The 288,358-nt window shown below is 39.1% G+C and overlaps 4 protein-coding genes across 9 annotated transcripts; 1 reads left to right on the forward strand and 3 right to left on the reverse strand.

Annotated features, from left to right (window-relative positions):
- Window positions 1-4,102: 4,102 nt before the first annotated feature.
- ARHGAP10 (Rho GTPase activating protein 10) lies at window positions 4,103-141,970 on the reverse strand. The gene is made up of 23 exons (XM_054632836.2): window positions 141,623-141,970; window positions 100,826-100,921; window positions 100,675-100,736; window positions 88,511-88,582; window positions 85,181-85,282; window positions 82,126-82,236; window positions 80,027-80,131; window positions 76,279-76,408; window positions 74,874-74,980; window positions 73,125-73,219; window positions 70,326-70,407; window positions 69,224-69,266; window positions 67,848-67,913; window positions 61,497-61,571; window positions 56,497-56,584; window positions 55,248-55,306; window positions 52,642-52,747; window positions 51,856-52,015; window positions 38,096-38,246; window positions 23,164-23,326; window positions 12,923-13,054; window positions 11,914-12,005; window positions 4,103-4,374 (listed from the first exon to the last, which is right to left on the reverse strand). Exons 1-23 carry the CDS (start codon window positions 141,774-141,776, stop codon window positions 4,286-4,288), a joined length of 2,340 nt encoding a protein of 779 aa, XP_054488811.1. The 5' UTR covers window positions 141,777-141,970; the 3' UTR covers window positions 4,103-4,285.
- Window positions 141,971-147,478: 5,508 nt separating this feature from the next.
- PRMT9 (protein arginine methyltransferase 9) lies at window positions 147,479-164,317 on the forward strand. 4 transcript variants are annotated; one of them, XM_054632574.2, is made up of 14 exons: window positions 147,479-147,595; window positions 147,804-147,907; window positions 148,467-148,679; window positions 149,088-149,236; window positions 150,111-150,347; window positions 152,164-152,331; window positions 153,409-153,511; window positions 154,551-154,657; window positions 156,589-156,781; window positions 160,453-160,636; window positions 161,773-162,484; window positions 163,141-163,294; window positions 163,703-163,825; window positions 164,008-164,317. In XM_054632574.2, exons 3-14 carry the CDS (start codon window positions 148,494-148,496, stop codon window positions 164,221-164,223), a joined length of 2,532 nt encoding a protein of 843 aa, XP_054488549.2. In that variant the 5' UTR covers window positions 147,479-147,595; window positions 147,804-147,907; window positions 148,467-148,493; the 3' UTR covers window positions 164,224-164,317. The 4 variants fall into 4 exon arrangements, with proteins under 4 accessions (XP_054488549.2, XP_054488550.2, XP_054488547.2 ...); XM_054632572.2 differs by having other exon boundaries at window positions 147,576-147,714; XM_054632575.2 differs by lacking the exon at window positions 147,804-147,907 and having other exon boundaries at window positions 147,517-147,595.
- A 2,302-nt stretch (window positions 164,318-166,619) lies between these two features.
- On the reverse strand, window positions 166,620-176,335 carry TMEM184C (transmembrane protein 184C). The gene is made up of 10 exons (XM_054632577.2): window positions 176,049-176,335; window positions 174,176-174,306; window positions 174,042-174,078; window positions 173,110-173,315; window positions 172,135-172,209; window positions 171,272-171,365; window positions 170,207-170,319; window positions 169,437-169,536; window positions 168,821-168,992; window positions 166,620-168,416 (listed from the first exon to the last, which is right to left on the reverse strand). The coding sequence occupies exons 1-10, from the start codon at window positions 176,163-176,165 to the stop codon at window positions 168,124-168,126; spliced, it is 1,338 nt and encodes a 445-aa protein (XP_054488552.1). The 5' UTR covers window positions 176,166-176,335; the 3' UTR covers window positions 166,620-168,123.
- A 16,184-nt stretch (window positions 176,336-192,519) lies between these two features.
- EDNRA (endothelin receptor type A) lies at window positions 192,520-225,757 on the reverse strand. Of its 3 annotated transcripts, none has more exons than XM_054633003.2 (8): window positions 225,571-225,757; window positions 222,250-222,738; window positions 207,927-208,054; window positions 202,279-202,477; window positions 198,329-198,481; window positions 196,379-196,512; window positions 195,892-196,000; window positions 192,520-194,555 (listed from the first exon to the last, which is right to left on the reverse strand). In XM_054633003.2, the coding sequence occupies exons 2-8, from the start codon at window positions 222,649-222,651 to the stop codon at window positions 194,415-194,417; spliced, it is 1,266 nt and encodes a 421-aa protein (XP_054488978.1). In that variant the 5' UTR covers window positions 222,652-222,738; window positions 225,571-225,757; the 3' UTR covers window positions 192,520-194,414. The 3 variants fall into 3 exon arrangements, with proteins under 3 accessions (XP_054488978.1, XP_077033079.1, XP_077033081.1); XM_077176964.1 differs by having other exon boundaries at window positions 222,250-222,751; XM_077176966.1 differs by having other exon boundaries at window positions 225,641-225,754.
- Between the last annotated feature and the right edge of the window lie 62,601 nt (window positions 225,758-288,358).

The following is a 288,358-nucleotide window of genomic DNA, read 5'->3' on the forward strand; positions in this document are numbered from 1 at the left end:
TTTTGTTCTGGACACTCTTTCAGCAATTCACCACCAAGTTCTGCACAAAGCCTGGTCTGTGGTGTAAAACCACCATTTAATTGCATTTTGGTCTTTTAATAACAAAGTTGCATGAACTTTTTTATTGCCAAAAAATCCCTGCACCTGCTTTCTCTTTGCTGAATTGTTCAGAAGGAAAGAATAGTAGGGGATCAGCAGTGTTAAGAAAAATTTCCCATATGTTTACAAGCAGATGCATCTGTCATTTGCTGTTCTAGAAATAAGATGATGCTATCACTACTTAAAACCATAATAAAACTTGCAACCTGACCTCAAGCTGGGGCACTGAGGTATCTGCAGAGACTGGGAGTTCATGAGGAGTACAATATTACTAAGAAAGGAGTGGAAAAAATGCTCTTTCCTGTCACAGATTTTGATTGGTAAACCATGCCCTGCCATAAGGTTTTTGAGGTGTTCTTACTTTAATTGTAGATGTTGACAGGGTGAAGTTTATTTGGCACTTACCTGTGGCTACTGCAAGGACAGATGAGGGCAGATTGTTGGACTCTGATGCAGAAAACAATGTCCAAGGCACATTCAGCTGAAGAGGTGAAACTCCAGTGAAGACTTTCAGTGAAACCCAGTTTAGCACTGGTGCATTTACAGCCTACACAGGCCCTCTGTCAGCAACTTTTCTCCTTAAACTGCAAACCAGGTAAGAATTGTGAAATGGGTTAAGAGAACAAGGAACAGCATTAAGGAAGGCAAGTTTCTGCCCAAGTCTCTTCTGTGACACAATTACAGTGCCTCAGGTAGCAAAAGCTGCAAGCAGCGTGGCACTTGTATTTTCATTACAGGACAGATAAATCATTACAGGACAGCTAAGGAGATTTTTCTTTCACTCATAAAAGATGGCATCAGAAGGAAACCTGCCATGAAGATCAGCTGGGACAACACTTAACCCTCAGCAGTTTGAAAACCCCAGGGTTTTTCACCCAGCAGAGTGGAAGTGCTGCTGGCCAAGGCACAGCACTGCACCCTGGCCAGTGACTTACAGGCTATAAATTTCTGCTGAGCCCAGCTAGGCAGGAGTCTCAGCTTGACCATTAATTATTCAGCAAACACATCCAACCTTAATCCCCAGGCCATGGGATTCAATCTCTGGCCCCACAGTGATGGCAAGGCCAAAGCTATTTTGCATAAAAAGCTTTTTTTGGTTTTTTTTTCTTAATTCACATTCTGATTTTAAGCCCACATCATGCATTCACTATCAGCAGCCTCAGCTTTTGAAAACTGACAAGGCTGTGGCCCTGCCCACAGTAACCAGCACAGAGCAAGGGAAGGGAACCCAACCCAAGGATTAACTCCTCTGTGCCCCCAGCTGTGATAGGAAAGCAGTTCCATGAAAGAGGACAGAGGCCACACCCAAGGAGTATGACCATCCTGCTGCCAGGCCCAGAGAAGGATCCTGCTACCAGCTTTCTCCATAATGTCCTCCTTCCTGTCACAACAGCACATTACCGCACTCCTCCAAAATCTACCAAGCCCTGGTACATGGCTACCAGACAAGAGGCATGCCCTAAAGGCCACCTTCAGGAAAACAAGCAATCTCAAAAGCCTGACTTCCTTTATATTTTTTTTTTTTTTTTTTTTAATTTTAGTATCTTTTAATCTCCATTTCCAAGCAGTCAGTACCGAGGGCATCGTTCACAGCTCTGCTCAGCAGCGAGGATGAAGAACGAGCTGGGCCGTGGCTACTGGGCTGTGCAAGTCTGGACTTGGCACTGGTGTAACTGGGCTGATGTGGAAACCCATCTGGTGGGTAGCAGTTCCCACAAGTGAATTCCTCAGAGGCAGTGTGGTTAGCCTGGAAGCCAGATCTGATCTGGCTCAGCTCACACCACTGCCTTCAGACAACGGCTGGGACGTGAGAAAGTCTGGATTAGTGTTACCTCTGTTCAGTGTATCACTTCTCAGTAGAAAAGTTTTCTTCTTGTTTGGGTTCTGCATAGCTCCAGGAGTAACAGGAGTTTCAAACATCTCACCTAAAGGTAAAACAGGCTCACAGGACTGGATGGAAGAGACACTAAGACTATTATTCTTTCTCTTTATACCTGCCTTTTTGAACAACCTCAGTTATAGGGAAAAAAAGCCCCACCACACAGAGCTAGAGCTGAGCAGCACATTGAGAATTTTGGAGGACAGCAACCAGAACAAGATCAAACATGCACTGCAGGTTTAAAACAACAACAAAACAAATGGAAGCAACTTCCAAAGCTTGAAAGCTCCAAGTTATCAGAGCTTCACCATCTGACAAGCCAGCATACCTAGCTGCCACACCTGCAAGGCTAACAGCAAAGATTTATATTCTCCCTCTCCTTTCAACATTTTCTACCAAGTGGTAGCCATGAAAACTGAGTTTGGCACACAAACACCATCCTGCCTCCAGAATGAATCTTTAAGGCCACAGATGAGTTGATAGAGCTGTGGGCCCAGGCAACAGGAGACCCAGCCAGAAGGGAGCTTTGCCACGTGAATGAATGTGAGCACAGAAACCTGCAGGCTGTTGCTGCAAGTACTGGTGCAGCTATTTCCTTAGCACTGCATCAAGGAGCCAATCAGTCAGAAGTCATTTTCAGTGCTTGGGTCACTTAGCCAAGACAAGAACTGCCTAAAAGCTTTGGAGCAGGGAGTCACTGCTCCAATACCAGGAGAATTCTCCAAATGAAACTCCTCCAAGCAATGAGGGTCAGTGCTGGAGAGCTGTACTGGCTTGGCCCACCATTGCTCCATCTGGAAGTGATTTGTGCATACTCCAGTGGTCTGTGCAGTCCAGGCAAAGGAACAAATTCATGGCATGGAGTTAAATCCTCGGGGGAAGAAGCCATCCCAACCCCAAGGCAGCATTAACCATTAACTGGTTTACTAATCTCATTTGTTAGGAAAACTTGCAAGCTAAGTAGAGCTGCAGTAAATGACTCGAAATCCACTGAGTCCAGTTTAACAAATAAGTGAGCCTGTATTAGCATGCCATCCTGTCACACTTTCCTGCATCCTCTCTATTGTCTTTCTTGAAGGAGCGAAAAATAGAAAAATTAGTGATAAACTGCATGTAACTTTTTTAAGTTCTACAAATTTTGAGGCATCAATAAGACCTTGCAGTTGACAATCAGAGGGAAGGAAGACAGGCAAGGTGAACAAGCAGCTAAAACAGACAACAGATAAAATGCTGGAATTCTCCAGTATGCAAAAGCATCATAGCCAGAGATTCTCTTTTCCCTTTGGCTTGAACTTCCAGAATTGCCTATTTTGCGTGAGGAAAGCTCCCCATCCCTTTTGGAGCCTGCTTGAGGCTGACTGCACAGAGCTGCCAATAGTTATTTCATGCCACAACTTCCAGAACCAGAGCAAAGTACTCTGCAACATAGGAATGACAAGTCAAATAACAAATAACATTTTATTTCATTTACAGTGATATTTTTGAGTGGCAAAGGAACCATGACATATAGGAGCCTGTAATAAAAGTTCATGTGTCTTATCTTTATAAAATAAATGAAATCATACACGCAACATAAACGAATGTGCTCTTTGAAGACATTTGAAAAATGTCATGTCTTGATAACTATTATTTTTACTTACTGATGTCTGTTCTGCACTGGCTATTCCACTCTGAAATATAATTTAATTGTCAACATGATAGCTTTTTTTATCCATCAGTATTTTCCAAACCTAAAATGATCATAGAATCATAGAATGGATTGGGTAGGGAGGGACCTTAAAGACCATTTTGGTTTCAATCTCCTGCCATGGGCAGGGACACCTTCCACTAGACCAGGTTGCTCAGAGCCCCATCCAACCTGGCTTTGAACAGTTCCAGGGACGAAGCAGCCACAGCTTCTCTGGGCAACTTGTGCCTCACATTCTGTTAAAAATGGTGGCTATCAAAGCATGATCTCCAGGACACTAAGCTGAGTCACAGATCAACCAAGTACTTGACTTCAAAAGCTATTTATCTTGCAAACAAACATACTACTACTGCTCTTTACAACTGAAAAAACAAGCCCCCTATTAAAAAATTAACCTATCCCTCCATCCCTATTCCCCCCCACCCACCCATTCCAACCCTCAAAGAATCATTTTTTTCTAATTCATATTTGGCAACACTTAATGTCTTTATACAGATTAGGATCTTCAGTCCATAGTCCAGCTCTTCACTGATTAAAAGCAGTCACAAAAGTAGAGACAAGTGACTAGAACAAAAATCCATGGATACCATGTACACCTTCTTGGCGTTCAATGCACAAAGCTATAAAAACTGAACATAATTTTGTGGAATAAGTCCTCTCTTGCCATCTAACGTGCCTTCTAGCCATCCTGGCTCTCTGGAAAATTGCACTGCAAAAGAAAAGGAGAGAAAATTACTGCATCTTTTTATGTTTGAATTAGTACTTTTCAGCTTTAGCTCCATGACACCAGGCAAAGCATCCATAAAAACTTCCCTTCATCTGCAATCACCAGTTTAAGAATCTGGCTAGGAAAGATAAAGAGGATTATTAACTTGACTTAAATTCTTTATAATATACTTCTGCAAAGCCTACATGGTGAAATAGCTTTTAGGTGCAGGAGACTTCATTAAGGAAATGGTTAATGGAGCTTAGGACAGATTATAAAATAGAAAAATTTGTGCCTTAGGGAAAAAGTCTGAATTCATATCAAACAGTGGAAAACACTTTCAGTAGTTGGGGCAAAACAAGAGCAAAAACCTGTCTTGAGGAGAAGTGATGAATCTGGAAGCTCAGAACCACAGAAGCACAGCATAGGACCTTACTTGGCATGAAAAGTAAGCATGGAAGGGATTGTAGGGGAAATAGAAATGATCCAGATGTCACTCCAAGTATCATCTCTTCAGAATAGAGCTGCTATTAGAAGTGACCAGTGGACAAAATCTGAATCATTCTTCTGATTAAATCCTCTCTCTGAAATTCAAATACATAGTGCAAATCACAAAACACAAAGCAAAGGCTTGCAAGCTCCTTGTGCCATCCTAAGTGTTTACCACTGCGAATCCCAAAGTTCATGCAAGAGTATCCATTAATATAAAATAAGAAATATTTCAGCTTGGACTCTCAATGCCCCAGAAGTTACTCTGTGAGCAAGAGAACTAATGAAATCTGACTTCCTGAATATATGTATGTTGACCACATTTGACAGGAAGTTAAGAAAGAAGCATAAGCCTCCTTTCTTTGGAAAACAGACTAAAAAGGCCTCAAATTCCCCTCTGAGGTGTCTTTTAAGGATACAATACAGATACCTATTTACCTATGTAACTGTAAAATCCCACACTTTTTAGCAACCTACGGCACTCTCTCCCATCCTAATTTATCCTCACAGTGCTTCTGAGACAGACAGTATTTAGGGAAGACATCAGACAAATGCTGAAACGTGCTGCCAGCCATGTCAGTGCTTTATTTAAAACACATTAACACATGGGGAAATGTGATATTTGTAGCCTTCCACATATCAGGGAAATAACAGTTGAGAGAGAGCAACATGTTAAGTCTCACTTCCAAAAGCATTGTAAGGCTCTTAATTTGAGGACTTAAAAACATGGTTTTTTCCTTGTGTCCTATTATTGTTAGACAGCTGTGCTCAGAAATCACACTTGAAACAACAGCTGTAACTCCAAAGAACCCAGAAAACGAAACTGCTTTCAAATGATACTGATAGTTTAGATTCAGCACGAAATGCTGGGCTTATCTTTGTAATAAATGTGTTCAGCAAAAAGATTCCAAAGGAAAAACATGCATAGACAATTACCTTTTAGGATCTGTGCTCACACAGTAACTTACATTACTATTAGTAATTAGCAGGCCCTCCTCTCCCTTTGTCCTTTCTGTTCCACAATTACAGAGTACACAGGCATTTGAAACTGCATGGCTGACACCACCACAAACCTCCCTCCAGAAGCTGTAATTCTGCATTTCCAGCAAATGCACCAGCAGCCAAATCCCTCCTTGAGGTCTCCCATACCTATGGAGCACATCTGTATTACAGGAAACAAACTCCCCATAAAATGAGAGATTAGGAAGAAAAGCAACTAGAAAACCTAGAAGTAGGAAATTTCTACCTGTCCTCTGGTACTTAACCTTAATTTCCATTAGAAAGAGGGTAGGTACCACTGGCATGTGAGAGTCTATAAATCCAAGGCCTGTTCAAGCTGAGGGGAGCCCTCATCTGAGGGGATCACACTGAAATTATAATTTACCTAAAATTTACACAGAGGAGGAAATGCTCAAGCTAAGCTGAATCACATCACTCAACACAAGAGCAAACTTCCAAAGAAATATTTTCCAAGCAAGTTTGATAAGATGATGGTGAACTCTGCTCATTACAGCACCTTCATGGCCCAGCAGCTGGGTTTGAGTGGCAAACACCATTTTCACCCCAGCAGATGAGACCTAGCTGGAACAACTGAGCTCTGGGCTTAGGAAATGAAATATTGCCCATGTACATTACACAGCTCAGGGCCTCACTTGTTGGCAGACAGTTCTTTTAGACTCTAGGAAGACTGAAGAAGGAATTATCACTCAATTACACCTAAGGCCACCATTTCTAGAGATCTTTGCTTTAAAAAAAAAAAAAAGTAATAAAAACTAATAAAAAAAAGTAACACAGCAAAAAGTAATTCTTAATGTTCAGCAGCTGCGGTGGCTGTCACAGCAGGGAAGGTTTCTGCCCCCACTCCAATCACCTTGTGCCAGAAGGGGTAAGATAGTTGTGTACATCACTGACTGCTTCTGTAGGCAAAAGATATTAATGAAGGTGCCATCCAAAAGTAAAGCTGCTTTAAGCTCCAGTGATCCTATTTACTTTGCTAATCCATTTCTGAAGTACAGTGTACAACAGCATGCATACCTTTAAAATCAAAACCACTTAACCACATAAACTCCATTCCTCTCTCATGCACAGCTCTTCTTAAACCCAGGACACAGCCTATTCCTGAAAAAATACCCCGCTCAACAGAAGACATCTGTAGTGGCCCCTTTCTGTCATTTCTTCTCAGTCAACAACAATTACAGTTCTTAGCACTTTCTCAGGCCTGCCTCATTTAAAAATACCTTAATGCAGAAACTACACACTTGGCCTTAAAACTCATTACTAGAGCAATCATCCCACAGGACTAAGGCTCATGCTGGCACAGGACAGAAGGGGAAAACACTCATAGTATAAAGGATACAGAGCAGAGAACTAAACAGTAAATATTTTCAGCAAGGTGTAAGGAGTGTATAGCAAGGCTGCGCAACAAGATCAAGCACAGAACCACCACTAAAAGCCCTTGCCTCTTAGGACAGTGCAAATAGCAGCCAAGTTGAGAGCTCAGAGGGGCACAGTGACCCCCTCAGTACCTGCTGCAAGGCCTTTTCAGCAGTCTCACTCATGCAGGCAAGGTGCAGGGAAGGAAGATGTCTGAGCATCAGTACGACAGCAAGGGCTATGGAACAATCACCCCAGCTCAAATGGGCCAGCAAAATCTACAGACTTGGAACTTGCAGTGAGATCTGATTTCTTCTAAACAAGAAACACCCTTAGGTCAACTTGGCATTTGCAGCATTGCCTCTTACTTTTCTATATTCTTCAGAGGAAATAGCTTTGATATTGCCAATGTTATTATTTATTAGCAAATACATAAAATTCACAGGCAGCTCTTCCCAGAGACCCAATGCCATAAGCAGACTTTGCTTTGCTCTGGCAGCTCAAATGTTTCACAAGTCTCAACCACAATGAGAGCAGGACTTACTTCCTCAGCAGTATTAGTTCATTGGCTGGGTGCCACTAACTTCAGCAAGACTGAATCAGCCACTGATTCACACTGATTTCCATGTCTTTGTGGAAACTGGCTGTTTTGGGAGCAAATCTAACCTGCATGGTGTCTGGCAGAAGAGGGCCTCCCTTCCTCATGGACTGTCAGAGTAAAAACCTCAAAAAGCAACATAAATGAGGATTACTGAGAGGAACAGAAATCTCACTGCTAAAACCACTACAGCACTAGAACTCATTTCCATAGAACTCAATGATGCTGGCCAATTTTTCATCAGGAAATTCAATTTAAGCAACCAAATGTTCTTGCAAGCCCTCTGTGTTTAGAAAACCCTTTGGGTTTTTGAAACAATCCCTGTGGGTTGAGTTGATAGCAGAAATGCAGAAATATTTATCATGCTTAGGGTTAGCCTGGAATTTGAAATTTCAAAACTTGCTGTTTCCCTTAATTATGCTGTGAGAAGCAGAATTATCTTGAGGACAGAACACAGGACTAGGAGTCAGGGGTCTTCTCCCCATGAATGTTTCCAAGTGCTCTGAACTACACAGATGAAAGGTGCACCAAGAAGTAGCTCTATCTCCATTTTTACCCCAACAAAAGAACCATTTGCACATACAGTGCAATGCATTATTTTGGGAGCATTTAGGGACTTCTCTTTGATGCAAATCCTGGATTGGTCAGGACCATGAAGACAGTCCACAAGCCACAGCATGAATGAGAGGGCAGAGAGTGCCTTGGAGTCAAAACCAGGAACATTAACTAAGGCTGGCACTTTGTTACAGTGGGAGAGAGAGATGGGGATGACAAGGCCTGTGTGAATGTGGCTTTTTGTGCTCCTTTTATACTTGGTGGGGATGATGGGTGCCCCACTTTTCCTTAGGAAAAAAAAAACCACACTCTCAGTTTTCCTCATGTTTTCTCTCCCCTAAAATCGGATTTTAAAAATTGTAAAAAGCCTTGATAAGAGCTATCTTGACAAGTTTTCAGGAAGCCTTCCTGCTAGCAGTTCTGCCAAGGAATTTTTATTGTGTAAACACCATTTAACCTATCTGAAACACTTCTCCAGAGTGAAATTCCCATTTACTGACTTTAAAGCAGTCTCTTTCAAGAACAAGAAATTTAATAACACTTGGCTCCAAGACTGGCAAAATTCCAGTGCCAGGCAGTCTGATTATTCTTCCCCTGATTATTGGGAATATCTGCCTCAACAACAACAGACATGCACAGCCAGCATATGTCTCTCAATCTCAGATTCTGCTCTGCTCCTTCCCTTATGTGCCCTTATCCAGCTGCAAACTCTCCAAGCTTTGCTTCCAACCACTTGAATTATATTGTTATGTGCTGTCAATAATATAGCCTGTAACAACTGGGAAATAAAAATATTGGCACAGCCTAAGGCAAATTGAATAGAAGATTTTAAAAAAAATCTAGTGGATATTGTTCAGATTACGTTATTCATTTTCCTACACAATTCCATTAAATAGAAAACTTTGCCTTTTCTTTTTAACTTACCAGATGGTGCCTTAGCATTTATATTCGATGGCACTTTAATGGAAAGACTGTGGGATTTGGGGAAGCACAATGTACATGCAGTACTGAAAACACCTGAATGTGAAAATGCTAAGGTTCTATACAGATTCCTATCAGGTGATGCAAAGCTTAACTTAGAATATTAGCAAATCTAACCTTGGCAGACTGAGACAGATTTTTTTTTCCCCTGTTTAGAAACGGGAAATGGAGATGGGAGCAAAGGTTAAACTCACCTTCTTGCACCAATATTACATTTAGTAGCTATGACAGGTGCAAGACTGCTTCCCTAAATGCCATTATCCTGTCTGAGGCTGGAGCAGCCAGAAAGATTCATCCAGTGTAATGACAGGTGGGAGAGAACCTCTGCAATCAACATCTATGGACCAAGAGAGACAAACCAAGAACGGGGAAGAAAACAGGAAAAAGAAAACAAAGCAGAAAAGAGAGGAAAGAAAAAGGAAGAAAAAAAAAAAGAGGATTAGAAAGTGAGAGAGGCCGGGTGGAGAAAGGAGAGACTGATAAAACCTTCACTAATGGAAGCAGCACTTTTTAGTAGACATTAATTTAACAGTTACTTTAATGGTTGATACTAGCTGTATGTCAACTTGATTGATGCTTTGTCACTTTGATAGTTAAGGTTATTGGTAGAGCTGCAGAATTGATGTATTATTACTTTAATTCTTCATTTGGGGGCTTTATTAGGGCATATGGGAATTTAAATTGAGTAACTAAAGAACCTGAATTGATTCACTGCAATCTGATTTCAGCACAGACACAGGGGTGCCTGATACAGAAAGAAAAGGCCCATGTCGAGGCATTTCAGAGGTTTCAAATGTGGAGACAGGTCTGCACTTGGCAGGAAAGAGCCATCCATGACATAACATACTGGGAAAAGTTATGAAATTACCATTACATACAGTTACTGCCTTATTACTTGCATGCTCTCCCCATTTTTTCTGCCAATCCACAGCCTACCTGAGGGTGAGAGCCCTGCAGGGCAAGGACAACACCTGTGAAATAACCAGGATACAGCAGAACAAATTGAAACTAATGTGTTGAAGGAAATGTGAGCTTTGCCATCAGAAATCTGCAATTGGGTTTTCCAAATGCAATCCATGCAACCTTTTTTCCCAGTCTTTGGACCTTATTTGTCTGATGACATGGAAAAAGTCACAGTTGAAACATTTCTCCACAGATGCCAGAGTCAAATTCCATACTTGTTTTGGGACAATCCAACTCTCCAGTTGAAAAACTCAACCAAGGCTGCAATGCACCAAATCATGGGGGCTTTGTCACCACTTCCTGAGTTCTCATAGCAGGAGAGAATCTTAACATTGCTCTCACACAAAAACATGACACACAAGGAACTACTTCTTGGAAGACTTCCTTACCCCAAGCTAACACAACCCTTGCTGTTCTGCAGCAGAAATGCCTCTCCCAGACATCAAATCTTTTCCACCGTGCACTAGATTTTCTTTCCTGTACACAGTTTGATGTCTGCTGAAGAGCCCTATCAGTCATGTTTTAAAAAACTTAAATTAAAATAAGTGGTGTTAAGGACTTTAAAAAGAGCAATCACTCAGCTAATTCATCTTTAAAAGGTTTCCCACCTAACTTGATTCAGACATGATTTGCCTGCAAGGCAGCTCTAATAGGAAACATCAAAAATGATTTTGTAAAGTGGGTGCTGGTAGGGAAGAACCTAGTGGGGACCCCAGACCACTTTATGTTGAAAAAAAAAAAAAAACCCAGAACTGAAGACTGGACCAGGCCTGCTGTTTACTTGTTTGGGGGGAGACAGAGGACAGGAATATCCTATTTTACATACCATTAAAAAAAAAAAAAAAAATCCTGAGCTTCCCATTCTCCATTTTCAGAATTTGTATTACAGTAGTCACTAGCATAAGGTTTAAAAACTAAAACCTTTCCTATCAGTTTGAAGTTCCTTTGCATTTGCTGAAGGGTAGATCCATGGAAGCTCACTGAGAACAGGAATCACCTTCTGGATGCTCACATGTAATGCTATATTTGGATCCATAGAAATCATTAAACACAGGCCTTCATTCCACACCTCAGTGAATATTCCATTTTCTACCAGTACATGCACACGCTAATGCAGACCTTGATCTAAATCAGTAAAAACTCTCTTTTTTCCTTCATTGTTCACCTGATTTACCTGGCACTCTGCTTCAAAATCCTGAAACAGATTTTTTTTTTCTTTAAAGGAAAACCCCTGTGTTATTTTACAACAAGAGTTCACATTTTAAAAAATTCAGTTTCACAGACCAAGGTGTTCTCTTCTATTACTGAATAACCTTTTTTTTGGTACTACAACACATCTAAATGATGCTGGAAAATTATACCAGCTGGAAGAGTCTATTCACCCAAAAATCAAAAGCATTGCCTCACAGTGCTAAGGATATGTTAAGTAGCTTCTTCATACCAGAAAATATCTCCATCACCAACTGTGTGCCATCAGCAATGTTGGCAGAATAGCAGTCAGGCTTGTATTTTTATCCAAAGCCATTTTAGCAGTTTTGTCAATTTGTTTTTCATTGCTTTATATTTACTCAAGCAGTACTTACCATCTTCAAATATTGCTCCTATCTGAAATGACAATTCAGAGCTGTGTTCTGCTTCACATGGATAAACTGCTCTTGCTTTTCGGTGGGCAACACTGAAAAATGAAATGATGAATTATAGCAACTTTTTACTATTATGAAGACACTGTCTCAACCATTCTCTCTCCATTCACATTTGGAGATGACTAAAACTTTAAACACAATCTCACATGCATCATTACAGGGTTATAATTCATACACACAGCCAAAGCTGAAGCTTCACAGCTTACTGTTGGCATTTCTGAATACCATACTCCCAACTTTCTGCACACTATTTTTATGACAAACTCGACTTTCAACTACAGTTAAATTTTTTTCATGTGCTAGTCAGCAATGAACTCAATAGCAGGCAAAGTATAATATACTTAAAAAATTCCAGCAGAAGTAAGAAATAGGATTTTTTTTATCAAGGGTTGGGAAGAATTTGTGAATATACCTACTACTTGAACGACTTAATTAGAAAGACATATATTACTAAATTTGAAGGGAAAAGCTAAGATGGTGAAGACCTTCAAAGAAAAAACTCAAAATACTTCAAAACATGGAAAACAACATGGAAAGAAGCAGAAACAGGATGGAAGGAAAGCTGGACAAAAGAGTGAAAGAAAAGAATGAAACCAAAGAGAAAGGAAGAAAGTCTAGGATGAGAATCTTAAATCTGGCAAAGGTGGAAGAATCTGCATTTTAAAAGACTCTAAGAGAAACACTGCAGGAGAGAGACACTATGAATTACCCACCCATTGTTAATAAAGCCTTCCTGACCACTGGCTCAGGGGACTGTGTGGTACACCAAGGTAGGTGTTCAAAGGAAAAGTAAGATGAAGTAGACAGGTATTTCATTCTGTTAAAATTGCTGCCAGGTTGCATTTCCTGGTTTGAGATAATCATTCACATGCCACGGGAGACTGTTTTTTAAGGATACTGAAAAAGGAGGCAAATAAAGAGCCAGCAAAAGTTGAAGTGCCCACCATACCTTTCCACTGCTCTGTCAGTGCCAGTGGCAGGGCTGGGGAAGATGAAATTGGGTAGTGCAGCATCTGTGGCAGCCGGGGTAGCAGATGGAATGTTCATCCATGAGACCATCGACGGGCGGCTTTGAGCAGGACTAAGAGGAAATACATTCAAGGCAGAATTAACAGCATGAATAAAGTTTCTTATCCCACCAAAATATTTGAATCTTTATAACTGGACAACCTGTGAGATTTTCAAATTCAAACCAAATCATATTGTCAATCTGATTTTGCAGAAACGGCCACCATATGATTCTGCACTCCTCCTTGGAATTCTTTTCCTACATGCCCTACATCCTAAGCTAAGGAGAATTACCTGAGATGCATGACATAAGCAATAAAAGGGCAAAATTCCCCATTCCTTATCTAATAAAGACAGACAAAGTGAAATTGCATCGAGCAGGCTATTATTTGAGCTGCCACTCTGCCTTTACAAGTTTTGATGAATCTATTTAAAAATCTCCTCAGTACTGTACAACTGAGAAGATTTCTAAAGAGGCTGCAGCTATTCCAGCACTGGGATCACGATGCTGGCTCTGGATTGAGATCTTCATGGAGCTGTGCAAACACTGTCTCAGTGGCTGCCCCCACCAATGTTATCAAGTTAATGGCTGAACACAAAGATGCCACAAGAGGAGAAGAAATAGCAGGCAAAATTTAAAAGTTGCATTAGTAAACACACAAAGTTGCCCCCAACATAAAGAACATTTCTAATTTTACGCCTTAAAAGAACTGAAGTGTTCCAGCACTGGAAGGCTTTCCTTCATTGCATGGACAAAACAACAAATAGTCCAAAACCAGGCTGTCAGCATGTCTTTGGAACACAGAGCTGGACTCCAAGCAGTTTCAAAGCAGAAACAGTATTAAAATCATTTGCACACAGCAATTGTTCCCTCAGAAGCAGAGACTTCCCAATACAGCATTTATGACTTTGTCTTACTCCAAGATTAATCTCTTAGACAGCATTGATATGAAAAGCACCATCAAAATCTAAGAACTCAGTCAAGAAGGTTTTAGTGGGAGTCTAGATGCACACTGATCAAAATGGAGTGAACACAAGCAAAAAGAGGAATCAAGAATCAGCCCTGTTATAATTGTAGATTAATAGAAGAAAGCAGGAAATCTAACTTAGATAGCTAATTTTTATCTTATTGTACACTGGGATATTTAATTTCTAGAAGAAATTATCATTATTTGTTGGTTTGCATAGCATGATTTACAATCAAATTCAACTTTTACAAACTCATATACTCACATAGAGTGACTCATAGTCACTCTAGCAGTTACATAGTTAAGCAGGCATTTATTTTGAATATATTTTTTTTTAATTTAGTACATTATAATGTGAATTTCATATTCCTTATTACAAGACAATGGCTTTTTCTTTGGAAATGTATCAGATGGCATGTGAATAAAAACTGGAATTCACAGTTTATAAAACAGCATTCTATAGTTAATTCCACTAGTAAAAATGAAACTTAAATATGTTGGAATCATAACCAGAAGGGTTTATCAAAACATGCTCTGCTTTTAAAAATTATCACATTTACCAAATAAGGAAAGGAATCATGTGGATTAAACTGAATGATGAGCAGGATCATGGTGTCTAGAAACATACTTTATGCTTAACTTTGGGATGAGACTATCCAGTCATCTTTTCTGCCTAGGAATCTTCCACGGCACCATTTTTTACATCTTCCAACAATTACATACATTTAGGAGCAGCACCTATAGAATTTTAGGGTTTTCTTTTGCTTCAACTTGTCTCCTTCCTCCCATTTTTACCTAATAATTGAAAAAATTTCCTCAAATAAAAGAAAAACCTTCAGCTAAAAGTGACTTCATTCATACAAACCAAAAAAATGAACACCAGCATTTGGATCATTTTCTCTAAATACTGAGAATAAAGCAATTCTCAGTGGTACTGTAAAGTTTAGAAAGTTTGCCAGAAAGTAAATAATTTCTTCATCATTCCTCACTCACAATGTCTACATGCAGAATTAATTTTAACTCAGCAGGTGAACACAACAACAACATTTTTCAAAAATGAATTTAAAAGAAGTATCCTACTTGCACAGACTAAACTCTTCTACTTAAAACAGTCCTGAGACTTAGAGAAAAAATATTTTCCTTGCTATTTATTCAATTCAAATCAATCTCTTGGCAGGGGGGTTGGAAGGATATGATCTTTAAGGTCCCTTCCAACCTAAGCCATTCCCCGATTCTGTGATAAGGATTGGTGTTAGGCTCATTTCTGAAACCTGCAAAACTACTGAAAACAGAAAAATAACACTCCAAGTATATTGCCAAAGGAGTATTAAAATGCCTCTAATGCAAAGTATTCATAATTCAAGAATATTCTACCAAGTGGCCTTTTGTAGTGCAACCTCAGATGTGTGGTTTGATTTTCAACAAATGAATATTAAAACTTGCATTTATTAAATATTTCATTGATGGATGCATCATGTTAATCTCTGCAATTTACTCAATCAGCTCTAGAACAACACACACCACCTGCACCTCACACAGAATTAATGACTTCAAAGCAATGCTCAGAACAGAGAGAGCACAAAAGGAATCCTCTGACCTAGGGAAGCATTGGTCATTCATAAGAATACTTGGAATAAACACCAGATGGTTTCTTGCTGAGACTTGGAGAGGAAAGAAAGAGGGAGGGAAAAAAAAAAAAAGAAAGAGGTGTGCACATAAAGGAACAGAAGATGAAATGAAATGTTCAGCTCCATGCTATGGCATGTTAATTTCTCAAGTTACAGAGACTCAACAAGAATTGCAATCTATCACCAAGTGAGACTACACTGTCCTTTACCAGACAGGATTATATAGAAGCATGTTAAAATTGGCAGGTTTTCTACAAATTCTGAGCCACTCCAACACTTGTAGTGGAAAAACACTCCAGAAGTACAGGTATGTGGAGTGCTGGGCTGCTCCCTCCCCCACTTTTTTGATGAATTCCCTTAATACTTTAGAGCTGTAGGGAAAACACTGCAGCAGAATTTGCCTGTCACTTCAGGCTCCTGGTTACCCAGCAAGAGATCATACTCTACCATCCAGCAGGAGACAAAAAACCCAACACATTTTTCAATAGCAATAGCTTCACCACAGTAAGAAGAATGAAAGAAAGAAAAAAGAGAGTTGATAGCTTTAACTATGAAGCACGTCCTAGAATTTACGGATTTGGTTGTGAGGTTGTTTGTTTTTTTTTTATTTATTGTACTTGGTTACCTCAGGAACCACTTAATTCTTGTTACTGAAACAGAAGGTTTTACTCAATGAGAAAAATAATTTCCAATGTTGCGGTGTGTAAGCAACAAAAGGTTAGATTTTATTGTTTTTTCCTTGAAAAGGCTCTTGTCACAGCAAGGCTGCCTTGCTATAAAGATTTGCATACCTTGTTTATCAAGATGATGCTACATTAGAAAGTATTGCATGTGTTATCACACAGCATCTCAACTTTAAGAAGGTATGTTGAAGAAATCCTAAGGCTAAAATGAAGGCAATGCATTTTCTGTGGGTAGGAAAAAAACTCAAAAAGGCTGACATAACCATCTCTCTTTGAGGAAAAAATGCTATTGTCTAGCATAGTGAACGATGGGAAAAGGGAGGAGGGGGGAATGGCTTTACTGAAAATAAGCTAGAGATTTTGTACTGATATTCAGCAAGAAATTTCTGAAAACAAGATTTTATTGGATGTTTATCTGGCTGGTTCCTAAGGTAACACAGCTAAAGAGCAGCCTCTTATCTTGAGAGCAAGGAAGAGAGTCTGTGAAAAGAATCTACACTGCAACTCCTGAGAAAAAAAAGGGTTGTTTCAGACAAGTTTGGCAGCGCCACGGCTGTCGTATCACAGTGTCTGGCTGACAAACTCAATGAAAGCTTTCTGAAAGGTTTCATTACAAGATGACAGTGTGTATCAAAGGCTGTTGGCTATTGCTGATTCTTTATGCAATCCAGTAGTGACCACCACCACGTCTTCCTGCATCTTAAAATCCCCTGTGCCCTGGGGAGTGGGGAGCAGAAAAATATCTGGCCAAAATTCTAGAAATTGTCATAGCTGCAGCAAAGCTGGAGACAAACAGAAGGCCAGAATTTCCCCATCTGTGTTCCCCCTGGAAAGAAACTGCATCCTCAAAATTTCAAGTATGTGACATGCACGCAGCTTTCCTGAACCCTCATTTATACAGAGCACATCAGTCAGCACTGAAATAGAGGGGTTTTTAACTTGGATTGTGAAGTCTCAGTGAGGCAGCTAACACATTAGTGAAATGATCTTTCACACCAGTCTGGTAAATCCAAAGCTAATGTCTACAGCAGCTGTCCCAAGTAAAAGCATTTTTAAATGATAATTCAGACAAAGCAAAAGTGAAATATGTACATCTATAGGCTTATAGCTCACCACTGCTCCTTTCAGGGAAAAAAACAATGAGGGGGCTGTGTTACCCTGGAGGAATGCAAAGAAAAGAAAATAATAAATTTTAAAAATTTAAAAAGGAAACTTTAGCTCATCTCAGTGATTGCATCCACACCCCTCCCTGCCCTGAGCACACACACCATTTACCCTGTGCTCACACAGCAGTGCTGCTGTCAAGCTCCCTGGCAGCCAAGGAGATGGCAAGGTCTGTTTTGTACGAGCCACATGACTAAGTTATATTATGCCTGTCTCAAAGAAGCTGCAAAATGAGGGCTCTTGCTCTGCTTGCATAACGAAAGGGTACAAAAAGAAGTGCCTGCTCCGCTAAACCCGCTCTCAAAGTGCTGAATCACTGAAGAGGTGGCAGCTGAAACAAAAACAAACTGCAGAATAAGCACAATGACCCAACAGCAGCTAGAGCACCTTCTTTCAGTAAAACAGGATGGTGACATTAGATATTATAAAAAGTTTTCACGACAGTGAAACCGAAGTCACTCATCATTTATGTAAAACTGCAAATTCACAGCACTGCCAGAAAGTACCAAAAAGAAAGTATTGCCATTTTAAGGGGACCAGACATGCCGTCTACTGATGTAGATATAACAAGGCTGATGGGAATTCACGCAGCAGTCAAACAAAATTAATAACTATCTCCAAGGCTTCTGTTATGTGCAGAACATCACTATCTCTGCCTGCCCTTGCCATCTGATGGCTCTTTTAACATCAGGTTGCTCACCAGCAATTTGAACAGCTTGAGATTTCACGAAGAATGAGTAACATCTTCCCAGCATGGTCAAAAAGACCCTGGATGCTGCACAGCACAGATCTTGTCACCATTTTGCATATTAAAACCCCCAAAACTAGATCCACAGTGTAGCACTTACATACCATTGAACTGGGTAACAGAATATTTTACTGTTGGGAGAACTGATTAAGAAAAATTCATAAGAAATGAGAAAAAAAAGGCCTTAATTATTTCATCTTCCATTAGTCCCTTGCACGTTCCTGAAAATCCATTTATATCGGTGCTTCCATTTCTCCTCTGGGCCTTGAACACTTTGGTATTTGGACTGTCAGGACTGTACCTTGCATGCTCCTACAGAAGCATCCAAGGTGAGATTCAGTTTGGAAACTATGAATCTTAGCATTCTTAGCCCAGAAATGTAATTGCTTTAACAAGCTCTGCACCCACCTACACTTCTGAAAATGTTTGAGGGACAGGAATGCTTTCCATCCCCTTGAACTGCAAAATCCCAAAGGCTTAGAGAGGGAAAGAAGAACAAGCAAGGTAAACAGATGCTCAGTATCATCTTGAGGAAGGTTATTCCATATCCTGCATCATAACTCCATCCAGAACAACCATCAAAAGTCACCATGTTCCAGCCCTCTGGGAAACCCAGACACCCTGCAGTCTCAGATCCCAAGAATACACTCTCCAGCTGAGAAACAAGGCATAAGTTTTCATGATTTGAATGAAGAAGTGATCATGCAGTAAGTGTAGGATACTTCCAACAAAAAAAGGAAGACTGACCCAATTCTGAAAACCCAGCTCTGTGAGGGGTAAGTCTGTAAGGTCTGTAGATAAGCCCTGGCACAGGGCTTTGTACTGTAAGCACAAAGAAATCTTGTGACAACAAGGGGCCAGTTACAGCAACAAATCTTTCCTTATCAGAAAAAGGTCCTCAGAAAGATTAATTACAACACCTAGCAAGTCCAGAGAATACCAAGTGTTCAGCTTTTTTGGTCCATTCTGAGGTCAAGTGAAAAAAGACATAAGGCAGTCCACGGTATTTTAGGACATGACTTGTAATCCACCTTTTGACAAATCAGTCATTGCAATGAGGGAAACCTGTACTAATCCATCAGAGGTGAGCTGCCATTACAGCCAGAGCTCTGTAAAGGCTGAACAGGACAGGATCATCAATAAATGATTCTGTAAGTAAATTCTATAATCAAGCCACGGCAGCTGCAAAAAAAAAGTTTCCCTCGCCCTGTTTTAATTTAATTACACCACTCCACATCTGATACTGAAACTTTGGCAATACCACCTCCTTCCCTATTAAGAGGACTTTAAATTTTTGGACTTTGTCTTTACTTGCTTATATATATTTATTAGACACTGAAGTGTATACCCAGTTTAGCTATCACTGTTATCTTCTGCATGCGCAAAGCCATAGTGCAATAGGGTGAAATTCAAATTTTGTATCACTAACTTTCAACTGCAGGTAAAAGGGAGGATTGACTACAGCTTCACATTTCAAATGCAGTTTAACAGCTACCCCTAACTACTTCTAATCCATATCTCCAAGCTCAAGACCATCACTACCATCAAAACAGTCTGGGGACTAGCTGAGAAAGGCTATCCAGCCCTTTAGTAGCTGAAATCCTGAACTCCTCTTAAGAAACTACATGTGTTGAACTATTAAAAAATTCACCACAGGAATAAAAATCTGAGTGATTAGGGTGCACTATTTTTCAGTGCCAATTAGGAAGGGTCACATCCTCCAGCAAGCCTCTTGAAGAAAAGATGTGGCAGATTTACTTACTTTTTGGGCAAATGCAATAGAAAAATCAGAAACTGTGTAGGAGAGTCTGTATGGACAGTTAGAGAGGAAAAAAGGAAGAATGCAAATGCTGTTAATTAAACTGAGATTGCTGTTGCTGCTCTACCTTGAAGGGAAAAAATGTCCATACTAGTGGAGAGCAATCCTTTACTCAGCTCACAACTATAATTATGAATTTATTATGTTTGAAATCACCATGTGCAAAGCATCCTTGGATAGAAGGTATTTTCAAACAGTACATGTTTATGACACAGTGCTCCATCAAGTAGAAGTGGTAATTCACCCATCCTAACTATCTGGAGTTTGAATCTTGTATCTACAAAAACTACTGTGCAACTTGGTGATTGACAGGGAAAAAGAAACTCCTATGTTCTACCATAGAGTGTATATAAAAATAAAACGTATTTATTTTTAGTATTTGGCTCTAGATGGAAGTGTGAAGTTAAAAATAACTTCAGGAAAAAGGTTAAAGAAAGTTTAGGGTGCATGATAGTCTTAAAGCAGCAAACTCAGGTCTCCACTGAGAACCACCCCTGCCAAGCATCACCCAAGTCTCTACTCACCCCTGCAGCAGCACGTGACAACACAGGACATATGTCTGATCCACACAGAGCTTTCAGAGAAAATCTAGCATCAGGCAGACACACACACTTACAGACATGAAAACCAACAGCTTAACGGGGATTCAGAATGGCACATATGTGAAACATCACCTTCAAGTTACACCGTATGCACAGCACATCTCTAAATACTGACGTGACAATTGAGCAGTCGGGGCTTTGTGAGATATTTCACATTGGTGGCAAAGCCCTTGCTCTCTCAGCTTCTTTCACCACTCTGGACACAGAGCCCCTCCTAGAGCCCATCAGGAGGTGAGGGTGCATTTGCTTCCATTTGGTGCTCACCTCACCATGCTGGAAGCTGTTGCTCTTGCTTTGTTAGGTGGGACAAGGAAAGGGCATGCATCACAAAAATCTCTGCCCAGAAACATCATGGTGACAACAGCTATCATTCTGGAAAAAAACAAGCTTCTTCTTTGTTGAAAACAAATACCACAAAAAGTATTCTCGCTACCCATCACGTACTCTTGCTTAAAGCAAGCTACTGGCGTAAACCAGCTCTTGAAATATCTGACACATCTTGACCCACAATGCAACATGCCTCCCCTGGGAAAAGCTGCAAGCAACTCTTCTGCCACAAAGAAGTCACCATCACCTTGTTGACTGCATAACTCCGGAGTGATCGATCTCTGACACGGAACACCCATGTGTTACAAACATCAGCAGGAACCCGAGGAACTGGATCCTCTGGTATAATTCCATCTCCCCTAGACTCACTAGGGCATGTGCTGCAGCTCAGTGAACACCTGCAATACCATTTGAGAAATGATACTGTGGATTTAAGTAAGGGTTGATTTTGTCCCAGTTTGGCTCAAAATACAAAACATTTTGAAATCCTGCACAAACAGAAAGGTTTGCTCTTCACCTAACTCTAAGGGTTGGTCCATCTTATGAGAATAATCTACAGCCAACAGCCAGTGCTACATTTCCTGGAGCTGTGAGAGCTACCAGAGCTACATATGTTTTGGTTTGGGTTTTATTTATTAAGGCAGGGCCCTCTGAGTCATGTGAACTAGAAGGGGAAGAGAAGCCAATTTGAGGTGAGAAAGCAGAGGAAAGAAAGAATGTAACGTTCACAGACTATTCTGTCACTGTCCAGGCTTGTTACAGAGGTAGCTCTTAAGCAGACTTCACAGACAGGCGAGTGGAAGAAAGAAACTACTTTTGACAAATTATCTAAATGCACATACCATGCACCTTTATTTTTTTCCTTCCAAAGAGAACTCTAAGTACTGTTTCCAACTGAGAAGAAAACCTCAAGCCATCAAGTCAGGTTTCCAAAACACCAGTGCAATATAATTTTTGATGAAAATTAACAAACAAAAAAAAATTGCTTTTTTTTTTTGTTAATTTTCATCAAAAATTAACAAACACCTGAAGTTCCCAAATTCTCTGGATAAAACCAACACTCCCCCTTTTATTCTCTGAAGTGACATTATCAGTGTCCTGCTAAACCTGTGTTCCTTAATTAGCTTTCACTGACAGTCCACTTTTATACCAACTACAGCATCTTTTCCACACATGCACCTCTCTTTGGTAAGTACAATTTGTTGCTAACTCTACTCACTTCTAGAGGATAGTACAAGATTAAACCTCTACTGAAGAAACAATATTTATGGAAAATACCTATAAATCTGGAATTCTTTCAATACAGATGAGAGAAAAAAATTGTTCCAGTTAATAAACACTCAAGTCAGCAGTTTATAATTAATAATTACTCTATGACTATCTATATATTCTCATGTGTTATGTACATCTACACATACATTTTACTCTTGTTTCATCATCAGAGCTGGCTACTCAGAATGCCATTATGGAAAATATTTGTAAAAGATCTTTTCTCCAGACCTGCTCCTTCCACTGTTCTTGGCACTAAAGGCTGGAAAAGTTTGTCTTGATAGTGGTTAAAGTCTGAATGAATAACAAACCAGAGAATTCAATTCAAGTTCAACTCTGATTTAAAAACAAGTTATGGTCAGCTTTTTGTGTATCAAACCTGAACACGTATTAGAGAGTCAGAACTTACATTTCGACGTCAATTTTTGCTAAATTTAAGTCATGCTCAAAAACAGAACACTTACAGCATCCACTGACGTGACACACTGCACTTCCATTGGAAACCAGGCACTTAATTTGGTAAGAAGAGATTAAAAATAATAATGTTCTTAGACAATAGCATCTGAGCACACACTCATTGCAGTGTGTTTATCCAAACCCAAAGCTGGGCCCAAAATCTTAGCAGTATGGCATCTAAATGTATCTTAATATGTTCTTGAAATAAAACTAGGGTAAATATCATATAGAGGAATAAATTATATATTCACTGCTTAATTAAAAAAAATTAAAACCATTTAAAATGTTATAACAGGTAACAGGAAAATGAAGTAGATTTCAATAGAACATTTTTTCCTACAAGCATTCAAGTAGGCTCTAAGCTCCACCACAACACATAAACACATATTTTTGTAGCAGAAGAAAACAAACACAATTATATGCAATTTCTAAAAATCACTCCTCACCAAACTGCAAAGGAAAATGTGTTTCACAATCATACCAGTGGAAACATCCTTAACTAATATTCAGTTACTTACAGATTTGTTGTCCAGCCTGCAAGATCTCCACTGTCCATGATAAGGTGATTTTCATCCAAGAGCCCAAGGGGGCTGCTGGAGAATGCAGGTGTTGGAGACTGGGAAGAAAGAGAATCCATGCTCCCAGTTGGGGTGTCTTCTCTGGGAGAGCTGTGACTGTCAGCTAGGAAAGAGAGAACAAGTCAGGACAGTCAAAGAATTATCTCATAAAGCCAAATAGTCTGCCTTGGAGATAATGTCCTGAAATATGTAAGAGAAGAAACTTCTGTTCCATCTCCACTGGGTGTTTTGGAGGACAAGAAATCTCCCTGTATTTCCCCAAAAGGTATCATTGCACAATTTCCCCCACTATTCTCACCAGGCTTTCTTCACATACAACGTATTCCCAGTCCCTTTTCAGTTGTGTTTTATGTGAATGAAATGCTAAATTTTGGGGAGGTGTTTTTAGACAAAGGCAACACTTCTGATAAGAAAACAGTTTAGGCTATGTGCATTTGTCTCCCTAAAAACACAGTCTCTAAAGATAATTTAACACACATTTGAGGAAATGAGTGCTCTCAAATACAATAAGCACAGTCTTCTCAAACATGAAACAATGACATTTAGAAAGGTCAGAATAAGCAAGAGATCTCTAACAAACACCCAATACCCAAAAATGTTACTTTTATTACTCCTTTCTAATGGTGTTACTTTTAAGAGAGTTCACTGTATTCTGATCTATTTGTTTTCTTAGGCTACTCTTAGGATATCACTTGAGAGGCAACATATTCAAATATGATTGATTAGGAAAACATTAAAGGAATAGCATTCCTATCCCAAGGACCATGAGGTTAAGTTACTCATGTGTCACAGCGGTCACTGCAAACCATGCTGACACATCATGCCAAACAGCACATTCTTCACTGACAAACTAACCTTCACCCACATAGCCTTTTCCTTTCATTCTTTATTTTTTAAACATCAGCGGGACATTTCAGAAATTCTAAAAGAGGTGCATGAAATGAGGATGTTTGCAAGCATTAAAGTATTCAGCACAGCTAAGCCAGCAGTCTCAAATGGGGCCTGTAGCTGTTTTCAATATATTAATATTTAACAGTAATAAGGATCAATTCCAGCCACTCTTTACAAGGCTCCCTGCATCCCTTCCTCCATCCATCCTACTCCCAGTAGCACTCATGAACACAACCCACAAGCCTGCCAAATAACACCAGCAGAAATGTCTAGAGTGGATTAGATACCATTGTCTTCACCATCTTTGTAAAAGAGTTCTGCTCTTTTGGGCCCAAAAGATTTTGGGGAAAAAAAATGAACAACTATGTCCTAACCCAGCATCAAAACAATACAATCAAAAGCTGTTCAAATATTGTGCTGTCTTGACAAGTTATATCTCCCATAAATAGTAATATACAAGATGAAGTCCTGTACAACATTACTTTCTATTTCTAAATTAACTAGCATCTGCTCAGGGAACAACTGAGCTTAACTCTATTTCATCAAGCTAAGCACTACTCTTGCAATGATTTCATTTATGATTTTTTTCTTAATTAATGAAAAGTGCAACATCACAACAAAACAAATGTGGACAATGAAAAGCCACCCTTGATGGAAAAAAAAATCCTTCTCCTAACTCTATCACAGCCTCAAATTTCTTCTGCTACAATAGCTCAGAGTTAGCAAAGCCCTCAGCTGCTTCCCCAGCCATCTCATCCTCACCCCCTCCCAGCAGCTCTGAGAGAACAACTTCCCTAGAGAGTAAAATGACATACAACTGAAAACAGTGAAATGATAAAAGTGATCATCTGGAAATTTCTCCCCAAGTAGCTGCTAATTTAAGGATCTAAATTAGCCCGTAGCACCAAAGTGTGATATGCTCTGAGGAGGAGAACATTACCTGGGAAAATGAGTCACTTGCACTGTGGCAATCCTGCTCACCTGGCACCTCCCCACTGCACCAAGGCCATGGTGCTGCTGCTTCACATTTACATAACATGAGAATCACAGGAGTGTCAGGTAAAATCGAATTAATTACATCTCATTTGCAGATGTATGTGTCACAGTGATAAACATCTGCGAGATCAGACATTACTGATCAGACATTGCAACCTTACTTCATGAATTCCTTAGAACTAGAGTTAAACCCTTTTAATCCATCCCAATTTCCTTTCAAAGCAGTAGTAGTAGCACAGTCTAGATTATCAAACCACATATACCTTATTAGAAGGTCACATTCACCTCAACCATTCACTCAGCATTACTAAAACACATTTGAAAGGAATATTAATCTGGTTCTTAATATTACAAATATGACCAGCTCACAGCACCTCCCTATAGAAAGCAGAGGATATCTGTTGAATTGTTTCCCAGAACACAAAGAAGTTAAACCCCAAAACACTGAACACTTGAGTCACGCACAACAGAGTCAACACTGGAGACTGTAGTATACAGGCAATTATGTTTGACATTATCTTAAATTAAACTATGTGTTAAATCTTTCCTCAAATTTTACTTCTTCCTTCCTGAGCCAGTATTTTCTCACAGTCTGTACTGCACTGAACTCCCAAAACTAAGACTGGGTTTTGCACAGTAAAAACAAATCAGGTATTTAAACAGGAAAACGCCTGCAAAATTCTATGGGATTAAGTAAAAACCCTCTAAAAACATGTTCAAAGACACTTTACATTTCTGATGTCTTCAGTTATCTCCTTTTGTAAAGTAAAGCAATATTTTTATTCAGGAAGAGGCAATTCTGTATAACGGCAAATACAGATGACTAATGACCATCTAGCACATTTTCATGATTAAAAACAATATATGCTCCAAACCTAAATCCTCAGAATATAGGGTCATTGCTATGATTGCAACAGCACAAAGACCTCACCCTGTATTGTCAGTGCCAGAAGTTCTGCTAACTTCAGAAATTATAGTACCTCCTGTGCATGGCAGAGGTAACAGAACTGTGCCTCATTATCTCTTCATTCAGCTTAATAACCTGCTTTTGATTAATGCCCATCTCACATTGGGGTCAAACTACATCTTCCAAATAGTCATTGTCCGAAAACATCAGCAGATGATAAAGGGAATGAAGAATCAATGTTACTAATTAACAGACTTGCCAATCAATGCATGCACCTTCACTTTGTTAGGCTTTATTTTCAGGCATGACAATAATAAGCACTACTAATTATTATATTACCTCTCATATCAGGTTTCTGTGCTGTGTATTTCAATGATCTCCTTTTTAAGTTTTACACCAAATCTCTTACTGGGAGGGATTTTGCAGCTCTGCAACCACGTACCTGTTTTATAAAGCTGTTACAATTTCCCAGCAATCTCTCTGAAGAGGCTACATCAGATGTGATTCTATGGGGTTTTGCTGTGGTTCCATCAGAATGACATTAAGCATTAATTCCACTGCTTACCCCTACTCATCAGTCCCATTTGTACATCCAGGGCTGGCACTTGTTTTAGCCATTAATGTAAATTAATAATAGGATGAGTTGATTAGCCTCTGTGACCAACAGACTTAGCAGAGTCATTGTTTCTAAGGATGTGCTCCCTTCTGTAATTCTGGGCTACATTTTCCCTCTAAAATCTGTACATTTGTTTCTCAATACAACCGCACTTATTTTGTTTGAATGGGTGCAGCTTAGCACACAACCACAACTCCTACTGCCTGTCATTATTTGCAATTCTCCTAACTTTGTCCCATGTGCAAATATATTGTCAAATATTTGTATTTACCTCTCTAAATACTGCTACATCAACAGCATTCCTCCAGTTGCTTCAAACATCTTCAGCAAGCTACAAGATGTTTTAAAAATTAACATTGCCAAGCTACAGAACCCCATGATCAGAGACCTTTTTTCAGACAACTTAGGTGACTTTGCATTATTCAAAATATTCACCTAGCAACAGACCTACCTGTGAACATCTCTGCTTGATTACACATTGATTATCATAACGAAGTTCTTCTTGACACTTCTTCAGAACTTGTAACATACATGGACTTCTAGCTATTTCCCCTTTTTCCACCCCCCTGCCCTTTTCCTGCAGTTTGTTTTGTAGAACCAGTAAAGACCCTAAGCTGCTGGAGATGTGTCTTTTAAGTTTTGACGTGTTTTGTTTCTTTAAGTGCGTGTTAAGGACATTGCTGGAACTGAATCAGCTTCATGGGTTTCCTTTTACCTCAGAAGTCAGGGGCTCCTAATGTTGATAGTCCAGTATTTTTTACTATTTCTCTCCTCTCACTCCTCTTTACCTCCAGCATTGTTCTCCAGTGAGCAGCATTGTCAGGTCTCCCACTCCTATGAAAAAGCTGACTGCCACATTGGACTGACAGGTCCTTTCAAAGAGGAGCTCCAGAAACTTCCTACTCTTCTTTCCAACCACCTGAATTCTAATAAGCTCTTACCTTCTAAAACATGCAAGATGTGACTGCCTTTAAAGCTCATTTATATTATTCTTTGAGCATACAGTCTGGTGTTCTTGGTGCCTTCACCTTCTCCTTCTAAAAATGTCAATCCCCCTCCTTTTTCTCTCATATTACACTCATTTTTGGGTGCCAAAGAGAGCCTGAACAGATGAAGGACATGAGGCTTCTCAGTACAAAAGCAGTAAGTCTGTATGACATCTCACAAATTTCTGTCAACATTCCAGCCATCAACTCTTCACCTTCCCTTCGTCATATTTGTGGGAAGGCTCTGAGTGCCTTCAGCTTGGCCATTTTTCTAGAGCTGCCATCAAGCTGCTTCTACAATTCATGTCCCCATCCTACACAAATAGGTGTAAGATCCAATTTTACTATCAAGAGAGTTAAAACTTGTTTCACATTCTCATCACCTTTTGCATACTATTTAAATTTTTTGACTGCCTGGATCCTTTTAAACTGTCATGTAAATGAATTTCTTGTTTCACTGATCTAATCACAACACTCATCCAAGCCTTTGAGCTTTCACTGTGCCTCTGCAACAGACACCCTCTGCTCTGCCTTTATGGCTGTTCATGGTTCAGACCAGCTCCATCCAGAAAATAATAAATATCTTAGGCTGATCCTAAAAATTTACTGGTGTGTCTAGCTGCTACTACTAATCCTTCAGTTTCTAACCCAAATATCCTTCCTCCTTCCCCCCTTCCCTGCCTCATGTCACCCTTTCTCATAATCACAGATACCCCCAAAGTACCAGCACAGACTAACACCTACCTCATATCCAGCAAATACATAAAACCCTCAATTCCTTCTGCTTTTTATCTGAAGGAGCCTCAGATAGTAAAAGCTCTCAGACCCTCCTTACCAGAGATCTGAACTAAGCTTCTACCTAACTGAGCATGACATGTCTCCCCACTGCCTTTTTTTCTCCTTTTTCCATCTGGCTAGTCTAAGAATATTTTTTGTTGGCATCCAAAGTTGAAAAAAAAGCCCCGAAATACTTTGGCAGTGTCAATAATCAGATCCTTACTTTACTCTGAGAATTCTAAATAAGAAAAAAGCATTTGTATTAAGGACCATGAAAAGCAGAGTTAACACTATCAGTTACTTGCTTAAGAGACAGTTTGCTTCCAACTTCAGCTTAAGTAAACTGATGAATTACATGTTTTAATGTTAAAAGCAAGACTAATCTTTAATGCCAACAGTACAACCAATGTCTACAGTTTAAGGGTAACCAGAGAATGAATACAGTTTATGAAAGAGAATTTTTCTGGAGTAAATGAGGAATATGCAACTGTTTCTATTGAGATACACAGAATACACCAAAGAGCACTGTCATATATGTTTTAAGTGGTCATTGCACGGATAGATCATGGTAAAATAAGAGGATAAAATCTACCTCAACTTTGACACAAACAGAGTCATAGACAAGGGATGATGGGGACAATTACTGAGGAGATTGTTAAATTACTGAGGAGATAGGTTAAAGATGAGGGAAAATCCCTGTTTCCACCTTCAAGTCTGCCATTTTCTGCATCAGGAGGTGGGGAAGCAGCAGCTGCACTGCTGTGCAGCCACCCGTCCCCCCCATCAGCACCACAGCTGCATCCCGCTCTGAGACAGCAAACATTCCTTCCCCATAAATAGCTCATGTCCCACAATAATCCAGAAGTTCAACCAAGTAGAAAGTAGCTTTGCTCTTACACTAATTTATGGGTATGTACTATAGTTTCATTTTAATAGGAATCTCAGATCGGGGACAGAAAAAAAATATTGGTACCATAAATATCCTTGATCAAGTAAGTACTTAATTCCAGGTGTTAGATCTTCAGCATCTACAGAAAACAGACACAAAAAGCATAACCAAAGTTTCTTCACACAGTTAATAAATCTTTAAATGATCCCATGAAATGATGTACCAACTAGTCTGGAAAGGATTCAGCCATTCCTGGAAAGCTAGAAGTAAGTCCATTGGAGAAAGTTTTCTGTGATAGTTATCAGAGGAATCTGCAGCCAAGAAGAGCCTTTTCTAGATTCAGGGCTGCCCCCTTTATTCACTGTTTACTGTACTGCTCATCCTGTAGTAAATCAAACCAAACACCAGGGGAACTCAGATATTCTTCTACTTCTTCAAACTTTAAAAAAGTTTTCAGAATTAATGAAGCCAAGTCATCTGTTTCTCAGTAAATTAAGAAGCTGTGTACTTTCATTTGTCATGCCACTAAAACTGGTCAATTGTTTAGTACCTCCAGACCACAGAATCTGCTTTTTCAAACAAGCAGTTTCCAAATTAAGGTGAAAGCGTGATTGCAAACTAATAGTGACCTACAATTTGGTTAAAAAAGTAACCATAGTGAATGCTAAAACTAAACAAGAGAATTATTTCAGCGCTCCTGAATAATGGCTATTTTGGAGGTCAGATTCCTGTAAAAACTCAGAAAAATAGATTTGTACTACCACATTCCATTATCCAAAAGTACCCATTAATAACCCCAGAGTGCAGCAAACCCTATACAATGCAGCCCTGCCCTGGTATGCAGTTAGTTCTTACGTAAATTCAGACATCAGAGACTCATCCAGCCTCAAGCCAGCAGAGCAAATGGACAGCAGACAACCCACATTCCCATCAGTTTAATGCTGTCACACAGAGCACATGCAGCAAGAATCAGATCCCTGCTCCAGCTACTCTTTTTCTCTCAGACAAAATAATTAACACAATTATTTGAACTGACTACAGTTTTTCCTAGATAAAGACCAACTTCGATATATTTTTCAAATGTGTGCATGTAGTAGCATGCATATATTAGGCACAAAGTAGCTTTCCTACAGCAAGGTTGTTTTCCCCAACTCCATAATGGTTCAGATACATCAGGGAAAAGGAGGAAGCTGTGCTAGACAGAATTTGCCTCAAGACTGGATGATGCAACTCAAGAATTGCAGCCAAAAGGGCCACAAGGTGTTTGAGTTGGGGTTAGGAAAGGGAAAGAAATGTGCTCATCTGCAAGTTAATTAGAGGCAAGTGGAGTTTGGGGACCATCATCCTGTCCTGGCCTCCTCCTTTTTGATTTTTTTGTCCATTTTCAAAATGCAAAGTTCAATTTTTAACAAGCATCTTTCTAGAGAGACACTTAACCGGTATCATTAAACAATTAACCTGTAAAAATTTAGCAATTATTTTAATGAATAACCCCCTTACTGCAGGCCATCTTTCAAAATCAGAAGAAATACTGCTTGGATTATTTTACCTCAATAAAATCCAAAAGACACATAGCCTTTCACTGAGCAAGCTAAAATTAAAATGGGTAAAGAATCCCCATTCATTCCTCAAGCTGTGGAAAAACAGTTCAAGACAGTCACAGATACAATGTTGGGATGTTAATTAATTCACATAATTAAATTTTGAAACAACAGAAATCAGATACAAGCCTGCAGAGGGGTTCCTCTTTTGATTTGTGCACACCACGATAACAAGAGCAGTATCTAAACTCAACAATTACTCATTTTTACCAGAGCTGGCTTGGCAGGAAACCACACATGATCTCCAGCCTTACCAGTCTGGCCAGATGCCAACCAATTTCATGGCTGAGGAATGCAACGATGAACTGAAGCTACTTCCCAAAAATCCTGACAAATAGTAAGATAAACAGACTATCCCACTTCTTCCATAGCTTTTTTGGTAGCACTGAGTTTGGGTTTCCACCAGTCCAGGCAACATTTACCTATGGTGCAGGTCTGTACTGAAACATACAAAGGAACAGCTCTAGTTTAATCCATGAGAATGAGAACTGTGAAAAACCAGAGCAGCTCAAGAAGGAGTACAATCACCAGGCCAAAAAGTTCCCTAAGTCAGACACACTTCTTAAATACCATCAAAAACTCCAAGTCCATGAAAATATTACTCCATTTCCTTTTCTGTTTGGCACCAAGAAGCTGGAAGATGTGTCTGTAAGGGTGCTTCCACCCCCAAAAGGTAAGGTGTTCAAAAGCTCTTTCCCTGAGCTGTCAAACAGGGATAACATCATGCTGTTGTCTCCTTTTCTCTTGCTATTAAGCTTGCTTCACATGCAGTCACTTCCTATGACTTCTTAAAACAAGTTTCTCACCAATAATTCCACAACCTGGCCAATGACAAGGACTAACTCCTACCACATTGTGTCTCTCACAAGAAAGCCGTCACTGTGCTGCTGACACTTGGCTGTGCCTCCTTCCTCATCTCCTTTTGCCATAAGAGTGACTTCAGTAGAGGAATGGATCAAGCAGGATACCTATGGCTTGTTAAAAAAACTAGAGAAAACAAGATAAGCAGCCCTTAGGGGAAGTTTTGTCAGTTGTTTCAATTGAACATCCAGGTGACAGGTTTGTTGATCTCCCCTAAGAACACCTTCAATCTCCCTGTTGGTTCAGCAAAACAGCTGGGAAGGAAAGAAGTGACAGCAATGTAATTCACCTTGCACTAAGTGCAACTTTCAAAAGAAGAAAACAGAAAATTAGAGAGAAAAAGAAGAGCAAATAGGACAAAAACTTCCAGAAGCTAACAGGCAAACAAGAAGACATTTTTTTCTGACTGAATCAAAAACACTGATAGAGTGGGAGCAAAACAAGAAGAGGAATATTTTCTAACTTGCATATCAGCCCTATAAAAAGTTCACCAGCTCTCCCCTGCAAGATCTCTGCTATTCTTGTCACCAGTGAAGAGAAGCAAGAGCACATGAGGAAACCCCTAATTCAGTGCAATGCATGTTCTCATCCATGGGAAGGTGACTGAAGAGCTGAAGTCTTTGTTCTACTTACACTCTTGTGTGCTGGGTGAAAGAATTTACTTTTACCAATAGATGTTGGCCAGGGCACAGCTGGCATGTAGTAAAGATATGTCAGTGACTTCCATGCCCAGGATTAATGGCTTTTAGCATGCCAAATTAGCCTTCTTACAGCATTATCTGCCCCTGTGTGTCTGTGTGCAGAAGGTAGAGAATTAAAGAGATGAAGGATTATTACAGGAGGTCAGAGATTTTTAATAATGTCTGGCCTCAAGGAAAGACTGACCCATTCTGCTGAACTCTCCCTGTTCCTTCTTTCAATTCAGATTGCAGTTTTAAGTCTATTCAAGTTCCCTTTCCCTGCCCCCTGAGTCCTGTTCTATGCATGTGTGTGAACACGTGGATGTGTTTACTTTGAACATTTCTACAGCCTCTAGATTTCATACACTGAAAACAGACAAGCACTGGCAATGAAACTAAGGCAATTCTCACACCAACCATGAAGATCTGATACACCTCATTCAACGAGATGAAAAAGTTAGGAGATGTTTACTACATCATGACACAAATTTGATTTTTGCTAGCAGCACAGCAAGTAGACTGCAGCAAAAAGATTACTTGAAGGGATAAAATGGCCAGATAATGTATACTGTGCATGCAAAGTATGGACCGAAATTATTCTGTATCTCTTACAAACAAGAAAAAAAGAAAAAAAGACCTTCTATGGACCCAAAGCTCTCCAAGCAGAAGTCAACTCTCTGATAGGAAAGTAGGACCCACAATTACAAGAAAAAGGAAAAGCTTTACCTTCACTGGCAGTAGCTCAAAAAGACTTTTAAGTTTGTATAGCACACATCCTACTTGGAGCCATCAGGTGGGAAAAGCTGTGATGAATCACATAGAATTGCAGGAGCTACTCTTGCAGCAAGATGAAATACAAACTGTCAGAAATTCCACATGGCAAACAGCAGTCATCCTGATCTTCCCCTCATGACTAACATTGGTGCATTTATTTTGTGACAGCATAGCTGTGTTCTGCTCAGCTGTTAACAATAGCTTTGTAAGCAAGTGTTGCAGGGCCTTATGGCTTTTTGATATGCCTATGTAGCTGCTTTTCTTTCCATTTCCCCTACTATGTGCCAGGTTACAGAAACACTTCCAAGCAGCAAATTCAGAAATAGAAAGAGTTCAAGGCCAGGTTTCACACCTGCAACCTTGTAGTTCTGGGCTGTTTCAGCCCTGAAGACCAGTCTCATTGTGAAGTCCAAGGCTTCCTCTAACATACAGGTTTTCTGTTCAGTAATTCCAAATAAAGTTTATGATTTTTTACTTGTGTTTGGGATGGTGGGGGGGGGGGGGGGGGGAAGTGTAGGGAGAGGGAATATTGCTATGTAGCCATTACACGTATCACATTTTATTCTGATAAAGTAATTTAATTGAATGACACAGTAATTCATGGAAATTAATTTATCACCCAAATTAAGACACTGTCTCACTCCAATCCCCAAAAAAAAGTCAAGACCAGCAACTTCTATTCAACACTAACATACCATTCATAACTGTGTCCTGAAATACTTCAAAGGGCAATATAAGTTAGCAAAAAGTTTTGAAGGGTTAAGTAGCAGTTCTAATTTCTATTTCTTTTCAAATTCTGCAGAAGTATCTGTTTTCTAAATCACTATAAATATAGTATTTAATTTACAGCAGCAGCAGGCTATCAAAAACACCCCATATGATTCCAGAGCGGGGGGATAGGACACAAATGCCCTAAAAAAAGAACAGTGCAGCCTACCTTTGACACTAATGTGCTGTGTCCATGTATGTGCCAAGGAGAAATTTTGGCACCTAGAGAGTATTCAAAGAGAATAAGGCACCAGCAGCCCTGTGGTTTAAGATGTATATTCAGATTCGTTTAGAAGAGAAGTTGTTCTGTCGTTGGACAAAGTGCCACGCATGACCCATTTCTTGACTCCAGGTGTGACTTATGCAACTTGTGCTGATTCTCTGCTCATCCTGGATGGACTGCATTACACAGCCTACTTAAACAGGACTTTTCTTCCCATATTGCTCTAACAGCCCTGCAAAAATTGTTTAATAATCTCTAAGTCTCTGGCACTGAAAAAAACAAGAAAAAGAATGCAACAAACAAGAGAAATCCCAAACCTGTTGCATTTGCTACAAGACAAGAAAGGTACATTAAAATTTAAATAAAATTGTAAGGGAACTAAATTTTAAATCTGCATTGCCCTCTAGGAGAAATGTAAACAGCAATCTCCTCTGATATATGCTGACTGCCCAAATGGAAAATAAAGACCCCATGACATGTTTAGAACAGGATAAACAACTTCCAGATCTAGCTAAGAGTCTTTCTCTGTCTGCATAGAGAGACAGAGGCAATGAAAAGTCATTTATACATAGCTGAGACTGTAAGTCACAGGAGTTTCTGCACTGCTATTCACTATAAAGTTTATTCAGATAGTGAGGGGGAAAGAAGAAAGCAACTTCCATAGATTAAAAAAACCAAACCCCAACAAAATAAAAAAAAAAAATTAAAAAGCCATTAAAAACCCAAAACCAAACCAAACCAAACAAACCAAAACCAAAACCAACCCACCACCAAAAAACAAATCCCAAATCTTCATTTAGAAGGCTAAAAAACTCGGGAAATGGTCTTAATGTAAATCTCAGACAAATCTGCATTTTGCTGAAACAAGAACTTTGGGTCTGGGCCACATATGAAAGTAGCTCAGAGTTCCCCATTAGGTCAAGTTCTACTTAAGAAAAGAAACTAGGATGTCAAAAAACTTCAGAGTGAAAATTTAGTACATGGCTTACCACAGAGCAAAGAAGAAAGAAGTTGAAAGAAAAACAGACAGCATCATCTGTGATTCAAGTTGATCTTTCAGGAAACAAAGATCCTCATGGTAGTAAATATAATCCTTGAATTGTTTGCAAATGGGTTTAATCATCTAATTGCCATGTACAAGGAAGGAAAATCTATGCACTATCAGAATTCAGTACAGCTAATTACCAGAAGGCAAAATAAAGATTTTTATCAAACGGAGCGTGTGTTCTTCAGCTATTATATCTATCAATATTTATATATCTTACAGCCCTTTCTGGGTGGTTGCTGCATACATTTTCTGTGCAGTCAAGAAGCTTCTCGACTGCAAACGTGCTTTTAAAAAGAAACCTGGCCCGAACCCTGCATTTCCAATTCAAGCAGTGGATTCTGAAGCCTGTTAACTCCCTGGAGCAGCTGATAGCTAAAGACTTGTTTCCGCTTTTCTAACAATTTCCTGGTTTGCATAACAATCCTAAAAGAAACACACTCAAGAAGTTTTCCAGCACAGAGAGATTTTGTCTCCGACATAGCTCTAGTTTCAAGGCATAGAGAATATTTATATACAATTACCATAACTTTAGAGATATATTTGTCTACAAATATATTTACATATAAATATGTATCAGCTGCTTGTTTAAAACAAGATTATGATAATTTTGCCATATCCAGGAAATACAAAACACTGGCTTGTGCCTGGTGCTTAACTCATGCCATTGTGAATAAGGGGGGGCGGGGGGGAGGGAAGGGGTTTAATGTTTAATTTCCTGTTAAAAACACACACAGGATAAAATCTTCCAAAGAGCAGTTATAAAACATGCATTTGTTAGCCAAGAAACTAGGTAAATATGGAATGAAGCCCAGGATCACTTCTATTTCTTCACCCCCTCTCCAAAGAAGAAAGCAACCGAAGGCCACAGAGTGTGTTTGCAGGCACTGAGCTCTACTCAGGACTAGATAATTCATGAGCCTGGCTGATCCACAGAGCCTGCAGCCACTGGGGCAGTGGCTCAGAGTGTGCACAGCTGGGCTCCAGGCACTGCAGCACTGCATGTGCATGGCACACGTGCCCAAGAGCCATTGTCCCAACTACATTGTCCTGACACAGCGGGCTGGCTGAACAAGGAAAAGAGCCATTAGCATGTGACCAGCAGCTACCAACAGCCTGAGCATCCTGCTGCCTTTGGTAGTGGCTTTACAGACCACAGAGGGTATTTTTTCAGCAGTTACAAGGGGAAATATTATTGCCAGATGCCACTGAAATTTCACCTGCAGCAGTTCAGCCCTCACTATGGTTTTAATATGTACCATGATGTATTAGGCTATTCTGCAGTTCACAGCCCACTACAACTCCCAGACAAGCACTGAGGTTCTGCATGAAATATAACTATTACAGCCTTTAACAATCCCAGCTCTTTGCCAAGATGCCCAAATTAGACAAGAATATGGACTGCATTTTGGCAAAATAGAATCTTTATAACAGTTTTCAACAGTAACACTGCATTTTTGCCTCTCAGAATAAAAACAACCCACCAAGTGCTTTTTGTCTGCAGTGTTTGGGTCAAAGTCAACTCCTCGGTGTGCACCTTGCTCCATGGAGTTTGAGAAGCTGTGGTACTTCTTGGGTCCTGCTAGGATTCACATTCAAAATAAGATGTGAGCAGCTCTGTGAGTGGCTTCAGTTTACCTTTGTTTTTCAGATAAGGATAAATTTATTATTCCAGATGCATCTCAAGTGTTTTCTTAGCTTTTGGGAGCATATTATTCAAATTAACACATCTTAAGCTTTTTAAGCAGATATCCCTAAATATCTTCTAGTCAAGGCATTTAGTTTCACATTTGATGCGAGAAGAGACAGACACAGATTTTGTATCTCTCTGGTGAATCAAATCTGATGGCAGGAATGCTGAATTTCTTGCTGACTCTTTGCAAAACTGGCTTTGAAACTATAAACAGTCCTGAGTTTATTTCTAAAAGTTGCACTTAACAGCTGTCATAAGTATTTGTCTTATCTTATGAAACCAACCACTGTTAAATACTAATTTAGTGACAGTTCACCAGTGAATCTCTTACTACTGCATGATTCCAAAACCTTCCTGTTTATTTTCACTTGTTGTAACTGGACTTTGTGCCCTGATCCCAGGGCTCTTCATGTGAAAAGACAATTGGCAAAAAACATTAGGAGAGAGAAAAGGAGTAGGGTGGAGGAACACTGTAACACAAAATGAGCCCTGACTTGCCTCCTCAGTACTGTACATACCCCCAAGCAATGAAATTTCAGGAAAATGATTTTGGTTCTGGCCAACAGTCAGAATACATAAGATGTTATTATACACCCTTTGCCTCACTGTATGTTGCTACTGCAGACTCCACACAAAAGGAAGACTTTTTTTTTTTTTCCATTGCTTTTTAGTGGTAAGGCAAGTTGACAAGTATTTACTGCTAGTTACAGAAAGGTATTAAAGATTCAAGTGAAGTAGTGGTATTCTCCAGTGCAGTGATGACCTGAGCCTTTAATCCAGATGAATTTAACTGTAAAGTGCATTAGCTCTTCTCATAAAAGATTTGCTTTAATTTTAGTTCTCTCTCCATTTATCTTATGGCTGTGTAATCTTCAGTAGAGGTCAAAGAGATTTCCCCAAAGAAACAGGAGCTGCTTCTTTTTTAGAGGAGAAAAGCATATTTAAGACAGTCCGTCCTACTTTTAACCAGAAGTCACAGGACAGTACTCCCTGCTGTCCTCTCTCTGTAGCTCTCCTTGCTGCTTTGCATGTTCCAAAGCAATTAAAGCAGCGTGCATGTGCATCCACACATGTATACAAATGAAACATGAAATGAAAACACCTCCTGGAGATAGGATACACAGCCCATCTGATGCAAGGACTGAAATTATTACTAACATCTTACCATCATCCAACTCCAGGCAGAGATTGTAAACAGCCAGAGGCCTCTTAATACGCTGTCCTTGTCTTCTTGACTGCCTTGGTGGGGCATTTGGAGGAGATACTGACATAGAGATTGGCTCAGGGAAAGAAGCATCAGGCAGGGTTTTGAAAATCTGCAATCAAGAACACAAAGGGTGTTAATTATTTATCATGACGAGCAACCTGTGCAATGCAACTGTAAACCATTATCAAACAACATTTGTTTTGGATTTCATTCAAAGCAGACAGGAGCCAAAAAATCCATTCCTTCAAGTTTGGGAGTATGCCGTGGGTTTTTAATGAGTGCTTTAAAAATAAATAAATAAATAAATAGATAAATAGAATATGGAAATAACCAATAGCACTGTCTACCCATTAACCAAGCTGCCAATCAGTTAGTTCAAACACAAAATATTTGCAGCCACACTTACCAGCTAGGATGGAGGGGAAGGAGAAAATGAAAGATACTAACTTAGGAACCAGTAACCAAAATGCTTTATAGCTTTAGCTAGAACCTGTAATTTTTCCAGAATACGATTTTAATTTTCAAAGCTTGTGATATCATTATATCAGCCATTTTAATTAAAGAAACACCGCACTCTTGAAGAAAGCAAGGGGAAAATTTTGTGGGCAGGGGTTTTTAATGAGAAATACCATAGTAACAAACCACGTGAGAATTTATTCTGTTAACTATTACATATTGAGACAATTTTATATTAAATACTGACATTCACAAAGATGCATATAAAAAGGACTGCATTTGCTGTCATCCTTTTATCTTTTGAGTCACGACCATCAGCATATCCCCACTCCACAGAAAACACCACATCATTTCTCTCTGAATTAACTAACAACATAGATTCACTGTACCTGATAGCACTTCAACTGTCACACAAAGGGGACAGTCCAACAGTGCTGATTTACTACTAGAAATTATCACTGTGCTGGCATGCAATTTGCCAGCAGCCTTCTACAAGTGATCATGGCATGAACAAATTGGCTTCATATGTATTTTAGCAAAGACAAAGCAGCAGATAAACACAAACAGGAACTGTGTAAGAAAACTCCTGTGTTTGTACAGTACACCTCACAGCAATGCAACACAGTGATATAACAAGATGTAATGAAACAGTGTATGATGTTCCTGTGCTCTGCAACTTTATAATATTTACTACAAGGACAAGTGGCAGAGGACAGCTGTAATCAATATTTCAGGGGAAGCTTTTTATAAAGTAGAAATTCATGCAGAAACTATAAAGGGACAACACAGATAACACATTTCTGGATAATAACAGCATATGTCAGGTTCAGGATGACACTAAAAGTCAGACAGGTGAGAAATAATGCCATAAGCATCCTGTAGTAAGGCACTCAAAACACCATGTTAAAAGTACTAAAGACCCTAAATGCCATCATATCCTGGCCTGCTAACCCTGAATATTAATGTGTGGGAAGAAGATGACCGAAGATCCCAGGTATGCATTGACTTACAGACATGTAATCATCACTTTTGTACTGGCAGGTAAAAGACTGTGCTGGTACAAAATAATCAAGAAAGGACACATTCCATGAAAATAGTGAAGAAATTATCATATTCCCAAAAGTGGGCAGCAGTGCATGTATGGTGTGCACAGAAAACCTTCAGTGGAAACATTACCTTCCTTTCCAGTAAGTGAATGTTGCCATGGGGGAGGTAAAACTGCTCTAATTTGAAGTTCCCCATCCCAGTATAAGGAAAACTGTCTCCCCCTCCTTCACATGCCTACGAACAAGGGACTACGAGAGAGCGCCAAAACAGCACCTCTCTAAAAACAAAATGTTTACAAAGAAGAGAGGAAGCTGTCCAACCTGGTTCTCCCCAGTACAGACACAGCAGCACTCTTAGGCAGTGACAAAGCTCTAGTTGTGCTCAGAGTTCTAAAGCCATTTTTTAAAACATGATGCAATATATAATAGTGAAATCTGATGTGCACCTCCATGGCACTTGGCTAACAGTACCACACTGCCCCCTTATGTGTAAATACAGGGCTAGATTGAGCAGGTTTAGGGATAAATATTTGCTTCTGAAAAATTCAAAGGTACCAAAACTTGAAATGCCATCTTTTCCATGGACTAAGCATTGCATTTGGGCTCCCTGGCAAACAACTCTCTGCCAAGAGGTTTCAGCATGTTGTTTGCTATGCCACATTCCACAGCTGTGTTTATTTCTACAGCCGTATCCACGGATCTCTGCTGAAATTAGTGATGGTGAGAAGAACAAGTATTTCCCAGGAGTACTTCATAAGAGATGAACTTTCTCGTATGCTTCTAGGTGGCTTGCACTGGTGGCAGTGAATTTCTTCCTTGGTTTTTACTTGTCTCTCACAAATATTGTAATATACTCTTTTAAAACTATTATCATGAGAAATTAGGAGTCACAAAGGCAAAAGACAAAAAGACTTTTTGCTCTTTAAAGCAGCTCATAGTTGTGTTCATCCCTACTTTGGTCTCTTTAGGTCTTTTTATTAGGAAAACAAAATCCAGCCCAGCCCTAACTAGACATTTTTCAGCAGCAGCAATCTCTTTCTGTTGCAGGCCAAAGCCTCAGCTCATACTACAGTTTTGCAAAGGAGAGCATCTGAAAAGCAAGCAGAACATCAACCTCTGCTTTCAGAAGTGCACATACAGCATTCAGCTATCTTTCTTGCTTTATTTTCACTTAGATAGACAAGTGTCCTTCATCCTGGCTTGGACATTTGTCTGCTGCACTGACAGAAGCACTGCTAGGTCTGCCTGAGAATGAGGGGATGGAGAGCTGCTTTATTTAAGCTGTGGGGAGAAAAGTTGGTTTTGGTTTTATTCAAATTTGCTTCTAATCTTATTACCTATTTAAACATCACTGAAGATAAATGTTTCATGACTAATAAAAGATGCCAGCTCTGAGTGACCTGTTGTCAGACGCCCAATGCATGCACACAGAGGACTGAATTCAACATCACACATACACACACACAGTATGATGACCTGAAATGGCCCCAGCAGTGCTGTGTGCTGGCTGACTTGCACAAAGCAAGTCCTGGGACCACAGGTGAGCAAGTTTAGGAGTACTGTCCTGCACTACAAGCAGCTGCTATCAGATGCATGGCAAGGCAATCTGATATACAGTTGGAGGGAAACTCTCCCAAGGAAGAACAGATTGGAATTTGCTATTTAAGAGATTATTGTTTTGCTGCTCAAAAAACCACACCCCCGGAAGGTCAGATCTACCACTATCACTCATCTGGACTGCAGAAGTCACCACAGCTTAGACTAATTCCTGTAATAAAGACAAGAGTGAGGTGTGCTCATTACATTACATCATTCTAGAAGAGATAAAAATATACTAAGCCAACCTCAAAGTTTAAAGACTTCACAGTCACGTCCAGTGTTAACACAGTTTTTGACACTGTGGTCAAACTGCATGAGATTTATAGACTGTCAGTTCTCTACAATTTAGTTCTCAAAAGCACTGGCATCCTGCTATTGACCTACCTGGGAGTAAACGCTGAAGCTAAATGTAACAATTTACACTTGGGAGAAGACTAATATACGTAGCACTCAAAATTTTAATCCAGCAACAAATCCCTCTGTTAGCCAGTCCCAGTTAGCCCACTGTTGTAAATGCTTCTTTAGGTCTGATCTTATATGAAAGCAAAATTTCAAAGTGCACAACGAATGAACCAGAGGATGAATCTCCGAACCTGCAGCGTAAAAGTTACAACAAAAAAGATGAAACTCTGGTGGATCAATTTAAAACTCTGGTAAGTCTGACCTATTTCTCTCTCTATGTAGGAGTATAAAATGGATGCTTTACAAGCCTAAACAAACCACAAACCATCTTGGGCATACAGCACTAATAACAGCTCTGTCTAGAGCAGTGAGCCCAAGATCATCCCTACATAGAACCATTCCAATTCCTAAATCTGTGTCCCACAGTGTCTATGGCAGCATTTCTTCAGAGTAATGAGCCAAATTCAACATATTATCATACTGTATTCTACCAGCAGATCCACATGGCAGCAGCCCAAGCAATTTTGCCAGATTCCCCTTAATCTGCAACAACAGTGTTGGACTCTAGACCCTGAGCTCTTACGAGAGCTGATTTTAGATACTGAAAAAACCCACAACTTGGGAGGATTTACCTTGGCTTATTCCACAAGTTTATGACTAGATGTATAGCTGTACATGGAAATGTAGATTAGATTCTGCTGCTACAAGAGAATACTGATCTGTTCGTTCTGGTCTCAAGCAGAACTAATTAATGAATTTCAGTATGTTTGCCAGGAATTACTTGAGGAAAAGACCCAGACATCAGGTCATCTCTGTCTGCTTTGTTTCACTGGGGTAATTAAAATTTCCTCTAAAAATCAGTGGGAAGCAAACAGCAAGGACAGAGCGGGGTGAAAAAGAGCGGAGAAAAAACTAGAGGCTTAGTAATAGAATTAATGAAGATAAACTTATAAGAAATCAGTGAGATTTCTTATAAGAAAGCAGTCCCATGGTTTTGTTTCAAGAAAAAAACCCTATCAGTCTCATAACACCAAGCACCCAGAACATGCATCTATATCCTTTGAATACACAAAGACAAACCAGAGCATCAGAAGTCACTGTGTAATACAAAGGAAGCTGGAACATTCAAGGTTATTCCAAATTCTTTGGAATTCCACTAGTGGGATAGGCTTCACTACTACATTCATATGTTGTGGAGAAGAGTATTTCTCATGACAAGAATAACATTTGCTTCTATTTGGGCAATTTCCCTATGATACCAATTTGATTTGCCATTGTTAAATAAAAGATACAAACACAGACACTTCCACTAATGTTCATTGAATAATATAAAACATTATCTAGCTATGGCACATGTACTGCTCTCCCCTTACACATTTTATCCCTATGGTACTCCTTGCATTTCCATGACAACTGGCTATCATATATGCTGATCAAAGAATATTAGCAGTTAATATAATATACATTAATAATATACATTAGCAGTTAATGGGATAGTGCAAGAGGAGCTTATCACCATGGTCTTTCCTTGACTTAGCTTCTTTTCAATGTAAGGAAAGCCCAATTCAGGTTAAACCCAGCAATCTGCACAAAACCAAAAATCATATAAATATATTACAGACAAAAACACTAAAAAAATGGCAACTGTCTTTGTGGTTCACAGTGTGCTCTTACTCAGATTAATTTTCAACATTTTTTTCCTCTTAGGATAATGAAGAGAGTGGTCATACCCTGCTTTTGGCCATTTTCTGAAACCAAAGCAATGATGTCTTTTATGTCAAATTACAATTTTACTGTAGATATAAGCATTTCAGAAATTGCAAGGTGAAAATAAGCATCCTAAAACAATCCTACAATAGTTCAGCCACTAATTATAACCACTAATTGCACACTAATTGTTATCCATTTTTTAACAGTAAAAACCACATTCAATAAAATGAAAAGTTCTAGGGTTTTTATTCCCTATTTGAAGGGATTACAGAAGCTAATTGGAGTTATTAAAAGTTTAATCATAATAGAAGTTACAAAATATCAACTTCTAGAGTGCTAGGACAACAGTTTTATTTCAAAACTGATTTCTGTACCAATTCTATCAATTTGATAAAACTTCCAGAGTACTGAAATCTTTTTAAAAAATATCCTTTGTTATTGTAGTTTCTTACTGGTTCATGTTTTTACTTTACTATGGACGATGTTAGATCAACATGTTACATTCCTGGTTTTAGTGAAAATATTTATTTCTTTTTCTTGTTCACAAACACAATTCAATAAATAAAAACTACATGCACTAGGAATTCTTGACATAGAAACAGAATATGTGTTCAGGGTGCAAAATGTCATTAAAGTTGATTACTTCTAAAATTCACATTCAATATTTTTTAAATGTTTACAAAATTCTCCAAGAAAAATTATCAGCAGCTTCACAGAATTCTTAAATAAGTTAGCTCCCAGATGTTACCATCATGTCCACTCCAATACAAGTGTGCCTGCCTCAAAATAGCTATCCTGTCTTTTGCACTTCAACACTTACATACTGTGAAGTATGATTTGCTGTGCACTGCTTTCTGTGAGATTGCAGAAGATGCAGGTTTTCTGAGGCTTTGGATTTGGAGGCTTGAACGCCACTACAAACCACAAAATACATTTATATATTATTCACAGCCATTATATTGGGAGGTGGGGGGGTAGAATCAGATCCAGAGCTGACAACTACCTGTGGCTCAGTCTCTAGAGGGCCACCAACAGAGACCATCAATAATGCCCTTGATGCTGCCTGGCACACACTGTTGAATTGCAGTGCAACAGTGGATGCAGCCTGGAAAGTAACCAGGTGTAAGTCAAAACAAGAAACAGGAATCATCCTTGGCTGTGAGCCAAACCACAAAGCTCTCTAAATAAATAAATTAAAATTGAATCCATCCAAGGCAAGCCTTTTCTTCATTGCAAAGATATCATTTGCTGAGCCCATCTGCCTGGCAGCTGGGCCACCCCTAACTAAATGAAACATTGCTTATAGGGATTTGTGGACACTCTGAACCTCAATCTCCTTCTGACTGGAGTACCTGCTATCTCCTCTTCTTATACAAAACCAACTACAGATCTGGACAATCTGCAGACTACAAGAGTGACAAAAGAACCTAGGGAAGTTTCAGACGGATTTGATGTATCAGTAGACTCTAACAGTCACTCATCTGCTGTGATTCCCTTGAACTGTGTAGTTCAAGTTTTGGGATGTAAGGAAGAACCCAAAAGGCCTGCAAACACAACATTACAGTCTAGAGGACAGCTGCAAAGGAAGGGGAAAAAAAAAAAAAGAAAACCATACCAAGGTTAAGAATGCACGTCCTTTGATGGCTGGCGAATTCTGAGTTTGTTGAGTCAGCCTTTCTAAAAGTAGCACTCCTGATACAAAGACTGCAGCTCCACTGTATCACATCACACTCCACCTTTAACAATTCATGAGAAGAATGCTCCTGATGCAGCCCATTCACTGCTATCAACCACTCCATTTCAGCCATCGAGGGAAATGAGAGAGTTAACCACATACCAGGTTGGGAATACCTCCACTGCACCAGCAGGAACAGCAGGTTCACCTTCTCTTCTGTGCTCACCCTACTCTAACTCACACCAAGGAGAGTATTCTAAAAAGGTTAGATTTCCCTGTTATACATAATAGCTATGTGAATCTTGTTTAGATACAGGAACTACTTAAAATAGCAGAGAAATGCCTTAAAATTAAAAGATTGAATAGACAGTCTAATTACCTTGATTCCTAAAACATTAAAACATTACACACTTCTCAAAGGAAAATAATGCAGAAGGAGAATGTTCACATGTATTTTCTTTTACAAAGAGTGTGAGAAGTCCTAAGAAGATGAAAGATGGCACTTGGAAACCTAAGTCAAGACCCAGCAAAAACAACAACTATGGCCAAACACAGCACAGGTATCTCCTCTTCATTTGTAATAAATATATATATGTAAAAACATATATATACATGTGCATATACAAACAAAACCATCATATCTATATATACATATCTATTTTACTGCAGATTTTATGAACAGATAATTGAGTATAAAAACCCACATTTTACCCCCTACCACACTGTCACCAAGCAAATCATCAGAATGAAATGACAAGAACTTCAAGACTATTGCAAATGACATGGTTCCAACTGCAGCCAACCTTGCAGCCTCACCAGCATTTTCTTTTTCACAGATATCCTTGCTGCCATTACAAGGATTTTTACCATCATTGCTTTTTCAAGTTTTTTTTTTCTCATTGTTTTTGTTAAAATACATTTTTTACCTTGCATTATGACTATAGGCTCTTTGGAGATAAAGAACGTGCTGTTCTATTGTATGTCCAAATGAAATATTGATGCTTTATTAGTGCAAGAAGCATGCACTTGAAAATATTGGAAATAAAAGTATTATCAGCTGACTGCCATGTACTTTCAATACAAAAATGTTTAATGGTTTGAAATACACTAATCCTTCTGGTAAGGCAAAAGCTTACTAGAATTCCAAAGAGTACCTGCAAAACATATTATGTCACACAGTTTCTGCATAAGAATTTACTTTTTAAACTTTTCAGAAGCACAACAACCTTTCCCCTCTTCATGTCCCTTGCAATATTTTACAGAATATTTTCTTTTACTAACAAGATTTTATTTAAGAACATCCATTTTGGCAGTCTCCATAAGGACTTCTCCCTTGCTGCCTCCTCCATACATGCAAGTACAACACCCTGACCATCAAGACTGAAGTAAATATTAGTCACTTGAATTCCACTCCTTCATCATCCTGTCTCTTTACTTACTTAGGAACATTGCTTGTGGGCAGCACAAGATGGCCTCTCTATCACTTTGAAATTTTGTATGAAGTAGAGGGACATTCCCCCAAATTAACTGTAAATAAGGTAGGCAAAACAAGAAGTCAGAAATCTATATACTATTTCTATGTGCCATGTATTTGTAGTACAGCATTTCAGCAGGTCTCTTTGACCGCTGAGATCATGACTTTTGTTTTTATTTTCTTTATTAATATAATATGATTTCTCACAGTGCATGTTTTGTTTCTTTTGGACCAGTCTAGCAGCATACCAATCCAGGTATTGATCCAGACTGCCTCTAATATCATCAATTGCAGTCACAAACGTGAGTAGAGATTTGCTATTCAGTCTTCTTACTATGCATAGACCACATTTAGAAAACTGGAGTCTTTTAAACAACAACAACAAAAATATTTGCAGTCCATTAACCACCACACGTATGTGTCTTACATGGAAGGGCTTTATGCTATCTACAGGGCAGAGGAAGGATTTAAAGAGTTTGCTCACACTACAGTGGAACAAAAGAGCTGCTCTGATTCCTACTAGAACTTCTTTGTTGCGTCTGTTGCCCTTTCTGCTTGAGACTCAGCCAATGATTAAGGCATGCAATTAAAATTAAGTTCACTAACAGTTTCAATGACACTTCTGATTAGTTACATGCTTCAAGTTCAGCATGTGCTGAATACCCTCCTGAATACCCTCACATGTTTTTACCACAAACTCTGTGCTAATGGAGATATTTTAATGTCATTTTTCCCCCCTCCAAGTCCAACGTTTGTTGACTTGAGAAACATTCAGCTTGTGGAGGTTTCAAATTGCTGCTCCACAGCGAACCACTATAATTGCACTGCATTGCTTCTTGGTCCTCCTTTGCAGCCAAAGGCAAAGCAACAGGAAAGCTGAAACAAACCTTCTTCAGTAACTCTCATGTGTCCCTTCAAAAGATCTGCTCTGTTCCAAAAAACAGTCTTAAGTTTATCTGGTGGCGTGGCATTCCACCCTGAAGCATTTACCTGCAACAGAGCTGCTGGATTGCCAAGGGGAGACTGTGCTGCTTCATGCTCTAAAACAAACTGACTTCACCGCTTCCATTCCTTCTGTCTCACGAATATTGCATGCATTATGCACTGTAATATGTTTTAAGACAAGATTTTTCAAGGATTACTACATGAAGTTGATGTTGGCTTAAGAGCTCAGCAGTATTAAATTCTTCTCTTCCTTTTCTAGTTTAAAAAAGAAATCATGAAAGTGCCCAAAGTATGAAAAAAAAAAAGCATTTCATTTAAAAAATTCCCCTTAAAACTAATTTCAACATATCAAAGCTAAGCCAAAGACATTTTGTCTAAAATATGTAAAATCTTTCCCCTTTATAGAAAGATTGATAGAGAAAAGGTATCTGCCCTATATTTAGGAAATACTGAGCTTTTCAGCTTGAGTGTCTTTGAGATAATTGTGCCCATAGGTTGTTTGGATTTGAGAAAAAGGTATCTTTTACATAAGCCTATTCCTTTTCCTCAGATTCTGGTCTTCCAGTCTCCAGAAGGAGCTTCTAGGTCTAGCCCCTCGCTTTTTTTCCTTCTAATTTTCTTTCGCCGTAATCTTAATCTTCTTTCTGTTTTTATAATCTTGCTATTTGTACTCACTATTCTTTCCTCCCCCATATGCTGGTTTAAATATTCCAGTCCCACTGAGATTTTTATTCCAACCTCCTCCCTCATCTTCTTTCATTTCTTAGACTTTTTTTTATCCTGGTGCCTTTTTTGTCCTTAAAATAATATTCAGGGAATTGAGAAACCAAAATGGTTCACATTACCACTGAGGCATCTCTAAATGGCAAATAAACAAGCCCTTTGAATAGTGACATTCACTCCAATAGCATACACTATAAACTCTACAACAAACAGCAAGATAAATGTGTGCATGCTCTTCATGCTGCCGTGGCATGGACCAACCTTCTTCCTCACCACAAGAAAGAGAAACAACCAGAAGAACTAAAATGTCCAAAATTTCCAATCTGTTAAGCCCATGGGAAGAAAAACTAATTGAAACCCTAGAAACTCATTTGGAGGAGGCAAAGAGAAATCAAAACCATTTTTGGGGGCCAAGTTGACTAAGACTTTTCATTAGAAGATTACCTAAAGGCCAAGATTGCTCCAGGCACTGTACAAGCACAGCTGCAGTCAGCTCCTGAGCTTGTTACCTCAAAGCAAAACAAACATAATGATGGGACACAAATATGAATTCCTTGATGCTTCTTTAGTGAAGGGGAAAATACAGGACACAAAATCTGGCTGTCCTTCCCCTATAGCCATAGGACAGAAGCAAAGCAAGACATTTTATGGGTCTAATTATCCTCTGGATTGTCCTTGCTTCCACAGCAGGTGGTTCTGACAGTCCTGAGTAAAATATCTCAGCTTGGGTCTAATTTTTGTCTTTTTCTTACAAAGCAGAGATCTGCTTGTGTAGCTCACCTTCTAAGTGGGCACTGTGAAATACTCTGCCTGACAGAGACCCGCCTAGAACTGACAAAAGCTAAACAGTTCCCTCCCTGGTGCTCTTCTATCCCTTCCTACTCTTAATCATTGTGCAATTTAATGCCATTTAAGCAACACATCAGGCTGAATGGTCTAGCTTCAGTGTTCCAATCTCAGCATTTTGCAAAACATCCCCTCCTCAACACACTGTAACTGGTTCACAGACATGAATTGGATGTACATATGCAGCCTGTAAACAAGGGGGAAGTGGCACTGACTGGTTTCTAGCCAGGAGGATGCACATACCGACAAAGCTTAACAACAAAAAAGCAAAAAAACCCAAGCAAACAAACAAAACAAAACAAAAAAAACCACCCAAAAAAACCCCACCAAAAAAAAAAAATTAAAAAAATCCAAAAATAAACAACAAAACCAGCTTATACTCTTATCTTAGGGTAAGTCATTGTGTTCAGGTTTCCACACATTCATTGCACAGAAATTCTCTAATTAGAACAAAAAGTGATGATACTGGAATGACTGCACCAGGATTTCAAAGCCAGTAACCCAATTATGTCTCCTAAAAATGAACAGTGGTCCTCGTTCAATAAAGCTATCCACAAAACACATAATGGGAATTGATGGAATTTAAAAATCCTAACCACTTTTTACCGTTCTGCCTACCAGGTTTCCACATTTATATCAGAAATGCTGATGGCTCCTGCTTCTACAGTTGGAAAGTTTGTTGGTCATTTCCTTGGCTACAGGGGAAAAGAAATGCCTCTCTGCAGAGTACCAGAGCTGGAAATTACATGTGCACCGAGTGTGAAGGGTCAGTGCACCTCCATCTTGACTCCATCACTCTCCTACAATTCCAAACTTTGCTCCTGTCAGCAGAAGCTGCTAAAAGTTAGCTGAGTCGGAGTAGTGGCTGAACAAAATATTAAAATATTTTAACCCACAGCCAGTGACATTTCCTAGGACTTCACCTGGGCTATAAATAAAAATATTTAATGCAAGACTCTCAGAAAGTCTGAAATGCATAGAAATTTAAAATAACAACATAAAATGAACATTAGACTGGCAATGACCTTGCTTGCCTTTAAAAGTAGGTCCTTGGTCTGCCTTAAACGAAGAAATGTCACTTGTAAAATCAGCGTACTCAGTTTGACTATAAAATTTTTGTAATGCCTCAACACACCTCTCCATTGCCTTTGTTATAAACACACAGAGGTCACACTTGGGGCTGCTTTCCATTTTGGAAGCAGGTCTAGAATGGGAGAGGTTGCTGCAGGCAGACCACTGATGACAAGTTCACTGTTAGAATTGGCAGTGAAATGACAGAAATCCCTTAAAAAAATTATACCCTTCTAGTTCTAAAGAAGGCATAAAACCAAGAAATTATGGAAAATGATGCAGTATTATACTGATGTACTTTCCATTCCTCACTTCTCCACATTTTCAGAGGAGCAAGAAAGGCCACTAATGTTTCAAAAGTAAAACTAGTGTCCAGTTTTAAGAGACATGTGACTGAGCTGGCATAAGAATAGGATGGTGTTAATCTGTGGCGATTTGAATAAACACAACTCAACCTCCACATGTTATTAAAACATCCTGGCTCTGCTTGCTCTCTCTCAACTTCCTTTAATTTGTGTGGTCACCTCAATAGCATTAAAATCATGAGCTCAACTGCAAGGTTTACTTTCATTTCTAAGATCCAAAATTAATACCATGGCTTACAGCTCTTGGAATATTTATTGCTTAGAACTTGAGCCACATGTGCAGCCCAGTTTTTTCCAACAGAACAATGCCATATCTGCTCAGTGTGCGTGTGAGGACAGCATTACACTCCTAAGTCAACTAAGCCAACAAAAGCCACCATGTGGACACAGCTATGCCAACAGCAGCTTTGCCCAGCCTGTATCAATCAGGGAGGGAGCATAATTACATTGTCAGAAAAGCCTGAAACATATATTATTTAGAGTAGATAACACTTGACTTAAAGAGCCAATTTCAACACCGTTAACCTTTAAAGGAAATAACAATTTCAGTGCTCCGAGTGCTTAAGAAAGGAGAGAGGAAGAAGCACATCTTGGGATTTTTCCAAAGCACTTTTGTTTTTTTTGACAGTAAGAATTAGGGAGATGCTGTCCATCTCTCAGTACAAAGTACCTTAAACATCCAGTTAGAGAAGTCAACCTAGACACAAGGGACTCCCAAAAGAGTACACAAATAAGGAGACAAGTGAATTACTTTCTTACTATTTTTATTTTTAATTTCAGATCCCAGATTACATGAAGTGATGTCCTGGAGAGTACCTTGTACACGTGAGGCACTCTAGTAACTGGCAACTTTAGTAACAGCAGCAACAACAATTTCTATTTTCAGTACTACCTCAAATACAAAGGCTTAAAATAACACACATTCAGCTGAAAACAAAGGAAGTGTTAATACCTGGCTCTCTCGTGCTTTTTACATAAAATTTAGAGTACAGTAGTGTCTTCTTTTTTATTTTGAGGTAAAATGGAAACATAAAACACTGAACTCAGACCCTGGTCAAAGTACTTGATGGAAGAGCCAGAAACTGAACCCAGGCTCTTTTCTCATTTTGCATCACTTTTGCTCAGAAAAAAAGCAAATGCAAAAATCCCAATGCAAATCTATTGGTGTACTATGCACACAGAAGCACTACCACTGCCACGAAATATGCATTCTGAAATGTCAGTTCAGCTACGAACAGGAATGATTATCAAGGATAAATAACCAAAAGCGTACTGTGGATAGAGAATATTCTTTAGAAGTAAATTCTATTCGCTTAATGGCATGCCTAATTGCATGCTTAACCCCATTAAGGCTAGCAGATTGTTTCAGACAATGCCCAGAAATATGAAAACATAGCAAAACTTACCTTCTCGTGATTTTCTATCAGGATTTCAACGACAATATTCTGAAACTTCAGGTCCATGATGGCTGCTACAGTTTCTTCCTGTGGCCTCATTAAGGTTGGTCCAAATACTACCCCTAGGTTTGCCACAGTCATTAGATTCTTCTTGGCATGCTTTGAAACACTTTTTGAAAAGAATTGAAGGAAAAAACAGGAAATGGGTTATGAAAAATTTCCATTACTGCTGGAAATGGCAGTCTACGAATGAAAACACTGCATTTCCTTAATCTATGTTTTAGAAGTTTGTTTTGTGCAAAGTTTCTTCAAATAAAGTCTTACTAAATTCTGGAAAACTGAAAAGCCCTTCTTCCAGTGGCAACTTAAAAACAAAACCAGTCTCTTACTGAACTTAAATATATAAAATGCGCTTAGCCTTGGACCAGGGCAAGTGTGAAACCAACTTAAATTTGCTAACAGATCTCCACTATTCCCTCTGCCAGAATTTGCGAAAAGAAAGTATAATGTTCCCTTTCTCACTTCAATCAAACCCTCAGCTGCTGGCAGGACTGCTAAAGTAAATACTTCTATGGCTTCATTAACGGCTTAGATTTCTGCCTTTCCCGCCAAAATATGCACAGCGTGAGTCAAATGTCTTGTCTGCTTTTGCACGTTTGGTTCTTGGGGCTGAGGATGACAGCATCAAAATGGGCTTTAGCTCCAGCCACACTTCACTAAAGCCCTTTGTAGTCAAAGAATAGTAAAGACAAGAATTCTGACAAGGTAGGTAGGAAAGCAGGTCATAGCACTCACTTTGCTAAATGTTTCACCAGAATTTCCAGCATCTCTTTGTTCTTTTCTGGGAGCTTGTGGACCAAGAAGTGAACAGCATTGACTCGAGATTCCGGACTCCCACTTTCTATGGGATACAGAAATAAATATCTCAAAAAAAATTAAAATAAAATAAGATCCACAGCAACATAAACCTTCTCCCACCCCTGCATGGAAACATACTGCACACACTTCACTTCACCACTTATGTATCTCCAAACATAGCAACACTGAACATATGTGCTTGTTTTCACAAGTAATATTGTTCTAGAATTATCATCTTATTTACTTATTTTGAGAACTTGTCTTTCAATCCACCTGCAAAAGGATGCCTTTGTTCATCTATTTTTAAAGTCTGACAGATGCAGTTATTGTTTTGCTGCATTGGACCCATGTGCTTAGAAATACACTGCAAGGTGAGCAGCAATGTAACTGGGTGCCACAGAGAGGAACAGTGGAAGGTACTGCCTTCCACTTTAGCATCATTAACTGATTGTCCTCATGATTAGAATTCAGTTTTGTTTGTACTGTGCACCTAATGATATTGCATTTAGGCTACCTTGCACTGGAAACTGCAAGCAGATCCAAATGCTTAGAAAACCTAATGACCTCTGAAGACACAGAAGAATAAACATGCAAAAGAAACTACAGAGAATACTATGACAAAGGTTCTGAATAACAATGGCATCTCTAGTACAGTACAGAAATACAGATAAGCAAAGAGCTTTTATTTTTGTCTGTTGCGTGTCAAATCGAATAATTTTGGCCTCTACAGGTTTCATTGTACACAGATGAAAACAAGAACCTGTAAAAGATGAAAATAAACCATCTTCCTACTTCAAGTTGCATTAAATCACAAAATTACATCTCTGTAGTCATTATAATGAGAGGAATGGAAGCATTTCTATTGCCTATAATAATACTTACTAGAAAGTGCAGGATGAGAAAAATTTAGACATTCTGAATGCAAGAAATTTTGACATGAGGACCACTGATCAGGTCCCATTTTTCTCTAAGGCAACTGTGATTGCTAAGTGTATTTTCCATAAAATACCACCATTTCTTCAGATTCATCCATGCATATTGCTTCAGATTTTAGGGCTGTATTTCATTCTTTTGCAGTGAATACGCCTGCACAGATTGCAAGAAAAAAGGCTACCAAAAAGCAATATCTTTAATTTCTAGTGAGCTACTCAAAATTCTCATGGAAAAATTAGGTCTTCTTTAAAGTGAGACTATTTTGTGTATATGTGAGATCACAAATTCTAATTAAAGAATGTCTAAACAATTTAATTACAAGATACAGTCAAAGCTCATACAACTTCAATCTATACTGATATGCATAAAGAGAACAGAATTGAAGGAAAACCTTTTAATTTTGGCTCCTCCTGCAATAGTTTCAGGGAAAAGGACACTCCATGCTATTTCCAGTGTTGGTTTTTTTATAGCCAACATAGGAAACAACACTGACTACCTATTTTTGAGCATACTGTAACTCAGATCTGCAATGTTGACCGAATTTCCCTCCCCAGAACCAACTCCTTTACTAAGCTGTTTACTACTTATGAACACTGTACTGTCTCAAACATGTAACTTAAACTGAATTCCTTTACTGAAGGAGACTATAATATAAAGAAAAATAAAGTGAGGAAACTTCTGGCAAAACTTCAGAAGGAGAGAAATTATTTTAACACTTTCCAATACAAACGTGAAGACTCACCACATAGGTAAGGATGTCAACTTTTGTTTAAGCACGTGCCTGCTAGCATGTGCTTTGGCAATGAATTTCCTGAGCTAATTCTCATTTTGAATTAAGGACCAGAAGAAAACACATTCTGCAGTGCTGGAAAGTCATTATAGCAATCTGAAGATGATAAAGCAATTGTCTCAAAGTTTATTTTAATTTTGCTTTCCACAGTTTGCCAGACGTGCTACAGGCTGGAAAGAAAATCAGCTAAATATCTGTGTGATACTTTGCCAAAAATTTTCTTACACAGTTTCCCTCTATCCTCTTCCAAAAAAATTCCGTGTACACTAGATACCATACAACTGAGCTACAAATGCTGTTGTGTCTTCTCCAAGTCTGTATTTGAACTGCCACAGTGTAATCTGGCCCGCTCTTTCCTTTCTTCTAATACATGAGGAACATTCAAGCCAGCCTACACACAGAGCTAGCAAGGCACTGAAAACAAGGGTCAGGCAGCTGTGCTTTAAGGACTCCAATGAGCTCAAATGACTGTATTTTCTTTTGCTAAGCTTCATACTCTTTATAAATGGAAGGCAAAAAAAATCACAGATTAAGTAGATGCTTATCATTATGCAATTAAGATAATAAGAATAAATGTTTACACTGGCTATCCAAAAGTTTTTCCATAAAAGTAAAAGCTGTGCTAGGCAGTCATATTATATGTGACACACACTGGAACTAAATACTGATTAAAACATATTCTTAAATCATTTATTATTTCCTGTTCCTGTATTTTTACTAGGATGAAGCATTTTTCTGGAATTGCATTTGCAGAGTGCTCCTGAGGTCACAACAGCACAACAACAAAAGATTTCTATTTGAACTACAGTCATGTATTTACTGGCAGGAACGATGAATTCTCCATGCAACTCGTATGTCATCAGTGGCTCTGGAAGGCTTCTGCAAAACAAGGATGATATAATAAATTTAACTGTATTTTCTTCCAGCTGCATTTACTCTAATCAGGAAGCCTTTTTAACACTCAGTAGCATAATCCTCCTACTGGAAGCAACCATTGTTACAAAGGCCCTTGAATTCAGTGATTTCTAGAACAAAAGGAAAACTCGGTATTATAAGGAAAATAAGACTAAATGCATCCATTCACCTTCCATGAGCTGAAGTGATGCCTCTATCATAGGATACCTTTCCAGTTTCAAAACAAGATTGTGCACAAATACTGTGCAATTCATTCCTTATTAGCACTTTTCAAATGCTAAGAATGACAAGTCAGTGGCTTACTGGAAAGACACTCATGTCCTAACAACAAGCACCACCACTAGAGTTAAAACCATTTATTATATTGACTTTACTGATGCTCATGAAATATTGCATATCTGAGTAAACATTCAGATGGAAAATACTGTAGAGGAGAAATAATTTATTGTGTACACTTTGGGGTTTTTTTTAATACTTTTCTATACTATGTAAGAGTTTTATCCTTAAGATACTTCTGCAGCACTCATAGATAGTGGTTGTAATAAAATTTTATTTAATAAAAATAGCAGATTAAAAGTACAGTGTGTTACACTGGAGATGCACAAAAGTGTGACATTTTATGTTCTTAGGCAATTTAGTAAAATAGCTTTATTAGTAATTGGCAAAGCCATTTGAATAGCAAACATATTTTAAATTCTTATTTAAAAATTTTGACACTCAAAATATTATTACTATTGCACACAGAACATCAGAGCAAGGGTCAGAAGGAAAAGAGGGAAATATTAAAAATTTTACAGCCTTCTCCCTTTTCAATCCACACAAACACAAAAAGGAAACAAATTTTAACAAACTTAGCCAACTTTCAGTAACGATTCTCAGCAAGTTTAGTAACACTTCAGGTTTCTGAACCATCAGTGAAATGCTTCTGTGTCTAACACCAAGTGTTTGGGGGCTAGTCTCATATGAACATGAGTATTAGTGCTGATGAAGCATTTGGCTTCCCCCAAAACAAATAACAAATATGGTATTTGTACAAAATGAGCTCCTATTCCAAAGCATAGCAAAATTAACTAGTGCAGCTTAACATACTGCATAGGAGAACTAAAATAAGAACTTATAGTCTAAAAAACCAAATAAACAAGAGACAGCCTTACCGCAGATACTGCTTCATAGCACTAGTAATTGTCTTCACTTCCCAATCTACGGAGTTTTCCAGGTCAACTTCATTGCAGGTTTTACAATCTAGAAAATAACCAGAAAGAGAAAAGGGACATGAAAAAAAGGAATTCTAAATCAGTATGAGTTACATGAACAGCAACACATTGACTTTCAACACTATGTGTTTGCTCACACGAGCATAGAAGCAACGTCCTTTTTATTAATATTCAGTGATATGAAGACGACCAAATATCCAAATCTGTTTATAAATTCCATTTTCATATTTCGTTTTTTAAACTATTTACTGATTTTTTTTCTTTAATGAAGGATTAAAAACCACCCTCATGTAAAAAGATCTCTATAGCAATTGAAATTTTCACACCTCTAATTAAACAGAGAGATGTTCACAAACACAGAAAGATGTACAAAAACAGTTTAGGGAAAAAATAAGAAGAATTTCTCTTTTACTCTCTTTCTTTCTTATTTAAAGTGATAGTTTTTTTCCATAGTTTTTTTGTAAACTGTTGATGAGAACAGTTAAAGTGCAGCATGACCCTCGGCACTGTGCGAGAACATTTAAGAGGTGCTTCCAAAGTAGGAAAAGGAGTCTTTGCTGAATGTTTGCCTTACTTGATCCGTTTTAGCCACTGGACAAGAAATACTTGTTTGTTTGACCATTTGTCAGGACCACAGAGCTCCCACCTTCTCCTAGGTTAGTTGGGAGAGCCTTGGAACAAGACAGATCAAACCAAAAGGTTTGTCTGACTGACCCATCAGGTTGAAGACTTTTTGACAGATTGAAAACAACACAGCACACTGAAACTTTCTACAATCAAAAAAACTCCTTTTGGCCTCAAAACAGGAAGCCATAGCTAGCTGACACAAGAAGAGAGCACATGTATATGGCCAGCCTAGCCCTGTGTGTTTGCTGGCTTTCCTGTGATTATTTACTGCTACATGTTTCCCTCAGTCACTGCAGTGGCTGATGCAGATTATGTGTGGACCTGTTCATACAATTCAGAACTCATTTGTTACTTGGCTTGTCAGACAAATGACAGACACATTTAAAAAATCAAATTAGGATCCCTGATTAAAGGTGCAGTCCTTTTACTGGGACTAAATAATTTTGTTCTAAAAGCTGTGCCAAGCAATTATTTCTGTAACTGAATATTCTCCCTCATTATATCAATTATTTAAATCTCATTTTAAAATACAGGTCAGATAACATTTTCTAGCAAACTGTTACTAGCCAACCACCACCCAAAATACTCAGGATTGTCTCAAATATAAGGTTCTTTTTTTTTTTTCATTTTACTATGCTAGCTGTTTCCATGTTCAAATCCTCTTTTTCAAGAAGAAAATGTGTCTCCTGAATTAATTAAATAAAAAACTGCCATCACATCAGAAGCTACAAAATCTATGGGGGTTTTGTTACTAAATCACTATGCAATATCCAGTTTTTAAATAGCTGCTTCATAATCATCAACCTCCTTTACATTCAAAGTATGCACTCTGTTCATTGAAATTTGTTGATGAATTTTGGGAGGAAAACAATGGGCGTCTGAATTCCAAAGCAAGCCTCTTAAAATAAAAAATAGAAAGTATTGTTGAAACATTTCATTATCTCTTGGAGAGAAAAAAAAAAAAAAAAAAAAGAAACAGCCCTGCTACAAACCCCTGGTTTGATAGTAGAAGCCATTAAGATTTAAAGACATTTTCTTCATTTTTGGTTTGGCATTTGCTTTACATTGCTCTGTGCCCTTCTACCCAATAGATTTTGCTATTCCTGCTCCATTCTCCCCCTCTACTTCAAACATCCCTTTTCAGTAAGAACTGGAACTTCAACCAGATTTTAAGAAATTATTAGTCTAGCTTTTTTCATGCTACTTGTTCATGTAACAGCCACGGTGCACTCAAGGGCAACTTTATGCTTGTAAAACTAACTGTGCATGTTTAAGGAACAGCTTTTGACAAATCAGCTCTAAATTTTATGCAAATCTTTCTGACAATAAGGGAGCCAGAGCTTATAAAAACTGTCCAGTTCACTAAGTTGTTCAGGAGGAGACTCTCTCTGCTTTCATATGCAATATGCCCACTGTAGTGCATGTATACTGTCATCTACTGTACAGAAATTAACAGGGAATTCCATGCCATTGTTTTGAAACCTGCTAGTCCTGGGAAGGCAGAAGTACCCAAAAGCTTCTTGCTACATGTAATATCTGGTATTTTTCACACCAGACAGCATCAGAAATCAAACCTGAACTCATCAGCAGAAACTGCAACTGCTCAGCAGTCCCCTCCCACAGGCAATGGTCCATGTGAAAGCTGATCCATGCAGTGGCTTGTACAAAATCTATGGAACAGCGTGTAGGGAATGAGGCACCTCAGATCTATAATGCTGATCATCGATGAAACAGGAACTGGGCCCTGATGCACTTCCAGAGCTGAGACTCCTGACAACTCACACTGCAGTGCTTGGAACACATTTCCAGAATATTGGAAGTTCTAGCTTTCTGTTTACAGTGAGGTATTTGGTTAATTTAACATTTTCCCTTAAAAGGTAGAAAAGTGCTTTCCTCACCAGATGCCTCCCTTTAAATTTAAACAAGATCATTGCTGCAAAATAGCACAGTACCAGTTACAGGTATCTTCATGGACTAAGTTAATTGTAATTTTTTATTTTCTAAATAGAATTATGTATTTGATTGCTAAGCCTTATTTTGCAGAGACTTAGCTCCACTAGATTTTTGCATTACAGCTGAAAATCTGTGCATTCATAGTACTAGAAAAGCCTACGTTGGTCTTCTCATACTCTTTTAACTCTCAGTCTACTTTCCAAAAATCTACAGAAAATAATATGAAAAAGAGACAAAACTACAAAAAAAAAAAAAAATACATCCCTGGCTACCATTTGGAAGACTTTTTTCACACAAGGCCTTTCCAACTGTGAACTTCATGGTCAGTGATAGGTAGCTTAAAATACTTTGAAATCTTATCAAACATTTTAAAATACAGAAAGTTAATATGAGTTTTTTATGATTCTGAAAAATCTTTCATATAAAAGGGTATCTAAGAGTATGTCCAGAGACAAAGGATTAAAGATTAATCAGTCATTTTAAATTCTCTGTACCACTGTATATCAAAAAGGAACCCTCTTTGTTCTCCTCTGAGCACAGATAGATAAAGAGCAGAGATAGAATCACTTTCAACAAATCATCAGAAAAGAGCACCTGCTTGCACCCTAACTTTTTCCTGTTCAGTATTTTGCCTCATCTTGATACCACTGTATTCTTCCTTTGTCAAATAAATATATGAAACTTGGGAATGACAAAAAATGTTCCTGATTTTAAAAAGTAACTAAAAGCAGATGCTGGAATCCCCAGTAAACTCTTCCAGCTGCTACTGAGCCACTGGCAACCTGAGTCTATTTAATTTGGATACCAATAATGGCAGCAAGGAAAATCTGCCTGCCAGACCTGCACGCCCAAGCTAAGCCAGCAAGAACAAAACTGAAAAGCATCTTGTGATATCAAACACATTAAATTAAGGCTCTCTGAGTGACAGCACGTCATTCTTCCCATGGTCAATGGCTAAAGATGGCTATTGCTTACTGAGGCTAACTCCAACACAGATAAACAACTATGAAAATCTGTTATAGATCAGTCATTTTTATTAATCCCAGTTTGTATTTCCAAAAAGAGACTTTTTTCTGTAATACTTTAAAGGTTTACTAATGGAGTACTTCAGGGTGCTGTTAATATTGATTAAAGTAAGACATCATAAATTAATATTTAGCAAGGTCATTATGACAGATTGATATGACATGCAGGTCCTCAAGTCTCAAGATGCCTTATCATTTTTGAGGAGACAGGCTGTTTGAAAAAATAAAGGAAGGAAAAGAAAAGTCTTACAGGTGGCACTGAACTGACAGCAGCATATAATATAAAAGCGCTTTGTCATTCACATAATGTCTGGGGTAATGAAATGAATTCACTTTCTGGCTTCCTTCAGTTTGCAGTGCCAAAGAACACTGTGTTATCAGCACAGATGGAGCATGCATGGTTCTGGAGAAAAGCCTGGTGCAAACTGCAAACAAGCTTCTTTGCATACCAATGAATCCCTGAGAATCAGACCTTTGCTGTCAAGTGACAGGTTTGGAAGCTCTATAAAAATGAACTAATCCCAGTGGTCTTGTCTGACTGCATGTACTGTCAGTGCTCAGGACAAGAAATGGGGGAACATGGCACATTTTGCAGTCATGGCTACTACTTTGGTGAGAGATGAGGGACTTCATCCAGGCGCCAATATTTCTCTCTTTTTCCCTCCCCCAGGGACAGCAGAGTGGCAAGAGAACTCCAGTCACTGGAATTAAAGATGCATCAAAATTTCCAGAAAGAAAAGGGAGAAAAAATTTTCTGCAAATTATTTTAGCTAACTGGGTATAAAAGAGCCTAAGATGTTTAAGTTTACAAAACCAAATCCTTTCTCCATCTGTCTCCTGCCCCAACACACAGTTATTATTAATACATATATCATATCCCTCCTCCTAAACCAAACAGCTCTTTAACAGTAGGCTGAAACTAACTGTCTTATTTTGCACAGTGATTAATTACAGATACATGGGTGTGTACACTGGTACGTTCCAGACATGGGAGAAGGAAGGTGGAAACTTCAAACAATGAAGCAACCAGCTTCAAACATCCCTGACTTTGGTATTTTGAATTTTTTGATCAGATCCTTCAACTTAGGCTGCTTTAATCCCACTTCCATCAACCTTGCACAAAGCACAATCTTTTCTCCTCATGTCTCATAGCAGTTCTTAATTTAGTCATACCAACTAGTCCAGGTCTTTCTAAAGTAGGGAAATTTACAATGACGTGATGATTATTTGCATGGACTAGAGCAAACTACTGTAAGGTGCTTTAAAAACTAAATATTGACAGTAAAACAACATGAAATAAAATATTGAAAAAATATTTGTAAAATAGAGCCATACCCATCAACAAACTCAGAAGTCTCTGGACCTTTGAACTCACCCCCACAACTCTGTACAATCCTTGGTCATTTATACCTATTATGTAAAAAAAAAAAAAAAAAAAAAAAAATCATGAGATTAACCACAGTCAAATTTAGCATTAAAATTTTTGCCCCAGGCAAGAAATGATCTTCAAAGACAGAGAGACTACATAGTATTAACAGTTCCAAGAACAACATTGTAAATGAAGAATCCTTTTGTTACTCTGTTTTTAAGGTAACTTCATGTTATATTTCGATAAAGATTTCATGTACCTCAATTCTACTTCTGAAACTGAGAGGAGAAGCAAACAGGGACAAAGCTTTACTTGGAAATAAATAAATAAATAAACCACTGACTAATTTCAAATCTTTTCAATTGCATTTTGGGTACATCAACAGCCACATTGTAATAATGTAGGAACTGAACAAACAAATGCTAAATTAAGATTTCTTCAATAACTTTAACATTTCTTTCCCCCCCGCCAGTATGTGGTGATTTAAACATGAAGAAAAACCTAAGCCTATTCCCAGTCCTCAAAATCAGCACTTTTTCAAGTTTATAAATGCTTTCCATTTAAGATACAAGGCCTCATTCCAACCCACTGTGGTCCAAATAGGAGTTACATCCAGAAGCACCACCAAAAGCTACTGAAGAGTTTTTCTTGGGATGAATAGAGGAGCCATAACCAACACAGTATTTTCAGTCCCCTACTCCCATTCTATATGGACACTGGACCACTTTCCTGGCATTCCTCTGTGCCCTTCCATCATCTCACATACATTCACTTCTCTACCCCTTTTCTTCCCCTGCTTTTGCTTTCCATTACATTAGCCAGTTTTATCCCCAGGGAAGTAAAATTGTGAATATAAATTGAAAAAAAAATGGGAGGGAGAGAAGGGGCAGGGAAGAAAAAGGGAAAAATAAGGTAGTCCATGTCTTCTGCATTGTTTCAGAGCCTAGACAGTGGGAGGTAAAATACTTCAGTACACAGATGTTTGAGAGGCCTCATAATAAGCAGCCATCTACAAACACAATCTACCTTCATAATCACATTGGCCTGGAAGAGTAGAAATGCCACAAAATAGCTGTGTTTCTACTCCAAGGAAATCTTTTCAAATAACAGATTATGTGGTATTCTTATTCAAAATATGCTTCAACAAAGGAAGAATTGTGGAGAATTCCCAGCTTCAATACCAAGCTGTTCCAACAGAGAGAAGGAAAATTAAAACCAGTCATATGAGAAAAAGTTTCTTCCCAAATAAATATTAGATGAAGTATGTAAAAATCATTAGCCTTTTAATGAATTACTGTCAGACAGAGCCATAATACACAGCAATAATTCTCAATATGGTAGAGAGAACTTGGCATTTTCTACCTCCTCCTCCTCCTGCCCAGCCTTGCTGCATCTTTTCTCTCTTCTCTGACGCCTTCCTCTTCCTCACACAGTCTGCAGCCTCCTTGGCCATCCCAGATTCCTGAGCCTGCTGAACTCCTCCCTGCCAGCACTGCTCCTTCCCCTGTCCCAGGGCTGCAGCTGCTCCTTCCCTTGCTTGCTCCACCTGGGTAAAACTGGCCCTTTTCCCTCCCCAGGATGCAGGCACTGCTGGAATGGTGCTGAGCCTTAAGCTAGATGCCAGGTTCAGAGCTGGCTCAAATTAACAGAATAAGCCAGATCTCCTTTATTTTATCTGTGCTCATCCAAACACTCAGGAGTATACTTGCAGTTCCACTGTGCACAAGAGAATGACCTAAATAAAACCAAAAGAGCTATAGGGCCACAACACTGTTTTTCTCAAAATAGGAAGTTATCAACCCAACCAAGTTTTCCAATGATCCCTAGAACAAGTATGATATGCTATGCACCACTTGAAGACACTAAAAAAAAATCTCAACAATACAGTCCTTGATACACTCCAAACAAGAATGCACTACAAATCTGTCCTGAAAGCAGCAAATAGTTTTGCTTCCAACTTCTCAGAGGTGTCCAGGAAAATTCTGGTACCAAACTAACACCAAGCTTTGCCAAAATGCATCACACTTTTTTTATATGTCTTCTACTACTTTCAGTACCACAGAACAAGCCTTCTGCATCATACGCAAGATAAAAAAAGCTGAAGAAATACTATCACACTGAGCTTTTGCTTATCTCAGAAGTTGATTTGTGATTTCCTGTGGTTCTGACATTAAAACTGGGGGGAACCAACTGTGCTGACCCTAAACATACCTTTACAGGCTTCAATATAATCCAGGTCAAACCACAAAACCTATTCCTCAGTATTAAAACAGACATGATAATGCAGAAGTCTCTGGAAAATGGCAGTATTGAAACTATGACAATCCTCCAGCAATAATCATGAGTCTATGATAGAGATTATCAGATAATTGATCGGTTTCAAATTCATCAACCTGAAAAAAGCATAGCTAATTGCTAGCAGACATCAAGGAGTGCAAAGAGGCATTAATATTTCAACATAGTTTGAGATGATACCTTTAACCATACTTTCAAATGATGTTTTATTTAAAATATACAAACCTGGTTTGAAACAGTCCTAGTTCTGATTTAATCTGCACATTTCAGATCTTCAGCACATCCAACACTGATAATGCTTGGCATTTACAGAACACAATTGACAGGATGACTCACTGCAAGGAACAGCTCCCCACTGCCTGAAAAGCTGAAAGGTTCAGACGCTGTGTCTGCCGGCTCAACCACTATTGGCAGCCTGGAACGGTAGAGCCCCGCAGCACAACTTCCTTCATATTTACATTATCTCAAGATGTTTGGCTGCCTGATACAGAATTTGGCACAGGGACACAGCTTGTGAGGCATGCTTAGAAATATAAGGTATTGAAAGCAAGATAGTAATTTATCCTATTGTAAGCAAGGTACGGTGTAGGAAAGTTTATTTTGTGACTGGCATTGTACATGAGGCTGACACAGACTCGCAATATAGCTGCAAATAATAATTTTTATACCAAAATCCATGGCACAGAAACAGCCATACAAGTGACACTCTAAATTCAAGGTAATGACAGAGGGTTTTATGTCACTTGCAAAGGTTTTCTACTCCCTCTTCACCATGTACTTTCTGCCTGAGGAGCAGCCAGCCTGGTCATGCAGCTCAATGCTGCCATCTCTCTCTGCAGCTCAGATTGGCAGCTCCACCAGTACTAAGCTCAAGACAAATACTGCTCTGGCAAACTTTACCCATCACATCCCCTCAGAAGGTACAACCAGCTACTCGCACACAAAAACATGCACAGAATCTTTACTAGTGGAGCACGCAGCTCTTTGATGTTTCAATAAACACCTAGCCCATTCTATCACTCTCAGTAGAGAATAATAAATGAAATACTCCAAAGAGAATCCCAAAATGCTCTCTCCAAGACAAAACACAGAGGCACATCCAACCAGCACGGTGCTCAGTATGTGAGAGATGGGATGCATATCCTGTTGCCTCAGCATGTCCTACCAGTGAAGCATAGCCAATCACTTGTAAGGCAATGCTGAATCAGAAGCTCACATGCATTTTAACCAAGACACTGATTTTTGTGCTTCTATTCATTCAGAGCAAATAATTCCCTTCTTGGCTTTATAAAAGGGAACATAACTGAGAAAAAAAAATGATCCAGCCATTGACAAGTTTATGTTCAATATCTCCGTTATGCTCTTCTCTCTCTGAATACCAGACTACTTCTGCTGTGACATGACAAGACTATTCTCAGTTTCCACCCACACTAGACTGTCCTCTCTTCCCACCCACGCCAACCTCACACCCATTATGATTAAAAGAGATAAAAACATGGCACACAAGCACAGTCTCTGAAGAAGCATCTGTCCTGTTTTCTCCTGCTGAATATAACTTGCTTTTGATGTGTTATCATTAAAGTAAAATAACCAAGTAAAAATGGTTTTCAAGGAAAAGTACAGGTAGAAAATTCTGCCACTTGGAAGACGGATTTTCTTCATCATACAACTATTTGTCCAAACTCTTTTGAGACAAACAACTGAATGGTCTCCTGGCCCTCCATTTGTTTAGCTCAGCAGACATCAGCAGAAGGTCCTTTAGAGGTTTTTTTGTTTTGTTTTGGAGTTGTTTACTTGTTTTGTTTTTTAAATGCAGTTGATGTTAAGTTCAGAATCAGCAAACAGATAATCATCAACGACTGCTTAAAATGTAATGGAAAAATCAAGTGGATTGAAACCAAACTAAGTGGATTGTTGAGTTCCTGGGAGGTAGCATCTCCCCTAAATATATCAGTGGAACCCCAAGACGAGAAATATTAATTGAAAACTGATTTATTTTCTTTCTTGAGTACTCTCTGAAACAAAATTAATAGACCCAAGTCTTTTTCATTGGTAGTAACTACCACAAAGCAGTGTACTGACTGCACATCTTAGAGAGGCTGTGTACATAGGACAGGAAAGGTGCAAAGTCTGCATAGACTTGGGGAACTTTACTTCTTCCCCAAGTATGTTTCAGGGCAGACCCCACTATGGGGAGAAATGCTGCTACCCCATGAAAGCTCATAATTTCTCTTGAACAAGCGAGTCACACAAATACTTTGCACCTTCTTACAAGGTGCATAAATCAAGGCATAAAGGACAGAGTGAACTTAAACCTCCATTCAGTTTAACCTATCCACCCACAGCCCTGAGGGGAAAAAAAAAAGGCAACAAAAACCATTTTTCCAAATAGTCATTTCATGAAGAAAGTGTTCGCATCTTTTCCACAGTTGTGTTCTTGTTTCACTTTTCTTGTAGGGTATCAAAAAAAGAAAAAAATAATCAGTCCACAACTTAAAGAAAACTATTTGAACACAGTTAGAAATAATAAATCAAAATATAGAAATATAGTATACTCCACACTGTTTATAGTAAGGAGAATTCATGAGGTATTGTAAGGTAGCCTCTAACTGTACTACAGGCCAAAACTAGTCTTTCATTACATGAGCACATGCCACCCTTCTTATTAAATCTGCTTCATTTACTGTAAAGAGAAGATCCAGACTATATTGAGACAGGGTTTTGCAGTGAAGACAACTTATCTGTAGGATGCCAGCTTTATCTGCAGTGTTTCCCAGCTCAAATATTCAGATTGGAAATGCCAGTAACTGAAATTTAAAAGTGATGAGACAGGCAAACTTATCTGAAAAAATATTCAGAAGAACAGAATGAACAAATATAACACCAGATAGAATATGGCCTAATCTGGAATAACATCTTTAATGCATCAGACAGGACTGATACAAAAAGGTCTAAGAGAAAAAGGACTTCAGATACCTCTTGCTGTTTAAATGCAAAACTTTAAGTATCACAAAGGCTGCTTATGTTCCTAACAATATTGTATAGTAAGTCTATGCATGGAAGACACTGTTTTTCAGTAAGATGCTGCACTGACAGCAAGCATGAACCTGCTCTTCTGTTCATTTTATTTAAGCTGGACTGTGATACGCAGAAAAAATGTAAGTATTTTGCCCTGTGCAATGTCAGACCTCCAGAAAAAAAGATCTAGTTTGCGAAAAATTCTAAATGTCTCCTTTGGGAGTAGGAGGGAAAGTCGACAATTTAAGAGAAACCCAAAATCCACATAGAAATTACAACATCTCTTTTAACAAACTGAGAAATATACTGTAACCTCACCTACTTTCAGGCCTTCACCTGTTTTCTTAAAAAAATACAACCAAACAAGCTGTTTCTCCACACCATGCCATGTACAACGCAGTGAGCCTCAGAGTGGCTGGTCAACATACACTTCAGCAGAGCATCTCCAAAATCAATCCCAAATACCTCTTGAATACTGTCTGCACACTGACCTCTCCTCCATCTCCAATTCTGGAAGTACAACAATGAGTATATGCAACAATAAATCCTGACAGCATCTTTGTCCCTGGGGTGAAACTAACTCCATGAAAAGTACGTCAACACTTTTTGTTAATCACCTGCCTGCTCAGCTCCTCTTCTTCTGCCCTAAGAGACTGAACAGAAATGAAACACTGAAATAAATTACTCTGTTTGAACAGCAAAGCAAAGGTGCAGGCAACGCCTACAAAACACAACAGGTTTCTCTTAGGTTTTGTGCACAAAAACTGGCTCCCTTTGTCAAGAGAGGTGCCATTCCCCACTTGTGAGCACTTCTGGCAAACACATTTCTTGAAAGAAAGCCATGCATAAGGGACAGACTGGACAGACTCCTGTCTTGGTCAGTGTAATCAGTGAAATGTCTTCCATGGTAAAGTCTTTTCCAGAGATCTACAGGAGACTTTGCCACCTTCTTCAGCAGACCAGCTGCTTCACCCTCTTCACAAACAGGTTGGGCTGATCATTACCTCGTGTTTCAACAGCACTGATGCACTTTTTGATGATGGTGAACCCTATCTTATCCAACTGTGCACCTACAAAAAAAAATAAAAAGAGTTGAACAGTTTAAAAGCACCATTACAATTATGTCTTTCACTGAAAATAAGGCTGGACTTAATCATAAAGCTTGTACTTCTGAGGCAAAACTATAAATATTCTGAAACTGGAAGAATACATCACTTTTTATAGAGAAATGCTGCTTTTCTCCTTCACGAGCCTGCCTAGCTGAAGGAAAAGCTTGTTCTGGTGATAGTGGCTTCAGTGAATCTGTTCACAGCAGCATCCTTTGAAGAATGGGATCTCTGATTAGTTACACATGTTGGCAGATGCAAGATGGAATTTAACAGTACTTACTGCAACATCGACAACATCTGAGAGAGTTCACCAAATGGGACAAGGAAGTACTTATGATGAAAAAACATAATTATCAACAGCAGGGCTTTTACTGAGTCCTACCCTCAGCCAAAGAAATTCCCACACTAAAGATACAGGACACATGTATATCATTTCACAGCAGTTAATGATCTGACTACATGAAAGCAGATGCATGAACAGGACAACAGCTGAGCTCCAGCATTCCTTTGTTGTTCCTATCTTACTCTTTTTCTTCACATCAAAACTTCATTTAAAAGCTTATGTTGCAAAGCTGCCCTTCCCCCAAACATCTGGCCTTCTTGCTCCTGGGGACCTGGTCTTGTACCATGAAAAGACAAATCCGAGAAAAACTTTCTATTAGTAACACCAGCATCCAGCTTGAATCAGCGATTTCAGGTTTTTAAAAAAGAAAGCATAAATTGCCTCATAATCAAAGAAGGATACCTGTTTTCACTCTTACACTTCACCAACATAAGAAAGCTCATGTTGTGTAAAGAGAGCCATCTCTTCTACTTCCAGATTTTAGTTTATATTTTAAATGCACAAATTCAGCTTTTTTGCTGATCTTGATCTTCAGCTGCAATTGCTTTTAAAACCATACCTTCACATTCTAACAGAAATGTACACACAATCTGGATTAAGAAATTGTGATGCATTTACATACAAATTCACACTTGAATCAATTTCAGGCATGAAGTAAACTGGCAAAAACAATCAAAAGACTGCTTCTCCAGCTTATGTCCAGTCCTATAAAATATGTACTGAGTTAGTATGAAAATCCATTAATTATAAAATTAATTAATTACTTGTAATTACAAAAATTACAAGTAATATTCAAACCTCAAGATTTAAAAGCAAAATAATTAAGGGGAAAAAAAGTTGCAGAGGGGAAAAAAAACCAAATTACCTTTGTCTTTCTCAATTTTAAAATATTAACAAAATCAGCCTTAATGCTAATTCAAATACTTACTTCCCTCTTGTTTTGCATTCGCTTTATTCAAGTTGATGAGAAGCTAACACAAAAAGAGTAAAAAGGACAAATTATTTTAAAGACTTTCATGAAACCAGAAAAAGAAGATACACTCACTCTTAATGCTCAGTAGGCACAAATACAGGTGATTACAGCCAGAGCATAGCCCCACCAGCAGCTCCAACAGCAGGACCAGAGGCCTGTGCCCCCCAGAACAGATACAGCCACTGAACTGGCTGTAGCCAGTTAACAGGGATTTATGTGCTCCATGTTCCTATGTTTGTCTGCAGGTTAAATTACCGCAGTTTCAAGGTCATTTAAATTATTAAGAATGTGATGATTCCTGGGACTTATGTTCCAGTTTGGGTTTCCCAGAAGTTTTCAACTTACTGGGGAGTCCAGCTCAGCCAACCTGTCATGGTAATAAACACCTCTGCAAATGAAACCAGATCAGTGTAACAATGAGGTCAATCAAACAACTACTGGGGCAGACACGTGACTGTGTCTTTGTCTAGAAAACCCCATCATTCCTGGCCCACAAGACCAATACATTTATCATTGTAAGAATAAATAGTGTGTTTCAATTCAACATTTCAAACCTGTTTCCTGATTAGAGGCAGAAATTAAGCAAATTCATGTACAACCTCAGTTCCATTAATAAGAACTTTTTGATCTGATTTTAAATAATAAAATAATAACACCATAAATAATAACATAATAAAATAATAATAAAATAGTAACTCACTCATGCAAGTTTTGCCACTGGAATGCAGCATGTCAGCATAAGACTAAGTGAACATGCTTATACTAGACATTTTCTACAACACCAACATTATCATTGGCATGGGAAACCATTTATAAAAATTGATGCTGTCATTACAATGAAAAATTCTCATATCAGCATTAGCAGTTATCTACACTGAGCTTTACCAAGTTACTCATCTCTCCTGAGTTTTATTTCACTTTTATCCTTTATTCATTGAATCTATCATTTTGCAAACTACATAATGCCAGTTTATTAAAGTATAAATGGGATCAGAAAGCAGAGGGTGAGAGAATTCCCCACTACACTATAAAAGAATATTTTTAAAATTATGCTTACAGCTTCTTTTCCATCCAAGGCTTCCATCCACAGCCTCCTGTCTTCCTCAGAAAATGCCTGCATGGTGACAGGAACTCCAGGCCTGCAAATGTACCAACAACATAAGGTAACTGCATTCATCAACAAGTAAAAAATGCTTCTCAAATTCTATTTCCAACTACAAGCAAAAGCCCATTGTCCTAAAAGTCAGGGCTCATTTTCTTTTGCTTAATAACTGAACACCACTGATCTTGAAAATAAAAGATATAGAAGTGATACATGCAGTAAGAAATAGGGAAAACAGGAGGAAAAAGGAAAATTAATGTAAGGCAAACTATTTGAAATAGCTCATTGTTGATCACCTGCTGATTCCTACACTTGCTGGAGTTACTGAATTTTGTGAATTGTAAATAAACTTGGACTTGCACTGTTGTTAGATGAAAAATGGGATTTGTTAACTCAATATATAATCATCTTTAAAGCAGCAACAATGATCATAGTTTGCAACCATTCAGTTCTTTTCACTAAATTACAGTTGTCAAGGTATCAGAGGATCAACCTAGAAGCAATACATCAAACTCAATATGTGCTGCATGAAATATCATTTATATGTCTTCAAAATAAAGTCAAAGGAAACAAAAGCTTCTCTCATTGTCCTGTATTGGAAAAAAATTAAATCTAGGTAGTATTTCAGAAGGATAATGCTCTTTATCAATAAAGTAACTTTTTCCTATCCTAGAAGACCTCTGCTCTTTCCTTAAGATTTAAATTTCCCTACACTTGCTTCAAGTCAACATGATGGAGTACTAGAAACAGAAAAAAGTATCACTTCCCAGAGATTTAACCAGAATCTTAGCACCCTGAGAGCCATAAATATCAGAATTTAAAGAAAACACGGCCATCTCAGCATTCCTGTTGAAAGAAAAATGTGTAAATTTTAGCTAGCTCAAAATTATTTTAGCTAGCTCAAAGTTATGCTTAAGTCACACACAAGATTGAATGTTTGCTACTTAAAAGTCTTCCCTAAAATTTTACGACCTTGCCTCCTCTCAAAGCATAGTACTGGAGAAAATCCCATGCCCAGCTGTCAATCCCTGTGCTATTTTTTAACTTGGACAAGCTGAGGGATAAGTGTGCCCTGAACTGATACCAAGGAAACAAGCTAATGGCCTGCAGCACAGAACCAATCTCCATGGGAACATCTCAGCACTACACACATATATTATTAAAAGAAAAATGTCTGATATCAAGGTCACAGCAGATCAAATTGTGTCTATTATATCAAGAGAGAAAGAGGAACTAGATTTTTTCCCCCTTTTACCAGAGAAGAGAATGAAAAAGTGGTTTGCAGGATCAAGGAAACCCAGCTCTCCATCCACCTCTGTATAAACTCCAGATACCCCACTGAGCAGATGACACACAGAGGCGGACAGACTGACATTTCTCACGCTACTTTTCAGCAGTTTTATCAGACTCAGTTTGAAATCTGTTATCCCTACTGACCAATCAATACACTGACCCAAGAGGAGCTGATGCCTGGAGTGCAAATCTTTATTTCATTTCATACTGTTGGGACACAGCGTTAGAATAGCTAAACCACATCCTCCTCAACTCAAAATGCAAGTTCAAACCATGCTGTAGAGTGACAAAAAACATCAATTGAGCTGTAAAAGAGCATCTTTGCATCTGCCATGTGGGCTAGAAGGTTTCTGATGCAGTGGGAGTTTCACATCCCTTTACCCATTGCTTGTTGTAGGAATGAACATACCTCTGGCCAGTCTGACTGGTCACACAACCTCAGCACAGATGCTGATTAGAGTTTGAGCACATGATCACAAACATATCTGCAGACCATGAGCCATCACAGGACAGGGGGGCCTGAGAGCATTGACCCTGCTGCTTTTGAAGTGAAAAACACTAAGAATCTGATGCAAAAAAAAAAACCCAAAAGCCAATAAAACTTGAAGACCTACTATATAATAAGTTAGCATGTAGTTAATTTGTGTAAAAAAGGAGCAAACATATAGATTAAAATCAGCTTAGAGGGGGTGGATGCAAAAACTCAGCAGCAATTCACTAATTTTTATCTAACATTTAATTCCAGATACAATCCATTTCTGCACCAAAAGAATGTAGCATTACCCCGGCCTAATTTATTTGGAATACCTTATGAAGCTGGATACCCTCACCTTCATAAATGAAGGAAGACTAGAACACTGTTGAAAGACAATGTTTATCAAATTTTGAGGTCCTTTAGAGAAAAAGATTAGCAAGTCTTTTCTTTAGAAATAGAGCAACAAGTGATGCTTCAAAAAGACAGTGGCAACAACGTTCAAGATGCAGTGGATGATTATACCGGGCACAAGAAGCCTCAAAATCCAAATACCCTTATTTCAATCTGAAAATGCTGCATATCTCCTCAGTAGCCCATCATTTTGGAACACAGGAGTGACAATGTGGTCATGACTACGTAAATTATTACTGCAATCAGTCTTTCACCATAGCTGTATGTACTTCAATTTAAGCCATGTTTCTTCACTATGATAGCTCTTAACAGTGCCTCTTAACTCTGTCTGTGCTTTTCTTTAATGTGAGCTCAGGCAATGTCTACATTTCAGTTCAGTTCCTCTCTGCTTTTGCTACACACAGGTGAGGTAAAACCCAGTGAGCCATGGCAGTGCTTGCCTGCTCCTCAAGTGACCATTCCCATTGGATCTCTGACTGAGGATTGAAGAAATCAGAAGAAAAGACAACAGTAATTTTGCAGTAGTTTTAATTATACCTGAAAAGAGTTCTTCCTAGGGTGCTTCACAAGCTTACCTGTCTGAAGCTTCTAAGTCAAAACAGAATCGCCTGTCTATTGTATCTGCATTTCTTTTGGTACAATATGTAAGGACAAAGAGTTCTGCATCACCCTGTGAAAAGAAAGTTTTTATAAGCTTGACCCAGTTCTTCTAAGTTTTATAAGCTCCAGCAAGCCAGCTGTACAAGGCAAGTAAGGTAAATTCATATTGAATGGCAAAAGCTGTACTGAAAACTGACACTTGCAAAAGAATCCGCCCATGTTTGCAGTTCACTTTTCTACACAATAACATAAATTCTATGGTCATTTCTGGGACATAAATCTAAAAATATTGAGTCCATTTCAGCTGGTACTTTACAGAATGACTCAACACCACAGTAAGTTAAACTAACAAAAATATTTTGCACTGGTTACAATATAAACACTCAAAGAGACTTCTCCCATTTTATGTCAGCCACAGTGATTTCTATAGTAAAGGCTACACCAAAGAGAACAAAGGAAGTGTTCTTTACTGTCTGTAACATGTCTTACAGAACCAACTCTCTTTCTTCTAAACCAACACCAGGATCTTATTCTAACCAGGAATCACAAACTCATCTGTGAATGCTGCCTGAGTTGTACCAGATTAAATCAGGATTAACTGCACATTTTAATTATTTCTTGTCTTATTCGGCATCTCCAGACATAGAAGGCTGTCACTGAAGGAGTAACTGCAGGAATTTCCAAGTAGGAGGTCTTTTAATACAGCAGAAATGGCTTCACAGGTGTTTTAGAATGCTGAATGCTCAGCCACATATACTATATACTCTACTAACTAAAATGGCTTATTACAACTAGAGCAAATTAAGATAAAAAATTCAGAGATGTACTGAAGTGATTAAGGAAATCAAATACTACTAATTTTCAGTACATCAGGTTTTCCAAAGCTTTTGAAAGATTCTTCCAAATTCAATATATTCGTAAATACACAGAGTCCTCAAAATTATGTAAGTCATCTCCCCTCTGCTGAAACTAATAGGATATAATAACTTGATAAAATTCCAACAACATGATCTCCTAACCAAATCTGAAGACAGGGCAGGGTGCTGCATTTACAGGCATATTGACTCAAGCCTCAGTTTCCAGATTCAGATATCCTTTTTCTTTGCAACAAAATGCATTTTTTCCCATCAATATAGGGATACAATATAAAATTGTATCCCTACAAATACATTCATTTAATGTGTCATCTTTAAAGGTAATCAATTCTCAACTATTTCATTTAAACATAAACAAAGTCTTGGGTCTTGAATATTTCAGATGCTTTTAAAGATAGCTGAAATTACATTCAGTTATCAGTGCAAACTATATTCCTATCCACTTTTCTAGTTCCACTTCTAGCATTTAAATCTCCAAAGAAAACTCTGAATCATTTAATAAAGAAATTTCAAGGTCTGTTATATTTTCCTGATTTATATTTTAGAAAGTTAAAGACCTCATAAACAAGATTCTAAATGGTGAAACATTGCATGTTATCTGTGCCAGGTCCTCTGCTCTCCTGAAAGGATGCAACTGCAAAGTCTGGAGAATTCTTATCTATTAATAACTTAATAGAAAGTTAATGTCCTTTGGGTTAATGTCCTTTAATGGCAAACTGAATTGCGTAAGGAAAGATGAGAAAAGGGGTGAGGTGGTAGAGGGGGAAAGTACTTGACAAATCTTATCTGACACATTCTCTGATCTTAATACAGGACAAGTGTAAGAGTAGAATACATAAATATACATACAACTTTGCCTCCTGATCTGTGTTCAAATGGGATCATGGAAAACTTCTTTGTCTCTTTCCTGTACATGCAATAGTGCTTCACCCAACTGGAACCAAAGGGAGCAGGCCCTACATAACACAAAAGCAATAAATAGTATGTACTTTTTCCAGTTTTTGCATTCTCCTCTCCTGCTTTCTAAAATGATACTTAAGAGTCCTAGTTAATTCCTAATAATGCAGTATTTAAAGCAAAGGTACAAATTAAGAATATTATACAACATCATACTAATGTTAACCACTGCTTATATTCTAAAACACAATCCATGTTGTACTTCACCCTTATGCTTAATGACAAATGGAAAGAATTATTAATGTATCTTTCTCTCTCTGTTACAGACAAAATAATTTTTCCCTATAAAGTAAATACCCCCTTGAGACTTTATTTAGAAGAACACAGAAAGCTAGGTTTATACTTGGTAATTTGGTTTATACTTGGTAATCTGAATAACCACAGATTACCACACCTCTGTTACAAGTTCTAAACAATCTCATGATTAAGGTCTGATCACACCAGAAGTCTCTCCTATTAATCAGTGCATACCCTAGACAGAAGACACTCCCTTTAGAGCCCAGCTTACTGCAAAGAGTATTGCTGAGATTTGCACCATAATGCCAAGTGTTCAAACTTGGATTCTGACCCTTTCTATCTCTGCACTTCTATTACTTAGCTTTTCCTAAAAAACAGGTCTGCAAATGAATCTTTTCACTCTATAAGGGCAAACATCTCAAAAACATTATTTATGCAAAATGTTTTAAAATAAATAATAAATTACAATAAATTGTCATTCCTTGAGCAACAAGAGCTCTGCATCTTGTTTGGCTTTTTTACTAGTGTGAGAAAGATTTATAATTGTTTGAAGTGTTGACAGGATATGATTTATGCAACATGCACCTTCACAGCAAGAATTTTAACACCAGCTACCTAACATATAGTCTGCTTTATTTGACCCTATCATCACAATTAGGTAATGAAAGTGTATCAATGAATCAAGGAAATGACACTCAATTTCATCATATTCAACAAGCCAAATTTTCAGAGGCTAACTTGACAACTCATCTTGCTGGCTGAGAACAAATGTTTGACAGTTCTAGAGGGGGTCATCAGTAAGGGATTAAAAATAAGATCAAATCCATTCTTTTGTCAAACAAAACTTCCCTGAATTCAGTGACTTTTACTAAAACCTGTCACATTCTCAGCTCAATATTCTTTTTATGAGCCAGAGTAACAATGCTGTTAAAAACTTTGAAAATATACTTAGATGACTCTTTAATCAACAGTAAATTCTTTGGATCATCGTGTTACCTGTAGAGACAAGACTTGCCCATATGCCCAATATGTGCACTGTGGAATACAAAATCCACCTTACTTTTTTCCTGGACATAGAGGTAGCCTTCCATCGTGAAGTGATTTGCTCTTTTATGTTCCTGAGGATTTCTTCTGATCTTGTTCATGAGCTCCTCTACCTCTGACCTTGTTCCTTCAAAACGATTTCGTGTCTAAAACGAGACAGCAAAAACTCTTTGGTAAGGAGAGTGGAAGAACGACTTTTCCTGGCTGATAGGAGTCATGTACTGGGTTTGCACAGCAAGGCTACAGAGAGGGCTTCTGTGAGAAGGTGATAGAAGCTTCCTCCCTGTCCCAGGGAGCCAGTGCCAGACAGCTCCAAGACAGAGCAGCCATTGGCCAAGGCTGAGCCCATCAGTGACCATGGTAGAGCCTCTGGGATAATGTATTTAAGAGGGAAGAACCACACAATGCCAAATGCAGCCAGGGAATGGAGTGAGAGTATGTGAGAGGAACTCTCACATACTCTCACTCTGTCAGCTCTGCAGACCCCAAGGTCAGTGCAGAAGGAGGGGCAGGAGATACTCCAGGTGCCAGAGCTGAGATTCCCTTTAAGTGCCCGTGGACATTGGATAAGTCCATAGAGGACTGTCTCAAGTGGGAGAGACCCCATGCTGGAGCAGGGGAAGAGTGTCAGGAGTCTTCCCCCTGAGGTGGAAGTAGCAGTAGAGGCATCGTGTGCTGAACTGACCATAATCCTCATTCTCCTGCACCACTGAGGGAGAAGGGAGGGCTGATACAAAGGTGTGTTTAAGATTTGGGTTTTCCTACTCCAACGTGGTAATGAATTAAACTGAATTCTCCCAGTCAAGTCTGTTTTGCCTCTAACTGGTCTGCAGTTGGTTTCCCTGTCCTGTTCTTGATCCACAAACTCTCCAGCTAATGAGGGCAGTGAAAGAGCAGGTTTAGAGAGGGCAGAGATAGAGCAGCAGGCCTCTGGCATCCAGCCAGGGCCAACCCACCACAAATAACTGCAAAAAGAGACAATGATACAGGCCATTTTAGGACATTTAGTCTTAAAGCATAATTCCCATATATGTGTTCACTCTCCAAGTTTTCTGATATTCTTCAAAAGTGAGGTTTAGATATCAGCTGCTGTGACTGTGGAAAACACACTAAGACTGACAGAGTAGGTTTTGAAACAATGCACTGACCTGTTCAGAGAGAAGTGAAATACTGAGTGCAAAATGAATTTGAATATTGAAATTTCCTTAGAAAAATATCACTACATATATTGGCTTAATTTGTGAGACTCCTACTTGTTGTCAGGAAGTAGAGGATTTTCTGTGGTAATTGAGGAAAAACTGTCAGGAAGATCATCAACAGTATATACAGACTGAGACTATATATGTGCCAAATGTTTGGACCACACATAAGCAGAAGCATGCAAAAACAACCTAAAAAAACTTGAAAGTCCAGTTGATTATTATTCCTGAATATTCCTGAATTATTCCAAAGTCTGCAAGCAGCAGGAAGAGAAATATTTATCAGAATATTAGCAAAAACAATCAGAAAGTAACCATGCCACCCACAAATTATATGACAGGACTACACGAAACAACAGAGTAGCTCACAATCTGACACAGGAAACTCTTTGGTTTGGTCTGAAAAACACTGGTAATTGGTAAATGAGCAAATAAAACAACAACAATCATGGTAATAAGTGGTTTTCTCTACATATGCATCTGTCCAAGCTGAAAACACTGAAAAACACTTTAAAATCCAAGCTGGTACACATGTTTTGAGGAAAGCACATAGTTCCAGATGCATGCTTATGCCTTTTTGCTTTCTGAAAGCATCTTTATTTTTCTGAAAATTCGGCCTCATCTGTTTTATCTTTTCCCCAGGACAAGCATACAAGATAGCACAACTTTTGGAAGAACCAGCTTTCTAGAGCTTGGACTACAAGGCTGGGGTCAGTCTTTTACTTTCTTTCATTTGAGGGGAGGAGATGGGCAGTGAGAGGAAGGCAGGGTTTGTGGTAGGGTGGGGAGAGGAAATTCAAAGGATAATTCTCACATTAAAGACAACCTGAATAAAAGGAAAGGCAACTACTACAGCTATACTGGCAACTCTTTAATCACTTCCATATCCAGCTAGGCTGTCTGTACTGGGTCTTGTACCCTTCAATTTCTAACCCATCAATCCAGTGTTCTGCCAGCAGCTCAGCTGTACCACAGACCCCAGTTCTTTTTTCCTTTGGGGTGTCTTGCTGGTCTTCAGCACAGAGGAGAACATGTCATCACCTTTTCAAATGCTTCCTTCTGTTCTCCTTTTACCTTGGATAGTTGTTGAGCCTTGTTCTGCCTTCTCTCTACAGCCTCTGTCTGTCCATAAAACTTGAGCTGCAAAGCCCAAGCTCTTCAGAATCTGGTGGGGCACAGTGTGCTGCCATTCAGTCAATTGAAAATGCAGCTGCTGAGATTAGCTTACTTTATTACTGCTCATCACTTCTTCAGATCACTCCACTGGCTCTTTTCCATCTGCATTCTGAAACCCAGCTCTTCAAAACTGTACCAGAGTTTCCCTCTCATGTTTCAGCTGGCATCAGTTCCCCTCTAAGCTGCTCCTCACTCTGTCAAGCACACAGAAGAAGCAAGTCTGGCCTGACATTTTCCCCACAAGCATTGACTTCTGCTACAAAAGTCTGCTTACAAAGTTACCACTAACCAGTTCTCTTTCTCAAACCAACAACAGCTCAAAAGGAAACTTGAAACTTGAACATACAGGAAGAAAATGAAAGGAATGGTATGGACACTGGACACGTGAATCATGTCACTATGCATTACAACATCTGTAATCCTCCCTTCCACCTCGCTGCTAGTTAAGCCATTTCTAAAAACAGACTGTCCTCTCCAAGAAGTAGTTTCTGTGTCTTAATTCCAGGTGCCCTCAGAGGTCAACAAAACAAATGCACCACCAGGAACTGATTGTTTGCAGTAAGGTGTGTGGTGTGCTTCCTACCAAGAGGCCTCTAGCACACCCAAGTTCCTCTGAGCAAGATTTATTCTTCATAAATCTCAAGGAAGCAAACAGACCATCTGACTAGTAACTTTCAGTCCCACTGCTCCAGCCTTCACCTTGTTTCCTGCTCTCCCAGTCCAGATCACACTGGGAGATTTGGGATGAGGGCACACTAAACTAGTGGTGGCCCCATTTGCCTGTCCTTGAAGGAACAGATCATTTTGTCAAATAGGCAATGGGTGCCAACACAAGTCTCCTTACACAGTTCTGCACCCCAAACCAACAGGGATGTTCTTGTTTGAAAGGGCTGCTGCAAGACAAACTCCACACTGCTGTGACCAGCTGGTTTTCTTCCCTTTTCTTAGTTATGGGTAATGTAACCCTACAGGGAAATGACTCTCAGGCATGACCACCACATACTCAATTTCAAAGCACACCCAAAACACTGAAAAGTTAATCTTTCATTACCCATACTCTCAATCATCCAGTGTTTTATGCATTTTTAACAGACTTCATTCATTTTAAGTAATCTTTGCATACTTTCTGTCTCCAAAAAAAAGTAAAAAAGGAGTGGAGGCCTTTTACTTCATGCTTGTTTTTTACAGTATTATTAGAAATTACAAAGGACTCACTAGAATTAGTGATGATTTGTTCAGTGATGTGGTCGGTTATCCAGGAGATGGCACTATATCCCCAAAAATTAACAGGCAATGCACTCACATGGAACTCTAAGGGTTGGCAATACAGAACTGCACATGCAGCAACTTCACCAAGTGATTTTACTCACAAAAGTAGACTCAACTTACATTTTGTATATTCATCTGCAAGGCCGTTTTGTAATGGCTGAAGTCTTTAGCAAGTTCATATCCCTGGTGATAGAAAGTGAACAAACCCTGAAAAAATGATAGCATCTGAAATAGAAAAAAAAAAAGACTCGTTAGAACAAAAAACTCCATTTTCTTCAATACAATTGCTGCACATAGGCTTTTTTGAAGGACAAATTACAAAATTATTATTTTAAAATAAATTTCCACTAATGCCTATACATTATGATTATCTATGTATACAGACATTTTGGATGGTCCTGTCTTTGGAATTTCACAACTGATCTCTACTTTCCATTTGACCATAGGAAATGTATATCCCATGTTCCCAAACTTTCCTATGTAACTTTTTCCTCCAACTGCTCTGATACCAATGATGTCTGGAACACATATTTGTGCACAAGGAGGTAATGAGCATTCTGTCCTTTCGTCACCATTTCCCTGGTCATTGCTCTCTCTGCTCACGACCACTTGGAGATGACTGTCACATCAGTCATCTGCTTTGCTGCAAGAAGGAAGCTTTGCCCATTGCTGCTTTTTGTGCACAGATCTGACCTTCTGTCGGAGCCAGCAAGTGACCCATTTAGCATATGCTGACTTTAGTATTTCAATTTAAAACAGCAAACAAGTTGTACTACACTGGAAGCAGCATGAAGTGTAGTCCTGTCTAACTCTCCTGTTTAGTCCAGGTTGTTGGAATAAAGCAAGTGAGACATTAAAGAACAACTCTCCAAATAGAGCAAGCCAAAGAATGTATTTAATAAAAGTCTAAAGTCATATAGCAAATAAAGTATTTTCAACAAATGAAAAAAAAAATGCATAAATTTTAAGTATTAAGGGAAAAGGAAGTGAGAATTTGGTACAAAACTTTCTAGTGTAGTGTAAACTTCAATTAAAAATTAGGCAACATAAAGTATAGCCGCATCCAGAAGGAGCTTTCAGAAATGAGAAAGGGACACATTGCAAGAACATAATTTGAAGATTCATTTTTCTAGTCTGGCTCTGAGGAAACTTCAAACAGTCTGAAACACAATAACCAAATTTCGGGTTAGAAATATATTTTTTAAAAAAAGAAAAAGCCAACATATCTACACCAGAAAAACGCCACACAACCTCTATTTTCACATCCTTTTGCCTTTCAATGCTAATATAATTGCAGCAATTTATTCCCCCTTAAGTATTTTAGCATTTTTTTTCATACAGGAATGATCTCTATTAGAATAGACAGTTCTTAATAACTGCATAATGACCAGCTATTTTGATTACGGTCATTTGAAATTTTTCTTTCATTATTACATTAAAGCAATTGTATCAGAATAAAAGGACAAACTTGGCCCAAAAGCACAGACTTCAGAGCATGAGAGAATGGAAGTTGCTTCTACAATCCATCCTCCATTTATTCTCAGTTTATTACACTTACTGTTCTCTTGTTGTTTGATAAATTTGTATTTAAAATACCAAGCTACTGTACATTTCAGAAAACTTTTATAAGTTCTTCTCATAGATTTAAGAAAGTCTCATCAGTGCATGCAGCATTTCTACCAAAATTAAATTAAACTCCTTGATTTCTGCATAGATTCAACTGCAAGTGAAATTAAACATATCAGGCTACCCAGGAATGGGCAGCACCCTCCTAATTGATTTATATCTGCAATTCTTTACTAGCAGGACTCTGAGCCCAATCTTCATAACTAAAATTAGATTCCTTGCATTAGTCAGCAATAACATTTCATTGATAGAAAACTGAAGGCAAGAATCTTGACACCATCATCTTCTTGACTCCTCTATTCTATCTCACAATGTGAATTGAGGTTTTTAGAGTACCACAAAAGGTTTCACACATTTTCTGAAAATCAACATCAGTGGGGCCAAATCAGTTCTTATTACTGAGGTAAGATTTGACATGCCTGGTTAAATTTATCTGCACTAGGAATCTGTACAGATGTAACAAGTTAGTTCAAATTCTGTTAAGTCACTCAATTGGTTGTGTTTTCCAGAAAGCAAAGCTTGGCTTTTGCCCAAATGCATTCTTTCTCCATCCCCTATGAAAGGAAGAGTAGGTTGAATTCCCTGATACTCACAGGCTCCACACACTCAAATTTCTTCCGCTCCTGGATCTCCTGCAGCTTGCACACATACTCAAGGGACAGCTCATAGAAGTGTTTTCTGTTCTGCTCCACTTGGTTATCTGCCTGCACACAGAGCACACCTCATGAAGTTTCACAGACACTGTGCAGACAGCTTCAGGATAACACACACAAAGAAGTGGCAAGCAGATAATTTTTACCATATTTGAGGGATTTGTTACAACATAGATCATTCATTGACTTTTAAACAGCAGCAGCAATTCCCTTTCAGTAGGTAACATATGTTGCTTTGAATCATGAGGCTAGACTTTTTAGAAAAATTCCAGCAACACCTCTTTAAGCTTCTTTTCTAGGGAATCCAACTTTTAACAGCATTGCAAAGGTACCTGTCCAAACAGAGAGTGGGAGCTAAGAGCATCATCCATTGGAAAAGGGGGAAATCATCTCTCCAATCAAATTAAGGAAGAAAATGTTATTTTTGAAAACTACAGTGCTGGTGCGGTAAATTTTACCCTATAACCCAAATAACTGCTGTTAAATATCCAGAATGCTGCTGTACCCATCCCACATCTGTGTTCACTCTCACTGGCAAGAAATGCAATAGAAAAAAAGTTCACTTATTGGTACAACACTCCACAAGTTTCCCCAGAGCATCCAGTGTCTAAAAATGCAGCCTTTCTACCTGCAGCTGATATTTAGCACAGCTTTGCAGAAATGCCAACACCATATTGATGCTGAATAGCTACATTTCAGCTAACATCCATCTGCATATAAATATTTCACTTTCTAGCATCTACCTATTTTTTTATGAAGTGCTTATTTAAGGTACATATAAGAGTCATTCAAATTAATCTTCAAATTTAGTAATAGAAACTGTTATTTTAATAACATTAAAGGAAAGGTAACTCTAAGTAACTAACACTTAGTCTTTGCCCACAAAGATAATACAAAATGCATCTACAGTGAATTACCAAAGGAAGTGGAAAAAGGGTTAGGTGAAAGGACAAGACTTACTATCAGACTCTCTCTTAAATACTGGGACTACATCCTTCAGGCAGAACAGTGACTGCTGTGCTTTAAGAGGATAAACCAAATTAGCTTTAAGACAGTTTTGCCTTAAGACGTGCTTGGCTTTACTGCTCTGTGCTGGAGAACTCTCAGCAGTTAAAGGGGCATAACCACAAATGCCATTAAATAAATTAAGCCCTGATAAGTATTTCAGTAAGCAAATGTTTCAACAAGCCATGCCATTTTGATGCATCCCATAAACTGTGGAATTGTTTGAGTTGTCTGCCTACAAACACAGGACTTGTTTGAGTTGTCAGCTAAGCTTCTAATTATATACACATGAAGGGTACCACAACACCCTAGAAAGAGACTCTGAAGTGGATCTTTGAGGACATCTGGCCCACCACAGAGTCCAGAATACTTTATCACACCTCTCAGTTTTTTGAGGCATGAGCCTCCCCATGCACCCAGCAAGCTGCATTGTAGTTTGTGTACTGCTGAAGGAAGACAGAAGTGAGAAACACACCGTGCCTCAGTAAAATTACAGGAATATCCCAGAACCAGGAGAATTAAAAATTGTGTTTCTGTTAAGACACACTCCACAACATGGCACTTTTTTCATCAAATTTTTGTCAAATTTATCCCTGCACTATTTACTCCAGTCAGGAACTGACACAACTAAACATGGATAAAACTAAATTATATACATTATAATGCAACTATATATACCTGTTCTCTAAGTTTGTGCAAGAAATTGGTTCTGATCTCCTCTGACAACATGCCCCAAGGGCCTTTTTTCTTATACAGTTGTACTCCAAAATTAAACACATAAATGTGAGAGCCTGATTGAAGAATTTCAGAATTTTTGCTCATGAAACTTTGAAGGACATTTAAAACAAATCTATTTGCTCATTCTAGATTTTACACATGCTCTAAAGCTTCAGGCTATATTTGAGACAGCTTCAAAATGCCTCTTAGAGTCATTATGTATTTTTCCATTGAAGTTAGGTCTCATTTCAGATTTGATATCAAGAACCCATATTTCATCAAGCGATCATAATCAGCCCTTTATCATTTTGTCTGCGTCAAGTTGTTTGGCAGCTGATCAATTTGACAAAAGTACAGGTCCTGACACATGAGCCATGCCCAATAACTTCACTGGGACAGCTCAACTCCCCAAAAGACATTTCTTTACACATTTGAGGGTCTATGTTGCAAGTGCAGCATGGTGAAGTGACATCTTAGTGAAACTCAAGAGTAGAGAAATTCCAGGGTAAATTTGCCAGTAATAGTAACCATTTTTATGAAAAATGGCATAGAATGTTTGGGGTGGGGTAGAGGGCAGGGACAGGAGTTACCTCTGAGGAAAACATTAAGGTTTTTTATAGTCTAAGCATTAATAATTCTGACATAATTACATTTATCTGGGAAAAAAAGTCCTTTTGGCTACAGCAAGTCTCTACAAGATTTCCCAGCAGTCTTCTCACATACTATTTGCCATTGCTCCAGAAATAAAAACTATTACAAATAAGTTGATGATGATAATAAACCCAGAGGGAACCAGAAGGAATGCCAGGCAAAACAAATCTATCAAATTGTCAACAAATTTTTTATAGCACTACTCAAAAAAACCCCAAAACAAATCTTCAAAATGAGAGAAAAAGCAAAGGCACAAACCCACTTTATTTGGGAATAAAAGTCTTGCTGTCCTCTGCTGTAAGTGCTAGCACAGGACATTCAGTCAATACTCATAATGCAATGCAAATTACATGAATGGTAAAGCCTTGTAAGAAATTCAGTGTTTTTCACAGTATGTTTGCACTTCCCTCTTCCCCAATTATATATGAAAAATGACATGAGACTCAGTGCTTCATACACACAAAACCCTTGATTCAGAAAATGGTGGAGGTACTAAGTTCAGCAAATATTGGTTTTCTCACCAACCTTTCCAGATGAGAAAATTGGTTTGTTTTACCACTGAGAATGCTGTTTCTGCATTCCAAAGCCTTTGGCCTGCATTAAAAAAGAGAGGCAACAATACCTCTTGTAATTGTAGCTCTTTCTTCTTAGCTGATAAATTCAAATGTTTTTCTAACAAACTGTAGTTCTTCTCTGTCTCTTTATCAAACTTCTTCTTTTCCTCCTAGATACAGAAACAAAGTAGCAACCATGTCAATACAGAAGTGTACTATTTTTCTTCTTTTAAAATTCTAGTTCATCAGGAACAAAGAGAAAAAAATCATAGCTCCAGAAAGCAGAGAAAAATATGCTTCATCTCATTTTAAGAATTAATTCAAAGGCTAACTTGAAATGAAATCCCATTGCATCATTATGGTGTAGCTTATCACGCAGATGCTTACATCTTCTAAGTCAAAAAAGAAAAAAATCTGGCCTCTTCTTGATTTATTGCATTTTTCATTACTTTCAGGCATCATCCACACCACCTTGTTTTTGAATAAAAGGCATTACATGGAAATATCAGTTTCACTGAAAAAATAACTTTTTAAAATTGACAAGGGAGAAGTTCCAACAGCTCGAAACCCAAAGGAAATACACCTCTATATTCCATAGGATTTCTTCATTTTAATGCTATACAACAACCCCAGTGCTGAATTCCTATTTCTACCAGAGTTTTATTGTGCCCATGACAAAAACTCAAGAAAAAATATCCATAAAACTTAATATCATAGTATGAAAAGAAAAACTCTCACTGACATGTAGGAATATCATTTGAACAATGCAAAACCGTTTCTCTGACCACCAAAAACAATGTATTAGAAGAAGGACAGTCATTACTTTTTTTAGGAAATCTAAGTTTCTGAATCTAATTTAGTAGAAGATATTGAAAAGCAAATTGATTCCTCAGTTCCACTGTATTAAGGCAAAAATCAGTATTCATGAATTCAACCAACCAGTTTTGAAGCTATTTTTAGCATATCTAATTGCAGTTGAAAATAACCTCAAATAAATAAAATCAAGTATTTAATTACATATTCAAGAACTGGCAGATTTAATAATCAGAAATATACTAGTTCAATTAAAATATTTTTCCTCATCCATAGATTTGAAATCACATTTAAATGTATTCTAACCAAACCCCTGGTTAAATTCTACAGACATAATTGCTCTTTTTTTTTCCTCTTAACCTTTCATTTTGAACACTACTATATGTACTGTATTAGAAGAGACACACATCTTTGCTCTCTGAACCATTCGATTCTGAAAATGGCATTACGTTAAAGAGGCTGTTTAGGATTGCTTCTCAGCAAGGACTTCTACCAGAATTTTTTTCCCCCACTCTGACAGTCAAAATTTCCTTTAAAAATGAGTCCTAAAAAACATTTGTTATCAACTGAGAAACATGAACATATGCATATAGTATCAGGGTGATTAGAGATAACATATTAGCAACATGGGTAATTATGACCAAAGTGCAGGGAAATAGGTGAATCTTTGTGTTTATATTAGTAAAATTTCCATTGATGTGGTGGACATTTGAGTGCTCCAAAAAAAAAAAAAAATAGAATTCTCTTAACTTCTTAACAGGCAAAGTCAGAAACTTTACATACATAGCTTGGGATTAGTGCAGCAACACTTTTCAATAAGGGGTAATTCAATAATTGTCTCAGCTTCCAGTTCTATGAAGCTAAACTTTCCTCCCCTTCCTTCTTTTAAGCTTAACTCAGACCATTTCATCAGCAAAGGGATATAAGATGCAGAAAAAATCTGAGGCAGCAAATTCAACTTTTATTTTGTAATGGTAGAGAATAAATCTTTCCTGAAGCAAATACTACACAATGTTGCAGATAGATTTCATCACTAGATGCCATAGGCTGGTTTTCAGAGCTAAGCAGAGTTATATTTCCAATGTCAGTGTTTAGATTATATTGAATAAATATTCAGTTAAAAATATTCCAAGAGCTAAATATTTTTAGAGGGTTTTTATTTAGACATTATATAGTTATGTAAGACTTCTATTTAAAGGTTTAAATGCCCTTTTTGACAAAATTCTGTAAAAAAAACTTTAGATCAGAAATAAAAGCTACAGCTTCACAGAAATAGTATGCAGGGACACAAGGAAAGAAACATCCATCCAAAAAAAAATGGGAGATGTAGGCTTTGTGAACATAGTTTGTGTTAGAAGCATCGGGAAGAGAATTCTAACTAGGAAATGAGTGAAGATATGAGATAACTCAAAGCATTAGGAGTTCTCACCCCAAAATCAGCAATATTTTTTAACAACAAAAATACTGCTGAAATAATGCATTCATTGCACAGCTGCTTCTATGACAATCAGTTACATTCAGAACAAATTCTCTCTTTCCTTGGAAGACTGGCTATATTACAGACCAAGTTTTTATTGTGCATTGGTTGGGTCACCTAATATACTTCTCTCAAGTCCATAAAATTGCACAAAGCTCATTGTACCATTGAGCTGAAAGGATTTATGTTCAACAGAGCATTTTCAGTTCATGAACACTGAAATCATATGCAGACATGTTAATCATGCCTGCCAAAGTCGAAACGCATAATGCTCTCATAAGTGAAACATTGTCTTATCATCACTAAATATCACTGGTGATGAAGACATGAAATTGTAAAATAACCCATATGAAGGTATTTTGAAAATGTATTGAGTTTTACAACAGTAAATTTTAATAAAATGCTAGTTTCTTTCTTTTCTACTTTTTTTAATAAACACTTAAATTTCTCTTCCTTCTGCAAGGAAGGCAGACAGACACAAATTTGTCCTTGTTACTTTTATCCAAATCTAGTCTGTACTTAATACATAAATTTCACTTAGCTTTTTAAAAAAATATTCACAACTTAATGACAATCTTCAAAAAAATTACCAAATGCTTTTATCAAAAATACTTTCTATGAGATCTTGCCCTCAGCCTCTTCATCCCTATTATTCCCATGCATACAGAGCCAGTGAGTTATTTATTCAAAATAAAAAAATAAATAAAGGCAGTTCTCCCTTGCAGGTGGCAAAAACGTAGTTAAAAGCATATGGATGAGTGAGCTCCTTTAGGTAGTTAATATTTTTCAGCCCTTGATTGTGCAACTGCAGGCAAATACAAAGTAGAACAGGGTTACCCATTAGAAAGGGGGGGCAAGCTGTTAGCAGAATTCTTCCTATTCCAGACAGAGGAGGTAAGGGTGGTGGAGAGAAGGAAGGGAGAGGACACATTATTCTCTTTTTGACACATTCCATTTGTTTCTGAAGCAAGTTCTCAAAGTAGAAACAAAAAAAGTGTGAACACAGGAAGCATAAACAATAATATGTTTCTGCCAATTACATGTCATTATTAAAATGCAATCCAAGTAGAGAAACAAAACAAACTTATAAAGGAAAAGAGAGACAAACCTTTACAGCTCCTAGCTGCTCTTTCCTAAATCTTTCCAAAGGTTTGATCAGAGTTTCAGTAACACTGATTGCCTAAAGAAAACAAAGCATGAGTTAGGTTTCTGTAGCCAGATTGATGAGTCATGTCAGCATCCACAATAAAATGTAAAAAGCAAGGAAGCTCTGGGGTAAAATAATAGAAGCATGCAAGTTAGAACTTCTAACTCAAAAAAAAAAAAAAAAATCACATCAGAGTTCATTCAAGCTTACAAAATTTCTTAATTCAATCAACTATCAGAAAAATTAAATTAAAACAAATGCAAAAATTTCAGAAATTTCCAGGTTGCACCCAAAATTGCAACTGCTTCATTTGTGGCACTCTTGCAGATCAGGTTGAAGGCCTCAATGACTGAACACCAGGATGACACAGAGGACAAATGAGCTTCATTAGGGGGATGCAAAGATTTCTGCCACAAGAAGCACTACAGACAACTGTGTAATAGACCAGTGAGTAGCAAACAATAATCTTTTAAGACAGTTAAAGCCACTAGGCATTCATATAAATCTCCAAATATTAACACACTTAAGTACATTAATAAGACCTTAAGCTAAATTATAAAATCAAAGAGGTGCAAAGTCAATAAAGAAGAGGTTGAGATGACTGGGAGAGCATCCACCTGTGCACGTATGATAAAAAGTCTCATGGTCATTGCAAAAAGAAAAAAAGGAGGACACAATATTCCATCATAAGACAGAAAACTTATTAAATAGCTTATTAAATCTAAAACTTATTAAATGTAGCTTATTAAATCTGCACAGCTACTAATTCACATGAAATTTCCCTGAAGATAGAGCAGGGCTCCATTTGGTGCAAACAAGACTTCTAATTTTAAAAATATTTGAAATTTCAGGAAAGGCTGGATCTTCTTGAACACGGCAGCAGCATGGAAAAGATGGCAAGAGTATTGCAGGTGAAGGAGAGTGGGGGGAGCAGACCTTTTGGTCTGTCCTAAGGCAGATCCACAGAATAAATCATGCCCAGCACTGGGCTTAGCACAGCCACTGGTCTGGGAGGCCAAGAGTTCAGGCAGAGCTCCCTGGAATCCCCCTAACATACAACAGAAACCTTTCTCTCTCTTTCCTCCCCTTTTCCCTCCCTTTATAGTGAAAATCTTCAGATAAAACATCACAGGCTTAAACCAGCCTCCTGGAACACTTCTGAAAATTCTTATCATAAAACACACACGGGATGTACCCGAGACCTGGCACAACACAAATCTGAGCTGCTCCCACCCATCCCCGCAGCCATGAGGGATTACTGTGGGAGTCATCCTGCCAATCCACTGTAACCACAGCAACCCACATTTCTGCAGGGCCAGCACAGCACACCAACCTGCAGCTAACTGGAAACCCAAAGGGCTGGCAAGTCTGGGCCAAACTGGGTGCTGCACAGTCATCCACATACCAGCTACATCCTAACTTCAGAGCACGTTTTCTCAGCACAAACCTTCCCTCTGCATCCAGTTCGTGACTTTGCCAAAAACATCTTAAAGCACCCTTCAGTGCACCCTTGGGAGGAAGAACTCTCAAGTCAGAGTGGTGAGCCTGGAAACCTCACAATCAGTCCTTCTATAGTGGAAAACTTCAAATTGTTCTCTGTTCTAACAAAGTGAAGGAGAAAACTCAGAGAGGATGGCACAAGCTTCCACAAGGTAGAGCACCACACTTACTGGAATCTTTTCAAAACATTTAAAGGTAACAACTGAGAACTCACATGGTTAGAGGGTTAAAAATAATTAACAAATGACAAGTTGCTTATTAGTTTTTTGAACATTTACACAAAAAAGCGTAAGGTTAACACGCATTGAATGTATGCTGAACACAAAGTCCAAATCAAAGAAAACCATAGCACCTTGATGTAACAAATGAAAAAATACCAAAAAAAGGAAATTATATGCATAAAAGGCTGTGCTTCATAAAACAGCAGGGCTGTAAATCACTTGTCCTGCTACTCCTATGCAGTATTAACCATGGGAACCACTACAGGAATTTGTTTGAAGCAGAAAATAATCTTTAAATCAAAATGGGATGTTCTCCTCCGCGACTGCCAAGAAGCAGATTCCACTGCTGCCAGAGGGATGATATGCCAGTAATTCTTTCATTAAAAGAAAAACAAGCTTCCCCTCCTTCCAAAAAAGACATTTCTCATTTTGCACAACTTAAACTTTTGTTAACAGATGTATCCCCAGGTGCCTGCCATGAAGGTACTTTTGATTTGTCACCCTCTTTGCTTTCTGTGCCTGGGTTAAATAACAGAACTCTTGATTACTTCTGGGTGGAGTGAGGTTTTGCAGAGCTTTGGTCATTCTCACAGAGCTTCATACCAGGCCATATATAAGAATGCAAGATGGTAAATTCAACAGTGAATTACAGAGATGTTCTTCTGACTGACCAAGCTCATAATTAAAATACCTCCAATACAAGATTAAATAGAGACTCATTCCTGCTGTTTTCCAGTACGCAGAATCCAGTGCTTGTCATGAAAAATTACAAAAAGATGTATTATTATTTATAGAAAAAAAATTATTTACACTGCTATTCATTCTTAGCTTATTTATATCTCGGAAACTTAAAATTACTCTTTTTTTTAAAACTGTAGATAACAAATTAGCATATAAGCAAAGGATTACCTAAATATATTTGTAATTATCACTTGTACTTGTCTTCAGAACTAGAATCATGCTAAAATGGAAAATTTCCAGCAAAAGTTAAACTAGGCATTTAAGTTGATTAATATGAAACTAGATGTTCCTTCCTTTTTCAACTTCTGTCTTGACTCTTACATTCATTTTCATCCCTCTTCTTCTCTAATCCTGACAGATTATGACAGAAATGTACTATTTGAAATGACATTTTAAAATCCCTTTTTTTACATCTCTCATCTATCCAAACCTCCATGAAACAAATATATATTCAATTATATCTGGCAGGCAAACTGTGGCACGCAAGTCCTAAGTGAACCAATCTAACAAGGTCATGTCTCAGGTAACAGAATTTTAACCAGTCTTGTGAATGTCAGACTCTCAGGAATGCCCAGAAATGTTTAACCCAACGTGCGCACGTGTCCCGGGCAGACAGCCCCAGACTGCTCACACTTGTCCTGCTCTGCTTACAGCACCTACAGAAAGGTCAAAGAATTAACTGAACTTGAACATAAACCTGGCAACAGCAGCAATAAAGTCATCAGAGCCATCACCACCTCAGAAGATCGCTCTATCCAACATTTCCCACATCCTGAAGCGTGCTGTCAGCTTTGTGTGTATCTATTTCAGATGCCTTTACAGAACTCCATTTGCTCAGCAGAGAAATTGTACAGATCCTAGATTATAGGGCCCCAACCTCTCTTTCCAACTGCAGCCCTCAAAGGTACAGGCTAAATCCATTAGCAAGCTCATTCACAGCTGCTGGATACTTCCTCAGTCAGGTCAGCAGGACCCAACAGGTCACTGAGCAGCCAGTGGCACTCCACAAGATCACTCCATTTAGACTGTCGCTTCTTCCCTTCCCAGAAAAGGCGGGAGTAGAGGTGTTTAAGGACAAATTCCTTCCACCAACACCTCCTCCTGTGCACTGTTATCTGACAGAGAAGATCAGGCACCAGCATTCAATGCTCCTCTTGCTTTCTCCTGCAGTAGGCAGGAGCAGGTTTTCTAAGTTCCCACTCCCTTTCCAGGCACAACCAGGCTTATACTGCAGAGGAGGAAAGCTGCTTGCATGACCTGTGAAGGAGTAGCAACCCACAAGAGCTCTCCTCAAAGTTCAGTGGCTAAAAAGGTTAAACCAACCTAAGTTAATCAAAGTTTGTTATTAGACAAATGCAGCACTGGCCTCCCAGCCTTCATCCTAAAAACATTCTTAGAGCTCAGCCTTTACTGGAAGCACTGGAAATTGCACACTGCTCATCAACAACTCTAGTGGTGAGGTAAATACATATCCTGACTCTGCTCCAGTCTGAATTGACACATTCTTCCATAAAACAAAACAGGTTTACTGAGAAAGAAGAAAAATTAAGCCATAAACAAACACCTTCCTGCAGACTGTACTGCAACATAGGAGTGCTGAGTTCCCAATTCCATCTCAGGAACTGGAATGCAGATTGGATGCCTTGCATAAAGGAGGGGTTTTATTTTCTGAGCATACCAACTCGACAGATTTATTTGTAGTCAGGAGCAGGATTGTTGGGTGTCCCTCAACAAAGCTATGAGGGAGGCCAACGTGTCAGTAAGGCAAAGCCCATGAAACTGAGCAAGTGTCAATGAAACCAGATCTGGGAAGGAAGCTTTGCCTTAGTGAGTGCAACAGAGAAGGCAGAAAGGAAGACATACCTAGCAGTGACTGAATAACAAAATAGTTGACAGTGCTGCTAGATAAAGAAGTTCACTTTCCAATAAAGATATTTACCACTACAGCTCCTCTTCTACTTACAGAGGATACAGTTGCGTTTTCCCTAAGAAAATGCACAATTCAGCCTAATAAAAAAAAAAAAAAGCCAATTCTGATACCTCCAATGTTGGAAGAGAGAGAAATAGAAAGATTATTATCTTCCCCAAAAAGCTTTCCTACTTCATATAGTGATTTGCTACTGAAATTTCTCAAAGCATTAAGTCATATGTCTGAAATCCTGTACAATTAAAATTTGCAGATACAATTCCACTACTGAAAACATTAGATGTTATTTGCAAAGTCTGAACCTCTATTCTTTCTTTTCCCATAAGAATATGATTTGCTCTTACACATGCCCCCAGATAGCTGCACAGCCAACCCCCCTGCCAGCCCTACAGACAGAGGTGTCTCTCTATAACCACACCTCAGCACTGGTTTTGCATTTATCTGGAGCACTGATGACTGCAGACAGTGCAAACCACCCCCAAGGCTCATTATTTTGTTTTCAAATCAAGTTTTCTTCTAATAAACGTCTGGATTTTCTCCCTGCTCTAGAGCTCTCCCTGTAGCTTTACAATCTTAGATACTGAAAGGGCGTCAGGCACACATTGAGAATACAGACATAGGAGTTGTTTGGTTTTTAGAAGGCTCGCAGTACATAGACTAAAGGATTTTTAAGCAGGTCTCACAGCACATTAATACTTGTGTGTCTTTGCATGTGTGCAGAGGCTATAAAAAAGTGGATTCATTTGCTGTGGAGGAAACCATCTGGTAACAAGAGAGCCAGGGGGACCAGTGACACACCTCACCTAGAGACAACATATTTTGTTGAAGCACCAGGAGGCATCTGTAACAAAACACATCACCTCCCTCTTAGGTGTTCCAGAGAAATACTCTCAGGGTTTGGCAGGAAGACAAGAAGTTTCTCAAACTGTTCCAAGGGGAATTTCCTAGACCATTGAGCCACTGCCTGACAAGCCTCAATACAGGCAGAATCCTGTGCTCTGCACTTCCTAATTCCTTCACAAGCAGCAGCCTTGCCTTACAGGAAATGCAACTGCTGGACTCATGAGTTCACCCTTCAACAGAAAAGTTGTTTCCTGTTCATCTCCTGGAAGTTCATGACTCACCTTAAGGACAGACAGCTAAAAGGGCCTCCTATGATCCATCTGCTATGCTGTGCCCTACTCTGAAATGCTGCCCTCATTGATTCCCTTGTCATGAAACTGCTGGCCTCTAAAATCAGATAGGTATCATAAGGAAACAATACATAATTTCCTTTTTTAAAAAAAAAGATAATTAAATAGACAGTGGGTATTAGTAAAGATTATTTACTGAAAGCTATTTAATAGTCCTGTCTTCTGAGTAAGTTTATTCTTAGCAATACATTCCACTGTAAAGCCATACAAAGCCATAATCATAACAAACAAGAAAACAAAATAACGAGAAACAGACTTTCACACACTGCAACAAATCAGCTTTCCCCATTTGCAGTGAAGGAAAGCTGGGGATAACTCCTCTAAGAAAGACCTCACCTTAGCAAACGGCAACACACCAGAACATGGTCTGGTTTCAATACCATAGACCTTGTATGTCCTGACCAAGGAAAAAGGCTGCTCAGAAAAGAAAAATGCATAATTCCCAGTTTCTTGATGCATGGCAAAGCTCATCACTGAGCAAAAAGATGCCTCTGAAAGTCAAGGAATCCAGCAGCAAACAACGGCATCACTATTCAGTCAAGAATGAATTGCTCAATTATCAGCGCTTTCCTCCAGAAGAAACAGTGCTGTTATTAACAACCAGCAAAATCCAAACTGGTGACAGCTTTACAATGCAAATTCCAAACATTTCCCAATGATGAACTAACAGAATGAAAATTCTCTAGTGAATGATGTTGATGCATGTGAGACCACAGAGTTATCTGGAAGAGGAAGCCAGTGGTAACAGGACTTGTCAGCTGTGTTCACTCAGAGGTGGGAGGAACACACCCAGATCTGGTTTTGAACTTTTTTTCTATTGTACAGGCAAGTCATCTTTGGTTTATAGACTGATGTGGGCAACTTCATATGTAACCCACAAAACTATTTCAGAAGACTGTAAATGACATTCAAAACCCAACAAATAAATGAAACATTCAATGTCAATAGCCACCAAATCAGAGTAAGATGTGGCTGAAATACTCATAGTTGTACCTTCGTGTTCCATATTTTGATAATTACAGGATTGTCATCTGGTCTCATGCCCAGCAGAGGAAAAGGGGGAGGCTGGGCAATGAGATATGGCAGCAGTTTTTTTGCTTGTTTCTAAAACTGGAAAATGTTCTATTAAATTAGAAAAATTGCACAGAAAAGACTGTAGATGCTGCAATTAAGGTACTCAAATGCTGTTCCTGAGACATGCTGTGCCTCTCTATCTGCATCTGAAATATTCAATGTACTGTTGGCAGCCTAATTTTTCAGAAGTGGTCAACAATTATGTCCTTTCCATTGTCTTGGCAGACATATTTAGCAGTTTGCACTGTCAGCAAACTTAAAAGCATCTGAACATATGGAGCACTACATAATGCCTTGAACTCCTGTTGAACAGATCTTGAATGCATCACACATCTAAGACTACTGGGTACTCTTTTACTCCAGATCAGTGAGTCAACTGATTGCTCCTTCACACAGATTTCTTCAGATTACTGTCAAGAGAGATTAAGATTTACAAACCCCTAAATACCACACGAAGAGTGCCAAAGAAAAGATTAGAAAAATTAATACCACCATCTTCACAGCAGAGTCAGCTGCTGAATGGGATCCAGATACAAAAGTCACTAGACAAAAGGTAACAGAGTTAGCTATGCAGGAACACTGTGTGTTAAGTGAGCACTTCACCTGTGAAATAAATACTCATGCACTTCCATATCTTATCACAAGAGGTAGTTTAAGTAAGAATAAATAAGTAAATGTACATACGTGTACAGATTATTTAAAGTATATCTTTAAACTTTTGAGTGTACACCTTTGAATGCTAACAACATCTTTTAATTTGTGAAAGCACTGAGAAACTGAGAAGCCCTCTCTCCTCCTTTTTTTTTTTTTAAGAAGTAATAAAAGAAAGACTAAAAGAGTGACTTCACGGGGATATTTCTTTAAAAATCCATAGAGAAACCATTTCTTGTGCTCCCGATATATACCAGGGAATAACTCTGCTTTTCAGAGATGTTAATCTGGATTTGATTCTGCCAACTGGCAAAACTGACAAAGAACGCAAAAGAATTTTTTCAGAGGCCAAAATTGCAAAGATACCCATGGCAAAAGAACAAGCCCTTTTTTTTGCTAAAAAAAAAAAAAAAAAAAGGAGGAAAAAGACTTTAAAATATAGCTGCATAGTACCTTTCCTCTTAGGACATCTGAAGGGATAGAAGTGTGTGAAAAATGGAGCAGGAAACAGAAGAGAATGTATCAAAGTAAAACAGCTTGCTTATATTGCCTTGGGAAATCACAGGGAATATAAGGTGAATATAATTGTATCAGAAATCCTATACAAAGAGAAATGTAATGGAGTGAAAAGAAAATAGACAAGTTTGTAGGGGAAAAATTAGAAAGAAGGTAAAAAAAATTTTATTTGGCAACAGCAAAAAAAAAACTCTAAGGAAAAGAGGTTCTTCCTATGTTTCTGAAAAGAGAGAGGAAGGGAGCTATAAAACCATTATTGAACTGAAATGAGTGTCAAATCAATGATGGTGTACAAGACAACAGATTTTAATTATCTCCAGAAAGGAAAAAACCCTCAGTTAAATTATATCTATCTAACAAAGGGGGGAAAACAGGTCTTAAGGGGAGAAAGCACTCCTTAAGAGCCATTAGATGTATTCCTACATCACACAACAGAAGTATTAACTGCATTCAAGTCAGAAGGGGCTTTGCTTCAGAATAGTTTAGGAAATCAGCAAAGCAAACTAAAGGGAGAGGCAAGCAAGGTCCCAGAGGATGGTAGAAGAGCAAATATAGCAGCAACTTAAAAGCAAGAAGAGGAGAAGAAAGCAGTAATTCTAACATAAAAGACAGAAGGTCTAAACACAGTGTAATTAAATTGAACAAGGAAAAATACAGATGTAAAAGACCACTTAGAAAGGGTAACCATAAAAATACTGCCATGAAGGAAAAGTGATCAGTTTTATTCCATGACTACGGCAGAAAAATTTTTAAAAATTTCCCAGCTTAACTTGTAGTAAAGGAGACTCAGTGTGAACATGAGGTGAAAGAAATGAAGACTAAATAGCAGAATAAAGAGAAATCCATGTTCCTGGAACTTTTTTAAGAACAGGTTAGACCAGCTCTTGACAAGAATCACGTGAACTCCAGAAGCAGATAAACTCCAAGGAGGACAGAGGAACTCCAAGGAGGGAAAGCACTCAAAGCCAGCACACCAAGGTGACCACAGCAGGAGTGCCAAGCACTGCCAAGATAACTGAGGGAACAATACAAGAGCTATCACATTTGGTTATGACTTAGCAAGACTGGAACCAACAGGGAAAACTAATTAGGGGCAAGCTGGTTGTTTAGGAGTAGCCTGGAATGGAGAAAGGGAGGTGTGAAGGAAAGGACCAAGAGCCACAGGCTAACCAGGTAACGCTTCTCTGCTCACCACCACAGCTCAAATGGGGGCAGACAGTGAAACCTGCTGTTCTCAGTCCCTCACAAGAATCAAAGCTCCCTTCTGCTGCCAGGAAAAGTGGGGCTGGGAGGGAGGGTTTGGTGCTCTCCCTGGCAACCAGGGGAACAGCTGGGTACTGAGACAGAGCATCTGAGCATCACCATGCTGGGCCTCGCTCATCCCACCTTTTCCTACCACCTTGCCAAGTTCCCTGTCATCCCTGAACTCCCACAGCACTTCTGCAGTGCCAAAGGAGCAGAATCTAAGTCCTACAACTCCATTCATCCTCAACATCTAAAAATAATTTCCAGAATATTCTCAGGGACAGTGATCCATTTCTGCCCTGGGGAGTTTCACCAAGCTACAGTGCTACGGAAAGATGTAATTTGGTTTTTTATTGACCACTCTGTAATAATTTCAGTGAAATGTTTGAATTGTTGCCAACTTCTCTTTTCATATGCAACTAAATCCTTTGACACCTGGGATATAATTTCAGCAACCTTTGAAGGAGATGGGAGAAATGGTAAAACCATGAAGTGAAAGATTCCATCTGAATGAAATTATATCCACCAAATAAATATGCACCAGATAAATTTACCTTTCTGGTCAACATTCATTGTAAACACTGACAGCAAGTTTTATGGACTCTGGATTCACTACAATGTCAGAAAACCATGAGAAGAGGAGATGATGAGCATTTACTTTGAGTCTAGAATGTATTTTAAGTGCAGATTTGTTTCATTTACAAAGCAGTTCTGAAAAAAATAACCCTTCTCTCAAGTATCTAAAAAACCAAAATGCACAGCTGTGTCTGAAATGCCTTTTGTCCTGTAATTATTCATTGATTTCTTTAATATAACTTTATGGGCCTGAAATTTGCCTATCTATTCAACTATGCAATGCCACTGAAGACAGCAGTCCAAAATCCTCTGGTCATCTTCAAAATAGTAAGGGGGGGAAATACTCAAAATAGTAAGGGGGGAAATACTCAACTCTTAACAAAGACTGAGTGCTTTTGAAAAAAAATGCTGCTATATATTTTGCATCTTAATGGAAAGTCTTTGGAACCCTGACCTCATTGCAAACATCTGTGAATGCAACATGTCCTAATATTCTCCATGGGAGTATCTCTAGAGCTCATGCCACTGTTAAAACATCCACTGAGAAGTCAAAAAAAAAAAAATAGCCGGAGGAGCAGATGCTGGAAATTATCTTTTCCAGTCACCATACAATCATTTTCTTAGAGACTTACAGCCATTGTTACATAAGCTCACTCCAGAAATGATACATAACATTTGCTAGACTACAGATGAAATAAAAAGGTCACACATCTGGTAACTCAGAGAATATATTCTGTTTCCATTTGGTAATAAATATTTTCCCCATTACAATTTATACTCCCTGTTTTTCATCAGTCACAGTTCTAACAAAAACTGCATTTCATCCTTTTCCTATCGAGAAACTGACACAAGTTAGCTTTCAGTATGATAGCACCTTCTGTGTAAGCATGGGCACCACACCAACAAAGTAAGTTAACACAGTTTCATGGCATTCCGTTTGAACAATGGAAGTGTTTCACAATCCAGACAGACAGCACTGGATTCTGCACATCCTGCTGTGGTGGTGATCTATCCCTGCTGAAGAGCTGTTGATACAGTCACTGAAATGTGCCATGGAATTGTTAAGTCATCCCTCAAAAGCCTGACATCAAAAAATAATCATTAAGTATTTTTCACTATAAAATTTCATTAAGATTTTCATTAATTAGATTTGTGCAATTCATTAAAATAAAATACAGTTATGGATGACAGGAAAAAGCAAAGTAAAGACTATACTGTAGTATTATGAAAAGCAAAAGAAGTATTGAAACATACTTGAGCCAATCTCTACGATTTGGCAAAACAGCTCAAAACACTGAAAAATTGTCTCTCCTCTGCAAAGACTGTTTTTAGGAAAGTGTGAAGAACCACACTGACCCTAATTCAGACCTTAATGTGGTTCCAGATCAGAACAGCATACCAGAACAGAACACAACACTTACAAGGAACCATGAATATTACTGGGATCAGGACTGGAAAGAGAAACATGGAAAAAAGAATTTTTCACAAGTTCTTTTATCACTTATTTACATATCCCTGCACTGCAGGCACAGCTTCTGGCAGAAGGAAACAGGGAAGACAGCAGATTAGTCTCAGCTTCCTCTCAGTGATGCCAAGGGATCACTGATTTCCAGGAAGGCAAAGATATAACCACATGTCAAATACCAAGAAATGCAATTGCTATCATGTCAGATCTAAGCACATGTCCCAGATGGAGAGTCTGGCCTGACTCAGAAGAAAACTGGGTACACAGCAGCTGCTCTATGAATCACTGCTCTGAAACAAAAGCTGGGCACGCAGCTGCTGAGAAGAACCAAAAAGAAACCATCCAGAAGGAAACCCCCATCTTCTGAAAAGTCAGGAAACCCAGGTAGCAAGGTGTTTGGCAGAGCTCTCAGCCCCTGCCCTGTGTGCAGCCAACATGAGCCATATTTCACTAATTACACCCCAAGCAATCACAGGCAACAGAACAGAGAACTTTTACACAACAGAGCAACTGTCTGCAGCTCCAACCTCTCACTGAAGCTCAAATACAAGGTAAAGGTTTCTAAGTCTGCTACTTCATAAATACAACAGATTGCATCCCAGATCCACATAAGCATTGAAGCCAGAGCTACAGAGATTCTGGATCCAAAGTTGGCCAATTGCCAGAACTTGAGTGTCCCCTGCTGCAGCATTAACTCTTTCATTTGGCTTTTTACTGGAAATGGTAAACAAACTTAGGGTGGTTCTCCCATTCACCCTAGCCATAATTAACCTGGGCATGACTATTTTAAACCAACTCATATTTATCCATCCCTACCATACAGATTTCTTCTTTAATGAGAACAAGGTGTTGTCTGCACTCTAGACTACAGAACCAGAGGCTGCACAATGAGAGCTCCCACTTAAAAGTCAGTGATATCAACACCTTGGTGGTTAACAAAGCAATAAAAGCAATTTCACCTAATGTTGATCTCTTTGCTATGTGCACAGCTTTTTAAATCATTTATTTCAACTCACCAAAATTTCTCTTTGTTCTTCAAGATTTTTTAAAAAGTTTGAAAACTCATGAAATGATGCATCTGTAATATAAAATAATACAAAGAAAGTTTAATCATGTTGCAGGATGGCATTGACAAAATATATCCACTCATAGTCACTTCTTACCTACCTATGTATCTTTCATCATCAGTCTCTGCATCACCAATGAATTCAAATTTAAAGTCTCTCAGAGAATGGGCAAATTTTCTCTGGGCTGCTGAAAGGTCTGCAAGAAAAAGAGCACAGGTTGAAGGGTAAGCAGTCATTTTATGTAGGCCAGAAGATCTTTCTATACCTAGAATAACCAACTTTTACAAGAAACTCTTAACACAGGTCTGTCTAAAGACATTAAAGGACATCCAGTGTTGCCTAATCCTCTTCTGATAAGGCATTTGTCACACAGATTTCTTGATGCAAAGCTATACAGTAGAAAGCACATGTGATCATGTGTATAGTGTTGTGTCTATCCTTACAGTGCACTTCAACTTAGGGCACATGAAAACAAATCTGTAATTACAGAAGTCAAGGGCACAACACTGTAAGTTGTACAAGTTGTCTTGCTCTGCTAACCTAAATTCGCTCATATATTCATCAGCACACATAGACATCTTGGAATTTTCTAGGCACTATATATAGATAACTCTGCTAGTGAAACCTTTATACATAAATATACATAAACCCAATACAATAGAATTGTTGCACTTGAACTAGAAATTCCATGGAGTTAAACTCTGCCAAAAGCTAAGTTAAATGCACAGCATTAAAATTAATTTTATATAATAACTGTTTTGCAATAGCTATAAAACATTCCCAGCAATCCAAATTTAACCCATTAACATTTGACAATTTCAGGTCAGAGGCTGCACTCTTGCACTTCTCAGGATGTAATTAGACTCCATATTCAGTCACAATATCATCATGATAAACCCTCCCTGAAATTCATAAAGCTGTAAATAAACACTGTGCACACACTTTTCTGTTGTGCTGACATGTGCATGTTGGGAACGTCACAAGTTCTGGAAGGATTCAATTGTTCAGGAGGGAAAAAAAAAAAAAAAGGATGCTTGTCCTGGTACACTTCTACCCAATTGTGAAGGTTTTACTCACATTTTTGTTGTCAGCCAAAGTTAAGGACAACCTAAAGTACTTAGTTAATCTATAATCTTTTTCTTATCACATGCAGTTCTGAAGGGTTAAGAAGAACTCTTTTAACAGGCCACCTAATCATTTTGCTCTTTAATATTAACAGGCACTAAAAGATTACCAGCTTGGTCTTTTTTGTTCTAGTTTTAGGAGGGAGGTAATTTGGTTTGGGTTTTTTCTTTTAGTTTGGGGTTTTTTGTTTGTTTGTTTTGTTTTACCAATAACAAACAAAAAATCACCTAATTTTATTACCAGTCCTGCATCTGACACATCATGTATTTTATCACATGTCATAGTACAACCCCTTATACTGGAAGTTCAGTTCAATCACTTAAAATGTTAAGTCAAATACTCTAAAAACAGCAAAACAGTCTAAAATGAAAAAAAAAAAGCTTTTTGTTCCTTTTCCTTTCTTTTCACCCATTTCTCATTAGCCCTCTCCTCAGCCATTGTGTAACAGAGCTGTTCCCTCCTAAACCTGTGCATGTACCCTCCAACACATGATGTAGCAGGATGCTGCACAGGGTTGAAATAACAAGGATAAGAAGGTTGAAGGAAGCAGTAACCTAACTCCCATGAGAAAGGAAACATGGGTGTTTTAATTCAAATGTCTCGTGGGCTGAACAGCTGTTCATAAAGCAAACAGTGAAAGAAACAAGTTCTGTTGGCTGTGAAAGGCTTAAATATGGAAAATAACAAGGTTCTTAACCATCTAATATTACACTTATTTGTGAGCCAGGTCACAGCACAAGGCTGAAAAGAATTTATTTATGGGAGAATGGTTCCAACAACACTCACTCTCCCAAACTTATTAAATTTTCTTGAATCCAATAATCCCCTCCCAAAGCCCTGTCATATGAGAGTCAGTGCCACGCTAGAGGAAGGAATTGTTTATTATGTTTCTCCTACTTGTAGAGGTGAAGCATTCAATCATGTTGAGCAAGGTAGATGCCAAGAGACTCATGCAGCACCACACACACACAGCACCCCCATTTCCCTTCATGGACTGAACAGGTACAATATTAGTGACTTTATGAGCCTTTCTAGACTGCTGTCAAACTTTCACCTCTCTCGTGACAGTGACAGCAAACAAAACTTATGGCCACACCCAGATTCTTTCAGTGCAAAGTCCAACATCTACAGTCAGCTTGAGAATGGGCTGAATTAAAACATTCAGCTTCTCACAGGATCCGAAACCCATATTCCTGTATTTCTCATTACTGAACCTGCTCAGGGATTGGAAATTACTGACCCAAGGACTGACTACATTGTTGGAAGCAATAACCTTTTCACACATCAGAGCCATATTTGCAGAGTTCCTCATTAAAACCATGAAGATACATTAAATTTTTGTAACATATTTCCACAAATAATTTCTGAAACGTTTAAGAACCATTACAGAAAATTTTGGAAACTATCGGTGAGTGGGAGGGACTTGGGGATTTGGGTCACAGAATAACAGCCTGATGGGTCAAGAGAAGTTGCAGATACTTGACTATTGAATCAACACCTGGAAGAAAACAAGAAGAGATTTTCTGGATTTTAAGGACTTAGCACTTTCAACAAAAGAAGTCACTGGAGCAAAATCAAGTATCAAATAGCAACAGAGGAAAACTTTCTCAGAAGGTCAGAGCAAGAATACTGATTTCTTTTTTGTTAAGGCACAGGAAAAATTACAAGGATGGTGGTTTGAAACAAACAAAAAAGGAAGATAGCATAGCTTTGTGGTGGATTTTCTTGCCACCTGACAAACCAGCCAGAGTGAGATACCTGAGACTACTTGCAGTCAAGCCTTCCATTGTGGGACAAACACCATCAAACTGCTCTGATAAATTCCAAATGTCTTACAGTACATACACATAAGTTCACCCAACTATAAGCATTTATAAAAACAAACTAGATGCTGATATCATTGTAAGTAGTATAGTGTCTGACTATTGTGCTACAATTTAAATGCTGAGCATTGTTGCTTGAATTAGAAATTTCATAAACGTAACTTGGCCTTCTTCCATAATGTGTCAGAAGACCTTTACTAGAGCAAAATGATTTGTCTGGCACTGACAGATACATCCCAGCATTGTTGCAGACCGGCATGAGAGCCTGCAGGACCAGTGTGTGTTATTTAGCAGACTGTAAACCCGAATGGATTCCAGCTACAAACACTAGAATAAGACAGCAGTTGAGTACAATTAGGTATCAAACAGCATGAGCAGTTAACTGGTTATGTGAATATTGCTGTGGCCTACTGAAGAGTAACTATTTTTTCCCTTTAATCTCCATATTTACAAAGTAACACCAAACTGAAAGATAAAAGAAGCAGCAATGGGGTTGTTGCTTGTTACAAGCTGCGGTTATCACTGAAAAAGGAGGAACAGGGCATTCAAGATCAAAGAGTGCTTTAAATATCAACCAAACACTAACACTGCTGAATACAATGGAATCCCAGCAAACCCATAAGGCAGAGTCATTTCAAAGATTCACCTTCTAAAACACTAAAAGAAACTAAGCATCTGCTAAATGTTTTGACCAAAAGGCTGAAGATAGATTTCCAAGGAGAGAAGGGAGGGGACCCAAGGACACCAGGGCTTTTAATTTTTTTTTCTTTGGCATTATTCATATCAGTACAGCTTTTCATTTTTTCTTTGGCATTGTTCATATCACTACACTGTACTTCCTCATGTTCAATGCAACTATTTAAAAATAGAGCAGAAGAAACAGGAGCAGCTGCCTGCTTCCTCACCTTGCTCTGAAACACCTTGGTAACAAGTGCTCCTGTGAGTTTGTCCAGTGACAGATGCACTGCCAGTAGCCTACACAAAAACCTCGATATTTTTTCCATTTGGATTTGAAAGAAAATACTTTTGTTCCTTATCTGAGTCGAGCTGAGCCAACATGACACCATTAGTTGCTGGGTGGTGGCCAAGCCTCACTTAACAGCACCAGAATCCAATGACTCCCTTTAAGATCAGTCCTAATCTCAGTGCTAGCCACACAAACCAGAAGTCTTGCACAAAGCCTGACAATATTGCTTTCTAAAGCTATTCTGGATCTCTTTTGGAAAGCAGAAGAACTACACCCATTCATATGAGTGTTAATATTTTTCTACAACAATAGAATATTCTACATTCTATTCTACAACAATAGAACTACACCCATTCATATGAGTGTTAATATTTTTCTACAACATTTCTGCATCAAGCTTTTAAGAAGGACTGGAATTACATCACCATTCCTCAATCCTAACTTCAAGTTTCACTGACTCTTAACAGATACACTCTGGGAATGAGAGATCTCCAGCAGCTTTATTTAACATGGATTAAAACTGCTCTGGCTTCATTGAACAACATCCTCCCTAAAAAGCTAGAATGTTAACAAACATTTAGATTTAACTACCAAGATCATCTTCAAGCTATTTTAAGCTTAATTAAGCTAATATTAGATTTCTCAAGGTATTTTCTTTGCAGTAGGCCAAGATGAGGCAACCCACACACCATTGTGAAAAAGGCAAGAACAAGCTGAGCTGAGTTGGCCTCTCCCCTCTTCTTCCCAGGCATCAATCTCCTACAAGAGCTAACAAAGCAGCTTCAGAGGAACAGAGCACTTAAAATAGTTTGTCCAAGAGCTGCAGTACAGATTCATATGACGTTTTTATACAAAAAATGCACCATCTCAACACTTTAAAAGCAACTCTGTGTTCCTTTTCTGTGTCCCCTTTCACAAGGTGAAAAATGAATCTAATATAATCCATGACACTGAGAGCATGAACAGGATTTAGTCACTACCTTAGCAAGGTGGATAAACAGGATTAATTTAGTAACTTAGCAGATGCAGGCCATGTGGCAGAATTCCTAAGAGCAGTGACACATTCCAACTCCCTAAAACTAAATAAACTTTTTACTCCTCATTTTTATCTGATAAATATATTGAAAGAGTCATCAAAACAAGAAAATTTACAATGAAGCTAAAACACAAAGTTACTCATTCCCATCCAAAACCTGAATGGAAATCAAGTTCAAAATCTAAGAGGTTTCTGGAGTCCCATTTTAATCATGTCACATCACCCATGGCAGCTCACAGGTTTCTGAAAGCTTAGCAATTTTGGCTATGAGGATTAAAAAGTAACGTATTACTGACTTGTCAAGTGACTCAACTTCCCTCCCCCCCTGCCTCCCCTGCATAATACAGTGCATTTGGTCAATCCCACACCTTTAAAACAAATAAGTAAAAGCTCAACCTCTCACCATTTCAGTTTAATCCAAGTAGCATCCTGCTCATGCTGCCCCAAAGGCCCCTCTCCAGTTGTCAACAACTTCACACCCTCCTCATTCATATGCTCAGGTCTGAGGCAACTCCACATTAAGTGTACCAAAGTTACAAATTGTTTTACTATTTTGGAAAATCCCGCAGAAATTTTTCCAGGCACGTAAGTGAGAGTTTAAATTTTCAAAATGCAACAAAAAAGAGGGATGGCAGCAGCAATGTTTTAGGAAAAGTCTTTCAAAGTTTAACTGGGAAAGGGTTTTTTCAAAGTGAAAAAAAAAAACAAAACCAAAACGGATGCAACCAAACACTTTGCATCAAACAGAAAAAAAGAAATTGCAAGAGTAAAATGAAAAACAAACATCTCTAAGGTAATTTATATGTAAAAACTTGAGATCAATAAGAATTTGAGCAATCTTAATCACTAATGGAATTTTTCTTCTTGACATAGATAAGAACCAATGTCATTCTTCTACTACAGTAAAGTTCAGATTTTGTCACGACTCTCCAAACAAGAACAAAGAAGCCAAAAACAAAACCATATTTTTAGTGTTCAATCTAATAAAAAGAGAACTACTAATATCATGGCAATGAATACCTTTCTTCCAAACAGTGCCTCTTTTAGCAACCTACTGCTCCCCAATGTTTCTTCTACAGTGCTGAACATGCCCTATTACCAGTTTTACCGCATGCTGGGGTCATTAACTGGGGTGTAATTTTGGGACAAGTAAAATCAGGCTATTTAGTCTGAACAAGTCACATTGTGTAGCACAACTTTTATCAGTGAAAACAGACTTGACTCATTTCTCCTCTCTCTACCGTTCGAACTACAAGGGTACAAACTTCATAATCCTTCACATCACAAAACATGTAATTAACATGTTAATTACCACATATGAAATAAAGTAGCATCTTAGGAGAGTATGGGAAAAGTGCCAAGTCCTGCTGGTATTGTCCCTCAGCTGCACCACACCTTCTTGGGCTCTGGTTATTTGCCTTTTTAGTTGGATCTTTGAAATCTGCCAGCAGCCATTTTCCTCTTTGCATCAGAGGCATTAGGCAAAAAAGCACATTTAGTATCTCAGCAATGATTAAGGTTTTTCTAAAGCATCTCCAAAGAAGCTCTTACAAAAAAATCTTCCCACCTCTCTGCCAGCTCAGATGGTGACTACATCTTTCAGTTCTGCTTTTCAGGAACAGCATAAGTTACATTATGAAAGCAAAAGAGAAGCTCCATTCCTGGTCCTACAATCCTGCAGATAAATTCTCTGCTTCAGTGGTAAAGGAATATTCCTGCAATCACGTTGACTTAAGACTTGTATCCCAAAGTCTCTGCTGAAGAGCCTTGCAACTCTGAGGGAAGTTCCTGTGAAGCACCACAAAGATAATCTGTCTTCAAAGGAATCAGAACCATCTTCCTGATCCCTACAAACTCTGAGCCTCTAACAATGAAATAGAATGAAAGAAATAATAAATTAGAAAGCAAAGAATAAGGAAAAACGGATTTGCAATGCATGAAACTATGAGAGCATTCCACCAAATTCACATGGTTCCCAAAGACAAAAACCAGGAGTTCAGGATTTGCTGCAAAGGTTTCACTTTGCCATACTGCACCAAATGGCAGCAAGAGGGACACCACTGTTCTACAGTCTGTTCCCAAGAGAAAACTCTTCATCCATCCAGAAGCAATGCTGGAACACACAATATCAAGTACTTATACAATCAAAAGTTTCCCTGGCAAAGCTTCCTACAATATCTGCAAGTCTTCAAGTAGCCCAGACCTGTAAATTGTGTTCCAAAAGTGACTGCATTAGACAATGTGAAATGAAAAAATTCTTTTCAGAGATCCAGATTTTACTATTATTAATGTGAAGATATATGAATTCAGAATGTGAGATTACACCACTAGTAACAAATTCTGAAATGGAAATTTAAAACTGATAGAATTTATAAAACAACTCTGATCACTAAGTAGATCATAGATTTCCAGATGTTTTATTCTTCAATTTAAATTCTTGACAAACACCACAGATTTAAGGGCCTTCATGCATTACTGCTGTTCAGTAGGAAGTAAATCAGAAGACCAGACTACTTAAGGATGAAAAATTGTGCTAGTTAACCGAAAACATTCTCAACTGGGAAACTCCATAAAGCACTTAGAAGAAAAAAATTTATTTATTCTACAGATACTTATCCAACATCAGCATTCTGAATGTTTAAATTCTGGATAATTGCTTTCATTCCCAGACTGAGTTCCCAGACAACGACAATGTTTACATAAAAAAGATTATATTGTGCTGAAATACTGTTTTGATTGCAAAAGAAAAATAGGAATTGACTGTTGGTCAGAAGTTAAATTTTGCCATTATAGTCTGCAAATTATAAAAGAAGTTTGTGGTCCAGGAACAACCCCACATAATCCAATCCACACTGTGAAAATGGGCAACGAAGCATTAACCCCACACAACTCATCTTAAGTGAAATAATCACTGAATTCAAAGCACTTTTCTAAACCCAAATAACTGACAGGACACGTCTACTTTCTTCAGTCAGCAAAATTTGCTCATGGCAGTCAGGTCAAGTTGTGACATCAAACCAGCAGACGTCCTGACCCACCACCAAGTCACAGAGATTCCTCCTTCCAAGAAACAGGACTGACTTCATTACTTGAAGTCTCTTCTTGTAGAAAGCACATGTGACCGAAACTTCATGTGGTTGGGAAAGCTGGAAGAGAAGTCCAGCTCAGCCTGGAACAGGAAGGTCACAACAAACACACCAGCTTGCAGGTTTTTCATGTGCCACATCTGCTGCCACTGGGCAGACATCATCTCAGAGTCCACATCCAAGAAATATTTCCAGCAAGACCTTTTTTTTGCAGAAATGTCAACATTAAATACTAAATACCTTTGCAGGAAAAAATATCATTCATATGTTTTTCCCTCTAAAATGGCAGATATCTCAAAACTTTGTCACTTGTATGGAATTACTACCTAAATATTTGCATACGTAGAGAAAAACCAAGAAGGAGATCAAACTTGCATGATACTGTGATTTCTTCACAAGAAAACATGTCCAAACATGCATCCAGCACAACTGCACACCTATAATTAGGGTGTTAAATCAAATGGCTACCAAATACTTCATCATCAGTAAGCCCATACAAGGCTCAGAAAAGTAAAGTTCTATTTTCACCAATTCCTCTGCTTATGAGTCATGAACGTCTAGCAAAACTCTTCCAGTATGCAAAGACTTGAGACAACACAGCTTCATTTTCCCAAGTGCAACAGGATTCAAGTGGGAGAGGAGAGAGGAAAACACAACGAGAAATCAGATAAATTTGAGCAGCTGAGATCTATAATTCAACACATAATGACCTAGTGCCCAATCCTTGGGCTATTTATTTCCTTATTTATTAAAAGATCAATCTTCAGCATCAAGAAGGACAGAATGACCACAACAGACCCTCATGGAAGAGTTCAGGAATAACCTTGCTGCAGCTTGACACAGAAGTGAAATTAATCCAAGTTTAGACTGAGAAAACAGCTGGCAGCAACTGTGGTACAGAGGACAGCCTGTACTTCTGTCATATACAGTTTCCAGAAAAAGCAGCAGACAGCATAGCAATGGGTAACTTAACACGATTTTTTAAAAATTTGGGTAAATTAAAAAAAAAAAAAAGCCTTATTCCACACCTTTCCAAAACTGTCAGATAGGGACTTAAAGTGCAAAGGGACACAACAGTTGTGTGTCAAAAAAAACTTTCCTGACAGCTCTAATATGAGCTGTTTCTGACTAAAACATACTAAAAATGAAGCTTCTGATTAGGTCAGACCAAAGCCTTACATGAACATAACAGAATATTTCAACATCTTTATTGTGAGTACAAGGTTCCTTTAAGTAAAAAAAAGTTACAGGAAGCACCAAAATACATGAAACTTTACTTTAAAGGATGAGTTTTATATTCCCCTTTCCCTGCTCTCACTGTTGTTCTTTTAAAAAATTTATTGCTAGAGAAAGCCCAGATGTCCCAGTCTCATTTCACCTGCCAGCTTCTCCAATTATTGCAATTTATTTGTCTGAGCAAAGAATAAAATTATTGCTTCTACCACCAATAACTGCTAAGAAAGCTTAGCAGGAAATACTGATTTAAATAGTCAATAATGCAGTGTGTTACATGCCAAAGGAGAAACTTCACTCATCTTTGGTCCAGATGGTTGTGTAAGAGTTGGATTCTGTGCAAAGAAATCCTGTAATCCTTCTGACACTTCCAGATTAGAAATTTTACAAGAGGCCAATGAATCAAATGTAGGCTGATAATGTGCATTTCAAAAGTGACACACAGTAAAACTCACTGACTCTGACTGGGAAAAAACTTTTGACCTTAAAGCTTCTGGCACACAAGCATGTGAAAGCCTCACTGCTTTGGGTTTTCAGTACATTTCTCAAAAATGAGTTTCCAAGCCCAGATATCAGGGCACTTGGTTCCTGAATCAAAGATCACTAAATGATCAAAAAATAAAATAACTGAGCAAAAGCAATTAAAGATAGGCAAGAGCAACCACCACATCCTCATGAGAAGCACAAGGCATGAAAAAGAAACATCTTGCAATCCTACACAGTAGGAAGCAAAAAATGTTTCCATCTTCTAATGCAATTCCATATTTCATTCTGTTTTCAAACAAAAAGAACACTTACAGTATATAATACAGTGAGACTCTTTTTTATATTATTTATATGCTCCATGCTTTGACACAAGAATTACCTTAAGTCTACTATTATGGTTTTGGGGAAAAGTCAAGCTTTTTGTTTCTAAATAAGCATAACATACAAAATTTCTGAGTGCAAGCCCAAGCCTAAGTAACTTTTTGATTTTTCCCTCACTTAACTGTTCCAGCTGCATTACTAGGTATTGTGCATTTTGCCATAAGACGTTCTCATGAGAGCAGATAAAGCAGTTTCTTACCCAAGACAAGCAATACCATGAAAGAATTCACAACCTCCCTCAGAAACTCTAGTGTGTATCTCCTGCAGTGGATGTGACTATTCTCCCCACTCTGATGATATGAGGAAGACTTCCTAAAACAGAGTAGAAATACAGAAGTTCAGGACTTGGTTCAGTCATGTTTGAGTTGCATTGGTGGAAGCTGAGGGAAAAGGAGTGAGCCAGCATTTGCAAATAGAAAGATGTTTTCTAAAGTGCTTTCATTGCCATTTCTGGAGTTGAGGCATTATTAAGCTTGAGATAACTTGTTTATAAAACAGAAAGAATTTATTTTTCCTTTGTCTCTCTTCTCTGCATCCTGTAAACAACAGTTCATATTCAAATACTGTTCCTGCTTACCATCAGCTTAAGGATCCACAACCCTGCCCTCGTAGCCCAGAGACACTTGAAGCTTTAACTACACATCACAACAAGTGAGAAGCAGACAAAACCAGAGCAGAGACTAAAGCAACCCATGGCTTCCAACAAATGTTGTCAGCTTAATTTAGACATGTGGCCCTGTGGTGCTGTTAAAAGAAAGATGCAGGACACACTTTTTTATGGACCAAACCAGAAGATCACGGTTTATTCCCACATCTCTTTATACAGAGTTTTCAAAGAACATCTCCTGTCTGTCCCAAACTGGTCAGTAACAAGTGGTTACCCTGTATAGATTGGTCACTCAATCCCCTGGTGCGTACATGCAGAATGGGCTGTTTGTGACATCACGTTTTCCTTTTTCTACCTAATGGTGTAAAAACGGTTTCTACGGGTGCCTAGTGTTTCTCACAGTCCTAGAGTTCTTTCTCAGGGAAAGCAGGTTGTTTTCCACAGTCCTAGAGTTTCTCAGGAAAACAAGTTGTTTTTCACTGCTGCAGGACTGTTCTCTACTGAGAGCTGTCGGTTTTCTCATGGCTTAAGTCAGCTCAAGTCAAGATTCAGTTTGTAAGGCCTCTGGCCTGCTATTTCAGCACCACATACGTGGGCTCCCTTCTCTAGAACGCAAAAAAATGAAGAAAAAAAACCCCGAAAACATTTTGCCAGGCTAAAAGTTGGAATGAGAAGCTGCTTGGATTGTGACAATCTATGTTATAGAGTCATAGAATCATTTTGGTTGGAAAAGATTGAGTCCAGCCAAAACCTAACACTTCCAAGTCCACCACTCAACATGTTCCTGAGTGCCAAATCTACACAACTTTTAAATACCCCCAGGGATGGTGACTCCACCACTTCCCTGGGCAGCCTCTTCCAATGCTTGACAACCCTTTCAGTGAAGATTTTTTTTTCCTAATATCCAACCTACCCTTCCCCTGGCTCAACCTGAGCTTCCTCTTGCCCTGTTGTTTGTTCCTTGGGTGAAGAGGTCAATCCCTATCTGGCTATAGCCTCCTTTGAGAGAGTTATAACAAGGGACAAGCTCTCCCCTGAGCCTCCTTTTCTCTAGTCTAAAAAACCCCAGCTCCTCCTCATAGGTCTGAAGCAGAAATTCTTTCTCTTGCCCTTCTCTGGACATGCTCAAGCCCATCAATGTCATTCTTGTCAGGAAGGGTCCCAAACTTAACAGAGGATTTGAGGTGCAGCCTCACCAGAACAGGGGGACAATCCCTGCCTGGGTCCCACTGGCCACACTACTGCTGGTCCAGGCCAGGCTGTCACCGGCCTTCTTGGCCACCTGGGCACACTGTTAAAGGTCCTATACTCACAGAAGTGCCCCAGATTCTGAATTTGGGAAATGATAAATATATCAAATTATCTATACAAAGACAGGACAATAAATTACACAACAATCTGAAGGAAAAGCTCCAGTTTCAGCAGTGAGAGCACTGCATCTGTACAACCCAGGGAAGGGACATGTACATCTACCTACTCTGAACTGTCCTGCAAGGACAAACCCCTCTGCCTTCTGCACTCCAGCTGCACTGGCTCTATAGCTCAGCTTCAGCACTCTCCAGTACAAACTGTCCTGTCTGCTCACAGAGCCTGAAATACACATGCCTTTTCTATCTGATTATTTATTCACAGATCAAGCTTGGAAGCAAGCAGAAAACAATTGGGATGATGGAAGAAAACAAAGTATTTAAATAATACAAACACCAAACGAAACAAAAATTTGAACAAGTCATCACATGCCAATGATCATGACAACTGCAGGGTATAATTGCTTGACTAGGTCTAGATTTTATCAAATTGATAGGGAAGTTGTCCTCTGCTTGTCCCACCCTCTGCCACAACACACATTACCATAAAAAAAGAAAAACTTGAAAAGATTAGCAGTTAAAGTTATCATCCAACTTGTCCAACTGCCATGTGGTTAAGTTTATACATTTAGAGTACAAATCAACAAGAAAGCAATTTGCTTGGCTGACATTCCAGTGAAAAGAGTTCTTTTGTAAACTGCCCTTAAAATAATAACCAGACTTAACCAGGTTTCTGTGGATTGCACTAAAGAGGTGGTGCTTAAATACTGTCTGATCTCTGGTTTGGAGCTAAAGAAAGGACTCAGTCTCAAGTGACCAAGCCTGTGTCTTTGGGACAGAAGATGACAAGACTGCTACATGGAAACTCCTGATCTCTGAGGAAAAAAAAAATCATAGGCTGTTAGGAAAAGTACGCTCTTAAGTTTCGTTTTTATAAATCTTTCTTCTGAAAACCACAGGCCTTTAGAAAAACAAACACTTTGTTTATTTGAAATAAACTAGGAATTACTCTGGCCCCTTTCCTTTCTCCTTTTTTAAAGCACTCTAACCAGTGACAGGAATGGTCACAGAAGAAAAGAAGGGTATTTTTCATCTATTCCTGAAAACATGCAAAAGTACTTTAGGAAGGCTGGGCAATATTGCACAGAGTTACTTACAAAAATTAAAAAGAACCTGACCTTGATGACTGGTAAGAGGGGAAGGGAGGATTTTATTTATTTTTTTTAGTCCTCTCCCTTCTCTTTGACCTTTTCCTTTAAGAAAACAAAGCCATGTCTTCCCTAATATAATACCTCTTGCTTTCTTACAAGTTTGACATTACATTTATTTCAGCTGCAAAACAGAAACCTTTAACAAATACTTATCAAAACATACAAATTAACTGTGAGATAAGAGTCACTCAAGCAGCAAAAAAACACCCTGAAAGTAACCTAAGTAATAAAATGGAGCTCCACATTTCAACAGATTTGGGAGTGGCAGAGTTGTTAGACAATGTAACATACATATTTCCCAAAATTACACCTTCCCATCTGGCTCCTTCAGCAGTCTGTTTCTTCCCACACTCAAGGGACAAAGAAAACCTACAGCTTAGGCTAACATGAAAGAGACAGAAGCTTTCCATAAATTTGAAGTCATAAGCTGAAAGCAAGAGAGGGAAAGACAGACAGACTGACCGCCAGTGCAGTGATTACTCAGCTAAGGCAGTCACAGGACAGCATGGGTTTTACCTACAATTTAGTATTTACCTCCACTTAAGCACCTAAAATAGTATTAAGAGAGACATACTGTCAAAAGCATCTTGTTCTAGAGAACTGAAATACTTTTCTTCTCCTCCTTTCCTCCCTCAGAAAGATTAAAATCCAAGAGAAAGCATTACAAGAACTACTTGAACAAATTCTGTCCATAGCTAGGGAAACAGCAACAGTAACACCAGACATAAAAGTGTCCCCTCAGGTTTTGGTCTCTGGTCTCACCACAACCATGCTCAGTCTTGCTCAGCTACAGGGATTTAATCCCCCCCTGCCTTTCCAAGTGCCACTGTAATCTAAACACCTTGTTTTTAAATACAGGAGAGACACACACGCTGATGTACAGCAGCACAGTTATTCTCCTTGGACATTCAGCCATGCTTTCTACATCAAAAACAAAGCCCAAAAGGAAAGCAAACAAACAAACAAAACACTAGGAGAGCAAACATTTCACAGCTGGCTTCCTTAATGTGAGATATCCATCTATTGGCATACTTGAAAAGTCTCTTCTTTCCCCTGAAGAACCACCATGAATGATCACAGTATCCTTGGATCCAGCTGCAACTCATGGCAGGCTCTTTAACTGGCAAAGCCTGGTCCTGAAATTCTGCTACTGCTTCTCACAGGTAGCTTCATATGGATAACTAGAAGAATCCATGGAGATTTTTTTAGTTTTGTGAACAGTTTACTTCGTGTATCTGGAGCACTACCTTTATGAGAAAACTTCCAAGCACCTGGAAAAACAGCTATACATTGTTGTTCCAGAGCAGTGACAGATGCTCTGACATGTCAAATTCAATCCTGCAACAACAGCATGCTCAAGAACTACTCAACACACAAGTATTTAGAAAGCAAACATAATTAGAGAGGTATTGTGAAGCAGTTATCATATGGTAAGCTTCTGAAAGGTTGTCAGTAGTTTTCTGATTAAAGAGAAGAGCCTGTCACAAGACAAATCAAGTATACTTTCATTTGCTCAAACCTTATTTTGGATAATTCCCAGCTCATCTGCCACACAGACCAGAAGGAAGGAGTCAGGAATCCCAGTCTTGTATCTCATTTGTGCTGCACTGCTGGTTTGTAATTGCAGGACTACAATATCAATGAAATATCCACAAAACAAACCCCAAACCTTAAATGTCAATAAAACCTCTCTACACCAAAGGAACTGGTCTCATTCAATCTACCACATCTGAAAATAAGGCAGCAAAACACTGGGAACCCTGAAGTGTTCAGTGAATGCATTGTCAATGACAGCTGGAAAAAACATTTGCTGATTTCTGTAGGACACAGGGGATTCTGAATGAGTCTAGTGATGTAAACCAGAACAGTTTCTAACAATTCTGGTCTGTGGCAGACTGCACAGACAAAAGTGGTCTGTCCACACGTGGTCCTCAGAACCACAGGGAATGAATGACCTAGTGAGTGTACTGTACTGGCACCAGCAACTCTCCTACCCATCTCATCATATAAACACAACATTTTTAGGTTGGGATTAGTGGCATAAGTATTGAAGACCAAGTGTCAGTTCAAATCTTCATGCTTTTTTTTCTGCTCCTCACAAGCAACAGCTCTTCAGGATTGTTGCAAAACTCTGCAAGATGTGTGAAAGATCCCTTGGCCAACTAAGGCATATGCCTTAAAATTCTTCCTTAATCTCATTTTCAAGTCCCAGTTAGCACCAATAGATAAGTCCTACACTGAAAGTTCCTAAATGCATTTCTTTCTTCATTTATTAACATTTCTTCTCATGTCCCAGTTTAGAATAAAATTATTGCTGAAGCAGGTGAAAAGAAACCCCATTTTAACACATCAGCTCTGGTATTTTAAACTTAATTGGTTTTTTTAAGCATTAGTCTCTACATTGATGAGTCAAAATCAGGCTGTAATTTTCTACGTTGCCCATTTAAAAGTACTTTTAAATACTTTTATTAAAAGTGCTTTGCCGTGCTTTACAGGAAGATGCAAACATACACACTACAAACTCAATGAAAAGCAGCTGCTCAAGGCCCAGGCTGCTGTTCTGAGTATGTGCAGCACAAAACAGTATCAAAGTCACAGACCACAGCAATCAATTAGCACCTTCCAGACTCTGGGGAGGGAGGTGAGGAAGGAGGGAGAAGCAGATGAAGCAGCTCAGTGGTGCTCAGCTGCACAGGCCAGACCACAGGTACAGTCATGGTAGGTTTGTACTCCCTCCTACAATCACCATGATTTAGGACTACCTGCATGTTAAAAACATTGCAGTATCATGGCAGTATTGTTTCTTACTGCCCTGAACAGATGAAGGCCACACTGGCACAAAATCTCAGACAGGATCAGTCAGAAGCTACGTAACAAAGAACATTAAGCCTTTAAAGATGATTAGCTCCAACAAGTAAGGCTGCTGTACTTTTGAATTGGCACTTTCAGTCACAATTCACCCTGCTGCCAAAGCTTTAGAGCTCTATGTTTGTAACCCTCCAAATGCAGTCCCCTGGACTCTAGTAACCTGCAAAACCTGTTAAATGTGGTTCAATTGCAACTCCTCTGCCTTTCTACCCAAAAGACCCAAGTCCATGAGAAACTTTGAGGGGTGACACCAGCCAAAACAAATGTGGGGAGGTTTTCAGTGGTTGCATATGGTACAAACACCACAGGAAAAAAAAAAATTTAAAAAAAATTTTAAAACTATGCACAGAAAAAAAATCCAACAAAGCAACTCAGCATGTGCAAACCTGTAAGTGCCACTTTATCTTATGACAGAGGTATTTGGCAATGCTAATTTAAGAGCAGGAATGCCCAACTAAGAGAAATGCAACAGACTCACTGACTTATTTACCTTTCTTCTTATTTTTGTTGACTGAGAGACAGACAAGAAAATCCAGAAAATCCACATGACTGCTGGAGAACAGATATCAAGGAACTTTGCTGGTCAGTAGTAACACTTCCCACACCAGCATTACAACTGTAACTCTCCATAAGTAATAGATTTATTGAGAAAAAAAGACTGTAAATCATTGTATTTGTTAGGTTTTTTACCAAATCTTTCTACCAATGCCAGCATACTTGCAACTACAGCAGAAATGTTAGTTGGATGCATAGCTAAGACACAGATATTTTGTTTACAATTTGCTTACATGGCACAAGCATTTTCTAGTTACCAACAAAGAGAGTCAAGACAAAAGCCTTTCACTGAACAGAAAATTAGTCCTGTCTTTTTTGGACTACCTGAAGAAATTTCAATTTAATACCAGAGGAATAGGGAAGAATAAGGAAAAGCAAAGGCAGGACACAAGCACAAATTGAGAGCACAGTGATCTGACTCCACATGTAGATGGCTAATTTTAATGATTTATAAAAATGTTTTGCTGGATACACAGTGTAGTCTATTCAAAATATAAACATGCTCAAATCAGACCTTTAGGGCCAAGCTGAAATAATCAATTAGTAAACTCACTTCTTCCAATTCTATAATCTTTGTTTCATCATGTACTCTAGAGCATTGCAAGAAGTCATACTTTAGTCACTATCACATATTCCATAGAATGATAGAATGATTTGGGTTGGATGGGACCCTAAAGATCATCTAGTTCAAAACCCCTTCCACAGGCAGGAACACCTTCCAGTAGACCAGGTTGCTAAGAGCTCCATCCAGTCTGGCACTGAACATTTACAGGGATGGGGCATCTAAAACTTCTCTGGGCAACCTGTTCCATTGCCTCACCACCCCCACAGTAAAGAATTCCTTTCTAAAATACAATCTAAACCTACTGTCTCTCCATTTGAAGCCATTCCCCCTTGTCCTGTCACTACATGCCCTTGTGAATGCTCTCTCCCCATCTCTCTCATAGGCTCCCTTCAGGTACTGGAAGGCTGCAATTAGGTCACCCTGAAGCCTTCACTCTTCCAGGCTGAATAATCCCAGTTCTCTCAGCCTTCCTCATAGGAGAGATGCTCCATTCCTTTGATGATCTTGGCATCCCCCTCCTCTGGACTTGTTCCAACAGGTCCATGACCTTCCTGTGCTGGGAGCCCAGAGCTGGACGCAGCACTGCAGATGGGATCACACCAGAGCAGAGAGGCAGAATCCCCTTCCTCCCCTGCTGCCCATAGTGCTTCCAATGCCCAGGATACTCCAATAATAAGCACGCAGCCCAACAAAGTCCCTGTGACCCAAAGAAAGGAAACTTTCTTTTTCCCTCTTATTTTCATGGCACTGGAAGATGCCACCTAGCCACGATACAAACATGAGAACCACTTACACAAGGCATCCAAAATTTACTGCACAGTGCTGCACTGAACAGCATCTTGAACTACACCTGCACCACTAAACATCAGAGACCACGAAGCTCCTCCCGACCTTCCTCCACCACTTCATCCAGCTGGAAGCAGCCCAGCAGTGTTGCAGCAACACAGCAGCTCTGAAGAGCAGAACACAGAAGTCCAGGCAGATCCCTTGCTTCCACATTATGAAGAAACAGGAAATACACTCCCCTCCCACAGCCAGTTTCCACTTCAGAAACAAACACTGATGACCTGTAGTTTCATTAAGTGTTGTCATGTTGATCCTGGAGCATTTATCACATCCAAAAGCCTGAACAAAGTTCAAACCAGGATGATAACCCCCACACATGTGACTGCTGGGTGTTTGAGCTGGGAAAAGGCCAACACACAGCCAACACTCTGCCCTGGTTCACCAAGTATTTCCAGAAGCAGATCAGGGAAAACAAAATAGTGCATTTAGTACAAACAAAAAAAAAGCCAATTGGAAACACAGAATTCACTTCCCAAGGAGCAGAAATGCATGCAGAAGAGCTGATAGCAACTAAAGCTAATCTTTTCTAAGGCATCTCAAAGTTTCTGTATACATCACTTCCAACCCTGCAACCCTGATGGTGGGGGAAATAGATTTTTAAAAGCCCAAAAGAACAACTTTTTTTATTTTTTGAAACACCAACTGAGACACTATTTTGGGACATAGTATCAGTCGGATTTATTTTCCAAGAAAGACCATATATTAGAACCAGTGAGCTGGTAATTTGATCCAATTGCACATTCAACAGACATCACTGAAATCCCTGATCAATAACAGCACTACCTTTATTTCTGCTACCCCAGCACGTGCAAATATAATTTCACAACTAAATGTGAGACCAAGATGAAAATACCCATTGCTGGGCTTGTGCAGATCCTGCAGCCATGGGAAAAGGACCACCAAGGATACACTGAACACATGGAGGAAGCACATCACACATCACACTCATCTTTTTAAGAACCACAAGGACAAACTGACGGCCAGTATTGCAAGGAAAAGTGGATTCAAACATGAAGCAAGTCTGACCTGCTGCTGGCTGAAGCCAAGTCATGAACCCAGAGCAAGACACAGACAGAGCGTGACTCTGATGATATCATTTATAGCAGCCCAGTAGCTGGCAAATGCCACACACATCCATGTTCTCTGCACACATCAGCCTGGCCACAGCACTGGAAACACACCTCCTTCCCAAATCAAACTGGCATCTGCATGTTTGCAAACTCCAAGCTGCAAACTATTTGCCTAGCTCCATATACCTGCCACTGTTTGAGCATCCCAAGCTCAAAACAGCTGTAGTTAGGCAGGAATTCTGAAGGAGCAGGGGGCAATGATTTCACATTAATGAAATGCCCTGGAAAATAAACAAACAAACAAATAAATAAATGTAATGTATGTCTGCCAGTACTCAAGCGACTTGGCATAAATTCTGTTTAAAAGTAGAAATAAATACATTGAATTAGGAAAACTGGCTTCATGCACAAAACAATAGAACCAGGCTCAAGAGACTTTGTTTCATGTTCCAGCCCATGAATAGACTTTGATAAAGTCACTGACTCATGCTGTGCCCCAGCTATTACACAGGAAGGTACCTCAGCCTCTTATCAGCAGGATAAAATCTATTAGTGAACAATACACTCAGCAATTCAGGTCACCACATCTCCCTCTCACCACTTGTGCTACAGGTGCACTGGTATTGAAACAGGGTACAGCTATATCACTAGAATACCTATGAATCTTAAAATACTTGGGGTTTAAAACAGTGGGCTGAACTTACACTGATTATATGTTAAAGGGAGCATTAGCTATTCTTCAGGAAAAAAAAGATGCATAAATCCACAATTAAAACCTTTGAAAAGACACCTGTATAATGAAAAACAGTACTTTTGGAACTGAGGAATCTATCTTTTCAGGCAAATCAATCTAGAGGCACTGTATATTTCCATCTTCAGGTTGCATAATCCCAATGCAACCTGAAGATGGAAATATAACAAATATTTAATCAAATCTTCCAATACAAGAATAGACAGCCACTGTAAATCTTAACCTTGATGACTCTCTCCAGCACGTCTAAAGAAGCAATAGCTTCAACTACATACAAAAAATTAGTATTCTCATCACTAGTCTTCACTCTTTTTAAAAGCTGAATGACCCAAACATAACCTCAGAGTAAGCCAAGTGTCTTCATGTAGAATTTTCCTTTCTTAGCTGTATTTCACAGTAACTTAAGTTCTCTTTAATATACAAGCAAAGAAAAAGGGATGATGCTGCAACTTTATACTTGTACATAATGTTAGACAAATGCTGTAATTTACAGTGAAGGTCCACTGCAAGCTAATTGTCAACAAGTTGGGGGTTCATTATCCAGATCACCAGATTCATATCTGACCTAGATCACAAGCAACTGGATGGTTTAATCCTCTAGCTGCCAAATTCTTCATCATGCTATGAAGACATGCCCATCAAGTCACATTTCACACCGTCCAAGTATGTGAGACAAATCAGTAAATATTTATTAAAAACTTTAACAAGTTAGCAATTAAGGAGTTATTTTAGGAGCTTAGGACTCATGGAAGCTAGAAACAGTTTAATTTGCTTATAGCCACACCTGACCTTCCTCCACCATTTCTAGGTGTTACTCCCTAGCCAGAGACAGAAGTTGCCACAGTTTGTCCCTTGCAGTACTGACACAATCCAGCTAATTGAGGGAAGGGAAATCTCACCAGGCATAAGGCAATAAGTTTCCCCATCCATTCTGCACACACACAGTTTAGCTAAGTATGAACTGAGAAACCCAGAAGGCATTATAGCACTTCTCAGGATATCTAGGCATCTTCAGGGAAAAAAAAAAAAAGGGTTGAAGTCTGTATAAATAATAGTCTAAGTTTTTTATAGCACTAATTCTCTCATGGATCATATCTTCATTTTCATAAAGTAGGAAACTCCTATCCTTGGTTAAAAAAAAGTCTAACAACACCACAGAAATCGGAGAGAAACAAAAGGACCACAAAAGGACCACAAAAGGAAAAAACAAGAGAGCTAGTAATACATTGGTGGGGGCAAGGGGAATAACATCACTACCAACTCCAGTGACACAGCTTAAATAATACACTGTGATACAGCCAAACAGACCAAATAAGAATAAGATACAAACATTTGTTCCAGATTATCTTCTATTTATTTGAAAAAGCAATGGGGTTAATGACTCCATAAACTAGAATTATCACTTCTTCAGGGAAGCTCAACTCTAACCTCCCATGGACTGGACCAAAGGACACTCTGGCTGCTGCACAGCACTGCACCAAAGCAATCCAGCAGCCGGATTTGTATAATAAAGAACAGGGTGTGACAAAGCCAGGCTATCAGCTGGAAATTGCTTTAGACAGCTGCAAACTTAGGTTTGCTTTGGCTTTCTTCATGCTTTCAAAGAGGCTTCAGTCACAGACACTCAAGTCCTCTCTGTGTCCAAGGCCTGACAGTGCTAGAGAAAATTGGAAACACAACCCCCCGCCAAAACCTACAGATAACACAAGCCAAAAGCTCACCACATTGTTTTTATGCTCTGTATATTTGAAGTTTCATTTGATTCCAGGAATTTCATAATCCACTCTGTGGCTCCAAGCAAAACATCAATAGGCAAAGTTGTTTTGCTCAATTGGTGCAACTCCTGCTACCTGCAGAAATGTGCATTTCAGAAAAACACCACTAACTGCTCCAATTTATTCTTTCCTTGAATTGTGAACTTTCTTTTGGAGCTAGAAGAAAAAAATAAAAAGGTGCAGCCAACCAAATTAAGAAGCAGAGGAAAGAATTATGAAGGCAATTGAGCAACTGGCCACATTTCGTTGAAAGCAACCACAACTATTTCTGACTATAACCATTTAGCCTGTTTGCCACAGTAACCCAGAAAGACTTTTCCTCTGATACTAGGAAATTGAAATTAAGAAAATCTTAAAGCTAGAAAGCAACAAAACACACTCATCCAAAGCTCTTTTAAGGGAAAGAAGAGAAGAACTTTTACTTCATGTTGCATCATGTCCTTACCTTCCCTGTCCCCCTCTTAGGAATTTGCCTATGATATGAATAATTTCTGAATTACTTTAAAGCAGCTCTCTTTCATTTATCAGCAAGCTAAATATATTTTCATTTCTTAATATAAATGAGCAGATTTTGATCTGAAGAACACAGAAAGGCATTAAGGGAACAGAAAATAATTGTTTATGCTTTTCCTTAAACTCAGGAGCCAGCATTTGCACTTTGTGTATTTATTCTGCAGAAAGGATGCCCATAGAGATCCCAGGTTGCTTAAAGGATTCTTCCAATAGTTAGATGATCTTGGTCATGTTATCTGCAATTTCAGCAATCAAAGGGACACTTCTGCACACTCATGTTTTAGTTGCTTTCTTTTTCTAAATTGCATCCCTCCCAGTCATTAAAGAAAGCAACAGCAGCACCTAATACATTGCATGACAGCCTCACTTACTCCAACATTATAATCCATTAAAAAAAAAGGGAGACAGGAGACGTGAGGTCAGTATTAAACTAAAGAGATAGATGGTTAAATGTTGCTGTTCCTCAGCACTAGGAAGGATTGACAACTTAAGCTCATCCTGGGACTTTCAGATACTCAGAATTACAACGTTTGAAGTGTTTCACAATGTCTGCACATCTCCCAATCTCCTCTTATCAAACAAGGAAAGTTTTTATGCTTTAATTAAATATATAATTTATACATTTGGCATAGCAAAACTATAGCCTTTTATTTTAGCACAGAATGGACAAAGCATCTACACATTTTTTTCTAGATGTTCTTTCTGCAATGCTCCCTTCCCAGAAAAAACACTGGCAAACCAATACAAACACATTCACTGCTGACAGGCCATGATTTGGCCACATGACTGTCCTGCCTGTATTTCAGGTATTAGCTGTGTCAAATCTAATTATCAGAGACAGCTTGACAAGGTCTTTCAAATTATTCAGGAAAGGCTCACTTGCCAGAACCCTAGTGGAGGCCATGGCATATAAAAAAAATCTCACCCAGCTCAAGTGAGGCTTGCAGTTCTGCCGACAGTTTTGCCCAATAAATCACTTCACATAAATAATCTCAGTCTAGCAATCCTCTGTGAGTACTGTGAGGAATTTAGTGACCCATAATGTGTAAGAAATACTGCCCTCAATGTTTACAGTCAAATGAATGAGGTTTTCTTCCTACATGATGACTGCAACAGAAATTACACTGGTATTAATTGTACAAATTATAAAAGCTTCTGTGTTAGTACGACAGAGTGCTTCAGGCTATTCTGCCCTCAACTTCAAATCCTGCAATTCAAATAACAACCCTGTCTAGCAAGGGACAGCATATCAAAGAAGGTGTAAGGACTGAATTACAAGTTTTTCTAGTTAGTGGGTGTTTCTTTCCTTCATTTCCTGTCATGGGTGAACAGTACACAGACACCAGGATGCCACACATGAGCACACATACAAGTATCTGGAGTTCATGGGAACACAACATAAGCATAACTCAGATTACCACGATTTTCCTGCAGAAATACCCATCCAAAGCAATTAAATGTTCAGGCAGTGTTTCAAGCAGAAATGTCTAACTTAGGAAGATAAGGAAAATTACCCAAAGGGAAGCATATTGGCACATCTGATTAAGGAAGTGTCCAGTATAGTGGAAAGCAAGAAAGGAAAGTACAATATCCACTTTCCTCAGAGACCCTACAATAAAAGTTCAGCAATAATTTATACTTCAACTCCTTTGTTTCTGTGTACAGAAATTATACAATTAATTGTTTAGATAGAAATGACAGCTCCATCTTCCAGGGGTAGAAGCAGAGCAGGCAGGGAAAGCAAATGCTCTGCAAGGGCACAGGAGAGCTAACAAGAGGGAGTTGCAGTGCCTGAGACTTTGCACCAAAAGCTCCAGCACAGGACAAAGTCTCTCACAGACAGCTTCTGGCCCTTACAGAAGTTGTATTAACCAGGGAGGGAGGTTGCACTGGCAGCAAGAGATAATATCAAACTCCAGCCCCAGTACTGCAAAGCATCAGTAGCTTCCCCTCTAGAAGCTCCAGCAGGGCCTCTTTATTTTCTACCATCACAGCTTTGCACTGGGTGTGTGCAAGACCCTGAATATAAGCTTGCACCCAGGTGGACATGGGCCCTCAGTACTGTCAAGTATTTGTTTGTTTTTCATCTTCTTTAGAGGCACATTTAAATCTGGAAGTGCAACTTGTACTAACATATGTTATTGACCACAAGAATGCTCACCAAGTACTGTGTAATTGTGGGGTGATGCAAGAGAAAGAAGTGATGCCCTGGGATGTCAAGAGACAGAGTCTGATAAGAAGGGAACCTTTAAAGAAAAACAGAAACAAGATCAGATTCACTCCTTTCAGAAGACCTCTCTGCTCCTGCAGCCAAAACCCACAGCAAAACATTATGGCTTTCCTCCAGCCCAGTCCACTCTTTCAAAACTAGTGATTTGGTCTCAAACTTATTTAGAGTGTAGAGTTAGCAGTAACAGGCACTTAATAAAAACAAACATGAGTATCATAAGCTGATCCTCCCTATTTTTACATTGCAGCAACTTATACCAAAATAAAGTAAAACATACCAAAGACCAGTGTAGGATTCCCAGACAAAGATAGTACAGTAAGTTTTGAACGGTGCTCACAGTTGCACAGATTATATAGAATTGAGGGCAGAAAATGGATGATGATTTCCTAATTACAGCCCAGTAAATGAAGAGATTTTTCCCCAAAAAAATTAATTTCTCACAGTAAAAGATCTATAAAATCATCATTTAATCCTTCTGTATTTAAAACTTTATTTACAGTGCCATAAAGACAGATGAGACAAATGGTTCACATACAATCAGCTATATGGATACAAAGGGAAAGGAAAACCACTCATGTTTTCTTTCTCATGTATGGTTGTGGGAAGGAGGAGGGGAATCTTCCCCTGATATGTCTCAATCCCACAGCAGGCATCTGCAAATGGGAACCTCTGCTTAAACAGTCTTCTTGTATTCTTGGTCTGATGTCAACTCAAAGCACAACCATCCTCTTGCCCTTATTAGTAACAGAGATTAAGAAATACTTTATAAGGCAAGTAAAATTACTAATACAAAAATAGCTTAAAAATTGAAAACTTTATGACTATTGGCAATGTACAATTAAGCTGGCTTGCTGTTGCCCATTGAAACCCCAAATCCTGCCTGATTCTCAATTTGTTATCTTCTTTCCCATTGGTGGAAATAAAAGGCAGACTGGCTTTACATACATTCTATATCTTTACTCCTGATTTCCAGAGATTCACACTACTCTAAGACACTTATCCATACATAATCAATATAAAACAATGAAACCAAGTAAGATTTAGTTCATGCCTCATTTAGCAGTTCAGTGGGAGCCACCTGCTTTGTGTTAGGGCAAGACTTGAGCTAGGATTCACTTGCAAGGCTCTCAGATTTTTTTTATTTTGTTATTAGTTACCACTGTCAACAGACAGACAGAGAAGGATCCAAAAATTCAGTCAATTACTCTTAGGGCTGGGTAGCAGCCAGCAGGAATGCTCATTGCTGGGTTCAGCAGAGGTTTGCCAGATGATGAGAGATGTTAGAATCAGCAGGGAAAATTTCCTTTCTTGGCTTGTATCTGCTAAAGGCTACAATCACCAAATTAGGACTAAGGATGGGTTCAGAAGAAAAAATTTAGAGCTAAATTTAGGACTGGTGTCAGTAGTAACCATCTGTAAGGGCAGAGACTACGTTGGGTAGGGTCACTGATAGGAAAAGGAGAAAACAGAGTCAAAACTGGCAGTGAGCTCCAAAGGCTCTGGCTCCATGTAAGACAGACTGAAGCAAGGAGCAGCAGAGAGGCAGCACTGAGCCAAGGGACACTGCAGGGGCTCAGGGTGGCACAGCCAGCTGCACCTTCAGCCTGAGTGAGCTGCTCAAGGTGAGGTTTGGACAAGCCAAAGGCACTGTACTGTAACTAGTGCAGTGTGTGTAGATTGTTGCCTGACTGCATGTAGCTCTGGAACCAATTGCTGGAGTTGGGGTACATTTCCAACCAGCACAAGCCAAAACATTCAAAATTCTCTCAGAGCACCAAGGTAAGAACAGTCCCATGTCCTCCATATTCCAGAAAGTACCAAGAATCAAACAGATGGCTTCACCACCTCACTGGAACATTTAACATGACTGCACAATAAAACTGAGCATTTAAAATACAACACTCTCTTTGAATCTGCAAGAATCTACACCAAAACAGTTCTGATCACTGGTTAGGGAATTCAATGGGCAGTCCGAAACTCTCACAATTTACACCACAATCCCAATGTCTCCAGGCTGTCTGACAAAACAAAATATGCCAATGCATGGGTAAAAAGGTTAAATGTCAGGGCCTCCTAATAACTAACTCTATCTCCAGTGAGGGCTTGATGTGCAATCCTATCTAATCACTTGGCCTCTCCCTTCAGCCATGTGTAAACAGAGCCACAGCCCAACCTAGTGCACAGGATGTTGAAAGGTTCCCATCTAAAATGCTTTAAGCACTTTGGATTTTTAAGTGCTATATAGGTTAAGAGCTTTGTTTGTTTATTTTTAAGAATAAATCTCATATTAATGTGCTTTAATGTGTACATGCTTCACCTGAAAAAAAAACACAGTACTACAAATAGAACACAGGAAGCCATTAGCAAGACTTTAAAACAGGTTGTGACTTGGCTGATCATAAGTAAATAAACTCACCTTTAATTCTTCTGATGACATTTTCTGCATATAAATCCTTCTACTGGGTTTTTCTAGTGGCAACCCCAAATAAGGAGCTTCATGCTATCAAGAATCCCAACCACACCAAGCTGCTCATTGCAGGAGTATAGGGCAAAGCAAGGAATTTCCCTCTGACTTGGATTCCTAAGTATCTGGTATCACTAAGAGTATGCAGAAGAATTAGTCTTTGCCAGACAGACGTGCTTCGTTTTGCTGGGACACAAAACAACAACTCTCAATTCCGTCTATTCACATTCATTACCCACTTACAGCTGTAACTATGTATCTTCTTGAAATGAAAACAAACATTAAACCAGCTCACAGACAAACATCATTATAACTTAAGAAAACAAACATTAATGGAACTGTTTACGACACCAAGGAATTCTCAGCTCCCTATACTGCACATACCACTAAAACATTCCCATGGGCTTTGATCCAAAAACCACGAGAAGTCCATGAAGTATCAAAAGGCAACTTGAAAAAAGTGACTGCCAGCAATCAAATTCAAAATGTTTAAGCAAACAAAAAACACAAGGGAAAATGAAAACAAATTCACTCAATGATGCTCAATAAATGAATGCTATCATTCAATATTATTAAATATTATAATGTTATACAAAACAGTATCTTTTTTTACTTTTTCCCCCTGAAAAAGGTTAATCACCTGAAAAGGCTGAGGCAAAACTGCACTAGAAAGCAGTATAAAGGGTCCCTCTCTGGAAGCAAAGCAACTGGTTATAAGCAAGTGTCTTAAAGACAGCAAGTAAAAAAGAAACCCCACCACACCCCTCCCCAGAAGAGAACTGACGTGCTCTCTTCCTTTGACATTACTAAATACTGACATCAATTTTTACAGAGCTACAAAAGAAATGTCCTTCCCCCTTTTAATTGTTCTGCTGTGACGAAAAATTCAGCTGTCATTGGCCACCCTGGTTTGAGGTTATCTTTTCCAAAGCCTAGCAAGGAACTAGAGGTACACTCTTCAAAGAAGATTTGATTCAGCCGTTGTTCTCTCCTACAGCTCTATCCCAAAACCTCTTAGGAAGCATGAGCATGTCTCCATGGTAGCATGTGCTAAATCCCATGCTATAGACCTTTGCTGCTCATCCCTAATACTTCAACTTGAACATTCACCAGAGTTTGCTCTATAAATGTTCACCAGAAAAGCAGCTAAAGACATCAAATGAGGTGAAGAAGGCAGCAATTTCTGCCAACTACGGAAGGAATCTGAAAAGTTACATTACTCAGACCTCTCAGAGGGAAGACACAGAAAGAAGAGACAGAATCACCAACCACTGAGATCATGTCTGTCAACTGTTTTCCAATCAAAATTCCTTCCTGGCATCCCCTAGTGCCTCTGCTTGTCACTGGGAATGCCTCCCCAACACACCCATCCAGGCACTCAGAACAAAACTCAGCAGCTGCTCCTATCTCTCTCAGCTACTACACTAATAATAGGGTCTAGGAAGCAATGTTCCAATAAGGCTGTTCAATAATGTCCTCATGATACATGAGATCACCTCCAGACCACTATTAAATATGGAAATATTCTATATTTAAAATAGAAACTGAAAGAAGGAATTTTCTTTTCCTGAAGCCCTATGAAAAACAGCATCCTTATTCAAAGATAACACTCCTTAAAGATAAATTCTCTTAGCAAGGCTTTGCTATCAAACCTGACACATCAAAAGCATACAATCCCTTTCATCTGCTCACAAGTCTTCAAGATCCTAAAAGCAAGCAAACCATAGCTATCACTACAGGAACAGAAAGCACACGCATAAAGCTTTATGTACAAAAGGACTGAAATTGAAATAAACGTTGATAGAATTATTTGGGAGTTATTTGACATTTTTGTGTTATCAGAAGCTTTTGTTTCAGGAGGGTCTTTGATTACTTGTTTCGGTTATGTGTGGCTTACAAACACAGTTAAGTTCCACTGAAAGAAACCTTTCTCTGTACCAGAGAGAAGTGGTGGAGGAGGCACTATCAGATTACTTGCCTGTGTGGTCCAGTTGCTTCCCCCATCCAAAAAAAAAAATTGCTACTTTTCCTGCCTGACATCTTAGTTCCTAATTCCATTTTTAAATGCATCGATGGTAATTATGCCAAGCTAATTTCCAAGAAGGTATTAAAGCCAGCTTCCTTCTAAACACTTTCATTTCAACAACAACAAAAAAACATACAAGAGGAAAAAAAACCCTCCTCAATGAAGCAAGCTTAGCAATAACTTTACCAACCTGAATTAGTACATCGATGAAGTGTTATAGCAAGGTTGGCATACCTGTTTTTCTTCACATCTGCATGCTTTCTATTTAAAAAAGTGAATGATTACATGCTAGAAACCTTAGAAAAGCCAAACTGCTGACTGAAATTTCCAGTGGAATAGTCTGCACGGCAAGGGCAGAACAGCTGCCTTCTGAGCTCATACTGCCATGCCCTCTGTACTGAGATGTCCACCACATGACTGCTGGAGAATATGGAACATCCTCCTCTCAGATTCTGTATTAAGCTAATTTACTTGAAGAGGATAAAACCAGTTTATAACTACTGTTCAGTTCAAATCATGACTGCAGAAAAAGAGCAGCCTCCCTCCCCTAATGCAGAAAGGACTCATACACAACACTTCTTTGTGACATTTCAATATTCGTGAAATGCTTAGCAGATTAATAACCCTAAATTTGAAGCAATAGATTAAATAGTGATGAAAAGAAAGATATAAACAAGTGAGAGGTTTGTCCAAAGCTGCTCACAAAGTCACTCCTCTAGACACAGCTTGGTCTTTCATTTATAACAAAATTATTCATGTATATGAAAAGAGAACTAACTTTGCAGACATGAACCATGACCACTATAGAAAGATCCTCAAGACTAGCAGCAACCTATTTGCAGCAACTAAAAAAAAAAGAAAGTGCCCTATATACAAACTATGTTGCACCAAATTATTATGTTGCACCAAATTATAATTTATTTATAAATTATTTTGGTAAATTAATAAAGAGGAATTCATACCTAAGACACATTCTAATTACAGATATAATACAGTCGGTAATGGAGGCAGGAAGGGAAATTGAATTTCCAGGTAAGTGAAGACAAAGAATCATTTTTCTTGAGTCTCAGATACATTTTCCAAATGAAATTTGCATCTTGGATATCGCATACTACATATACAGTGTAATATTTGTATATGCACAGTAAAATTTTGTTATGTTGTGTGTGACTGACCTTTCTCACAGAACTTCAGTCTGTTTGTTTTCAGGTCTCAGCCCTCTCCAAGGTCATTTCTAGTCATCAATATTTTCAGAGCTGATTGCACTACTTGGCTCACTAAGTTCCAATCTCCTTCAGTTTTGCTACAGGCCCCCAGAAAAGTTATCTAAATAGAATGCCAAGTTCCTACATATGACATTCAAGGATGCAACACATTAGACTAACTACACTTAGACTAACTTACAACACATTAGACTAACTAACAACACATTAGACTAACTAACAACTTGAGCTGCATGTCTGGAGCTTAGAACTATTCCTCCACAAAACATTGGAAAAAACTGCAGCGAGAAGAGAGACACAATTGACAACAATAAATTTCCACACTTGACTAGCTAGTTCCCTACCCCTCAGGATGGCAGCCTTCCCCCTCAGGGACAACCCTACAGAACCTCATGGTCCCATGACCAGTAATGGTGTTGGAAGACACATAAATGTGTTTTGTGAAACAAAACAAAAATAGCCATGGGAGAGAGAAGCATTTCTTTCAACATTAGATTCTTCTACTTCTTTTGTTGGTTTTGGCTGGGATAGAGAAAATTTTCTGCATAGTGGCTGGTATGGGGCTGAGTTTTGGATTTGTGCTGAACACAGTGACAGTAATAGGGATGTTTTTGTTATTGCTGAGCAGGGCTTACACACAGCCAAACCTTTTCTAGTTTTTGTATAGCCCTGCTGGTGAGGAGACTGGGGGTGCATCACAGGTTAGGATGAGACCCAGCTGGAACAGGTGACCCCAACTGACTGAAGGGATATTACACACAATATGCTGAGTTGGAATGGACCCACAAAGATCACTGAGTCCAACTCCTGGCCCTGCACAGCACCATCCCCAAGAGTCACACCATGTGCCCAAGAGAATTGTCCAAGTGCTCCTTGAGCTCTGTCAGAGTTGGTGCTGTGACCACTTTCCTGGGGAGCCCATTCCAGTGCCCAACCATCCTCTGGGGAAAGAATTTTTTCCTGATATCCAAGTTAAGCCTCCCCTGACACAATTTCAGGCCACTCCCTCACATCCTGTCACTCAGCACCACACAGATGAGCTCAGTGTCTGCCCCTCCTCTTCCCCTCATGAGGAAGCTGTAACTGCAGTGAGGTCTCTCCTCAGTCCCCTCCAGGCTGAACAAACCAAGTGACTTCAGCTACTTCTCATATGGCTTCCCCTCAAAACCCTTCACCACCTTTCTTGCCCTCCTTTGGATACTCTCTAATAGCTTAATATCTTGGTGATGCTGTGGCACCCAAAACTGTCCCCAGCACTCGAGGTGAGGCCAGAGCAGAGCAGGACAATCCCTTCCCTTGCCCAGCTGGCAATGCTGTGCCTGATGCCCCCCAGGACAGGGTTGGCCCTCCTGGCTGCCAGGGCACTGACTCACATTCAACTTTCCATCAACCAGCACACCCAGGGCCCTTTGCACAGTGCTGCTCTCCAGCCTCTCATTCCCCAGTCTGTCCATACATCCAGGGTTGCCCTGTCCCAGGTGCAGAATCCGGCACTTGCCCTGGCTGGACTTCACTTGGCTGGTGATTGCCCAGCCCTCTATTTTGTCAAGGTCTCTCTAAGGGCCTTCCTGCCTTCAGGGAATCAACTTTGTGTGATCTGCAAGCTTGTTTAGTATCCCTTTCAGTCCTGCATCCAAGTTTTAATGGGGATGTTGAAAAGCGCAGGGCTTAAGATGGAGCCCTACAGAACACCACTAGTGACAGGTCTCCAGTGCAACCCTTCAGTCCAGCCCTTTGTGCCCAGCCTGTGAGCCAGCTGCACACCCACTGCATGGTCTGTCTGTACAGCCTGTGCAGATGGACCCTGTGAGAGACACCAGCCAAGCTTTGCTGAAACCCAAAACTTTTACATCAGCTGGCTTCCCTTGATCAAACAGCTGCATTACCTTGTTATAAAAGGAAATCAGGTTTGATAAGCAGGAATTTCTATACCTATGGTGTCATAAAGAAGGAAGTGGGGGAATGTTTGGAGTAGCAGCATTTGTCTTTCCAAGTAACCCTCATATATGATTTGGCCCTGCTTTCCTAGAAATGACTGAACACCTGGCTGCCCACCCATGGGAAGTGAATTCCTTGTTTTGCTTGATTGATGCTCATGGCTTTTGCTTTCCCTGTTGAACTCTCTTGATCTCAATCCAGGAGTTTTCTAGCTTTCACTCTTCTAATTTTCTCCCCAATCCCACCAGCTGGGAGAATGAGCTAGTGGCTGTGTGATTCTCAGTTGTTAGCTGGGATTAAGCCATGACACTTCTAAAAATTAAAAATAAATAAATAAAGGCAATAATTCTAGGCAGTTTGTTTTCTTTTCACAAAGATGCTGAATCCCCTGGAACAAGGGAACAGCTACAACAGGCACAGCAGAAATTTGAAACTGTGCATTTTGGAATGACTGAAAGCATAAAATGAAGCACAATAAAAGAACAGTAATATTACCACAGAGCAAGTGTTTGAGAGCAGACTGGACAAAGTCAGCTTTGTTCCTGAAAAGCTTGCAGGCTGACGAGTTGAACAGGCAAAAAGCTTTGGAGAAACAGTCCTTTGGCTCGTGACTGAGTTTGTCAGTCCGTCCTCTCCAACAGAGAGCTTACAGCCTGGGATTTTAAGAGGAAAAAGGCATGAACAAGTTACACTGCTTTGCTCTCAGAGCACTGATGTGTTCCAAAGGCAGTCTATATTCTATGCAGTCACAGTCTGTTAATCTACATAAGCTGCAAGCTCAGCCCCACGACCGATTTCTAAGAACTGGGACCCACTGTCAAAATGATATTTTGACAAGTTTGTGTCAGATCCTCTGAGACCTGGCAGCGTGCCCCCTCCACCTGTTTGCAAGACAACAGGGTTTCTTTTAAAGAAGCACATTCTAAGCAATTACACTTTTATGTAAAACTGCTACAAGTTTCCCTATACTTTTTTTTGTTCCAACACACAAACATTTAAATATTAGTAATATTTTTCAAAGCAAGCAACTCTAATGACTGACAAAATCACAGATTAAACCAAAACATTTACATCAGCTGGCTTCCCTTGATCAACTAGGTGCAAACAAAAATACAGTGTTCTCTCTCTGCTTGGGAAAACATCCCAATTTTTGAGATTTGATACAATAAGGCTTAAATACTGACAAACTTCATACTCCTCAACATTAATTATTTCATTATTTCTAAGCCCCCATGCCTAATGGAGGAAGCCTAATGGAGGAAATGGACACATTCAAATCTAAAAACCATTCACCAGCAACAAAGTGGCTGAGAACCTATTCCTGGACACCACACATGCTACAATGTCCTTCAAGGCCTAGCTCTGGTACAAAGCCCTGCTCAGTTTCATCCTGGATACTCAATTTTCCCTGCCAAATTAAACAAAGCATTGTTTTTCCCCTTCAAGGACATGCAGTCCTAAGCAGCCAGGTGCACATACAAAAGCTGACAAGGACCCAGGGAAGCTGTAACAACCAGATCTACTGAGAGACAAAGCCCCTCTCTGACCTACCTATTGAGCCAATAACCTCCACCTGCCCAGTCCTCTCATTTAAAGAGGCAACAACAGGGGGTTTATTCAAAGGTCTGGGCTGCAGTAAAACCACAATCTGTTTAATAACTGTGATTTTCCATCCCTGTAGATTATTCTTCCCCTCATGCTTCTCCTTTCCCACAAAAGACAAGCTTAGCATGAATGATTTACAGGAACTTCTGATTTGGCCTTGGCCTGTGATGGCCACATAGCTTCTGAGGGCCTGGATGTTTTCTCTCTATTTTTATCCTGAAAGATGAGCAAACACACAGGATGGAAAAGAACAACAAAGGGAGGAAACAAAAACAGAGTAGAAGGAGTAAAAGACAAAGAATATGGCATCTGCAAGAAGCTCCAGCTATAGTTACAATCAGGTATAGAAAAACAGCATGACATTGAGGTCGTCTGTCAAATTTTGCCAAAATTATCTGTTTAGGAAAAGAATTTGAGGACAGTGTAAACCAGGCCACACACTTCCCTTTCCAGTATCTTATTTCCAGTGAGATAACAAGACACATGTTTTGGACAGAAGGCACACATTTATCCCAGCTCTATAATATGGGGATTCATAAATTACTGCCCTCTCTCCATCAAAGTCACACCCAGAGGAAAACAACCTCCACAGGAGCTGCTGGGATGGAGTACAAGTGCCTCCTTCAAGTCATTGCAAAACTGATGGCTGAGTTTAAATTTGGCAAGGAAGATGGCTTTGACTTAGCAACAAGGCAGATTTTAGATGCCGATTAAGATTGACAACTACAGTGGGTGGCAGCAAGCACCACCAGAGAAATGTTACATTCCCTTTTTTAAATTATTCTGCCAATATGTGCCCAAGTTTATCTGATCATATATTTTACACTCATTAGATACTCCAGAAAGCATTCAAGTGCTCCAAGTGTCTTAACTAGCCAACTCAGAAACTTGAAGACTTTTTAAAGATAACCAAAACACTGAGCATATTGTAATATCTAAAGGACAACGGTCATAGAACAGTAAATATGGTACTGAAACTCATAAAAGTGGCATTAGACACAAAAGGAAGCCCCATCAGACACGAGCAAATCATAAAAATTATCTCAAGAAGCCACAACCCACACTATCAAAACATTAAGCATATTGCCAAGATTCACATGCTGTGAACTCTCTCTCTAAAACAGCCAAGCCCCTGGTTTTTAGGTTAATGTGCTAAGTGTTGCAGTAGTGACTGAGGCTGGCATTGTAAAACGAAAGCACTACGGTCAATGTAAACCTTAGACATTAATTACATCATGTTACAAAACAGCTGGGAAGGAGGAGACAAGCACTGGGATGCAGCTCTTCAGTGCCAGTCCAAACATGTTTGCTACTTCCCCCCCCCAAAAAAAAAAAAAAAAATCACCACAGCACTCTCTGCCCCCTTGGAAAAAACATCTGGGCCAGGCAGAAAGACATGTTCTGCCTCAATAAAACTGACCAAGTTATTTCAGACTGGACTTGAGAAGTGTTATCAGTGTCATAAGGTCAGCTTGCTAAAATTTGCAACATTTTTGCAATACAGAGCTGGAAGGCACAGGATAATTTTAGGAAGAGCATACACCTACAGCCTTAGCAGTGGGCCTATTGTTCTTAATTTCAAGCAGGTGTTGGCACTTTACAGACTGTAAGGCAAATCCACTCTTTTTTACAACTCCTTAAGATAAACTTAAGATAAACTGAGATTCCACAGAATTATAAAAGTACCTTTCTAAAAGTCTTGTCATTAAAAAAAAAAATCAAGGAAAAAAACCTTCTCAACATGATCTACCAGACAACACCTCTAAAAATTATAAATTTATTTCTGTTTGTTTTGGCCTGAAGACTGACAATTACACCTATCAGTGATGCTCTCTTTAATGACCACTCACACATTTTATCTAAAGCTGAAAAATGATACTTTTCCCCAAATTATTAAAAGACAAAACAAGTTCATTTAATGAGAGTTTTTCCCATCTCTCAGAACTAAGAAAATCCATATAAATTCATGAATTTTCATATTTTCTGCTCTCACAGATGTTCAGTAGCACAACGCTCTGCTTTCAATACAGAAAAAAAAATGAACAGTGGAACATCTACAGGACAAAGACAGTAATGGAGCTAGTTAGTAATTCAAGCTGAAGAGATGAGATTCAAGCTGACAAACTGGCATCCTCCACAGAATGAGCCTGACACTTTTTATAGCTACTGACACAGTAACGAATGCTCTACTTGGGGTGGAGCTAAACAAAATGTTCTTTAGAGTACTTTCTTAAATATAAGCATTTCCCTGGTCCTTGTACAGAAACAACTTTATCTACAAGCAGAAAAGAAAAAAAAATAAAGTGCTGTCATAGTTAATTAGGCCTCAGCTGTGGCAATTATCTTGAAGGGAATGGAAAAGCAACATTTTATTACATTATAATCAGCAGCTCTTTCTTTAGGGAAATCTCTATTAGATGGGCCCCAAAGTACCTGTTTGCCTTAGTTCTCTAATGAGCTCAATAATGGAAACAATTCCAATAGAAAGTTGGAGATTTTTAAAGGTACATACAGCTCAGTAGCCTTTGCAATACTGCCCTTAAAGTAATTTTTATCTAGCGTGGCCCTAGCAGAGTATATTTCAAATTTAAATCTCAGAGCATTCACATACAACATTGATTTGCTTATGGTTATCACACCTAAAGCATGCCTTACAATTGAAATAAAGCCCAGAAGTGAGTTACTAATCAAAAAATAAAACAGCTTTCTAAAATGCTAAACGTAAAGATCTATTAATTCAGAGATCTCATTGAATTCATGGCAAAATAATAAAATATAGAGCTCTAACTAACCTCAGCTGACTTAGGAAATTTTGCACACAAGCTCAACTAAGACCCTCTTGCAATATTCCCCCCTTCCCCATTAAGTATGAACGGCATTAAGTTTTTACTCAACCTTTGGGTTCTACCTAAATCTTTAGTGAATGCCCGTTTCTTGTCTAGCAGTTATTGATAAGCCCTATATAGTAGTGGTTTTGTCTTCCTTCTTTGACATGTACTGGAATGTCAGTAGAACATTTTTGTTGCAAAAAAAAAAATTCCTAAGACTTTGAAGGCTGGCACACATGACACATGCTTTCATAACTGCAGATTATATTAAGGAAAGCTTTAAAAAATAGACAATTAATGCTTAAGAAAAAAATGCACCACAGCTCAAGTGGTCTGAGAGGTTTTTATGTGGTGTTATTATGTGGATTACCACAGCTTTTATATTTACATAGTAATATATACACCAAGTCAGGCCAAAATCTAACTAGACCAGTGTCTGGAAGGTCAACCACCACCACACACCAAGAGAACTGGCCAAGAAAAACCATAAGGGTTTGGACAATTCAGATACCAAACTGGGGCTTGGGACTGGATTAGGTTCTTCAGTCATCTTTGTTAGAACAAATACTCATCAGTAACTCTGTATATTCCGACAAACTCTTTCAACACATAAAATAAATTTGGTTGCCATTTTGTGTACTGTCTGGAAGAGTGCAAGAAATAACTCTTCCATGAAAAACACAAAAAGAAAATGGCAATAGAAACAGTCACTGAGTATGCTGGGCTGCACTGGATAGCCAGGATGCCCACTGCACTAAGTACATCCATCTTTTGTCTTCACCAGCCCATCACAAAGTCACTGCAGTTGGCTCAAACAGAATTCTGCTCCAATTTGAGCCTAAATCCAAGAATGAGGAGGCTCTGCTTTCAGGCACGTGGAACAGCTGTGAGCATGCACTCACAAGTATCCTTTGCAAAGGCCCTGAGAGACAGCCAAAACCTGTACTCATCCTGACTCTTCCTACTCCACTTGGCATCTCATTAGCAGTGACAGCTCCTGCTGCAGGTATACAAAAAAAAATACCTTCAAAAAATATCTTCAAAAGCCCCTCAAGAATCTCACACTCATGAGAAGAGACCTAGAGTTGGATCAACACAGGGACAAGAATTCAGACTAAATACACAGTATTTATCCAGTGCTGTATTCTTTAGCTTCCAACAAATTGCACTGCAGCTTTTTAGGAGCTCAGAACTAAACCTCTTACATTCTTTTCATGATTCAGAATGAGGATTCTCTTATCAGGCACCTTTAAATTCACTTTCACTGAAGCACAACTTCCTCCATCCAGAAGTTATTTATAAACTCTATTGATCCTAACTTGTTTAACTGAATTGGAATCCCCCAAGAAATATTAAATTTCTATTTTAAAAAGCACAAGTGTATACCACTTGTATTTACTGATTAGTCACAGTAAGGAAAAATGGGTTTGTACTCCTTTTAAACGCATTTAACTGTTATAAGAAAAGGAAGAACCACCTATTGCTAACTCATCTTTCCAATATTTAGCTTGAACTAGACAACTTAGTGATTCAAAACCTTACACAGGAAACAGACAGCTTTGAGTCACTCTTGTTTATCTCTCTATCACACTACTGAAACTACTGAAACTTTAAAGTGTAAAGATACACTTGAAGTATGCTTGATTCTGGAAATTCAACAATTTAACAACACAAATTCTTTTTTTTTTTTGTTCTCTTTTTTAAGTAGTACAGTCCTGTACTAACAAAAATCAATTCTTCCGAGTTTCAGGTAAAAATACCATCTCATACGACTGAGGAGGCTAAGGGAAAGGAGCCAGTGAGAGGATCCACATCTTGTTACTGTTGTGCCCTGCAAGACACTGAAGACACTGATAGCTCCTATGGATTAGAGGGAGTGGTAGCAGTACCTGCTATCACCTGTCAAGATGTAACCCAGTGCAGGCAGCATCAAAGCCACTGACAAGGCCGTCTGTCAGGCAGGAAGAGGGATCTAGTCAATTGCATCAGTTATTCACACCTAAAGAATCCCCATAACGTTTGCTGCCAGCTTTACAAGTGAAATAAGGAAATTGCTAAGGGAGGGAAATGCTGACAGTGTCTATTGCAGTCCCACAAATTAAAGAACAATAGTGCACTGACTATGTTTTATACTTTACACACCACTCAGAGCGGCTTATCACACCCACATATCAATTACACCAGGTGCAAATCTCATCTTTTACCTAGTTCTAGGAACAGGGAAATATTTTAGCTATTATCAAGATGGTATTTTTTTGTTCAAAAGACTAAAACAATTTTCTAAAAATTGTCAGCAACTGTTGTTTAAGAGGCAATCATCTAAACTCACTACACCCTGCTTTATTATCACATTCTCAAAATTGCAGCGAAACTCTTTGTGAAGAAAATGCAGTTTGGACACAAATGAATAGACCATTGTGTCTAAACCACTTCTGAAGCTGGGTTTTGGAACAAATACTAATCCCATTTGGTTTCCTCAAAGAATTTAGATGATAACGTTTTCTTCTGAAAACACAAGGAGGGCCAATACGCTAACCACTGGGCTCCTTGTCTCCCTCTACTTGAATTTGTCTTTAAATATCTGTTTAACAGTGGCACTCCTTCACCAGCACCAGTGGAAGGCAATTCAGCTTCAAACCTGTCACTCAGGGCACTCTAAAGAGGAGAGACAGCTGCAGAAACCTGAAATGTGGGAAGAAGGGTCTAACCTGTTAGTACTTTTTAAACAAGTATGCTGAAAATGGTTGTTGGAATAAGGTACAGCAACTAAACTCAAGAATAAACCTTCTGACTCTCATCTCAGAAAGGAAGGCGGTGCCTAGACCTGAACAGGCAGGATCTCAGACAGCCTCTCTAAATATTCCTCATGGGCTAGCCTGAAGTATTTAATGGAGCCCTCTCAGGCCAGGTGGCTCTGGGCAGCACACTTGGCTTCCACCACACACAGAAAAGCACCCTGAGCAAGCACGCAAAGCCAATTTAGCAGCACAGGATTCTGGTATGCCGTGGACAGCCAGCTGTGGACAGGATGCTCATCTGAGTTAGGGCTTTCCTCACCACAGCCAGCCCAATGCTTTCAAATTAAGTTTTGTATACATTACTGTACACGAGCAACTGAGAGCTTGGGGCTGTTGCCAAAATAATGTCTAGATGCTTAAGGAAGAGAAATTGAATTATTTCTCTCTACTGTTCTTATCCAATTTTGGAGACACTTTTTTACTTTATACTCCAAATTAAGATGATTTATACTGACACTTCAAGTCACAGATTTTGAATAATCCTCCAAGATCACAATGTGCAGTAACTGAATGTTAACTGGCCAAAGAATAACAGTTACAGAAAAGTGACATTTGATATGGCATTTTCTACCAGAGACAAAACCAGAAAACAGTGGTTTTTATTTACAGAAATGAGTTAATTCTGGTTTTAAAAACTTCACCATAACCAGGCAGCTACACTGATCAAACCACCAGCCAAAACCCTATCAGTTTAATGGAAACATCCTGACAGCATGATTTCCTGGCTTCAGAAGTTTATCATACCATAGGTGCTGTGCACTTCCGAGAACAAAGTGCCAGAGCACTATTAGTGGTTTATTTGAAAAATTGGTATAGCAAATTGTCCTACTAAATAATTAGGTGACTACACAACTGTGTCTTATGTAAAATGGAAAAAAAACATTAGCACAATAAAACAACATCAAAAAATACTAAGAACATGCATGAACATAGTTATTCAAGGCAAAAAACATGATTCCCACATAAGACACATTATAGCTAACTATTTATATACACTATGTATATACTCAACAATTAAACGCAAAATTAACAAAACACGACAGCATTTTAAGAGGCCAAAGGCATAGAACTGGTAACCAGCGCTGTCAGCACAAAACTAAGTCTGAAAATTCCTGAACACACTTCTTTTGACAGAGGTATTTTCCAGCAGCCTCTCCACAGGCGGCAATGCACAGGCACGCCATGGCTATGGTCAGCAGGCGATTTGCGGCCGCTCAGCTCGCAGCGCACCGGCAACACCTGGCACCGAGTGACCGAGTGCTCCCGGCGGATTTCACACGGCAGCCGGGGCTGCTCCGGGCTCGGCACCGCCGAACACAGAAGCCAGGCCCGGCCCAGGAACCGGGCAGATGCAACAGGAGTCCCCCGGCGCTGCCACCGCCTCTATCCCTTACTCCCCTCCGCGGAGAAGGGCGGGAGAGGACCTGCATCTCCAAGCGGCTGATGGGGAGCCCAAGGGAGAGGCTGGAGAACGCCAGTGCAAAGCTCTGTGCCACAAAGGCGAGCGCCGCCGGCTAAAAGGCAAAGCTCCCGGCGCCGGGCAGCCGCCCCCGCAGCTCCCCGCGCTCCCCGCCACTCACTCTTGGTCGCGGCGATCAGGTTCTTCCCATCCTTCAGCAACTCCTTGATAAACTTATTGGTCTTCTCCAGCTCGGCCTCGTGGGCTCTCACCCGCTCCCTGAACCAGGGGCTGTCCAGGTAGCAGTCGCTGAACTCCAGGGGCTGCAGCCCCATGGTTGCCGCTGCTGCCGCCGCCGCGCCGGGCTCGGCTCCCCGCGAACCGCAGCACCGCCGCCCTCCGCAGCCGCGGCCACAAAGACAGAGCAGCCGCTCCCCCCGCACAGGGCTGGGCGCGGGCACAGACAGCCGAGCTGTGTGGAGCCGCCCTCCCGGCAGCCCCGCCGGGACACGCCCGGACGGGGCGGGCAGAGCCCGCGGCCCGCCCCTTCCCAGCTCCCCGCGGCGGCCGCGGCTCCGGGCGGGGCGCTGGGGCCGCCCCGGTGCCCCCGGTGCCCGGGCAGGGCGGCTCAGCTGAGGCGCTGCGGGCGTCCCCGAGCGGAGAACGGGGGCAGGTACCGCTACCGAGAGAGCCCTGTGCTCCGCAGGGACACCTCGGCAAGTTACCGATGGACAGTCACCAACCGCGCCAGGGGCAAGTGCGGGAGTCTGCACCTGGGACGGGACAGCCCTGGCTCCGTGTGTAACCTGGGGAACGGGAGAGCAGCGCTGTGCAAAGGACCTGGGGGTCTGGGTCCATGGAAAGTTGAATGTGAGTCAGTGCCCTGGCAACCAGGAGGGCCAACCCTGTCCTGGGGGGTATCAGGCACAGCATCGTCAGCCGAGCAAGGGAGGGGATTGTCCTGCTCTGCTCTGCACTGGGGCGGCCTCACCTTGAGTGCTGGGGACAGTTTTGGGTGCCACAGTATAAAAACGACATTAAGCTATTAGAGAGCATCCAAAGGAGGGCAAGAAAGGTGGTGAAGGGTTTTGAGGGGAAGCCATATGAGGAGCGGCTGAAGTCACTTGGTTTGTTCAGCCTGGAGGGGACTGAGGAGAGATCTCATTGTGGTCTGCCACTTGTTCATGAGGGGAAGAGGAGGTGTGGGCACTGATCTCTGTGGTACCCAATGACAGGACTTGAGAAAACAGCATGAAGCTGAGTCATAGGTGGTTTACATTGTGTATCAGGAAAAGGTTTTTCACCCAGAGGGTGGTTGGGTACTTGAAAAGGCCTCCCAGGGAAGTGGTCACAGCCTCAAGCCTGAGGCTCAAGAAGCATTTGGACAGTGCTCTCAGGCACATGGTGGGATTCTTGAGATGTCCTGTGTAGGGCCAGAGTGGGACTCAATGATTCTGATGGGTCCCTTCCCACTCAGCATATTCTATAGTTCTATGATTGTACCAGTCATTGGGTCCCCTGCACCTCATGGGAACCTCTGTGAGGTTTAGGAAAGGGGCTGATCAGGCTCTCAGAGGCAGGATGCACAGAGCAGCACATGGGCTGCTTGATCCAAAATGGGCTGTGGTGGTGGTTGTCTGCCAGCTGAGAAGACTGGTGTTGCTCACCCTGTCCCACTTGTGTCTGAATGTGAAATACTCAGTAAAGGAGATACAGACTCAGCTTTATGTGTTCATTCAATAAACTACTACAGTCTTATGAACAGAACTGTGGCAACAGCAAGACCCTGAGAAGAGCACTCAACACTGAATTGTTTCAGTTAAGAATGTTAGGAAATTCATAAGGAAAACAGAAAAGGCTTATAGTTATATTTGTGTTTATAATTTAGCTATAATTTATGGTTTCAATGGTTTGACAGTAGTGCAATTCAGAGTGCTTTCATGGGATTTTCTCAGATGATTGGGAGGTGTATATATATATATTTTAGTCATGAGTGTCTATTTTGGGAGTCAATTCAATCTATTATTTTCTGTATTTTGGCAAATAGGTTCCCTCTCCATTTGAAGCAATGATCTTGGGTATTAATTAAATGTATTATTGTTGGGCCCACAGTAAAGCCCAAACTGCATTTCTGAGATGAAGATAAATGGTGGTGTAACTATCAAGCTTTTTCTGTATGACCCAATGCACTGACCTGGAGAAGTCAAGTATGGAAATAGGTGGGCACTTTACAAATCTCATTTTTAATTACTCCTGTTCATGAAGCTGTATATTGGGAAGTATTCAATTTTGCAAACATTTGGGATTTTTAAAACCTGACCACTTCAGAGCCTGCTTCAGAAACCAGACTGAGGATCTGTGTTACTCATCTGGCAGCAATCACAGAGCTCAAGTGAGTAAACACAGAATTTCATGATCAAAGGGCAAGATAAAGTTCTCATTGTTCATGTAGATAAGGATGGTAAGAAAACACAATTATGTAAAGACAGGGGCAGGGAGAAGGGGCTTGACATGAAGGCTCATGGGTAAGTGTAGTTTCTGAAAGTAGTCTGAAAATGAGTGTGGCCCCTCCAAATGAGATGCTGCCTAAACGTGCAGATGATCTGCTGAAATCACAGCAGACCAGGAGGGGCTATTGAGAGCTGATCCTGAATGTTCAGTTTTTCAGCCAAGAGTTCCACCTGATAGATCACATTATCTGCTGATACTTATTTTCTAATATTACTTAGCTGAGAAGTTTCTATGCTATTCAAAAATCAGTTTAAAAAGAAAACCACCTTAAAAAACAAACAATCCTTATCTCTGTTTAGATTACTAGAGCAGCATTTCAAGTATAGGTATGCCTTACATGGTTAGTTTGTTTACTTTGTTCTTTAGTTGTCTTTAGCATTAAAGTTAGAATAATATTTTTTATGGCTGTTTTTAGTTATTTTAATTTCCCTATTAAAATTTCACTGAAGTGTTGTAAAGTAGTGGAGCCCCATGCTTTGTGTGGAGTTGCCTGCACTGAAATAAAAACTACTTTAAAAATTGAATGTTTGTCTTAGTCCTGGGGATTTTTAGCTGGCAAAAAAACCCAGCAGGTCTGAAATTTAAATTTGTCCTACTATGACAGGCCCATCAGGGGAAATTGGTCCACCTGCCTCAAACATGTGAAGTAAAAATGTATTCCTTTTTAGTTGTAGCCAAGAATAGCATTCAGTCCAATTTATATACATAAAAAACCCATATTTTTTCACAGAATAAAGAAAGTCAACTTCTATTTACATAATAAAACAGGAAAGCAAACTCACTACTAAATTGAAATTCTACACTCTTTATCCAGTTAATCAAAACAACATGATAGACTCCTACCACCACAGTTATTAAATATATGTTTTCCTAAACTTGACCCACAAGTTCAAAATATTGTCACACTCTGAAAAGCAGAATTGTGATTTAAACAAAAGATGGAACACTGAGGAGAAATAATAAGCTATTATTTATGCACAACAATTACCTATGTAATAAGCAATAAAAGGAGTTGCCCTTTTACCACTAACTACCACTAATTAAGGCTCAAAGTGGCTTTGTATCAGAAAAATCTCTGCTTTTCTGCCACTCCCTACTCAAGGTCATCAGATTTTACAGTCTTCTTGTAGCCTCTTTAAGAGACTATAACATAGATTGACTATGTGAAGCTGCAGCAATATCCTGTCTATAGACTGTGTATTTATCTTTGCTTTGGTTGTTTTCCTTTGACATTCACTGCAAGCATGGTTTCAGGAAATACCCTCTTCAAGTCATTTTATACAATAGGCATACACCAGCATATCATATGTTTTGTTCCATCTTACCTTCCTTATGTTCTTTTCAGATCACCATTCTGATTTTTGTGGAAGATGATATTCTGATGTGTGGCTGATTGTGTCTCCAGGCTGCATGTTAAGGAGAGACAGATTAGAAATTAGTGAATTTAACTTTCAGTTTTACTGATGTTTTGTTACAGAGAATTGATATCAGCTCCCACCATTTCCAACACAGAGCTGTGTTGTTCAAAACATCATTAGCAACAGCAGCCTCCCAAGGAATCATAATTTTTTTGTCTTTGTCTAAGCACTTTTACCTCTGTCATGGGTTTAATAGAGGGTTTAAAGAGTTTCCTTCTAATTCCCATTTCGCTTATGACTGTGTCATCACAGTTGACTTGCAAGACCTTAGGGGTCTGATGCACATGTGAGATACCTCGAGGCTGCATGCTCCCTCTCCTCTCATCCATCAGCAGTTCATATATAAAACCAGACTGGTCTGCAACCACCCACCATGCAGACCAACATTATTTATTCTATTGTCAGCCAATTTGATTATTATTATGGAAATCATATATCTCTGATGGGCATTCCTTTCTGTCACTCCTTTACAGCACAAGCTTTACCCAACGAATTATTTTATAAAGCAGCAGTTTTGTCAGTGTTACAAAGCATTGTATCCTGGAGCCATTTTTTCCTGAAGTGTTCCATCACAAAGTTGTGAGTATGAAATTAAAAAGTATCCTCCCCAGCCTTTGAAATGAATGGACTCTTGTGAATTTTAAGGTTTTTACTCTGCCATATTTTAGTAATCTTCACAAATGGGTCAAATTAGCACACAGTACTATTTCATTTATGCTTTAAAAGATGCCCTATAAAAAATTTATGCTACCCACTAGCATTTATTTGCTCTGACAAAAAATACAGCTGAATTAGTTTGGAGAACCACGGAGGGCCAGAGATAATTGCTCATTACAATATTTGGTGCAGTCCAGCTCTTGTTACACCTCACTGACCACAGGTGATAATTGCATTGTGTTTTTTCTCTCATTCTCGCTTGTGATGTCCCACAGGTGCTAACATTTTCTTTGCCTCATAGTATCCTTGTTCCTTGTCTAGCTGGAAAGCATAACTAAGCCAAAGTCCAAGAAGGTTGTTCCCTATCTGTAACTAATTTAAAGTTCACAGCTTTTTTTTTTTTTTCTTTCAAAACTGAATGTAGGCTTGTTGATACCCATCAACAAGTTGATTTAATGAGGTATTATATTCTCCTTTGGAGCTCAGTCCTCATATGAAATATTTGATACTTTTTTGATACTGATACTTGCACATCCTCATGGACTTCATTCAGCTCAAGTGCTTTACCAGATATGTTTTTTCTAGCACAGCTCACAGTTTAGCTGCTACAGCGTTCCATTGAGACTCATGCTCCCACTCTGTATGTGCTCTTTTCGTCTTGTTCAAAATGCTGGCCTGGCATTTTTACACAACGCTCATTTGTTTCTAAAAGGGTATGCACACACAATATCCACAGCTGTAAAAGCGTGGAAGAGCTGCATTCATGCTTTAAAACGGGAAAGTAAAGATGAGCAGCTTCCAAACGCTTCATAATTAGTAAACAATGCCACGGCCTGTTCCTGTCCCAGAAGTAGGACGTGACCGAATGAACTCTGCCTTCTTAGAGCTGCACTCCAGGGCTCCGAAGGGGGCTGTTCCCGAAGGGGGCTGTTCCCCGGAGCAGACAGCTCCACAGGGAAGGTAAGTGGCGGCACAGGCGTGGGAGGGAGCAGGACACGGCACTTGGGATGTGGAGCAAAGCTCTGGGTTTTGCTCCTCGCGATCTGCTGCTGCCGAGCAGAGCTCTCAATCAAAGGTCCAAGAAAAGCTTGTTTATGACTTAAAGCCGGTGTTGTTTTTCCCTGAGTTCTCGGGAACTTACCAAGAGGGGAATTAGAACTTAGAGTCAGGAGCACCGTGACTACAGGGCAGTGGAGGGAGGCAGTGCGTACACAGCGCTGGGCAACATTTAAGGTGGTGGTTCTTCCGTGCTGGCCGAGCAGCCCTGAACAGCCCGGACCGCCAAGGGACCGCATCGGGCATGGCTGCGGGTCCCTTCCACAGCCCTGCGTAGGCACAAGCTGCACTGCCAGCTTCCAGAGGCTCGGATGCGGGCCGAGAAAGGACGTGGGTCATGGAAACACCTTTACCCGCAGCACCGACTGCCGCCCGGCGCCTGCGCGATGGCTCGGGCCCGGCACCGCTATGGCCGCGGCCTGGGAGCGCTGCTGCGCGCACGGTCCCTGACGGATGGCCCTGGAGCCCGTGACGGATGATCTTGGAGCAGGTGACGGCTGGTCCCGAAGCAGGTGATGCCCGGGAGTAGGAGAAGCCCCCACCTCCCCTGCACCTGCCGGGGCAGCCCCTCGTGGGGCCCTCGGTGCCAGCGGCGAGGCCTCCCCGGCTCTGCGTGTCCCGGGGCGCTTTGGTCTGTGTTTTGTTATTTATTTCACTGTGTTTTTAAGAAAATTAAAAAAAAAAAAAAGTCTAGTCGTGATGGTGTTGTGTTTCTTGCAGTCCTTCTGCACGGAAACCTTCGTGGTGTTCGGCTTTGGGACCAGTCTCTACATAATATAGCCGTGCTCACCTGAGTACTGTAAAGAGTTACAGCGGTAACACGGGCAAGTATAAAAATATGCGTTTTGGTTCCGGTCGCTGTTTTTAATGTTTTCTTAAGGGGAAAAGTCGCCATGATGCCTTGTGTAAAATAAACTGTGAACTCATTAGCTCTGTGAGGCTTTGCTTATGAAGATGCTGTTGTTCAAGGAGAAGAAATTTAACCTGCAGATTTTGTGGTTGACTGTGAAATTTATTGAGTGCATAAACTGCCAGTGTGCCACGCTGTCTGGTCAGAGACGTGCTAAAATGACTGTTACGAAAATAAATTTTGCAAAGCCAGAAACGTAATCTGTTTCCAGAACACATGGTTTAACCTAGATGTGGTACACACTTGACTTTTGAATGGTGAACACTCAGAGCTGATGGAATTATGAGTAGCGCAAAGATTAGATGTTTTTAAATCTTTAGGACTTGGTGCGTGAAGAGATGTCTTTACTAAATGCTAGTGAAAACTGAAATGTTTTTTGATCTGTCAACTTTGTGTACAAACGTTTTAACCTACAGTATATAGTATGTGTGACCTTTTTCTTTTTCTTTTTTTTTTTTTTTTTTTTTTTTTAGAATAAGTGAATATTTACATCCTTCAGAATGCCCAACTCCAATGCCAAACTTCATTCTAACCACAGGGGTGGCCGAGAAGCCAGCAGACGGGAATTGGTTTCCAGGTCTTTGCAGAGTGCTCAGCATTGCCTGGAGAGCCAGGATTTTGGAACTGCATATGCTCACTATCTCCTGGTACTAAATCTAGCTCCTGAGTTAAAAACTACTGTCAAAGTAAGTGCTCTTTGAATTACTTGGAATTTCATTTATTCTAATTCTCTTGAGGTCTTTTTGACGTGTTTTGTGATTTGTTACATGCAACTGGTTTCTGCTTTTATTGAAGACAGAATTGGAAAATCTGTAATAATTGGGATGGCCAGTGGTTTCTTTAATAAGCTCTGTATGAAGGGAGTTCATAGAATCTTCTTTTATTCTCTGTGTGTCAATGGCATTTAATAAAAACAGGGACTTGTTAGTATTGGAGCATGCATTAACATATACATACTCAGTAAACACTGCTGGGTGCTGATCCTCGTGTGTGGGTGTCCAGGTGTATGTCAGGACACCTCCAGATGTTTTCAGGGCTCAGTTCCCTACTTCTGACAACTCCCAGCACCTCATGGTCTGTGCTTTATTTTCTAGGAGACATTTCAGTTTACTCTCTTTAAATGGGCAGAAGAACTGGATTCTCTGGCACGGATTCAAGATCTGTTTAACTGCTATGAACAAGCACTTGAGCTGTATCCCAATGATGAAGTGATCTGTAACAGTATGGGAGAGCATCTCTTCAGGTTTGCAGTGATGTTTATTCAGTTTTTGTAAGGGTCATGTTGTGAGTACAAACACATTCAAATCTCTGTGTCTTAAGTAGCTTAAAAAGAATAGCCAGTGCTAAAATAAATATTGTTAATCACAGCAAAAGTGGTGAAAAAAAGCCACCATGTTTTGTTGTTGCTCAGGTCTTCTAATGGTAGAATTTTAAGACTGAAATCATAGATCATAATCCAGGTGGTTTTAGTTAGGTTTCCTTTTTGTAATTTCTTTGTTTTAAAGGAACACCTCTCTGAGCATTGTATTAAAATGTATACAAATATTTGATAGATTTAGGGCTTTTCTCACTGCTGTCTGATTTGAAATTATGCTGTAGGTATCATTAAAACTTGATTCAGATTCACAATTTGATTTCTTTTAATTTCTTTTTTCAAAATTGGCACTTAATGCAAAAGCTGGCAACTCAAAATTTGGGGGTTTTGCAGGATGTCCCAGTTAAATAGAGTACCCACAGTTTTATAGCATTCTCTTGAGTTTATAACATTCTCTTGAGTTGAGTATCTGTGAAACTAGATTGCAGGGCTGCTGCTGTCATGTTGTTGCAGTGAGTTCTTGTAAATAAAACCTGTTTTACTTTGTCAAAAGATGCAGTAGTGTATGAAGGTTGGTGCACACAATGGTGTTTCTGAGCTGGCTTTGCATTTTACAGTGGCTTGATGTAAAGCTATAAATCATTATTTTTCATAAAGTAATGGCGCTGTTTCTAAAGCTAATTTTTCAAACTAACACAAAATATTTCTGTTGTCTTTTAGCTGACATAAGACCTCTTTACAGACCCTCGGATGTTCACAGCTGCATGCATACTTTCCATTTGTTTGTCGCTTTTGCTCTTAGAATGGGTTTCAGAGACGAAGCAGCTGGCTATTTCCACAAAGCAGTGAAGCTCAATCCCGACTTTGCCGACGCCAAGGAGAATTTCTACCGTGTTGCAAACTGGCTGGTGGAGCGCTGGCACTTCATCATGCTCAACGATGCCAAGAGGAACCTCACCTACCTCAGGGCCATTCAGAACGCTGTGCACTCAGGGAGCAAATCTGTCCTGGATATCGGAACGGGAACAGGAATCCTGAGGTATGCCACAATGCAGGTTTCGCAGGAATTTAATAGGAAAGTATTGGTTGCGAGCCTCTCAGCAGCCCTGGGCCAGTCCCGAGTGTGCAGACACCGGGGGGCAGCCCCGGCATGGCCGACAGCGGGGAGACACTGTCTGTGTGTGCCCCGAGGGTGCTGAGGGCACCTGGGCTGGCAGGGAGACACTGTCTGTGTGTGCCCCGAGGGTACTGAGGGCACCTGGGCTGGCAGCAGGGAGACACTGTCTGTGTGTGCCCCGAGGGTGCTGAGGGCACCTGGGCTGGAGGGGAGACACTCTCTGTGTGTGCCCCGAGGGTGCTGAGGGCACCTGGGCTGGCAGTGGGGAGACATTCTCTGTGTGTGCCCCGAGGGTGCTGAGGGCACCTGGGCTGGCAGGGAGACACTGTGTGTGCCCCCAGGGTGCTGAGGGCACCTGGGCTGACAGCAGGGAGACACTGTCTGTGCCCCGAGGGTACTGAGGGCACCTGGGCTGGGGGGAGACACTCTCTGTGTGTGCCCCGAGGGTGCTGAGGGCACCTGGGCTGGCAGGGAGACACTCTCTGTGTGTGCCCCGAGGGTACTGAGGGCACCTGGGCTGGAGGGGAGACACTCTCTGTGCCCCGAGGGTGCTGAGGGCACCTGGGCTGGAGGGGAGACACTCTCTGTGTGTGCCCCGAGGGTGCTGAGGGCACCTGGGCTGGAGGGGAGACACTCTCTGTGTGTGCCCCGAGGGTACTGAAGGCACCTGGGCTGGCGGGCAGACACTCTCTGTGCCCCGAGGGTGCTGAGGGCACCTGGGCTGGCAGGGAGACACTGTCTGTGTGTGCCCCGAGGGTGCTGCTGCCGCCTTTGCAGCACAAGAGACACCAGAGACATCAGTAGAAGATAAAGGGCCGACTCTTAGCAGGGGTTAATCCAAGGTTTTATTAGGAGTCCCAAGGGAGCTCCTGCACCTCAGGGGGCCTCCTGCCGAGAGCCCCAGGGAGGTGTGCCAAGGTCACATTTAAAGGGAGGTAGAAACCCAAAGTAGATAACATTTTACCAACCAATAAGTGACTCTAAGGGATGGGTACTGGGGGATAGACATTTAGGACAGTGTATGGGGCAAGGCTTGGGGGGCTGACCCCTGGCCTCTGGCTCATCACTCGACGACCTGGACCGAAACTTCTGGATGGAGGGGAGGGGATGCAGAGTGATTGACAGAGAGCCAGGGTGGGGGTTTGGGGATGATCTCATCCAGGGAGAGGGATAACACAGGTAAAGGGATGGGGGTACAGTTTGGGATAAACCATTTGGGAAAAATATGGGAATACAAAACAAAATTACTTCAAAATATTACAAAATATAAAAATGCACTACAACAGGTTGCCTGACAAAATTGGGCTGAGAGTGGAAAATATAACTGCTTTGATCCTTTTATGGACACGGAACTTAAAAAAGCAAGCAAAGCTTACAGAAGCCAGTGGGTCTGGAGTAGTATTTTTTCAACCATTTTTCATTATTTGTTGCAAATGCTTTTTGTGCCATTAAGTGCTGCTGAAATTGAATTGCTCACATGGGTTTTGAAGTTGTAATGTTATTTGTCCTGTCTTTAAATATTGACTGTAAAGAGTAGATTCAGCATAGCTGAGGAAGTGTCCTTAGGCTAACTGTGGTGGTTTTTTTGCTGATAACATATCAAGAGGGTATCAACTTGTGCAATATCAGTGTTCACACAAGAGATACCGGTTAATCTAAGGATGGTTTTTAGACTTGAACTGGTAGAAATATGAAGCAGATGTGGAGGAGGGGAAAACCCCTGATTCTTGTTTTTCAGTATGTTTGCAAAAAAGGCAGGAGCATCTTTTGTCTATGCCTGTGAATTGTCCAAAACCATGTATGAACTTGCCCGTGATGTGGTGGCAGCAAATAATATGGAAAGAGAGATCAAACTTCTGCATTTGAAGTCACTTGATATAGAAATTCCAAAGCACATACCTGAAAGGTACGTTGTTGCTTTCTTTTCTGATGGTATTTTGAGTTTGCTCATCATTCCAGGAAAATAGGAAATGTCTTGTGACCTAAACAGGAAGTAACACTTCTGTGATATTGCTCAATATGTGAGAAAGTTCTCCTGTATCTTTTATGTGTTTAAGAAGCAGAAATGACAACATGTTCTTCAGATCATCCTAATTTCTATTGGTAGACCAACAATGTCCTAAATTAAGGAGTTTAATTCTTTGATGGTGGGAGCTTTGGGGCATATGTAATGATACTGCAGCAACCGGGAAAAAATTACACTACTATGTCTTAAAAGTCATTTTAACACACTTTTATATTTCTAAGATCTTGTGGCTCACTTCTGCAGCCTTTGAATAGTTCGAGTTACTAACATTTAATAAAGTTGTGGTGATGGTACAGGCTCATGATGTGAAATGATGAAGCTCCTGGTTTAGGCCAATCAAGCCTTGCCTAATTGGCTAGCCTAATCAGCTGAGCTACTGTAATACTTGTGTCCCTTTAGTGTATATAATGAGTTACTAGATGTCAGCTATTAATAAATAAATTACTGCTGTTCTGGAAGTGTCTCTTCTTATTATGCCATATGTTTTCTTGTTTAATTCCAGAGGACTTAAGATTTTAGAGTTGTTAGTCTGTGTCAGAATTTTTTTGTGCTTTGATTATAGTTTTGGGAGTTTTAATTCCTTTTTATACACATGCATGAGTGCATACTATTGCACAAAATATATATTCTGCAGTATCATTGGCTGTATGCCCAGGCTGAAACATCTTCCTGTTTTGGCTAGATTCTTCCCACACAACTTATTTATAAATGCTGAGCAAGAAGCTTTACAGTAAATTCTTGCTCAATATTTGCTCTCTTTTATCTGCATCTTCAATAATTTCTGACAACAATTCAAAACACATAATTTTTTGGAAGAATTAAATTGTCCACATGTACTGAAACTCCTGGTAAAAGTTTTGCTCTGAGCTCACACTGGTATGGTGGGGTTTTTTTCTTTAAAGGAATGATTGATTGTTGACAGGAGTGTTTGTTATACATCATATTTTTCTTGTCTAGAGTTTCCTTGGTTGTCACAGAAACAGTTGATGCTGGCTTATTTGGAGAAGGAATTGTGGAGAGCTTGATACATGCTTGGGAACATCTGCTTTTACAACCAAAGGTGGGTGATGTGTGCACGTGCACACATTCCAGACATATGGGAATGAGAAACGTTTGTCTTCTAAACACTTCATTCCTTTTGGTATGCTAAAAATGAGTGATCTGGGCTGGCTCCATGAATTTGATTTTGGTGAGTGGCAGTGAGGCAGAACTTTCATTGTGCTTCTGTGAGCTCTGTGTTCTGAGTAAACATGTATTTGCAGAGCATGTTTCCCTGATGTAACCTTCCTTCATCACAGATGGTTCATTTTAATCACTGTTCATTCATTTGTTTTAAATCTTTTTTGAGCCCCATCTTTGTAAGTGACAGCAAAAGGGTTTGTGTGGATTTTAAATGTACAGCCAGTCTAGGCAGAAAATGCTGAATTATGGTAGAGTTATTTCTCATTGTAACATTTGGGAACACTCAATTATAAGTCGGTAAATAAATTAATTTATTTTTGCTGATTTGAGCTTTTTTGGAAGACTGAGCAATTCCACTGGGTCTCAGATTTTACTTTATATTTTGTAGGTTTGCTAGTACATTAAGCAAAGTAATACAACAAGGAGTCTTACATAGCCTAATCTCTGTTAAGCTAATATTCATCCTAATAGAAGGACTTCTCTTTATTTTGTCCTTCCCTTGATTCCAGCTCATTTAAAAAAAAAAAAAAGTTTTAGCTGGCTGAAACCTTTTGTGTTGTACTGAGTTGAAACTGATGACCTCTAGTGTTAAGTACAGGAATGATGCATAAGGGAAAAGTCCTGGAATGTTTCAGTGTAGTCTAACAGTGTTTTTCAGTCTGCATTTTGTTAGAGTTACACACAGGAAGTAGTAGACTGAAGAGTAAAGCTGATGCCTGGTTCTATTGAGACACTGTGTTTAAAAAACTCCTTTAATGGCCAGCAGAATGCTAAAGAGTAGCAACTCTACCAGTCACTATGAACTTAGCGATGTTTTGACTGTCACTTGAATGGCTCTCTAATATGTAATTAGGCTTTTCAGTAATGGTAGAAATAATCCACTGTCTCATTGCATGTTGTTGTTCATGTTTTCACAGCCTAAAAACCAAGACATTAGTGCTGGAGACTATGGCAGAGTTATTCCTGCAAGTGCTACAATATTTGGGATGGCAGTGGAATGCAAAGAGATACGTAGACATCACAGGTGTGTTTAAACTCTAGCCCAGCTTGAACCCACTTTTTTTTTTTTTTTGGGAAGAGAGACTGTTTTTATTGACCATTTCTCATTTACTTTGCTCTTTAATTTTTGAATGCCTGATTATCTGTTTAATGAAAAAGATTTCTGCTCTCACCATTCCCACCCCTTTTCTGGGCTTTTTTTTTTTTTTGCCCCATCTCCCTACCCCTTTGAGGTTCAGATTTTCTGGACCTATTAATCATACAGTTTGGACCCATTAATCATACAGTTATGCTGAAATACCTGCCTCTAAAACATGCTAAAGAAATTTAATTCCGTCATAGTAAAATTACTTCTCAATTTCTGAATTGGAGATTCTTGGATTAATGCTTGGCCCTTATCCTCATTTTACCCTCTTTATGATCTGCTCCATACCTCACTTCTGGGTCTAACTCTGGATCTAACCCCTGTAAAGCCTAAGTGTTGATAACCCCAGCTGTCTTTATCTGTCTGAATGTCCTTTGCCTAATTCTGAACTGGCATACAGTAGAGTTTCTTTGCTGAGACCAGTTCTGACTATGTATCAATTACTTTCATATTTATTCCAATCTTTTAGAACATTATCATTGTATGGAGACAGTCTCTGTCTGAGAGGTTTGGACTTGGGGTATTTTGTTCAGGATTAATATTGTTGTAAATTAGAGAAAATATTAACTTCTAGAGGAGCTCCAGTGCAGGATGAAAAGCAGCTGGGCTGCATCAGTGCAGGATGAAAGGCAGCTGGGCTGCATCAGTGATTTCTCTAATGCAGTAGACCTGAACAGTGGCCAAAAGTTCCTGTAGTAGATGGTCACAAAATAGTTTCTTTTATAAGTTAATTATTCATCAATTAGAAGAGGTTTTCCCTTGAAACTGGGCATTGACCGTTACTTACAAAATTTAAAAACAATGAAAGTTAATTTGCTGTTAACTTTGGATTGTTGAATTGATGTTCCATTTTAATAGCTTAAGGTCAGGTGATTAGCAGGACTGAAGTCATTGTCACAAATTAATTATATGCTGTAGGGAAAAAAGTCACTTTTAAATGCCTTGCCTTTATAGTTTGAGATCCCTTTTTGCTCTAGCAATAATATTTAAGATTATTTCAACAAGTCCTGTTTTTATGCCTGTTCTCAGATTTAAACTACGCAGATCTCTTTGAATTACTCTGATGTTCATGCCTTCACATTTCCTCAAATGTTTTCACAATCTGTAGGAGAGCTTTGGGGTTTGGATATTTTTTTCTGAACAGGAGGCCTAATGAAATAGCAGTGTAGAAGTATCTCTTTTCTCATGGTTTTTATATAGAACAATAATACAGCTTTTCTTTGAGCTTTTCTTCATGTTTTAATTTTTTTTGAGTGGTTAGAAGTAGACATAGAGCCCAGAATTGAATGAATACATGATTTTTTTTTCCTGAAGTACATTTAAAAGTGTGTTTAATTTATCATCAAACATGGATTCATCTTGCTGAGAGAGAATCAGCAATTGTTGGTAACCAGTCAGTTGTTGATAATCTTGCATATCACAGCCATGTCTCTGTGCCTGATCTGATCTTCTGTTTTGTATTCTGTCCCATTCTTTCAGCAATTCTAAGTTATGCTTCGTTGCTTGTGCTCTGATTGGTATTGGGGTTTTTTTCCTAGGATATAGTGAAATTCTTAATATGTGTTGGGCTTTTTCTTAGTTTCTGGTGACAGCATTCAGTTCTGATTCTTGAAAGTGAGGTGCATTTTCTGCACTTAGAGCTGCTCTGAACATGACAAAAGCCCCACATAATTGTTTTAGTGTTTTTTAACTTCTCTATTCTAACATTCTGTACATTTAAAAATAATTAGTCAGCCTAGGGAGAATTTCCATTACGTTTTTGGTCAAATTACTTGGAATTTGATTTCTCCTCTGTTTGCCTTTACTCCCAGAGTGGGAGTGCGAGAAGTTGCTGGTGTGTGCTTGTCCAATTCAGTGCAGTTCTTCAGTCCCACATACGCTGCTGCTGGCTCAGAGGAAACTGTGGAGCCCTACACCACCGAGAAGCTCAGTCGTATTCCTGGGGGTTACAGGGCCCTCACAGAGCCCTGTCAAGTCATGACAGTAGACTTCAATGATCTGCAGGTAATGATTTTTCTTACTCCCTTCTAAAGTAATCTTTTTGTGGTAGTGAAAGTCCCACATCTCATTTGGTTTTTGGGTTCAACTTCAGAACAGTTCACAAGAGCAAAGTTGGCAGGGCTGCTCTGAAATCCTCTGCTGGTTTTGATGCTTGTCTGGTTGTGTGGTGATGTGATTCCTCAGGTGACAGTCTGTGATTTTTTTGAAGGTGGAGTTTTTTTGTTTATTGGGCATAGCTTAGGGAACTTCATAAACTACCTCACTGTAAGATCAAACAGCTACCATCCTCAGCACAGGGAGGGGAAGGAAAGGATGCAAGAGATACATCCTAAATGATTTATACAGTTATGGAGATGACTTCATTTATTTCTCTAAAGTCAGTCTTCACAAAGACAGGAGAAAGGCTGTATTTTTCCATCTGGCATAAAAATGTAAATGTTAGTGGGTAAATGTAAAAGAGGAGATGAAGAAATAATTCTAGTCAACCATTTGATTCCACACTTCAGCTCCTTTGTATCTTAGGGTATTTCTGTAATAGGGGATTCTAAAAGCTAGTAGCATAATTTTGTGTATTTAGCACAAAATACATTTGTATGTGTATGCTAAATAGGCCTGAACTGGAAAGCAGGGAGCTCAGCCCCTGCAGCTGAGCTTGCTAAAAAGGTGATACAGCTGATCTCTGGTGTGCTTCTTGCTCATTGACCTGTGGTGAGGAGCTGGCATTGAGTCAGAGCTTAAAATAGATTCTGTTATATAAATGAAATTATTCTTGGCTGCTGCTTGGCCAGGAGTTGCAGTTTCTGAATCAATAGCTTTTCCTAGTTGGCTTGTCTGACATCCTGAGATGAAAAATGAAATAAGACAAGGCTCTTCAGTATACTACTGGGAGCAATCTCTGTGACCTAATGTTGCTTCTGCTTCCAGTGTCAATAAGAAACTATTGCTCTCATCTGAGAGATGTCTGCTCTTAAGCATCTGCCTGCTGGCAAACATGTAAAGATAATTTTAAAGAGTAAAGAACTGTGTTATTCTTTAAATCATGTTTCAGAAGTGCTCTTTTGAAGTTTTGGTTAGACTAATGGAGTGCTCCTGTCATGAAATGTTAAGATATTGTAAGTAAAAAGGAAGAAATGCCTCTGTTATGAATCACTGATGTGGTTAGGAATTCTTGGTTACTGTTTGTTGTTACTTTGTCACTGGGCAAATGTGGCAGTTCCAAACACTGGTAGGTTACTTTCAGCGTGGATTTTTCTTTTGGGTCTTTTTTTTTTTTTTTTAATGTGTTGTGTCATGGCCATACCTGGATGTTCAATCAATGCAGCTAAAAATGAGAAAAAAATTGTCATTGTTCCTATTGTAATAAGAAAAAATCCTCCTAAACTTAAAACCAGTAGCAGAATTACCAACTAAGAACAGAAATTCAGGTAAGAAATCACTTAGCACTAGTAAGGTAATTTCTAAGACCTATTTTCTAAACTCCTATTTCAAAGAACTAGAGGGATGTTGCATTTATTCTGTTTATGCTAACTGTCCAGACCTAAACTGGCAGAACTGAGAAGAAGGCTTAAAATACAGTAAAACAATGTTTTTCAAACTGACTTGTAGGAGGTATCAAAGACATCAGTACAGATCAGTGAAACAGTAAGTCAAAATTCACAAATAATAATAATTTCAAAAAAGCAGCTGCTTTATGGTGATTACTTTATTACTGCTGTTATTAGCAGCAGCAGCAGCTCAGTCCCTCCCAGGCAGGGGAATGAGGTGTGGCTGTAATTACACTTGCACCCAGCCAGGTGCTGCCTGTGTGCTGTTTGCTGGCAGCAGATCGGTGCCACTGGCAGGGGAAGTGTTTACCTCTGCAGCCAGTAATTAAAGCTCAGTCTCACTTTCAGGCCCTAAAGGGACTCTGCTTTTGCCAACAGTTACAGATTTTGGCTCTTCCTAATCTTTCATGAGAAGTTGGTGGTGTGGAATATGTGAGAAATTGTGGATCAAGACATAGGAAATGCAATTACTGCATTTTTGCTGTAGATTTTCCTTCTGTTTGTAGGTCTTTCTCATTCAGAGGATATGTGTCATTAAATCATTTTGGGGTTTTACTGCCTATTCCTGTGACATTGCTTTATTTCCTTTTCTCTCTCTTAACAAGACTACTTGATAAATTGCTATCTTGATGTGCTACAGTTGTTTAAATCTGTAATTGGCATAAAAAATAGGAGAAGGTTTATAAAGTGGCAAATGTGAGAAATAAGTATGGGTTAAGCAGCATGGCAGAGAGCAGGAAAAGCTGAAATAAGCCTTCAAATGGGGTTTTAAGTGATGGCAATGTAACACTGCAGTTACTAAAACCCACTGGATGAGAGCCTCGGGCCTGCTGCTGTTGAGGAATAACCAGGAAGAACACTTCTAATATCAAATACACTTCTGTACCTCTCCAACTCCCCAGAAACCAAGAACCAGATGCATGCTTGTGCTCTTGCTGTCTTATTTCAAGGGGCTTGATGCCAGCAAAGCTTCAACTGACTGCTCTTTCCTTCACTAGCTGAGGAGGTACCAAAAGGATGACTGGCAGCAAAGCACTTCTATTGAAGAGCAGTGACATCTCACTGTGAACTGTGTTTGCATTCAGTAATTTTAACTTGCCCATTGCTCAGCCATCTCAGTTGTGGGAAGAGGGATAGACAAACTCTTGGAGAACACAGAATGAAGAGGGAAGAGGGAAGAAACCCAGCATGTGACAGCTAGTCCTGTCCTCAGAGCAGGACATGAACTTTTCTTTTTCCGTGTGTATTTTAAGATTGAAATGTAAAGAGAACAAGTGTTGACATGAGCAGATCAGGAAGTTGATAAGTGTTTTGGAAGGGCTGTTACTAAGCAGAATGGCTGTGACTGAGAGAACCTTTGGTCCTTTGTGCTTGACCTCCTGTTCATTGGTTTATGCTGGAACTAAAACATTAGTGCTGGTCCTTTTGTGCTTGTTAATGTTGGTAGCAGAAGGTAATTCCTGAGAAAAATAAATTGTACATGGAAAAAGAGTTAGTTCTTGTTACATATTCAAAACTTTGTAGAAGTATTGGAGAATTTATAAATGGATAGACCTTAGGGTCTTCCCACTAGTGAGATTGTACATGCCTGAGCTTTTACACAAGGACTACATAGCCCAGATAGCAGATAAAACATCCTCAAAGATGTTTGATTTTTGTTTTTATAATGACTCTGCAGGCCTGTGTTTGAGCAAATTCACAGCACACAGTATTTCTAGAACTGATTGAACACAGGTTTTAAGTGAAACACGTGCCTGAGCCCTGGCTTGAGTTCAGCCAAAGGCCTGGCTGTGTTTTTATTCATTCTTGTAAGGCAAGCCCTGCCAGTCTGAAGTCTTTCTTGCAGTTTTCAGTGGGTTTAAATGTGTGTTCTTAGATATTTGCATGCTTGCTTCTCACGGATGCAGGCTGTCCATGTGGGAAATGGCTCTTGCATGTGGGAAGACAGTTCCCATGCTAATGAGTACTAATGATGATAATTGGTATTGTAGAGGCTTGGTAACTTCAAGTTTCTGTTGGGTGCCCTCATGGATTGGTGCAGAAATTTTGGACGATTTAGTTTAATGAAACCAATTTTTATTTATGGAAATAAACTCCCCCACTTTTTTTTTGTCTTTTTGCTTTCATCAGGAGCTGAAAAGCCTGGCAGATAGAAAGCCCTGGAAGCTCAGCCTGCCAGTCACTGAAGGAGGAATACTGGATGCTGTTGTGGTGTGGTTTGTACTGCAGCTTGATGAGGAGCATTCTCTCTCTACAAGTCCCAGTGAGGAAACTTGCTGGGAACAGGCTGTGTATCCTGTGCAGGGCCTCCTCGGTATGTCCTGTGGGTTTGCTTGTTGTGGTACATTAACTTGGTTTCATTTTGGGTTGGTTTTTTTTTTTTTTCATTCTGATAAGTTAGCTTATCTCCGAGATTAGGAGGTCTAAATAGACTGGAAGTTCAACAGCAAGTAGCTGAGAGGTGGTTCCTGATCATGTTTCTGGTCTGTAGAGCAAAATCCCTTCATCAGGGCTTGTTTGTGGGACTTTGCTGTTAAGCAGTGAGATCTGGGAGAAAGCTTTTCATTAAGTTGGGGTTTTTTTCTGTATTGAATTTAATGCATTGTGGCACATCTCCAAAAAGTGGGGCTACTGACTGGCTCACTTGTGAGAGGAGAGGAAGGGGGGTAAGGTGAGGTAGGAATTGCTAGCTGCTACAGCCACAAAACCAAAACTAAACATTCCTAGCTACCCCTTGCCCCATGTGGGATTCAACTTGAATACCCTCCACATACAGGCATTGGCAGTGTAATTTTTAACAGTGTCTGCTCTATTCATCCACCTTTTATTTTCCTGTTTCCTAGAATCTTAGACTATCTCAAGCTGGAAGGGGACCCATAAGGATGATAGAGTCCAGCTCCCTGCTTCTTGCAGGACTACCTAAAATTAAATCACCTGTCTAAGAGCATTATGCAGGTGCTCCTTGCACTCTGGCAGGCTTGGTGCTGTGCCTACTACCCTGAGGAACCCGTTCCAGTGACCGATAATCCTGGGGGTGAAGCACCTTTTCTGAATGCCCCATCTGAACTTCCCTGATGCAGCTTCATTCCATTTCCTCGTGTGCTGTGTGTCTGAGAGGGATCAGCACCTTCCCCTCCCCTGCCACCCTTGAGGGGGTTCTAGACTGTGATGAGATCTTCCCTCAGCCTGCTCCTCTCCAGGCTGAACAAAACAAGTGCCCTCAGCTGCTCTTCATAAGCCTTGCCCCTGAGGCCTTTCTCTCTCTTGGTCACCCTGCTCTGCACACACTGTGATGGTTTGATCTCCTCATACTGTGGCACAGATATGAACAAATGAGATATTGGGGTGGGTGGGTTGGTTTGTTTGTTTGTTTGCTTCAAGCACCATAAGGCTCTTCAGTGATGTGTCTGTAAAGTAACTGACTTGACTTTTTTATGCTCTTTTGCCAAGATTATTCTGTGAAGACTGGAGATACTGTGATGATGGAAGTTTGCTGCCAAGACTGCTACTTGAAGATCCAGAAGATTTCTTCCTTGCCTTCAGAGTGTGGGATGGATTTCAGTGACAGAGACGACACGCTGAGTTTGGGCAATGAGGCTGAATTATGTAATGCTCTGGCTGGACTTCAGACAAGCACCAAACAGGATGGCAGCTCTCCAGTGTGTGTGCTGGAATCCACAGAAATAGCCCTGCTGAATGACATAGCTTACCACGAATGCTTCAAAGCTGCCATGAGCAAAGTGCTGCTGTCATTAAATCCAAGTAAGGACTTGCACTCCATGGATGTTGATGGACATGGCAGCGGGACAAACCTCCAAGAGAATCAAACCACGATCTCTCTAGGTGTGGATCCTGATGCTTTGTACATTTTAGATGTATCCGAAGGCTTCTCCATCCTGCCAATTATAGCTGGCAAGCTTGGGCCAGTTAGAGCCTACAGTTCTGTTGAGAAAGATCAGCATCAGGCAGCACTTCATGTCATTGCAGAAGCAAACCATTTCCCTAAGGAAACATTAGAGTTTTGGCTCAGCCACTTAGAAGAAGAAAGTGTGGTGCTACAGAGACCCAAATCAGACAAATTGTGGAGTATTATTATCTTGGATGTTATAGAGACATCAGGTTTAATCCAGCAGGAGGTGATGGAAAAGGCTGCAATATCCAGGTACAGTATAAAAGGACAAAAATATTCATAGGAATCTGTAATTACCTGAAAAATTTTGAGAATATTCCTTGTAACTATGTAATTACTGTTAGGTTTCTTCTGTAGAAAAAGGGTTTTGCCTTGAATTGAACCTCCCAGTGTTTCTGGCATGACCATTGTATACATTTTTTTTTTTTTTAAAGCATCAAGATTTCACCATCTCAGATTCCTTTATTTTTTTTAATGCAAGAATATGGATGATCATATTCCTTGGTCTGTCAGAAGTTTGCAGGATAACAAAGAATAACCAAGATAGCTTTTAGTGCAAGTTTAGAAAAGCCCAGATTCGTGTGCATGTCAAACGGTTGTCGGAACAAACTGGTCCTGCTAAAAGACAAACCCATGGTGTGAGAGCAGCCAGGGAGGCAGCAGCAAAGCTGCTCTTCCTCACAGCAGGAGGAGTGGGAAGGAAGGCAGAGGAGAAGTAAAATAATGAAAATGGGTAAATGGGCCTAAGGAAACCTTTCTGTTAACCTTTGTGTTTAGTGATGGCACATTATGCCTAGGAGCACTTGACTTCAGAGCAAGAACTAGTGTGCCTTTCTTAAATGTATTTACTGTTCTTTCATTACTGATGACTGATCAGCTTTACAGGTGAAATCCCTTTTATTTTACAGGTGTTTACTTCACAGTGGAGGGAAGATTTTCCCACAGTATGTGTTGGTATATGGGATGCTTGTAGAATCAGAGTCTCTGTTGCTGGAGAGTGCTGTTCAAGGAACAGAACCAACCCTGGGGTTTAATATAGCCCCTTTCATCAACCAGTTCAAGGTAGGAAGCTGGTGGGTGGCTTCCAGGCATGGTTTCAAAGCTGCAGCTGTTTAGCTCTTTAGATTTGGTTTAGATTTAGAACTATAAAAAAACACTGTTGAAATTCTCAAGAGAGGTTTTTGTGACCACACAGGGACCTTGAGATAAAATAAAATGGGTGATGTTTGTTTTAGAACTGGCATGGAAGTTTTGTGCCCGTTACTGTACAGAAGAATGACTGTGCAGTTACTGTTCCCAGGCAACTGTATTCCAGTGTTTCAAAAGGGATTAGAGGGCTGTATTTTGCCTTTTGTCTATCTCTGATAGCCATTCCAGTAATTCCTGGCAACTTCAGTGTTATGATTAAGTTTACTACCTTTTCCCTTTGTAATAGCTGTTACTGCCTGAAGTTCTGGTCTATTCTTTCAGGTACCTGTTCGTGTGTATTTGGATCTGTCTACGTTACCCTGTGTACCCTTGAGCAAGCCAGCAGAGCTTTTAAGGCTGGATCTCATGAGCCCTCTGCTGAACAGCCCCAGCAGAGAAGTGAAGGTGAGTTCTGGGGCCCAAAGTGCATGTAAATACTCTTCTGAAGAGCTCTTCTGAATTGCTCCTGTGGGCTAAACAGGATTTATTTGTCTGCAGCTGCCTCTGAAAAGGATTGAAATTATTTGAACTACTTTGTTTTCAAAGAACAAAGTAGTATAACTGATCATTATTTTAAATATTTTTAGGTACAAATTTGTAAGTCTGGCCGGGTCACTGCCATTCCCTTCTGGTATCACATCCATCTAGATGAAGACCATAGCTTGGACACATCTGATGAGTCCTCACACTGGAAACAAGCTGCAGTTGTTCTGGATGAGCCCATCCCAGTTCAGGCTGGAGATGAACTTGTACTTGATGTCCAACACCATAAAAGCAATATCAGCATTACAGTTCAAAGGTGAAGAATGTCCTGTGTGATTTGTGCTTAATTACCTATGCATAAACTGAATGTTCAGAATAACACTGCTGTTACTTTGTAATAAAGTCTAAATTTTATTTACTGATCAAAAAAGCTGATTTGTTGCTGTAATAAGAGACACTTAGGTTGCAGTGGTGGACTTGAATTTGCACTGTAAGGGTATCCTACCAAGCTAGAGGAGGTATTGTCTTCACTGCAGCACAAACCTGATTGCTGGCTTGTGTAGTGACAACTGCTACCAGGTCAGCTGTAGAGGGGAACAAAGCACCTGGGTACCTGTACCAGCAATAAACAGCTGTGGCTGTTTGAGAAACAAGGACTCTGTCCCAAACTGTGATTCAACTTCTCAGTTGCCAGAGCCTCCTACATCAGTGTATTGAGATGTTTGTTCCCCTTGTGGGAGGACTGAACAGCATTCCAGCTGCAGTGTCACTAATTAGTGCTGCACACAGAGCATTCTAAAAAGCTGTAAAGGAGGGCTGTTGGGTAACTCAAGCTATATAATGGAAGGTAAAACTGGTAAACTTTTTAGGATGCCCCAGAATTGTTTTTCTGGGAGTACAATGGGAATTAACTTATCTGTAGGAAGTTGTATAAAATACATCTGTCACTGCAGTGCTCCCAGCCATCGTCTACAGCATTACATCTTGGTATAATGCACGTGACCAGCTCCTTCTACTAAATTTGTACACAAGTGGAAGACTAATAAAAGCTTTGAACTCAGCACTGATACTACCTCTGCAGAGAGGAGGAAGACTGTTACCAAGATTTTTCTGTAGCTAAGCTTCTTTTTAATGTGCAGGCTGTTTAATGGAGAAGAGGCAATTCTGTGATCTTGCCTTAACAGCAGCCAGTATAAAGAGCCATCCAAAAATTATTCTTCTATAAGCTCTGGGCCTGCTGAAGTCATGATATACTCTTCATTAAGTCAAACATCTCAGATAGTTTAACTTATTTCTATATATCAATTTCTGTAAAGTCCACTCAGTTTAACTTCAGGGACTGTTAGAGCTGGAGTTGTCTCAGCCTCAGCTGAACCTGCACCTGAGAAATTGCTATGATAAAGCTGCTTTTAGAAGGGTGGAGGAAACATCTCCATTTTATTTTTTTTCCAAAGCAGAGGCACAAAGTAATGTTTTCTGAAGATAAGGTAACTGGATACCATCCTTTATCCAAGGGGTACAATGTATAATGAAATGCAAGTGAGTGAGAGTAGGACAGAGGCTTTTGATACTACATCACAAAACCATGATCCATAAAATTTTAAGTTAGTCTGACACAACTAAACCTGGTATATAGTGATTTCACCAGAGTGCAGTTGTATAGAAAAGTGTTTAGGTTTCTTGTGCAAGAACACCTCTGATAAAAACAAAAACCTTACAGTGTAGGTTAGATGTATTTATTAAAATTTTTGTAATTAGGATGAAAGGCAAATGACTCCAAGACAAATGAAAGACATTCTAGTCTCCTTGAGTAAGGCAAGAGCAATCCTCAAGACTTCTGATTAAAAAACTTGGGAGGAGATTTGGCATAAAACAGCAGAGGAATAAATACAGTTAAGAGGAAAATGAACAATTTGCAAATGAACTTTTTATGTAATTGTGATAGGTTTTTCTGTGGAATACTGTGGTAGTGGTTTTCAAAAGACAGGGTAAGTATCATTTCAAGATTAGTATTTATTTTTTAAATTCAATAGCAGTTTTTAGGGAAAGGTACGATCCTATAAGCTGCTGCAATTAAAAAAATAACTTTTCTCCCAGAAAGAAACAAACAAGCAGGAATATTATATTGTGCAAATAGAATAACTGAATAATAATAACTTAGTAGCTTTCAAGAAATACCCTGAAAGAATTAACCAAGACACTTAAATAGCTGTTTTCCTATCAAGGTCCTCTCTGAACCTGTTTTATACCAAACAGACGTAACTTCAAGTATTAAAACAAATTTCTTGAGAGTGAGGTTTTTGAAGAGCTAGAGCAGAGTAGCTACTCTGCTTGCAGCAGCCCTGCTCCCTCAGATACTACTCCTACCCCTGCCCCTTTTTACCTGTATAGATGCAGGAGATCAGGTTATTTCTGGTAGTGGCTGCAGTGGGCACTGAGGTCCCAATGCACTGTGAACCTGTACAAGTTGCTTCCTTTTAGAGCAAAGCTGGTACATGCATGAGGTGATACCTGGGATCAAGCATGGATTAGAAGATTCTGATTTTTCATAAACCCAAACAAGAATTCCCTTTACAGTAGAAGCCATGAAATACTGAAAGCACAAACTCTTGCAGTAGTTCTACTTAAGATCCTCTTCTTCTGTGAGGATGGTTGTAGTCATGTGTCATTCACACTCTTAAATTATTGTAAGAGTAAATCAAATTGCTGGAAGGTGAACCGTTTAAATAAAATCTTTAATTGCTTATTTACAACAAAGGCAATGAGTTGGCAAATTGGAAATCATGATTTTCACTTTCTCACTAACTTCAGATACAGCAAGTACATACTCAGCTATAAAATATGCAGCCTAGTGAGTAAGGCGCAATATTTACATCACACTAGTACTGCAAAAGAAGCACTTAAGATGAATTTACTGACAGCCAGAAGTTAAACATTTATCCTGGAAATGCTAACAATGCTGAAAAAGAAACTTAAGATCTTGTCATTTAAAAAGTAGTGCTCTACTGGTTTGGTTGTTTTTGTCAGATTGCAAACATGCAATAATAGTAAAAATCTGATAATGGGATAAAAACAAAAAACTGACATTGTCAGTTTTTGCAAAGTAACATTTTGATACAAGTGTACTGCTTCTTGGGCTGAAATCTAGTCCTAGTAACTCCAGTATTAGATTACTACATAGTTTTACCTCAGCAAAGGTCTTCTCTGGGGAAAAAAAAAACAACATTACATTTGAATCCAGGCTATCCTAGAAGCATAATACGATCACACACAGACACAAATTTAAGAACACAAATTACTACAGACACAAGATATCCTGCTTTAACAGCTTAAAAAAAACAACTTAAGTGTTAAAGAACTTACTGCAGCCCAAAATAAAGAAATCAGTTTTGTTTTCTACTTCCTTTTCGATATCCTTCATTCCCCCTCCATGTATTTTAAGGTAAGTAACCATTATTCTTATTTTAGAAGGCTAGGGAAAAGAATAGTCAAGGTAAAGTATTAATCCAAACCTACCATCCTGGCTGTCTCTTCTGGATATAAAAGACTTACAAACTATGAGCCTCAAAGACAACAGATAACACCAACCATATGATCTGGGCATGATAGCAAGGCCTTCAGGGAATGTTTTTTTTGTAGAGATTCTTTACTTATGCTTGGTAGTAACTATCTTCATGAAGGGACTTTATTTAGCCATGTAGGAATGGGAAGAAGGTGGCATCTATACAGAAGCTATCATTTCACCCACATTCCATTCAGCACTGGCTATGGAAGCTAACCATCATTAAGACAAGCAAAGTTAAACAGTTTTTGCTACTGCTCTCCTTAAAATACATTCTTGATATTAGGCTTTCCCATTGCTAGCAGTATTTGCACTTTATTTTTATATGAGCAGAGGATTTTTTTAAAATGTTTCTTTTGCACTAATGAAATTCAGTGTAATTTTGATATGATGTGGAAGCATTTAGCAGTTTAAGGAAATGATGCTTAAATTTATGCAGAAACAGTGTGCGTGTTTCATATCCATGGGGTACTCACAGATGCTCCCATCCATTACAGATTCTGGATTCAGATGTCAGTTACAGCCATACCATATCCTCTTCCTGTCCATGCAGCAGCTTTCCCAAGCTTTTCAAATTCCATCCTTAACAGTACATGTTAACAGGACACGTGTGGCAAGTATGTAATGACTCCTTGACACATTCAAAGAAAAGGCAAGTTTAACTTTTATCCAGAGCTTTCTCTGCTAAGTTGTTCTCTAGTTCAGGTGATTCTTCAGCATCCTGACTGGCAGAAGGGTTAAAAATTCCATCCACTGCAGGGGCTGTCGTCGGTGTTGTGAGAGGGGTCACAGTGTGTCCAAACCCCTGATAGTGACCCATGGGTGAAGATGGCATTGAAGAAGCATCAGAAATTGGGTCTTGAGTAGATGAAGACAGTAAACTTGTATGCTCATTTTGTTCATGATCCTCAGCAAAAAACATTTTCCTTGGCTGGCCCAAAACTGTCCTCCCTAGAATTATGCAAAATGAAAAGGTTTTTTAATGCTTCCAACACTAGTCTTCAAACACATAAACTCTAAAACAGTTATGTTAAATTAGAAGATAAGTCTTTGTTTTGTATTAGTTTTACATGGGCATTATTAGTTTTAATAAAGAAAAGTATGTCTTTCCATTTTAGAGAAAAACAACTTACCTAACCTTTTCTTTTTAAAAGAAAAATTAAAAACTAGACTCTAAATCAGTCAGGAATTCTGGAAAGAAAAAAGTGCCAGATAAACCATGAAATCCTCTAGGCATGCAGCTGCCACTGATTTGGTAATAGAATGTTCTCAGGCTGCTATAAAGGTGGGCAATATGTGACATGAAGCTGGAAATACAGATGCTGTTGATAGATTGTACAAATCCTGTTACTTACCCACATTTCGAACCTGTTCGGAGATATCTGCCCTTAGATCAGAAATATCCCACATTGCAAGGAAGGAGTCAAAGCATGAGCCTTCTTCAGCTTCTTGAACATAAGGTTTATAGGAAAAACTGTAGTGATGTGCAATAGCAGCCAGAAACATCTCCACACAAATTATAAAATCCTGCAACGATAGAGATACTGACTTAATCATTTGTAACTGGAGAAAAATAGTTCTGGGTTTCTTCTACAACTGAAAGGCTGCAATTGCCCTGGGATACTGACATCAGCTACCTTTCCACCAAGATATTCATGGCAGCTTTCAGAGAGCCATACATACAGGACTTCACTTAAACAGATAATTTAACAAGGAGCAGCTCTACAATGAATACCTGCAAGAAGAAATGCAGACATATTTCACTGGGGCACATTTCTTCTGCCACGGATATAGAAGTGTTAAGCATAAAACTCACATGGGCTCATTGACTGAAATTTAGCCCAGCTTAGAATAAATCATTACTAATCAAGCCTGTGTTACTTCCTTGAGTATTTCCAAGTATTTCCTTGAGATCAGCTGTGTCATCTTACATATAACCATTTCTGCCAAGAAATAACCATCTGCTCCTACCTGTAAGCCTGTAGCCACAGCTTCCACACTTTGCCAATCCCAGGTGTGTTTCTCAGAAATAACACCAACTTTCACCAGCAATGCAATGAGCACAGCCTGCCTATAAAGGGAATTTATTATAAGAAGTATTTGTATTAGAATTGTAACAGTAGTGCCAAAAATCTGCAAGCAAATCTAGTCATACGTGTACATAGGAAGAATCTTAAAAAAACTTTTTCTGTTCATATACTTAGATTTGAAGAGGAGGAAACAAACTTAACAAGAGATGTCATTCATCCCTCACCCTAAAGACCAACAGAACAGAGAACTAAAGAAGAGTTTCTTGCTCCAGTTAGTCATTAGAACAAGTTCCTTCTCTTTCAGAATGTTGCTGTAGCTCAGAAAGGAATGCTCTGATAGTCAAATCCACTCCCTCATTAGCAGCTCGGTGTGAGCAATGCTCAAACAGCAATTTTTATTTAACTTACAGTAACTTATTTTGAACAAGTAATTTTTTTACTTTTAAAAGGAAATAAGTTTTGAAATAACTGCAAGATTCTAAAGTAAGTTATGTTCTTGAGAATCACCTTACAAAAGAGCAAGTCTAAAAAATAATCTTAAGTGAACAAGACTGCTCTCTCCAACCAGTAGTACCCTCTTCCCCTCACTGCAGCTCACTAAGATTATGGGTAGACATTCTAAGCCATCTAACTTCATAACAAATCCAGCCTTTTTAGCTCTTCTACAATCTGCTCTGAGAGGAAGAAGTAACAAGTAAAAAATCCACTTACCAAAAAGAAACAAAAACTACCATCTTCACACAAAGGAACTTGCCAACAGGCTGGATAGGGTTCAGTTCCTCACGCAGTACTTTATAAAACAGCACCAGACAATACATGGCAAACTGACAAGGAAAAGAAAATTAATGAAAGCTTTCAAATCCATGTTTATTTTGTGAGAGACTTGTGTTACACCATTTCTACAGCTAAAATATGTATCATAGCACGAGACAACCTTAAAATGCTATCTGTTTTTTTAAAAAAGAGGCTTTGGTTTTATGGCATCTTTGCCTTTCTGTTTTAAAGCACTTTCTTTTCTTTTTCTTCCTGAAATTCCAATCATTTCAACCAGGACACAGAAGCTGGTGCTGCTGTTGGGACTGCTGTCACAGCAGAAAGCAATTACAGCTCCTTCTGTGACAGTGACCCATCAAACACAGGAGTGGCAGCAAGAGTAGGACAGAATTTCCAAATGATCCTAGTTGTTATGCTGTTCTGACTCCTGCTGCTGTTGCCAAGAGAAGTAAGAGCAATCCATGGACTCCAAAATGAAACTCTCAATTTTAGGGGCTAACATCTTACCCTGACATTATCTGACAGCTGACCCAACAAAAAAAAGATGTTGGGTAGGCCAGACTCTCAGCACTGCACACACCATTTTTATTTTTTTCCTGTGAATGTTATCACCATTTTCAACACAGAATTTTTAACATATTGATTCTTTGTATGAGTGCTGGGAGGAAGCTGTGGGGGTAAGTGGAGTCATCTCTTACCAGAGAGGGGCAGGTCTGCAGCTCTAATGCCTGGGCCAGACCACCTCACTCATCAAATAACTTGGGGTAGAAAGGTGCTTACTTAATGGAGCTTCATTGTAAAAATAACAAAGTTTTAGATTATCTGGTTTTCCAGTTTTTTCATACATAATATTTAACAGACAGCATTTTTGACTTAAAATAGAAAATATTCTACCTGTAAGAATTACCAGACATTTACACAATCACTGCCAACAGTTCACATAGAAGATTCACATAATACTGATGAATTCCAAGAGCAGAAAAATGTACTCCTGATACTCACTAGCTGCGACATGTTGTTAAGTATAACCAGGTAAGTCCATGCATTGTTGAAGCTGAAGTTTCCTTCATCATACACTCCCACCAGTTCACAAATTCTGGAAGAATTTTTAGAATTAATCACTATGGAGTAACAGATCACTTCTCTCAAGTGCTACATCCTCACTGTATCAGTCAATCCTTAGAATTCCAAACCTCTTCTGGTACTCAAATATGGGCACTGGGGGCCTGCACAAGAATCACTTTCCAACAGCATGTGTATATATATATAAATATAAAAAATAGAAATATTTATATGGATATTCATTGTGAGTAGCAACTTTTTTCACAGTCTCACAGAATTAACAGTAATGACCATCAATGCAAAGCTCATGAAATTAAGCTTTCAGTATCATCATGCCTGACTGTCTACTGTTCTTTTACAAACACAGGCTGTATGATATGAAGGCACGCAGTCAAGCTTGTCACATGTGAAGTTTAAAAAAAATTTAGAAGTTACAAGAAATCTGCCTTTAAAACTTCTCAGTTGTTGAAGTCAATGAAAAAAAGGGAGGAGGAAAAAAGAATCTAAAAATTAAGAGATCATAAAAATGTTTTTCCCACCCCAACAGTACTTCACATTTTATCCCACTGATTACAGAAGCTGGCATTAAGTATTCATGATTTCAATTCTGCAAATAGTCATTTGCTATAGAAAAGCCATAAAGAAATCATAAGTTGATTCAAATTGTTGAGACCTATTTAGCATGCAACACAAGTCTGCTTTCAAACTGCCTTGATCCAACACAAAGGGCATGACAATTCTTTCCAGTGTAACTCAAAATCATATCCTGAAGATCAATATTAATTATTTATTAGTATACTTACAAAGCAATGATGGTAGTAAATGGTCTGACAACAGTGTACTGCAAAACACCCAGTTTACATCTAAACAATAAAACTCTGAAAGAGAAACAAAAAACTCATTGTGCAAGGATTTCAATACAATTCTCTTATGGATGAGTCCTACTCTCAATAGATTTACTAAGTTAAATTTTAATTTGATGGTAATTTCAACTTCTACAGCCAGGACTTAAGATGTTGCATCATACAGAGTGTATACACAAAATACACAAAAGAGCTGGATTTTTACAGACACATTACAGGAAATATTCAATGATTCACTTATTTTAGCCATGAAAAGCTTCTGGCTGGGCTATACAAAGAGAATGCAATTTTTGCTGTGTTTGAAGATGTAAGAAAAACTTTGAGTCTAAATATAAGAGACTTAAAAATCATAATAATTGCCCTAAATGCTTAAGAGAACCAAAGCTCTTTGCCCACTATGGCAAACTCTATAAAGAAGCTGTGATCACTGAAGCCCACCTTCCCTTCCCCTCACCCCAAACAGCTTTATCAAAATCAAAATCTCCTGAGAGATTTTATCACTTTAAGCATTCAGATATAAACAGTACAGATGCATAAGGCCTTTCACCCTTCATCTGAAGTAAAAACAACAGGCTACCCAGTCTACTCCCAGCTCCACATGAGGTTTGTGGCAAAGAGCAAAGGAAGCAGATTCCAGGAGACCTTTTTTTAATATTTCTCAAAAATAAGAGTTTCCTTCAGCACCCCCTGAGTCAATCCATGCATATTAGTAACTAAGTCCAATTCAGAGGATGTTTTATAGCTTGATTGTCACTTGTCCACAGCTGCTTTCAGCAGAGGTTCACAGCTGATCAAACCCATACAAACCATAAACTCCCTCCATCAAGCAGCAATTGTTATGCTGCTAAGCATGAAAACAAAATGTTTGGATCTGCCTACACAGCCTAGAGCTTGAAGATGTCATGATATACTCACTCTCCCATAGCCCACGAGGGACAGCAACAGAGAGGGGGCAGATGTCTCTGCTGATCTTTCGCCTCTATTATTAACACCAGGTTTGGGTACCGGTTGGTTAAGTAATTTGAAAGAAAAACCATAAAGTTATAGATGACATAAGCTTCATAGCATTCTCGACATGTATCCACATATATTGCAATCTTGGGGTATTTCAAAGCTATCCACTGCAAGAAGAGAGGTACACAAAAGGTTATGTGCGAGAAAGACAAAAGGGATCCCAACGACAACACTGCTTCAGCAAGCTCTGGAGCCAGCAGGCACTGACCAAAGAGGGCTAAGGGGAGAGCACTGGGCTAAGGGGAGAGCAATGCTACAGCTACAAAATAACACACACGGGTGAGTTTCAGACCAAAACCCAACTTTTTACTTTTAGTGAAACTGTGGTTATGGATCAGCTGTCAGAGCTCTCAGTTTCTGACTATCACAATGCTGTTGTACTGCACAAAGGTTAATGTTATCCTTTGTCCCCCGAACCAAAAAGGAATCATTTTAGCACTCAGCATAACTCAGGAAAGAATTCTAGTAGTAAGCCTAACTCAGGTAAGGAAGGTACAGCACTGAATTTTGAGGCAGTTCTTGGATCAGTCCTGTTTCCACTTCTGCTATTAAGATGGAAGGGCAAAAGGCTCCTGTCATACCCCCTTCCACATCCATCATAAAGGATACTCATGGACAGGGCTAAGAAAGGTTATCAAAAGCAACCCCAAATCTCCAAAAGAAGAATGTGGTATGACTAGAGCTATGCTTCTGACATGCTCCATAAACAGGAATGCCTAGAAGTTTCTAGGACTACCCCCTAGATGCAGCACAGATTCTGCCTGACACTGTTTTCCCTCACTCCCACAACAAACAGAATTTGATTGAGCTGGTAACAGTAAGAGAACACTTACACTGTCTAAACTGTAAATCGGCACCATCCACAGAATCCTGTCACAACAACAAAAGAACATTTTACATTACTAAAGGTATTTTTAGTCTGAATTAAATCCAACATTTGTAGCATAGGTAAAACATGAAATATTACCTTATGATTGGTTTCTGTAATTCAGGTTGAGTATAATGGACTAAGTGTTGCAGTATCCCCCAGAGAGATATTGGAATAGTCATTAGCAGAAATATCCCAGCGATAAACCATGCCTTGGTATGAATTCCAACCTTGCAAGATCAAAGTTTCAGTCTTAATACTGTCGAGTTATTACAAGTACACAAAACATTCCACAAAAGCAGAGTAATGCCCAGTACTTAATTTACTGAAACCCACAACAGGTTCCTTGTTTTATGTGTGGAACTTGTCTTCATTCAGTGCTGCATTATAAAGTTTCTGAAAACCTGTGGATTTAAAGTCTTTGTAGCTTTAAAATCAAGTTCCAAATAGTAATCAATTAGTTTTCATTTAACAAACTGAAATAGATATGGATGTAGATACATAAAACTACAATGTCTGCTAAAACACAGGGTTGAAATTTTAAATCATAGCTCTCTGAAAAACAACTAATAATCCTAAGTACCAAAACCTGAGAAACTTAGGAGATTCTTGTCAGTTGCCTTTGATGAGAATCGTTTCTCTGATCCCCTACTTTACATCAACATCCCATGTCTCCTGTTGTTTTCTAGTTTTACTTCTGATCAGTTTCTCTACAAGACTTAATGGCATAAACTTGGATATAAACACCTATTATGCTGAGCATGCATTATGCATCAGAACAGGAATTCAAACCCGAAAATTTTCAACACATTCAAGACAGATCTTACTGTCATTAAGTCCTGAAAATGCTTACCTCCAGGGCCACAGACCTGTATCACATTGAACAATACATATATGTTAAGGTTAAAATTTACTTCTTGTTAGAGAAGCAATGTGATCATATGTGTGTAATTCACACACCACAGTTACAGTACCACCAGCATGAAACAGGAGCTTCTCTATCCATAGAGATGCTCTACTAAATTCTCCAAAAACAGACAGAAATACCTTTATGAATGCCAGCATTAGTACTAAGTTTCAAACTCTAAGTTCTGGGATGAACTTATGGAGAGAGCCAGACTCTTCTGGGTCCCAGCAATAGGACAAGAGGCAATGAAAGAGGCAGAAACTGATGCCCAGGAAGTTTCACCTGACCATGAAGATGAGCTTCCTTACTGTGCAGGGGCCACACAGTGGGACAGACTGTCTAGTGAGGGTGGGGAGTCTCTCCTGACAGAGATTTTCAAGAACAGCCTGGACACAATCCTGTGCCATGTGCTCTGGGACGACTCTGCAGGGAGGTTGGACCAGGTGATCCACTGTGGTCCCTTCCAACCTGACCTGTTATTGTCACTTTGAGACTCTTGGCTGACTTGAGTTTCTTCAGAATTGTACCAACTGTTCAAACACCAACTATTATAGAAACAGAAGGGGAAAGAAACACTGCCCTGTTCCTCTGAAGTTCACTAGGGCTTTAGCAACAGGACAAATGAGTCCAGCAGCACCATGGCACTTCTCCAGCCTGTCTTTTCACGGAATGTGTCAGGTTGGAAGGGACCACGGTGGGTCATCTGGTCCAACCTCCCTGCCCAAGCAGAGTCATCCCAGAGCACGTGGCACTGGATTGTGTCCAGATGGTTCCTGAATATCTCCAGGAAGGGACACTCCACAGCCTCTCTGGGCAATCTGTTCCTGTGTGTGGTCACTGCACAGTACAGAAGTTCTTCCTCGTATCCAGGTGGAACTTCCTGTGCATCAGTTTCTGCTGTGCCTCTTGTCCTATTGCTGGGCACCACCGAGCAGAGCCTGGATCCATCCTGCTGGCACCCGTGATTTCGATACTTTTACACCTTTCCGATGAGGTGGCACATTTCCCCGCCGCCTCCCAGCCCGGGGCCGAGCCCGCTGCCCACGGCCCGGCCGCGCCGCTCACCTCCAGCTTCTGCAGCTCCCACACGCAGAGCGGCACCACCACCAGCAGCCCCACGATGTAGAGCAGCACCACGAGCGGCCGGATCCATCGCCGCCAGTTCCCGCAGGTGCACGGCATGGCCGCGCCGCCGCCGCTCCTCGCACCGACCTCAGCGGGCCGGCAGCCCCTGCGGAGTGCGCATCACCGGCGGGGCCGCCGCCTCGGCTCCGTATCCCGGCTGCTCTCGGTATCCGGCTGGCGCTCCCTATCCCAGCCCGGCCCGGCCCGGTCCCGCCCCGGCGCTCCCAGCCCAGCCCAGCCCAGCCCAGCCCTGCCCCGCTCACGCCCCCGCGGCGCTTCCGCCCGGCACCGCTTCCGGCTGCCTCGCCCCGCCGACCTCTCTGATTAGCTCCGCGCCCTGCCCATCACTTCTGCTCCGCCCACCGGGGACAGACAGGAGGAAGCGCGCAGCCGTGGCCCCCCTAGCTTTGGGAGGGTTGGTGTGTTCCATCCCCCCCCCTCTCCGCCGGCGGCAGTGGGCTGTGCCGCGCTCCCGGAGCGGCTGGAGCTGAAGGAAGGAATGACCCTCAGGGAATGGCCGCGGGAATGGCTGCGGTGCCGGATAGCCCGGAGCCGCTGCTCCCGCTGCTTTGCCCGGCACGGCCCGGCCTGAGCAGTGCCTCCCTGCGTATTGCCCTGGAGAGCCGCACCTCGCTGTGCCAGCAGTGGGTTCGACATAGCCGAGGAGTGAAAGCTCCAGCGGGCGCACCAATACTGCAAAATCGCAGTAATTGGAAAATAATGCAAAATCGGTGTTAAACTTCAACTGTTGGTTGAACGTTTGTTTGGAAGTGCCGTGTAAAAGCTGCTGGCTCGCCGGCCGAGCCTGCAGTGCTCAGTGGCAAACACAGGCCCTGAGGTGAGGAACTGAATTAGGCCGCAGGTGGTAACACTGCCTAATGGCCGAGGAACTGCAGCTCCCAATGCTTCAGGAGGCAAATGCCGATTTTATTTTGTGGTGTTACTAAAACGTGCTGGAAGAACTCCCATGAAGGAGGAGGAACAGGACCTGTTATTTCTGTGGAGAAGTTGTAGTTGACATCAAAGCGAAGGGGGCGCTTTCCCAAGCATTGTCTGGGCGGTCAGGGAGCAGCAGTGCGTGGCACTGACTCCATCTCCAGAACATACATATTCTTCCTGGCTTTCAGAGAGAAGCTGCTTGTGAAATATTGGGGAAAACCAAATGGACAGAGTTCACTATTAGGGCTTCTAACATTAGAGAAAGAGTAACAAAGCTACTCCCCAGAATTTGCAGATAACAGCTGTATTAGCAGCATTCCCTGTTACTGGAGAGACTGATGTGAATTATTTTTGGTGTCAATCATTATGTACATTCTGCTCTCATGAATTCCAAGTTTATTTTAAGGAGAGTTATGTCGAAATAAAATAAACTGGGATTATGGAACCCTATAAAAATTTTACTAAATTAAAATGGCAAAGGAAATAGACTGTTTTATAATTGTGGTTGGAAAACTATGTGGTACTTATTGTTCATTAATTATATTTTTATTTGTTTGCCATTTGTTTCATAGATTTCATAATCTTTTGTTCTTGTTTTGTGTTATGCAAGTGCAGATGCATGGTTATAACTGAGCTGTCTCTCTTGCCTGATTATAATTTCCCTGTGAGGTGGATACTAAGGATTAATTCTCATACAGTGAAAAATCACAGATTTCCCCTCAATTATTGTGGTCTTAATATCAGCTCTTTGATGTCATGTCCAACAACAAACACCTGATCAGTCTACACTCCTCTCTGGTGCTTACTCACACCACCAGCCTTTCCAGGGTGTTTTTATTTCATTTTATTAAATCTTAATGAGATTTAATTTCTTTTTTCCTTTCCATCATTATTTCTCCATCAGAGGGCTGTCACCAGTTATAAGAAATTGATCTTTGTTAGGGAAGTGCTGCCACCATATTCTGATTACTTCCTTGTTTCTTTTGGGGGTGATCATGGAAGAGAGTGACTGGCTTTGGATCTAGAAGCATCTGCAAGCAGCAGTTTGGGTGGTAACTTTAGATGCAGCTTCTTTGTTTTCTTGGCCACCCAGATTTGTGCATGTTAATTAGCTGGGGACTTTTTAGCTACCTCCATAGGTCCCTTCAAACCTCAACCATTTGGATTATGGCATTCATGGGAATAAGATTTCTGCCTTATAGTATGGTGACAAAATATGGTGGGAAAAGTTGCTGCTCAGCACCTCTGCAATAAAATTTTTCAGCTCTGACAAAGATGATAGAAACAAATCCCTCCCATACCCCACCATCTGTGAAGAAAGAAAACTGTCATGTGGACCATGACCAGAGGTCCCTTCCAACTAAAAATTCTTTCATTAAACATAAAAATATATTTATTTATAGCAAATAGTATTACCTGAAGAGCACCCTTTCTTCTCTACCTATTATGTGTCCTTCTGTTGAGAAGTTAATAGCTTTTTACTAAGAATTCCTTATGTTAACTGTTTATTTACAGCAAGGATTCCTGAACTCTGATTGGAAATTATTCCAGAAAATCTCTACTTCTGGTACAGAAGTGGGCAGTATTGTTCTTAGGCTGTACCTGCTCTAACAGCCACTATCAATGCTCATTTAGGAAATGTTTGGGGACTGACAAAAAACCCCTCTGTTATCTCTCACCTTGCAACTACAGCTTTAAAACACAGTTTTTGTATCCAGCTGGGGTTGCTAACAAAGCTGAGTGCTTCAGCCTCTCCCTTCTTTCACTCTCCTTCTCAGGAGAGAATTTTTGAGACCTGCACAGCGTTGGAGGGAATGATGGATTCGCCTGTAGGTGGGGCACAGGGACTATTTCTGGGCAGCTTTTCCTCTCAGCCAAATTAAGACGTTAGCACTGGCAGTAACACATCGAACGTGAGTCAGGCAGCAGCAGACCATGAACTAAAAAATGGGGATCCTCTCAAATGACTTTTGATTTTTGAGCTTTTGGAAAAGCCACATAATAGTAGCACAAAACCTGTTTCTCTCATATAATGATTTTAAACACTTATAACTATAAACAAACAACCAAAAATTTATCAGGTTATAAAATTGCCCTGGAACAACTGAAATTGATTCAAGCAGGGGAAAGAAATATGTGAATCCAAGTACAGGAGGGTCACTGCCTTCCTTCCTTCCTTCATGGTATCAGGTTTGCTGCAGAAGTGTGCTGCCTGCTGATTATTACCAGTAATCAGGCAAATGATGAATAGAATAGAATAGAATAGAATAGAATAGAATAGAATAGAATAGAATTATTTCAGGTGGAAGGGACCTACAACAATCATCTCTTTCACAACTTCAGTGCTGACCAAAAGTTAAAATATGTTATTAAAGGCCTTGTCCAGACACCTGTGAAAATACTGACAGGTCTGGGGCATCAACCAACTGAGCAAGAATCCTGTTCCAGTGTTTCACTCCTCTCGTGGTAAAGAAATGCTTCCTGATATCCAGTCTAAACCTGCCCTGATGCAGCTTTGAACCATTCCCAGCTGTCCTCTCAGTGGACACCATGGAGAATAAATCAGCACCTCCCTTTCTACTTCCCCTCTTCAAGAAGCTGTGGAGATTAAGGGGGTCACCCTTCAGCCTCTGTTTCTCCAGACTACACAGTCATGGGGTTCTTAAATGCTCTTCATAAAATGTCCCTCAAACCTTCTTTCACCAAAATTCAGCTTATGGAGCTTGTTAAGGATACAGCACTGCATTCACAGGCCTGCTTCTTTAAAAGACACACATGTCACCTCATCTTTCCTATGGAAAATATATGTTATGAATATGACAATACCAGAGAGTGAGAAATATGCTGAAAAGTTTTGCAGCTATGCAAAATTGTGAACTTACCTGGGAGAAAATATCTTGAAGATTTTCCATGTCCATATCCCCTACTTCACAACCCTTCCCATGTGAAGTCTGTTAAAAATATCTAAATGGGATTATTATAAAATGTGACAGAGTTAAACAGCATTTGCTTTCCATTTTCTCTTGATTTTTGTCTGTTTCAACAGAGAGCTCTCTGATTGTGCTGCATGCTTGAGTGGCAAAGCCACTCATTAAAATGCTGTAATAGATGCATTTTTGATGAGTAAATATATAATTTTATTGATTAGCCTAGTACTTAGTAATATGCACGTATTACTAAGCTCTTTTTTGCCAGGTAAAGCTGCCCCTATGAAACTTAAGTTGTTTTTTCCTATTGGCAAATTAAAAGAACAAACTACACTACTGTTCATTGCCTTAAATTGGTTAAAATTACACATATTCAGAAGCACATTTTTCCTTAAAAGATATATGGAACCAATTTTAAAGCCTTCTGTGTTCTTGAATTATCTCAGTTTTATTAATTGGCACACTCTTACAAAATTTTAACTTCTTTGTTATTCCTTATAGGGAAGGAAGAAAAGTGCATGCACTGAAGGATGCTACAGGAATATTTATGCAGCTGTGACTGAAGTATAGTTTAAAATCCATGGAATAGTGTGAGTACCCACTAGGATGTGCTGTCGGCCTAAAATTGAAGCCCTGGTATTTAAGAAACAGAAATTTCAAAATTCTTAAGTGTGTTGTATACATAATCCCTGTAGTATTCTCATTTGAAGGTTTCAGAGAAGTACAAAATACAGGGTTTTGTAAGAAAAGGCATGGGGGGGTTGAATGATAGGCAGGCAAATTTTCCTATTGTGCAACTATCCTTAGCTGGCATACTTGAAGTGAGAGTTTCCCAAAGGAGTGTCACAGCCATGACCATATTAAACTTATTCAATATCTAACATTAGAACTTCAGCTAGGAATTTTTGTGGGAAGGTGTGGTCACTGTGCCAAGACCTCCTGTATATATCACATGGGCAGTAAATGTAGCACATTTACACACACACAAAAATGAAATGTGTTCTATAGTGAATTACTTGTAGTTTTGGTCCTTTTGCCTGTTGTGAGTGTGAACATGTAGCAAACAGTGTACAGCTAAGATTTGTGGAATTGAACTGCTGTATTGTGTTACTGGGTGTAAAACAATGTACATTTATCAAGATGTAGAGTTCTGAAAACTATTATGTTGGAAATATTTGATGGATCATTGCTAAGGCTTGTGGTTTGTCATTTCAGTCGTACTGAAATTTAGAAGTTTTGATACTTTAGCCTAGAAATGGTTTCCTATGTAAGAATTTTCCAGCACTTGCAACTTTACAGTGGCCAGCATACTCTTAAGTCATGTGTGAAGAAAGAGAGCTTAGGGAAGGGTCCTTTTGAACTGTTCAAACCTAGAATGTGATATGAAGGCCTTGGTAACTGACAGTACTTTCATGCCAGCAACAGTTTTTGCAGGCATCCAGAATTTTGGAATTCCTTCAGCAACAAAAGGAGAAAGAATCCTCCTATTAATTTTCTTCTGGATTTTCCATCTTAAAAAACAAAGCAAGGAGTGTAAAATGTTAAAGATTCCTAAAATACTTCAATGTCAGTGTAGTACAGACAGTGTTTCCAGTGGTAGTGATTAAGTGATCTAATGAGCCTTTTCTTTATTTTGAGTGATTGTCTAACTGATGCATCAGGCTGGCATAATATTAAATATAGTCTTTCCAGTCATTCCTTTCTAACTCCAGACAAAAAATGAGTTTTACTGAAAGTAAGTTTTGGTCATGTTTTCTCAGTTCTTTACCCATCAGTGTTGCTAATAGTCTACTAGAACTGAAAAGTAGTGCTGCAAAGTTTTGTGTAGAGTCTGAAAGGTGCCAAATCTGCAACATAAACCACTTTAAAAGAAAAAGGTCTCAGTCAATTAAAACCTGTCAACAGCACAACTCTTCTGTCTGGAGAGCAGGATTTTTCTCCTTCTGAGAGCCTTGAACTAAGTTCTAGTCTGAGAGCCAGGAATTCCTCCATTCTCATTCTGATACTGACTCTGTTGTAGCCTATGGCAATTTATCACAATTTTTTGAGTATGTAAAATGGAAATATTTGCCCAGGGGCTATATGAAGATTAATTACTTAATATTTATAAATTGTTCTGAAAATCAGCATTATGCAGATATTATGATTATTTCTGAGCTGTGGATTCTAATCTGGGATGAGGCCCAGAAAAGGACGTAAACAACTGGTGCTCAAGTCAGGTGGAATTTAGATGCCCTGGGTCAAAATTGCAGTCCTAAAAATGTTTACACATCTGCCACAAAACTCTGGAAGTTCATAAGGTTGAGTGGAAGCACCAGCATTTTTTATTATGAGGTGCATTTTGTACTCCAGCAGTGCTTAGTCGTGTTCTCAAAGGTACTTAAGGCCTAATAGGACTGAGCAGCTTTGTAATTAACTCAGGCTAATGCCCAGTAGGTGTCCAGAAATGAGGCATTCCTCTGCATGTCTCCCTGGAGAGTTCACTCCAGTAGGTGAGCTCTGAAAATGCTGGCCCCACAGTGGAAAAATATTTCCCTTCAGACTGTAGCTCCATGCTTAGTACAGACAGAAACATGGATGGGGTCCAGGTTCAATTCCCTTGACTGTCTCAAAGGATCCAATTCCTCTTTGGACCATGCTTTAGTCAGCAGGCAGAAGATGTTTTGGAACATAGGAAGGATTCTTTCCTCTTCAATTCCACTTTGCAAATAAAATACTCTCTAGTCACTGTCAGTATTTCAGTCTTGCTGTTATGGCACTATTGGTGAAAAAGAGGAATTATTGTGAAAGTTAACAGAAAATAGAGAAATATTCAGTTCTGGAGAAGTACAAAAATAGTTGTAGGAGCTGGGACTAGAACCCAGTGCTCTTCAGTGAGTGCCTGCTTATATTAGTCTGCTCTCTGTACCACATGATGACTTTGTGGGTGCACCAAATGAAAAAAGTTTCCTCCATGCTCTGTATAAATTCCCTAATCTCTGGATTCAATTATGCAGATGACAATCAGATGGTGTGGTACTTGGCTGTGCAGTGCTTTGTCTTCTTCCAGATCTGTCCCAGGTTCAGCCATAGGGATCTGTCAAATATAGAAGGACCAGACTCTTCCTCCCTCTCTTGCCTTGTTTCTCTGTTTCTCTCCAAGCTTGTGATCAGTCCTTAAAATGAACAGACAAGAAGAATAATCTGAGCCTGATCTTTTTCTCCAGAAGTCAAAGAAAAAACTCCTTGTGATGTTCATTAAATTAGAATAGGGCTCCAAGTATTAAAGGAAGAAGATTTTTTGGAGAAGTTTCCTGTACAGCACCCATTATGTAAAACTCCTGCCTTTCTGGTCCGATTTCTCAAAACTGCTATTGCCACCAAGTCAATGCCTGCCTCAATACTTTAAAACAATGTAATTAAAAAGCAGTTTTATAGTAAGTTAAACTCAAATGCTCTGAGATGTTGTCTGTTAAGTGACTGAAAAGACAGCTAAAAAGGAGGAAAGAGAAAAATAAATAGGCTTTTCTTTCCAGAGTACATGCACGCTTGTGCTTTATCCTAGCAAGGATATGTTTAGCAAACATTTGGAGCAGCTTTTGTCTATGATTAGGCAGTCATTGTGGCACAAAATTGTGAAGACAGAGTTTTTACTTTTTGAGAAATGTTGGTATAAAGAAACACAAAAAGAGTTAGAGATACAAATGGACTTTAATCCCTGCCAACATGTAAACAGTGATAGAAGAAAGTCTTCACACTAAATACATTTCTAAACATCTACAGATAGATAGATAACTATTAGTGAAAAAAACCCCCAGTTTTCCAATAGTCAGTAAAAACCGTAAACCCGAATATTTTCATTCTAAACCAGCATTTTTGTTTAAGCATGATTATTTTAGAGGCCTTTTTTCTGTGCTGCAGCCTAGAAAAATCCATGAAACAGACTGAAACCCCCTGAACTGGGCCCCTGGAAAAAAAAAAAAGGAGCTTTTCCATATTTCAAAGTGGCTTTTTAGGCCTCTCGAGTCTTTCTGGCACATCATTCTCAGACCCTTATGGACTGGGATGCTGCCAAACAGCTTTTTTCCCACAAAACTTTAATAAACTTTGAGTGCTGGACAGCAGAGTAGTGCAATTCCCAAAGAGAGATTTCACTACAGGATCCCAAAATGTGTACAATATAGAAGCTACCCTCTGAATGAACCCAGCAATACTTTTCCTTGGATTTCTTACAAATACAAGAAATGCAGTTCTGCGTCTTACACTGGTTTTAGCATTTTGCTTTTTTCTTACCACCAATATGATTCCTAGCACTGTTTTATAAATTAGACAGGCTTATTCTAATGCAAGGATACTTTAACTTTGCCAGACATGAGGCCATACTTATATTTACCACAACCACATGAAAATACTTCCAACTACAAAGTGTTTAGACACAGATGAAGAAATTTACATGAGGTGACAAAGAAAGAACTACAGCAAAAAGATTCCCATTAGTCACCTCAGACTCCTAGTCAGTGCTACAGCTGCTACTCCAGTTGTGGGCAAGAACACTGAACCTGATTGTTTTAGTTAATTTATAGAGTGTTTATACATCAATACACATCGATCATTTATGCAGCAGGGGATCATTATCACGAGCTTGGTCCTGTTTTCTGAGCCAGCATTCCCAGGTGCATGTGAGCACTCCTGTGGATTTGGCTGTAAAGTTGCTTTCACATAATTCAGAAAAAAAAATTGAGTCAAATGATTAACTCAGTTCTGAAAGAAGACATTGACTCACCTTGTGATTTTCTGGTCCTTACCCTGCTCACTCAGGCAACGTTTCCACTGACCTCCAAGAATACAGTTTAGTGTGTAAAGCAGCAGTTAATTCCATTTCAGTGTGAGCTTTGCTAGAGTGAAGAGACATAATTACTTAGCCCCAAAAGATAAATTCATGGAGGAATACCCATCATTTACCAAAAATATACTGATTCTTACCTCAGTTTGGTGAAGGCTTGGGCACTCTACCAGGGAAGTGTTGTTGTATCCTTATATTGTCCTTACACCCTTCTCTAGAGGCCTGCTTTGGATCCTCATGGGTGACAGGAAGGTCTGGTCCAGAATATCTGCTTTAGGTTTTTCATCATTAACACAGAGACAGCACATACATGTACAAAACAGAGCTGGTCAGGAATGTCTCAATTTTACATGGAGAATAAAATGAATCTATTTTTATAGCATGAATTTTTTCCTGTATGATTTCTTAAACAATTACTTTTACTGTTGAAGGGGCTCTCAAGAAATGGGCTTGTTCACTCCTTAAACGGTATGCTACCAAAACAGAATGTTTTAAATCACAGTTGTGCAGTCTGAATGCAATTATTTCACATATAATCACACTACAGTCACAAATTAAATCCTTATCTTGTGACGCTTAATATCTCCATGTATTAATCCCAAACACTTCCCTTTCTCAATGCCATATTTCAATTGCAAGCACATCACATACTTGGTGATCACAGTCACCTGGAGGTCTCTTTCCATGATTCCATCTTCCCATTAGAGAGTAGCTTCTGATTATCTTTTTTAGATGCATTCTTATAATCTTCTACAAATTGATGCCATTTATCTTCTGTCTATATTTTTCTTTTTAAAGCTTTATTCTGTTCCATTATGTTATTATAAAATTAAATTTATTTACTTACTTGTTTATAACAAATCCTTTATTTTCTAAATCCCTTTGGGTTTTTTTTGAAGTAATACTTCTAAAAGGTGTCAGACTGATTGTCCTAAAACATAAATTCTCCAGCTATTCTGGATCATAGACAAGAAAGACCCGTAAACTCCTATACTGTTAAATTTCACACATTTGTTTGTTAATACATTTCAAATTTGACTTGAAAGGGCTTTTTTAAGCAGTGTTTATATTAGTGAAATTTCTAATGCAACACTCCTGCCACTCCACAGATAAAAACTAATGGTTTAGGTTTGGGTTTTCCTTCCTTTTCTTGTAAGAATGCAGTTTTGGGACAAGAAGCTAGTTTGTGTTAGATTCCTCTTAAAGGATATGTTTTTTAATTGGACTCCAGAAGAGGCTTTGTGTTCTGGACCTTTGTTCCTTTCTTAAAATTCATAATGGAAATCATGACTGCCAAAGCTACACTTGATCTATTTCTGAATTAATTCATTTGGGTACCTGTAGCCATGAATTGCAGTTGCATGCAATATGCTTGCTGTGCTGCTGAGCAAAGTTTGGGCTCTCTAAGCTGAGTTTTTTGTCTGCATAGTGGGATTAAAAACACTGAATCTAGATTAAAATTTCTTTGGCTGTATCTCTTTCTATCTGTAGTTCAACAGCTCTGAAACAAATCTATTGCAAATTAGGCATCAAAATCTTCTATACCTTTTGCACCTAAAAGTTTAAAATGCTGTTTATTACTCTTAGTTTAGTGAAAAGGCTGCATAAAACCTTTTTCTTCCTTGACTGATTATGATTCTCAAGAATCTTTGAGAGAACAGTTGTGGAAAATTGATAGCAAGCTATTCCTAAAGATGGAAAGCTCATTTCAATGCAATCTTTAATTGTTTTTCCCTTGTTAATTTCTCGCTGTTTACTGTAATCACCTGCACTAAAACTGTCACATTTTGACCACTTCATCATCAGAAACTACCGGAACAATTCAAAGTATGTTCACATGGGAACTTTTGTTATAGGGCACTAATACTTAAGGCCAGTTTTAAGCTTGGGTAACACTAAAATCTGAAGAAATGGAAGCAGTCAAGAGTTGAGCACAAGTTAACTCTTCCTGCTTATTGGCAATGATAAGTCAACAATAAGGATCTCAGAGAGAAGGACAAGATAACAAAAAAGATTTCAAGGGCAAACTGTCGGCACCAAGTAATAGAAATTGGAATTTTCAATTTCCCATTTCTTTATCTTGTGCATTACATTATTTAGAAAAGATTTCTCTTAACTTTGAATTTGCAGAGTTCTCAGGGTTCTGTAGTTTGGATAAGGAAAATTAGTTAACACTGAAAATTTCTTGCAGATTACTGCTCACCATCAAACTTATAGGACTAAACATTATAAAGTTGCATTTTTGATGTTCCATAAAATTGTTATGCAGCCTATGTTGCCATGGGCTTGCAGAGCATAGTTTTGAAATAAAAAATTATTAAAGTATTTATACAACAGGCAGTTAAAGCAGCATTTGGAATGTATTTTCAGCTCCCTGATGAGCTCAAAATTGTTCTTGAGTTGAATTGTTTGTTTATTTGGGTTGGTCACTCCTTTCCATTTTCCATCTTGGCACTCACTGTAACAAATTGTTGCTAACACGTCTGGAACTGTTAACCAGTTCCATGGGTACCATGGCGAGTCAAAGTAGCCTCACTTGAACTAAGACATAAACAGTATTTTAAATGGATTGTCTGTGTTCAGTTTTGAGACTCAACGTGGAAAAAAGTAATCTACTATTACCAAGTGGATCTTTATAAGAAGTGTGTCAGGTTGGCTTAGTTAGAGAGCACTCCTTTTCTTGTGACATCTAATTATTTTTCATGTAATACATTTTCCATATTCTTTTACTTGATTGCGTTTTTTTACTTACATACAGAGCAATGTTTATGGAATCTCATCCCCGTGGCAAAAAAACTGCAAAGTGGAAATGGCTGTACATGAGAGTTCTTATACAGTGTTTCGTTAGAGCAAACTCTGTTTTCCCAAAGCTTAGAGAATACATCCCCTAGAACAGCTAAATATGTGATCAGGACATGATATTTTCTGAAAAGAGGCAGATCCCAAAGGCCTGCATATCAGGAGAATTGTAAGGGTTTTCAGTTTGACTCAGCAGGGTGAGCTCCCATAGAGATATTTTTGTACATATGGAATTCTTCAGGAATACAGCATGCTACATCCCCTGCAGTAATAAATATTGATCCATGGTTCCTCTACATTTTTGAGACATATGTGCTCATGCTATAATATGTCCACTTTGATTTCAGTGTAGGCCAGAATTGCTTCAGTAAAACTGATCTGCATAATTGCAGCAGGCATGTCAGGGATACCTAGTGTGAGGGTATTCCAGCCAATGGTCCTTCCCAATATTTGCCTGAACAGGGAGGAGGACAAAGCAATAAGAACATTGGCATAGATTATTCCATTTATATCTGTGCAATAACTGTTTTAAGTAAGAGTCATATCTTGGAGGAAGGACAGGCTCAGGACAATACTCTGGATTTTCAGAATATCAGTATTCTACAATGAGGATTGCCCCTTGCAAGTAGACAATATTCCTTTTCTTCTATTCTGTCTCTGTTGGTGGAGTGGAGCAAGGGGGGAACATTGTTACTTCTGACTTCATTTATTAAGCTGATTTTATGGGAAACAAAGTGTGCTGAGGTTTCTTTGCTTGAGGCTTCTTTGTTTGAGGCTTCCCTACCTGATAATTTCATAATTATTCATCCAAGCCCCACAGAGTCTTTTACTTCTCTCCTGCTTAGCTGCAGTGGGCTTAGTCATGTTGCCACAGTTACCATTCCAATGGGCTCCATCACAAATTCTGACTGAAATCCCAGTCCTACTGAAGTCAGTAGGTTCAGCACTTTATCCCAAGTTACTACTTGAAACTTGAGATTACTTTATTGTCTAGTTTTAGTTTTGATTGGGGTCTTATACTGCTAGAGTAAATGGAAGAGAAGATTTGGTTAGGGGGGGGGGTAATATTAATAATGTACTTTATATGGAAGAACAACCACTGCTTAAGGTTCTGCCAACAAATTCTCAAATGATATGTATATACATATATATACTAATTTATACAAATGATCATAAAAAAGAACTAATTCAACACCAGATTCCTTGATTTTTGAGTAGTCCTTGGTATTGCCATTGTTGCAGTTCATTTGTGATCAGGAAAGTCATGCTAGATATTACGAAAAATGTTAGTCAAAGATTTTTTTGCAGTGCAAGAAGGCAAACTCAGTAAGCATCTCCCTTTCTTCACTATTATCTCTGAGTATGAGGTGTGTCTTGAAATTAATACTTTAGAGAAACATTGCAGGGAAATCAAAGAATCTTGCATTGGAGAGTTATGTCTTCCTAATCCCCAGAATTTACATGTATTTTATATAATGGAGTGTGAAGATTTATTGCCCTTACAGTATTTTATTCCAGCTCATGAAATGTGGAGTTTCTCATTATTCTTGTAAATACCTGCTCTTTCCTGAATTAGCAAAAGTGGTATGGTTTCTTCTTTATCTATTAAAAAATCAATGTATTTTCCACTAGTAGTACTGAGCTATAATCATTTGTCCAAGAGTACTCTCTTAATTTTCTGCTTAAAACTTTACTGTAAAAATTTGTGACTTTTCTGGCAGTGTGGTTTAATTGTGCTTCTGTATTGGAATATACTGTGTATATTTATCTGAAGATGATTGCTTCATTAACACTGTGTAGATATTGGAAAGAAAGCTAATCCAAATGTTTACTTTATTCAGAGGCAATACCAAAAGAGACCGCTGTACAACAATTTTAGAGGGGGAAAGACAAAAAAACTCAAGACACAGACATTTCAATAAATATGAAGAGTGGCTACAGGATAGTGTGGCTGTGTAATGATGGATTTCTATTCTTCCCCTCTGGTTAAAGCATGTAGCAGGAGATATGTTCTCTTGGAGAGCTTGGAAGTGCTTCTCATTAATTGTTCTGGATGCTTGATTCAGTAACATCTCAATCTTTTTGCTCCCAAGGACTGAGACAGTGGGATTGAAGTAAAGACCTTATTCTGAGATGCACCAAATCATTCATTTCAGAGCAGTTGGCGTACACTCAGTTACTCTCAAAAATGTGGGCAGAGTTCTCCTGAAGTTCAGATTGTTTTTTTTTCCTTACCACTTGTAACACTTACTCTGTTGAGCTTTATTGTTGTAACAAGAAGCTACTGTAACTAACAGGACGTCAGGGCTGTGACTCAAGTGTCAGCTCAGTTCCGAAGCAGTAGTGTTTGTACAGGGGAAAAGTGATTCGAGATGAGATAGTAGAGGTCAATTAATTTCATCTTCCTTTAGAGAAACTGGAGATGACCTACATTTTTTATTCAGTTCATATCTTCCTTTCCCACACTTGAACTAATGATAAGCTGTATTTCTTTTAGAGCCACGTTTTAAACATGCCTGGGTTTGGTGTCTTTTTTTTTTTCTGTGCAACTTGAGAGCTGTTTCTGGTCTGTAAACTTTTTATATTTTATGTCTTCTTTTACTCTGATTTTGGAGAATTGCCTTTATTTAGTCTTTGAAATAGTGAGGAGTGTAAATTAGGAATACTTTGCTGAGCCAATACTTTGCAACATTGATTGTGTGGAAGAAACTTTACAAGGCAATGTTAACATGCTGTCCCGGTGTTTCTTCTAATGAAAATGCGTGCTTTGCCTCAGGGACATTTGAGCAGGAATCTGGTCATACAAATGCAGCAGAATTTGAATTTGTACCATGTCTTCTCACATGCTGAAACCCATAAGGCTTCACAGAATCAAATTATATAGTAACAAGATTGCAGTAAATATGTAAGTGATGAAAGAGAGGCATATAAAAATAAAATATAAAATAAAAAGAAGCATCAAGTAATTCCACAAGCAAGGGAACTTACAAATACTGGCTTCCAAGAATTTGTGGGTTGTGGTTTGATTCTCAGATGTCTTATAAGTTGCATGCTCTGATCAAGGCTTTTTCTGCCTCTGTAATGTTTATAACATCTTTCTATCAAGTGAATTTATTGTTATGTACAAACTACATTTCAGAAATTTTCTGCATAGAGCACAAGTAGAATTTTGTTCATCCTGCAGTTCTGGTGAAATTCTCTGTAGCTTCATAAGGATGATAACTCTGTTCTGTAAAATTTCTTGAACTTGGACAGGGGTTGATAGTTGGTTTGGAAGGATGGAGGGACAGACAGGTAAACACCTTAAACTGACTGTATTAAAATCAAAAAAGAAGCATATTCAGATATGAGGGTAGCATAAGTATCCTTTCTTAGAACCAAGCTAATGGTTTTGTCAGGTGAGATTTATGATGTATGTTTTTTAATGCAGAGGAGCTGGCTAGGTCAGGTCTGAAGCACAGAGATTCATATGTAAATAAATAAATATAGACATAGATATAAGTGAAAAACCCATGTATGCTGTCTCCTTGAAGTAAATAAGTATAAAATATACCAAAGAGGAAATGTTTAGTGAGGGAGTTTGAAAAAAATGCATATTGAAAACAAAGAGAACAGCTGTATTCTAAAACTAAGTTAAGTTAAGAAGTGAGACTGCCAATGAAATTTTACACTGAGTGGTCTGACAAAAGTTGGGAATTCTGAAGGCTGCAAACAAAAAGATTAATATGTCAGTTAAATGGATTTTGATTATGATGAACAGACAAAAAGTTTATGAAGTTAATCTGAAGCTTGTGAATTAGACCCTGTTATCTGCAGAGAAAAGCTAGGCTTAGTTCAGTTGAGATTGATGCAAACAGCAGGATTAAAAAGTCTATAAAATAAGAAGAGAATGGAAGGATTCTTGTGGAAAGTTGTACTGATGTAAAAGAGAAAGCAGCTTCTATGTGACACCAGAATTGTGGAATACTTTTGTTGGCTCTTTTTGAAAGTCAGCTTTTTCAGAATTGAGGGTAGATACTGTACCAGGAGGAATATTTACTATTCTCAGTGTGAAGAAGAGGAGAGAATTAGAAAAGTACCTTGGGAAATTTTTCAGAAGCATTTTCCCCTCATCTCTGCTGCTGCCACGTCACAGCACCCTTTGTTCTTACAACTGGTTTGTGAGTTGAAGCAGCAGCCACCAGTAAAAATACAAAAAAGCAAACATGGCAAAAAAGAGTATGAGACCTCCCAGGACCTCACTTGTCACTGTTATTTAAACTCTCTCTGTCCTTCCACAGGCTGGAGAAATGGAATGAGGGTCACCAGTTAGTTTTTGCAGGCTCAGATCCCTAAGTAAGCTCACTAAAATAATTCTAAAGCGTTCTAAAAAGTACCTCTCAGTTCTTTTAGAAAATTTACCCTCTTCTTTCATTAGTTAAAAAGTTTTGTATTTTTTTATGCTGATGCTAAGGTCATTCAGCATTAAGAGGAGCAGGAAATTAGTTTTTCCATCTAGGCTGAGGTGGTTTAAAGGATATTCTGTGTGTCATGTATCTCTGCCACATAACAGAGTCAGCTCTTGGGTTTAAGGCAATAGATGTTGGAAATGTTAGTCTTGGAAGGAAAATTTTTAAATTTTTATGACTCACAGTTTGCATCAGTGCTTGTAGAGCGTAGAAGTGACCCATTTCACAGTCTGAAACTTTTGCAGGTAGATGGGGCTTTTTTTGGTAGAAGAACACTAAACTGACCTAGATTGTCTCAATTGCTTACTGTCTTTTGTAGACAAGTAGAAGCATTGTCTCTGAGCAATCACATTACTGGTTTGCAGGTGTATGAAATTTTTTTGTTCATCTAGCCATCAGGTAAACAGCAGAAAAGGGGAATGCACACAAAACTTTCTCCTGCATTGAAATAAAGGAAGAGCAATTCACAACTTAAATCCATTCCTCATGTGTTTTTTATGTTTATGTTTATCACCTCCTCGATATGTTCAGTCAAAGCACTAGGGAAGATTTCAGGATGTAAAGAGATTCAGTAACTCAATTTTCTCAAAGGAGAGTCATTTACTATGACTGCTGGTACAGTTTGAGGATGAAATGTTCTAAGTAAAATTCAGCCAAGTCTCATTCCATACCATGCTCTTAGGCTCTACCACAGAGCACTGTCAGAAGACTGTATTTAGGTTTATAACATATGAACATAGATTTATATGTATTTATACAGGCATATATGTCACAGAGACAAAAGCACACAAAATATACACAAACCAATTTAAAGAACTTTTTTTAAATATACTTCAGAAGATTTGTGTGAATGTAAACATTGGGGAAACTTGTGCAGCAGAAGTCACTGTAGGCACTAGCATTTTGACCTCTTAAATAAAACTATGCAGGATTCCATCTTTCACTGGAAAGGAAACGGATGTTTAAAAATTTGTGGAATTTTGATTAGTGCTTCTTAGCCTAGCACAAAAGATGCTATAAATTGCCTAACAGATTTGTGCATGAGACATATTATATATGACACCACACTATTGAGTTCCACCATTTAATGAAAGGCTACCTATTAAAAATATTTATAGGCAAACTGGAATCTCTTGCCATGTAGCCTTAATGGATGGAAATAATAAGGAAAACATCAGTTTACATATATGCAAGCAATAGCTTCTATATATTTTTAATAGCATTTGTATGGTTAACAATGCTGATAACCTATTAAACCCCATTAAAATCTTTGACTGTTGTGTAAGACAGAGAACTCTGTAAGAAATAAGGCACAAAATATCCTTCTGCACATCCAACTCCTACGGGTTTCCACATTTCCACATTCACTCTGACTATAACATCACGTTCACAATGTGAAAACAGAGTGCATAGCTGCTCTGATAATAACCATATTCTCAGAATGCTGTGGACAGCTTTAATAATGTTTCACTATGTTCCACTGACCCTCATTTCAACTTAGATTTAATGCAGCTATAGTCTAAATAGATTAAAAGGTTCATATAGTTTAAGAATTAACATGTCAGGTTAATAAAAACACATTGTAAGGTGCCCATCTGTGAGCATCTTCCATTCTTTTTGCTGATACAGATTATGTTTATCTTGTACAGAGCATTAGAATAAATAACACAGTATAGTACTGTATTATTAATACCTCTTTTTTTGGTATTAATCTGTGCTTAAGTGCCAAATGTTGATGCTGTTTAAATGGTCTCTTCCTATATTTGAATACTGAAGTGCTACAAATGTGAACTGCCCAGCTAATGTCCTGATCCATTGTAACATAGGTAAAATGCTGGTGTGGACCAAAACATTTTCTAACATAAATCTGAAAAACAGCAACAACAACAACAACATGCGAAACAAACTGGTGTGTGGACTTTATCCACCACAGAAATAGAACTTAAAAGACAAATGGGTAGAGAGAAATATAGTCACAGATAGATTCCATTTTGATATCTTCTCAAAAGTTCCAGAGTGAATAATTCGAGGTGACAATCAGGTAAAAAGATTGCATTGTACCAGTCACAGACACTGGGCAGTTCCTGCCTGCTTCAGAACAGCAAAACCACCTGTATAGTTCAAGCCAGTTTTTTGTGTCATAATCACATCAATATCCTTTTCAGAGGCAGAATTGCCATCCAGTGGATTTCAGTTCACAGGACATCACAGTTACACTCACTCCATCTACTCAGTCACCTCTAGAATTAGGTACAATGGTGCACGTGTCTGAAGTCATTACAAAACAGCCACTGGGCTTCCTGTTGTAAAAGCTTTGTAGTGACTTTTATTTTCCTGTTTCATTCTGAAATGGCGTGAGAGTCCTTAATTTTCAGTTTATGCTGTCTTTATGGCTGCTTCGGTCTGTATTGTGATTGTTTAGTTCTTGGTTTTTCCATTGAATGCTTGTTCCATTCATGGGCACTGAAGTCACCAAACTCTTAGACTGGGAGCAGCAACAGCAAAGACATGACTGAAAAGGAATAATAAGTAAACAAACAAACAAACAAACAAATAAATGTTAAGACAAATCTCTCAGTTCTATGCAGATTGCCAGTCATATTTTTCATTCAGAAATGACAGATAACAGATTCTAACTGAAAGGAGTGTTAGCTATATTCAGGGAAATTTTTATCCTGGAACATAAATGATTGTAGTGATTGAACATCACAAGTGCAGTAAATTAGGCCCAGCCTGTACCTCTTATTTACAAAAAACTTTCACAGTATGAAAAGGGAAATTTGTTTCACTAAGGTAAATAGATTGAGAACTTACAGAATTCAATACATATTGTTAGGTGCTGGTTTGATTGGTTTTCCCCCTCTTTATCATTGTACTTGACAAACTTAGGGATCTGCATGCTGCTTAGCATGGAAGAGAAAAGAAGAAAAATTCCCCAGCCCGTGACTTAGGTCTCTTCTCACGTCTTAGAAAAAGACAAAATTATTTTGGAAAAGGTTCAGTGAACATACTGAGGTGGAACATCTTGCACAGTTAGGAATAGAAGCTGATTTCTTACTTATCATGTGAAAATGCTCCCTTAAAATAGTTTGTAAATCTGAGCAAGCTACAAAGACAAACAGGTATTCCCTAAGTGTAATAATTCTTCACATTTTTCTCAGTAGTTTGGATTCTGCCTATTCTCAGACTTAAAGTTTAGTGGTACAGTCCTATCATTCTTTGGTTTTCATTGCAGCTAAAGGTATTTCAGTCTTCCATTTCATTACTTTCTTTACTCTCTTTTTTTTTTTTGCTTCCTGTTGTTGCCCTTAATAGGTGGACAGGGACTTGCAGAGGCACATTGTCACAAGGAAATTATTTTAGCCTTAAAATATGTTTGCATTTGTAGGAACTGGAAAATGCAGGTAGAAGACATAATGCATATTTGACTGCCAAAGTAAACTCAGGTGCCTGATTTGGTGTTCAAGCCTGAAAATTTTAGTGATTAATGAGATTGTTTAATACAAGCAGCTTGGTGTCATCAAGAGTGGAAAATAAAATTGTTATCAAGCAAATTCTGTTTCATGTGCATGCCACGTGTAGATAAATAGTATTTACAAAAACATGTCTATCTCAGTTTACACATATGAGGACTACGTCAAACTTATTTATTGGTTTAGTATTTTAGATGAAATGGATAGTTTCATCTTGGTAGATGTGCTATGTGAACTGAACTGCCAGCTGGTAAACCAGACAATTTATATTCTTTCATTCCTTTGCAAGCCTCTTCTCCCAGCTGTTAAAAATAGATAACAGCCAAGTAGCTCAGTACAGTTAGTTAACATAAAATCTTATCAAGAGAAGCTTACCTGGAAACAGTTTTTAAACTTCTTGCTCACAAAATACAGAGCTATGGGGTTTATACAAGAGTTCATGGTTGCCAGGTTGATGCTGATGTAATCCAAGGGCAGCAAGAAACTAGACAAGAGGAAGACAAACATTTAAACAGTTCATATGATACAGAAGCATCCATTTTCCTTGTGGTTACAGCCTCTCCTGTCACACAAACTCATTCTCTCTTACCTAACTCCCTCAATCTAATCTTCTACCATGCCATGTCTATAATAACCTGTCTCACAGATGTTCAGAAAATCTAGAGCAAAGTGATTGAAATAACGACAAACAACATTTTTTGAGATTATGCTACCCCATTAAAACTGAAACTGCTAAAAATGGGTGCAGCTTAAAATTAATGAACACCGCAGTTGCATTGCACAGTGACATTCCTCATAGAAATTCTAAGCATATAGCATTATATTTTTTCAGTACAAAGTATTGACATGGAAAGTGAAGTACCTGAGCAGTTCACATCTGCTGGGATCTCTTTCATTGTATACCATTTTCTTCAAAATCCGGCTCAGATGGAGAGGGAACCAGCAAAGAGCAAAAATCACGACTAAACAGAAAACTGTCTTGGCAACTTCTCGGCGCTAGATAAAGGAGATAAGAGTGTATACTGAGTGCCCAATGCATCCTAGCAGGTGATTGTAGTTAGTAATGTTGGCAGCAAAGCCAGTAATATAGATAAATTCTAAAAGGATTCCCAAAGTGAAGCTTTCAGACTACCTGATGTACTACTCTTTTTTTCTGGAGTTTGTCATGTTCTTGATCCTGACCATCCTCAACAGAACCTACTCATCATTGAGTCTGGGGCAGCTGGGCACACAGGTATTGGTACTGCAAGAATATTGTAGGATTCTCTCTGATATAGTGTTCTATAAAGGGATACTGCCCAGTATCTTGATTTTGCTATGTGATCCTTACTGTGAGATCTTGATGTTCTCAGGTAAATAGTTCCTCTACAAACATTTCAGAAATGTTACTATTACAGCTTAATCTTGTAATACTTAGGAAATAATTGCAATTTAATGGGTTTTTTTTGTGTGGCTCTAGAGAGTTACAGATGTTTTAGTGGATTTTTCACAATGCATACCAGTGGTGTTTGGTAGGCATGGGTTTGATAAAGAGAAGCATATGAAGGGGTAAGGATTCCTCTGTAATATAATAGTGACAAGCACTGCTAGGCTCTGTCATGAAAGAATTTGAAGTCAAATAGTGATTACAGTCTTGTTAGGCTTCGAATATGACTTCTATAGTTTCCTCTTTTTTTATAACAGCAGCTTTTATCAAAATAATAAAATATTTGTGATTAGACATTAATGTGGACAAGGAAGGAAGGAAGGAAGGAAGGAAGGAAGGAAGGAAGGAAGGAAGGAAGGAAGGCAGGCAAAAGGTGAGGGTTAAAAAGATAAACATTTTAAAATTGTGGCATAAAGTCGTCCTGCAGCAGCCAGTCTGAGAAGCTTAGTGGGCACTGCATTTTAGGGCGGTGGATTCCCCCTCCTCCTAGTACATACCATTCTAGTTCTACTGGGTGGAGTAGCCTCTGTGTGGCCCTAGGACACACTGTGTTGCAGTCCCAGGGCCTGATGAGGGAAAAAAAGTGGAGAATCTGCACAAGGGGAAGATTTTCCAGTCAGCCCTGATCTGGAATGAACCAGCAGAGGAGGAACCTCTGTGAGAACTCACTCTGATGCAGAGAGGACTGCTTTAGGGATTCACATCTGTGAACATGGAAGTTAAAAGAGTGGAATTTGAAGGGCTGATATTAATGCAGGGGAAAAGCTCCAGACTCTTTTTTTAAAGTTCAGTTAAGTGTTAAACATCAGCCAGTGCTGCCAAACCAGCAAAGAGACCTGACGGTTCCGTGAGCGACTGTGTTCTGTGATCATTTGTTTGCTCTGTTCTCCTGTTGCTCTTTTCAAAGCAGCTACAGCAGTGGTACTGCAGCAGTGCAATAACCCTGAGAATCAAAATCCACTCTTTTCTAAACTAGGTTATTCTCCAATTGCTTTTCATATGAAACTACAGTTACATATCAAAGAGTGCCAAAAGGAGGGAGGATCCATGGAGTCCTATCTATATACAGAGAAAGAAACATTTTTGGCAAATCTTTGTAGTTAAATTTCAAAGCATTTAGCTAGTAGTGATTTGAGGTTAAAGAGAAGGAGGGCACAACTGTCAGAATAAGAAAAGAAATAAAAAGGTTAGTTTCCTGAGCATACTGTCTTCAATACCTCCTTATACAATGATTTAGTCTTTTGTTCCAGGTTCAAATAAATAACCCACATCCTCACTTTCCACTTCTGTAGTTTACTGTATTCAGGTACACTTTGAAATATTTCTAATGTAACCCACAGAGAGAAGAACAATATTTTCAAGCATTAGTGTTTCTAATATATTTACCTGCTTCAGGTGTTCACTGAGAGCAATTCTCAAGTTGCTGTTTCTTCTGTTTAACATTTCACAAGTCATTAGCGTATAAAAGATGGCAGTACATGCCAACGGCATGCAGAAATAGAAACCAAACAGCCACCAATCCTTTGCATCTTTGTAAAACTGTAGATAAGGAAAAGAAGAGAGCAGATATTTTCTTATGATTGAATGCAAAATACCACAGAAAGGCCTTGGAAAAGCATGACAGTTGGTACACTGGTGTCGTCTGCTTATTGTTGATCTCTTTTTGACCAACATCAAAATAGGAATTGTGGCAGTGTAAACATTTACAGAGAGCCTGCCTGTACCTTTGTTGCAATCTGTCTCGGGTTGGAATCAATTGTTTTTGTTGTACTTTCTGAACATTTATATTCATTCATGAAAACTGGAATACAGCTGCATGAAAAAGACCTGCCAAATTGTAGACAGTGTCAGTCCGAGATAATGAATCTTACTAAAAGCCTGTCTCAGGAAATACCATTTACCTCTAAAGCTTCTCTCCTGATGCCAAAAAAGGAAAATTCAAAATGTCCTGTAAGTTTAATCACCTTTTGTTATCAGTGAAAAGGTTGGCAGTTGGTTTGCTTATGTACTGGGCAGATAGGAGCCACTTCATAAGTGTTTGTCTGATATGTGTAAATCTTAGGGATGGCTTCCAGTGGTACAGTTACTTTTAACCCCTTGACTGCCATTTCCACCATTTGCCTTTTGTGAGGGGACAGTGAGGTATTAAAAGAATAGCAATACTTTGCTCTGTGTAATTTTAAGTATTAGCTGTGATGTAAGCAGTGCTGTAAGTTAATACATTTCTGTATTGTGGGAAATATTACATTTGTGAAAACATTTAAAATAGCTCTTTTCTGTAGAGGGTCATGTTTTCAGACTTCAGAAAATACTGTATCTTGGTTTTTAACTGTTATGCTCAGCCAAAAGTATGTGCTGAAAAATAGCATTTCAAACACTTCCTGTGTCTAGGTTATTAGTATAAAAGGGATGTGTCACTCTTTCCCCCAGCTTGTTTGTTCCTAGAGGATGTGCTCTCGTAACATCACAGTTCCCACACCAAATGTCAAAATTCTTATGCCTGAGGATTTTATGAATCTTGTTTGAAAAACTCAAACTTTTGACGTCATGTTGACATTTAAAACCAAATAGCACTAAACTTCGAAAGATGAAAAAAAGTTGATACAATTCATATACTGGTATTTAATAATGTTACTTTAAAAATCTACTTCAGTAGATTTTTACATTACAAAAAGTACATTAGGAAGTTGATTTATGAAGAAGAAGGGAATGCTTTTGATTTTTTTCCCTCTGCCCCAACACAGCTGCATACAGAATTTGCTAGTTTAGATTATGCTGCTGGTTTCTGGGCCACAATCCGACCTCACTCTTGGACGCTGTGTTGTGTTGATTAACTTGTTTCCTCCTCCTCATTAGCCTCCTCTCCTCCCTGAGAAGGGGCTGCAGTCTCCTGCATAGCTGCACTTTCCTTGGGGGCAGAATTTCCCCCTCTGGGAGCAAAGCTTTTGCCAGCAGAAAACCGGGAAACAATATGACTGATATTTGAGGAGTGTGCACTGAGGGCAAATGTAATTACTGCTCCTTCTGCAGAGCAAAGGATTACAAATACATGGAGACAATTATCTTTTCCATGGCAAATTCCTCCAAGTCAGCCTGGAATCACGTTGGCTGGGCAGCACAACAAAATGTGTACTACGTGAATCCATTCCATGTTTACAAGGAAAACTTTGTGTCCTACCAGTGTTCCAGGCTCCATGAGCATTGCCTGTTGGTCAGGAAAATACATTAAAGGTCTGTGTCACAGCCCTGACCAATACTTCACTTCTGGATGAGGAGTTGGCCTTGTGGAGTTAGAAAACCTACTCTGAAATGTCTGTAAATGATTAATTGAGGAATCTGAGTTTCACAAAGCTTACATCAATGCACAAAAATGGGTTGATTGAAGAGAAGTAGACATTCTTTTGTTTGTCTTGAAAACCCACATGGAACTGGTTTTCTACAGGAAATGTGCATTTTAAACAAGTTTCCTAGTGCGCTCGGCCTCTTGGGAATCATGGTCTAGCATGAATATTTTAAATCTTTCAAAGATAGCTTTAAACATGAATAAAGCTCCTATTAAAAACAGAAGTTAATAACAAATCCTTCCTGAAGTTTAGTAATTGTTTATTGTGGTGTTTGTGGTAGTAAATACTATAGTTAAGGTTAAAATGGTATTTCCACTGTAATCTTATGTTTGTACTTGCTTGCAATACATTGAAACACAAAGCTCTCCATTTTGACTGACACATCCAACATTTACTCTAAACTTGGACATAACTGCTGGTTTGTTTCCTTAAAAATCAAACTGCTGTGGGAAGATTGGCACTTCTGAATTATACTGAGCAAGTAAGAGTTACTACTTCCTGCTAGGAAAACAAACCAAGCTATTCTACTTAGAACATTAAGAACAGAACAGTAATCATTAAAGTCAGCATGCCTATAGAAGACCTGAACTATAATGTTTTTGAGAAAAGGGAAAACTATTCTTTTTCTTGGGGAAAAAGGAAGTGAAGGTTGTCCAGGCACATTTGAGGAGAAAAACAGCCATTAGAGAGGGAAATTTTGCTGCAGTGTGTAATTCATAAATCACAGTCTTATAACTACAGTATCTACCAACATATAGGCTGTGGAGTCAAGAAACAAAAATACAATAAACTCTGGGAAATTCCACTCCATCTTTACCTGCATTAATTAGTTGTGTTAGGGAATTCCTTTTGTCTTCTCTTTCAATTATCTCATGCTCTTTTGGCCATCCCTATAGTCTGTGTAACCCTACCACAGTTGGGGGTGTTCCTCTGAAAAAATAATCATCCACGCTTTTTATTTTCTATAATTCCTAGCTCCACTTTACCTTACCCTTCCCAATTCTAAGCCAAGTTCTGTTCTGGTCCAATAAAAGGAGAAGCACCAGGCATTCAAAAAAGAGAAACTTACACTGTATTATGAAAAATTCTAGTCCAGAAAAAAATACCGAGTTTTTCTCAAGACTGAAGACCTGGTGCTATCTGCCTTCTCTGCAACAGACCAGAATATTACTCTCTCTTTTTCATTACTGGATGAATGGTACCTGACCTTTCACTGTATTCAGAAATTTTAAAAAATTAAGATATTTTCTCATTGCAAGGCCATGTGGAAAACCACTATGCCCCTATGCAGTAATCTATTGATTCTGCAGTGACTTCTCACCTGAGCTGCTTTGCAGAAGTTGATGTGGGTATTGACAGCTGTTAATCTGCAGAAACACAGAGGGTGAGGGGTAGGAAATGTGCCAAAGCAGCCTGGTGTGTCTCAGGCACTCCTCTTGCTCTTGAGCTGCTGCATCTAATGGCAGCTAACACTGCACAAGCACCTAGCTGGAGGTGTGGAACTGTCAGCTTTGTAGTCATGATTCCTTGTAAACTAAAGGATTATTTTTTATTTGACTTTAATGCATGTAGCATGGCCCCACCCTTTTCTTTGTGTGCCAAGAGAGCTGACTACTGCATACAGAAGGATGACTAATCATGGTAAAACATGTGTTTTGACATTTACAAGCTCCAAGGTGTTGTACCTTGAAATTCAAAACTTTTCAAGGCTCTGGCTACCCTGATACATCTCTTGACTGTACTTTTAGCAGGTGTGAATTGCAAATGTCTGTAGTAAGAATCTTCAGTAGCAAAGAAATGAAAATGCAGTAAAACCCCATTTAATCTCTCTGGCTGAAAGCAGAGACAAGTCACTGTGAACATAGGATCTTCTTTGCACCAATACACATTTTGCAGTTTAATGCATGAATAAACTCTATTATCATCCAGTATCTTAATTGTCTAACCCACGTACTGTGGGTTCCAAGAAAGAGAAGACAGGATGCTACTTACCAACATGAAATCATTTGTAGGTTTGAGCATGCAGGTAACATAACTTGCATCCTTGTATTTAAAAGGTACCACGGCAAAGCCAATTGCTTCTGGGATGGCCAGTATGAAGGACAGAAGCCAAATGGAGAAAATTTCAATAGCAGTGATCATGGGGATTCCAATCCCCTGAACACGGCTCCAGGACGCAACTGCTCTGTACCTGAAAGAGACAGGTGTTACTTTCCAGACTGTGGTTTCCTTCTTAAAACTTCATGGTTCAGTGTCCTAGGGCAAGTGAATTCCTAAAGCTGACATCTGAGACTTGTATTAGTTGTTTTTTTCTGCCTATTCCAGGGCCTCTGCCAGCTATCAACTTACCTGGGCCATAGCAGGGCACATCGAGGGGTGGAGAGCAGAGAGCTGGCTGCTCCTGTTCTGCTTGTGTGTGGGATTGTGTGGAATTCTGCTGGGTGGACTGCACTAATGATCTCTAATCAAAGTAGGCAAGGTTTGTGAGGACAGACTATATCTTTCACTAAATAACTGCCATAACAGAGGGAAAAAAGCTTCCAGGCACACAGCCATTCTAACAGATACAAAGCATCCATCTGCTCCAGCTACCTCAGCTGTAGCAGCCATGCTACCCAAAGCTTTCAGCTTCCAGGCAATGAAACACGAGGAAAATACTCTTGATGAAGTGTAAATGCATTTGTTCTGTTTATACTGTTCAATGAACTGAGAGGATATTTCTTCTCTAGTTGTCTCTCAGTTTTCAATGAACTTGAAGAAATTTATTAACCTTGAGACCTCAATCTCTCTGTCAGCTCTGGTTAGAAGGTTGTAAAATTATTCAAAGACAGATACAAAGTGCAATCCAGTCCATAAACTAAATTTTCAGTAGTAGATTTAACTGTTGTCCTACAATTACTGCAGTAAACTACTTGCTTAGGATTTACAACAATTTAGCAAAGACAGAATCAGTGGAAAGAACCAATATTATTTTTGATCTTGTAATAATCTGAAATTCATTCTGGAGAGCCCTCTGTCATTAATGAAGTAACAGCTTCTGAACTGTTAATGATGTAACTGTTCTGAACTTATTTTTCTTCCTTAAAATAATAGCACCTTCCTGTTTGGAATGACAGTGCTGCATGGATATATCGTGGCATCCACTGATGATTAAATAGTCTTCTTTGGTTGAGGATAAAAAAAGTCAAGAAAGGTTGTTTGTTTGCTTAAAAGAAGTCATATTAAGAAGGGAAATACTGGATTTGGAATTTTTGAGATCACAGAATGAACTAGGTTGGAAAAGACATTTTGAGATCATCAAGTCCAACCAAGATGGAAGGAATGAGGAGCTTCCAATGAGAAAAATTTTTTGAGGGCTACAGGACCTAGGCTACAGAGATCAGGAAAAATTGGTTATTGAAAGGCTTTCTAAGCCCTCCTTTAACCAATACAGTAACACTGGATTCACACACAAATAATTTCTTCTGATTTCTTGTATCACAGCCTCTTTTTAGTTTGGAAGTGTGCTTATTAACTAGATGGAAGACTTGGGAATTCCATCCCCTGTGGCCTCAGTGTTGGGGGAATGACAATGCCTGAATGCAAATCCAGGCTTGAGCCCCTCACAAAAACTTCAGCAAGCAGTTACCCAATATCTGACACTGGGAAGTGCCAGGGCCTGCCATCACCCCTGCAGAAAACAGACTGGAAAGCTTTGCCTTCATATCTACAGCAGTGTCCTGCACAGCACAGTCACAGGTGAACTACAGACAGGCTCTCAGAGCATCATTTCTATAGAAATGTGGGTAGAAATACTTCCAGCATAAAAAAGCAAACTACAGCTTGGAATTGCACATTAAAAATAAAAACATCATCTAAAGGCATCCTTTTCTTCCAAGAATGGGGAAAAGGGGAGGAGGTCTCTGAGATTAGAATTCTGAGACTATGGAAACGAATTATACTGGGAGAACTAAAAAAGAAATATCCAGTATCGTATCTTCTCACAAATATTCATATTAAAATCCAAATTTAATTTTAAGTAATTTTTCATCCTGTCATATTTCTTTTTGCCAAATATAAAGTTCTGGCTTTCATCACCAAATGGAATATTCATTGAAACTTAACCTTTCACACAAATGCTCAAGTATTTGTGAACTTTGGAAATTTAACAATCAATTCAAAATTTACTTTCTACAGACTGGCAATTTTACAATCATTTCTGTCAGCTGCACAAGGTACTATCCCATCCTTGACTGACTGGTGCTCTTAGAAAAGGGGCTTGTACACTGTATATATTTTTCAAGTAGCAAATGTAAAGCTTGTTTTATGTTACCTCTGTAAATATAAGAGTAACAAACAATGAATTGCAAATTGTGAATCCAGTTATTTGCTTTCTTGCATTTTTGTACCTGTTCTTTTGAGTTACATCTGTTTTGCACATGAGGAGATCACTATGCACAGCAGTAAGGATTTGGGTCCTGTATGTATTTTACTGATTTTTTTTCCCAGTTTAAAATTCAAATAATTCACAAATAAGGAGTTGTTAGCTGAATAATTTTATGAATATTTTCAGCTAAAACATAAGAAGTTCAGTAATTAGATCAGAGTTTGCTGAATGCATATTAAGCTGCAATTACTTGGTCTCTTTACTCACTGCTGTAGGAGTGATTTGAAAAATAGTGGTAGTAATAATAATTTTAGTAGTAATAACTTTTCAGGTGGGTGTTCTGTGGGTTATGTAATATAGAGGATCTTTGTCTAGCCACAAACCTCCCACAATCAAGAGTGAGAAAGTACTGCAGGGTTTATTTCCCTCATACTTGGAAAACATAGGATGTCTGCCAGGGACCTGACATAAAATACATGCATAATGCATTGCATTTAATTCCTCACTCTAAAATCTGTGTGAGATTTGGCTAGCTTTCCTTTTGTTCTGTTTATTTCCCTCTTGTCTCAAATCATGTCTAAAATGTTCGCTTTTTTTCCAGGTCACTTCCTGTCCTCTGCTTGATGTTGTGGCTCCTCTTCTCTCTCCCTTTTTCATTTTCAGCTGCTCATGCATGTGCTGTCAACTTGTACACATACACACAATTAAATATTTTGCACTCCTATCCAGTTATAACACGCTTAAAGCATTTCTTTCAGAAGGACATCTTGTCTGGATCTGAGAACATCAGTGGGTGCTTTTGTTCCCCTATTCCTTTTAACTCAGATCAGAAATTAGGTGTTAATTAGAAAACTAGGTGTTCAAATGTGCCCTGTAATATAACAAATTCTGTGAGTATCATCAGCCCTTTGTAAGAGTGAAAAGCAATGCAGGAAACATAAAGGACAGGATCAAGCATGTATGAAGCAGCCACTGTCAAGATGAGTGCCAGGACAGTTCCTAAATGTCCCTGCTGTTGCTGATACTGAACTGTTCTGCTCTGTTATTAGCAACCACAGCTGTTCTTCATTTTATGCAACTGTCTTAATACAATAAAGCTCTTGGGGTTTTCTTTTAGTGGCAAAATCTTGACTTGTCTCATACACTTACTGTGAGTTGGTCCAGATAAAAATATCTACTTTAGGATTATTGTTCTTTGCACTGTGCTATGCAGAGGAGGCAAGAAGAGAGTGTATACACGTGAAGTGAGATCCAGATCTTCACTTTTCTACTTCAACCCATTTCTTCGTCAAAATCATTATGCCCAAGACATAAGCAAGCGTAAAAACTCAGGCAGGGAAATATCTTCCCTCTCAGTCACACTCAGGCACTGTTTAGAAAAAGAGTCACACTATCGTCACCATCGTGACCTAGAGTTTAAAAATGCCTGGGGGGCATCTGAGGCAACTTCGAAGTGAGCTTCCTCCGAAGTGTGAATGGCTGGCTTTCTGCCAGCCTCTTAAAACCCTCTCCACATGTGAGTGGCCATTGTTCCCCTTGGGCATGCACAGTTAAACCTTAATACACTGTCAGGGCAAGTCACTCCAGGGCTGTAGTAATGAGGGGAGTTTCACAATAGGATGTAGTTAGCACAGGGATTTTCCTGATAGGAAAAAAAGAATCCTGTTCTAACTTAAGGCTGTAGTCTGCAACAGGGATAGAGAGTCAACAACGACTGAAAATATGGAGCTCTGGATTCACTCTACCGACTGACTCCATCTTTTATGTGCCATAGAATGCAAATCCAGGTTTATATAGAGGCAGTATATAGAGGCCCAAAATAATTATAAACACGATAACTTCCAGGAGCTTTTTTAAAGCAAGAATTAACTTTCCCATAGACCAGAAACAGTCCAGCTGTGACAGCACACTATTTCATATTTACTCATTGTCCGTTCTAGAAAGCAGCCGTTAGCTAATGTGGAATTCTGTGCCCAACTTCCAGTGTCCAACCTAAGTTATTGAAGGTGCTCTGAGCTCTCATGGTTATTGAAGCTAGATTCAGTTCTTGTTTGCCAATATCAGAATCTGGCTCTATACATCTGTTTCCTAACACACATCCTCTGCAACCACTTACTAGAGCAGCAACAGATGATAAAGAATATGTCCTTGGCAAAGTGTCTAAGCTAAGGGAGGAAATTAAATAGTCTGAGTCTGATCCCATACCAGATTTTATACTCAAATGGAAACAGCATTTGGTAGTTGTGAGGATTAGCAAATCTGTCCTTGTAAAATATATATATATCTACAAAAAGGTAGCTTCAGCTGAGTTAGTTCCAATTTATAAAAATGTATATGACAGTGGAACTTCATCTAGTGAAACTGCAGTCGTCAGAATTTATCTAAAAAATTGTTTGTGCTTGATCTGTGATTTATTCCTTAGAGTGGTCCATGGGATTTTATTTAATGGTGGGCAGATATTGTTTGAGAAATAGAATTGGTTTTTTAGTTCTCAGACTTAAAAAATGGAAGTAGAACAGTTACGTGTATTACCTTTTTAAATTTTTTTAATTTCTTTTTTTATTTATGGCTTTGGCTAATGAGGTGCTAATGCAGTAAGGAACTGTATTTTAGGTATGGATACTACCAAGTGATTTATCCACTGCAGACCTTATACATTCACTTTTTCTGTAAAGCCAAACCAATATTAATTTTAAAGCATCCTTCTTTGCATCCCTGTACTAATACACATACTGCATTTTATTTAACAGTATTTCCTCTATTTAGAGGTACTGATATTTTGGAGTGGAACATGATCAAGTAACTCAAGACATAAAACCAACTTTTACAGAAGTCAAGTGTTCATCTGCTATTGCATGTTATGTATTAAGAAAAAATAGCAGAGGCATTAATTTTCAAACTACGTATGTCAAAGTATCAAAGCAAGTTTCCAACATATTTTTCAGTAAAGCTCTGTTGGTTTTGAAAGTTATCAGAATAAACCCTTGTTTATTGTCCATAGGCAGTGAGTTGAAAAGCTAATTTCTAAGCTTAAAAAGCTTTACCAGAGCTTTTAAATACCTTTAAAAAACATCTAAAGTTCATTAGCCCAAGGCCTTAATATTATACTTTGAGCCCCAAATGTGATGCTTGGCATTAGCCAGAATATAAAAGACCAGAATCTAAGTTATATCTGTATTGTAATCTGCCTGCTAAAAAGACCATGCTTAGGGCTCCCAGATTTAGGAAGTCTGCACGTGCAAGAACAGTGGCAAAAGAGTAAAACATACCGTACCTGTCCACACTAAGGGCACACAGGTTAAGGACTGTGATTCCCACTGATGCCTTCTGGATAAAGGGAAGGAATTTGCAAAGAAACTGTCCAAATTCTGTATTTCCAAAAGGCCACTTCTGAGCGAGGAGCTAAAGAGAAGATACAAAATAATCAGAATATTTGAACAGTAACCTAGCAAGTATGCCACAATTGTAGTTATTTCCTGTCTTAGACACAGCCAATGTAACCTTGAATTCTCCATAACTCAAGCATATCCTTGGTACTGAGTGGATCTGGGAACTAACTGCTACTGTGGAAGCAGAGAAGTTGGAAGTTTACATAAAATGTTGACCTCGTGGTGTCGCAATACTAAATTGCATTGTTGAAATTTCTTTTTTATTATTGTGAACCTGCCAGCAGTACTGAATAATGAAAATCCAACTCAAGCCTGTCACAAATGGTTGTGATTGCCGTGTCCCAGAACCAGGCAGTCACAACATAACTCGGGGTCCATAATGAAATACCTCAGAGCCAAGTCCTGGTGCTGCACGCAAGTAGATTCTTGTCATCATAAATGTACCATTGTGTAACTCATGGCAACATCCAGTGCCAGACTCTGAGGAGTGTGAAGAAAACACTGTGCAGGCATAATTTGTTCCATATCGCATTTTAAAGGACAACCGTGCAAACGCGTGGGCTGTGCTTCAAGGCAGCAGAGAGGCATCCATTGGAAAGATGTGAGTGACTGAGGCTTAGAGCAGTATTTCCAAGGAGGCATTTGCATAATAAATATTAGTACAGTGATTCATGGGCACAGTTGTGAAGAATTAGCAAATAAGTAGTAATATTTCTAGCTATAACTGTTAAAGCTTTGAACTTGTATTGGAACCGGGCTTTGATAGCAATTGTACACACAAAATACAGGACACATAATTATTCAGGATAATCAAATCACCCTTCACATGTACTAAAAGGAAACTGGCAGATTACATTCAATGTAAGTAAGTGTAATAAATGAAAAATTATTGTCCATACAAAGCACTGAGCCCTAATTTAGCTATTTTAACTCAAGTAAGGGATATTTCAGCCCTCATGAATAGTTCTATTGAAAAACAAAGTCACTAAACCTCCTCACTCTTGCAGTACCATTTTGTTCATCTTCTTCTCTAAGTCTCTGCTGCTGAGACTTAGCAGTAGGGTGTTCATGTTTTGAGAGTTAGCTTTGCAACCACAAGGACTAGAAATATTTTTTTAGTAGAAGCTTAGGTCCTGGAATACTTATCTGGTAAAAGTGGGTGTATTCTAGCTCTAGAATTAGAAAAACAAATTCTGGTTGTAACTCAGGACTATAGTATTCAAAGCAAACATTTTATTTCTATTTAAATTAGTGTTAAATTGAAGTATGCTAATAATCACTACCTTTAGCAATACAAATGTTAATTGTGGGAAGTTCAAATTCTGTCTTTACCTCAGTTAAAGAAGGTGTTACCTTTTTGGTTTTTCATAGCATGAGTTTTTCAGAGAACTTTGCTGTAGTGTATAGATTATCACAAAATTCTACCTTAGTAGGAACTAATCTTCTCCTCATAATCCTGATGTGGATTTTTTTGCACCCCCTCTGTTTTATATTCATTCATCACAATGCTGAGTTACTTGTGATTTTGTCCCCCAAATGATACCTGAAAAATGCTGGAAGCAGCTATGCACTCCACATTGCCTGTGTCTCTCTAGTGTTATATTAATGTTATTTGATTACTTGTATTTCAGGACAGATTTTAGCAACTCACAGTTTTCCGCCAGCTGGGTGGAAACTGTGGATCAAACTTATGTTTGCAAGCACCTTTGTTATGTTATCCCAGTTTAGGATAGTCACATTTGGTGAAAAGCAATCCCCTTTTTCTTAAAAGGCTAGGGATTGAGTTGCTAGGATTGATGATTTAACTACAGTCAGTACCTTCCGTAGCAAAAGCGATGAGTTTATATCTGCAAGCTCTTGATTAGCTCCTCAGATGCTATCTGTATTTATAGACTGAATGAAATATATTTAAAACTCCAGCAGAACTGTTTTCAAGATAAGTTTGCAATTGCGTAACAAATGTTTGCAGAGAATATTCTGCATTTTGCCTAGAACTCTCACATGAGATTTCAGTTTTTATCACAAAAAAAAAAAGTTGAAAAAAGAAGAGATTGATTACCCATAGTAATTCAACCATGTTGTAGTCACATGGAATTTCACCTTCAAACTCTTGGCTGGGTTTGGGTAAAATCAGAGTAGTTCTCAGGCTGGGAAGGCTAAATTATAAATGGCACTGCCATGGAAAAGCAGCTCTAGCAGACTTCTGTCAATTCCCTGTGCCAACCAGAGCCCCAAGACCCATTTATCATTACAGATCACACTTGAAAAGGCAACTGAAAGGCACCTATTCATTTCAGCCCCTGACTGTGGCTGTAGCTACACCAGAAACGAACAAGCACTTTGTAGTGACTGCGAAACTCTGCTACTACAAGGCAAATATTAGCTTCAAAAAGAAAAGGGTTGTACTTGAAAAAGGTTCACTAACTCATTACTCCTCATGGGGAAGCTTTATCATGCTTCCAGCATGTATGCTTCAACCCCACACCCCAGGAAGCTCTCCTTTTTTGAGATTAAAAGTATTTTATTCCTTTTGTTTCTTACACTTTCCACTAATTGAAGTAATCTCAGTACCAAACCATTAGACATTCTTTTCAAGTAGATTTTAATCAAAATCCCTGGGACCAGAATAAGGTTTTTTGATTTCAAGATTCACTTTGCAATCATTTCTGGGGGTGTACTCCATTATCACTCCACATCAGCTATGCATTCATTACTTCCCCTTGGATCAGGTGCCAGTTTTTTTCTTCTGTAGATATTTTTAGTCAGCAAATCTGATCCTGTCTTTAGTTTTATTAATTTTTGTATCAAAATAAGTCCATTTCCCTCTGTCCTGCCCTAGCATGGTAGGAAATTTCAGAAGGAAATAATACATCTATTTTGTATTACAAAAAATGAACCCAAGAATTTAATTTAATTAATCCTGATTTACTTAGGGGCAATACAAGAACTGGAACTACTGGCTTTGCTCTTTAAGTGCTTTTGCATATTTTAATATCCAAACAAAATGATTATAAAATTCTAGAAAATTACATTTCATCTCAAGGCTCTAGGATAGAAGAAATCAGACCGATTGCTCCTACTTGTGTCCCAGTTCTCTGAGTTGTGGAAGTGGATTGTGCTTTTGCAAACCCACTTACAAAATCTCTGAGGTTTCAAAATAAGACATGTGGCAAAGGAAACGCACTTTTCCCTTGTGCAGTTTGCAACTTAAGAGTATTTCATACTGTGGTGCAATTCCTGAGAAAAGAGTGTGGTCAACATGTATTTTTGCACTGAAATCAGAAATCAAGACTGCTCTTTAAAAACTCACAAAGTGACCAGACAGCCACAGCTTTCTTGAGCATCCTCCCTTCTCTGCTGCTTTATATGGCCTCTCTGCCCTGAGCTGCAGCTGAAGACAAACAAGACATCAGCACTGAGAACATTCCTTTGCAGTGATTTTTAAATGTCACTCCGTTGATTTTATTCTGCTGCTGCTGCTATTTTCCAACCCCCCTCAGTATGGTAGCTGATGTACAAAACATCAAGTCCCACTGTGCATCCCAAGCAATTTATATATAGTCTGAAAGAGAGAATGTTGTAACCCCAGCACATGAGTGCTGCCCAGAGCATGCTCATGTGCAGCCACAGTGTTTATCCCATGCCAGGCTGGTACTGTGTGTGTTTGCAGGCAGATGGTGGCCCTGGAGCTCAGCCCAAAATAGATGGGCTTGGTTGGGTGCTGGATTGGAGCTGGCTCTGAGCTGCTCTATTCAAACTCCTTCAGCTCAACAAGTGCATGTCAGGAGGGCTCCTCTCTCTGGCATGTGGCATTGAGGATGGCAGTAAAGGTTTCCTACCTGCCTTTTCCTGCTCTGATTTCATCCTAGTGCTCTAGAGACTGCCTCTTCCTATATCCATGTGGGACCATTGTTGTGCTGACACACAAGATGTTTTTCCCAGAAACTGGACTGTGTTCCTTACAAGCAGCACTTGCCCTTAATGCTGCTGCCATCTAGGACACTCTCCTGAGTTTCATGGCATTTAAATGTTCCATGATACTGCTGGAACACAACCATGGAAGTCAGCTTCTATTCTGTCTTCAGGAAAAACAGAAATACCTTATTTATTCCACAACTGAAGTGACACTTGGGCAGTAATGGAGAAAGGGACCAAGCCAGCAGATTTCATCTGTATAGGTACAATCCAGTTGTGTAAGTGACCAACATCTCCTAACTGAGGAGCAGCAGTTACAAAAGCAGAGTAGTCTGTGGTGATTTTCTTTCCTTGCCACATAGCCCGGAATGAAAGATAAGGGAAATTCTTTTGGTTTTGTTACATCAGCACATTTGGTGTTGCTGGCTTTTTTTTTTCCATTTATTTTTTTTTTTAAGGCTAGTTTCCTCTAGGCAATAATGAGTTGTCTGGATAAAGCTTAAATTGTGTTCTACAATTACAAATACCCTTGTCTGATTCAAGGCATGGGCCAGACAAGGTATCTGGTGTTTTGGGTGGAATCCAGGTGATATCTGGCTCAGCACAGAAGTGTCTAAGTTCTGTACCACTGACTTGACTGCATTAAGTGACAAAAGATGATGGTTCTGACTGAAATGTCTCACCTATCTCTGATCTGTAAGACTGCTTAGTTAGGAATAAGGATGTATTGAGTCCTCAGCAGTGGTATTTTGATTGTGGTGACTGAACAGGACCCTTCTGTCCTCATAAAATATCATAGGGTAAGAATTCATTGTATGTTTTCAAGCATTTCCCTTCTTCCTAAAACCCATATTTACAGGAGAGAATTGCATTGCTGGACAAAGCTCATCCATTTCTTGCCTCACAAGTCACCTGTGCTCCACCACTTTGCAGGAAAGAGGGAGAGTTGTCAGGATGGAGAGGAACACAGTCTGTCTCTAAGTATTCCTTCCCACTGCTGAAGTGAAAAACCTCAGATTTTGAAAGGACAGTGACTAGAGGAAAACAAAGAGTAGAGGAAAACAAAGAACGAGGGTAGCCTTTATAATGCAGGGCATAAGATCAGTATGTATATATATATATATGTGTGTATATATATATATATATATGGTGAGGTGATTGTTCAAGCTTCTGCCAGCTTTGGGATAATTTGTTTATTTCCTTATACTTAGATTCACAGCCCCGACACGGTAGAGAAAACACACTGTATGTCTTCAACTCTTCTTTGCAGGAAATACATTCCTGATTTTGCTACAACCAAGAACTGTCTTTTTTCCACTTTGGGTGGATAAAAGACTGACTGGTTTTCTTCCTGGAAGGAAGAAAGGTTATGTGGGGATGCATGAGAACCATGAAAGACATTTTTTACTCTGAATTGCCCTGCCAGAGCTTTTTCTGCTATTTTGCTTGTCTTAGCCTGGCTGAGTAAAGGTGAATGTAGCAAAGGGTCTCATGCCATTCACTGAATGCCTACAGTGTTTTTCTCTTGCTTAGGCACTATGGAAGGGAATGTATAGTTTTTACACAAGGGAAAATAGATTATACTTCAAGAGATCCTGAAAAGTAAGGAAACAAATGCCCTGGTTTTGCAGCTGAACATTCTTTCTCAACTAACTGAAAGAAAAAGAAATCCTGTTTTAGGTTCTTGTTAAAACGCTTATATTTATTACAAAATTCTACTTAGCAGTAAAGCATTCCTAACAACCCTAGGCATCTCCCCTGTGGTATTTTTGCTGTTTACAAAGCAGGATTACTTTCCATGGTGTTGGCTATCTTCCCATCCTGTTAGGTAAACTGTTTCTCAAGCTGAGCTGCTCTTCTTCAGGGAAATGAGGCTGCAAGGTGTGCTTATGTGCCTGGTGATTTGTTGAAAGGAATTTTTTCAATCCCTGGGCATATTTCTTTTGTTATTCTTCCAGCTGTGTTTTCTTTTGTGCGTTGCTAAAAAGAGTGACAGGATTTCTAAGAAGTTACTGCAGAACCCATAAGCCCTGACTATGCACAATCAAAACAATTCCTTGTTATCTGTAGAGTTCAGCTGGTTGAGAAAGACAGAAAACACACTAAAATATTCTCTTAAACCTAATGTGTCTAAGTACTGTACACTATTTCAAATCCACAGGCCAGCAAGACAGGCATGAGATGAGGAGTTGAAGATGAGGGAGGAGCTGTGCATTGATGGGAACATATGTCCCACTCCCCAAAGAACAGCCATGAGTTAAAGGCAGAGTGGATCTTGAGCTAAGACCTAGAATATAAAATCTCTTCATTGGCTGCTACCCTGGTATGTACATTAAACACACTATGCTGGGGAGCTGAAGTTTGTAAATAGAACAGATTCCTGATGGATTTCTGTTCCCTGCTCCATTTTGGGAAATGTTTGCCTTCAGGACTCAGTGATCAATTCTTGTGCTACCTCTGGGTTTCTGCTGTGTTTGGTCACTACATGGAGACATACACCTGAATAAAAGGTCCTGTGTGGAGCAGGTTCTATGGATTTCTGCATCACACTGGGCTACCCATTCATTCCTTCTGGGAGTCCCTGGTAAGAATTTATTGAAAACCAGAATGTAGTTGTTCTGGGGAATTTCTCAGAATTTCCTACTTGTGTTGGTACTTCATTGAGAAATACACACTATACATATGAAAACTTCTGCCTTTAAAGAAGTGGCACTTTCCTAAGTGCCCTTACCTTTTTGTGTGCTGTTGGCTTGCTTTGGCATGAAAGGTGCTGCTTGTTCTATCAGCTACAAGACCAGTGCCAATGTGGTTAATTAGCATCTCCATGTAGGTATAATTGTTAATTCTGTTGGTGAAGGTATTCAGATATGCCAAATAATTTTTGATTTAGAAGGGATTGCTCTAAAACTTACACATGTGCTCTAATGCTGAAAAATGTCCATGACTAGAAATGCTTTAGCTGAGTCTTCCTTTACTGAAGACAGAATGGATGAACATGTTTGCTTGCTGTCAGGTACCTTCTATATTTAGATTTTTAATGTTCTGGGTGGACTACTCATATTTAGATAGGGTTGCAACTAAAGTAAGCATGAATACCAATTAACAAACCAAAAATCCCCCTGTTTTATTGAAGCAAACATCTCCTTGAGCTGTCTGAGCAGTGAACGCTTGATTTTTTTCCTGGGTAGATGTCTTCCACTTTATAACAGTAAAATTTTTAAGAAAATGCTATTAAAAAACAGGTAAAAAGCTACCTAATTTGCTTCATCTACTTTGTAAACTAATGGTTTAAAGAGTTAAGCATATTCTGATCTAAGGCAATGCAGTTTATGTCAGTCCTATGTAGGCCAGTTTCCAAGAAATAGAACTCATTTTTATGTTTTTCTCTGAAGGGCATAAAACTGGAAGCAGAGACAGCTCAGTCTTCCCAATAGCAGTTAAAATTTTGCCATTCTAAAGGTGAGAGCCTTGGTGCAGAGTGTATCAAGCTCCGTGAGCTCCATGAGGAAAGAACAGTGGACAGCAGTGTCTGTGGTGAGTACCTGCTGTTGTTCTGTTGCTCTGCTATGCTTCAGCCATGGGAGCACCAGCAGGAACAGCCATAAGGGTTTGCCAGAGCTCAGAGCAGCCAAGGCAACAGTGGTGCTGTGGCTATCCTGCTGCTGCCTTTGTACTGCCCATGTAAAGCCTTTATGGAAAGCAGCCCTCTAAGGAAGTTTTTTTGCCTTGCATCTGAATTTATTTGCTAAAAATGCACATGGCAGTGATGGGTAATGCAGGTGATCAGCAGCTTTCAGTTATGTGCTAATGCCACCTGATACAAGAAAAGGACCCCTTCTCTTCTTCAATGCCTTAACCTTACCTCTACAGCTGTGTAAAATATGAAACTTTTGTTTTCTGCTTGTCTTTTCCCTGCAGAGAAATAATTCTTACTGATATGAGGCTTTAGGCTTTGACATCCTGAATGTCTGAGAAAGGTATGTTTTGGGCAAAAAGGAGACTATTTGGCTCCTGGTGGTATAAAAATGTGATTGAAAATTAAATTGTCTTAGTTTGGTCTATTAAGGTTGGATTCATTACAGTCACCATTCCTGTAAAACTCAATTTATTAAGATTTTTACTGCTGATTTGATACTTCAAGTGGATATATTGTGGTAATTAAGTGTAGTGTGGCTTTCACATATCCAGAATATCTTCAAAGGACAGTAAATATTACTCACATTGCAATCCAATTAACAATAAGGGGAATCCACTATATAATTACAGTAACTGGGCAAAGTAAGGAGTGAGTTTTTGAGCCTACTATACCACAAAGAAAGGTTAAAAACATCAAACACCTGAGACCACATCTTTAGTTGGCATAAAATACATAATTACTTTTTTCCCAGCATCATATCTTTGTTAATTGTGTAAACACATAACAGAATAAAGGACTCAATTCTCCTGGGATCTTACATTGCCAATTATTAAAATTTTATGGCTGCTTCTTTCTAAGGGTTTGAAAAATTGGATTTGAGTACCAGTAGCATTACCTACTTCTCTTTTGAAAGTAGTATCAAAATAGTTAAGGCTACATTATGTTTCAGGAAAGTGATTATAATTATTTCTGATATTCAATTATAATTACAGATATTATACATTTTTCTATACAATTAATTAATTAATTAATTAATAATTAATTCCATATTTGTTATTTTAATATGCAGCTGAATGCTTGTTTACTCTGATTTCAGACCTGTTTTGTCCTAAAAATGAATATCTGACCTGAAAGTTATGAAGTGTTTGAAACCACTTATATGTAGGATATGAATATATGGTTCAACATGAGGCTGACTCTGAAACTAAAAGAATCTTTTTAAATTAGGTTCAGAAGGATATTACTTTCTAACAAATTACTTTCTAACAAAAATTACTTTCTAACAAATTACTTTCTAACAAAAATTAAAACACATGAATTTTTTTCCTTAAAAACCTATCACTTCAATTATCCCATAATGATATTTCCAGGGGCCACCTTTCACACTGTCACTCAACAAGAGGAGCTGAAAGGTGACACAGATTTTAGGATCCCTAGTGGTGCAAACAGGAATGGCATTTAACCAACTTTAAACCCAGCTCCCAATGTAAGTATCCACATTACTGAATGGTTCATATGAAAAATGGACGATAATAACTATTATTATTATTATTATTATTATTATTATTATTATTATTATTATTATTATTATTATTATTATTATTATTATTATTATTATTATTATTATTATTATTATTTAATTTCTTATCGGATGTACCAGAGCCCCCTTATAAAGCCATAAATGCTTCCCTGTGTAACAATTCTTGCAGCAGACCTCAGACAACAAGGTGGTTGTATGTGGTAATTTATAAGTAATTTATTCTGCAAGTTAAATAACTAAAAAATAACTAAAAGCTAGAATTAAGCTTTAAAGTTTATTTTAATTCTGCCTTCTTACATGTGGAAATTGAAAGACATTGGTGTCAAGGGCTTGCAGTTTTGTTCATAGCCTTTATTTATCCAATACTTCTCTGCAGCACAAAAATAATTTCTCATGTAGGCTAAGGAAATTTCATTCGTCAAATCAGAACCATAGTTCAGCTCGTCATGTAAGATAGACCTAGACAAATACACCTATGGAATTCTAGAGAAGTGACAGAAAAATAATAGAAAAAATATATTGCAAAATAGTCAAGAGAATATAAAAAAAAGTTTGTTGCTTTCAACTAAACTTCCAAAGAAGTTTTCAGAAGATCATCAAAGGGCAATTTTGAAAGGCATAATTAATTCCATATTTCCATTCCTCTTTGCAAAAAAGAAGCAGAGCTCTTGAAAGGTTAGAAAAAATTGTGAAATAAAAATTCTTGTTCTGTCTCAAACTTAGCTCTGAAAAAAACTCATGCCATTTTTCCTTAAAATGTACTATCAGATATACCATGAGAAGTGAGAACACTGCCTTAGCAATTATCCATAAAGACATAAGGGTAATTTACCAGAGGGGAAACTGTAATACATCATGGGAGGTGCAGTCATGGAATCACTGAATGGTTTGGGTTGGAAGGGACCTTAAAGATCATCCAGTTCCAACCCTACAGCCATGGGACACGGATGGACAGGGACACCTCCTACTAGCCCAGGTTGCTCAGAGCCCCATCCAGCCTGGCCTTGTGTAGGCTCTGAGTCTAGCTAAGAGCCCCAGTCTGATGTCCCATAAGGCATTCACCCAGCTGTGGAAGACAGGAGAATCTCAAATCAGGCAGAAGCTAATCTTTCTCATCAATTTGTTAATCCAAAATACTCTGCAGATATCTTATCCACAATTTGACACTTTAACTTCCCAGGTGGAGTATTGAAAAGTGTAAACTAGAATTTCCGTTAAATCACATCCATAACTATTTACAGTCATCCTAGTTTCAAATTCATGTTCTGTTAAACCCAGTTCAAGTTAAAAGACTCATCTGTAATATATACAACTGGAAGATCAGGACCAGGTGCTGCATTTCACCATAGATAATATCACAGAATCATAGAATCACTGGGCTGGAAGAGGCCTTCAAGATCATCAAGTTTAACCTATTTCCTGACCCCTCAACTAAACCATGGCACCGAGTGCCACATCCACTCTTTTTTTAAACACATCCAGGGATGGTGCTTCCACCACCTCCCCAGGCAGACAATTCCAGTACTTTATCACTCTTTCCATAAAAAACTTTTTCCTGATATCCAACCTATATTTCCCTTGATGCACCTTGAGACTGTGTCTTCTGGTTCTGTGAGATGCTGCCTGGAGAAAGAGACCAACCCCCACTTGACTACAGCCACCTTTCAGGGAGTTATAGAGAGTGGTCAGATCAGCTCTGAGTCTCCTGCTCTCCAGGCTAAACACCCCCAGCTCCCTCAGTCATCCCTCACAGGGTTTGTGTTCCAAGCCCCTCACCAGCCTCATTGCCTCTGGACGCGCTCCAGCGTCTCGATGTCCTTCCCAAACTGAGGGGCCCAGAACTGGACACAGCACTCAAGGTGTGGCCTCACCAGTGCCAAGTGCAGAAGAAGAATGACCTCCCTGCTCCTGCTGGCTACACTATTCCTGATATAGGCAGGGATGCTGTTGGCCTTCTTGGCCCTCAGTGCACACTGCTGGCTCATGTCCAGTTGGCTGTCACCAGCACCCCAGGTCCCTTTCTGCCTGTGCACTGTCCAGCCACACCATCCCCAGCCTATAACGCTGCAGGGGGTTATCGTGGCCAAAATGCAGGACTTGGCACTTGGACTTATTAAACTTCATCTTATTGGACTCTGCCCATACATCCAACCATTCCAGATCTCTCTGCAGAGCCCTCCTGCCTTCCAACAGATCGAAACATGCTCCCAACTTGGTGTCATCTGCAAATTTACCAATGAAGGACTCAACACCCTCATCCATGTCATCAGTAAAGATATTGAATAGAGCTGGCCTCACCACAGACCCCTGAGGGACACCACTGGTGATTGGCCCCAGCCAGATGGAGCACTGCTCACTACCACCCTCTGGGCCCGGCCATCCAGCCAGTTCCTAACCCAGCACAGAGTGCTCCTGTCCAAGCCACGGACTGCAGCTTCTCCAGGAGTGTGCTCTGGGAGACAGTGTCAAAGGCCTTGCTGAACTCCAAATAAACAACATCCACAGCCTTCCCTGCATCCGCCAGGCAGGTCACCTGGTCATAAAAGGTGACCAGGTTGGTCCAACACGACCTACCCCTCCTAAACCCATGCTGGCTGGGTCTGATACCCTGGCCATCCTGTAAGTGCTGCGTGATGACACTCAGTGTAAACTGCTCCATAACCTTACCGGGTACTGAGGTCAGGCTGACTGGTCTATAATTACCAGGATCCTCTTTCCCACCCTTTCTGTGAATGGGCATCACATTGACCAGCTTCCAGTCCTCTGGAACCTCCCCAGTGAGCCAGGACTGCTGGTAAATAATGGAGTGGCTTCACAAGCTCATCTGCCAGCTCCCTCATCACCCTGGGCTGGATCCCATGTGTGCCATGGATTTATGAATATCCAAGCTGCTCAGCAATTTTCTGACTGCCTCCTCCTGGATAACAAGGGGACCATTTTGTTCCCTGACACCATCTCCCAACCCAGGAGGACAGTTGTCCTGGGGACAAGATGTCTTCCCACTCAAGACCAAGGCAAAGAAAGAGTTAAGCACTTTCACCTTCTCCTCATCTGCAGTTACTGAGTTCCCTCCTGCATCCAGTAGAGAACAAAGGTTGATCTTACCCTTCCTTTTGCTGTTAATATATTTATAAAGACATTTTTTATTATCCTTTACAAAAGTTGCCAAATTAAGTTTGAACTGCATTTAACCTCCCTTAATTTTTTTCCTACATGCCCTAGCAAACCCCTTAAATACTTCCTTAGAGACCTGACCCTCCTTCCAAAGATGATACATCTTCTTTTTATTTCTAAGTTCCTTCAAATCCTCGTTGCCCATCCAGACTGGATGTTTGCCTTGTCAGCTCATCTTTGGGCACACATGGACAGTCTGTTCCTGTGCCCTCAAGATCTCTCTTTTGAAGCACGCCCACCTTTCCTGGACTCCTTTGTTTCTAAGGGCTGCTTCCCATGGAACTCTCTGAATAAGTCTCCTAAACAGGCCAAAGTCTGCCCTCCAGAAGTCCAATGTAAAACCCTTATTGATGTTCCTCCTGATTTCACCAAATATCAAGAACTCTATAATTTCATGATCACTGTACCCAAGTGGCCTCCAACCACCACACCTCCCACCAGCCCATCTCTGTTTGTAACACAGTCCCTTCCCTGGTGGGCTCGCTCACCATCTGTGGCAAAAGTTGTCATCCACCCACTCCAAGAACTTCCTGGACTGCCTCTTTTCTGCTGTGTTAAGTTCCCAGCAGATGTCTGGTAGGTTAAAGTCACCCACAAGAACAAGGGCTGGTGTTCCTGTACATTCTCTGGCTGCTTATTAGAATATGTTGTCCACCTCTTCCTCCTGGTTGGGTGGACAATAACAGACTCCCAGTGCCTCTGTACAAATGTAATATATGCACATAGAGAGAATTTTTTCCATTCATTAATTCAAACTTTATGATCTTGTCCTAGGAATACCTATGTTATTATGCAGTTATGATGTCAGTGTTATAAAGATGCAAAATGCATGTTTTAAAATCATTGTTTCCTTAATTTTAAAATCCAGTTTGAAACCACAGGGCACCAGTTATTATAAAACCATGCATTAAAATGTTTCATTTAAAACACACGTAAATAAAATCATTAGAATCCTTATGGCTGAAATTGTGAAGAACATTTTTTCTTAATTATATGACATATATATTATATTACTTAGTGTTTTATTTACAAACAGAAACACTGTTTCTACTGAAACACTGTTTCTACTGAAAAAAGAAAAAAAAAGTCAGATATCCTATCAGCTATGTACCTGTGTACAGTCCACAAAGAGACAGGTGCAAGCTTACAAAATTCTTTGATGATTTTCTAAGATGATTCTAAGTTAGTATCAATGAAATATATTAAAAAAAGAGCTCAGTTCTGTTCATTCAAGCATGTTCTGGCTTGAATTATATTAGTAAATATAAATTGCATCAGAAAAAGCACTGCTTTATGGCTTTGTTTAATTAAATTGGAAAATCAAAGCATTGGGACGAGATAACTTTATACCAGATAAAAGAATTGCTGAGGAGCCTTTTTACACTTTGACAAATCCAGATGAAATTTAGTATTTCAGAAATGGTCTGTGATATAATTAGAATAATTTTGAGACTCTGCTATTAATGAATATTAAATGAAAACCTTAAGGCTCAACTTAACTGATGTAATATCTCCCTTCAAAGTCATAATATGAAGCCTGCGTATCACAGGGAGTATTTTCTGTAAAAATATAAAGTAAGGATTGGATAATATAAAAATAGTAGCTAGTTCATCAAGGAGGAGAACAGTTTATAAAAAGTCTTCCCTCATAAATTCTTTTGCTAGCTGTAGCAGCGATGAGAAATGAAGAGCTCCTGTGAAATGCCCAAGGCCACACTTTGGTTAGGAGCTAAGAGCTACATCATCTTTAATGGGAGATACTCTTGTTATTGATGGAGGTGAGACCTGAGAGCAAGGGGTTTGTTGCAGAACAAAAAGGAGTTATATTGTTTCCTTAATTGCACAATTCACTGACAAAAGAGCACTAAATAGAGGAGGAAGCCCAGAGCACAGCCAGGGAAGTGGTAAGGAACTGCAGCTGGAATGGGTGGTGGTGTCCTACCTTGTACACGATGATGGGGATATCAATGACAATGTAGATAAGGTCTCCCAGTGCCAGGCTGGCTATCAGCGCGTTCGGGCCGTTCCTCATACACTTGTTCTGGTAAATGATCCTCAGCAGAGTGGCATTCCCAACCATCCCAATGATGAAAATAGCACAGGATACCACGGTGTTAATGTATTTGAAAGTTTCAGCAATCTTAGTCTGCTGGGAGCATTTGACAGTCTGGTTGGACACCGGGGGCTGCATGGTGGTGAGGAGAATGCTGGATTCCGTCCCTGAGAAGGTGGAAAGGGGATTTCCCGAGTCGCTCCGATTGGAAATGTCTCTGTCAGAGCTGTCACTGAGGACAAATCCCGGGACCAGCAGCAGCAAGGAAACTCTTAAACACAAGGCTTCCATCCTCAAGTCACCAGTGAGCAAATTCAGTGAGACAAGACCTTCGCTTTTTTCTTCAGTATTTCAGTGAGATACTTCTCATTTTTTCACCTGCGGAGAGAAACTGTAAGCAAGAAAAGAAAAGGAAAAAAAAACCCCACATAATCAGTACAACAGATAGTCTAACACATCTGTTTCTCACTTAGGGTAGATATCTGAGTGTTCAGCCTCTGCAGCACATATGTAGCAACACCTGTTTATACTTACTGTGCTGCTCTGAAATCTAGATTACCCCCATTACTTGTCTTACAAAAGGCAAACACAAAAAATTTCTTAAGTAAGTGATAGCTTATGCAAATAAGACCCCACAAAACCCTGCTGAGACAGAATTTGTATAGGGATGGAAAAAATAAGGGGGATGAAATTCTGTTTTAAAATATAGTCTTGCAGTCGACCTGTCTTGGAGACTTCTGAATGGTATTTTAGCTAAAAGAAGAGCTTATTATTTTTTCTTTGAAAAAAAGTGGTAAAAGCACTACATTAAAAATTAAAGGTAGTAAATTAATCAATTTCCTGAGTATTTTTGAGGTACTGCAACAATTAGACTTTATATGATTTTTGTCTGACTTATTACCTGGATTTCAAATGAGAACTGATAAGACATGTATTTCAAATCAAAATCTGGACCAAATCCAAAATCCCTAAATAACAGGAGGAAGATTTTATAGTCCTAGGATAGGCCTCCAGCCAGGAAAATACCTTCAAACTCTGTCATCTGGTTCTGAATGTAATTGCCATGCAACTCATGCTCAGTACTCAGCTACAGTGAAGTTAATAATAAAAAATTAAGCTCTTTAAGGATAAAAAAAATACTTGGTTTAGTATTCTAAACAACAACACATGACATTTCCAGGTACAGAAGAAAGCATCACAGAGTCCTGCCCTAGTAAGTGTGACTGCCTGTGTGTAAGCACTGCCACAGGGTTTGTAGATACCAAACCTCCAGTGAAACCAGGGATGCCATTTAAGTCCATTTTCTTGAAACCTTGGTTTAATTTAAGATAAAATTTTTTTACATGGTTTATATCTGCAAAACAAGACAAAGTACTTCAGTGTTGACAAAAGAAGAGTAGCAAATAAAGTATTTATAACTTTCTGATTTCCAGGGACTCGCCTGAAGTATTTGGGAGGATCCTTTTAAATAAATGAATCCTAATTTCATTCCCTGTGGGGCTGTTAAGTCAGAGTTTATAGCAAGACATTTACCAGAGAAGGAGGGAGAAAATTTACTGATAGTACTTCTGGAGGAGGCAGAGTATAAATATTTACTAGTATTGCAGGCTCCTGTTGTATGTGGTCTGTGGAAGTGTGTGTGTACCTCTGTGGAGCAGCAGATGCGATATTAACCTGAATATTCCTGTCTGGCATGCAGGGTGCTGTCCCTCACAGACCAGTGATCCACCTTTCAATCCTTGTACTGCTGTATTTGAGATCAGCAACTGGCCAACTGCGAGTTCCCATGGACTTAATTTCAAAGTTTAACATACTAAATAGTAAATCCTTCTTTATTTAATGAAATTAAATGCTGGTTATGACAGTATCTCAGGGCACTTAGCAACAGCATGATGCAAGTGTTTTCACTTTAGGTTTCTAAATCTTACTAGAAAAAACAGAGATGTTTGACTGTAACTCTTTTCAGGCAAGGATTAATACTTGTATTATTTTCTATGGTTACGGTTCCTCAATTTACAGATGGGAAGCATGTATCACTATTAAGGGTTTTCCCAAGTAAATGTGATAAAGCTATGAACAGAACCCACAGCCCTGTGTTTTAGTAGTTATATTAGTTTCCTCCTTGCTTTGTGACCCTTTTTGTGAAAATCAGATGTATGTATCATATAAACATGGTGGCAGCATGGCAGTCATGCCGCCAGCATGCAAAGCTGGGAACAAAATTGCCAATTACCATCTCTTCCCTCTCCCGGAAGAAACTTTTCCCTGAGAAGCAAAACGAGAAAGTTTTTAATAGGCTAACTTCTAAGGGTACTTTTTTATAGATTCCTGACAGCCCTTCATTCCTCTGTGCATATTTTTAAAGTATTTATCTTGTTGCAGAATATAACATGCAGCCTGCCTCGTATGAGTAGCACACTGGCATCCCTGATAACTTTCTGTGATAAGGTAATCTAGGATTATCCTTCACACACGCAGCCTGGGTACCTGCAGGGTGTGAGGGTGCTCTGTTAATGCGGGAGCCTCCCGCCTGTGTTGTGCCTGTGGATGCGGGGAACTGAATTCCTGACTTGCCTGGAGTATCAAGCCAGAAAAATTCCCATCCCGAGGTTCGCAAGAAGAGACTGTACTAGTGGAAATGAAATTGTTCCAAAGACCAGCTAAAACGTTAACAGTGCTTAATGAGTGTAAGGCAGCTGAGATGTGAACAGGAGCAAATGAAGCGGAGCAGGGCAGGAAGGCACTGAAGGGAACAACGCCGGCAAGGGGGATTTTCTGGGCTGTTCCCAGCGAGAGCTGCCGGGGAAGCCGCCCGCTGCTCCTTCTCCACGGGGAGAGGAAACACGCTCCTTGCTCCACCAGCGAAGGATCAATTCCAGCATGCACTGGCAAACCAGCGCTGCCTGCCCTGCAGCCTATATGGAGAGCCTCTGGCCAGATCCATACATTGTTAAACTTTATGCAATAACAGTTCCCCCAAGCTGCCTTGTGCCCGTCTCTTGTTCTCTCTCCCTTCCTGTCTCTCACACGCTCACAGCCGCACACAGAGGCGCACCGAGTCCCCGTCCGAGGGTTTCCAGCGGTGCGGGAGGTGCCCGCGGCTCGAGCCGGGCTGTTCCCGGCTGTTCCCGTCCCGGGATGGGTTCGGGGCTCCCGCAGCATCCCGCACATTTCCTTCCCCCGCCGCGCCCGCCTCCCCGCCCGGCTCACCCTCATGCTGCCGCCGCCGCCGCCGCCTCGGAGAATTTCTCCGGAGTGGCTTTTCCTGGGATAGTCTTACCAGACCCTCCTGCCTGCGTCTGACTGGGTGGAATTGAGAATCTCCACCTCCGCTACAACAGTGAACGAAAGAGACAGACTGGAGAAGTCGGAGCGTCCCCTCTTCACTGCCCCCTCCCCCAATTAAAACAAACCTCCAGCCCGAACTGAGCCCCTGCCAATGTTAAACACAAAGGCTGCCTCCCGGGCACAGGGGAACACGGAGCTCCTTAACTCCTTCCTCGCTGAAACCGAGCGCAGCTCCTTCGCTGGGCTCATCTAAACCACACCGGGAACCCACTGCTGTAGCTGCCTGCTAATGGCACGCAGGATTCTCAGCAAGGGTCTCTACCTGATCCCACCAGACGGCAGAGGAACCGTGAGCAAACTGATCCTTGAGCAAAATCAGATTTCCGTGGGAAATCTGATGAAATAAACCTCTTCTGCTTTGCATTTGCCCCCGGGCTGGCGGGGATCAGTCTCTGAAACAATCAGTAAAATTCTGTGTGAGAGAGTTTCAAAAATGCTGGATCCGTAAACGGAAACTGCTTCTGAGTGAAAATTTCTTTGATCCATCCAGGACACATCTTGATAATACATTTTAGTTGTTGCATTTACAAGGATAATAAGAGTGTCATTCCTATGTTTCCTATTACTATTCTTCTGTCAACACAGAGGTGCAAAAAAATCTGTGCAGAAAAAGTGGAAAGTTCACTTATACCTAATGATATTTTCTCACAATGAGAAAAAAATGTGTATCAGAGGGAGCAGCTTGTACAGGAAAGAGTTTCAAAATCCCTTCTGTCATGCCAGCAAGTTTATGAAATTTTGAGTCCTTTGTTGAATCATTTCAGGTTCCTCATTTCCTGGCAAGTTTTCATCTGGTTGTACCACAGAAATTATTTTCTAAACATATATATGGGCGTCTTCTGAATAAAAAAGGCAACCTTCCTAAATAAGATGTAAAAATATGTTGTCCTAAAACTGCAAAAGCAGACTGAAAATATCAATAGAAAATGTGATGCTAGTGGCCTGAAGAATTAAAATATCTGGCACTAAATCATGTAGGAATTTTTTTGAACTTTTTCAGTTTTGCATAGATAAAAGTATGTTTCTGTAATATGTTTGAAATCATCTGACAAATCTTGAACAGGAAAAACCAGCAACTGGATCGACTGGATTAGCAGTATTTTATCACTTGTAGAAAGTCATCTCAGTTAAATGAAGTGTCAAAGCACAGGATCTTTGAAGGAACATACCTGTTCAGCTGAGAATCACAAGGAGCCTACTGTTTGCAAATCAGGTAGAAAGTTTAATTCAAAATCTCAGGTTGCTGTGAAGTTCAATAAATGCTGATAAGCCACTAAATTATCCATATACTACTAAAACAAATCTTTACAGTTTGGTCATAGATACTTAGTATTAATTATTTGCTTTGTCAAGAATCATCTTCATGGTAAGTTGGAAAAATCATTGAAGAGCTGGAAAGGCTGTTATTAAAGACCGTGTGCACTTTATGGAGTGCTTTATTGAATGCAACTCTTATATCTCTTGTGTGTTCTCTAAACATTGTTAATACCCAATTCCTTTCCTGGGATCCTTTGACCTTTATGTCTAAACAATTAGAGCTGTAACAAAAAAAAAAAAAAAAAAGAAAAAGCAAAACAAACCAAAAAAGCATATTTCTGATCTCATTCAAGCACACATTTTTTTTTATTCCAATTCATAATAACATGATTCCATGCATAACTGTATTTACTATTACATGAAATAAATGTAATGAAATTATCAAATTTAGTATGCTGTAAAAGATCTATTTCTAGACAGCCTTTATGACTGCTTCTTTACTGACAACCCACATAAGTAGTATTAGCTATTAGAAATTACTGATCCATGTTTTTTTGTTATTTTTACTGTTGCTGATTTTTTAAATGAACCTTTGTTTTGTCTTTAATCTTCTAGGTGCCTAAAGCTCAGTTGATATCTTGTCTTAAACTAAGATAAATTCAAAAATTATATTTAGTGGTTCCTGCTTTTATGGTGTTCAGGAAACTTACATGGAATAGGAAGTTTTCACACAGGAATTATGAAAAAACTGTAGTTGCAAATGCAGCTGACCTCAGCTACTGGGAAAAGTGATAAAATGCAGTTCTTTACACTAAGATATTTTCATCTCTTAGAGACACTTTCACCATCATTGTAGGACTGCTGTCCTGTGCATGGAAGAGTTGACTGAGGACTCTGTGTACCAGTTTCGGCACAGTGAAAGTGTTTCCTCTGACCTCTTCTGTTTTGTGTCTTCAACAAACTGCTTAGCTTGTCTCACATAACTCCAGAGATTCAGAGTAAGGGCAACATATCAATCTCATTAGAAAAAAATCAGATTGCATTTGCAGCTGCAGTTGAGAAGACTATCAGCAAATATCAGCTTTTATAGAGCTATTGATTTCTGTGAAGCCTTCAGGTATTAGAAAGAAATACTTTCATTTTATTGGATTGAAAGGTGTGTTAGCAAATGTATTACCTGTTAAACCACTTACCTCCCCAGATTTGATATGAAATAGGAGCATATGATCATCAAGTTGTGGAGTCCTAAAACAAATTGCTGAGATTCAAAAGACCATAATCAAAACCAGGCATTGTCTATAATTGGCATTTCCATGAGCAGTCAGTTAGTGGCTTTATAACCTGTAGCATTTTCAGAAAATCGGAAGTTATTAATGACAAAGGTTGCAAATATCTAATTATTCTGAATTCTTTCACTAGATTTCTGACACAGTTTTTATCAGAAACAATACAAACAATAATAAATAGGAACCATTTGGAGAATTTGGAAAAATGCACCTAAATACTTTGGTTACAATGCTGGATAACTCTTTCACTTTGAATTCAATATCTAGGTCTAATGAACAAGAACTCAGCAAATTCAAAACTTCTCATGGAATCATGCTGATTTCAAAAACACTTGCTGGGCAGGTTTCTCAAGTTTTGTTACACCAGTTCAGTCAGAAGTTGCACCTCACTGAACAAAAAGAAATATCATCCAAACCATAGAGAGTATTTCTATCTTGTGTAGATTATCTGTTCTTTGACAAGAGATGCTGCTTTAGAAGAATTCAGTTTAAAATGGGACCCTCTAGAAAATCTAAATATGTTGAAACTCAGGGCTCATTAATTCCAGTGATCACTGAACCAGTTATTTGCTTCTGTTGTATAACATTTCTGTTTCCCAGCAGCTGATTTATTTAAATTTTATCTCTACTAATTCCATATCTGTAACTCTATTTATGGGCTTAGCACAAATAAATCCTGTTTCTGGCAAGGCTGCCTTGCTCCTCCCTCTCTTCTTGCCTTCTCCTTTCCTCCCTCCATCTTCCCCCTTTCTCTGTCTCTCTTGTTTGTTTCCTTCATGTCAATAGCAAATTTTGGCAATTTACAATAGGAATTTATAATTCAAAGAGAATTGTAGCCAGAATACTATTGTATTAGTTTATTCTTATAACTAGGATGTTGTTTGTATTAGAACCACTGAAATGTTCCTGCCCTTAGACTATGGGAACCTGAAGCTGTAAAAGAATCAAAAGGGATAAAGGATTGAAGTGTAAAGGACAAAATTGACCATGGATCCAAACAATTAATACAGGAACAACTGCAGGAGCTACTGCACCCCAAAAAGGAATATTAGTCAGGAGCTGTGGGTTGGGCGTATCTAAATTTTGCAGAATCTTGATGGAAAATTTGAGTAAGAAGTGAACTTCCTGGGCCATTATTGTGCAGATTGGAGAAGTAATAATATGTGCTGTTAATTCCCTTCAATTGCTGAGCATTTCAGATTCCTTTGGCGAGCATTTACCTACTGCGTTAAATGCAGTGGACTAAGAACATTTCAGAAAAGACTTACTGGGAGAGGCAATGCTGTTGGTCTTCATTTCCATAGATGGAAGCTCTAATTTTCAAGGTCTGGATCTTATAAATCTATTTCTTGGCAGGCAGTAAAGAAGAGAGAACCAGACTCTTCTTCCTGGTGCTCAGTGATGGAAGAGGAGGCAAAGGACACACAAGAAATGTGTTCTTGAAATACAAGAAATTAAATTTGAATATAGGAAAAACCGCTTTCACTCTAAGGATCATCAAACAGTGGCACAGGGTGCCAAGAGAGGCTGGAGAATCTCCATCCTTGAAGATATTCAAACCCCAGCTGGACATAGTCCTGAGTAACCTGCTTTAGGTGGCTGGGCTTTGAGCAGGGGCATGTGACAGATGATTTCTAAGGGTCTCTTCTAATCTCAAAAGTCTGCAAATCTGTGATTCAGGTGAGACTTCCATTATGTCAAGAGTGTTTTGGCTCAAGCTCTGGAATGATGATGTTCAAAATTCTTCAAGTTATGTTGTTTGTATTGGGAACTGATGTGGTGTTTAATAGAGCACTAGCTACACACACACACTCACATACCACACACACAAGAGTGCTTGTAAGTTGCTGTCCTGTGGCAAGTTGGATACTGTCCAAATAATGGGTGATGGTAACTGAAATATTTAGCAAAGAGTCTACTTTTAAAATATTAGTTCTATAAAATTAAGAAATTATTTTCTTCTTCACTTTTGAGGCCAACGCAGCAAAATGAGTGACCGTAGGGAGCATTTGGGGATCTTCATCCCCATTGTTTCAGGCAACCCTGAAGGTAGCTGTGAGCTGAGGAGCCTGCTCACAGCTTCAATGTCTTCAATGGTGACAGATAAAAATATTTCTACATGAGAAATATTCACAGAGAAATATGTTCACATGAGAAATATGGAATTAGTAGAGATACAATTTAAATAAATCACAGCATAGTCTTCAATGGTGACAGATAAAAATATTTCTACATGAGCCCCTCAGTATGCAGTAAAATATATATACATGAAGAAGAATAAAATAGCAATATGCCACAGAAGATGCCTGTTATGTAATCATGCAATGAGTGAAATTATGCAATGATTATAAACACACAAAAGAAAAAAAACCAGAAGCAATGAAAACCAGATATAAACTAAAATTTGATTTAAAGAACAGCAAGAGGAAGAGAATGTTTTAGATTAGAAAATCTTCCATAATTTACAAAAGTGTCAATCTGCATTTGCAGATGTGAGCCTGTGCAGATCACAAATTCTGCGATAGAGGAATGCTGTTCTGCTGCCAGATGCATCTTTTATTATTTTAAGCACTAATAAAATTATCTAGATAAGATAGTGAGATATTAGAGTGCCATTTTATCTTAATCTAAATAAGGTTAAAATTATTTCTATTGGCTACTCTGCAGTGAAGCTGTTTTTCATGGAAAACCCTGACTCATCTCACTTCTTTCTAATGTTTCTACATTACCTAATTTTTTTGTTAGTTTGTTTAGGTAACTAAAGCTGAGTTGAAATAAGCTGCTTGTACATTTACTTTGATTCAGTAAAGTCTCTTTTTTATATTATTTAACATTAAATGGCTAGCATAAACTATTCTACATTTTATCTTACTGTAAGCTACATATGTAGCCCTATTTACAGACTTATTGAGTGATAGATTAATTATAAACTTCTGAGTGTTTTTATAGATGTAAGGAATTCTCTGCAACACAATTTTGATATAAAAGATCAAGGTTTCTGGAAAAAGATTCACCATTCTTTTCTGCTATCTAGAAAATATTGTTGTAAGGGGATCCAGTATGGGTAAATGAAGGTAGTATAGAATGTAATCTTATCCCTCAATGAGTTGCAGCTGAACCAATTACTAAAGATTAGGAGCAGGCCTGATGTTAACAGGCCACACCTGTAGCCAATAAGAACAGTGTTATAAAAGAGTGGATTGGTGGGATCTGGAGTCAGATGGCTGCTGCAAGGACCAGGAAGAGTCAGTGCTTAGAGGAGCTGCCTGTGAGAAACATTGAGGAGGTTCGAAACTCTGGTAACATGGAATCCTTGCACTATAATGATAATAGAACTCTTGATATATAAGACAACGTGGTGTTTATTGGAAAACAAAGCTCACCTTTAGGTAACTAATGCAGCATTAAGACAGTGTGAATGGAAAAATCTAGATATGTGCTACTTGAGACAGAAGGAGCTGACAGTTCTTTAGATTTTGGTGCTGAAATATCAATCCTTTAACAGTGCAGCTGGCTCTATCTCAAGTTTGGAAAGACTGGGTTGGGATATGACTGTATTCCTGGCTATAGGATTGGTATGATGTGCTGTCTCATGTTGTCATGGCCTTATTGTGACCTGGATTTCCGCTGCAATGACTTTTACCTGGTGTGTGGATGATGTGGTTTTATGGTGTTTGGCTGTGTTAATGCAGTTCAGTCATACTAAATTTCAGAATGGTCAAGAAATCTGATTTTTTTTCTTGAGGATTCAGAGGGTTGGGAGGAAATTTACCTTAGCTTCCTTCATTCCTCTTCTACCCCAGCCTCTTCATAGAGAACCTTGTCTTTTCTTCTGTGGTCTGTCTAATAAAAACCTCTCCCTTCTTCTCATGTGCCTGGTAGTCCTCATCCACTGACACCAGTGATCATCAGCTGTCTTCCTCTTCCTGATCCTTGTCCTACTAATGACCCAGTGTGGCTCCTCCAGCAGCTGGGATTGTGCCCATTTCTTCATACGCTGAACAGGAAATGGTTGGATTTTGCTGTTTTACCCTTAATCCCAGTCATAGTGCTGGGGCCTAGTGGGCTGAGGACAGACAGACAAGCAAAGTGGGAGGACTGTGGCATCCCCCTTGGCTGCTGGCCATCTCTTGCTGCTCCCTGACAGCGGGAGAGTGTACTGGGAAGAGGGAGCAATTTCATGTGTCTAAGTCCAAGTATCCCAGAGGAAAGGTCCAACTCACTTCTGCTATCTTTAGACAAATCTTTCTTTCTCTGCTAACAGCAATTTTATTTGGTCTTATAAAATAACTTGAAACTGAAATGCTTTCCATGTGTCAAGCCACTATGTCTCAAATAAAGGGAAATGATGAAAAGCTAAACTAATGATTCTGTCATGATATACTAGCATATAATAATAGATGTGTATTGTCTAATTTTATTTTTATTCCTGTGACAGTCACTACTCATAGACTGTTCAGATTATGAAATGGAAAGGAACAAGAGCTATTGTTGCCAGTCTCCCTTTCCTGGCTGATATTCCACTACAGTTATAAGGACTTTCATTTTATGACATTGGATTTTTGTCATAAATAACATACAGAAGCAAGTATAAAATAAGTCCTTTGTATCAAGCTGTAACACAAGATTATTCTGTTTGTATAGACCAAAAAAATTAAATTTGAAACTGATGCAATTCCTGGGCACGGTGAGGTCAAAAATGATAGTAGTTTTCTATGTTAATTCTTATGAATATAGGTAAAAGCAAACTATTTTCAATAATTAAAATCACATGTTTTAGGTATCAAGTAACAGTAAGCTCAGGCTTTGGATTTTTAACTAACAATTATCCTAGTCACAAAATTTCATCTCCTCTTAATTGATTTAGTGTGCTATTTAATTAAACTATTTATGAAGGAGGTGAAAAAATACAGCAAATAAATGCATGCAAATAGAAGTTTATGTACTCTTTGAACTAGCAAGTTTATTATTTGCATCATACTTTCCTGGGGAAGAACATCTGGAAAAGTGTTTTCCACTTACTTTCAGATGTAAAACTCATGTTTTCTAACCCATGAATAAATGGTGTCTGCTCAACCGAACTCGGTCAGATCTAAGATGGTGGGAATGTAATGTTCTGTTTTCCCCACGAAACCTCTGTAGTTATTTAGAATACTGGATTATGATTATACTAAACCCCAGGAATATTGTTGTGAAAGAGGTGCTGAAAGCATACATATTAAGCTTGTGGTCATGTGTTATTTCCCGTAGACCCCTGAAGTCAAAGATTTCTTTGACTGTGGGGTTCTTACAGCACTGTTGGATTGGATTTTCAGCTGGTATAATCAAGTGTAAATCTCTTGTTGGGAATGAAAGTACATTTATTTGTATAATAAAATATGATCATGGGAATGATCATAGATAGTGTAATTATTTTCAAGTCACATTAGTGGATGTTGAAAGGAACAATGAAATCATGTGCATGTGTCTCAAAATATACCTGAAACAGAGCAGCTGCTGTAATTTTCTACAAAAGCTGATCCTGTTTTGTAAGAATTTTGATTGATTTGGATATTTTTTAGTACTTCCTGAATTTTTAATGATTATTCATTTCCTAGTGGCAATAATAATCTAGGTAGGCAAGTTTTCAATAATTGTTGAAAAAAAGTTGAAAATCAAATTTGGATTCTGAAATAATCTCTATTTTGAAACATTCACCTGAGAATAAAAACATTTAAAGAAATCTGCATCCAAACAGACTTTAAACTGAAATAAAACTACTTTGTATTGACATTCTAAATGGGCCCTACAGCTTGACTCAAGGCATTTTAAAAATTAGTTTTAAAAAAAGTATATGTGTGAGGTTATATTGATTACATAAAGTTTATAAGCAAAGATAAAGTTATTTTTAAAATGTAAACAGATTATTTATACAGGCATATGAAAATGAAACAAGTGGGCAAGGCTGTGTTCTTGAAAATAAAATAGTTTAGCTGTTTGGCCTATAGTCATAGTGAAATATCTGGATCAAAGCATCAGCAACTGCCTGTGGTTGATTTATAGTACACAAGTAGTTATCTCTTTTTCTTTGTTTCCAGCAGGTGATATTTAGATCTCACCTATACTATTACTTTTGAAGTGATAACAAAGAAGAGCAGGATTATGAACAGTATAGGAGAGAAATACCTTTTAGATTTAGATCCAGAATACAGTAACAGTCAAGCAAAATGCAAGAGCTTAAATTAGAACCTTTATTTTACAACTTAGACAACTTATTTTACAACTTTATTTGGGTCAGGACCTGTATGATGACTTCTGGAAAAATAGGGAAAGCCATACCAAAAGCCTCAATATTATTTGTTGTAATTTTGTAATGTTTTTTTGGAATTTTGCAATATACTGAAATACTTAAGGGAGTTGCTTGTGGAAAACTCCTGGTGAGATATTTTGGTATCTGCAAACTTTTGAAGTTCAGGTCAAAAAACAAATCTATGAAAACTTGAGGAATTCCACCTCTGAGGAATGTTTGTTAGCTCCACTTTGTGTTTGTTAGCACCTTTATTCCTAGATAGATGCCCTCAGATTAATGAAATTTACCCACCTTTGTGGTTCTTTGAATGCACATGCCTGTACTTATATATCAGGTACAGAACACTAGATTTCATGTACTGTCAAAATTCACAAATGCAAAGAAGTCTTTCAAGTTATTCAGAAGTAGGAAGAAAAATGTGTGTCATTTTTGCTGCTAGAATTTGGCGAGGTTGAAGGGAAATGAAACAAACAGATGTCCTAGGAGCTGTCAAGACCTAATAGGTCTGGTATTAATAGACATGTCTGGGCCAAGCCCTCTCTAGAGATAGTAACAATAATTGTTGCCTCCAGATAGTCACATGCCTCGTCTCTTCAGTTTAGAAAAGTGTTCAAATTCTCAATTGGTGTGTGTTTTTATTTTTTCTTTTAGTTAATCATTACTTATTATAATGCTGTGTCTGTAGATTTAACTTCCCACCCTTAATGAGGTGTCTCAACATGTAACAGATTTTAAGGGTTTTCTTGGTGGTGAGTAGGAACTGATAGTTTAATTCCTTCTGCCCTGGAGGGCTGGTATGATTTGCAATATTAAGAAATTCTAGTTTGAGGAGATGTGTTTGGCAATTTGTATCAGGGTCAGGCTGTCTCCTTCTAGAAGTTTTTCCCATGATAGTGCCCCTTGCCTTCCATTGTCACCTGAAGGTTCTGTCAACTATAACTGACAGAGCATCTCCCATGCTCAGGAAGGTGGGTGAGTAACACACAGAGAGTCTCCTCTTCACTTAGGATTTTGGATGTGTAATGATGTCAAATCAACTTTTTTAAAATTTTATTTCTTTTGGTAGACTACAGCAATTTTTGGTCTCTTATTTAGCCAGTGTTAAACCACTTATGTGAAAGCACATTGACCTAGTGGGGGACATCAGTTTTGTATCACAATGCTCCTTTGTGGAATACATGCTCAGAACAGCTGCAAATGCAGGTGAGGAGAGGGAGTGACACTGAGTATTACTGTTCTTTGATATTGTCCCTGGCTGAGCTTCCTTGCTGAACCAGTGATGGCATCACTTGGTCACCATCTTAAGAAGGTTCTTCTTCAAAGAACTCTTTCTTGTGCTTTCTTCTCTAATTTGCTTGTGCATTCTTAGGTTTATCATGTTTTCTTTACTTCACTTGATTATGTCCCCTATCATGACCGACAGTATTCTACAGGCTAGACACTGTCTTTCCAGATCTGTACTGAGCAGTGTATCCCTCCACCCTGTTTGCTGAGGCACTGCTGCAGAAGGTATCCCTGCAGTGTATTATTGTCTGCTTTGATTAAGCTCTGCTTCTTAGAGGCCATGCACTTGTGAAAAAAATGGTCAGTTACTGTATTCATTACAGACATTCCTTGCAACTTATCAACAGTGTCTTGTTCAGTCACCTATTTCTAGAGGACTTTACTTATTGATAATGTTTTATGCTTATGTTTCAAAAATGTACTTCTTGAGATTAACTTTGAGTAATGGAGAGCAGAGATACATCCAAGCCTCTAATGAAAACCACTACTCTTCTTGGAAGGCACCACATATCATGATATGCATTGCATTTATCTGAGAGGCTCAGGGTTCATTGCCATTTGCTTTATTTATGCATACACAAGAAACCTCAGAGAAATATTCATGGACTGTGTTGATCCTGGAAAGCATTCAAAAGACTGAATTGTCAGTTTAACCAGATCTTTCATTAAACCTATCTAATTCTCTCCTCCCTGTACTCACAAACATCCAAGGAAATAAAGCTATCAATATTTTTAAAAAATACACTTTTTGTATGTAACATCACTGTAGATGCATGTGAAATTCTCTGTGACAGTCCTGTGGGTTTTTTTAAAAAAGAAAGGATTTTAGGGTTTTTGGATTTCAAAATGATTGAGTCAAATTTTTTCAACCACTTAATGAAAACAAGCTGGTACTAAGCTTTTAAAATGGCTGGCACTAGGAAAGAAATATCTTTGTGCAGAAATTAGAATATTTTTGCAAGTCTGTGGTATTCTTCTGGGGCATCAGTAGGAGAAACCAGTATACAGAATCTTTCTCACTGCTTTGAAATAAAATAGCTCCTCTCTTCCAGTTCAAAGTAGGCCAAGAACAGGCATCCTCTGAATGTAGTTATCCAAATTTCATGTGGTGCTGCCCATCCATTGCTTGTCATCAATCAGAAGCTAAACAGGTCCATCTCCTAAAGCTCTGTTTTGGGAAGAAAGATTGTGTGTATTTCTAATTCTCTTCAAGCTAGCTCCACCCGATGCTAATCCCTGCTTGCACTTGGGCATTAAATCATCACAGCTGAGTTAGTCTGAAACAAATCAAGAGAACTTTGGCCAGGCCCTCTGTCTGCAAGAGTGAGCAGTGAGGAACAGGTAACACTGTGCAAAAGAGATACCAGTTTGTGGCTCTGACTCTGGAGGTTGTCATAAAACTCAGGAGGATTCCTCAATTATTTTCATGTCAAGACTGTGGAGCTCTTGGGAAGAGCTGGTTAGCTAGTGTGTGCTGGCAGTTGCTTAAGCTTTATAGAGAGGAGGAAAAGTTTAAATAAACTGATGTTTTAGTCAAGTGCTTTCAGCTTCCTGTTTTGCACAGTTTGACTTTTCCTTATATTTTTATTTCCTATTAGCTTGTGAGTATTGTTCTGATGAGCCTGAATTAGTTGTGCTTTGCTGATACTATATGAGTTTGCTGACACTTCTCACCTTTGCACTTCTCACTTTTATGTTGAGATTAATTAGTTGAAAAAGTTCTTCAAGTGTGGAAGACCAACTTCTAAGCAGAGGGAGAAGCTTTAACTTTTTTTTTTTGGTTCTTGTTATTTGTATTTGTTCTTTTATTGTACTACTGTTTACTTACGCTTATATTTACTTAATTCCTTCAGTGTGCTATCTGATGGGTACTGAAGATTCATACCTCATCACCAGGCCTGATTTTCAGCTTTTAAGTCAGTCTATAAAATATTGAATTTATTTTATTTATGACTGTGATGCATGTGACTCTTTGGTGGGAGGCAAATTTAATTCAAAGTCTGTTTCTTGAAAGGAACATAGTAGTTGCTCAGCCACAATCTGTGATTAGAAAGCTACCCACCAAATATGAAAAAATTACCCCAACTACAAATCACAGAGATTATAAAAACAACTTCACAAGTTGTAGGTTTAACATCTGCCTAGACTAAAATGTCTAAGTTATTTGAATAATTACTGGTGAGCAAAGAGATAATTTTTTGCCCTTGCATATGTGTTTTACATAGAAAAAAACCCCTACTTTGGATGAGATTGGAAAGATTTTTCTCTTTCCACTAATCTGTGCCAGAATCCAATTATAGAACACATCCCAGTAATGGCAACAAATAATAGTTATAAGAGGAGAATGCATGCTACAATTGGTTGTTGCCAAATAGGACCCTTTAATAAGCCTGGGTTTTCTCTTTAAAGTGACATTTTAAAAGGTTTTCTTCCTCATTTACAACTAAGGAATTGGTGCACTTCCAGCATCTTGGTGCATTTGAAAGCTAACTAAAGCAAGCCTATTTTTTATACTTCAACAGCTTCTTCCTCCTCTGAATAAAATATCTGAAGCATATAAGGAATGAAATCCTGACCACTTTGAAGTCACTTGGAAAATTCTTTTTGTCCCTCAGTAAAGCTAGAATTTCACCCAAAGTGACTCGAGTATTACGTTATTCTAAATTGCATTGTGGAGGAGGCTAGATTGCCATTTTATACCATTTTCCTGTTTCAGACTTTAAAGTAAATTCCAACTGGCATCCTGCTTGAAGCCCTTAAGAGATTATTTTCTCCAGCTTCTCTGCCTTGTGACAGAGGTCTGAGATCCAATATGGGTTTTCTGACATTTGCATACTGAAAAACAGAAGGCCCCATAAGTATTCATGCTCCTCTGACTGTACACCAAAGAATTTCTACAGAAAGACTGGTTCTGGAGAATTGGGAGTGTTTTCTGCAACGAAAAAGCAGAAAGTCCAACAGTTATGATTCCTGGAGAGTCAGGGCTCCTATTTCACTAACATTGCATTAGAAACTTTAGGATTTCTCACCACTGATTACAGACCTATTGCAGAGGAGGGATTGGGCACATGAAGAGTTTTGGTTTGTGCATGTCAGGTAGATTAGCTTCTTTCCATTTATTTGCTACTGGTTCATTGATAGTCTGGAAATATTGTGCTTGTTTTCTGATGACTATCACCACAGCATTCAAGGTTTTGGGGGTTAACAGTAATTCAGCAGACATAAAGAGCTCTGTGTTGGAAGGGACCCTTAGTGGGTCACAGCTGTCAAAGTGATGACTTTAGAGACCTGCTATCAGTAGGACTTAAAAATCTCAACAATTTTAATGGAGCTTTTTTAGAGTCTTTTAGTTCTAAACCCCTTTCCCTCTTCTGTGTCCGAAATAGAATATTCTGTGGATACACAACTGGTAGCCTGTCCAGGAGAGATGTAAATCATGACAATGTTACTGACTATATATATATTTTTATGACCAGGGAAGTAAATGGTGGCACTTCTGAAAGTACATGGGATAAAATATTGGGCTGAACACAGATTAAGAGAAATGATAGTAGACATCTCAAGAAAGAGGGTGAAAAGCTCAGGATATGTCTTGCCAAGAAAAATTGTTTGTGTTTCCAGAGCTACAAGAAGCATAGTATGCTTTTTCCTATAAAGCCAGTTCAAATTCCTTTCAATAGAGCGACATCCTGTAGAGGGTATCCAGTAATACAGTCCATAAATAAGCATGGCTGGAGAAAGTAAAGTTGATGAATAAGAAATGATAGCTTGTAATCTATAGAACAAGTTGATATTTGAATGTTTATAGGGCATGGGAAAAATGTAAACCCCCCCTCCCCCCATGGAGATGAACAGGGTTTTTTGGTCCCTATACCTGGGTTATTAGCTGCCAGCCATTATATATTTTCCTTTGCTTCCTGTTCCTTGACAGATGATGTAATTAAATTGCAAATTTATACTTTAAAATATATACATATAATGACTATATCACTGCATATATCCCATGTGTATGAAGTTTATATAACTGGATAAAGAAAAAAAAAAGTCAATTTTTCTCTAGGCCATAAAATTGGTGTCATAGAAAATCAGTTTGAGTCCAGGATGAATAAGTTTTCAGTGATTTAGAGTCATATCTGAGGTTGGTTCAGGATGTAGTGGCATTGCCCTAAATAAGATTGTACTATGTGACTTGTCAGAAAAATTGTTAGTAAAGATCTCAGTTCACAAAACTCTGCCTTGCAGGTTGCATTCATATGAGGGCACCCTCTTTTTTTACCCTGATGAATTCCATGGATTTCAACTAATTTCATTGCCTGACTTTGCAGGTATTTTGTCAATTCTTTCAACATTGATGTTAATCATCTTGCTGTAGATTTTGACAGAAATAGGAGAGGGATAATTTTTACAAATTTTTCATTTTTTTAAATTTCTTTCATTTTTGAGAATCATCTGGGCTTCCGAGAAAGCCACGGAATTCTCCTATGGTTATGTGGTGCTTCTCAAGAATGTGTTGCCCCCTTTCGAAATGAACAAAACTGGTCTGGAAGCCTCAGGGGACCAGGCTTTCCTGAAATTGTTCTGTCTTGGATGGAAATACCCTTCAGACCATCTTTCCCACAGCATTTTGGTGCTGCAAGCCTTGGCTTTGTCTAAAGAAGCTTCATGAACAATCAAAAACATAACAATTCTCAGACTGAGCTGATGTTAAGAGTCAGTGAAATTGGTTTAATTTACATTCACAGAAATACTTTTAAATTATGTTTTCTTGAGGAGGAGAACACTTCTGAATCCAAAGCATAGACCTTGTTCTATCCGTAAATTGGAGCGTTTCAGTAGTTCCCTGTTTATCTAATGTGTGTAGTTTGTGTTCTTGCATTTCTACAATTTTTGGTTTTTTTAGCAGGTGCTGTATTCTCCACATAGAATCTTGCCTCCCACTGGAGAACTTGGTTTTTTTTTGTAAATGAAGACAGTCAGAAAGGACAAAAGTAAAAAGACAACAGCATTTAGTCAATGTTTGAGTACAAACCATCAATATAAAACAGATCACAGACTTGCAGAAGAGCTGGGGTTGGATGGAGCTTTAAAGATCAGTGCAGGAAATGCGGTATTTAGATGCAGTGGCATGTAGGAGCATTTCCCACGGATTCAGTGAAGTTCTGCAGAGCTCTGGTGAAATCCCATGTGTTCTGTTTGAGAGTGCATGTTCCTGCTGTGCCTATTGCATTTAAGTTTTATTTGCTTGCCTCTGTAAGTAAAGGTTATCTGTTCTCCTTCAGAGATGATATCTATGATGATGATATACCTAATGTCCTGATTTGCATGATCAGGGAGTGTTTTCACAACATTTAAATGTTGGCAATGAACACACAGAGGTGTCTGCACTCATCCCACCCAATTGATGCACCTAAGCTAGAAGGGTCATCTGTCTGGAATCTTTCCTAATCACGGGGAGAGAGATCTTTCTTTGCTATAAAGGCAAACCCCAAATCCCTGCTAACATAGGCACCTACATGTGATGATTTAAATACCCTCCTTTCTGCCTTCAGACATCTTTATTAACATATTCCTGCTTTGTCTAACAATTTATTTGTTCAGTGTCCAACTTGGTGTGAGAAGACTTAGCTATGTGTGTTTACTAACTCACAAAGAGTGCTGATCCTAGGGCCAAAAGACTTGGAATGTTTAAGGAAAGGGGAAGAGATACAAAATGATTTACACATGGTATTACCTACTTAGAGGTAGTGTCAGATTTAAAAGTGCCTCAGTCTTGCTATGTTTAGGGAGATGACCTTTGATGTTTTTGTCACTGTGCAGCTGAAATTAGGCACGTGCAGCTGTTAATAAGTTATGTGCACAGATGGATGTTGGCCAGGCTTTAACTTATAAGTGGTTTTTTTGCATAGTACCCTTGTACGAGTGGATCTTGATCAGATGCTGGGAGAGTTCTGGAGAGAGTAGACTGAATATAGAGAAACTGGGCAACTATAAAGAAAATATTGTTCAACTGATAGTACACTCTTTTTGGTTTTTGGGGTATTTTTGAAAAGAAACTTCAGTGTATGTGTATGAGTTAGAGAGTTTATTTGCAATAATTTGTGTCTCTGTGCAAAATGTGATTTTTCACTTTGCCACTCCTCGTGCAATATTTCAACGATGTATGATTTTCACATTCTGCCTGTCATCTTAATGTTCCTAATTTGCTGAGAAGCCCCTTTGTGTCTTTAATACATGGACTCTCAAAGAGTGGCATCCTCAAAATATTAAATTCCTAAACTAAATATGTCTCTTTATCTATATCATATATCTGTATCTACTTCTGCACACACAGATTGACAGAATTGCCAAGCCATGGAATGGTTGAGGTTGGAAAGTAACTCTGGAGGTCATTTGGTCCAACCCTCTGCTCATGCAGAGCCACCTGAAGTGGCTTGCTCAGGGTTGTGTGACAACATCATAGTCAGGTGTATTTTCTGACAATCATTAGCATTTATATTTCAAACTGTGTTTGTTGTGAGTAGTGCTCAGAATTTTAAACAGCAGCTTATTACTGCATTACTTTTGTATTTTGAACCTATAAAAACCACAAAACCACACTTGGGAATATTAACAATATCTTATTCTTGTAATTTACTAAATATTAAATTATTGGATCTTGGAAAAATGGGTTTTAAGTATTCAACTCGCAAATGTAAACTGAAAGAACTAGAAAATCAGGTTGAAATAAGTAATTGGTTCCTTCTCTCTGATGGCAGTAATAGCTTCTGTAAGATGCCTCCAGGTCATATTTAAACAACTGCAATATAGATCCTGTCGTTCACCTCAGGAATCAGTCCAGAGTTGGTTGTCCCATGGAGGCATTTCAGTTCCAGGACATCCTTTTGCCCCCACAGAACTGTTAACAGCTGCTTCATGTATTTTCTGAAAATGTGGACACTCCAAAGAAGTTGAAGTTCAGGCTTGCTGTGCATAGCAGTAGGTGTAAAGTTAAAAGGTGTATTGTGAATTTTGTTACCAATTCCCTTTGTGACTGACTTTTCCAGAGAAAAAATTGAAAATACAGACCAAAAAAAATTGAGCTCAAGTTGGCACATGTTCCTGTGGTTTTTCATGGTAATGTGAGCAGTACTTACTGGTAAAGAGATTTGTCTTTCTCTGAACTCCATGCTTTGTTCACAGATTCTATATTTTTAAGTGTTCTTGGAGGAGAGTGGCACTTCAGGTGTATCTCTACAAGAGGGTCACAGTTATTCTCATTCATCCACAGCAGCTTTAAAGGGTAAAAGCTTTCTTGGAATCTTCAGTGTAAACATACCAAACTGAATGTGTGTTTGCAAACTCCACACTTCTGCCCATGTAATTATTGCTCTTCTCATATATAAAATGTTAGTTGGAAGTCCAACAGCCTTATTCAAGTACTTCTGAAATTAAATGGGTTCTAGTCCTTGACACAAACTTTGGACGATGTTGTATCATTTTCCAACTTCAGTAGTAGTGTTTGGACTTCCATTGAATTTGAGTTGACTTATGTGCTATGTAAAAATATTGGTATAAATCATTGCTTTCTGACTTTTCTTCCTTGTTGAATAAATCCAGTATTAGGAGAACTCGCAGCTGTATGAGACACAGTGAGTATGAATGTGTGTCTGTGGCCAAAGAGTGGGAACTGAAATGTGACAGAAACAGAGGAGTGCAGCTCCAAATGTGCAGCAATCCATGGATCAGATTCTGGTTGCAATCCATTGTAGGGGGACACAGTATGGGTAAATGAAGGTGGCATAGAATGTAATCTTATCCCCCAATGAGTTGCAGCTGAACCAATTACTAAAGATCAGGAGCAGGCCTGATGTTAACAGGCCACACCTGTAGCCAATAAGAACAGTGTTATAAAAGATTGGATTGGTGGAGTCTGGAGTCAGATGGCTGCTGCAAGGACCAGGAAGAGTCAGTGCTTAGAGGGGCTGCCTATGAGAAACATCGAGGCGGTACAAAACTCTGGTGATATGGAATCCTTGCACTATGATGATAATAGAACTCTGGATATATAAGACAACAATCCATGGGTGCAGACTGTGTCAGTAGCACCAGCTCTGGATTTACAGTGATGTCCAATAGATTTGAATTGAAGCTGGTGTGAATTAGGTCAGAATTTCAGAAATATTCAGTTAAAATTCAACTTTAAATTTAATACTGGACATCTTGATTAAATGATCTAGTGTCAGCCAGGATGAACTCAGAATTACACTGGAGCTTAAAATGATCTATGCTCAGCCTGTTTAAGACTTAGGAGATAGTATTAGGATTTTTAGACTGGCTTGGAGAACACATGGGAATTACCGTGAAACTTGGCCTTATGGATCAGAGCAAAATATGACTATGCTGGCCAATAGCATGGACTATGCGTACATTTGATTTTTTAAAATATGCCCAGGCTTCTATAACAGTTCTACAAAAGTTATGTTTTCATTATTTAATTTCTTTAACTTTATTAGCAGGTAGTAGAATGGGGCTTTTTCCATAATAAAAGCCCAAGGGTTTTACAGTGCCACAAATGCCTACATCAGGTGCTGTTAAGATGTTGTTTAGCTCCATGTCCTCTAGATCATAAGCACAGATATGTATAGAACATCCATTTATTTTCTTAGGAGATATAAAGGCTTGGCATGTGTAGTAGATTTAGTCAGTTAAGGTATGTTACAAACATCCTGTGTGTGCACTTTTGAAATTCCCACCTCCTATGTCCTCTTCTCCAGACACTGTTGATTTGGTTTGAAATATATCACATTGCTCACTTTCATTTGTATAGCAAAAGTTCCACTTTTTAAAATTGCCTGTGTATTGATAATATTATCTGACAATTCTAATACTGAAACTGCAAAGCAAACACTGTGTTTGAGTAGGCAGTACTGTATAAATCTGTTTATTACAAATGGGAAGGGTTTAACTCTTCCTGTGGTGGTTTGGGTAGCATTTTTTAGTTGGCTTTGGTATCCAGAATTGTTCTAGCTTTTGATGTTTTCTTACTGTTCTTACTCTGATCAGGCTACCCCAAAACCCACTGGGAAATGTATGAATTTTTGTAAATACTGCACAAATACCTTTGGTTACAAAGAAATGGGGCACTGGGGGACAACAGATGTCAAGGTTGAGTCAGCTTTGGCTAGATATCACGATGATTTTGTCCTGGAAATTGAGCAAGAACTGTTGCCTTATGAATTTTTATTACCTCTGTGTCAGCCAGATCAAAAGTACTATAAGAGTAACCTCTCTCACGATCTTTGTCTCAATTTTTTTCCCCTCTTATTTCTTTGACTTAATCTTTTGCTTCTTTCTTAAAGGGGACAGTTCAGACTGAACAATCTATTATTTTGAAATATGTATAATATATGCATTTGGCTGTAATTTTAAAGGAGACCTTGTATGATGTAGTTTTCCTGTTTATGAAATTCTTCTGTTACAATGTGGACTTGGTTGAAAACTCATTTCAGGTATCTGAATTCCAGGAGGATGTAAGCATCTCACTTCTTTATCTTTCTGAAGGCTGAACTCAGTGGTGATCCAGAGGCAGGAGCAAGATATGGGACATGTTGAAGAAGGGCAGCTTGAAACAGCAGCTTTAGGTAGTGAGAGTGGTGATAAAATGGAGAAGGGATATAGAGACATTCTTGAAGGGCATGTAAAGATGGGTCTTGGGTGTTTGCTTTTAGTGCAATTGGATGCTAATGAACACTTTTGTTGTAAAAGATGGAGCAGGAGAACATGAGGGAAATTGAAGAGGAATAGCTTTTATAAAACTTCATATTAAAAAGTTAATTGCTCTACTGAGGCTACAGAGAACAGTTTTTAAGAATATTCTTGTAAAAACTGGTTATCCCTTAAATTCTTGAAATAATGCATCTCTGAAATATTTGAGGCTTTCTAACTGATATTTATCCAGTGAATGAGATTCCTTTACTACATGTTATCAGCTATGTTGCCACTTCTTCTGCCTCTTTATATTCATGCTGCCTGGATGAAGGACAATTCCATTCATAACTGCTTCCAGTTCAGAAAGTGTTTACTGAATTCTCAACTCATAAAGGACTGATGCCAGACTTCTTGTCAACTACTAACCTCCATTCGTCCTGGTGGTTAAAAGTTTGAGTGCTCAAAGTTTGGTTTTTTAAACTTCCTGTTACTCATGGTAACTCTGGGGCTGCACTTTTGATGACGAAACATGAAATGTTTGCCAGCTTTCAGATGAGAAATCCTCCTGTATTACAGTAATGTTGAACTGATTTTATATAAAATTGCTGTTAGGCAATCATATAAAGTAATTATTGAGAAATGTCTCAGTCTATAAAACAAAAATGCTGTGGTTCAGTAATGTTCTGTAACTGATGTCCTAGTTCTCCAGTCCTCGTCTTTTCCCTTCCCTATTCCTTATTCTTTAAAAGGAAATTGAGTATCCATTTAGGAACAGTAACTTATTTCTCTTTTAGGAAAAGTAGAACAGGGTGAATGAGCAATTAGTTCCTTGGCAATATATATTAGTCTTAAAACAATATTTTTTTTCAAAAAGAAAACTGCCTGCATTTGACTGGGCTGATTACTGTTAGTTTCCAAACATTGCTACTCCTTTTTTTTTCCTTCATATTATTTTCCCAGCACAAACATCTTCATACCTACTGGGATATTTCTAAGAATGAAATTCTGTCATATCCTTTTCTTCTGGATACCTGGTAAAGGCTTTTAAAAATCAGTGACTCATGAAACTTAACTGATTTATTCTCAGTGTTTTCATGGCAAGCAGCATCCAGCATTGGGCCCAGGTTTTGCAGTTTGGGAGGCTCTTACATTGTAAGCAAGGCACTCAAATGAAAAGTCTTTATTTCTTTTCTTGCTTAATAACTAGGTCCAGATGCATTTTCCTCTTCTGTGCAGCTTCTAGTGAATTTAATGAAGAAAAAGAACACCAGTGCAAATTAAATCACAGGCTTTCAGCAGCATTTGCCAACTGCTGCTTGTCCTGTACTGTGTTAAATACACACAATGTTCTCTGAAGAGCTGGGTTCAAACTTTTGTTGAAATAAGAACACTGATAAGTCATTAGGAACTCTGGATGAAAAGAAAAGTCAGGACATTGTGTTTTATGTTACCCATTACAAAAATATGGGCTGTGGTTGTATTTGAAGCAATGCCATTGTAAAAGAGGTACTGTGTAGGCAGGGTGACCAGTCTGTGGTTATGCAGTAGGTCAGGTACTAGAAGGCTGAATTTTCCATTGGAGATGCTCACACAGGAGTTTTTGCTCCAACAGTGTGCTGTGCTTAGCCCTTAGGGAGTCCTACTGTAGGTACTGCTCATGCAGAAAAGTGATTTGGCTGGTGGGTAAATACACAGGTCACAAGAGTCCTTTGAGAAGTGTGTTCCTGCCCTTGTGTGTAGTTGGTACAGAACATGGCCAAAAGAATGGGAAAGAGGGGAACCTATGTTCTGCCTTGATTCTCCACAGATGTATTTGAACAAAACAAAATCATATCAGGGTTCCCAACTGTGCTTTGGAATGGGGTTTCTTTAGGGAAAGAGAGTAAAATTGGTGGTGTCCTGGGCAGGTAGGAAGATCTGAACTGTTCATATAACTAAAAACACTGAAAAAGATACCAGGCCTTGGTCTCTGTGGACAGATGTGGGGTTTTTGAATTGGATCACTTCTTCATCCTGTTGATATGAAATTCATCTGGCAGCAAAACTATACATGCAGGCTCGCACTAAGAGAAATCCCCCAATTTTCTGTGTTAGGGAAGGAGAAGAAGCAGTGGCCAAAGTGGAAGGACCATCTTTGGTCCATCAGATTTGTGCTTTTGCATTGCAACAAGGCATGAGAAGGCTGTTGGATTATCTTGGAAGGATGGCAAAGGGGAGGTGCACGTGATGTAGCTCACATCCCTGTTATAGGAACTTTTTAGGCTCCTGGCCAGTTCATCTTCTGCTCCATCTCCTGTTTTCTCCCAGGTTAAGTTAAATTCAGAGGGAAGGTGATCACAAAGCTTTAAAAAGGATTAGTTTTATTGAGTGGGGAATAGGAACCCAGAATTAAACAAAGAACAAAGTGAATGCAGCTGAACCTTAAATGCATTGAAATCCCCCATGGGGACTCTGACATGGTCTTTCTCCCTTCTTTCAGCCATCTCTGATTTCCTGGAAGCTGCTCCATATTTATGCAGACCACTTAAGCCTTTTCAAAGATTCTAAATTAAGGAGCACTTTCCATGAATTGTCACCTACAGTTCATCTTGTAGTGTTGGCGAATCCTGGCAGAACTCTGCACTGCTGCTCAATGTGAAGGGTTGGTGGTTCACTTTTACATCAAGCAAACCAAAGGAATTTTTCCTCCTGTTTCACTTACAGCAGAAACATAGGAAAAGGAAAAAGAAAATGTGTGCAGAACTGACTTTCTCATGTTTTCATCCAAGTAACTTTGTCCTACATTATTTAATATTATTCAAGTGGATGAAGGGTCTGACCACATTATATGGTCTCATCATCAAGAATGAGAAGTATCACATATGTTACAGTGATGCAGCAATGGGGGAATCATCCAGAAGAGTGGAAGAAAGTGACATTTTACACCCTGCTGAGATATATAACCCCCTTCAGCCACAGTGATGGAACTGTCTTGCATGGTCAGGGCTGGATAATTTCATACCCTGTGTGTGAGCCTATACTTGAATAATATTTTATTCATTATAGGCTCATGAACTTATGGGTTTATTTTTTTAAAAGCTGTTCTGTCTACTATTTTGTCCTTCAGAAATCTGACTTGTTTTGCCTTAAGTTCAGATACCAGTAGTTTTGATGGTTTTGTTTTGGGTTTTTTGGGGTTTTTTTGGGTTTTGTTTTGGAGGTTTTGTCTTGGGGTGGTTTTTTGTTTGTTTTAATGGATTCCTCACAGTTTTATATCAAGAAAGATTTAAATGTCTGAAGCTTACAGTTCAAATTACGAAAGCTACAGTTAATTTTGGTTTTGTGCATTGCCACTTGTGGTTGCTTTTTTATAAGAATATGGCTTTTAGGCTGCCTTTTTCAAGTGCCTTTCTCTTATTTTCACAGTGATAAAAACAGGGTGCCAAATTATGCTCCCCTGCATTCACAACTGTCAGAAATCAGTCAGGTATTACAAATGTGACTGAGTGAGAATTTGGCCTAGATTGTGTAAAGCCCCAGGGAAATCCTATAGCTGTGTGGGAAACATCCAGCTTTTCTTGTGTTTTCCCATTCATTGCTCCTCCTCTTTCCTGTTTGGCTTCTGGGATTCTCCCCAAAGGAACCCAAGACGTGTCTCTCTCAATACAAGTAGACAGAGCATAGAAACAATCTTGGATTTTGTGCCTCTTGAAGGAACAAATGAGTGTAAGTTCACATTATTTCCAGTTCATGTGGTGGCATTAGCTGAGTTGCCTGTTTTTATGACAATAAAAGAAAAGTCATTCAAACAGATTGTGATTTAGCCTCTATAATTTTTGGCTGGTTAAAAGATCAAAAGTAAGATGGTGTGGGATTTAAAATAAACTAGAAAATGAAACACCAGATTTTATTCTTTTATTAATCTGGAAGTTGTGAATTTTCTCCAAGAAAAGTCAGTGTTAGCTCAAGTTAATGCTTTGCTCTCTGCTCTTACTTGGACATGCTGTACTTCACATTATTAAACTATTTTGACTCGTGATCAAAGTTCATGCTACCACAAATCACCAGCTGGCTGGAAGGATCTGTGCAGGGGCTGTGGGATCGACAGGCTGCAGCCCACATACATTTCCTCAGACTTTTGAAATTCCTTGCTGTCCTTGTTCTGGAAATACAGAGAAAACAGAAGAGATGGTTGTGTTACCTGTTTCTAATAAATATTAAAAGACATAGAAACAGTCTATAATAATCTGAAGCTGGACATATGAAATGAATTCAGCTTTAAAGTGCGTAGTTTATTTCAAATCTGCTGATTTCTCTCTGTCTTTAGCCCTCGTGGTCCATTATTCAGTTTGCTGTGTTAAGGCAGGGGTGCATTTCATACAATGACAACAAGATAAAAGAAAACAACTTCAGATCCTACTATTTAAATCTGATGATTTCTCCCAAATGATGATATTTCTCATCCCACTGCAAAAAAGTAGCTCAAGTAGGCTATATCTATCTATATATATATATATATACAAGCATACACTTTTTTAAATTTTGGTTTCGGGATTTGTGATCTGATTTATTTGTGGAAATTCTTGTTCCCATGCTGATTTTTGTTCTCTCTATATTTTCAATCTACGGTTTCTTCCCCTCTCTGCTATATCCACTCTGAACAAATTACCATATGTATAAAATTCAGCTGCAAGATTTCTGGCTTGCCCTGGGTCCTGGGAACATACCACCCTCATTTTGATCTCTCTAAATTAGCTTCCTGTACAATTTCCTGTCAAACATGAGTTTCATGAGATTTGTCCTTGAATGTGTGTGATCATCCCTTCTCCCTGTAATGAAATTTTGGCTTCCCAACTAGCTGGGATATTTTCACCAAGCCTGTTTTTATACGAGCCAATACTAATGAGATTTATTTTTATTTTTTTGAAGTAATGACTCTTGGAAATAGATCTGCAGAGATAATTCAGGTTAACTATCATGTAAGAATATTAAGCAGAAGTATCTGATAGTTGTGTGAAAGAATCTACCCCCCAGCACGTTGTAAATTACTTTTCTTATTATTCATCGTGATCTTAATTTCATGAATTTTCTCCCATCTAGATAAAGTGAAATGAAATGCAGGAAGAAAGCATTGTCTGCTAGCTAACACTATTGCAGGAAGAGTTTTTATTGCAATTGATGTATGACTAAGATGACCTTAATAAGCATTCTCAAATGCAAATGTTATTTCCTGAGACATAAATCCTGAGGATGTTTTATGTCTCACTGAGTCAGCTTCTGCTGGAGGATGCATTTATCCCATGTGAGAAATCAGACAAATACTACTTTCTTTGAGTCTAGAATCAGTAGATGCTTTCAAAACCTTCTCAGATTTGTTCTTTACTACTTTCTTTTGGGTGTTATAAGATTTAATTCTCTGTGTGGTGCAGGATTAAAAGTGTAGACACAGCACTTGTAAAAATCTCACTCCTGACTTCCCAATTTGTTTCACAACTTAATTATCTTAGGAGTGTATTCTCAAATTGAAGATTTGCAGGGCACAAGGCTAATTATAGCTCTGCTTCTGGCATGGGATGCTTTTTCTGCTGACTGACATAAGAAAAAGTTCAAAGCAATATTTCCAGGTAAACCTGGAATTGGCATAGCTGATTTGTTGTAGTGTGCTGAAAACACCAATTGAGGAAAGAAGCAAAAAAGTATGTTTTGCTTTCATGCTTTTTTTTGTAGGATAACATTAAAAAACTCAAGAGAAAAAAATTTGAACATCGGGATTTTCATGAAATTATTTCATTTTAAGAATTGGTGTCTGCTGCACAGTTTTTTCAGTATTAATTTTGCTCTGACTTCCTAGTCAAGCAAGAATACTTTCCACCCACAGCTGGGAAACATCAGGACAAACATGAGTTAAAGGAACAGCTCCTTCTGCTGAAGAACACTTCTTTTTGTAATCTGATTATTTATGTGGGCTGTTTACATATACTCCAATTTGTCACTTTTTTTTTTTGCATACTGGATTGAAGCTTTAGTGGAGTGCTACCATGTGAATGATTGAGCAAGTCTGATCTTCTCCTTTAAGTTCTAGTTAAAGATGTGAAAGCATTATGTTTTCAAGCTTTTTGCTTGAGACCATTCCTTTTGAATATTGTTCTGCCCATGATGTCTCTTATTGACATCATTTAGGACAAGAAAAATTGTGGACTTTTTTGTAGGTGTTAGGGATAAAAGCATACAAGAATTATGATGTGCCCTATTAGGGATAAAAGCATAAAAAAATAATGATGTGCCCTCTGGCACTTTGGGTGTGCATTTTGAGGTGAACAGCAGCTTTTTTGCTCTGTAGAGTGGCTGCCAGTATATGGGGTCTTGATGCTGCAAGCCTTAGGTACAGAGACACCAAGATTGATGAGACAAGAGCTAGGGGTGAGGTAAGAATTGTATTCAGACCTGTGTTCAGATACACAGTGGATGATAAAGTATGCTGACTTCTGACTTTGGATGTACCTTGGCAAGGGCAGGACATTCCTGACTGCAGAAATGTGGGTCTGCTGGGATGGGGGACCAGGCATTGTTCCCATTGTTCCCTAGGGTTGACCTCAACACCAGAGATTTGGTCCCTGACAGTTGAACTCAACTTTAGTTTTAAAACAGGCCTGCCTGAGGGTAAGTAGCCCTGAAATAGCTGCAGACCCTGTGGAGGTGCTGCCTTACACCTACCCAGACACATCATTTAAGTTTTGCCACCCAGTCCCTATGATCTGACATCAATACTCAGTCTAAGCCTGAACAGTGTGCAGCCTGGTTCCAGGCATGCAATCAGCAACTGCTACTGGCCAGGAAATAGTAAGAAATCTTGTTCTTATGGCACAGCTCCTCCACTCGACCCTTTGCCAAAATCTAATCAATCCTTGCTGCCCCTACTAGCCTGAACCCTACGTCTAATAGTCAACATCACCACAACTCTATAAGCAAGAAACAATCAGAGGAATTTTGCAACCCCCCCCAAATCCAGTTTAGCAGCTCCCAGGAAGTCCTCTTGTACCAGCAGAGTGGCAGGGAAGTTAAGGGTGAATGAGCATTTCCTGGTCTTGTCAAATCTGGGTGAGAATCTAAAACCTATCTGAAATTCTGGGATGGTGATTTGACTTTCACCTGAAAATGGTTGGAGATTATTTCAACCTTCTTTCTCTTAAGAATTCAATATGCCAGAAGAGTGTGTGGGATTATTTTTGAGTTTCAGGTTGTGAGATGGTCATTCAGTCATGGCTCGTGAAAGGAAAGAGGATGGCACAAGTAGCTTGTAGAGTTTGATATTCAGCCTGGTTGGGGATAAGTATAAGGTATGTGTGGGGTTATGAACAGGTTTTTCATGTGAATGCCTGACCACATTGTAGGAGGATACTGCACTTCATGTAAGAAGAGAAAGTAGGGCTACATATGGAATTTTGCCCTTTTTTTTTAAATGAAGACTCATCTTCAGAGCAGTTTTTGATCCATCTGTCTGGCTAGGGCTGCTTGCCTCAATAGGGCTGCTCATCAAGGAATGCACTTGAAAGAAATAAATAGTTTCTGATGGTTTTGTTGACCAGACCTGGGTGATTCTCCAGGCTGTTTTGGGAACCTGGCTGAAGTTTTTGATGTGTGAGTTGGAAGGAGGAGGGAGATAATCAAATTTTCAAAATGAATGGCAGACCAAATCAATGGCTGATGCCACGATAGGTCAGCTGTGAGAGACTTTTTGAAACCTGAGAGAAGCTTGGTTTAGGGCTAGTTAGAAATGGGATAGATTTAAGGTACAGGAGTAAGGAGTTCTGTCTGGTTGTGAGTTGTGACCCACAAAAATTGAAGAACTGAGGAGTGGGGTCACTTTACTTGATGCCTCCAGTGTATGTAGCCACAGGCCTTACTAATGTCTGTGATGGAAAGCTGCCAACAGGAATAGAAAGCCTTACAATGTGAGATTTGCCTTATACCATCATCACACTCTGGCCCCCCTTCCCCTCTCTGTGCCCCACAACAAGCTAAAATTTACCTCTTTTGTAGTAGAGGAGAAATAGGAGCAGCCATGGAGAGAGAGGATTTTGGTAGGTATCAAGAACAGAACAGCAGATGGATGGAGGAAAGGATAAGGAATAAAGTGAATACAAAATAATTTTCCAACTGTAGGTAATTTTCTGAAGGTGGATGGATGGACTTGGGCCCAATTAGTTGTGGGAAATTCATATATCAAAGTGCATTTTGAGAGAGAGCAGCTTTACCCTCTTATCTTTTCTCTTTGAAGTATCCCTTTGTCCCACTCTATATATAGCAGATGCACTGTGGCAAATGTTAGATGAGCAGTTGCTTATCAATGTAAGCCCAGGACATGCATGAGCCCTGATATGGGCATGTGTCCAAGTACCTGGAAATGTACCATAGAGAGCTCTTCCCACTTACTCCTACCTATTCTTAGAGGACAGAAATTTTCCTCAGATATCATTCATCACTGATTTACGAATAATGATAGCTCATTTTTTAAAAAAAGACTCGTTATAATTGCAGTGTGTGACACTTGTGCATTCTGAGTATGCACAAGTATCACTGTATTATCTGGTAATTTTAGGGAAGTAATGAATGTGGAATGGCTGATATTCCAGAGTTTTTGAACAAAGCAAATATGTTTTTATGCCCTAATTATTTTCTAATTTGCCTCCATATAGCCCAGGATTTGGTTGTGATTTACCTCCACTTTACAGGTGCAATGAGCAACATGCAGACAACAGGGATTTAGAAGGTTGATTTTCAGTATGGCTCATTATTTGATTCAACATTACTGTTATAATTCATACATTATTAGGTCTCTGTTGCACTTGCATATGTCCATTATCATATGTTTTACTCTTGATCTATGCTAATTTAAGCAGAATGATAACTGAGGTCACAAGCTGAACTATATGGTTGAGCCTTACTGTTAAAGTTTATTTTTGATTCAACAATAAGGGAGCTTTCACAATGCTAACTTTTTTGTTGTTGTCCTTGCTGATCCCTACTTTTAGTTATCATTCAGGAATATAATTTTCATGCAGGTTTCCCCAGAATGCTCTTTTTTTATATTGCTGACTGCTGTACTCTGAACCTTTCTGCTAGACTGTTGTTTTTGTCATTGGGTAGAGATCCTGAATTTTACACTTCTTGAGGATTGAGAGTGCTATTCAAATATGGAAGCTGTTCAAGACTCTGGACATGCACCTAATTAAGAATACTAGGAAACCATAGGTGCATACCAGTGCTTAGATCTTTTGTGTGACAAAGCCTGCTGTAGTTTGCCCTCAGTTTAACTGTCTACTTTCTGCTTAAATCACCTCTTAGGTACCCATATCTTCTCTTTGAATCTGTCCTTCAACCAATTTTTACCACATTGGGTAAGTGAAAGTAGTAATATCTTTCTTTTTACAGGAAAATTTGTGTTTGTTTAATCTTCAGGTAGTCTGCTAAGACAGGTCATATGAATGCTTTGACAGCTAATAAGGCCAGAAATGTGATTTTATGCCAGAACACACAAGGCTGTGGAGGTGAAGAGTCCAGACAAAAATTGCTCAGGGTGTTTGTGTGACACTGAAGATAGTTCTACATGTTTGCACACCTTTTTATTATTTTCAAATTGTAACAAGAAAAATGCTTGTTTATTTTTTTGCAATGACTAGTGGGAGCATCAGTAAACATTTTTGTTTTCCTAAAGACTACTGCATCATTTAGCATAGGAAACTGGTTCAAATACACTAAAGTTTGGCTACCAGCCCAAACATTGCAGGAAACAATTATCACTTAAGGAACATATTTCATTCTGATTTGCAGAACAAAATTGCTTCCCAAGTATATCCTGCTCAGGAAACAATACCAGGTAGCTCAAATGAATTGGTGTTTCCTTTGAAGATAAAAATTAAATTATTCATAGCAAACCTCATCAGTCTCATGTATTTTTTTACAGCCAATTATTTAAATCCATTTTAGAAGAAAGAAAACTGTAGTAAAGTTGACTTGGAAAAGCAGAAGCTAATGTTAAGTAATGGCATTATTTACTCTGATTACTCCTATTTATAATATGAACATCAGTACATGGTACTCTTCTTTAGTTCTTAGTTCTCTTGTCTTTTTCTCTTTCTGTTTTCCTATAGTTCAGAAAGGAACTTCGTTAAAGCACCATGTTTCTTTTAAATTCAAGATTGTCTACTCATTCACTACATCACAACGAAATCTCATGGTCTTATTTGCAAATAAGTGCAATGAGAAAGAAAAGCAAACTGCTTTTCTGAGAACTGGAACATGAAATCCATATGAGCTCATGATGGATACCTCTAATCTCAGGAGATGCTCTGTGCTTTAGTGGGAACCCATGACTTCTTTCCTAGAGGTTGGCCAAGTGCCCAGTAGGAAAATCAACTTTTAACTGTTATGTGCTGTATTCATTTCTAAGTCAGCAAAATATTTCATCTTAAATTTGGAGTAAGAGAGAAACTGCTGCAAATAGTGCTGCAGATAGAGACTTAATGGTTCTTTAAGAGAAATCATGTTCAACTATTATTTTTCCACACCCTTATTGTAATAAAAGCTTCTTGGAAAAGAAAAAAGGGAAGAATGTTTTGTGAGAAAACATAGTAGTCAGAAAATGCAGAGAAAACCCTGGAAGTTCCTACTGAAAATTATCCAGACAGGCAAAATAATCCGTCTGTAAGACATTTGGATTTCAAAATTTATAAAAATATATTGTCCCTCTTTCTAAAGTCTACTTTGTCACTCTGTTCTTTTGAAATGGTCAGCACCAGCTTGCAGAACAGGAGAGCTTTGATTGTTGCTCAAGAGAAGTGCAGCCAGTGGCTCTAATGAGTTGCTTCAGTGACCCTTCACTAATGTGGTCTGATTTGATCTCAGAGATCAAAAAGTTCCATTGCTTCCAGAAGACTGAAAGCCATTTGCTCTTACAAAGGCAGCCTTCCATGCAACTTGGAGCAAGTTCATTTGACTTTAGCCTCAGGTCTGGCACCTCAGAGTCCCTGTCCCTTGCCATCGTGGTGGCCTGCAGCTCTGGCCAGGCTCCAGCTCCCTTCTTGGCTGGCTGGCACCCGAGCAGCTGCTCAGCCCAGGCCCTGTACCTGCCAGCCATTCTCCTTGCTTCTCTTTCTGCCCATGGGATCTCTTTCCTCTGGGTCAAACCTTTCCTTACCCTTCCTTTAAGTTTTGTAACTGCAGAGGAACAGTTAACTTCAGTCTTGTTATCTTTTGCTTTGCATGTTTGTTAAATCAAGCTTGGAAAAGATAATTTTCTAAAGTGACACTGCAGCAAATCCCAAACTGCTGTGCTTAGTGGCCATTATCACTTGTTTAATCTTTGACTGTTTTTTAAATAGTAAAACCATCTGAGCCTCTGATTTATGAGCATGTTTTGATATGAGTAAGAGTCCCTTCCCCCTTCCCTCTAGAGAGAAGTTTTTCCTATCATACAATACAGAGCAAGGTAGAAAAGGCCCTGACTTGCGTTTGTGGTGTCATTCCCATCTTAAGCTGCGTAAATAATGGATTTATGGGCTTGATACCTTGAAACATCCCACTTAATTATACTGACTGTTGTTTTAAAATAAATTATCTTTGGAGGGAAAGGGAAGAGATGGTAGAAGTGTTTTGTGTTGCCAGAGGTGCCTGCAGGGTGGAACAGGCTGTCCTGTAACATGGTTCTCTGAGTACCAGTCAGCTTTGCTGGTTCCACGCTGTTCCCAACTCAGTTTGGGCTGTTGTGTGCATCTAAATCTAATCCTGTCCTTTAAATTCCCCTAGGTTTTGAAATAAGGGTCAATTTTTGGCAAGAGCCACTCTTGGCAATTTAACAACAGCCCAGGAGCAGCATCTAGTCAGTTCTGGGTCTACTGGGTTATGCAGAAGAGCACAGTCAGAGCTGCTCTGAGAATTTTCAGATGCATCTTTTAAGACTTTTTTTTCCAGAATTTATTTAAACACAGTTAAATACTGGAAAGCGGTATTGCAGCTACATTCTGAAAATATTCAGTGAAGCCCATTACTTGACATTCTCTTGAAATCAATGTGGAGAGCGAAGAGACTTTGTTTACTGTTTTCCTTGTCTGATGCAGAAATGGAGTCCAGCTGCCAGTGCTGAGGTCTGGCCACATCTGCTGAAAGATAGTGATCATTTTTCAGAAGGGAAAATTTCCTGGTATCCAGGACATTAAACTCCTCTTCTGTCTTATGTTTATAAGGAGTTTATGTTCTGGTACTTTTCACATTTATGAGTGAACCAGGTTAATAGAAACTAATTCCATATTCAAATGGAGTGTGTGTCTTTCAGAAAATTATTACATTTGATTAAAAAAACCCCAGATTATTCTAAGAGAAGCTGGTCCTAACTGTTTAAGAAAGAACCAACCAAAGCATGTTTTATTTTTTGCCTTGAAATTGTCCTTTTTGAGTCCTATTCATAGTATCTCCTTAGACCTTTGATGTTGAACTACTTTCTAGCATATTTCTACTTCCTGGCCAATATTCCCAGGATGGACTAAGTTGCTCCTTTAATTAGTTTTGATTAGACTAGATTAGTAGTTACTCCTATTCCTCTGTTCAAAGTTGTATTTGTGGTATTTGGACCTTCCTTAGAGCCTAGACATGAGATCTGAACATGGTATTGTCTTGGCATGAATCCTCTGCCAAATATTGGGCCTTAATTGTTCCCTGTTGATGTTCTGGATTCCCTTCTATAGGTACCCATTGATTCCATTTGTCCTTTTGGATTCCTCTGGCACAGCAGAAGCTTTATGGCTACCTCTTACCCTCTAAACTTTCTAGTCTAATCCACTGTCATGATTTTCCTGGAAAACATTTGATTTTGTGTATTTATCCCTTTTTCCCCTTAGATAGCTGACTTAACACACAACAACTTTAAAAAAGCCACGTGCTGCTTGCAGCATCCAAAGTACTGAGCAATCCTGAGAAATCCAAATCAGCCAACTGTTCTTTTTACCATTCCTCTACTCTTCCTGGAATGATGGAACTAAATCATTTTGTCTCTCCCTGATCAGCAAAAGGATTGAGAGGCTAACAGCACAGCACCAAGCAACGGTTATATGATTTTGTGCCTTTTCTATGTGCTGGGGAATGCAAAAATTTGGGTATGTGTGCAAGTTGTATCCTTATGCCAGCACATCTAGCATTTCTTCCTAGACACTGCCTGGTGTGCAGGCTGGGAGCCCTGACATACTCAGGGTCAATTCCCAAGTGGGTTAAAAACAGGACTGCACAATGGTGTTTGAGGCACACTGGCCACGAGGTTGTGTAGAGCCCAGATGGAAATGTGCCTGTTCAGTGAGGACTTCTCTTTGCAGCTCTACTTGGAGAGCAACCTCTGGTATTTTGAGCCCCTCAAATGTGTGCCATGTTGTTCTTAGGGTGTTCTCTCTTCTAAATACAAATGGCTACATCAACACCAAGCTGAGCTTCCTTTGTTGCTCCCAAAAGAGGCTGAGGCTGCTTCCTCTCCAAATACACAATTATCCAACTGTCCTAGATCTGTGCTCAGCCTCTGATTCACTTTGATTTTTAGGCAGCACTCAATAGCAGAGGCTTTGCAGAAGAAAGTTTGAGTAGGACTTGGATTTCAAGCAGGAGAATTGCATTAAAAAAAATTAGACATGCAACACTACAGTTACTTTTCTAACCCCTTTTGAGGACCATGCTTTTTGCCCATGGTTTTGTTGGAGCAAAGTGGGAAGTTAGCTGGAACAGCAAGAAAAAGTCGCTCATTTTCATCTGCGGAGAGGTCTGTTTGAGAGGCAATTGCAGAACATTTCCATTTACCCAGGTCACAGCATCATTCTTGCTGTTTTCACTTGTTTCTTGTAGTCTCTTTTAAAATAAATAGCTGCCTTTAAAGAAATGACTTTACTGAATTGCTTGGGATCTCAGTGTTTTTCCATGACTCTTTGAAAACAGAATTCTCCCTTGCTGTTTTGATTTTTTTTTTCCTTCTTTAATGAGCAGATTTCTGTCTCCCTGCCTTCCCCTCCTCCTTCCTGCCTTTTGGCAGAACTTGATGTGTGAATTGTGATGTTTGCCACTGTATGACCAAAATGCTCTGAACTGTGCTCTACAAAGCAGCAGTGAACTTGACAGAGAAAAACATCAGCCTGTTTATAAGACAGAAACAAGGACTTCACGCTTTTCTTCTGATGTTTGTTTGTTCTTATCTGCTGTGCAAATTCATTTGGTTTTGGTTACGAGCCACTTGGATATTTTTGACTGCTAACTTTTTTAAACTGAATTTATGCAAAATATTTGCAAAAGCAATCTTCCATTGCAGTTATGGAATTTTTCAATGGGAGCAGAAGTAGAACAAAGTACCTAAAATTGACTTTGTTACCCAGACTGGTGGTGAGATAGGACAACTTTTATTAAGCAAAGCTCAAATGTTGCAAAGTATGTGGTTTTGAAGTTTAACTGTAAAAAAAATGCAGTGCAGGAAGGATAGCAGCAGCTACTCCAACTACTGAATTAATCCTAGAGCATATTATACAAGTGTAGTTATGTCATATAGGTTTTAAATGTCTCACACAAAGACAACTGGGTTTTCCCTTTCAAGTAGTTTTAAAATCTTCTGATAGCCACCCAAGTTTCTTCTGGAAAATAAGCAACTATGTTTTCAGGATTTTTCCTTCAGAGATCATTTCTGTATGTACCAAATGCTTACAAAGGCTTAGTGAGAATGAGGTACTGATGACTAGGCTGTGTCTAAGACTAAATAGGTGTTTCTGATATTGTATTTTAACATGTTGTTATTGGTTATCCAAGGCTGAAATTCTGAAACAAGTTCTTAGAGAATTTACAATCAAATCCCACTGACAGGCAGTTGCTGAGGTGAAACTAAAGTGAAGGTGCCTTTCTGAATTTCTTTATCTGTATTCATCAAAATATTTTAAAACAACTCTATTTCTAAAAAACAATTCTTCAAGTTTTCTAAATTGCTTTTCCAAGATGCTAAGGAAAGCATTTATTGGGCCCTCACTCTACACATGACTTTCCTCTATTTCTAGTGTGTCTCTTGCCACTCTTTCCCCAACAGGCAGCTTATTATTTGCAAGCTGCTTGTAGAGATGCTGTGCAAGCAGAGAGGGCTCAACAGGAAAAGTAACCAAGGAGGATTTTGCTAATGCTTCTGTCCATGTGACACAGATGCTCAAGTTACTCATGTGCACACATCCAGAATCTTTTCCCAGGCTATTGCAGCAAAAAAATATACAAATTGTCCAACTTCCTTTTTGTTTTATCAGTGAATTTGTTTTGATTTTGTTTGTTTGTATTTTCTGGGAGTCATATGATAACTATGCGTTTTCCTCTCTGGTAGCATTTGTCTCTGATCAGATTACAACTCTATACTATTGTAAAATGTACATGTGTTGTTTGTTGCTTCATAATAAGATCACAGAAGACAGAATTTTAAAGAATTTAAGTGGAATAAAAGTATGTGTGTGCATGTGTCAAATGAATGGTGACTTTTAGCTATATCTCAAGGAACTACTATTACCCTGGATGTTTCCATGTGATTTTTCTGGATTTCTTTGGTTATTTAGATTAGACCTATTTTCACATTGATGTCTATCTAAAGTTATTGATAAAAAAGGTATTGCACTTAAGTCAAATATTTTTCAATTTAAACTCTAATGGTTACTTGGTTTTGTGATATATATCAAATTCTTCCATTTTAAGTGTTTGAGTTTAAGGTATTATAATACAATAATGATGATTGGTAAGATATATAGTGACTATTCAGGTTGTCAGACTGAACAAGACTGGTGTGATTAAAATGTTGCAATATTTTAGAATACTTGCTTCCCCTGACAGGTTGTTTCTGAAATTAACTACCAATGGTGTAAGATCTTCAGTGAATGAAAAACTCGAATCCAAGGACTTAATGGTGATTCATGTATTCAGCAGAGTTGAAACTAAACTATTTGTCTTAAATATGGCCATATCTGTTTTTCATCCTATCTGTATTAGTAATATTCATCTCTTTTCCAGTATCTTCCTAGGGAATGTGAAATTTAATTTTTTATGCCAGGCTATCTGAGGTTGGAATGTTTTTGATCTTTCCCATAACTTCTGAAGAGAAGTAGTCATCACAGGCATGCCCATGGTACTGAGGTAACAGTGTACACATTTGTGCAGGAACAAAATTTCCCCTGTAGTGGAGGAGCACTCTGGATTCTGTGCTGTGCATCAAACACCCCATGTGTACTGTGTTATACACAGCCTCAGATACCCACCTCAGATTTTCCCTGGGATCATTCCAAACCCCAGCTGACTCACTGTAGTGCTTTCAACCAAGATGTTTTTCCTTCTGGTGGTGGTTTGTTCTTCTTGGATGCAACACATGTGAATCTCAGTGTCTGTTGCTTTGTTCTGGGACTGACCCCATGGTTACAGTTCTGTTCAGAGCACTTTTGCTGAATTAGGCTGTTCCTTTAGTACAGCTGTGTCCTGCTTTTTGCTTGGGCTGATTTCAGTCTCTGGATTTTTATTTTTTTTTACTCCCTTTAAAATTCCTTTTTTTTTCCTAGGATTGGTTGCAACAGAAGGGCTAGGACTATGTCTCAACTTGTGTGTGGCAAATCTTCTCTGGAGGACCTAGGTCAACTAACAAGAATTTGGTGGGCTATTTTCTCCCAACCATCTCAAGCATGACTCTGGATCAATTACCCAGAGGTCCACAGTCATGGACTGCAGCATTGTCCTCTCAGTACTGTTGTACATGGAAGTATGGGGCTTCAGATGTTTCCTGCTTTCTGTTTCAACTCTTTTCCCATGCTGGTAAACATTTTTAGTTGGCCTTTGGGAGAAAAGAAAGTGCTGTGATAACAGAAGAAAAAGTGCTAAAAGTATGTGGCTAAACCCATCTTGTGCATGCAGGGCTCAAATACCAGCATGTCCCCCATGTTCCTCTGGAGCTGCTGAAATGCAGCTGGTGAAAACAGAGCTCAGGAAGATCTGAAATCATGGTGTGGAAAAAAGTGATTTTCATAACTTGCTTGTACTTCATTTCTTTCCTCTGTTTATGACAGCTGATTTCATACTACTCTGGCCTCTAGTTTTTATTTATTTGGAGACTTGTCAGTGGTTGCAGAAGCTCAATAGTTTCAGTGGTAGTACAGTTCCATCTGTGATGTTAGTTCCACCTGTGATGAGTGAGAGGAAGGTTCTAAGTTCAGTGAAACACATCACAACAATGATCCACACACGACCCTCAGGTTTGGCTACCACAGCAGGGATTTCTGCTGAAGGCTTGTGCAGGTATTATCAGTAAGTGACTCAGTGTATTTCAAATGCTGGTCAGCTTTATGACCACCAGCAGACTCTTGTTTATTTAGGGGGGAAGGGGAGATTTGTTTTGAGAAGTCTGAAATGGAAATACCTACATGGACTTCAGTTGTTGAATTACTGATGTTATTATTCAAGTCTGTTTTGTATACAATGATATATTGTCATGAGTATACACAGATACCTAATCTTCCTTTTTTCTGATTTTGAGTGAGGTAACTTGTATGTGTTTCTTAGCTGGGATTTTATTTGGCTTATTTATTCAATCCTTTTTCAAACCTTGGAAAAGCTGTAAGTGTGAAGGTGCATGGTATAATTTAAAACAAGGCAGGAATGTGATACAGTGATCCTTTTTTGCTGGTTGTAGAGTAAGAGTAGCTCTTTGTGACACACCACAAAGGTATATGTACTGAGTCTCAAGGAGCTTTATAGCTGAATAGCAACTGGCTTTCAAAGGTTTAACATTTGTTTTTCTGTGCCAAGTGTGTATGGGAGAAGCCTAGAAGGTCAAGAGAAAATAAGCAGAAGTCAAAGACAGATTTTAAGACAAATAGTAACATCTGGTAAATGACTTTCTTCCACATTTGTAGAGCCCTTGTTTACTGCAGTGAATGTGAAATGTTTTTCTTGGCAGGGTTATAACATTAAAGTCCACCAGTCTGGGAATAAAGTTCATACAGGTTTATAACATCACTAATACACAGTAAAAAGCATAAAATATAGTTGCATTTAAAACCTGCATGTCGTAAAAAATAATCATCATCAGTGATGCTAAAAAGTTAGAAAATACATAGATTTTATGGCCTTCTGTCATTTTTGAGAGGTGTTTTGAATATTTCTGCTGGTTCATATGCATGTATAAAGTACTTGGACTGTGCCCTCTGTCAACTGTCTGTAAATCCATCTTTGTGCTTATCAAAGGCCTGTTTCAGAGAAACAATGGAGCCAAGTAGCTAAAAACTGCTAGTGGTCTAGGCTGAGGACATCACACAAATGAATGTTTGTGTCTCTCATATGTGGGACCTCTAAAAGGGAAAAAAATATGCTGAAGAAAGGTAATAAAAGAGGCAGAGCAGATCTGCTTTGGTGAATCTCTGAGAGTTTCCAGCTGATCCCACACTGCTATTCCCTCCTGACAGACTATTCAGGGAGAAATGATCATGCAAACAGAGCTTGATTTCTGTGGGAACTGTCTTCCTAGATAAATGTTGTCCTTCTATGAGGGGGGAAAAAAAAGGGAATACAGATTGTATAATTTTTTGTAGCATGGGTATAGCAAACAAACAACTTGCCCCTTCTTCAGTTCCCCATCTTCCTTCTTTGTAAGACTCAAATTCTGCAGAGGTTACAAAAAAGATCAGGGCCAGCTGGACTCATCAAACAGAAGTTGAAGAGGTTTATTCAGTTGTGGGAGTACTTCACTTTGTATTATCATTAAAAGTTTTATTCTCTTAAAATTCATGTTCCTGTGGTGTTTTGCATTGCTTGGACTTTGTTCAATGAGAAATAGTTTAACTGGAACAACAGCAGTGATGTCTTCTGAGATCAAGACACTTGGATAAAAGAGAAATGAAAAAAAAATCCATGGGGCTTGCTGATTGAAAGAATAAAATCAGTGGTGTAGTTAAATCTCAAATGCATTGTGGAAACTCCTTTGTAGCTCTTAAAAGTTTTAGCTGTAATACTGACTGGAGTCCCTAAGGCTAGGGAAATGAAGATTTCTTCATGCTTGCAGGAACCAGAATGTTGAAAGAGAAAAGAGTTGTTCATGTAAAGCTCTTTGTGTAGGATTTGGTATAGGCACATTTCTAAACAGTTCCAAAAGCCATGATTGTGATTTGGCACTATATGTGTATCTGGTATTGAATCATGCTTGCATTACTTGAGAAGTCATGCCAGTTTCTAGAGAACAAAATGTGTCAGTGTCAAAATTCTTGTTTGTTGCCTACAGATGATTTGCTAGTTGGTTTTCATGCCAATCTACCAGCTTGGCTGCATCAACTTGAACAGAGTCTCTCCTGATTTAAACTTGTGTTGTGGAGCCTGGCCCTTTGCATTTATATTTATGAAGAAGTCTGTTTATTGTCTTTGATAAAAGCAGAAGAAGCCAGTCTGTTTGAAAAGCACTGTGAATTGTTCAGTTGTCCTTGTAAAGAGGGACAGTTGTATTTTGCTGTTATCTTTTGATTAATGTGCTCTTCAGCACTACATGTCTTCCCTGCAGATTTCCCCAGCCACATGTCAGCAAGTGTAAAAGCCAATTTCTCGCCCTTTGTAAGTCAGACCAAGGGGAGGTCTTGGGAGCAGAGAGCCATAATGGACCATGGAAGTCTGAGAGCAATTATTTCTAGATAATCAAACACAAGAAATAGCAGGAAGCAAAGTTTATTTATGGAAGAGATGTCTACTAAGAAACCTACAGTTTTTATTTACTACTTCCCTAGAAGATGACTAGAAAAATGAAAATAAAAGCCGTGCAATATTTGAAAATAAAAACAGTTTTAAAATTAGTCAGAGGGAAAAATCTCATGTATTCAAAAGATCCAAGTTTATTTTTTTGTATCTGCTTTCAAAATAATGATTTTATTTCTTTTTAGGTGATAATGTTGTGAGTGATGAGGACAAGAGAAAGTGGATGTTTCAAGGTGAAATAAGCTTATTTTCTTTTGGAAAGTAATGGTTAAGAAAGTTTAAGATACAGACTAAGGCAAGTTATTTATAGTCTGGATTCAGGCCAGTGCAGTGGTACATCAGCCCCCGGGTAGCTTAGGGGCAAATTTCACCTTAAGCAGGAAAAAACTTGATTTCACTGTATTGTAAAAAGTGGCCCAAAGCTACCCCACTTCAGGGAATAATCGACTACCAACTTCCAAGGTACTCTTGTTCTTTCCCACTGTGCAACCATATTTTTCTCTTTGGGGGTGCTGGAGGGGACAATTCCCTGCTGATGGTGCAGTAGAAGGAGTGTCCCCTGCACTTGTCCCCAGGCAGGTTCTGTGTGGGTTGTCCTTGGTACCCACCTGTCCATTACGACTGTCACGGTCTGCATCTGCTGTCAGCTGGAAATCAGATGGAGGCCACTTAGGTTGGCAGCAGACTGCTATCACAAAGAGCAAAACCTGCTTATTTTCTTCATGGGACTTGTGTCCTATTTACCTTCATGATGATGTAGTTGATGTACATTTTGTGATTTTTTTTTTTTTTTTTTTTTTTTTTTTTTTTTTTTTTTTTTTTTTTTTTTTTTTTTTTGGTGGGCTGCCTTAGGAGGAGCATGGTGATGCTTCCTCTCTACTCGGCATCTGTCAGGCCACCCTTGGAGTGCTGTGTGCAGCTCTCCAGCATGAGAAAGAGATGGAATTACTGTAGAGAGCCCAGCAATGGGCCACTAAGGTGATTGAGGGACTCTCACATGGCAGCTGGGACTGTTCAGCTCAGAGAATGCCCAGGGGGAGTCTCATCCATGTGCATGAATGTCTGGAAGCAGGGTGCAAAATTAAGAGCTGGTTTTCTCATCTCTCCTGTTTACCATCTGGTCACATTAGACAAGCCATTTTAATACAGACTCAACTCTGAAAATATTTGACAAAAATTTCCACCAACCAGTGAATAATAGCCTGAACTAAATATTGAAAAGGACTAGAATGTCTTGGCCCAGCTACCAGGCACATCTGGATGCACTGCACTATTGTTCAAAGGTTCATTGTGTATAACTGTGATTCTGACATATGAACAGTCTGCCAAGATTATTAAAGAAAATAAGAATAAAGCCATCTGTTTATTATATTTGCAGGTCATTTCCTGCATATGCACTTCTTGGAGATAGATGTTGTAAAGTATGAAACAATGCTTCTTATACATTAAATTAATCCAAGAAGGCACAGTGGTATTTATGACATTGTAATTACATGCAAAGGAAAAGAGGGAAAATCATGCCTTCAGGTGAAGAAAAGCTGACCAAGAAAAAAAACTGTGTGTGAGCACTTGAAATGGCCTTATAAATTAAAAAAAAACCCCAAAGCAAAACAAAAAACCCCAATAAAATAGAGCTTCAGAAAAACATGCATGGGTTGCTAAATTGAAGCTTTTTCTTTATCCCAGTAACAGGATCTGAATGGAAAGACTCTGAGCCTTTTCTGTGTATCTGTTTGGTAAAATTTCTGGTATGCTTTGGCTGTGTGCATTTCCCTGATAAATGCATCAGAGATTCTTCCCTGTCACTGATGCACTGGGACAGTGAAAGCAATTCCAATTGCTCTGTGGTGGCACAGGCTGTTCTGCCTCTGTCTGTGGTGTGTGTTAGATGGACAGAGTGCTGCTCTGGTGACACTCTGTAGTGTGTGTTTGTATTTGAGAACTTGCCTATGGGCTTCTGGAATCTACTGGATTAGATCCTCAGTAAACAGGGACAACTACAATTTTATTTGATTTGGCCTGTGGGAAGCAATTTTTTTACCTGCACTCACAATTATCAAGGGTTAACAGTTTCTTTTGAGTTCCATTTATACAGACCTCAGTAAAATATTTACCTGGAGGACTATGTGTAAGCTGCATAGGAAATCAACATATGTCAATCTGTTCTTCTTTGGACAATGTCTTAGTTTTTTACAATGCAACAAAGAATGTATTTGTAAAAAGTAATTGCACAAATAATCCAAAAGAGGTGTCCATGACATGCCACTGCTTTTCCAGAGGAATGGAGCCTAGGTGCATTAGTATTGTCTACATTAAGAAAGGTTAATGTCTTTTTTTTGAAATTATTCAATTATAAATTGCCCTGGACCCTAAATAGCCTTGACACTCTCTAGCCATAATAATTACAACTTTTGTAGCCCTGGGAAATACACTCATGCAGAGGTAGTACAGGGTTTTGCCAATTGATTTCTTTGTTTCTGGCAGACAAAAAGATAAATTAATGTTGCAACCTGCCTTTCCTTTTCCTTTTTTAAGTGTTTGCTTTAAGGACTAAGACTAAGATCAAGAGCTTTGCAGATGTGTCAAGAATTAATGACTCTTGTGTAAGTCACACATTCTGTGCCAAAAAATCTACATCCCAGCTGAGGTGATGAGTACAGAGACAAACTCTGACAGGGAATATGTCATGGGAGTAGCAACTGTACAGGAACAAGTATTGGGAATGACTTCTTACAGGGAAAACAAAAGAAGATTATAGATTCAGAAAAAGACATGACCAAGATGTCCATAAAAATGAAAGCTGACTAGTCTGACAAGTCTTGAATTTCAAAGTTTTGTTAAGTGTATATCTAGACCCTAATGGGTCTGATTTTTTTCCTTAGTGTCTTTTATGGCTTTCCTTTGTTTTACTGTGAAATAGAGGTACCCTCCTTTGCAGTGACTCCCTAGAGCTTCTGCTACTTATCTGTCTTTTAATCATAGTGAAGAATACAGGCCTTTTGATATGGTCCCCTATCTCAGAGGAGGATTACTCAGGGTTGAGGGGAATTGCCCACTCCATAGTAGGCAAGGTTGAGATACATTTCAAGGAAAACTCTGTCACAGAACACTTTATTTTAGCTTTTTTTCTCCATGTGCTAGAGACCTTTTGTGGAGAGAAGAACTAATGCATTCTCCTGGGGAAGCAATTCAGAGTTACTCCTCAGCCAGTGTCAAATTCAGTGTGGCCTCAGGGAGTTGCAGCCTGTAGGGAGAACCTTGAACTTCTGGGCTGTGACAGATGGGGTCATCACAAGGAAGAGAGGTATTAAGCCTTGATGTAGTCTGTAAAACTGTTTTAAGGTGTATTTAAGCTTCTCATAGCAGAAATTATGTAGTAGTGTCTTATATTTTTTGTCTGTGCAGAAGTGCTGGGCCAGATGGAAGACTTGTGCCAGGACCCTTCTTGTGGCACCTTCTGCATCAGGCCTGGGATCAAAACCACATGGGTCATGCCTGTCTATGCCCTGGAATAAGAACAGCCAGTGCTGCAGTATAACAGAGTCCTTGCTAATGTGATTTAAGTATTTAAGAAAGAAAAGCCAAGACCAGATGTGAGTGTTATTGTTGTAAGGCAGCCCCTGCAAATAGCAAAATGATTGTCAAAAAGCGTTAGTTAGGGCTGTACCATCACAAGGAGACACTGGTGACTCTGGGACTCTCTCAGGCTTCTTCTCATTCTTGAGAGATGGAATTGATTTTTACAAAGTTATGAAAAAGATAGTTCAAATGCAACCTATTATTGACCAAAGCCTGAATTAATAGCAAAATTTCTTTGGCTATAAATCATCTTCTGGTTTCATAACTATGCAGTGTGCAAAGTAAATTTCTGATATGTGCTGCCAGACAGGAAACTGTAGAAGCAGACAATATCAACAGATCAAAAAGAAAAAAATTAGACAGAACCATGGACTGGAGGTCCATAAAGAAATACTGAAGGAATTAGGCAGGAGGATTCTACAGAAGATCCATATAGCTTTCGAAGGAGAGAGAACATTTGGCTATCTGAAACCCAGTAGGGTTTTTTATGTTTTTATGGATGTCATATGTGGTGTCTGGTGAAATCAAATGCTTAAAGATGCAGGTGAATTCTCTTCAGCAGAATTGAAAGCTTTTTCTCTTTTGGGTAGGCTATCCCACCTTATGCACTGTAATACATCAGTCTGCAGGGAAGTTCTGTTCTTTGTTCTGTTGTCTGTAAATGTTGTCAGAATTTCAGCCTAGTGGAAGAGAAAGTTATAGTTCATTCTTTTTCTTATTTTTTTATTTATTAGATAAGATTTCAACCAATTCTTGTAGTTAAATACAGTTACATATTGTGTAGGGAGAGGTGGTAGAATTGTGCAATTATTTTATTCTTGGAACATAGTTTGCCATTACACCTAATGTTGAAAATAATCTATAAAAATCTGGGGAAATGTGGTTTTACAGCTTAATATAATTGTGTGATATTGAGAAATGGCTAATTTAGTTAACTGTGCTGTTCTCAACTAGTATGCTTTACTTTTTATCATCTTTGATGGGATGACCTGATCTGACTAAAATTGGCAGACTTGATCCCTTTTTGGTATCAAGTCACTTTGTTCTAGATTTGAGTTCTTTATTCTGAAAGAAGTTTGTAATTATACCATTTCTGCTGAAAGAAAAGGTTATTTCTTCCATTTTTTTCCTTTGAGTAGTATGTGGCTGTCATGTTTAAGAGCATGGAGTTTATTTTTGTGCATGTAAATGACATGAATCTGTCAATGCAGTTATGTTGAGCAACCTTTTGGATCCATCTTTTGACTTTGAACAGTCATGCCTTTGCTCCCTTTGAGGTGGCTTAAGAGAAGACTAAACTATTTTGTACAATTTATGCACTCCACCAAGAGTTTTTCTGCTAAGCTTTTGAGTTTTAGGGGTCAATAAACACTTTATTTGCTCTCTAAACACCAGCTTAAAACCAATGTGGCAAAAAAATATAACAGTATCAGAATGGCTGCAACTCTCTTTTGGTGTTAGTTCTTTCAGCACAAGTTACAAGACTGTGCAGTGTCTTAAAGACACCCTGGAGTGGCCAGTTTGATTCTGCTGTTTCCTATTTCTCTGTCTATTATCCTCCCCTGGAAGCAGGACAGGCCTTTCCACACCAGCATGGGAGAGGAATAGGCAGGAAGAATATACTCATTTCTTCAGTGTCAAACATTATCTCTTTATCTTTTTCCCCATAAAATACCAGAATATTTCATCCAAGATAAGCAGATCCCAAGTAGTGAGCAGATGGTGAGCAAATGAGCCTGTGCAGAGCTGCAGGACCTGGCAGCACAGGAGGGGATGAAGAGTGGGTCTCTATCCCTGTGGTGCTTCCCACATCCTCTGCAGTCAAATCCTTCTGCAGAGGTCACAGACCCCTTTGCAGCCATTCCCAGTAAGATCAAATTCTTTCAAGCAGGAGGCTTGTGAAGAGAAGAGGCCCTCACCTCTCAGCAGATACCCAGACTGTTTTGCACTTGCTGTTTTTGTGAGTGCCACAATAGTTGGTGTTAGCACAGGACAGCCATCTTTTGTGTCGGTGACACCGAAGATTCCTGCGGAGTCACCCCTGCCACTGCCATTATCACTGAGGCAGTTTCCCAGCCAAGCTGAGCTCATTCCTCAGGAGTTTGGGGGGAGGTGGGAACCAGAGCTGGTGTTTGACATCCTGCACCTGGAACAGTACATGCACCCTTTCATAACTTACCACAGGGCTGTGCCAGTCAAGTCCTTTGTGTGGCAGGAGAAGCTGCAGTGACAGGAGCAGGCTGCCAGTGTCCAACTAGAGTGGTGCAGGGACAGAACTGAATGTGTAGCTGCAACTGAGATGTTTAAAGCTGTATTTTTATGGTATTTATACCATAAATGATTTTTAATATTTATTTATAAATTTATATACTTTTTATAAACAAATGTGACTATGATGAAAGAATCAGTGACCTTTGCAGTGCTGCTAATGGATCATCAGGGCAAGTGATACAAAGTAAGGTTGTAGCTCTTCTTACATTGAAGAGATTTTTGAAGGTTAATGTTTGGAAGGGGGAAAATTGTAGAAATATTTTTTCAAAAGTCCTGTTAGTTCTTTGTTAGCTCTCAAAAACAACTTTTAGGGACTTGGAGTAGTGTCCTTTTACTTTCTTGTTTTTATTTTTTTTTTATTTTTATTTTTTGACTTTCACCAAACTTGTATGATAAGGCAAATGACCCTGCAGTCCTTTAGTCTCTTTTTTTCATGCTCACTGGTGGCCAGGCTCTCTTACTCTTAGAAAGAGTGATGGGGCTTGACATGATTTAGGGCTGCCTCAGTCATTAGCTTCCCAAACAAGTTAGCTTTGCTGTAACTTCAATGCCAGAAAATAAACACACATACACTGAAAATCCAGTGAAAGTCAGGAAAAGTCTTTCCAGGGTTTTTTATTTTTATCCCTACAGCCCTTCTCAGCTAGGGAGCCTGGAGAACAACTAAAGAGTAGAAGGAAGAGTCCTGCCTGCCTTTCATGTGGAAAAACCTGGCTTCTTCATCCTTTTCAAGGCAACAGAATGTCAAGTCAGGTTGTGTTGCCTAAGGCTGCTATGCAGTAAGGGGATTTAAATGGAACCTCTGCATACAGAAAAAGGAAGTCCTGTAATTCATTCAATATTTTATTAGAAATCTCTTAATGTTGGTCTTATTCCTAAAGGTAAACATCTCAGAGGCTTTTCAAAGCCTGTATTTCATTATTTAATAATCTGTTTTCACTAACACAATTCCCTAGCTCTGAGCCTGTAACCAAGTCCACAAGCTGGAAATATCAGCAGTCCAGGAACTGTTAAATAATTAAGCCATTGGTGCCTGTAAGTGTTAGGGCTTGAATCACTCATATTTTATTTTCACAAACTGCTGGGAAAAAGGGTGTCATTGCAAAAAGATTGCTTACTAGCTGTCTTTAAGGACAAGATGACTTTTTTTCTGCAGTGGTATGGCTTAAAACTGTATGAATGTTTGTTTAGAAAGTAGGATTTCTAGGATAACATTTAATAGTGAGCCTGTACAGACCTGGTTCTTTGTTTTTCAGCTTGTATCTGCAGTTATCCCATCTTCTGGACTCACTGGAAATCCTTATCTCCATTCAGAGCTTTTTATAGGACTTGCATTTTTACCTTTTTTTTTTTTAAGAATTCCCAGGAATAGCCCTTGACTGGGCAATAGTGTTTGGCTGCATGTGTGCACATGTAAACATGAGCACAGATTTGCATATGTCCCATCTCTCAAAGCAGGGCAATGTCTCTGAAGGTAATTGAAGGGCAAATATTCAGGCTGCTCCTTATGGCATCTCAGGCTGAGAGCCACTGAGATGGATGTGGGGTCCTTTTGGACCCAGACTGCTCTCTAACTTCAAGCAGATGGAGACAGGTCAGTCCACTGAGGGAGTTCCTCATCCATGAATGATATATGTCAGGATTTTTCTCCATCAGAGAAAATGGGATTGGTTTTATCAGAGAACCATTTACTCTGGAGAAGGACAAAGTAGTACAGTCACAGATATAGTGTAAGAGAAGAGGACTTCAGGGATTGCAGCAGGCTTTTGAGAGCACTAATAACATGCTCTCCCTAATTTAGTCCAGACAGAAAACATGTGAGTGCCATAATTTCTTGTGGCACCAGATTACTTTCTTCTGTAGACAGTTTGAATCCAGTTGCTATGTGGAGTGAGATGGCTGGGTGGGGAAGGGAGAGAGACAATGAGATTTTGATTACATGTAGGACATGAGAATATTTTCCTTGCTCTAACTGGAATTCTGCAGTTAGCAGTGCAAAAACCAATTTAGTGTAAGGCAGGAAATACTTATGGACTGTCTTGAGTACTGGGATTTCTATTGTTCTGTTGCACATGGTGATATGACAATGTTACTTTTCTGTGTCCATCATCAAACATACTTACTGAGCTGAGATCTGAGAAATAAGTACCTAGAGTTAATATTTTTCTTTTTTTTTAATTGACTCTTTGTTTACTTTGGCTTTTTGAAATACCTTGTGACTCTTGCTCTTGTCATCTCTAATGGGAAATCTGTCTGCATTCCCTTCAGAGTTTATTTGTTGTATTTACAAGCTTTGACAGTATTGACATAGTTACTAAGGAGAAGCTGGGTTTTGGCAATGCTGGAAACTTTAGCAACTTTATATGTACACAGAAAATTTAAATATGCAAACATTAAAGTAAAAAAACAAATTTTAAATTATTTAATTAGGAAATACTGGCATCAAGCTCACATCTATGACTTCTGTAATACCCCTCTGTCTTCTGTATGTTCAGGATAAAATTGTTGGTAATTTTGGCTAGCAGTATGAAAATATTTTTCTGGTAACTTTGAGAAGAACAAATTGCCTCAAACATGTAAATTACCAAAAATGCAAAGCTTGTTTTTCAGGTGACTAAATATTTTAAAATTACTTTCTTCCTGCTTAGGATTGACTGGATTTATTTGCAGCCCTGATTTAAACATCGTATTGGCATGTTGTGCTTAGACTCAAAAAGAAATGTGGAGATATTCCATTATTACCTTTATGATATCCTGTGTTCTAAGCAGGCTGTGGACTCTTCTGTAATTGAGACATGGTGAACAGAGGATTAAACATCTCTTTGGGGGGGGTGTGAATGACTGTTGCAAGTCAGTCAAAAAGAGTTGGTTATTATGAAGACATTCCATTTCTTTAATAGCTCCACTTTAATTACAAAGGACTTTTTTCCCAAGCAGTTAGGGATTATTTGAAACTATGAGTACTGAAACTAAAGAATTCCCTCCCATCGTATCCTTTTGAGGCTTTTTTAGAAACCAAGGCCCTACCTTACACTTTATCAAAGTTGAGGATCATATTCACTAGTAAAAAATAATAACTTATGCAAAATTTTTCACCAAAAGATTTCAACTTATCTTTTATCCCCTTACATTTCTGCTTGTTTTCCAGCATGTGATGTATCTTTCCTGGTGGTTGTGCTTACCCTTCCTGTGCAGGAAAGGGAAACAAGGGAAGTTTCTAAAAAGTGGCTTAAATCTCACAAACTAATGAAGTGTCTTCTGCTGTCACCTCTTGCTGACCCAAGACAATTTTCCTCTAGTTCTCATGTTTCTCCTAAATCTTCTTATTTTTCTCTTTGCAACTAGGATTTGAGAAAATTGCTGTAATATTCTTTAATGTAGCAAGTTCAGTGCCACTGCTTTTTTGAGTCACTACACTTGCTGAAGTGGGCAGGTGTGATCCTTTCAGTGCTAAAACTTGCTGATTTGTCTTAATGAAATAATTCAGTACTGTAGTAGCAATATAAGATAAAACCAACTGCAAGACATAACAAGTTAGCTTTTGTTTCTGGAAGGACCTAATTTTTTAATAGGAGTGTACATGTATGGTATTTACCTCAAACCAAGAGGATTCTGGGTCTAATACAATGTTGTGTTGTATTACATCAGGAGTTGAGAGTGTGGGATTTTTTTTTCTTCTGGAATATTTTAGTCTGATGCAATGGCAGTTTATTTTTTAGTTCTTCAGATGGCCTATGTGAACTTATAGAGCATGTTTTAAAATACCAACTGGACAAAAGACAGGATGGACACTTTTGACATTGTGATTTCTTTTGAGTACTGCAACATTTTGCTCTTTAAATGACACAAATATTTTCTTTTACTTTTTTAATAGTTGCCAACCAGTTGCATCCCCAGGCACCTCACAAAAATATCCAGTTCCTTGTATTCCCTCCATGAAAACCACAGCAGATGATTTATTTTAAAGATATTTTATCTTTTTTTTTAGCAGAGCAGAAGCATTAGTGTGAAGGATGAAAGATTGCTTAAAATAGTAATAAGATACTTAATTCAAGATAAGCAACCTCAAATCACCTCAGATTTGCAAGAAGGAAAGCACACATTCAGTTGGCACAGAGCTGCTGAAATGAGGTAGCTTGTGAAATTTTCTGCCATGCCCTTGTTCACTCTGTGGAACATATGACTCAACTTGTCTCTCTTTTTTTCTTCACTTTGGGGATAAAAGAAGAGCAATATAAGAGGCTTCTGATAGTTTTTATTCAATAGGTAAATTCAGTATTATCTGGGGAATTTGTCCCTGAAGAACAGAAAGAACAAACTAGCTCATCTTGAATGAATATTCTTTCAATAAACACTTGTGTAAATAGGAGTGATTTAGTGCACGTTATTCTTTAGAATTAAGATGTCCCTTTGGAATTAGCAGGCAATTAAGTGTCAAATTCAAGGCAGAAATCGAACCAAGACGCTAATGGGTTTTTTTTATCTGTTGTAACAACTGTCATTTCCTTTTTAAAATCTGGCTTATTAAGCTGTTTCACATGTCACAAAAGGGCATGGACAAATAGCTTTAGATGGCTGCATTAATCTTGATAACTTTAGTACTGTTGGATTGCTGTAAACCACAAAAAGCCATGCTGTTGTGTGTCTGCCCACAAAATTAATCTCAACACCACACTTCAGCTTACTTTAGAAGCCTCTCCAAACAAAAATAAGTTTAAGGAATCCATCAGTTGTAGCTAAATTTTAGTGTATCTCTAAAGAAATGGGATTGAAAGTCAAATGCAGCTTTTTAATACCTGTTGAATTCACAACTTACTGGAATTCATTATTCAGGTCTTTGTTTTAAACTCTTTATTAATGAATTGATTGTTATATAATTATTTCATTTATAATCTATTATTTAAATATGTAATTATTTTATTTAATTAATCTATCATACAGTTATAATTTATTTTCTACATGCCAAATAATTGCCAATTAATATTAAATATTCTGTATTAATATATAAATTATTCAGTTCTTGATCATTAACTTTTAAGATGTTATGAACCTCCAACAACAGCTGTTTATTTTCAGTACTCTACACTTTATTGGTAACAGATCTGGCATTTTTCTTCAATAACAATTTTTTATACCACTTGGGAATTTTTATTGTTTATGCAGAAAAAAGTTTTCCTGCTGTAGCATTTGTAAACACTTTCTCTGCAATGGTTTCAGTGTCTCAGCCCTTGCTGCCATAAATGCTGCCATATTACCTCTCCTCTGAAATCCAAGTGGTGGTACAGTGAATAATTTCAGGAAAGTTTAACCCCAGTAACAATTTGCTCAGAATAAATAGGTCTTGGGAAAAGACTTCAGGAAATTAAAAAATTTTGTTTGTTTATGTCTCTCTTAAAACTTTTGCTTTTACAACTTTTTTAAGGAACAGAGTTAATTTTAAACTTATTAGTTCAATGGCAGATCATTGGAAGATGACTCACAGAGATCTAATTTAATTGTTCTTTACAGTAACAGCTTTATGGATAATGTATCCTTTCTGGTTTTATGCTCTGGGTGGCCAAATTTCATTTTAAGGTTTCATGGAGCCATAGAATGAATGAATTTAGGACTGTTTTCTCCATTTTGAATTCTCTTGCATGTTGACCAGGTCAATAGTTTCTGTTTGTTAAAGCTTTTATTCATTTGTTCTTTGTTGTCCAGAATAACCAGTAAAGGGCTAGAACACGTTTAAGTGAACAGTATTTGAAAATGAGAGGAAAATAAAATATAGCAATAATCATTGTAAGGAAAAGGGAGATGACAAAAAGAGAGAGGAATGAAACTGAAGAAAAACAAGTGATGCACAATACAACTGCTCAGCACATGCTGACCAGTGCTCAGCCCATCCCTGAGCAGCAACCAGCACTTCCCAGTTTGTATACTGGGAATGATGCTCTGTGCTATGGAATATCCCTTTGGCCCATCTGGGCCAGCTGTCCTGGCCGTGCTCCCCCCCAGCTTCCCTCCCTCTTGTGCTTCCTCACTGACAGAGCAGCAGACACTGAACAAGACTCATCTTAGGGTAAGCACTACTTAGCAACAACCAAAACACCAATGTGTTATGAACAATCTTCTCCTGCTAAATCCAAACCACAGCACTGCAGCAGCTACGAAGAAAATTAACCCAGCTGTAACCAGGATGAAAGGAAATAAGTAAGTGGACAATGTAAACAGGAAAAAAAAGGTCTATCTCAAGCTGGGTGCATTGTCCTGGGTGTATTTTGACCTTGTTCCTCCATTTGCTGTCCTAATTAGGTCTAAGCAATCTAATAGGATTATTGTGCTAGAAATGTGGCATTGGAGATTTTTTTTTCAATTAGGCATTTTAGCTCTGATACCATATTCCAGGACAAATGCAAATCCTGTCAGCCTCTCTATGGCACATATACTTCTGTTCAGTTGACACGTTTGTGTATTCTGGAAAAGAAACCAAATTATAAATGACAGCCCACAGAATTCCCCTTTGCATTAGTTTGAGGGAATTGAGTAGGTTACAGAACTAAGTTTTTTTACATCTTTTTGGTTGAAAATTATTGATTTTGCCAGATCCTTGGCTTCCTTTGTCTCAGGCAAGGGTTTTCTGCAAATCCACATTACCTTAAGGAGCGTTTAAAGAATTCACCAGTTCCTAGAGGGTCTGTTGCTGGATTAGTTCAATGCAAGACATAACAGGAATGCAAATTATTTCCATTATACAATTTTAATAAATATGATTCAAAGACAACTGTTCCTGCGGCTTGTCCAACAGAAAAAAAAGCCAAACCAATGGCTGAACAATAATGCCAGTAGCTGTGATGAATTAGAATTAATTTTGGAGAGGAAACCATAAATATATGACCTAAAGGAAAGAAAAAGAACAACTTCAGGCAATGTAATTAGGGTGGGGAAGTCCCATTAGGAGTATGAACTATGGGCTGAGCAGGAAACTCTCAAGTGGTAGGAATGGGATTCTAAAACTGTAATTGTTCAATACCAACTGGAAATGTGTATAAGAAGGATGCAGCAACTCTTGCAAAAGGTGAGGGACAGCTTCTAAATGCTTATTCAGGGAAAATTCAGAAGTATTTTATTTCACATACAGCCCTAGCAATAGCACAGTCATTTCCCTGTTAATGTTCTTGCCTACAGATGGCTTGACAGGTTCTGCCTTCTCATGCTTGAGGAGCATTTTCAGTTTGAGACCTGTTCATTTGTTCTGCAGGGTGATTTGCTTAGCCTGCTGCCTTTTCCTGTTTCTTCTGCTTGTATAATGTCATTCCTCTTCTTGTTTTCCTTCTTACCAGGTATTTCTTACCCTCTAAGTCCATGTGAAATTCTTTCTAGAAATTCTTCCTCTTCACTGCCTTTTTTTCTCCTATAGGAGAAATCCTGTGTCTGTGACATGAAACTTACTGTCATCAAGTTCAAATCATGGATCACCATCAATTGCTACAGATCCATTCACTGAGAAATTCTTTCTTCAGTGCTACAGTGTATTTTCTCTTTTCCTCTCCATGTTCAGACCATTCCACTTTCCATGGCATTAAGAATGGTTGTGGGTCCCTCTTTTACGGCTTCAGTTGACAGCTACGGTGCCGTGCAAGGAAGCATAGGGTGTGTGCCATTCCTCTGCTGGCTTCAGATCCTAGAATAAAAAGAGTATTCAAAGATGGATCCCTGAATGTTGAGAGGTAAAAATGCTTTAAAAGTTAATTTTGTTACTTGCAGTTTCTCTATTCTTAATCTCATAAATGTTTGTTTGTTTAATTATGGAAGATAAGGCATGTTATCATGGATTTATTTAATTATGGAAGATAGGTCATGTTATCATGGCTTCTGGTAAAATTACTACTATCTGATGGATTCAAACCAGTCTTAACTGTCCACTGTCAGTGAGACCTTCCTCTGTGGATGTGTACTATTGAAACCAGTAACAGGCTGCAGAATGGAATGATGTTCCATGCCATTATTTCAGATGTACATAGAATGCAGTTTCAAGTGGTTGTGTTGGTTTTTACCAAATGTTTCTCACATTGCAGTATAAAGACTGAAATTCAGAGGGGACATGCAGCAACCAAGACAATGTGTATTGCACACAGTTCTAGGGTCATGGCTTTGTCTCTAAGCAGTGACTGAGGTGGAGTGTGCAGAGGCTGGAGCTGCAGGACTCTCTCCATGCGTGGGAGCGGGGCTGTGCTGCCGTGCCCAGACACGTAGCAACAAACAGCACACCAAATATTGGAGCACAGTGACAGCAGAGGGGTGACCTTTGCTCTGCTGGCTGCCAAGCCCAAGCTCTTGGGGACTGATGATAGGAATGCTCTCCAGAGATGAGGCCATGCTGAGTGAGTGAGCTCCTCTATGGTGCCTGTGGAGAGACAGAGAGCATGTACAGGCTCCATGTGATGTTTTTTCCTGGAACTGTGCAATGGAAGTCTATGCCTAGGAGCTGAGGTGGTGTCGATGGGTTTGTGTGATCCTTCTCCACACCAGTGTATTCCAGCAGCCATTTTCATCACTTACCAATTGTGTTTTAACATACAAGGCCTTTTGAAGTGCAACTGAAGTGTGGAGGAACAATACCAGTGAGTGTGTGCAGAAGTGAGTATAATGTTTGGGAGGAATTCAGCTCTGTGAGAGCCAGGCTGACCTGAGGCATCCTTCATGGGCAGTCCATGACTGACTCCTGGTGTATCCATGAACTGTTATCCACCTCCTGCTGCTCTCATTCCTTCCTTAGCAGATGTGGAGCACTCCACTGGGCAGCTGTATCCCTGCTTGTGGCAGGAGGATTGCAGTAGCTGCTCTGCCATCTCCAGTGTCTAGCCCAGGAGCCCAGTTAGAGGTGATTACTGATATCTGCTGAGTCTGATACTCAGGCTGGCACAAACAAAGAGGTGGCATCTGAGTGACATCTGAAATTCCAGCTATATGACTCCAGAACCAAAAACTCTCTTGTTCTCACCCAGTCAGAAGGGTTTTCTATTTAAATGTTCAATGTTAAATTAAATATTAAAGGCCTGATTCTTCATTGCATTGCACTCATTCCAGAATTAGTATTCAGACTGCATCTTTAAATACTGAATTTCTCCTGACAGGATGGAAGGTGATATGCAGCTTCTGACACTGGGCTCCCATGCTGTTTCTTATGTCACAGGTGATGACAATTGCCAGAAACAGTGACTAGCAGCAAGAGACTGCAATATCCACCTTAATTGCATTCTATATTTTCAGACATAATTTACAGTTTTAAAGTGTTGAAGAATGAGCGTCCTGACATGAGTGCTCAGTATCCTGTAGTAAGCCACTGGGAACAGGAAAGTTTTCCTTTCAAGATTCAACAAAAACAGTCCCTTACTGTGTGACAGCAACAAGCTGCACCAAACCTGCCAGTGATTCAGCATATTTTTCTAAATTCAAACTGGGCTGCAGCCTAAAGTTTGCAGTAGAGATTCAAACCCTGCAGGGAAGCACCAGAGGCTCAGGCCTTCTTCCCAGCATCCGTCATGGTGCCAGGTGGGGAACCAAATGAGTAGCAAAACAGTCTCTGTACTAAAATAGCACAACAAATGGCTCCAGGGCACACAGAGAGGGGCCAATACACAGCATTAATTAGCTTAAAACTAATTAGCAAAATATTGCTAAAAAATCTTAAGTGGCACAATTGAGAGCTGGATGAGTGTTTGAACTCAGGAATATTAAAACCCTTGTGCAGTAGCTGTGAATTTGATGCACATTGGGAGGTTTCAGTGACAAGCAGACCAGTTTTGACTGGAAGAGGAATACAGTATAAAATATAGCTTGCTGTGGAATTAAAGGTTTTGAATGAAATGTAAATTTTTCCAGTAGATTCTGACCTAGGCCAGACAGGGAAGAAGCAATTACCCTTTACAAGAATTTATCCCTTTAATTGCAGTGAACTTTTTTTTCTGAATTTAGCTGTGTTTTTTTAGATGGAAACTGTCTTGAAGTGAATGATTCATCTTTTGAATATTTTCATTATTCAAAAGTTTTGGACAAATATTTATTAGATTAGATTTGAGCACATGGATCATGCATGAATTATTCTTAGTTTTACTTACCACATTCAATATTTAGTATGACATCCTTGAGCTATGTGATGCCTCCCATAAATCTCAAGTTTTAAAATATTTTCCCATTTTTCACTGTACTTCTGCTCTTGACCAGTCAGAAAGGAAGAATATGTTTATCATACTTGGCTAAACACGAGAATCTGTTTAGCTTTCTCTGTTTAGTCTGAGCACTAAGTAGAAATTGCATGTGCCAGAAATGAAACCAGGTTGAAAATCACAGAACAACCTGGGGAGGGATACATTTGTATGCCTTAAAATGGCCTAAGCAGCATGCAGAAGAATTTATTACCAATATAAATTATGTAAGTGGAAATTCAATTATAGTGATTGTGTAGACATAAGTAGTTAGAGTGTGTCCATATCAATCACTGCAAAAGGTCTTTAGGAGGAGACAGTACAAAAGTTGCAAGATGGACACAAACAGTATCCAGTGGAGATGTCTAATCTAGGTCCTGGAGAGGGAGTAGTGAGTGAACAGATTCCTCTGCTCAGCCAGCCCTGCCCACAGCCTCTGGAACCAGACAGGGCGTTGGCAATGTTTAATTCAGGGGAGTTTGTTTGTTCCATGGGCTGGCTGCCTTGGAGTCTGCTATGTCAGGTAGTTCTGGCACTTCTGGAACACCATTATCAATTAAATTATGAGTCAATATGTATTTTATGCATTTATGTAAAAATTAATGAAACAATCTTCTTGCCCCCCAACAGCAGCCACTTTTCTCAAATGTTCTTATTGCCATAAAAGTGGTCATATACCTTCAACCAAGCAAGTGGTACTTGCTGTCCAGTGTTGATGGGTCTTCCTGAAAGCACTTTTATTTACAGGTTTTTGTTTTTCTGGGAAGTAGTGGAATTCCTCAAGGAGTAACTGCTTCCTTTCTAAGCAAAATCTGGAAAGCTATGAGCTACTCAAGTGCTTTGACTTTGTTACATGTTATAAATGCCCAAATGATGAGATCTGAAACAGTATTTACAGTGGAATTTACTGAGAGCCAGGATATTTAGATTCAAGAGCTTCATTTTATTTCCGTTGAAACATAGAGAGCAACAGCTGTTTATACATTTTGTATAAGGGTAACACTTAGTTTAAAATTACCTTCATTATTTGTACATTGGGTTTTCAGTTTACACTTAATCCTAAAAATTCCAAATAAATATTTTTCTGTACAAGTGTTATTTATTTAAATGTGAGATTTATCAAGTCTTCTGTGATAATGGCACAGATTTTTTTTGTTATTTGGTAATTTTTAAGTAACATGATTTAAAATACATAGGTTAGTAATTGTTCTTTAACCCTTAGGTTACGTTTTTAATGTATGAAATCCCCCCCTATGTTGTTCATGAGAACAGGCAAAGTATCTACCTAGTCCTACCACTGCCTGTCCCCTGTGACCTAAAAATTTTCTGAAAAATGTAGGTGAAAAAAAAATTTGCCAAAATAAACAAAATAGTTGGCATTGACAAAGGCTGGGGTTTGCTTTTCTCCAAAGACTGTAAATCTCTTTACAAATAGAGTTGAAAATTTTGACCTCAAAGCATTTCTCCTTCAGAAGCCAAGCAGAGGTGTTTTTTCATTTGGAAAACATTGGATGTATCTGTCAAATTACTGGAAAAAGTGAACAGATTGTGTTAATTGATGTTGATTCATGTTTCCCTCTGCAGACTTTCCAGATCTCTAGGACAAAAGCTTCCTGGCAAGTCTGAAGTCTCATCCTGCTTTTTGAAGACCTTCAGTGGCCTGATCCCAGTTGTATTCAAGACCAAAACCATCTCTCATTTAGAGACCTGAGATAATGACAGGAGTTGGTAATTCTGCTCCTTCTGTAGAATTGCCTTTTAATTTTTGTAGCTTTTGTTCTTTCTGCTCACTCTAGACACCTCAAGTGTCAGAAAAGTGACCATCTTCGTTCAGGAAAAATTCTCGTCTCTGGCACTACTTAAGCAAAAGCTGGTGTGTAAGGGACTAGTAAGAGTATAGTAACCTCCTTGGAACTTTGTCCATCCCCTGAACAAATGTGGGATTAATACCCTGCTGAATTGTAAGTGGCAAAATGGGATTGGTTGCACTTTCTTAAAATATCCCATCAAGTTCATTTCAAAAAGCAATTGAAGTAAATTTGAAGTGTATACATGCTCTTGCTCCAAGTAGTGAGGGACTAACAAAGGAAGGGGATGTTGCTAAAGTCATCTCATGAGAACATCTTCGTGTGAGACTCAGCTAGAGGTGTGTGTCTTTGGCTAAAATGAAGCCAATTCCAAAGGTTAGATTTAGGATTAAGGATGTCAGAGAAACAAAGCCTAGCATTCCAGTTAGGGTGGGACTGCAAGAAATCTGCCAAAGGAAAGAACAGTCTGCAGGGAGACTTCTCCCTGCAGAAATTCATCATGTGAGGCAGAGATGGGGACCTTGGGCTTGGACCCAGCCTGTACTTTGACCCCTAAAATCAAGGATTATGTTTAGAATTGGAGATGGCAGAGAAACTAAGTTCTGGGATCACTTGGAGTGAGGGTGCCAAAAGCGTTGTCTGCCAAGGATTTCATGTGGAACTAGACCTCGCTTCACTGGCTTGACCTAAGGTTTAGTTGATGCTAATGCCTAGGGTTAGGCTGATGAACTGAGGAGAGAGAAGGCTTAGGGCTGCAGGTCAACTCAGTCTGGCTGTAAATGGGTTGATAAAGTGCACAAACTGCACTTTAAAGTTGATAAAGTGGACAAACTGCAAAGAAAAGTTATCCTCTGGTAAATTCTTCATGCAGGACTATGCTGTGGAGCTTGGGCTAAGGCTCAGGACCTGCACAGGCCTAAGGCTGGGTTTGGGTGAGAGACCAAGTGTAGAGCTGTAGCTGAAGTGGGGATGGAAAGGTGCTGCCAAAGAAATAGGCAGTCTACAAGCAGACTTTTCCCTTTGGAAGTTTTTCTTATGGAGGAGGGCTGTGGGGCTTTCCATGTGGCTCGGTCAGTGCCTAGGGTTGCTGTAGGGGTTGGTAGAGAGGCAGAGCCTAGAGCTGCAGTGCACTGGGACTACAAAGGGGCTATCAAAGGAAGGAGCATTCTGGAGAAGGATTGCTCCTGCAAGAACTTCATATGAGACTTTGTGTGGGTTTCACATCTAGAGTTCCGTTCCAACCTATATTATTCTGTGATTATGTATTTACTCTGGGAAACAATGCAAAACGAAAACCAAAAAATCTCTGTGGCTTCAAGTTTCAACACCAGAAAATTCAGGATTATTCTCCCATGGTCTTCTCAACATGAAAGAGTCAGATGCAGCAGTGCATTGGCTGCTCTCCAGTCTAGTTGGGAGGTAAATTTTAATCCTCCTTCTGGAATCCAGCCCTCACCGCCAATGCCCCCGACCCCTCTTCTCCTGAGAGCTGAAGTCAGCCAAGAGGAACCACAAACCCTGCAAGAAACTGACATTCACAAACCAGCTCTCCCACTTCTACTCTTCAACATTTCCCTCATTTGCTGAATTTCCTTCTCAGCCTAGACAACTCCAGGCTAGACAAGTCTTTGCTGTGGCCAACCCTTGAACCCCTTTGGGTGCAGAGAAGACAAAGAGTATTTCCTGGCTCCAGCTTGCAAACAGCTGAACCTTCATCACACCAAAAATTCAGCTGTTGATGCTGAGCATGTGATGCTTCCAGCACGTGTGGGAGAGACTGCCTGGGAACTGGGAATGCCATGTCTTGAATGGCTGAGCCACCCCTCCTTGGGAAGGCTTTTGGGAGTCAGCTGACAGGTAGTTTTGAGGGACCATTCAAGAAGTCAGTCTGGCATTTCAGACCTGTAAAACATTGATTTGTCAGCCAAATTTACTGTGCTCTTTCTGCAAGAATGCTTTGTTAGCCCTTAGAAAGCATCTTCTCTCATCTGTTTGCAGCTCTCTGTATAAATCAAGGAGTTTGTAGAGATAAGGTCCAGACCATAGAATAAAATATTGCATTAAGTACTTAGTGCAAAATTTGTAAGTGTTGACCATTTCAAGGGCCAATTTAAACAAGGCAGGATTAAGCTGAGCTGTTTACCTTCCTAACACTGCTCACCATAGCATTATAAATGATGGGGCTGTAAGCCAAGGAAGGCGACTACAAGAATGTTTTGTTTAGACTACTACAATAGCCAATTCAACATCATGAGAGGAATGCAGGATGTTAGGAGTGATCTGAACTAGCAGAGCTACCATAAAAGTGATGAGTTACTGAAATGTCTGAAGACATTGAATCTCTATATTATAAAAAAGTTTTGGAACTGGGGAAGAGATTATCTTTGTCTTCATTTTACTCTAGTTTTAACATTTCTTTTACATGGGTATTTACTTAACTGTTTCCAGTTTTACCACTGGCTAAGTGCTTTTTGAGAAGATTCATTCTCCATACCACTGTTTTTCTTTCTGTAAAACAGCAACAGAGCTTTCTTCTGTCCCTGGAGTTTCCAGCTCTCTAAGATCTCTAGAGAGCCTTCATTATATTCTTGTTTTATTGGCAGCAGGGCCAGCAACTTCAGAAGCACAGAGAACAGAGCAAATTTAGCTTATGAAAATGCTCCTATCCAATACAGTGAGAAAAACTCTCCAGGATTCATTTTGCTGCAGGCCTAAGGAGAGCCTTGTGACTGGGGAGGTGGGATGAGAAAAGGAGAAGCACCCTTTTGCTGCACAAAGAAGTCCACCCTTCTAGCAGAACCTGCCTACCTCCTCCATCATGTCAGAAGATCGCTTTCGTACTATGTTCAAGCCCTTTCTTATTCTTTGATCTGATTAATATTAATTGACCAAATTGAATTTACTTCCTATTTCTGATTTTTTCCCCCTACTTTTAACTCCTACTCTGAAAGCAGGAATGGGGTGGGGAGGGGGGGAATGGAAATTAGAACTATAGAACTTAACAGAGGTTTGATATAACTCTGTGTATTAACAATTGAGAGTATTTGGTCATAGCCTGTAAAAAAAATCAATTCTAGTTCAAATAACCTATGTCTAATAACTGATGTTGGGTCGGCTAAAATGAGTATAAAAAGATTGCTTATTTACACAGAACAGTTTTGAAGACCAAGGTAGTTTAGGTCTAATCCTTAAAAATCTATTATTTCTTTAGAATATCACTGAGCATCTCAGCTAAATGTACTGCTTTTTTTTTTTTTTGGGAGGGGGGTGGGGAGGAGAAATACAGAAATACTGGAGGCACTGAAGACTTTCAATGAGACTGAGATTCTGAAGAAAATAAAGGCCAGGTCTTTAAGAATATTTGGTACTTTCCATTAATTTCTCTAAGATGTAGGCTAGAAGAATTTTTGAAATTTGAGCTATAAGAATAATCAAAAGTTTTATTCTTGATGTCAAAATCTTCCTTTGAACTTTTTTTGGAGGTAGAAGCGAAAACTGGTGCATTCACCAATCTCTGGTTGCATATTCTTATTGGTGATACTGCAGGGGAGACCTGCCCAGTGGTAATTTTACTCTTTGCTTCATTTAGCGTTTCTTGTAAAGCTTGTTCTCAATCGTGCCTACAAATGGAAAATAAAATAGTTGTAGTGGTTCAAGATTTACTTAAAGGTTAAAAAGTTGGTTTAATGGTATTTTAGGATTTTAGTAACAGTTTCTCATGTTTCACTTTTTCACCACAGATGTAACCAATTTATCCCTTTTCTACTTCTCAGACTAAAATCCAACCACCAAAAAAAAAAAAAGCCCCAACAAAACAAAAACCCCAAACCATGTTTACTGTGCTGAACAACACCTTTAAACAGTGTCACTGATTACTTACCACTTCTAAAGCAAAATAAAATTAGAGTAACTCTTCTTATGGTATGATTGTTTTTTATGTCCATGGAAACTATGGAAGCATGAGGAGTTTCACCCTTGGCTGAGAGCTTGGTCTTTACAAAGAGCCATTTTCTGCTTTTATGGGGATGTGTGTGTTGATAGATCTCTGAGAAGGTCATACAAGCAACATATTGGATATGCATTTTTATGGTGCCTTAAATGTTAAAAAAATCAGAGAAATTTGCATAATGTTTGGAAGTATTGTTTAAAAATCTTCTGTGATCTCTTTGTCATGGCTAAATTCTAAGTGTTCTGATTTGGTTTTAGAAGGCTTTCTGTCTGGTATTAATTGTCATTCAACTTCCTAAAATGTTCCAATGTTTATCTTCTGTACTGATGACAGAAATCTGACATTTCATACAAAGCTGGGCTAATAAGCAGCTTTTGAAATTATTAGACAAGCAGTACCACTGCAAGTAGTGAACAATATGAAATGGTGACTCAAATCAGCTTGCTCTGAGCCCTTTGAAATGAACAAGTGTAGTGTTTCATCAGGTCTCCTAAGGACTTCTCTGTCCTTATCATAAATATTCATCTGTTCTAAGAGACATTGTTTGAAGTGCTTTTAAACCATGTTTAGTATTCTAATAAAGGATACTCAGATAAGGTTCACACTGTGTTGTGCTGCTGCTCTACAAACCCATTGGAAGAGTGGGAGTCAATTCAAAGATGAGTTCACCATTTAAACAGACTAGAATGAAATAAGAAGATAAAAAGTGGGTACAGGGGACCATAGTTTGGTTGATCTCCATCAGATGTAACTGGGAATAAAATTCAGGCAGGACTTCCTCTGAAACAAGACCATATATTTGTGAACCATAAGAACCTGAAATTAAGAAGGAACACCACAGTTCTCTGGGACATATCTTGAGTTATTCCATTAGTTTGAGTGACTACAAATGGTGAGTTCTATTAAGGGTATTTCTCTTTGTTTAAAGACTTTGTAGCATTACAGCAAGCCTTTTTATTTTCTACAACAGTGTAATGGCATAAAACTGTGTGCAAAGCAGTTATTTTATTATTTTAGTGTTTGAAACGCAAAAGATTTAGTTGGTGAAGGTCAGTGCTTTCTCTAAGGCTGAATTCCTAGTATGCTTTTCTATCCTAAAATTATTGTCTTAGTCTTAATCTCTTTGGTATCTGTTTAGAATATTTGGCTAGCGCCATTTATTTGTGGAAATAGTGAGGAGCCTGTTCCCATAGACTGGTTTAATGTCTTAGCTACTTTGAGGGGCCTTCAAGAAATTTAAATTTGGTTACATATGTAGTACTTGTATATAATGCAAAGAAAATATTATAGTCTTATTTTTCTCAGCCTGATGGATT

The sequence above is a fragment of the Agelaius phoeniceus genome, chromosome 4 (genome assembly GCF_051311805.1).
Source record: "Agelaius phoeniceus isolate bAgePho1 chromosome 4, bAgePho1.hap1, whole genome shotgun sequence".
Classification (NCBI taxonomy): domain Eukaryota; kingdom Metazoa; phylum Chordata; class Aves; order Passeriformes; family Icteridae; genus Agelaius; species Agelaius phoeniceus.

What these genes read in the sequence shown, in the direction of transcription:
- ARHGAP10 (XM_054632836.2), bottom strand. Translation starts at nt 141,776, where the DNA reads ATGGGGCTGCAGCCCCTGGAGTTCAGCGACTGCTACCTGGACAGCCCC. An exon ending in GAATGCAAAACAAGAGGGAA is followed by an intron (nt 67,914 to 69,223) that starts GTAAGTATTTGA and finishes TTTTTTTTGTAG; the next exon opens with GTGCACAGTTGGATAAGATA. An exon ending in ACTGACAGAGCAGTGGAAAG is followed by an intron (nt 12,006 to 12,922) that starts GTATGGTGGGCA and finishes TTCATTTTTCAG; the next exon opens with TGTTGCCCACCGAAAAGCAA.
- PRMT9 (XM_054632574.2), top strand. Translation starts at nt 148,494, where the DNA reads ATGCCCAACTCCAATGCCAAACTTCATTCTAACCACAGGGGTGGCCGA. An exon ending in TCCTGTGCAGGGCCTCCTCG is followed by an intron (nt 160,637 to 161,772) that starts GTATGTCCTGTG and finishes TCTTTTGCCAAG; the next exon opens with ATTATTCTGTGAAGACTGGA. An exon ending in GCCCCAGCAGAGAAGTGAAG is followed by an intron (nt 163,826 to 164,007) that starts GTGAGTTCTGGG and finishes AAATATTTTTAG; the next exon opens with GTACAAATTTGTAAGTCTGG.
- TMEM184C (XM_054632577.2), bottom strand. Translation starts at nt 176,165, where the DNA reads ATGCCGTGCACCTGCGGGAACTGGCGGCGATGGATCCGGCCGCTCGTG. An exon ending in GGGAGCTGCAGAAGCTGGAG is followed by an intron (nt 174,307 to 176,048) that starts GTGAGCGGCGCG and finishes TGATCTTGCAAG; the next exon opens with GTTGGAATTCATACCAAGGC. An exon ending in CTGTGGCTACAGGCTTACAG is followed by an intron (nt 168,993 to 169,436) that starts GTAGGAGCAGAT and finishes CTATCGTTGCAG; the next exon opens with GATTTTATAATTTGTGTGGA.
- EDNRA (XM_054633003.2), bottom strand. Translation starts at nt 222,651, where the DNA reads ATGGAAGCCTTGTGTTTAAGAGTTTCCTTGCTGCTGCTGGTCCCGGGA. An exon ending in TCCCCATCATCGTGTACAAG is followed by an intron (nt 208,055 to 222,249) that starts GTAGGACACCAC and finishes TCTTCTCTTTAG; the next exon opens with CTCCTCGCTCAGAAGTGGCC. An exon ending in TGTGCCCTTAGTGTGGACAG is followed by an intron (nt 202,478 to 207,926) that starts GTACGGTATGTT and finishes TGTCTCTTTCAG; the next exon opens with GTACAGAGCAGTTGCGTCCT.